This window comes from Aegilops tauschii, chromosome 3, assembly GCF_002575655.3.
Source record: "Aegilops tauschii subsp. strangulata cultivar AL8/78 chromosome 3, Aet v6.0, whole genome shotgun sequence".
NCBI lineage: Eukaryota > Viridiplantae > Streptophyta > Magnoliopsida > Poales > Poaceae > Aegilops > Aegilops tauschii.
Window position 1 is genome coordinate 362298231 of NC_053037.3, and position 288358 is coordinate 362586588.

The 288358-nt window shown below is 46.9% G+C and overlaps 2 protein-coding genes across 3 annotated transcripts; both read right to left on the reverse strand.

Moving 5' to 3' along the window:
• Positions 1–79325: 79325 nt before the first annotated feature.
• Positions 79326–81140, reverse strand: LOC109771692 (uncharacterized). 2 transcript variants are annotated; one of them, XM_020330389.4, is made up of 4 exons: positions 80872–81140; positions 80621–80750; positions 80237–80352; positions 79326–80038 (listed from the first exon to the last, which is right to left on the reverse strand). In XM_020330389.4, the coding sequence occupies exons 1-4, from the start codon at positions 81002–81004 to the stop codon at positions 79557–79559; spliced, it is 861 nt and encodes a 286-aa protein (XP_020185978.1). In that variant the 5' UTR covers positions 81005–81140; the 3' UTR covers positions 79326–79556. The 2 variants fall into 2 exon arrangements, with proteins under 2 accessions (XP_020185978.1, XP_020185977.1); XM_020330388.4 differs by having other exon boundaries at positions 80216–80352; positions 80872–81138.
• Positions 81141–90908: 9768 nt separating this feature from the next.
• On the reverse strand, positions 90909–95718 carry LOC109771689 (mitochondrial carrier protein CoAc1). The gene is made up of 7 exons (XM_020330386.4): positions 95219–95718; positions 94361–94446; positions 94062–94269; positions 92747–92876; positions 92392–92576; positions 92155–92286; positions 90909–91335 (listed from the first exon to the last, which is right to left on the reverse strand). The coding sequence occupies exons 1-7, from the start codon at positions 95384–95386 to the stop codon at positions 91231–91233; spliced, it is 1014 nt and encodes a 337-aa protein (XP_020185975.1). The 5' UTR covers positions 95387–95718; the 3' UTR covers positions 90909–91230.
• Between the last annotated feature and the right edge of the window lie 192640 nt (positions 95719–288358).

The following is a 288358-nucleotide window of genomic DNA, read 5'->3' on the forward strand; positions in this document are numbered from 1 at the left end:
ACCAGATTCTCACAATTGCACCCCCTACCTAGCGCGCCAAAGATGTTGGTGGGAAACGACACCTATGGGATCACAACAATCCCTACTACAGTTGCCGGGGCGCAGGGTTGTGAGAAGAGCAGGATTAGCAGTCAACACAAGGATTGTTTACCCAGGTTCGGACCGCGAGGATGCGTAATACCCTAGTCCTGCTTTGGTGTGTATTTGAGAGAGTTCTTGATCTCTCGAACTAGCTATGGTAGCTGCGTAGTTCAAAAGAGTCGAATCCCTCTCAAGTATGCCAAGGGCCTCCTTTTATAGTTGAAAGGGGCTGCCACAGTGGCACACAGGAGGTGGAAAGGTCTACAGTGCTGCAAGCTTATCGCTCGTGTTACAGGACAAGACGCATTTAATGCATAGCTTAGGTGTCCCTTAGCTTTATTGAGGACGGGAATGAGGCCCGTCCCGTCCGTTGCCGCCTCGCCTTGCTTCGACACGCGCCCAGGCCAGCGGTGCATGCGGCGCCATGTAGGCAGGCAGGCAGCTGAGGTGGCGCGGTGGTAGGGTCTTCACGAAGATCTGCATGCCACCACGCAGGTGCTTGCTGAGTTGGTGTAGAGGCCGCCCATCGCCACGCAGGTGCCTGCCCAGCTGGTTGAGCTAGCAGCTGCTTGGGGACGGCGGTAGAGCCTTGGTCGACGTGGGCCTGGTTGTGGCCCCGCTGACGCCCTCGGCAAGGGTCTTGCCGGGGGGGCCGACAAGGGTCTTGCTGTGGCGCGCAGTCGTCCCCGACAAGGATCTTGCCGGGGGTCTTGTGGCTTTCCTCGGCAAGGATCTTGCCGAGGATCGTCGTCTTCTGGTTCTCATCTGATCTCATATCTCTATGGTCTTGACAAAGATCTGCATGCCACCACGGAGGTGCCTCCCGAGCCCTAGTTCCAAGGCAGTTGGTTGGGTTGGAACCCATGGGCTCAAGGGTGGCTCACTCTGCTGGCGTCGGGCAAGTTGCCCCGGCAAGGCTCTTGTCGGGGCCGCGGAGGCCGCCCCGGCAAGGGCCTTGCGGGGGAAGTCCACCTCGCCCTCTTGCTTTTCGGTGTTTCTGGTCTTGGCGTTGCCTTGGCCATCTTGTGCTTCGGCTTCTCTCCGGTTCCCTTCCTCTGCCCTGCTTAGTGTGGCCGTGGCGCGCGGCTTCGACTGCCCGTGCACAAGTAAAGGGGTACAAAGGTGTGCCCCTACTTTTGTACACCGACACCGACAAACATTGAAATACTTGGTTTTTAAATTCTAGTAAATCCAAAACTCGTCTGAAATTCATAAAACTTGGCATGCTATCATGGAATGGCACCAACATGCTGTGGTGTCTTTCGTGTCCAATTTGAGAGAGGTGCATGAATTAACATCCAAGAAAGGCATTTTGAAACAAATAGCTGCCACGTTATCATCTCAAACGTTTGTATAATTTAAATCGTGGGTGTTCTGCTAACCATTCACGTGACGCCACATGTCACACTTTTTAATGGCCAGGAGGTGCCATGTGTATAGCTACGTGAGTAGACGGAGGCATACGAGCGCAGTCCGCTACGCAGGCTGACTGGGAGGCGCGCAAGCAGTCCTCCAATATGCAGGCTCACCTGGAAGCGTGCGAGTTGTACGTCGTGCAAGCTCACCTGGCAAGCGATCCCCTTGACTTCTATGACCGCCCGCCTCGCTCCCAACCTCTCCATTAATGGCGCCCGAGCCGCTATTTAATACGGGCAGTCTTACTCTTCGCCTCCCATTCCCCTCCCACAGACCTCCACCAACTCCATGGCGCAGAAGGATCATCTGCCACTAGTCTTCCAATTTGGTGAACTCGACTCCGAGCCAGACGAGACAGAAAATAAGGAGGAATGGGGCCTCATGGACATGGCCCTGAACGAGCTAGCCGCGGTGGATGCTACCACCACGCCTGTCCTAGCTCCCATCCCCGCGCCCGCGCCAGCGACCATCCCCGTAGCATTGACGGGGTGGTCGCCAAGCACTATCGCAGGGCTGGAAGCCGCGGGAGTCAGCGAGGTCCTCGCGAACCCGCACGAGCTCGTGTACATGCCAGCGCCAGCGCCCCCGCTCGTGCTTGTGCCTGCCCCTGCACTCACCGCGGCGTCGGTCCCCGTGCGTTTTCCTACACCCGACATGCTCGTGCCCGTGTGCATGCCCCCTCACTGTCATGGGACGCCGCCGTCGACCGCTACCTCGCAGCACCGCGAGTTGCCGTCCTCCCGCGCCCCGCCCATCGATCGTGCGACCATGGTGTTCTGGAGGACGGCAACGACAACGCCGGCACGGCACGGCGCCTCCGCCGCTGCCGCAATTATTTTTTTGGGTTTAATAATGTATCTCAATCATATGAATATAAAGTCACAGTGTGACTCAATGAAACCTATGGTTTGAACAAACTTGCGTTTTATCTATGCGAACCTACAGACTTATTAAACGATTTAAAAAAACATCAATGGTCTTTAAATTTCAAACACTCATCGTAAACAATTTAGATAGAACGCCCATATGCAAACCGAGAGCTTCCCCACTAAGCTAAGGGAAAATGTGCCGCGTAGGATTTGTGCATCTCTTCATCGCAAACGTTTTAGATAGAACACCCATGTGCAAAGCAAGAGCTATGGTCCTTCCCTAGTAAGCCAAGGGAAAATTTGCCGCGCAGGATTTGTGCATCTCTTCGTCGCAAACAGTTCAGATTGAATACGGTATGCCAAGCGAGAGCTATGGTTCCTTCGCCACTAAGCCAAGAGAAAATCTGGCGCGCAGAATTTGTACATCCCTTCAACGCAAATGATCCCGTGTGCAACCACATATAGACAATTTGGTAAGATCTGCATCAGTCATATTGGGTATATATATTGCCATTTATGAAACTAGAAAGATTGACATTTGTCGATTTAGTAACATTGCCCTTTGTCAACCTTGTAACACTGTCATTTGTCAAAATTTGCAGCTAAAAATCCCTAGCACTATCTAATTTTGCAACTGAAATTTGGTATGCTTAGATTTCATTCATAGATTAAGCAGTCATTCTTTATACAAACAGTTCAACTTGACAGCTGAACCGACCAAACTTTTCCCCAATTGTTGGCAACCACGTACTGAAATAGCTAGTTCAACTATATATACTAGCTAATTTTAAGTACGTAGTACAGTTCAACCATATCTATAGTTAGATGAACTGAACAAAATAGCCCCTAAATACTACTACTACGGAGGGGCTTTGTACTACTTTCGGCAGCCTCTCCTCTGCCGAGCGTGCTCAGTAAGAGGCTGAGGAGGAGAAGCCTACCGACGAGCTAAACAACTGGAATCCGGTGCCTGCAGCTGCTACACCTTTAGCGACGCTCAGCTCGAACGCCATCTGCCTCTCCAGACGAACCCTCTCAAAGTGGCAGGACTGCTCGTAGATCTCCTCATTCCACTCCTCTACGGCGTTGTGTGTTGCGGCCATGGCGGCAGTAAGACTCTTTGCGTGCTCGACCAGGCTCTCCTCCTCCCGTAGGAACTCAATGTAGCACGCAAGGTCACTAACGCACATGCGGGGCTCCACCTCCACCTCCCGCCTTCGTGCGGTGATGACCCACAAGTATAGGGGATCTATCATAGTCCTTTCAATAAGTAAGAGTGTCGAACCCAACGAGGAGCAGAAGGAAATGACAAGCAGTTTTCAGTAAGGTATTCTCTGCAAGCACAGAAATTACCGGTAACAGATAGTTTTGTGATAAGGTAATTCGTAACGGGTAACAAGTAACAAAAGTAAACAAGGTGCAGCAAGGTGGCCCAATCCTTTTTGTAGCAAAGGACAAGCCTGGATAAACTCTTATATAAAGGAAAGCGCTCCCGAGGACACATGGGAATTATCGTCAAGCTAGTTTTCATCATGCTCATATGATTCGCGTTCGTTACTTTGATAATTTGATATGTGGGTGGACCGGTGCTTGGGTACTGCCCTTCCTTGGACAAGCATCCCACTTATGATTAACCCCCCTCGCAAGCATCCACAACTACGAAAGAAGAATTAAGATAAACCTAACCATAGCATGAAACATATGGATCCAAATCAGCCCCTTACGAAGCAACGCATAAACTAGGGTTTAAGCTTCTGTCACTCTAGCAACCCATCATCTACTTATTACTTCCCAATGCCTTCCCCTAGGCCCAAACAATGGTGAAGTGTCATGTAGTCGGCGTTCACATAACACCACTAGAGGAAAGACAACATACATCTCATCAAAATATCGAACGAATACCAAATTCATATGACTACTTATAACAAGACTTCTCCCATGTCCTCAGGAACAAACATAACTACTCACAAATCATATTCATGTTCATAATCAGAGGGGTATTAATGTGCATAAAGGATCTGAACATATAATCTTCCATCGAATAAACCAACTAGCATCAACTACAAGGAGTAATCAACACTACTAGCAACCCACAGGTACCAATCTGAGGTTTTGAGACAAAGATCGGATACAAGAGATGAACTAGGGTTTGAGAGGAGATGGTGCTGGTGAAGATGTTGATGGAGATTGACCGCCTCCCGATGAGAGGATCGATGGTGATGACGATGGTGACGATTTCCCCCTCCCGGAGGGATGTTTCCCCGGCAGGGGGGGTAGGGCGCGCCCTCCACCCTCGTGGACAGTGGGTGGCCCCCCTCTGGTGCTTTCTTCGCCCAATATTTTTAATATATTCCAAAACTGACTTTCGTGGAGTTTCAGGATTTTTAGAGTTTTGCAGAATAGGTCTCTAATATTTGCTCCTTTTCCAGCCCAGAATTCCAGCTGCCGGCATTCTCCCTCTTCATGTAAACCTTGTAAAATAAGAGAGAAAATGCATAAGTATTGTGACATAATGTGTAATAACAGCCCATAATGCAATAAATATCGATATAAAAGCATGATGCAAAATGGACGTATCAACTCCCCCAAGCTTAGACCTCGCTTGTCCTCAAGCGGAAACCGATATCAAAAAATATGTCCACATGTTTAGAGATAGAGGCGTCGATAAAATAAAATACGGACATGAGGGCATCATGATCATTCTTAGAATAGCAACACACACACACACACACACACACACACACACACACATATATATATATTGTCATATGATTTCTTATGCTGAAGTAACAATCTATTCACAATGTAAAGTATGAATCAGAAACTTCATTGAAAAACTAGCAAACTATAATCGCAGTCATTGAAGCAATTGCAATTTATCATAACATCGGAAAGAGTCAATATAAGAGCTTTTCATCAAGTCCACATACTCAACCATCATTTAGTCTTTCACAATTGCTAACACTCACGCAATACTTATGGGTATGAAGTTTTAGTCGGACACAGAGAAAGATAGGGCCTTATAGTTTTGCCTCCCAACCTTTTACCTCAAGGGTAATGTCAACAATAATGGTTTACGAAAACCCACATCCAATTGGATATATATCAGGATCTTTCCAACACATAGTGCTTGCCAAAAGATAAAGTGTAAAAAGGAAAGGTGAAGATCACCATGACTCTTGTATAAGCTATAAGAAAATAAAATAAAAGATAGGCCCTTCGCAGAGGGAAGCAGAGGTTGTCATGTGCTTTTATGGTTGGATGCACAAAATCTTAATGCAAAAGAACGTCACTTTATATTGCCACTTGTGATAGGGACCTTTATTATGCAGTCCGTCGCTTTTATTTCTTCCATATCACAAGCTCGTATAAAGCTTATTTTCTCCACACTAATAGATCATACATATTTAGAGAGCAATTTTTATTTCTTGCAACAATGAAAACTTACTTATAGGATCTTACTCAATCCATAGGTAGATATGGTGGACTCTCATGGCAAAACTGGGTTTAAGGATATTTGGAAGCACAAGTAGTATCTCTACTTGGTGCAAAGAATTTGGCTAGCATGAGGGGGAAAGGTAAGCTCAACATGTTGGATGATCCATGACAATATAATTTATTTCGGATATAAGAAAACATAACCCATTACGTTGTCTTCCTTGTCCAACATCAACTTTTTAGCATGTCATATTTTAATGAGTGCTCACAATCATAAAAGATGTCCAAGATAGTATATTTATATGTGAAAACCTCTCTTTCTTTATTACTTCTTATTAATTGCAACGATGACCAGAACTATGTTTGTCAACTCTCAACAACTTTTATTCATCATACTCTTTACATGTGAAGTCATTACTCTCCATAAGATCAATATGATCTCTTTATTTCTTTTTATTATTTCTTTTTTCTTTTATTCCCTCGAGATCATAGCAAGATAAACAAGCCCTCGACTCAAGACTAGTCTTTATTATATATAGCTCACAGACTCGATTACATAAATAAGGATCAACACAAAAACTCAAAGCTAGATCACACTAAACTTTATTCTACTAGATCAAGATATAACCAAAAGGATCGAACTAAGAAAAATAGTAAAGATAAAAGTGTGATGGTGATACGATACCGGGGCACCTCCCCCAAGCTTGGCAGTTGCCAAGGGGAGTGCCCATACCCATGTATTTATGTCTCTTTCTTCGGAGGTGGTGATGATGGAGTTGTTGATGATGTAGCCTTGTCGTCCATCTTCCAAGGCATAGGCTCACCATCATAGAAGGATGATCGAGTCTTCAGGATCGTCAAATCTGTAGCCAAACTCATCCTCTTGAATCTATATTCATACTCACAGTTTTGATTTTGCAGGTCATAGATCTGGGCTTGGAGGTGCTCGATTTTCTCGTGAAGCTTGAAGATGGTCTCCCCAATGTTCTTGGCATCCAGCTTGTGGTTGTTGGTGAACTCCATGATCATCATGTGGTTGGCATTGAGTCCACGTTCCACCATCCCCTAGCACTTGAAAACTTGTTGCTCCATTGCTTCGAGTCTTGTCTCCACGCTTCCGGTCCTCCTTGGTCCCTCAACCTCGCAGATGTGCAGCACCCCCTCACGCATCTCAATGGTTTGAGGGTGTTGCAGCACCTCTGCGAGGTAGGGGTTTATGACCTTCTCGAAAAACTTTTCCTTGGGGGCGCTTGAAGACGTCATGGTGATCTAGATCTGTCAGAAAACAGCTCGAAACAAAAAGTAGAGGATTTTGTCGTGGTACCGTTGTCAAAACCTTCGGGAGATCATATAATGAATTTTTACCGACCGAAAGAAGTATCCTGCAAGAAAACGGAGTCGAGAGGGCACACGAGGTGCCCACAAGGCAGGGGCGCGCCCAGGGGGGTAGGGCGCGCCCTCCACCCTCGTGGATGCCGCGTGTCCCTTTCGGACTACTTCTTATTTTCCTTTTTTTTAATATTCCAGAACAGAGAAAAATTGCTATTAGAACTGTTTTGGAGTCGGTTTACTTACTGTACCACATACCTATTCCTTTTCGGAGTCTGAAACGTTCTGGAAAGTGTCCCTTATGTACTCTTCCGGAGTTACGGTGTCAATAACATTGGTTTCAACATTTATGGGATTACCTGAGATATAATGTTTGATTCTTTGACCGTTCACCACCTTCGGATTTGTGCCTTTGAAGTTCTTGATTTTTATGGCACCAGAAGGATAGACCTCCTCGATAATGTAAGGACCTTGCCATTTAGAGAGGAGTTTTCCTGCAAAAAATCTTAAATGAGAGTCGTATAACAGAACATAATCACCTACATTAAACTCACGCTTTTGTATCCTTTTGTCATGCCATCTTTTAACTTTTTCTTTAAACAGTTTGGCATTCTCATAGGCCTGGGTTCTCCACTCATCAAGTGAGCTAATGTCAAATAGTCTCTTCTCACCGGCAAGTTTGAAATCATAATTGAGCTCTTTAATGGCCCAATATGCCTTATGTTCTAGTTCGAGAGGTAAGTGACATGCTTTTCCATAAACTATTTTATACGGAGACATACCCATAGGATTTTTATATGCAGTTCTATAGGTCCATAATGCATCATCAAGTTGTTGGAAATATGCCCTAGAGGCAATAATAAATGGTTATTATTATATTTCTTTGTTCATGGTAATTGTCTATTATTCATGCTATAATTGTATTGTCCGGAAATCGTAATACATGTGTGAATACATAGACCACAACGTGTCCCTAGTAAGCCTCTAGTTGACTAGCTCGTTGATCAACAGATAGTCATGGTTTCCTGACTATGGACATTGGATGTCATTGATAACGGGATCACATCATTAGGAGAATGATGTGATGGACAAGACCCAATCCTAAGCATAGCATAAAAGATCGTGTAGTTTCGTTTGCTAGAGCTTTTCCAATGTCAAGTATCTTTTCCTTAGACCATGAGATCGTGCAACTCCCAGATACCGTAGGAGTGCTTTGGGTGTGCCAAACGTCACAACGTAACTGGGTGACTATAAAGGTGCACTACGGGTATCTCCAAAAGTGTCTGTTGGGTTGGCACGGATCGAGACTGGGATTTGTCACTCCGTGTGACGGAGAGGTATCTCTGGGCCCACTCGGTAATGCATCATCATAATGAGCTCTATGTGACTAAGGCGTTGGTCACGGGATCATGCATTGCGGTACGAGTAAAGAGACTTGCCGGTAACGAGATTGAACAAGGTATTGGGATACCGACGATCGAATCTCGGGCAAGTAACATACCGATTGACAAAGGGAATTGCATACGGGATTGATTGAATCCTCGACACCGTGGTTCATCCGATGAGATCATCGTGGAACATGTGGGAGCCAACATGGGTATCCAGATCCCGCTGTTGGTTATTGACCGGAGAGGCGTCTCGGTCATGTCTGCATGTCTCCCGAACCCGTAGGGTCTACACACTTAAGGTTCGGTGACGCTAGGGTTGTAGAGATATGTGTATGCGGAAACCCGAAAGTTGTTCGGAGTCCCGGGTGAGATCCCGGACGTCACGAGAGGTTCCGGAATGGTCCGGAGGTGAAGAATTATATATAGGAAGTCAAGTTTCGGCCACCGGGAAAGTTTCGGGGGTTACCGATATTGTACCGGGACCACCGGAAGGGTCCCGGGGGTCCACCGGGTGGGGCCACCTATCCCGGAGGGCCCCGTGGGCTGAAGTGGGAAGGGAACCAGCCCCTAGTGGGCTGGGCGCCCCCCATGGGCCTCCCCCCATGCGCCAAGGGTTGGGAACCCTAGGGTGGGGGGCTTCCCACTTGCCTTGGGGGGCAAGGCACCCCCTTGGCCGCCGCCCCCCACCCTAGATGGGTTTGGCCGGCGCCCCCCTACCAAGGGGGCCTATATAAAGGGGGGAGGGAGGGCAGCAACATCTCAGCCTTGGGCGCCTCCCTCCTCCCCTGCAACACCTCTCTCTCTCGTATAAGCTCGGCGAAGCCCTGCCGACATCCCGCTGCATCCACCACCACGCCGTCGTGCTGCTGGATCTCCATCAACCTCTCCTTCCCCCTTGCTGGATCAAGAAGGAGGAGACGTCGCTGCACCGTACGTGTGTTGAACGCGGAGGTGTCGTCCGTTCGGCACTCGGTCATCGGTGATTTGGATCACGGCGAGTACGACTCCGTCATCCACGTTCATTGGAACGCTTCCGCTCGCGATCTAGAAGGGTATGTAGATGCACTCCTTTCCCCTCGTTGCTAGTATACTCCATAGATGCATCTTGGTGAGCGTAGGAAAATTTTAAATTATGCTACGATCTCCAACAGTGGCATCATGAGCCAGGCCTATGCGTAGTTACTATGCACGAGTAGAACACAAAGCAGTTGTGGGCGTTGAGTTTGCCAATTCTTCTTGCTGCTACTAGTCGTTTCTTGTTTCGGCGGCATTGTAGGATGAAGCGGCCCGGACCGACCTTACATATACGCTTACGTGAGACAGGTTCCACCGACTGACATGCACTAGTTGCATAAGGTGGCTAGCGGGTGTCTGTCTCTCCTACTTTAGTCGGAACGGATTCGATGAAAAGGGTCCTTATGAAGGGTAAATAGAAATTGGCAAATCACGTTGTGGTCTTACGTAGGTAAGAAACGTTCTTGCTAGAAACCTACAAACCACGTAAAAAATTTGCAACAACAATTAGAGGACGTCTAACTTGTTTTTGCAGCAAGTGCTATGTGATGTGATATGGCCAGAAGATGTGATGAATGATATATGTGATGTATGAGATTGATCATATTCTTGTAATAGGAATCACGACTTGCATGTCGATGAGTATGAAAATCGGCAGGAGCCATAGGAGTTGTCTTTATTATTTTGCATGACCTGCGTGTCATTGAATAACGCCATGTAATTTACTTTACTTTGTTGCTAAACGCGTTAGCCATAGAAGTAGAAGTAATCGTTGGCGTGACGACTTCATGAAGACACAATGATGGAGATCATGATGATGGAGATCATGGTGTCATGCCGGTGACGAAGATGATCATGGTGCCCCGAAGATGGAGATCAAAGGAGCATAATGATATTGGCCATATCATGTCACTATTTGATTGCATGTGATGTTTATCATGTTTTTGCATCTTATTTGCTTAGAACGACGGTAGTAAGTAAGATGATCCCTTATAATAATTTCAAGAAAGTGTTCACCCTAACTGTGCACCGTTGCGAAGGTTCGTTGTTTCGAAGCACCACGTGATGATCGGGTGTGATAGATTCTAACGTTCGAATACAACGGGTGTTGACGAGCCTAGCATGTACAGACATGGCCTCGGAACACACGCAATACACTTAGGTTGACTTGACGAGCCTAGCATGTACAGACATGGCCTCGGAACACGGAGGACCGAAAGGTCGAGCATGAGTCGTATAGAAGATACGATCAACATGGAGATGTTCACCGATCTTGACTAGTCCGTCTCACGTGATGATCGGACACGGCCTAGTTAAACTCGGATCAGGTTTCACTTAGATGACGAGAGGGATGTCTATCTGAGTGGGAGTTCATTAAATAATTTGATTAGATGAACTTAATTATCATGAACTTAGTCTAAAATCTTTACACTATGTCTTGTAGATTAAATGGCCAACGTTGTCCTCAATTTCAACGCGTTCCTAGAGAAAACCAAGCTAAAAGATGATGGCAGCAACTATACGGACTGGGTCCGGAACCTGAGGATCATCCTCATAGTAGCCAAGAAAGATTATGTCTTAGAAGCACCGCTAGGTGAAGCACCAATCCCTGAGAACCAAGACGTTATGAACGCTTGGCAGCAGCGCGCTGATGATTACTCCCTCGTTCAGTGCGGCATGCTTTACAGCTTAGAACCGGGTCTCCAAAAGCGTTTTGAGAAACATGGAGCATATGAGATGTTCGAGGAGCTGAAATTGGTTTTCCAAGCTCATGCCCGGGTCGAGAGATATGATGTCTCCGACAAGTTCTTCAGCTGTAAAATGGAGGAGAACAGTTCTGTTAGTGAGCACATACTCAGAATGTCTGGGTTGCATAACCGCTTGTCTCAGCTGGGAGTCAATCTCCCGGATGACGCGGTCATTGACAGAATCCTCCAGTCGCTTCCACCAAGCTACAAGAGCTTTGTGATGAACTTCAATATGCAGGGGATGGAAAAGACCATTCCTGAGGTATATTCAATGATGAAATCAGCTGAGGTAGAGATCAGAAAAGAACATCAAGTGTTGATGGTGAATAAAACCACTAAGTTCAAGAAGGGCAAGGGTAAGAAGAACTTCAAGAAGGACGGCAAGGGAGTTGCCGCGCCCGGTAAACCAGTTACTGGGAAGAAGTCAAAGAATGGACCCAAGCCCGAGACTGAGTGCTTTTATTGCAAGGGAAGTGGTCACTGGAAGCGGAACTGCCCCAAATACTTAGCGGACAAGAAGAAGGCCGGCAACACCAAAGGTATATGTGATATACATGTAATTGATGTGTACCTTACCAGTACTCATAGTAGCTCCTGGGTATTTGATACCGGTGCAGTTGCTCATATTTGTAACTCAAAACAGGAACTACGGAATAAACGGAGACTGGCGAAGGACGAGGTGACGATGCGCGGCGGGAATGGTTCCAAGGTCGATGTGATCGCCGTCGGCACGCTACCTATGCATCTACCCACGGGATTAGTTTTAAACCTCAATAATTGTTATTTAGTGCCAGCTTTGAGCATGAACATTGTATCTGGATCTCGTTTAATTCGAGATGGCTACTCATTTAAATCCGAGAATAATGGTTGTTCTATTTATTTGAGAGATATGTTTTATGGTCATGCCCCGCTGGTCAATGGTTTATTTTTGATGAATCTCAAACGTGATGTTACACATGTTCATAGTGTGAATACCAAAAGATGTAAAGTTGATAACGATAGTCCCACATACTTGTGGCACTGCCGCCTTGGTCACATTGGTGTCAAGCGCATGAAGAAGCTCCATGCAGATGGACTTTTGGAGTCTCTCGATTACGAATCATTTGACACGTGCGAACCATGCCTCATGGGTAAGATGACCAAGACTCCGTTCTCCGGAACAATGGAGCGAGCAACCAACTTATTGGAAATCATACATACCGATGTGTGTGGTCCAATGAGTGTTGAGGCTCGCGGAGGATATCGTTATGTTCTCACTCTCACTGATGATTTAAGTAGATATGGGTATGTCTACCTAATGAAACACAAGTCTGAAACCTTTGAAAAGTTCAAGGAATTTCAGAGTGAAGTTGAGAATCAACGTGACAGGAAAATAAAATTCTTACGATCAGATCATGGTGGAGAATATTTAAGTCACGAATTTGGTACACACTTGAGGAAATGTGGAATAGTTTCACAACTCACGCCGCCTGGAACACCTCAGAGAAATGGTGTGTCCGAACGTCGTAATCGCACTCTATTGGATATGGTGCGATCTATGATGTCTCTTACCGATTTACCGCTCTCATTTTGGGGCTATGCTTTAGAGACTGCCGCATTCACTTTAAATAGGGCTCCGTCGAAATCCGTTGAGACGACACCGTATGAATTATGGTTTGGGAAGAAACCTAAGCTGTCGTTTCTAAAAGTTTGGGGATGCGATGCTTATGTCAAGAAACTTCAACCTGAAAAGCTCGAACCCAAGTCGGAAAAATGCGTCTTCATAGGATACCCTAAGGAAACTATTGGGTATACCTTCTACCTCAGATCCGAAGGCAAGATCTTCGTTGCCAAGAACGGGTCCTTTCTGGAGAAGGAGTTTCTCTCGAAAGAATTGAGTGGGAGGAAAGTGGAACTTGATGAGGTGATAGTCACCCCTTCCGAACCGGAAAGTAGCGCAGCGCGGGAAAATGTTCCTGTGGTGCCTACACCGACTGGGGAGGAAGTTAATGATGATGATCAAGAAGCTTCGGATCAAGTTACTACTGAACTTCGTAGGTCCACAAGGACACGTTCCGCACCAGAGTGGTACGGCAACCCTGTCCTGGAAATCATGTTGTTAGACAACAGTGAACCTTCGAACTATGAAGAAGCGATGGCGGGCCCGGATTCCGACAAATGGCTAGAAGCCATGAAATCCGAGATAGGATCCATGTATGAAAACGAAGTATGGACTTTGACTGACTTGCCCGATGATCGGCGAGCCATAGAAAATAAATGGATCTTTAAGAAGAAGACGGACGCGGATGGTAATGTGACCATCTACAAAGCTCGACTTGTCGCTAAGGGTTATCGACAAGTTCAAGGGGTTGACTACGATGAGACTTTCTCACCCGTAGCGAAGCTGAAGTCCGTCCGAATCATGTTAGCAATTGCCGCATACTATGATTATGAGATATGGCAGATGGACGTCAAAACGGCATTCCTCAACGGCTTCCTTAAGGAAGAGTTGTATATGATGCAGCCGGAAGGTTTTGTCGATCCTAAGAATGCTAACAAAGTATGCAAGCTCCAGCGCTCAATCTATGGGCTGGTGCAAGCATCTCGGAGTTGGAACATTCGCTTTGATGAGATGATCAAAGCGTTTGGGTTTACACAGACTTATGGAGAAGCCTGTGTTCACAAGAAAGTGAGTGGGAGCTCTGTAGCATTTCTCATATTATATGTGGATGACATATTATTGATGGGAAATGATATAGAATTCTTGGAAAGTATAAAGGCCTATTTGAATAAGTGTTTTTCAATGAAGGACCTTGGAGAAGCTGCTTATATATTAGGCATCAAGATCTATAAGACGCCTCATTGGTCTTTCACAGAGTACATACCTTGACAAGATATTGAAGAAGTTCAATATGGATCAGTCCAAGAAGGGGTTCTTGCCTGTATTGCAAGGTGTGCAATTGAGCACGGCTCAATGCCCGACCACGGCAGAAGATATAGAAAAGATGAGTGTCATCCCCTATGCCTCGGCCATAGGGTCTATTATGTATGCCATGTTGTGTACCAGACCTGATGTAAACCTTGCCGTAAGTTTGGTAGGAAGGTACCAAAGTAATCCCGGCATGGAACACTGGACAGCGGTCAAGAATATCCTGAAGTACCTGAAGAGGACTAAGGATATGTTTCTCGTTTATGGAGGTGACGAAGAGCTCGTCGTAAAGGGTTACGTCGACGCTAGCTTCGACACAGATCTGGATGACTCGAAGTCACAAACCGGATACGTGTATATTTTGAATGGAGGAGTAGTAAGCTGGTGCAGTTGCAAGCAAAGCGTCGTGGCGGGATCTACATGTGAAGCGGAGTACATGGCAGCCTCGGAGGCAGCACAGGAAGCAGTCTGGATGAAGGAGTTCATTACCGACCTAGGGGTGATTCCCAATGCGTCGGGCCGGATGACTCTCTTCTGTGACAACACTGGAGCTATTGCCCTGGCGAAGGAGCCCAGGTTTCACAGGAAGACCAGGCATATCAAGCGTCGCTTCAACTCCATTCGTGAAAGTGTTCAAAATGGAGACATAGATATTTGTAAAGTACATACGGACCTGAATGTAGCAGATCCGTTGACTAAACCTCTCCCTAGAGCAAAACATGATCAACACCAGGACGCAATGGGTGTTCGATTCATCACAATGTAACTAGATTATTGACTCTAGTGCAAGTGGGAGACTGTTGGAAATATGCCCTAGAGGCAATAATAAATGGTTATTATTATATTTCTTTGTTCATGGTAATTGTCTATTATTCATGCTATAATTGTATTGTCCGGAAATCGTAATACATGTGTGAATACATAGACCACAACGTGTCCCTAGTAAGCCTCTAGTTGACTAGCTCGTTGATCAACAGATAGTCATGGTTTCCTGACTATGGACATTGGATGTCATTGATAACGGGATCACATCATTAGGAGAATGATGTGATGGACAAGACCCAATCCTAAGCATAGCATAAAAGATCGTGTAGTTTCGTTTGCTAGAGCTTTTCCAATGTCAAGTATCTTTTCCTTAGACCATGAGATCGTGCAACTCCCGGATACCGTAGGAGTGCTTTGGGTGTGCCAAACGTCACAACGTAACTGGGTGACTATAAAGGTGCACTACGGGTATCTCCGAAAGTGTCTGTTGGGTTGGCATGGATCGAGACTGGGATTTGTCACTCCGTGTGACGGAGAGGTATCTCTGGGCCCACTCGGTAATGCATCATCATAATGAGCTCTATGTGACTAAGGCGTTGGTCACGGGATCATGCATTGCGGTACGAGTAAAGAGACTTGCCGGTAACGAGATTGAACAAGGTATTGGGATACCGACGATCGAATCTCGGGCAAGTAACATACCGATTGACAAAGGGAATTGCATACGGGATTGATTGAATCCTCGACACCGTGGTTCATCCAATGAGATCATCGTGGAACATGTGGGAGCCAACATGGGTATCCAGATCCCGCTGTTGGTTATTGACCGGAGAGGCGTCTCGGTCATGTCTGCATGTCTCCCGAACCCGTAGGGTCTACACACTTAAGGTTCGGTGACGCTAGGGTTGTAGAGATATGTGTATGCGGAAACCCGAAAGTTGTTCGGAGTCCCAGATGAGATCCCGGACGTCACGAGAGGTTCCGGAATGGTCCGGAGGTGAAGAATTATATATAGGAAGTCAAGTTTCGGCCACCGGGAAAGTTTCGGGGGTTACCGGTATTGTACCGGGACCACCGGAAGGGTCCCGGGGGTCCACCGGGTGGGGCCACCTATCCCGGAGGGCCCCGTGGGCTGAAGTGGGAAGGGAACCAGCCCCTAGTGGGCTGGGCGCCCCCCCATGGGCCTCCCCCATGCGCCTAGGGTTGGGAACCCTAGGGTGGGGGGCTTCCCACTTGCCTTGGGGGGCAAGGCACCCCCCTTGGCCGCCGCCCCCCACCCTAGATGGGTTTGGCCGGCGCCCCCCCTCCCAAGGGGGCCTATATAAAGGGGGGGAGGGAGGGCAGCAACATCTCAGCCTTGGGCGCCTCCCACCTCCCCTGCAACACCTCTCTCTCTCTCGTATAAGCTCGGCGAAGCCCTGCCGACATCCCGCTGCATCCACCACCACGCTGTCGTGCTGCTGGATCTCCATCAACCTCTCCTTCCCCCTTGCTGGATCAAGAAGGAGGAGACGTCGCTGCATCGTACGTGTGTTGAACGCGGAGGTGCCGTCCGTTCGGCACTCGGTCATCGGTGATTTGGATCACGGCGAGTACGACTCCGTCATCCACGTTCATTGGAACGCTTCCGCTCGCGATCTAGAAGGGTATGTAGATGCACTCCTTTCCCCTCGTTGCTAGTATACTCCATAGATGCATCTTGGTGAGCGTAGGAAAATTTTAAATTATGCTACGATCCCCAACACAAGTTTCTTGGACCAATTCTTTCTAGATCTATTAACAGTCTTTTGCAAAATTAATTTAATCTCTCTATTACTTAGTTCTACTTGACCACTAGATTGTGGGTGGTATGGAGATGCAATTCTATGATTAACATCATACTTAGCAAGCATTTTACGAAAAGCACCATGAATAAAATGTGAACCACCATCAGTCATTAAGTATCTAGGGACTCCAAACCTTGGAAAAATAACTTCTTTAAGCATCTTAATAGAGGTGTTATGATCAGCACTACTAGTTGGAATAGCTTCTACCCACTTAGTAATGTAATCAACATCAACTAAGATATGTGTATACCCATTGGAGGAAGGAAAAGGTCCCATATAATTGAAGCCCCAAACATCAAATGGTTCAATAACAAGTGAATAACTCATAGGCATTTCCTGACGTCTACTAATATTACCAATTCTTTGAAACTCATCACAAGACAGGACAAACTTACGGGCATCCTTGAAGAGAGTAGGCCAATAAAAACCGGATTGCAATACCTTATGTGCAGTTCTATCTCCAGCGTGGTGTCCTCCATAAGCCTCGGAGTGTCACTTGCGTAGGATCTGTTCCTGTTCATACTCGGGTACACAACGTCTAATAACACCATCTACTCCTTCTTTATAGAGGTGTGGGTCATCCCAGAAGTAATGTCTTAAATCATAGAAAAACTTTTTCTTTTGCTGGTATGTGAAACTAGGTGGTATAAATTTAGCAACAATGTAATTAGCATAATCAGCATACCATGGAGCAGTACGAGAAGCATTTATGACAGCTAATTGTTCATCAGGAAAACTATCATCAATAGGGAGTGGGTCATCAAGAACATTTTCTAACCTAGACAAGTTGTCTGCAACGGGGTTCTCAGTTCCTTTCCTATCAACAATATGCAAATCAAATTCTTGTAGCAAGAGAACCCATCTAATAAGTGTAGGTTTAGCATCTTTCTTTTCCATAAGGTATTTAATAGCAGCATGATCAGTGTGTACAGTTACTTTAGAATCAACAATATAAGGTCTGAACTTATCACAAGCAAATACAACTGCTAAAAATTCTTTTTCAGTAGTAGCATAATTTCTCCGGGCACTGTCTAGAGTTTTACTAGCATATTGGATAACATTTAATTTCTTATCAACTCTTTGTCATAGAACAGCACCTACAGCATAATCACTAGCATCACACATAATGTCCTTAGGACACGACATCTTTTCAATAGCAACAACTTTAGCATTATCAACTTCAATACCTCTTTCAGAAATTATGCCCTGAGACAATACCTTCTTTAACCATAAAGTGGCATTTCTCCCAATTCAAGACAAGATTAGTTTCTTCACATCTCTGCAAAACTCGATCAAGGTTGCTTAAGCAATAATCAAAAGAAGTTCCATGCATGGAGAAATCATCCATGAAAACCTCAACAATATTTTCACAAAAGTCAGAGAATATAGCAGTCGTACATCTTTGAAAGGTAGCAGGTGCATTACATAAACCAAAAGGCATATGTCTATAAGCAAAGGTACCGAAAGGGCAAGTAAAAGTGGTATTTTCCTGATCCTCTTTTGACACAGGTATTTGAGAGAAACCAGAATAACCGTCTAGAAAGCAAAAATGTGTATGTTTAGATAATCTTTCTAGCATTTGATCAATAAAAGGTAAAGGGTAATGATCCTTTCTAGTAGCTTTATTTAATTTGCGCAAATCAATTACCATTTTATAACCTGTAACAATTCTTTGTGGGATCAATTCGTCTTTATCATTAGGAACAACAGTAATACCTCCCTTCTTAGGGACACAATGGACAGGACTTACCCACTGACTATCAGCAACAGAATAAATTATACCTACCTCCAGAAGCTTTAGTATTTCATTTCTTACCACTTCTTTCATCTTAGGATTTACCCGTCGTTGGTGATCAACAACCGGTTTAGCGTCTTTCTCCAATTTTATTTTGTGTTGGCATAGAGTGGGACTAACACCCTTAAGATCATCAAGAGTATATCCAATAGCAGCACGGTGCTTCTTCAGAGTTTTCAATAATTTCTCTTATTCCTGCTCTGAAAGGTTAGCACTAATAATAACATGATATATCTTCTTTTCATCAAGATAAGCATATTTAAGAGTATCAGGTAATGGTTTAAGCTCAAACACGGGATCACTCTTGGGTGGAGGAGGATCCCCTAGAATTTCAACAGGTAAGTTGTGTTTCAAAATAGGTCCCTGTTTAAAGAATACTTCATCTATTTCCCTTCTTTCATTCATAAACATATCATTTTCATGGTCTAGCAAATATTGTTCTAAAGGATCCTTAGGAGGCACGGCAATAGAAGCAAGACCAATAATTTCATCTTTACTAGGCAATTCTTTATCATGGGGTTGTCTACGAAATTTAGCAAAATTAAAATCATGAGACATATCCCCTAAACCAATAGTAACAATATCCATTTCGCAGTCTATCTTAGCATTAACAGTATTCAAGAAGGGTCTACCAAATATAATGGGACAAAAGTCATCTTGTGGGGAACCAAGAACAAGAAAATCAGTAGGATATTTAATTTTCCCACACAAGACTTCAACATCTCTAACAATCCCAACTGGTGAAATAGTGTCTCTATCGGCAAGCTTAATAGTAACATCAATATCTTCTATCTCAGCGGGTGCAATATCATGCATAATTTCTTTGTATAAGGAATGAGGAATTGCACTCGCACTAGCACCCATATCACATAAGCCATGATATCAATGATCTCCTATTTTAACAGAACAACATGCATGCCAACAACATGTCTATGTTTATCTTTAGTATCGGGTTTAGCAATCCTAGCAGCTTCATCACAGAAGTAAATAACATGCCCATCAATATTATCGACCAAGAGATCCTTAACCATAGCAACACTAGGTTCAACTTTAATTTGCTCAAAGGGTGTAGGTGTTCTAGAATTACTCTTACGAACCACAGTTGAAGCTTTAGCATGATCCTTTATTCTAACTGGGAAAGGTGGTTTCTCAATATAAGCGGTAGGAACAATAGGATCAACATTATAAGTGATAGTCTTTTCTTCAACTTTAATAAGTTCAACTACTTTTACTTCAATGGGAGGATGATATTTAAACCAGATCAACATGAGTAGCAAATGATTCACAGAAAGAAGCTACTATCTCAGAGTCAAGTCCATATTTAGTGCTAAATTCACGAAAAGCATCGGTATCCATAAAAGATTTAACACAATCAAACTTAGGAGTTATACCTGACTCCTTACCTTCGTCGAGTTCCCAATCTTCACAGTTGCGTTTAATTTTTTCCAATAAATACCATCTGAATTCAATAGTCTTCATCATAAAAGAACCAGTACAAGAAGTATCGAGCATGGAGCGATTATTGAGAGAAAGCCGAGCATAAAAATTTTGAATAATAATTTCTCTTGAGAGCTAATGATTGGGGCATGAATATAACATTGACTTAAGCCTCCCCCAAGCTTGAGCGATACTTTCTCCTTCGTGAGGCCAAAAACTATATATATAATTACGATCACGATGAACTAGATGCATAGGATAAAACTTCTGACGAAATTCCAATTTCAATCGGTTGTAATTCCATGGTCCAATATCATCACATAGCCAAAACCATGTAAATGCCTTTACCTTCAAAGATAAAGGGAAGACCTTCTTCTTGATAACATCCTCGGGCATACCTGCAAGCTTAAATAATCCACAAACTTCATCCACATAGATTAGGTGCATACTGGGATGTAATGTTCCATCTCCTGTAAAAGGATTAGCTAGCAGTTTCTCTATCATACCCGAAGGAATTTCAAAGTAAACATTTTCAGTAGGTTCAGTAGGTTGAGAAGCAACTCTTTGCTCTACTGGTCAGGGTGAAGATACCCCAAACAAGCCCCTCAAAGGATTATTTTCCATAGTAACAAGTGATAGTAAATTTCAGCACACTATATAAATTTTTCCTTACCAAATTCCACCTACCAGAGGCGCTTCACTCCCCGGCAACGACTCCAGAAAAGAGTCTTGATGACCCACAAGTATAGGGGATCTATCGTTGTCCTTTTGATAAGTAAGAGTGTCGAACCCAACGAGGAGCAGAAGGAAATGACAAGCAGTTTTCAGTAAGGTATTCTCTGCAAGCACTGAAATTATCGGTAACAGATAGTTTTGTGATAAGGTAATTCGTAATGGGTAACAAGTAACAAAAGTAAAAAAGATGCAAAAAGGTGGCCCAATACTTTTTGTAGCAAAGGACAAGCCTGGACAAACTCTTATATAAAGGAAAGCGCTCCCGAGGACACATGGGAATTATCGTCAAGCTAGTTTTCATCATGCTCATATGATTCGCGTTCGTTACTTTGATAATTTGATATGTGGGTGGACCGGTGCTTGGGTACTGCCCTTCCTTGGACAAGAATCCCACTTATGATTAACCCCCCTCGCAAGCATCCGCAACTACGAAAGAAGAATTAAGGTAAACTTGACCATAGCATGAAACATATGGATCCAAATCATCCCCTTACGAAGCAACGCATAAACTAGGGTTTAAGCTTCTGTCACTCTAGCAACCCATCATCTACTTATTACTTCCCAATGCCTTCCCCTGGGCCCAAACAATGGTGAAGTGTCATGTAGTCGACGTTCACATAACACCACTAGAGGAAAGACAACATACTTCTCATCAAAATATCGAACGAATACCAAATTCACATGACTACTTATAACAAGACTTCTCCCATGTCCTCAGGAACAAACGTAACTACTCATAAATCATATTCATGTTCATAATCAGAGGGGTATTAATGCGCATAAAGGATCTGAACATATAATCTTCCACCGAATAAACCAACTAGCATCAACTACAAGGAGTAATCAACACTACTAGCAACCCACAGGTACCAATCTGAAGTTTTGAGACAAAGATCGGATACAAGAGATGAACTAGGGTTTGAGAGGAGATGGTGCTGGTGAAGATGTTGATGGAGATTGACCCCCTCCTGATGAGAGGATCGATGGTGATGATTTCCCCCTCCCGGAGGGATGTTTCCCCGGTAGAACAGCTCCGCCGGAGCCCTAGATTGGTTCCGCCAAGGTTCCGCCTCGAGACTACGGCGCTTCGTCCCGAAAGCTTCCTTCTGGTTTTTTCCAGGGCAAAAGACACCTTATACCAGAAGATGGGCATCGGGGGGCTTCCAGGTGGCCCACGAGGCAGGGGGCGCACCCAGGGGGTAGGGCACACCCTCCACCATCATGGACAGTGGGTGGCCCCCCTCTGGTGGTTTCTTTGCCCAATATTTTTTATATATTCCAAAACTGACTTTCGTGGAGTTTCAGGACTTTTGGAGTTGTGCAGAATAGGTCTCTAATATTTGCTCCTTTTCCAGCCCAGAATTCCAGCTGCCGGCATTCTCCCTCTTCATGTAAACCTTGTAAAATAAGATAGAAAAGGCATAAGTATTGTGACATAATGTGTAATAACAGCCCATAATGCAATAAATATCGATATAAAAGCATGATGCAAAATGGACGTATCAGGCGGCGGTGGCGAAGCGGGTGGTGACCCCGGCGGTAGACAGTGGGGTGGCGGACACGGCGGCCTACGGTGGGGTGGCGGACACGACGACCACCTCCCGCCTTTGGGCCATGGTGGCAGAGTGAGTGATGGCCATGGTGGTCGACAGTGGGGTAGCGACCATGATGGCCACCTCCCGCCTTCGGGGCGCGGTGGCAGAGCGGGCGATGGCCCTGGCTTTCAACGGTGGTGTGGTGGCCACAGCAGCAGATGGTGGGGTGGCGGCAACGGTGGCTGGCAACAGCTGCGGACGGGCAGCGAAGGCGGAGCGAGTGGTGGGTGTTGTGTGCACACCGAACAGTGACACCACACACACTACACTACGCCGGAGATTGCACCACCGCTGCGGTGTAGCCTCTCAGCTGGAGCTGTCCTCTGATGACGGCGGAGTGGCTGAGCGACGACGGCTGACCGGTGCCATTGGCGATTGTGAGAGAAGCATAAGAGATAAGCTACAGGGAGGGAGGTGAAACTCGCCGGCCGTGAGGGTTTATATAGCAGGCCGGTAAGCATTGGGTTTTGGGGGATTTCACCGAGTCGGGCGGGAAGCTTGCGCGGCTATGCGGGGGAACCTGCACGGTTGCACGGGAACGGGCTCATTGACGATTCATTGCCGCCACTTTGAGCCATCGTTTGGCCAAAAGAACGCATGCGCGGTGCTCAAGCTTGCGCTCGAAGCCATCTACGGCAGTGGGGAGACAAGACGTGCGAGAGGAGGACGAAACGACACGTACACATACGGTTAATAAAAAAACGTTTGCGATTTAATTACCTACTATCTCTGTCCTGGTTTATAAGTCCTCTTTGTATTTTTGTGCCAAATTTTGACTAGAGATTTAACTAATAAAATATGAATGCAGTCACCAAAGATTAGATCGTTGGATTCGTATTTGAACATAGTTCCAGTTATATTATTTTCCTATAACACGCATTAACATTTTGTTAGTTAAATTTAAGGTCAAAATTTGGCACAGAATATAAAGGAGTCTGATAAACCAGGACGGAGGTAGTAGCACACGGCCGCTCTCTACGCAGCGTCGCGAATGATTGTTCGACCACCGTGTGATGTGGAACGCGACATAGTTTCACATCATGCCACCGGCTCGCAACTGTCGACTGGCTTGTAGATGACCATTCCCTGGGTGTTCAACTGCTCTATGTGTGTGGTTGCTCGCGGTTGAGGTGGCCGCGACACACTCTGCTCTCGCGTCCCTCCGTGCGCTCTGCCAGTGTTTGGGGCTGGCGCATGATCACGTACATTCGTGCTGCCATTATGCATGCGGTTGCGCCGGGCGCGGCGCCACGATGCAATTACCCGCTGCAAAAACTGCCATGCGGACGTGCTAAGAATCCAGGCCGCCCGGCCCCCATTTATTCATGTGGCCATTTACCTTAATCTCTTGTGCCACATGACACAATAAGCACACCCACGATGACACATACAGAGAGGATATCCAGCGGCTCCAATGGCGCTCCACGTGGCTCCAATGGCGCTCCCCGTGGCTGAGGATGACAACAGGTGGCAGTTCAACACGCATCACGTAGTGGACACCCACGTGAGGGGGAAGGACCTCTCAGTGGTGTACACGAACGAGCCGATCTCAGTGGAGAGCTCCATCCAAACTATGGAGAGTTGCTTGCTGAGGACAAGTAACAAGTGGTCGCCTTCGACCTCGAGTTCACCGGCGATCGTGCCAGGCATGATCAGAAGGTTGCCGCTGCTCAGTTGTGTGTGCGCCATGACTTCCTCGTCTACCACTACCACCTGGCCACAAGGCCTTGCGAGCGTTTCACCAGGTTTAACAACAGTCTCAACTATAGTTTCGCTACGGTGGACACCACTAACGATCTAAAAGCGCTCGGGGTTTCGAGCTTGGCCTACCGTAATCTTGCCAACATCCGTGACCACTACAAGGTCTAGGGCAGCACCAAGAACAGTCAGAACTCTCTGATTGACCTCGCCTCAGCCATCATCGACCCCTACTACATGAAGATGAAGGATGAGAGCAAGAAGGACAGGATCACCTGGCACAATGCCTGGGAGCAGAAACTAGATGAAGAACACGTCAAGTACACGGCCAAGGACGCCTACACAAGCTATGAGATGTATAGGCGGATCGTTGACATGAGGAAGTGCCTTCGTCCTGCCCCAGACGAGGGATCGAGCCACACAACAGCGATGACGACGTCACAAGAAGCAGATGATCGTTTCTCCTAGTTTAGAATGCATGTAATTGTTTACTAAGATGTGTGCGAACGATTTGTATAGTCGCTTATGTAATTGGGTGTTTATTTTGATTATATATGTTGCTCTTCTGTAGACAGCAAATCACATCGCAAACAGAGTTAACTATGGGAACTCGTCAGAGATGATTTCATCAATCGTTGACAATTGTATACCAGCAATCGTTTGCCCACAACACACACGGCTTATTAGCAGCAATCGTCTGTGTTATTCTCGGTCTTCGGACACATTTCTGATTATGGACCTGTTTGCCGCGTATCACACACATCTTGTTCAGTTGAACCGTTTCTGTTGTCTTGGCTCATCGCAAGTAGTTCATGCGAGTGAACTGTATGCCCTCTATCGCACACACCTTGATCTGGCTGACCATTTCTGTTGTGTTGCCTAATCACAGTCAGTTCATCCGAGTGAACTGTATGCCGTATATCACATACACCCTCATCTAGCTGACCGTTTCTGTTGTTATGCTCATCGCAAATAGTTCTTATGGACCAACCGTATGCCACATATCGCACACGCAACTCTAATATGAATCGTGTTTGATGTCTGCGCCATCGCAAACAGTCCGTATCATTTTTTATGGGTTTTTTCTTACACCATGGTTTGTGATTAATGCATCGCACAAAGTTTCATCGAAGGGTCTCTTAGTGTACTGTCACATTTGAACCATCCCACAGTAGTGGATGAAGGACGGTTGATGATGACGATGGCAACGAATACCCCTCTCCGGAGCCCCAAACGGACTCCAGAATAGCCCTCCCAATGAAGAACATGAGGTGGCGGTGGCTCTGTATCATAAAACATGATGAAACTACTTCTCTTACTTTTTCTCGGGGAAACGGAATTTATAGCGCTGGAATTAGGTCAGACGACCGCCTGTGGGCCCCACAAGGTAACAAGGCACTTCTTTTTGCCTTGTGAGCAACATGTGGCCCCCCTCCGGTAGATCTCCATTGGTATTTTCTTTTATATTCAATAAAAATCTGCATAAAGTTTCATTCAATTTCGAGAATTATTTTTCTGCACAAAAACAATACCATGGTAGTTTTGCTAACAACAACGTCAGTCCGGGTTAGTTTCATTCAAATGAGATGGTGGAGATGTCCCCAGCAACGTTCAGACGACACCGGAGGGGGGAAGGAGTCCTTCTCCTTCTTCCTTGGACTTCTCCCATGGTTAGAGGGGTGTTTTTGAAGGAAATATGCCCTAGAGGCAATAATAACGTTGTTATTTTATATTTCCTTATATCGTGATAAATGTTTATTAGTCATGCTAGAATTGTATTAAACGGAAACTTGATACACGTGTGGATACATAGACAAAACACAGTGTCCCTGGTAAGCCTCTACTAGACTAGCTCGTTAATCAAAGATGGTTAAGTTTCCTAACCATAGACATGTGTTGTCATTTGATGAACGGGGTCACTTCATTAGGAGAATGGTGTGATGGACAAGACCCATCCGTTAGCTTAGCATAATGATCGTTAAGTTTTATTGCTATTGCTTTCTTCATGACTTATACATATTCCTTTGACTATGAGATTTTGCAACTCCCGGATACCGGAGGAATACCTTGTGTGCTATCAAACGTCACAACGTAACTGGGTGATTATAAAGATGCTCTACAGGTATCTTTGAAGGTGTTTGTTGGGTTGGCATAGATCGAGATTAGGATTTGTCACTCCGAGTATCGGAGAGGTATCTCTGGGTCCTCTCGGTAATGCACATCATAATAAGCCTTGCAAGCAATGTGACTAATGAGTTAGTTGCGGGATGATGCATTACGAACGAGTACAGGGACTTTCCAGTAACAAGATTGAACTAAGTATGAAGATACCGACGATCGAATCTCGGGCAAGTAACATACCGATGACAAAGGGAATAACGTATGTTGTCATAATGGTTCGACCGATAAATATCTTCGTAGAATATGTGTGGGAGCCAATATGAGCATCCAGGTTCCGCTATTGGTCATTGACCGGAGAGGTGTCTCGGTCAAGTCTACATAGTTCTCGAACCCGTAGGGTCCGCATGCTTAACGTTCGATGACGATTTGTATTATATGAGTTATGTGATTTGGTGACCAAATGTTGTTCGGAGTCCCGGATGAGATCACGTACATGACGAGGAGTCTCGAAATGGTCAAGAGGTAAAGATTGATATAGAGGATGATAGTATTCGGACATCGGAAGTGTTCCGGGATGTATCGGGTACATATCGGAGTACTTGGGGGGTTACCGGAACCCCCGGGAGGGAGATATGGGTCATATGGGCCATAGGAGGGGAGCACACCAGCCCACAAGGGGTGTTGCCCCCTTATGGTAGGAGGCCGAATAGGATAAGGAGGTGGGGGTTCGGCCCCCCCTTTCCTTCCTCCTTCCCTCTTCCCTCTTTTCCCCCACTGGTAAAAGGAAAGGGGGGAGGCCGAATTGGACTAGGGGCCCAAGTAGGATTCCTCCTACTTGGGCGTGCCCTAGGCTGCCTCTCTCCCATCCCTCCTTTATATATGTGGGGAGGGGGCGCCTAGAACATAGATCAACGTTTGTTAAGCCGTGTGCGGCGCCCCCCCTCCACATATTACACCTCCGGTCATATTCACGTAGTGCTTAGGCGAAGCCCTGCGCGGATCACTTCACCATCACCGTCACCACGCTGTCGTGCTGACGGAAATCTCCCTCGACACTTTGCTGGATCAAGAGTTCGAGGGACATCATCGAGCTGAACGCGTGCAGAACTCGGAGGTGCCGTATGTTTGGTGCTTGATCGGTCGGAACGAGAAGAAGTTCGACTACATCAACCGCGTTGTTAAACGCTTCCACTTTCGGTCTACGAGGGTACGTGGACACACTCTCCCCCTCTCGTTGCTATGCATCTCCTAGATAGATCTTGCGTGAGCGTAGGATTTTTTTTGAAATTGCATGCTACGTTTCCCAAAAGTTGCATCCGAGCCAGGTCTATGCGTAGATGATATGCACGAGTAGAACACAAAGAGTTGTGGGCGGTTATCGTCATACTGCTTACCACCAATGTCTTATTTTGATTTGGCGGTATTGTTGCATGAAGCAAGCCGGACCAACCTTACATGACCACATTCATGAGACCGGTTCCACCGACAGACATGCAACTAGTTTTGCATAAAGGTGGCTGGCGGGTGTCTGTTTCTCCAACTTTAGTTGAATCAAATTTGACTGTGGCCGGTCCTTGTTGAAGGTTAAAACAGCAAACTTGATAAATCACCGTTGTGGTTTTGATGTGTAGGTAAGAACCGTTCTTACTAGAAGCCCATAGCAGCCACGTAAAACTTGCAACAACAAAGTAGAGGACGTCTAACTTGTTTTTGCAGGGCATGTTGTGATGTGATATGGTCAAGAAATGATGTGATATACGTTATTGTATGAGATGATCATGTTTTGTAAAAGTTATCGGCAACTGGCAGGAGCCTTATGGTTGTCGCTTTATTGTCTGAAATGCAAACACCATGTAATTGCTTTACTTTATCACTATGCGTTAGTGATAGTTGTAGAAGCAACAGTCGGCGAGACGACCACGACGCTGCGATGGAGATCAAGGTGTCAAGCCGGTGATGATGGAGATCATGACGGTGCTTTGGAGATGGAGATCAAAGGCACGAGATGATGATGACCATATCATGTCACATATTTTTATTGCATGTGATGTTTATCTTTTATGCATCTTATTTTTCTTAGTACGGCGGTAGCATTATAAGATGATCCCTCACTAAAATTTCAAGGTATAAGTGTTCTCCCTGAGTATGCACCATTGCGACAGTTCGTCGTGCCAAGACACCACGTGATGATCGGGTGTGATAAGCTCTACGTTCACATAGAACGGGTGCAAGACAGTTTTGCACATGCAGAATACTCGAGTTAAACTTGATGAGCCTAGCATGTACAGACATGGCCTCGGAACACAGGACACCGAAAGGTCAAACGTGAATCATATAGTAGATATGATCAACATAGAGATGTTCACCATTGAAAACTACTCCATGTCACGTGATGATTGGACATGGTTTAGTTGATATGGATCACGTGATCATTTAGATGACTCGAGGGATGTCTATCTAAGTGGGAGTTCTTAAGTAATATGATTAATTGAACTTAATTTATCATGAACTTAGTCCTAATAGTTTTTGCATATCTATGTTGTAGATCAATGGCCCGTGCTATCGCTCCCTTGAATTTTAATGCGTTCCTAGAGAAAGCTAAGTTGAAAGATGATGGTAGCAACTACACGGACTGGGTCCGTAACTTGAGGATTATCCTCATTGCTGCACAGAAGAATATTGTCCTTGATGCACCGCTAGGTGACAAGCCCCTTCCCGCTAATGTAGACGCTTTGAACATCTGGCAGACGCGATCTAATGACTACTCTATAGTTCAGTGTGCCATGCTCTACGGCTTAGAATCGGGACTTCAAAGATGTTTTGAATGTCATGGACCATATGAGATGTTCCAGGAGTTGAAGTTAATATTACAAGCAAATGCCCGAGTTGAGAGATATGAAGTCTCCAACAAGTTCTATAGCTGTAAGATGGAGGAGAACAGTTCTGTCAGTGAACACATACTCAGAAAGTCTGGGTATCATAACCACTTGACTCAGCTGGGAGTTAATCTTCTGGATGATAGTGTTATTGACAGAGTTCTTCAATCACTGCCACCAAGCTACAAAGGCTTCGTGATGAACTATAATATGCAAGGGATGGATAAGACAATTCCCGAGCTCTTTGCTATGCTCAAAGCCGCGGAGGTAGAAATCAAGAAAGAGAATCAAGTGTTGATGGTTAACAAGACCACTAGTTTCAAGAAAAGGGGCAAGGGAAAGAAGGGCAACTTCAAGAAGAATGGCAAGCAAGTTTTCACTCCCGGGAAGAAGCCCAAGTTTGGACCCAAGCCTGAAAGTGAGTGCTTCTACTGCAAAGGGACTGGTCACTGGAAGCGGAACTGCCCCAAGTATTTGGCGGATAAGAAGGATGGCAAAGTGAACAAAGGTATATTTGATATACATGTTATTGATGTGTACCTTACTAATGCTCATAGTAGTGCCTGGGTATTTGATACTGGTTCTGTTGCTCATATTTGCAACTCGAAATAGGGGCTACAGATTAAACGAAGATTGGCTAAGGACGAGGTGACAATGTGCATCGGGAATGGTTCCAAGGTTGATGTGATCGCCGTCGGCACGCTACCTCTACATCTACCTTCGGGATTAGTTTTAGACCTGAATAATTGTTATTTGGTGCCAGCGTTGAGCATGAACATTATATCTGGTTCTTGTTTAATGTGAGACGGTTATTCATTTAAATCAGAAAATAATGGTTGTTCTATTTATATGAGTAATATCTTTTATGGTCATGCACCCTTGAAGAGTGGTCTATTTTTGTTGAATCTCGATCGTGGTGATACACATATTCATAATATTGATGCCAAAAGATGCAAAGTTGATAATGATAGTGCAACATATTTGTGGCACTGGCGTTTAGGTCATATTTGTATAAAGCGCATGAAGAAACTCCATACAGATGGACTTTTGGAATCACTTGATTATGAATCATTTGATGCTTGCGAACCATGCCTCATGGGTAATATGACTAAAACTCTGTTCTCCGGAACAATGGAGCGAGCAACTGACTTATTGGAAGTAATACATACCGATGTGTGTGGTCCAATGAGTGTTGAGGCTCGCGGCGGGTATCATTATTTTCTGACCTTCACAGATGATTTGAGCAGATATGTGTATATCTACTTAATGAAACACAAGTCTGAAACATTTGAAAAGTTCAAAGAATTTCAGAGTGAAGTGGAGAATCATCGTAACAGAAAATAAAGTTTCTACGGTCTGATCGCGGAGGCGAATATTTGAGTTATGAGTTTGGCCTTCATTTAAAACAATGTGGAATAGTTTCACAACTCACGCCACCTGGAACACCACAACGTAATGGTGTGTCCGAACGTCGTAACTGTACTTTATTAGATATGGTGCGATCTATGATGTCTCTTACCGATTTACCACTATCATTTTGGGGTTATGCATTAGAGACATCTGCATTCACGTTAAATAGGGCACCATCTAATCCATTGAGATGACACCGTATGAACTATGGTTTGGCAAGAAACCTAAGCTGTCGTTTCTTAAAGTTTGGGGTTGTGATGCTTATGTGAAAAAGCTTCAGCCTGATAAGCTCGAACCCAAATCGAAAAAGTGCGTCTTCATAGGATACCCAAAAGAAATTGTTGGGTACACCTTCTATCACAGATCCAAAGGCAAGATCTTTGTTGCTAAGAATGGATCCTTTCTAGAGAAGGAGTTTCTCTCGAAAGAAGTAACTGGGAGGAAAGTAGAACTTGATGAGGTAATTGTACCTTCTCTCGAATTGGAAAGTAGCTCATCGCAGAAAACCATTCCCGTGATGCCTACACTAACTAGTGAGGAAGCTAATGATAATGATCATGAAACTTCAGATCAAGTTACTACTGAACCTTGTAGGTCAACCAGAGCACATTCCGCACCAGAGTGGTACGGTAATCCTGTTCTGGCAGTCATGTTACTAGACCATGACGAACCTATGAACTATGAGGAAGCGATGATGAGCCCAGATTCCGCAAAATGGCTTGAGGCCATGAAATCTGAGATGGGATCCATGTATGAGAACAAAGTATGGACTTTGGTTGACTTGCCCGATGATCAGCAAGCTATAGAGAATAATGCATCTTCAAGAAGAAGACTGGCGCTGATGGTAATGTTACTGTCTACAAAGCTCGACTTGTTGCGAAAGGTTTTCGACAAGTTCAAGGAGTTGACTATGATGAGACCTTCTCAACCGTAGCGATGCTTAAGTTTGTCCGGATCATGTTAGCAATTGCCGCATTTTATGATTATGAAATCTGGCAAATGGACGTCAAAACTACATTACTTAGTGGATTTCTTAAAGAAGAGTTGTATATGATGCAACCAGAAGGTTTTGTCGATCCTAAAGGTGCTAACAAAGTGTGCAAGCTCCAGCGATCCATTTATGGACTGGTGCAAGCATCTCGGAGTTGGAATATACGCTTTGATGAGGTAATCAAAGCATATGGTTTTATACAGACTTTTGGAAAAGCCTGTATTTACAAGAAAGTGAGTGGGAGCTCTGTATCATTTCTAATATTATATGTGGATGACATATTGTTGATTGGAAATTATGTAGAATTTCTGGATAGCATAAAAGGATACTTGAATAAGAGTTTTTCAATGAAAGACCTCTGTGAAGGTGCTTATATATTGGGCATCAAGATCTATAGAGATAGATCAAGACGCTTAATTGGACTTTCACAAAGCACATACCTTGATAAAGTTTTGAAGAAGTTCAAAATGGATCAGTCAAAGAAAGGGTTCTTGCCTGTGTTACAAGGTGTGAAGTTGAGTCAGACTCAATGCCCGACCACTGCAGAAGATAGAGAGAAAATGAAAGTCATTCCCCATGCCTCAGCCATAGGTTCTATTATGTATGCTATGTTGTGTACCAGACCTGATGTGTGCCTTGCTATAAGTCTAGCAGGGAGGTACCAAAGTAATCTAGGAGTGGATCACTGGACAGCAGTCAAGAACATCATGTAGTACCTTAAAAGGACTAAGGATATGTTTCTTGTTTATGGAGGTGACAAAGAGCTCGTCGTAAATGGTTACGTCGATGCTAGTTTTGACACTGATCCGGATGACTCTAAGTCACAAACCGGATACGTACTTATACTGAATGGTGGAGCTGTCAGTTGGTGCAGTTCCAAGCAAAGTGTCGTGGCGGGATCTACGTGTGAAGCGGAGTACATAGCTGCTTCGGAAGCAGCAAATGAAGGAGTCTGGATGAAGGAGTTCATATCCGATCTAGGTGTAATACCTAGTGCATCCAGTCCAATGAAAATCTTTTGTGATAATGCTGGAGCAATTGCCTTGGCGAAGGAATCCAAATTTCACAAAAGAACCAAACACATCAAGAGACGCTTCAACGCCATCCGTGATCAAGTCAAGGAGGGAGACATTGAGATTTGCAAAATACATACGGATCTGAATGTGGCAGACCCGTTGACTAAGCCTCTTCCATGAGCAAAACATGATCAGCACCAAGACTCCATGGGTGTTAGAATCATTACATAGTAATCTAGATTATTGACTCTAGTGCAAGTGGGAGACTGAAGGAAATATGTCCTAGAGGCAATAATAAAGTTGTTATTTTATATTTCCTTATATCATGATAAATGTTTATTACTCATGCTAGAAATGTATTAAATGGAAACTTGATACATGTGTGGATACATAGACAAAACACAGTGTCCCTAGTAAGCCTCTACTAGACTAGCTCATTAATCAAAGATGGTTAAGTTTCCTAACCATAGACATGTGTTGTCATTTGATGAACGGGCTCACATCATTAGGAGAATGATATGATGGACAAGACCCATCGTTAGCTTAGCATAATGATCGTTAAGTTTTATTGATATTGCTTTCTTCATGACTTATACATATTCCTTTGACTATGAGATTATGCAACTCCCAGATACCGGAGGAATACCTTGTGTGCTATCAAACGCCACAACGTAACTGGGTGATTATAAAGATGCTCTATAGGTATCTCTGAAGGTGTTTGTTGGGTTGGCGTAGATCGAGATTAGGATTTGTCACTCCGAGTATCGGAGAGGTATGTTTGGGCCCTCTCGGTAATGCACATCATAATAAGCCTTGCAAGCAATGTGACTAATGAGTTAGTGTTGGGGAACGTAGTACTTCAAAAAAAATCCTACGATCACGCAAGATCTATCTAGGAGAAGCATAGCAACGAGGGGGAGAGTGTGTCCACGTACCCTTGTAGACCGAAAGCGGAAGCGTTAAGTAACGCGGTTGATGTAGTCAAACGTATTCGCGATCCAACCGATCAAGTACCGAACGCACGGCACCTCCGTGATCTGCACACGTTCAGCTCGGTGACGTCCCTCGAACTCTTGATCCAGTTGACGGCATGATGACGGTGATGACGAAGTTACCGACGCAGGGCTTCGCCTAAGCACTACAATGATATGACCGAGGTGGAAATCTGTGGAGGGGGGCACCGCACACGGCTAAACAATCAACTTGTGTGTCTATGGGGTGCCCCCTTCCCCCGTATATAAAGGAGCAAGGGGGAGGCCAGCCTGCCCTCATAGGGCGCGCCCAAGGGGGGCAATCCTACTCCAAGTAGGAGTTGGATCCCCCCTTTCCTAGTCCTACTAGGAGAAGAAGGAAGGAGAGGGGAAAGAGAAGGAAAGAGGGGGGCGCCGCCCCTCCCCCTAGTCCAATTAGGACTAGGCCCATGAGGGGGCGCGCGGCCAGCCCTTGGCTGCCCCTCTCTCTCTCCCCTAGGCCCAATAAGGCCCATTACTACTTCGGTGGTTGCGATAACCCTTCCGGCACTCCGATATTTATCCGGTGACCCCCGGAACTCATCCGGTGTCCGAATAACATCGTACAATATATTAATCTTTATTTCTCGACCATTTCGAGACTCCTCGGCATGTCCATGATCACATCCGGGACTCCGAACAACCTTCGGTACATCAAAACACATAAACTCATAATACCGATCGTCATCGAACGTTAAGCGTGCGGACCCTACGTGTTTGAGAACTATTTAGACATGACCGAGACTCATCTCCGGTCAATAACCAATAGCGGAACCTGGATGCTCATATTGGCTCCCACATATTCTACGAAGATCTTTAGCGGTCAAACCGCATAACAACATACGTTGTTCCCTTTGTCATCGGTATGTTACTTGCCCGAGATTCGATCGTCGGTATCATCATACCTAGTTCAATCTCGTTACTCGCAAGTCTCTTTACTCGTTCCGTAATGCATCATCCTGTAATTAACTCATTAGTCACATTGCTTGCAAGGCTTATAGTGATGTGCATTGCCGAGAGGGCCCGGAGATACCTCTTCGATACACGGAGTGACAAATCCTAATCTTGATCTATGCCAACCCAACAAACGCCTTCGGAGACACCTGTAGAGCATCTTTATAATCACCCAGTTACGTTGTGACGTTTGATAGCACACAAGGTGTTCCTCCGGTATTCGGGAGTTGCATAATCCCATAGTCAGAGGAACATGTATAAGTCATGAAGAAAGCAATAGCAATAAAACTAAACGATCATTTATGCTAAGCTAACGGATGGATCTTGTCCATCACATCATTCTCCTAATGATGTGACCCCGTTCATCAAATGACAACACATGTCTATGGTCAGGAAACTTAACCATATTTGACTAACGAGCTAGTCTAGTAGAGGCATACTAGGGACACTTTGTTTTGTCTATGTATTCACACATGTATTAAGTTTCCGGTTAATACAATTCTAGCATGAATAATAAACATTTATCATGATATAAGGAAATAAAATAATAAGTTTATTATTGCCTCTAGGGCATATGTCCTTCAGTCTCCCACTTGCACTAGAGTCAATAAGCTAGTTCACATCGCCATGTGATTTAACACCAATAGTTCACATCACCATGTGATTAACACCCATAGTTCACATCGCCATGTGACCAACACTCAAAGGGTTTACTAGAGTCAATAATCTAGTTCACATCGCTATGTGGTTAACACCCAAGAGCACTAAGGTGTGATCATGTTTTGCGTGTGAGATAAATTTAGTCAACGGATCTGCCACACTCAGAGCCGTATGTATTTTGCAAATTTGTATGTTTACAATGCTCTGCATGAAGCTACTCTAGCTAATTGCTCCAACTTTCAGTATGTATCTAGATCGAGACTCAGAGTCATCCAGATCGGTGTCAAAGCTTGCATCGACGTAGCTCTTTACGATGAACTCTTTATCACCTCCATAACCGAGAAACATATCCTTATTCCACTAAGGATAATTTTGACTGATGTCCAGTGATCCACTCCTGGATCACTATTGTACCTTCTTGCCAAACTCATGGCGAGGTACACAATAGGTCTGGTACACAGCATAGCATACTTTATAGAACCTATGACTGAGGCATAGGGAATGACTTTCACTCTCATTCTATTTTTTGCTGTGGTCGGGTTTTGAGTCTTACTCAACTTCACACCATGCAACACAGGCAAGAACTCCTTCTTTGACTGTTCCATTTTGAACTACTTCAAAATCTTATCAAGGTATGTATTCATTGAAAAATCTTATCAAGCGCCTTGATCTATCTCTATAGATCTTGATGCTCAATATGTAAGCAGCTTCACCGCGGTCTTTCTTTGAAAAACTCCTTCCAAACACTCCTTTATGCTTTCCAGAAAATTCTACATCATTTCCGATCAACAATATGTCATTCACATATACTTATCGGAAAGGCTGTAGTGCTCCCACTCACTTTCTTGTAGATGCAGGCTTCACCACAAGTCTGTATAAAACCATATGCTTTGATCACACTATCAAAATGTATATTCCAACTCCGAGAGGCTTGCACCAGTCCATAAATGGATCGCTGGAGCTTGCACACTTTGTTAGCACCTTTAGGATCAAAAAAACCTTCTGGTTGCATCATATACAACTCTTCTTTGAGATATCCATAAAGGAATGCAGTTTTGAAATCCTTTTGCCAAATTTCATAAAATGCGGCAATTGCTAACATGATTCGGACAGACTCTAAGCATTTATACGAGTGAGAAAATCTCATCGTAGTCAACACCTTGAACTTGTCGAAAACCTTTTGTGACAATTCGAGCTTTGTAGATAGTAACACTACTATCAGCATCCGTCTTCCTCTTGAAGATCCATTTATTCTTAATGGCTCACCAATCATCGGGCAAGTCCATCAAAGTCCATACTTTGTTCTCATACATGGATCCCATCTCAGATTTCATGGCCTCAAGCCATTTCGCGGAATCTGGGCTCATCATCGCTTCCTCATAGTTCGTAGGTTCGTCATGGTCAAGTAACATGACCTCTAGAACAGGATTACCATAGCACTCTCGTGCGGATCTTACTCTGGTTGACCTACGAGGTTCGGTAGTAACTTGATCTGAAGTCACATGATCATCATCATTAGCTTCCTCAATAATTGGTGTAGGAGTCACAGGAACTGATTTCTGTGATGAACTACTTTCCTCCCACTCACTTCTTTAGAAAGAAACTCCTTCTCTAGAAAGGATCCATTCTTAGCAACGAATATCTTGCCTTCGGATCTGTGATAGAAGGTGTACCCAACAGTCTCTTTTGGGTATCCTATGAAGACACATTTCTCCGATTTAGGTTCGAGCTTATCAGGTTGAAGCTTTTTCACATAAGCATCGCAGCCCCAAACTTTAAGAAACGACAACTTGGGTTTCTTTGCCAAACGGTGTCATCTCAACGGATTTAGATGGTGCCCTATTTAACTAGAATGCAGCTGTCTCTAATGCATAACCCTAAAACGATAGTGGTAAATCGGTAAGAGACATCATAGATCTCACCATATCTAATAAAGTGCGGTTACGACGTTCGGACACACCATTACGCTGTGGTGTTCCAGGTGGCGTGAGTTGCGAAACTATTCCACATCGTTTCAAATGAAGACCAAACTCGTAACTCAAATATTCGTCTCCGCGATTAGATCGTAGAAACTTTATTTGCTTGTTACGATGATTTTCCACTTCACTCTGAAATTCTTTGAACTTTCCAAATGTTTTAGACTTATGTTTCATCAAGTAGATATACCCATATCTGCTCAAATTATCTGTGAAGGTCAGAAAATCACGATACCCGCAGCGAGCCTCAACACTCATCGGATCGCATACATCAGTATGTATTATTTCCAATAAGTCAGTTGCTCGCTCCATTGTTCCGGAGAACGGAATCTTAGTCATCTTGCCCATGAGACATGGTTCGCAAGCATCAAGTGATTCCAAAAGCCCATCAGCATGGAGTTACTTCATGCGCTTTACACCAATATGACCTAAACGGCAGTGCCACAAATATGTTGCACTATCATTATCAACTTTGCATCTTTTGGCATCAATAAATATGTGTATCACTACAATCAAGATTCAATAAACCATTCACCTTGGGTGTAAGACCACAGAAGGTTTTATTCATGTAAACAGAATAACAATTATTCTTTGACTTAAATGAATAACCGTATTGCAATAAACATGATCCAATCATATTATGCTTAACGCAAACACCAAATAAAATTTATTTTAGGTTCAACACTAATCCCGAAGGTAAAGGGAGTGTGTGATGGTGATCTTATCAAACTTGGAATCACTTCCAACACACATCATCACCTCGCCCTTAACTAGTCTATGTTTATTTTGCAACTTCCGTTTCGAGTTACTACTTTTAGCAACTGAACCAGTATCAAATACCGAGGGGTTGCAATAAACACTAGTAAAGTACTCATCAATAACATGTATATCAAATATACCTTTGTTCAGTTTGCCATCCTTCTTATCCGCCAAGTATCTAGGGCAGTTCCGCTTCCAGTGACCATTTCCTTCGCAGTAGAAGCACTCAGTTTCAGGCTTGGGTCTAGCTTTGGGCTTCTTCATGGGAGTGGCAACTTGCTTGCCATTCTTCTTGAAGTTCCCTTTCTTTCCCTTGCCCTTTTACTTGAAACTAGTGGTCTTGTCAACCATCAAAATTTGATGCTTTTCTTGATTTCTACCTTCGTCAATTTCAGCATCACGAAGAGCTCGGGGATCGTTTTCGTCATCCCTTGCATATTATAGTTCATCACGAAGTTCCAGTAACTTGGTGATAGTGACTAGAGAACACTGTCAATCACTATTTTATCTGGAAGATTAACCCCCACTTGATTCAAGCGATTGTAGTACTCAGACAATCTGAGCACATGCTCACTGGCTGAGCTATTCTCCTCCATCTTGTAGGCAAAGTACTTGTCAGAGGTCTCATACCTCTCGACTCGGGCATGAGTCTGAAATACCAATTTCAGCTCTTGGAATCTTACATGCTCTGTGGCATTCAAAACGTTTTGAAGTCCCGGTTCTAAGCCGTAAAGCATGGTGCACTAAACTATCAAGTAGTTATCATACCGAGCTTGCCAAACGTTCATAACGTCTGTTATCTGCTCCTGCGATAGGTCCGTCACCTAGCGGTGCATCAAGGACATAATTCTTTTGTGTAGCAATGAGGATAATCCTCAGATCACGGACCTAGTCCGCATCATTGCTACTATCATCTTTCAACATAGTTTTTCTCTAGGAACATATCAAAAATAAACGGGGAGCTACATCGCGAGCTATTGATCTACAACATAGTTATGCAAATACTATCGGGACTAAGTTCATGATAAATTAAAGTTCAATTAATCATATTACTTAAGAACTCCCACTTAGATAGACATCCCTCTAATCATCTAAGTGATCACGTGATACATATCAACTAAACCATGTCCGATCATCACGTGAGATGGAGTAGTTTCCAATGGTGAACATCACTATGTTGATCATATCTACTATATGATTCACGCTCGACCTTTCAGTCTCAGTGTTCCGAGGCCATATCTGCATATGCTAGGCTCGTCAAGTTTAACCCGAGTATTCTGCGTGTGCAAAACTGGCTTGCACCCGTTGTATGTGAACGTAGAGCATATCACACCCGATCATCACGTGGTGTCTCAGCACGAAGAACTGTCGCAACAGTGCACACTCAGGGAGAACACTTACACCTTGAAATTTTAGTGAGAGATCATCTTATAATGCTACCGCCGTACTAAGCAAAATAAGATGCATAAAAGATAAACATCACATGCAATCAAAATAAGTGATATGATATGGCCATCATCATCTTGTGCTTTTGATCTCCATCTCCAAAGCACCGTCATGATCACCATCGTCACCGGCTTGACACCTTGATCTCCATGGAAGCATCGTTGTCGTCTCGCCAACTATTGCTTCTACTACTATCGCTACTGCTTAGTGATAAAGTAAAGCAATTACATGGCGATTGCATTTCATACAATAAAGCGACAACCATATGGCTCCTGCCAGTTGCCGATAACTGTTACAAAACATGATCATCTCATACAACAAACTATATATCATCACGTCTTGACCATATCACATCACAGCAAGCCCTGCAAAAACAAGTTAGACGTCCTCTGCTTTGTTGTTGCAAGTTTTACGTGGCTGCTACGGGCTTAGCAAGAACCGTTCTTACCTACGCATCAAAACCACAACGATTTTTTGTCAAGTGTGTTGTTTTAATCTTCAACAAGGACCGGGCGTAGTCACACTCGATTCAACTAAAGTTGGAGAAACAGACACCCGCTAGCCACCAGTGTGCAAAGCACGGCTGTAGAACCAGTCTCATGAACGCGGTCATGTAATGTTGGTCTGGGCCGCTTCATCCAACAATACCGCCGAATCAAAGTATGACATGCTGGTAAGCAGTATGACTATTATCGCCCACAACTCTTTGTGTTCTACTCGTGCATATAACATCTACGCATAGACCTGGCTCGGATGCCACTGTTGGGGAACGTAGTATTTCAAAAAAATTCCTACGATCACACAAGATCTATCTAGGAGAAGCATAGCAACGAGCGGGGAAAGTGTGTCCATGTACCCTCGTAGACCGAAAGCGGAAGCGTTAAGTAACGCGGTTGATGTAGTCGAACGTCTTCGCGATCCAACTGATCAAGTACCGAACGCACGGCACCTCCGTGATCTGCACACGTTCAGCTCGGTGACGTCCCTCGAACTCTGGATCCAGCTAAGGCCGAGGGAGAGTTTCGTCAGCATGACGGCGTGATGATGGTGATGATGAAGTTACCGACGCAGGGCTTCGCCTAAGCACTACAACGATATGACCGAGGTGGAAATCTGTGGAGGGGGGCACCACACACGGCTAAACAATCAACTTGTGTGTCTATGGGGTGCCCCCTTCCCCCGTATATAACGGAACAAGGGGGAGGCCGGCCGGCCCTCATAGGGCGCGCCCAAGGGGGGCAATCCTACTCCAAGTAGGAGTTGGATCCCCCATTTCCTACTCCTACTAGGAGAAGAAGGAAGGAGAGGGGAAAGAGAAGGAAGGAGGGGGCGCCGCCCCTCCCCCTAGTCCAATTCGGACTAGGCCCATGGGGGGCGCATGGCCAGCCCTTGGCTGCCGCTCTCTCTCTCTCCCCTAGGCCCAATAAGGCCCATTACTTCTCCGGTCGTTTCGATAACCCTTCCGGCACTCCGATGTTTATCAGGTGACCCCTGGAACTCATCCGGTGTCCGAATAACATTGTCCAATATATCAATCTTTATGTCTCGGCCATTTTGAGACTCCTCGGCATGTCCATGATCACATCCGGGACTCTGAACAACCTTCGGTACATCAAAACACATAAACTCATAATACCGATCGTCATCGAACGTTAAGCGTGCGGACCCTACATGTTTGAGAACTATTTAGACATGACCGAGACTCATCTCCGGTCAATAACCAATAGCGGAACCTGGATGCTCATATTGGCTCCCACATATTCTACGAAGATCTTTAGCGGTCAAACCGCATAACAACATACATTGTTCCCTTTGTCATCGGTATGTTACTTGCCCGAGATTCGATCATCGGTATCATCATACCTAGTTCAATCTCGTTACTCGCAAGTCTCTTTACTTGTTCCGTAATGCATCATCCTGTAATTAACTCATTAGTCACATTGCTTGCAAGGCTTATAGTGATGTGCATTGCCGAGAGGGCCCGGAGATACCTCTTCGATACATGGAGTGACAAATCCTAATCTTGATCTATGCCAACCCAACAAACGCCTTCGGAGACACCTGTAGAGCATATTTATAATCACCCAGTTATGTTGTGACGTTTGATAGCACACAAGGTGTTCCTCCTGTATAAGTCATGAATGCAATAGCAATAGCAATAAAACTAAACGAGAGGAACATGTATAAGTCATGAAGAAAGCAATAGCAATAAAACTAAACGATCATTTATGCTAAGCTAACAGATGAGTTTGTCCATCACATCATTCTCCTAATGATGTGACCCCGTTCATCAAATGACAACACATGTCTATGGTCAGGAAACTTAACCATCTTTGACTAACGAGCTAGTCTAGTAGAGGCATACTAGGGACACTTTGTTTTGTCTATGTATTCACACATGTATCAAGTTTCCGGTTAATACAATTCTAGCATGAATAATAAACATTTATCATGATATAAGGAAATAAAATAATAACTTTATTATTGCCTCTAGGGCATATTTCCTTCAGTTAGTTGCGGGATGATGCATCACGGAACGAGTAAAGAGACTTGCCAGTAACAAGATTGAACTAAGTATGAAGATACTGACGACCGAATCTCGGGCAAGTAACATATCGATGACAAAGGGAATAATGTATGTTGTCATAACGGTTTGACCGATAAAGATCTTCATAGAATATGTGGGAGCCAATATGAGCATCCAGGTTCCGCTATTGTTTATTGACCGGAGAGGTGTCTCGGTCATGTCTACATAGTTCTCGAACCCGTAGGGTCCGCATGCTTAACGTTTGATGATGATTTGTATTATATGAGTTATGTGATTTGGTGACGGAATGTTGTTCAGAGTCCCGGAGGAGATCACGGACATGACGAGGAGTCTCGAAATGGTCGAGAGGTAAAGATTGATATATAGGATGATAGTATTTGGACACCGGAAGTGTTCCTGGATGTATCGGGTACTTATACACTACAGGAATCAGCTACTTTGCTGTCTGCCACGGCAGACGGCAAAGGCAAGGATGGTGGGCGGCAAAGGCCTTTGCCGTCTGCCGCAGACGGCAAAAGGCTCCGGCAAAGTAGGCTACGGTAAAGAGGTCTTTGCCGTCTGCTTTCTGAAGCGAACGGCAAAGGGGCCTTTGCCATCAGCGGCGGACGGCAAAGAAAGCCCACGGCAATAAATGTGCTGTTAGTCTGTTAGGCGGCTAACGGCAGCCTTTGCCGTCCGCCGCTGACGGCAAAGAGCATCCGGCCTTTGCCGTCCGCCGAATGACGTCAGCTGGACGTCACTGCGGGACAAGTCTTTGCCGTCTGCCGCTGTAGGCAAAGCCTTTGTCGTCCGCCGCTATAGGCAAACTGACCAAATGGGTCAGCTCCCAAGGAGCACAGGTGGCCGCCGCGTGGCTTCTTTGCCGTCCGCGGCGGACGGCAAAGGCGCCTTTGCCATCAGCGGCTGACGGCAAAGGTGCCTTTTTTTCTATTTTTTTTAATCCAGCAATTTTCACAGCAAATATATGACATATATATATATATTTCACAGGGCTATTTAACAGCACATATATGACATATCCAGCACATAAGTTTCATCGTGCATACATACATAGTTCCATCCATTCATACATAGCAAGTTGCACATACACATTGTTCCATCCATACATATTACAATGCAAAGTTTCATCAAGATAGCAAGTTCCATCATAGCAAGCTAGAAGAATACTAGAGGAGAATGAAAGAAAAAACAAGCACTCCATCATAGCAAGCTAGCTTCCGTGAAGTGAATGAAATCTGCAAAAAGGCAAATAAGAAAGTTAGAAAAAGGTGACTAGAAGAAGAAGTATATGCCATTTATGAGCTAACTTAGGTGAAATGGATCATTTATGAGCTAACTTAGTTGAAATGGATCGTTTATGAGCTAACCTAGGTGAAATAGATCGTTTATGAGCTAACTTAGGTATAATGCATCATTTTAGAGCTAACCTAGGTAAGATGGGTCATTTTGGAGCTAACCTAGGTGAAATGGATCATTTTTTAGCTAAGTTAGGTGAAATGGATCGTTTGTGAGCTAACCTAGGTGAAATAGATCGTTTATGAGCTAACTGTGGTAAAATGCATCATTTTAGAGCTAACCTAGGTGTGATGGGTCATTTTGGAGCTAAACTAGGTAAAATGGATCGTTTGTGAGCTAAACTAGGTGAAATGGATCATTTATGAGCTAATCTAGGTAAAATGGGTCATTTTAGAGCTAACTTGGGTAAAATGCATCATTTTGGAGCTAACCTAGGTAAGATGGGTCATTTTGGAGCTAACCTAGGTAAAATGGGTCATTTTAGAGCTAACATAGGTAAAATGGATCATTTTGGAGTTAGTCTAGGTAAAATGGGTCATTTTAGAGCTAACTTGGGTAAAATGGATTATTTATGAGCTAACTAAGGTATAATGGGTCATTTTAGAGCTAACTTAGGTAAAATGGATTGTTTATGAGCTAACTAAGCTAATTATGCCATTTTTGACATAAGTAAGCTAAGTACATGTCATTATTGAGCAAACCTAGTTAACTAAGCATACTAGAGCTAACTTAGGTCATTTTGGAGGAAACAAAGCTAAGTATAGATCGTTTTAGAGCTAACTTAGGTAAAATGGATGGTTTTGGAGGTCAGTAAGCTTATTAAGTCATTTTGAGGAAAAGAAGCTAACTCTAGGTCATTGTGGTAAGCATATTGGAGGAAATAAGGCTAAGTCTAGGTCTTTATGCATTTGTTAAGCAAAACACTAGAAGAAACTTACCAGCGCCCACCATCTTTCAACACCTGCCATGACAAAGGTAAACGAAATTAGTACAACATAAAAAAAATACCGACATGAATAATAATATGTATATCACTTAAGTGTATCATCATCAAGTACAACATAAAAAATTTATATACCTGACACTACTAATAATCTCGATCACTATGATCAATAAATGCATAATCATCATCATCACTATAATCAATGACGGGCTCATAGGGTTCAGTGGCATCAACATGTGGAAGGCCACCTTGACGTAATCGGTCAAGCATTGACAGGTCATCCGCAGCAGTAACCTCTTCTTGTTCCGGCTCTTCTTGTTCCTCCTCTGGGTTGATGTCGGATTCACTGTCGCTGTCTACTTCAATATTTTGGGGTGAAGTATAGCGGTTCTTGAAACACTTTTTGGAAAGACGTGTCTCTTGGCAGAATTCTCCTTCATATGTGTCTGGGTTAATGTGAGGTTCATAATCCTCTTCCTTTGGGGGAGATAGTCTAGCACGTGGCGGCACTTCATAAACGACATCCCAACCTTTCAGATTTGGATTAGTTTGGCAGGCCCATGGTAGATAGAATACTTGGGTCGCCTGTTGAGCCGTAATATAGACATCAGGAACATCTAAATGGGTGCTTTGTTTGATTTCAACTAGCCCTATATGTTCATGAGTCCTTCTAGTCTCCTTCGGCTGAAACCAATAACATTTGAAGAGTACGACATTCGGTGGGTTGTCACCATAGAATATAAGTTCATAAATTGCTTCAACTCTCCCATAATACTCGGTACCTCCTTCGCCGATAGCAGATACACAACAATTTGTAGACTTTCGGTCGGCCATAGATAGCTCTTTGCCATAGGTATGAAAGCGATACTCGTTGATGTCGTATTTGTCAAATGAACGGACCTTATAGTCAAAACCACTCTTCTGCAGGTGTTTGCCCATTTCATCCTCTGTCCTCTTTTCCCAATTGCCGCACCGGAAACAGGGGCACCAGGTTTTCCTCTGGCCATTTGCAAATGCGGCTTGCACAAACCCCTTGGTTTTTGTGAACCATTCAGCGCTCCATTTGTTCTGACCAGTGTGACCGGTATACATCCACGCATGATCACTCATCTTGACTTTCAGAGTTACTGGACACACAACAAATATATATATATAATTCACCATGTATATATTCATCAGTTGATCTACTTTGTCAATTTTATTACGTCCATGCAACCTACACTCTAATAGGTAATGATAGGTCCTAATCCCACCCGAGTATGTGTAGATTGGGTTCATATTCCCATGCTATGCTCCGGATCCGACGCAAAATTTCGGCAGCACCTCCCCGCTGTTCTCCTGATACACGTCTCTGCAATAAACAGAGAGGATGTGTACCCGGAGAACAACAGGGAAGGCACTGACGAAATTTATGCGTCGGATCCGGAGCAAAGCATATGGGAAAACGAACCCAAACTACACATACTCGGGCTGTCCATGGATAGCATTGGACAATTTGAAAGAATCAAGGTTATAAATATGCAAATGCATGCATATTTATAGCTATAACGCTTTCGAACGGGAGACACATATTGGTTACGCATACTGATGATTCAAGACACATATATAGCTAGCTATCAAGTTTCATCGGCATGAACACCGGAACAGAGCAAATAATTAATGGGGGAGGAGGACATGTCATTTGTGCTCACCCACGAACGAAGGGGCAGAGCTCGTCAAACGCACGGCGAGGTCGTCGAACACCAAACCTCGCAGCGATGAAACAACTCGCATTTAAATCTACCCGATCAACACAATTATATATGATGTTTTTCATAAAAAAATCGAAAAATATATGACCTAACTCATAATTCACAAATATATGACCCCGTCGGCCTCTGGACGGCCAAAGAGCACCTTTTCGGGAGGTGTCGGGGGTTGGGGTGTCGTGTCGGTGTCGGGGTGCCGTGTTAGGGTTGGGGTGCTGTTTCGGGGTCGGGGTGTCATGTCGGGGTCGGGGTGTCGGGGTCTGGTGTCAGGGTCGGGGTGTCGGGGTCAGGGGGTCAGGGGGTCGGGGTGTCGTGTCGGGGTCGGGGTGTCGGGGTGTGGTGTCGGTGTCGGGGTGTCGGGGTCAGGGGGTCGGGGTGTCGGGGTGTCGTGTCGGGGTCGGGGTGTTGGGGTGTGGTGTCGGGGTGTCGGGGTTAGGGGGTCGGGGTGTCGGGGTCGGGGTGTGGGGGTGTGGTGTCGGGGTCAGGGGGTCGGGGTGTGGTGTCGGGGTCAGGGGGTCGGGGTGTTTCCTTCTATCCTTCTTCTTTCTTTCTCTTCTTCTTCTTCTTTCCTTTCTTCTTCTTCTTCTTCTTTCATCTTTTTTCTACTTCTTTTACTTCTTTTCATTTCTTCTTTTCTTCTTCTTCTACTTCTTCTACTTCTTTTCTTCTTCTTCTTTTTTCATCTTTTTTCTACTTCTTTTCTTTTCTTCCTTTCTTCTTCTTCTACTTCTTTTCTTCTTCTTCTTTTTTCATCTTTTTTCTACTTCTTTTCTTTTCTTCTTTTCTTCTTTTCTTCTTCTTCTACTTCTTTTCTTCTTCTTCTTCTTTTCTTCTACATATTCTTTTTTCTTCTACTTCTTTTCTTCTAACACTAACACTATATAACACATATCTAGCACTAAATATATCACTAACAATTAAACAGCAAAAAAAGAAAAAAATAACTCACGGAGCAATGGGACGGTCGGGGCAGTGGGGCGGGTGGGCCGGCGATGTGGTGGCGCGCCGGGGCAATGGGACGGTCGGGGCAGTGGGGCGGGTGGGCCGGCGACGTGGTGGCGCACCGGGGCAATGGGACGGTCGGGGCAGTGGGGCGGGTGGGCCGGCGACGTGGTGGCGCGCCAGGGCGCCGGGGCGCCGGGATGGTGGAGCGACGGGGAGTCGGCGGGTGGGGTGGGGGCGACGGGGCAAGCGGGGGCGGGGGGCAGCGCCGGGCGGCGGGATGGTGGGGCGACGGGGCGTCGGCGGGTGGGGTGGGGACGGCGGGGTGGTGGGGCGACGGGGGCGGCGGGGGCGGGGCGGTGGCGGGGGCGGCGCCGGGCGGCGGGGGCGGGGCGGTGGCGGGGGCGGCGCCGGGCGGCGGGGGCGGCGGTGGGTGGATCTGGCGGCGTGGTGTCGGGGAGGAGAGAGGGAGAGAAACAGAGAGGAGTAACGGGCGGGGGGGCTCGATCGGCCGTTAGTTAGGTTAGGTTATTTAGCCTTTGCCGTCGGCCAAGCCTTTGTCGTCCGCTTTTTTTATCTTTGTCGTCCACTAGCAGACGGCAAAGAGGGGGGGCGTTAAGTTTTTTCTAATCGGCTCGTTAGTGGGGGCCACCTCTCTCTTTGCTGTCAGCCAGCTAACGGCAAAGATTCTTTGCCGTCAGCCAGCAGACGGCAAAGAAGTGACAGATGGCAAAGACCTTCTTTGTCGTCTGCCAGTTGTTTGCCGTCTACTTTTTGGTAGCTGATGGCAAAGACCTTCTTTGTCGTCTGCTAGCGGACGGCAAAGAACTGGCAGATGGCAAAATCCCTGATTCCAGTAGTGATACGTCCATTTTTCATCATGCTTTTATATCGATATTTATTGCATTATGGGCTGTTATTACACATTATGTCACAATACTTATGCCTATTCTCTCTTATTTTACAAGGTTTACATAAGGAGGGAGAATGCCGGCAGCTGGAATTCTGGGCTGGAAAAGGAGCAAATATTAGAGACCTATTCTGCACAACTCCAAAAGTCCTGAAACTCCACGAAAGTTATTTGGAAATAATAAAAAATATTGAGCGGAAGAAATACATCAGGGGGCCTCCACCTGGCCACGAGGGTGGGGGCGCGCCCTACCCCCCTGGGCGCGCCCCCTGCCTCGTGGGCCCCCTGTTGGCCCTCCAGTGCCCAGCTTATCAAATCCCGCAGCAGTCGCGCGCGTGATACGTGGCAAAAAAGGTGGCGCGGGAATCGAGGCGGCCTTGACTTATCCAGCCCGATTACTGCGGCCTCCTCTGCCCCGCGCGCTTCCCAAAATTCGAATCCCGCGAGATCCGCGAGCAGCAGAACAACTTGTCAGACGGAAGATCTCCACTGCATTAGCACTCGGACCTCTTCCAGCAAAAGTTCACTCGACAAAACCAAGAATGGATCAAGGCGACTGGAAAAGAAGTTGATGTCACCACCTCGGTTCGTTGATCCAAAACAAGACACACCCGAAGCGCGAAAAATGAGTCGGAAGTATTTTCAACTCCTTCTCCACTCAAACCCTGATCCATTCGGGGGCTAATGATGAGGACATGTACCTAGGGTAGGGTCACAGGCCTGACCTAAATACCTTCCCCAAGGACATCACTCTAAAGCCAGAAACATTTCCACTCGGAGGAATCAAGATCACTCGACCATAACAAGAAAGACTCGACAGACAGAAGACCTAAAGTCACTCTACACAGCAACGGTCGAGCATTAACTCCTAGACTTAATAGTCATTTATAACACTTTATTACGGACGTTACCAGTAACGCCCCCCTCTTGATGTACCTTAAAACCCTTGTAACGTGGGCTGGCCGGGGTGCTGGCACACTCTATATAAGCCACCCCCCTCCACATGCACAAGGGTTCGCACCCCCTGTAACACACACGCATGTAATCCAGTGACCGCCTCCGGGCTCCGAGACGTAGGGCTGTTACTTCCTCCGAGAAGGGCCTGAACTCGTAAAACTCGTGCGTACAGCTTCTCCATAGCTAGGATCTTGCCTCTACATCCCTACCCCCCATTCTACTTTCAGACTTAGAACCACGACAGTTGGCGCCCACCGTGGGGCAGGTGTCTTAGCGACTTGTTGGAGAAGTTGCAATTTTTCTGATCCCCATCAGCATGGTTTCAGGCGAAGGATTGGCCGAGGGCCGCGAGATCCGTCTCGGCGCGCTCGTGTTCGTCACCGACGACTCCGCTTGGCTCCAAGAAGCTCCACTCGACGTCGAGGCGCTCCCCGTCCGCGGGGCAACGCACTTTCACGCGTGCGTCCGCGGCGTCCTCCTGCGGCAGCCGTCGACCCAGTATCGGTCGGCTCCGGTGGCGTCTTCACTCCCTGCTGCCCGCTGGCACAAGCGTTCCGGTCGGTCGAGGCTCCAGCGGTGGGTGAGGCACGCGGTGGCTCGCCAGTCGGCCACCCCCCAAGTCGCGGCAATCGAGCCCGATGAAACTCTCTACGGCCTGTTCGACTGGCTCCGTTGAGACCGCATCCGAGTGCGACAGCAGTGACCCCGCGGTGGAAGTCCTGATGGTCAACGGACCGCGCAGTCCTCCTGGCTTCCCCCGCAACGACGGTGGTGATGGTGGAGGCGATCCGTCGCGTGTCCATGAGGAGTACCGCCCCGAGCCCCTCTCTTCGTAGCAGAGGGAAGAGCTTCGCCGCCGTAACATGGATGCACTTCACACTCATATCGTTGGAGAAACCCCCGAGGCCCAGGCCTTGGAGGAGGTGCACCTGGCCAACTTGGCTGAGCGCACTCGACTGGAGAATCTCCAGCACGCACTCGACGAGCGTGCTCGGCAACGAGTTCCTGAATCCAGTCGATGACAACTTTTTCCGCTTCCAACCCAGGTATATCGAACTCCGATCCAGAATCTCACAGCTGCTGCCCGAATAGCAGTGTCGATTCAGCCTTCCCAGTCGGAGGCTGGTAGGGGTTTGATGCAGATCCGGGCTTTGCTCCGGGCGGCGGGGGAGCAGAACACAGCAGTGTCACAGTCTCAGAATAGGATTCCTAGTAGATCTGTAATGGCAGACACAGTTCAGTCGGCTCACAGCCCAAGATCACCTCCAAGGCGTGAGGGACGTGGAGATCGACAGGATCAGTACAGAAACCGTGAGTAGTATGATCGTCGTCGAGTACCCACGCCTCCCCCAAGGAGTGGGTCATACGCGCCTCGGCAACATGATGACAGGCGCCCTCACAGTGGTGGGCGAAGGATTCCAGTCGACCCCCGGGAGCCAGGCTTTGACGCAAGATCCATTCTTGTTCAAGGTCTGGTTGATAGGAACAGAGCACACAGAGATGGCCACGATAGAGATTACCCGACCGGCAGCAGGGTGCATGTTTTAGGTCCCGAGTGTTTCAGCAGAGCCATCAGAGCAGCAGTGATTCCTCCCAACTTCAGGTTGGCGACTGGAGTCAGCAAGTTCACTGGTGAGTCCAAGCCTGACACTTGGCTTGAGGACTACCGAGTGGCTGTGCAGATTGGTGGTGGCAATGATGAAGTGGCCATGAAGCACCTTCCTCTGATGTTAGAGGGCTCGGCCAGAGCGTGGTTGAATCAGTTAGCACCTGGCAGTATTTATAGCTGGGAAGAGCTTGCCCGAGTGTTTGTCAAAACATTTGAAGGTACATGCAAACGGCCAGCAGGGCTAACAGAGCTACAGTCTTGTGTGCAGAAGTCGAATGAAACTTTGAGAGATTATATCCAGAGATGGATCACGTTGCACCACACGGTGGAGAATGTGTCTGATCACCAAGCAGTTTGTGCCTTCAAGGAAGGCGTCAAGTATCAAGAATTGAATCTGAAGTTCGGTCGGACCGGAGATATGTCTCTGAGTCGAATGATGGAAATTTCCACCAAGTATGCTAATGGTGAAGAGGAGGGTCGGCTCCGGAGTGGCAAGCACAAAACAGTCGCCCACAAAACCGGGGGAGGGAACTCTAGTCGGAAGCAGAAGCGCAAAGCCGAGCTAGCTGCTCCCAGAGAAGCCTTAGCCGTGACTCAAGGAAAGTTCAAGGGGAAGCCCAAAGGGCCATGGAACCCCAAGAAAGTAAAATATCAAGATGGAAATGATGTGTTGGATTTACCATGCCACATTCACACCAAAAAAGATGAGGAGGGTAATCTCGTTTACCCGAAACATACCACTCGACAATGTCGGCTCCTAATCCAGCCATTCCGAGAGAAACAGCCCAAAGAGAAGGAGAAAGAATTAGACAAAGTTGAGGATAAGGAAGAGGACGATGATGGTTACCCCCACGTCAATTCAACTCTAATGATTTTTGCTGATGTTGAGAGCAAAAGTCGACTGAAAGTCATCAACAGAGAAGTGAACATGGTCGCTCCGGCGACGCCCAATTATTTGAAGTGGTCTCAGACTGCCATTACATTCGACCAGTCTAATCACCCAACACACATAGCCACCCCTGGAAGGCAAGCGTTGGTGGTTGACCCAGTCGTCGAAGGCACTCAGTTGACTAAGGTTCTGATGGATGGTGGTAGTGGCCTTAATATACTGTATGCGGAGACCTTGAAAGGAATGGGCATTCCGATGTCCAGACTCAGTGAAAGCAATATGAGTTTCCATGGAGTTATTCATGGCAAGAAGGCTGAGTCACTCAGCCAGATCGCCCTCGATGTGGTTTTCAGTGATTCCAAGAATTACCGCAAAGAAAAGTTGACGTTTGAAGTTGTGAATTTCCAGAGTGCTTATCATGCTATTCTGGGCAGGCCGGCTTATGCACGTTTCATGGCTCGACCATGTTACGTTTACCTCAAATTGAAGATGCCTGATCCTAAAGGAGTGATCACTATCACTGGCAATCGGAAGAAGGCAGAAGAGTGCTTCCAGAAGGGCTCAAAGATCGCCGATGCGCAAATGGCAGTAGTGGAGTTGCAGGAGTATCAAAAAAATGCAGATCCGAGTGATTTGTTGCGAGCTAAGAAGCCTGCCATGGATTCAGCATTTCAGTCGTCTGGTGAAACGAAGCCAATTCATATTCACCCGACCGATCCCAATGCTGCTCCGACTCACATTTCGACAACACTCGACTCCAAATAGGAAGAAGCGCTCATCCAGTTCCTCCGTGAGAACTGGGACATCTTTGCATGGAAACCTTCTGACATGTCGGGTGTTCCCAGGGGCTGGCTGAGCACCGTTTGCGAGTCGACCCAAAAGTGAAACCAGTCAAAGAACATCTTCGACGGTCCGCCGTACAGAAGAGAAAAGCAATTGGTGAAGAAGTGGCTCGGCTCCTAGCAGCTGAGTTTATCCGAGAGATTTACCACTCCGAGTGGCTAGCCAATGTTGTCATGGTCCCCAAGAAGGACGACTCACTTCGCATGTGCATTGACTTCAAGCATATCAATCGGGCCTGCCCGAAAGATCACTTTCCTCTCCCCCGCATCGATCAAATAGTTGACTCGACTGCAGGGTGTGAGCGCTTGTCCTTTTTGGACGCTTATTCCGGGTATCATCAGATCCGACTGTATGGACCCGATGAGATAAAAACAGCTTTCATCACTCCATTTGGGTGCTTCTGTTATATCACCATGCCATTCGGCTGAAGAATGCTGGAGCCACATTCATGAGGATGATTCAGAAGTGTTTGCTCACTCAAATCAGTCGGAATGTGGAAGCATACATGGATGACATTGTGGTCAAGTCACGTAAAGGTTACGACCTGTTGGCTGACCTTGCTGAAACTTTTGCCAACCTCAGAAGGTATGATATCAAGCTTAATCCATCAAAGTGCACATTCGGAGTTCCGGGCGGAAAATTACTCGGTTTCCTCGTTTCCGAACGGGGGATCGACGCTAACCCAGAGAAAGTTGGTGCCATTCTCCGAATGAAACGCCCTATGCGTGTGCACGATGTCCAGAAGCTTACAGGTTGTTTGGCCGCCTTGAGTCGATTCATTTCTCGCCTCGGTGAAAAGGCATTGCCTCTTTACCGACTGATGAAGAAGTCTGGTAAGTTCGAGTGGACTCCTGAAGCTGATGCAGCATTTGCAGAGCTCAAAGCCCTGCTTACCCAGCCGGTGCTTGCTGCCCCAACCAGCAAAGAGCCTTTACTGCTTTACATTGCAGCCACTGGACAAGTCGTCAGTACAGTACTGACGGTCGAGCGGGAAGAAGAAGGAAAAGCCTATAAAGTTCAGCGCCCAGTATATTATGTTTCTGAAGTTTTGACTCCATCAAAGCAAAGATATCCACATTATCAGAAGCTTGTTTATGGGATTTATATGACCACGAAGAAGGTTGCACATTATTTCTCTGACCACTCCATTATAGTCGTCAGCGATGCTCCATTATCAGAGATTCTGAACAACAGAGATGCAACTGGTCGAGTGGCAAAGTGGGCGATTGAACTCCTTCACTTGGATATTAAGTTTGAGGCAAAGAAAGCTATCAAGTCCCAAGCAATAGCAGATTTCCTCGCCGAGTGGATCGAACAGCAACTGCCGACTCAAGTCCACTCGGAGCACTGGACCATGTTCTTTGATGGTTCCAAGATGCTGAATGGTTCCGGTGCTGGGGTGGTACTGGTATCCCCCCGAGGAGACAAGCTCAGATATGTTCTCCAGATTCACTTTGATTCCTCCAATAACGAAGCGGAATATGAAGCACTCTTATATGGGTTACGTATGGCCATCTCACTCGGCATCTGTCGCCTCATGGTCTACGGCGACTCAGATTTGGTAGTCAATCAAGTGATGAAGGAGTGGGACGTCAGAAGCCTAGCTATGACTGGTTACTGCAATGCGGTGAGGAAGTTGGAAAAGAAGTTTGAGGGGTTAGAGCTCCATCATATACCCCGACTGAAAAATCAAGCAGCCAATGATTTGGCAAAGATAGGTTCCAAGAGGGAAGCCATTCCTAGCAACGTGTTTTTAGAACACCTTCATACACCTTCAGTTCAAGAAGATCCTTTCACTGAAGAGCCCCCGCAGCCTAAGAGTGCCACAGATCCGACTAAAGTCAAAGTCCCAGCCGTGGTCGACCTGATCATGGAGGATTTGGTCATCACTCCCAACTGGACAGTGCCATACATTGCGTATATCCTTAGGAAGGAACTCCCAGAGGATGAAGATGAGGCTCGACAGATCGCCCGTCGATCCAAAGCCTTTACTGTGATCAGAGGACAATTGTTCAGGGAAAGCGTAACCGAAGTCAGATAGAAATGCATAACACCAGAAGAAGGTCGAGTGATCCTCAACGACATCCACTCGGGGACCTGTGGTCACCATGCGTCCTCTCGGACCATTGTGGCCAAAGCATACCGAGCCGGATTTTATTGGCCACGAGCAAATGAAATGGCGAAAGATATACTCGACAAGTGTGAAGGCTGCCAGTTTTACTCCAATATGTCCCACAAGCCTGCGTCAGCCCTGAAGACTATTCCACTCGGCTGGCCCTTTGCTGTTTGGGGATTGGATATGGTTGGACCCCTGAGGACTGGTAGGAGCGGCTTCACTCATGTGCTTGTAGCAGTCGACAAGTTTACCAAATGGATTGAAGCCAAACCTATCAAGAATCTTGAAGCCAGTACTGCCGTCAGCTTCATCAGAGAATTGACATTCAGATATGGAGTTCCGCACATCATCATCACTGACAACAGGTCGAACTTCGATTCTGATGAGTTCAGAGCCTTCTGTGCTTCCCAAGGCACACGAGTCAACTATGCTTCAGTCGCCCACCCCCAGTCGAATGGACAAGCAGAAAGAGCAAATGGCTTGATTCTCAAAGGACTGAAACCCCAACTGATGCGTGATCTCAAGCATGCAGCAGGCGCCTGGGTCGATGAACTTCCATCAGTTCTTTGGGGATTGAGGACAACTCCCAATCGGTCGACTGGCCGAACTCCATTCTTCTTGGTTTATGGAGCTGAAGCTGTTCTACCGAGTGACTTGCTTCACAATGCACCCCGAGTCGAGCTCTTCTCTGAAGACGAAGCAGAACAGGCCCGGCAGGACGCAATCGATCTCCTAGGGGACGAAAGAGAGATGGCCTTAATACGGTCGACCATTTATCAGCAAGACTTGCGTCGATTCCACGCCAGAAACGTGAGGGGCCGAGCCTTTCAAGAGGGAGACTTGGTTCTTCGAGTGGATCAGCAGAAACCACACAAGCTCGCCCCTGCTTGGGAAGGTCCCTTCATTGTCACCAGAGTTCTCCACAATGGAGCATACCATCTTTACAATGTCGAGCATCAGAAAGACGAGCCACGGGCTTGGAACACGGAGCTGCTCCGCCCCTTTTATACTTAAGTACTCATTCGGATGAGATGTAATAAGAAATACCTTTGTAGTTTGTTTATCAAAGACAAGAGCTTTACAGTCTTCCTAAATGGTTGTTGTTGCTTTTGTTTGCGTCTGAAATCCCCCAGTGGGTGACTTTGCCGTGAATCCGTTTCGCCTAAAGTTTGAAAAATCCTACCGAGTGGTGAGCAAGCCTCTCACTCGGGGGCTTAGCCGCGAATTCGTTTCGCCTAAGTTTGAAAAATCCTACCGAGTGGTGAGCAAGCCTCTCACTCGGGGGTTTAGCCGCGAATCCGTTTCGCCTAAGTTTGAAAAATCCTACCGAGTGGTGAGCAACCTTCCCACTCGGGGGCTTAGCTGCAGTCCAGTACTCGCCTAAGTTTGTAAAATCCTACCGAGTGGTGAGCAACCCTCCCACTCGGGGGCTTAGCGCGAATCCGTTTCGCCTAAGTTTGAAAATCCCTACCGAGTGGTGAGCAACCCTCCCACTCGGGGGCTTAGCTGCAGTCCAGTACTCGCCTAAGTTTGTAAAATCCTATCGAGTGGTCAGCAAGCCTCCCACTCGGGGGCTTAGCTGCAGTCCAGTACTCGCCTAAGTTTGTAAAATCCTACCGAGTGGTGAGCAAGCCTCTCACTCGGGGGCTTAGCTGCAGTCCAGTCCTCGACTAAGTTTGTAAAATCCTACCGAGTGGTGAGCAACCCTCTCACTTGGGGGCTTAGCTGCAGTCCAGTACTCGCCTAAGTTTGTAAAATCCTACCGAGTGGTGAGCAACCCTCCCACTCGGGGGCTTAGCTGCAGTCCAGTACTCGCCTAAGTTTGTAAAATCCTACCGAGTGGTGAGCAACCCTCCCACTCGGGGGCTTAGCTGCAGTCCAGTACTCGCCTAAGTTTGAAAAATCCTACCGAGTGGTGAGCAACCCTCCCACTCGGGGGCTTAGCTGCAGTCCAGGACTCGCCTAAGTTTGTAAAATCCTACCGAGTGGTGAGCAACCCTCCCACTCGGGGGGCTTAGCTGCAGTCCAGTACTCGCCTAAGTTTGAAAAATCCTACTGAGTGGTGAGCAACCCTCCCATTCGGGGGCTTAGCTGCAGTCCAGTACTCGCCTAAGTTTGAAAAATCCTACCGAGTGGTGAGCAACCCTCCCACTCGAGGGCTTAGCTGCAGTCTAGTACTCGCCTAAGTTCGAAGTCCATCCCCATTCGCAAGGACGACGAGGTGCAGGTCGACTGCAACCTTCTCCTTCAGAGCTGCGCCACAAGTACAACGTGTGCTCCATCCCTATCTGCAAGGACGACGAGGTGCAGGTCGACTGCAACCTTCTCCTTCGGAGCTGCGCCACAAGTACAACATGCGCTCCACCCTTATCCGCAAGGACGACGAGGTGCGGGTCGACTGGAGCATCAACCTCAGAGCTGCATCTCAAGCACAAAGATTATTCCGTGTGAAGAACAAATTCCACTCGAAGACAAATACAAGCATATTCAGAGATAAATCAAGTTCAGATAAATCCTAAAGTTCAAGACCACGGATCAAAGTACTCGGGCATTCAGCCCGAAGGAGTTTAACGGTTACAAAATCACTCGGCATTCCGAGGCAAATTTAAGGCAGAGCATAAAAGTTTGTTCACTCTGTAGGAGGAGGGCTGGCAGGCTCGACGAATTCCTCCAGGTCGATCCCGTCAGCAATCCGAGTGGCGGTAGCAATGAAAGTCTCCATGAAGGACTGGAAGTCGTGCCTCTTGGTGTTAGCAACTTTAATCGCCGCCAGCTTCTCTTCCCGAGCTTCTCGACAATGGACGCGAACCAGAGATAGAGCCACATCAGTGCCGCACCGGGCAGAAGACTTCTTCCATTCTTGAATTTGACTAGGAGCTTCATTGAGCCGAGCCATCATAGACTCGAGGTCATTCTGAAGTGTTGCCATGGGCCAAAGAGCTGTGTCAATCCGCGACATCGCGACTTTCAGTCGGGCGAGATAATCGACAACACCAGTGATACGGGACCCCAGTCGGAGCACGTTCATGGCAGCTTCATCCTTCACTGGAGAGTTGATGGGGTCCAAGCTTGGTTCAATTCGCCCGGTCCCTTCCTCGAAGTCCCGGCAAAACTCTGCATACACAATTCAAGGGTAAGCCAATGATCATATGTCGAGTCGACAAGAACAAACCAGTCGGATCAAAGGAAACACCTTCAAGCATGACGAACAACTTCTTAGCAAGGCCTCCCAGATAATTCTCCAGAACGTTCCTCCTGCGGGCAATACCTTCCATCTTCTCGTTCAGATTTTCCTTGTCCTTCTTCAGGCGAGTCACTTCCTTATTGGCTTCGTCAAGGGCAGTTTTCAGCCTAGAGTTTTCTTCCTCCAATTTGCCGACTGAAGCCAACTTCTGTTCAGCGAGCGCAGTTTTCTCATCAGCTTTTTTCCGCGCGGCCGCCAGATCTTGATCCTTTTTCACCAGAGCTTGGTTCAGTTTCTCTGAAAGAAATAATGTTGGATTCAGAAAAAGCAGAAGGAAATCCGGTTCAGCGAAAACTCAGTCGACAGGTCTTCCTTACCAGCGGCGTCATCCTTCGCCTTCTGCAGTTCTGTCTTGGCCAGCTCCAGATCGAGGTTGAGCTGAATCTGCTGCTTCTCCAGGTCAGCAAAACGAGCTCCAAGATCACAAGATTTCTGCAACCAAAGAACAGGTCAGTCGACTGGTGAAAAGATTGGTTGTTTCGGAGAGGTAAAAAGATAAAGCCAACAAATTCTAAGACTACTGCCGAATCAAACATCCAACAGTAGTCTCGGGGACTACACCTAGTGGGTGCACTTAGCGTGCCCCCACTGGTTCAGTTTACACTCGACAAGGCCTTTCCAGCACGAGTGCAAAAAAACCACTGATTCAAAGTTCCACTCGACATGGCCCGACCAGACCGAGTGAAGAAATTCAAATTCTGATGCTCAGACCATAGCCGACTGCCCGCAGTCAATTATGGTCTCCGGGACTACACCCAGTGGGTGCACTCAGCGTGCCCCCACTGGTCAAAAGATCTACACCCAGTGGGTGCACTCAGCGTGACCCCACTGGTTCAAAGTTCCACTCGACATGGCCCGACCAGACCGAGTGAAGAAATTCAAATTCTGATGCTCATACCATAGTCGACTGCCCGCAGTCAATTATGGTCTCGGGGACTACACCCAGTGGGTGCACTCAGCGTGCCCCCACTGGTCAAAAGATTCAATCGGCAACAACATTATCAGCTCAAAGTGCGAATCCGTTCAGTGACAAATCAAAACACCCGGTGGGTGTACAGATACAAGGCGCAGACAGATGCAAAGATTCTTGGAAAGAAAGTTTTCAGGTACCATATCCTAACAGAACAAGCCAGAAGAGTCAGTCAACGATCTACTAACCTGGACGTTGCTCTGGAGAGCGGAGCTGGCATCATAAGCAGCTTGGCCGGCTTCCCGCACCATCTTCATCTTCTCCATCATAATGCCCACCTGGCGTATAGCCTCTTTTGCAGCACCCACTTGGTCCTCTGGGACGTGATGTGTAGCAAAAAGTGAAGGTGGATTGGCGGGAGTCTGTGCAGCTGACGAGGAAGGCCGAGCACTCGACAGCGGTATGGCGAAGGACACGGAAGTCCGATTGGCATCGTCGGCGTCCTGAATTACCGGTTCCACCACCTGTGTCGATTGAAGTGTCTTGCCAGCGGACGTTTTCCTGTTTCTTCTCCCCAAGGGCCTCTGTGGCTCGTCCTCGTCATCGTCGGGGAGGTCAATGACGTTGAGGGCTGTAAAAAGATCAGTCGCCAAAGTTTCATCACCTGATTGGATATATCGCAGTTCAATCGACAAATCAAAGACAAAATCACGAGGATTGTACCCGGATTGGAGGTCACCGCATCTTCCATTTCCTCATCCTCGTTCTTATAAGCAGAGGTCCCAGAGGTAGCGGCACTGCCAGTTTCAAGATTCATTCGGTCAAACCAAGGGAAAAATAAACAGCACAGAACGTCGAGTAAAAGCGAAAGAAGAACACTCACGCAGAAGCAACAGGAACGTCAATTTTGATTCTCGGCAGCGCCTTCCGAGTCTTCTGCACTACAACCTTGGACTGCTTTGGAGCTTTTTCAGTTGGTGCTGGAGAGGACGTCCGAGGACGCTTTGACGACTGCCCGGTCTGAACGGTCGCCTTGTCACGGGCGCTCGCCAGGTCGTGAGTAAGTTTGGATCGCCTTTCCCTGCGGGGAGGAGAGTCGACCTCTTCTTCGTCACTCGGGTCGTCGCTCTCCTAATCCCCCTCTCCGTCGGAGTGCCACTCGCCGCTTTCACCTCCGCTTGCCTCCCCCTCCGGGTCCTGCTCCTGCTCTTTGTTGGGCATCGAATACATTTCAGTAAAGGCCTAGAAGAAAACAAGCAAGACAAAGTCAGTCGGTGAAGCATAAACAGTTGCATGTTAAATCAAGATGACACTCGGTAATTCAGAATCGGACCTTCTCTGGTTCGTAGGATTGGTCAAGAGGAGGGATTCTCCTGGCTCCTCTAGGGTTATCCTTGTTGCTAGTGATACTCTTCAACCACTTCTCCACCGTATCCTCGTCGACTTCTTCTGGGTGCACCCGAGTGGAATCTTCAATGCCCGAATACATCCACATCGGATGGTCACGGGCTTGAAGTGGCTGAATGCGTCGTTTGAGGAAGACTTCCAGCAGATCCATTCCAGTTACACCCTCACGGATGAGATAGAGCACTCGCTCAACCAGCACTTCACCTCTGCTTTCTCCCCTGGAGTCACTTTCAAGGCGGAGGGCTTCTCTACACGAGCCATAGAAAAAGGAGGAAGTCCAGTCGACTGACCTGGAGTCGACTGGTCTTTGCAGTAAAACCAAGTCGACTGCCATCCTCGTAGTGACTCAGGAAGAGTTATGGCTGGGAAAGAGCTCTTACCCCTCATCTAAATCCCAAGACCCCCACACATCTGGATCACCTGAGTCCTCTCGTCACTCGGTTTAGCCTTTTTGACCGACTGGGAGCGACACGTGAAAATGTGCTTGAAGAGACCCCAGTGTGGTCGACAACCCAAGAAGTTTTCGCACAGAGACACGAAAGCAGCAAGATATATAATGGTGTTGGGGAAAAAGTGATGAAGTTGTGCTCCAAAGAAATTCAAGAAAGCCCGGAAAAAAAGAATGTGGAGGCAGAGAAAATCCACGGTCGATGTGAGTGGCAAGGAGGATGCACTCACCCTCCCGCGGTCGAGGTTCGGTCTCATCCTCCGGGAGCCGCGCCGATCCGTGAGGAATCAACCCCTCCTCCGCCAGATCATGGAGGTCGTCCTGGCTGATCGTCGACCGGATCCAGCCGCGCGGCAAACCGGACCGCGACGAGGATCCGCCCCGGCTGGATTTTTTCCCCTTCGCCTTCGCCGTCGCCTTCTTCGCACGCTCCAGAGCCACCGTCTTTTCTTTCCCCATCGCCATGGGCGAAGCTCGAACGGAGCGGCGGTGCTAGGGCAGGAGCAGGCGCAGTGGGGGAAACTGAGAAGGGAGAAGAAGAATGAGGACGCACTGTTCAAAAACCCCGGTCCGGCGCCTTATATGGGGTTGCTTCCGAGTGACTGGCCTGTAGGCCCGGGCGATCTTATCAAATCCCACAACAGTCGCGCGCTTGATACGTGGCAAAAAAGGTGGCACGGGAATCGAGGCGGCCTTGCCTTATCCAGCCCGATTACTGCGGCCTCCTCCGCCCCGCGCGCTTCCCTAAATTCAAATCCCGCGAGATCCGCGGCCAGCAGAACAACTTGTCAGACGGAAGATCTCCACCGCATTAGCACTTGGACCTCTTCCAGCAAAAGTTCACTCGACAAAACCAGGAATGGATCAAGGCGACTGAAAAAGAAGTTGATGTCACCACCTCGGTTCGTTGATCCAAAACAAGACACACCCGAAGCGCGAAAAATGAGTCGGAAGTATTTTCAACTCCTTCTCCACTCAAACCCTGATCCATTCGGGGGCTAATGATGAGGACATGTACCTATGGTAGGGTCACAGGCCTGACCTAAATACCTTCCCCAAGGACATCACTCTAAAGCCAGAAACATTTCCACTCGGAGGAATCAAGATCACTCGACCGTAACAAGAAACACTCGACGGATAGAAGACCTAAAGTCACTCTACACAGCAACGGTCGAGCATTAACTCCTAGACTTAATAGTCATTTATAACACTTTATTACGGACGTTACCAGTAATGCCCCCCTCTTGATGTACCTTAAAACCCTTGTAACGTGGGTTGGCCGGGGTGCTGGCACACTCTATATAAGCCACCCCCTCCACATGCACAAGGGTTCGCACCCCCTGTAACACACACGCATATAACCCAGTCGACCGCCTCCGGGCTCCGAGACGTAGGGCTGTTACTTCCTCCGAGAAGGGCCTGAACTCGTAAAAATCGTGCGTACAGCTTCTCCATAGCTAGGATCTTGCCTCTACATCCCTACCCCCCATTCTACTGTCAGACTTAGAACCACGACAAGGTTTACCTTAATACTTTTGTTGTAGTTGCGGATGCTTGCAATACAGTTTAATCATAAGTGGGATGCTTGTTCAAGTAAGAACAGCACCCAAGCACCAGTCCACCCACATATCAAATTATGAAAGTACCGAACGCGAATCATATGAACGTGATGAAAACTAGCTTGACGATAATTCCCATGTGTCCTCGGGAGCGCTTTTCTCTATATAAGAGTTTGTCCAGGCTTGTCCTTTGCTACAAAAAGGATTGGGCCACCTTGCTGCACTTTATTTACTTTTGTTACTTGTTGCTCGTTACAAGTTATCCTATCACAAAACTATCTGTTACCTATTATTTCAGTGCTTGCAGAGAATACCTTGCTGAAAACTGCTTATCATTTCCTTCTGCTCCTCGTTGGGTTCGACACTCTTACTTATCGAAAGGACTACGATAGATCCCCTATACTTGTGGGTCATCAAGACTCTTTTCTGGCACCGTTGCTGGGGAGTGAAGCGCCTTTGGTAGGTGGAATTTGGTACGGAAAATTTTATATAGTGTGCTGAAATTTACTGTCACTTGTTACTATGGAAAGTAATCCTCTGAGGGGCTTGTTCGGGGTATCTTCACCCCGACCAGTAGAGCAAATAGTTTCTCCTCAACCTACTGAACCTACTGAAAATGAAGATGTCCACTTTGAGATTCCTTCGGGTATGTTAGAAAAACTTCTAGCTAATCCTTTTGCAGGAGATGGAACAAAGCATCCTGATGAGCACCTAATCTATGTGGATGAAGTTTGTGGATTATTTAAGCTTGCAGGTATACCCGGTGATGTTGTTAAGAAGAAGGTCTTCCCTTTATCTTTGAAGGGAGATGCATCGACATGGTATAGGCTATGTGATGATATGGGATCATGGAACTACAAACGATTGAAATTGGAATTTCATCAGAAATTTTATCCTATGCATCTTGTTCATCGTGATCGCAATTATATATATAATTTTTGGCCTCGCGAAGGAGAAAGCATCGCTCAAGCTTGGGGGAGGCTTAAATCAATGTTATATTCATGCCCCAATCATGAGCTCTCAAGAGAAATAATTATTCAAAGTTTTTATGCTCGGCTTTCTGAAAACAATCGCACCATGCTCGATACTTCTTGTGTTGGCTCTTTTATGATGAAGACTATTGAATTCAAAAGGAATTTATTGGATAGAATTAAACGCAACTTTGAAGATTGGGATCTCGACGAAGGTAAGGAGTCAGGTATGACACCTAAGTTTGATTGTGTTTATGGATACCGATGTTTTCCGTAAGTTTAGCACTAAATATGGACTTGACTCCGAGATAGTAGCCTCTTTCTGTGAATCTTTTGCTGCTTATGTTGATCTCCCTAAGGAGAAGTGGTTTAAATATCATCCTCCCATAGAAGTAAAAGTAGCTGCACCTATCAAAGTTGAAGAAAAGACTATCACTTATAATGATCCTATTGTTCCTACTTCTTATGTTGAGAAACCACCTTTCCCTGTTAGAATAAAGGATCATGCTAAAGCTTCAACTGTGGTTCGTAAAATCAATATTAGAACTTATACACCTCCTGAGCAAATTAAAGTTGAACCTAATATTGCTATTGTTAAAGATCTCTTGTCTGATAATATTGATTGGCATGTTATTTATTTCTGTGATGAAACTGCTAGAATTGCTAAACCTTGTGCTAAAGATAAACATAGACCTGTGGTAGGCATGCCTGTTATTTCTGTTAAAATAGGAGATCATTGTTATCATGGCTTATGTGATATGGGTGCTAGTGCTAGTGCTATACCTCATGACTTATACAAAGAAATTATGCATGAAATTGCACCTGCTGAAATAGAAGGTATTGATGTCACCATCAAACTTGCTAATGGAGATACAATATCACCAATTGGAATTGTTAGAGATGTTGAAGTCTTGTGTGGGAAAACTAAATATCCTGCTGATTTTCTTGTTCTTGGTTCCCCACAAGATAGCTTTTGTCCACTTATATTTGGTAGACCCTTCTTGAACACCGTCAATGCTAGGATAGACTGCGAAAAGGATGTTGTTACTATTGGTTTGGGTGATATGTCTCATGAGTTTAATTTCTCTAAATTTAGTAGACAACACCGTGAAGAGGAATCACCTAATAAGGATGAAATAATCGGTCTTGCTTCTATTGCCGTACCTCCTAGTGATCCTTTAGAACAATATTTGCTAGACCATGAAAATGATATGTTTATGAATGAAAGAAGGGAAATAGATGAAGTATTCTTTAAACAAGAACCTATCCTGAAACACAATTTGCCTGTTGAAATCCTAGGGGATCCTCCTCCACCCAAGGGTGATCCCGTGTTTGAGCTCAAACCGTTACCTGATACTCTTAAATATGCTTATCTTGATGAGAAAAAGATATATCCTGTTATTATTAGTGCTAACCTTTCAGAGCATGAAGAAGAGAGATTATTGCAAACTCTGAGGAAGCACCGTGCTGCTATTGGATATACTCTTGATGATCTTAAGGGCATTAGTCCCACTTTATGTCAACATAAAATAAATTTGGAGGAAGATGCCAAACCAGTTCGTGATCATCAACGACGGCTGAATCCTAAGATGAAGGAAGTGGTAAGAAAAGAAATACTAAAGCTCCTTGAGGCAGGTATAATTTATCCCGTTGCTGATAGTCAGTGGGTTAGTCCTGTCCATTGTGTCCCTAAGAAGGGAGGTATCACCGTCGTTCCTAATGATAAAGATAAGTTGATTCCGCAAAGAATTATTACAGGTTATAGGATGGTAATTGATTTCCGCAAATTAAATAAGGCTACTAAAAAAGATCATTACCCCTTACCTTTTATCGATCAAATGCTAGAAAGATTATCCAAACATACACATTTTTGCTTTCTAGATGGTTATTCTGGTTTCTCTCAAATACCCGTGTCAGCCAATGATCAATCAAAGACTACTTTTACTTGCCCTTTTGGTACTTTTGCTTATAGACATATGCCTTTTGGTTTATGTAATGCACCTGCTACCTTTCAAAGATGCATGATGGCTATATTCTCTGACTTTTGTGAAAAGATTTGTGAGGTTTTCATGGACGATTTCTCCGTTTACGGATCCTCTTTTGATGATTGCTTGAGCAACCTTGATCGAGTTTTGCAGAGATGTGAAGAAACTAATCTTGTCTTGAATTGGGAAAAGTGCCACTTTATGGTTAATGAAGGTATTGTCTTGGGGCATAAAGTTTCTGTAAGAGGTATTGAAGTTGATAAAGCCAAGGTTGATGCTATTGAAAAGATGCCATGTCCCAAGGACATCAAAGGTATAAGAAGTTCCCTTGGTCATGCCGGTTTTTATAGGAGGTTCATCAAGGACTTCTCAAAAATTTCTCGGCCTCTGACTAATTTATTACAAAAATATATACCATTTGTCTTTGATGATGATTGTGTAGAAGCATTTGAAATACTTAAGAAAGCATTGATCTCTGCACCTATTGTTCAGCCACCTGATTGGAATTTACCCTTTGAAATTATGTGTGATGCTAGTGATTATGTTGTAGGTGCTGTTCTAGGGCAAAGAGTTGATAAGAAATTAAATGTTATTCAATATGCTAGTAAAACTCTAGACAATGCTCAGAGAAATTATGCTACTACTGAAAAAGAATTCCTAGCAGTTGTATTTGCTTGTGATAAGTTTAGACCTTATATTGTTGATTCCAAAGTAACTATTCACACAGATCATGCTGCTATTGAATATCTTATGGAAAAGAAAGATGCTAAACCTAGACTTATTAGATGGGTTCTCCTGCTACAAGAATTTGATTTGCATATTGTTGATAGAAAGGGAGCTGAGAACCCCGTTGCAGACAACTTGTCTAGGTTAGAAAATGTTCTTGATGACCCACTACCTATTGATGATAGCTTTCCTGATGAGCAATTAAATGTCATAAATGCTTCTCATACTGCTCCATTGTATGCTGATTATGCTAATTACATTGTTGCTAAATTTATACCACCTAGTTTCACATACTAGCAAAAGAAAAAGTTTTTCTATGATTTGAGACATTACTTTTGGTATGACCCACATCTTTATAAAGAAGGAGTAGATGGTGTTATTAGACGTTGTGTACCTGAGCATGAACAGGAACAGATCCGACGCAAGTGTCACTCCGAGGCATATGGAGGACACCACGCTGGAGACAGAACTGCACATAAGGTATTGCAATCCGGTTTTTATTGGCCTACTCTCTTCAAGGATGCCCGTAAGTTTGTCCTGTCTTGTGATGAGTGTCAAAGAATTGGTAATATTAGTAGACGTCAAGAAATGCCTATGAACTATTCACTTGTTATTGAACCATTTGATGTTTGGGGCTTTGATTATATGGGACCTTTTCCTGCCTCTAATGGATATACACATATTTTAGTTGCTGTTGATTACGTTACTAAGTGGGTAGAAGCTATTCCAACTAGTAGTGCTGATCATAACACTTCTATTAAAATGCTCAAAGAAGTTATTTTTCCAAGGTTTGGAGTCCCTAGATATTTAATGACTGATGGTGGTTCACACTTTATTCATGGTGCTTTTCGTAAAATGCTTGCTAAATATGATATTAATCATAGAATTGCATCTCCTTATCACCCACAGTCTAGTGGTCAAGTAGAATTGAGTAATAGAGAGCTCAAATTAATTTTGCAAAAGACTGTCAATAGATCTAGAAAGAATTGGTCCAAGAAACTTGATGACGCATTATGGGCCTATAGAACTGCATATAAAAATCCTATGGGTATGTCTCCGTATAAAATGGTTTATGGAAAAGCATGTCACTTACCTCTCGAACTAGAACATAAGGCATATTGGGCTATTAAAGAGCTCAATTATGATTTCAAACTTGTCGGCGAGAAGAGGTTATTTGATATTAGCTCACTTGATGAATGGAGAACCCAAGCTTATGAAAATGCCAAGTTGTTTAAAGAAAAAGTTAAAAGATGGCATGACAAAAGGATACAAAAGCGTGAGTTTAATGTAGGTGACTATGTATTGCTATACAACTCTTGTTTAAGATTTTTTGCAGGAAAACTTCTCTCTAAACGGGAAGGCCCTTACGTTATCGAGGAGGTCTATCGTTCCGGTTCCATAAAAATCAATAACTTCGAAGGCACAAATCCGAAGGTGGTGAACGGTCAAAGAATCAAACATTATATCTCAGGTAATCCTATAAATGTTGAAACCAATGTTATTCAAACCGTAACCCCGGAGGAATACATAAGGGACACTTTCTGGAACGTTTCAGACTCCGAAAAGGAATAGGTATGTGGTACGGTAAGTAAACCGACTCCAAAACAGTTCTAAAGGCAATATTTCTCTGTTTTGGAATATTTAGAAAAATAGAAAAATAAGAAGCAGTCCGGGAAGGACACGAGGGCTCCACGAGGGTGGAGGGCGCGCCCTACCCTACTGGGCGCGCCCCCCTACCTCGTGGGCACCTCGTGTGCTCTCCGGACTCTGTTTTCTTGCACGATACGTATTTTGGTCGGTAAAAATTCATTATATAACCTCCCGAAGGTTTTGACTCCTGTATCACGCAAATATTCTCTGTTCTTGTTTCGAGCTGTTGCTGCTGCAGATTAGAGCAAGATGTCTTCTCAAGAGTCAGTTGGGGAGAGCCGGGTGTCCCATCCGGCATCGGAACCAAGGACAAACAGCGATGCTGACCACTTTGGGCCAGCAACGGAGGAAGAGATGGAGGCTGATTTAATGAGGATAGATGCCATGGAGGATTAAGAAGTCACTTCTCGCTTCCGAGCTGGGTTCACGATGGGAGAACTACAGAGCTCAGCCATTGCAAACTCGGTTATCCCCTCCAATGTTAGATTTCTTTCTTATGAAAATATGAAGAAGAGTGTCACTTGTTCTCCCGCAGCTATGCAACACCCTTGGGTGCAAGGAGCTTTAGTATTTATAGGAAAGCTTCGCAAGGAAGTAATGGACCTCAAGCAGCAAGTCAATAAGCTTGAGGAGGAGAATCGTATCTTGAGGGGCATCATCGCCAAGAATATCGCACCATCACCTCCGAAGAAGGAGACATAATCACATGGGTATGGGCACTCCCCTTGGCAACTGCCAAGCTTGGGGGGATGCCCCGCTATCGTATCACCATCACACTCCTATCTTTACCGGTTTTTTTCTTAGTTCGATCCTATTAGTAGTATCTTGATCTAGTAGAATAAAAGTTTTGGTATGATCTAGTTTTGAATTTTGCTTTATGATCTCTGTATGTAATCGAGTCTGTGAGTTATATAATAAAGATTAGTGTTGAGTCAAGGGCTTGATTATTTTGCCATGATCTTGAGTGAATAAAAAAAGGGAAAAGAATTAAAAGAAACAAAGAGATCATATTGATATTATTGAGAGTAATGACTTCACATAGAAAGAGTATGATGATTAAAAATTGTTGGGAGTTGGCAAACATAGCTTTGGTCATCGTTGCAATTAATAGGAAGTAATAAGGAAAGAGAGGTTTCACATATAAATATACTATCTTGGACATCTTTTATGATTGGGAGCACTCATTAAAATATGACATGCTAAAGAGTTGATGTTGGACAAGGAAGACAACGTAATGAGTTATGTTTTCTTATATCTGAGATAAAGTATATTGTCATGGATCATCCAACATGTTGAGCTTGCCTTTCCCCCTCATGCTAGCCAAAGTCTTTGCACCAAGTAGAGATACTACTTGTGCTTCCAAAACCCTTAAACCAGTTTTGCCATGAGAGTCCACCATACCTACCTATGGATCGAGTAAGATCCTTCAAGTAAGTTGTCATCGGTGCAAGCAATAAAAATTGCTCTCTAAATATGTATGATTGATTGGTGTGCAGGAAATAAGCTTTATACGATCTTGTGATGTGGAAGAAATAAAAGCGACGGACTGCATAATAAAGGTCCATATCACAAGTGGCAATATAAAGTGACGTTCTTTCGCATTAAGATTTTGTGCATCCAACCCTGAAAGCGCATGGCAACCTCTGCTTCCCTCTGCGAAGGGCCTGTCTTTCATTATTATCTTCTACCTTATGCAAGAGTCATGGTGATCTTCACCTTCCCTTTTTATATTTTATCCTTTGGCAAGCACAGGGTGTTGGAAAGATCCTGATAGATATATCTAATTGGATGTGGGTTAGCATGAACCATTATTGTTGACATTATCCTTGAGGTAAAAGGTTGGGAGGCGAAACTATAAGCCCCTATCTTTCTCTGTGTCCGATTGAAACTCCGTAACCACAAGTATTGCGTGAGTGTTAGCAATTATGAAAGACTAAATGATAGTTGAGTATGTGGACTTGCTAGAAAGCTCTGACATAGACTCTTTCTGATGTTATGATAAATTGCAATTGCTTCAATGACTGAGATTATAGTTTGTTGGTTCTCAATAAAGTTTCTGATTCATACTTTGCATTGTGAATAGATTATTACTTGAGCATAAGAAATCATATGACAATATCCATATATGTTGCTGTTATGAGAATAATCATGATGCCCTCATGTCCGTATTTTATTTTATCGACACCTCTACTTCTAAACATGTGGACATATTTATCGTTATCGGCTTTCGCTTGAGGACAAGCGAGGTCTAAGCTTGGGGGAGTTGATACGTCCATTTTGCATCATGCTTTTATATCGATATTTATTGCATTATGGGTTGTTATTACACATTATGTCACAATACTTATGCCTATTCTCTCTTATTTTACAAGGTTTACATAAGGAGGGAGAATGCCGGCAGCTGGAATTCTGGGCTGGAAAAGGAGCAAATATTAGAGACCTGTTCTGCACAACTCCAAAAGTCCTGAAACTCCACGAAAGTTATTTTTGGAAATAATAAAAAATATTGAGCGGAAGAAATACATCAGGGGGGCCTCCACCTGGCCACGAGGGTGGGGGCGCGCCCTACCCCCTGGGCGCGCCCCCTGCCTCGTGGGCCCCCTGTTGGCCCTCCGGTGCCCATCTTCTGGTATATGAAGTCTTTCGTCCAAAGAAAAATCATAAGCAACCTTTCGGGACGAGACTCCGCCGCCACGAGGCGGAACCTTGGCGGAACCAATCTAGGGCTCCGGCAGAGCTGTTCTGCCGGGGACACTTCCCTCCGGGAGGGGGAAATCATCGCCATCGTCATCACCAACGCTCCTCTCATCGGGAGAGGGCAATCTCCATCAACCTCTTCATCAGCACCATCTCCTCTCAAACCCTAGTTCATCTCTTGTATCCAATTCTTGTCTCTAAGTTTGGGATTGGTACCTGTAGGTTGCTAGTAGTGTTGATTACTCCTTGTAGTTGATGCTAGTTGGTTTATTTGGTGGAAGATCATATGTTCAGATCCTGTATGCATATTAATACCCCTCTGATTATGAACATGAATATGCTTTGTGAGTAGTTACGTTTGTTCCTGAGGACATGGGAGAAGTCTTGCTATTAGTAGTCATGTGAATTTGGTATTCGTTCGATATTTTGATATGTATGTTGTCTACCCTCTAGTGGTGTTATGTGAACGTCGACTACATAACACTTCACCATTATTTGGGCCTAGAGGAAGGCATTGGGAAGTAATAAGTAGATGATGGGTTGCTAGAGTGATAGAAGCTTAAACCCTAGTTTATGCTTTGCTTCGTAAGGGGTTGATTTGGATCCATATGTTTCATGCTATGGTTAGGTTTACCTTAATACTTTTGTTGTAGTTGCGGATGCTTGCAATAGAGGTTAATCATAAGTGGGATGCTTGTTCAAGTAAGAACAGCACCCAAGCACCGGTCCACCCACATACCAAATTATCAAAGTACCGAACGTGAATCATATGAACGTGATGAAAACTAGCTTGACGATAATTCCCATGTGTCCTCGGGAGCGCTTTTCTCTATATAAGAGTTTGTCCAGGCTTGTCCTTTGCTACAAAAAGGATTGGGCCACCTTGCTGCACTTTATTTACTTTTGTTACTTGTTGCTCGTTACAAATTATCCTATCACAAAACTATCTGTTACCTATTATTTCAGTGCTTGCAGAGAATACCTTGCTGAAAACCGCTTATCATTTCCTTCTGCTCCTCGTTGGGTTCGACACTCTTACTTATCGAAAGGACTATGATAGATCCCCTATACTTGTGGGTCATCAGGTACATATTGGAGTACTGGGGGGTTACCGGAACCCCCCGGGGGAAGATATGGGCCATATGGGCCATAGCAGGGGAGCACACCAGCCCACAAGGGGTGCCCCCCCTTATGGTAGGAAGCTGAATAGGAGAAGGAGGTGGGGGTTCGGCCCCCCTTTCCTTCATCCTTGCCTCTTCCCTCTTTTCCCCATCCGATAAAAGGAAAGGGGGGAGGCCGAATTGGACTAGGGGCCCAAGTAGGATTCCTCCTACTTGGGCGCGCCCTACGCTGCCTCTCTCCCCCTCCCTCCTTTATATACGTGGGGAGGGGCGCCTAGAACACACATCAACGTTTGTTAAGCCGTGTGCGGCGCCCCCTCCACAGTTTACGCCTCCAGTCATATTCACGTAGTGCTTAGGCGAAGCCCTGCATGGATCACTTCACCATCACCGTCACCACGTCGTCGTGCTGACGGAACTCTCCCTCGACACTTTGCTGGATCAAGAGTTCGAGGGACGTCATCGAGCTGAACGTGTGCAGAACTCGGAGGTGTCGTACGTTCGGTGCTTGATCGGTCGGAACAAGAAAAAGTTCGACTACATCAACCGCGTTGTTAAACGCTTCCGCTTTCGGTCTACGAGGGTACGTGGACACACTCTCCCCCTCTCGTTGCTATGCATCTCTTAGATAGATCTTGCGTGAGTGTAGGAATTTTTTTGAAATTGCGTGCTACGTTTCCCAACAGTTTTCCCCTCTGGTTTCGTGGCTATGGTGGTCTCGGGTTCGAGAGCCTCCCATGAGATTGGATCTCTTTGTTTCATGTCTCTTGCTTTTCACTCTTTGTTGAGTCGTTTCACTATCTTTTAAGTATTCGGAGATCCGTAACTTCAGTTGAGTTGAAATTTTATGGGCGGATCAGAAACTTTCGGAGCTTTCTTTCAACCGGAGGAGTGCCCTAACCGACTTCCATAGCCTCCATGAGGGTGTTCCACGCGGCCGAGGGTCCGCGTTGAGCCCCTGGAGACCCACTCCAGGTGGGTTCAGGGCTCCTAGGCCCCTCTTGTTTGAAAAGTTATCATGATTTTTCTGATTTTTCGGCTTCAAAACAAAAACTATTTTTCTGCAAAGTAAAAAACAATCGAAAATAAGAACTAGCACTATGTTAGTCCAATAAAAATGATATAAAATTGTGCCAAAAGCATATATAAATTATGTGAATATAATATGAATACTTAAAAAATTATAGATATTGGGACGTATCAGTTGTGGCAGGGGAGGGCCTGAGAGTTGGTTCTGGAGGCCATAGGTTCATCGCCGCAGCTGATTGTGGCTCCTTCGTGACACGCGGAAGGAACCAGGCGAAAGCACTGAGCTCTGGCGTTGACAGAATGATGCCCACGAGTGTTGCTTTCCTCTTAAGGATGTTGTCATTGTTGCGCTTTCCATGTTAGGGTTTCACGTGAATCTTTGTCCGCTACAGCGGACGCAGCGATGACAATGCTTTGCATTATTCCTGTTTTGAGGGCATGATCGTGGAACTTAAGTGGCTATAATCGTGATGTGATGTAGTTTTTAGGTCCTCCTATATTCTTGCTCGACGGCGTCACTGTTATGATGTATGTTGTCCGTTTTTTCTAGGTTTTGCTTCTTTGAGGCCTTCCTCGACATCATGTATTATTCGACTATGTACTCGTGTTCCGTACTTTATTATAAGGCTACTCATAGTGGAGAGTATCATATACTAGTATCATGCATATGATACTAGTGTATGATACTACCTCCATAGATGATCATATTTATTGCCATGCATGACACAAAGTAGCATAGCATTTAACATGATACGATATTTACCTATGTTATTCTAACCCTCTCTCTCTTCTTTAATTGTGTGTCACATAAGCATGTTTGCTAGTCCCAAGTGCATGTTACCGGTTATGTTACTCCCACACTATGGCCAGCCTAAAGAGAGTAGAAGCCTTTTTGGTGATTGTAGACGCTCTAACCCTTGTCAGCTCTGTGACTCTGGTCTGCATTCCAAGCTGAGCTCGACAGCACCCAGGTGGTCCGGCCGCACCGTTTCGGTATTCTAAGACTGCCCATAGTGAAAATAACTTAGGTAGTAACATAACACACGTCAAGGTAAATTTGCTTATGTGCAATATTTAATGAGACGAGAGATATTTATGATAACAAAATATGTTACCATATTATAACGCATTCCGAAACAAAATAAATCTACATCTAAATAAATGAAAGTTTGCATAATACCACACATATGTTACTACTCATTAGGGCATTAACATAGACTGATAATAACTATGCATGTTACTAGTGACCAGCCCAAGAGGATCCATGTAGGCTAATAGTAAAGGCCTGTTCGGAGTCTCGCCGCTCTGCACGACTCCGCTCCCGGAGCGGCCCGAGCTTCAGTTGAAAATACGGAGTGGAGAAAGAAATGCTCCGTAGATTCTTGTATTTTTCGGAGCGGTGAATTGCTGAACAGGCCTTAAATCTTGTAGACACGAGGTCACGAAGCCTCGCGCACAGCATCATGCGCACATTTGTACGCGCAGGCCACTAATACCAGACAGCCTCGGTCGTGGGAGGGGCGGCACCCCATGTGAGTCCTTTTCAGATGTCGTGTGCTCGATGGATGCTCTCGCATCGCACGTAGTGGCCGGCCTCGAGCGCCTCTGTCCCCCGACGTAGGATCCACGTCGCGCCCGAGAGGAGAAAGGCTAATTTTAGCCCCGCGCGCCTGCGGCTCTGCTGCGGACGGGGAGCGCGACAGAGAGCCGCCAAGGGCCGTCGGTGGCTCGCTGTCATCGGTGCAATCCGTTCCCCGTGCCGTCAAAAGTCAAAGTCGTTAATTCCCGCCCCGTACCAGCACTGGTTTTCTTCCCGTGGTTGGCTTCGGAATTAGTAGAAGGTGCGCGCCACGCCATGCATGGACGCACGGCTACCTCATCATTCCGGGTGCGTGGACGCCCGGGGATGGCCAACTGGTGCCTATAATTGCTCGTGTGATCCACTCTGTGTCCGCCGGCCCCGTCGTGAGAAGATTAATTTATCACAAGTTGCCGTGCGTCGAGATGTTCAACATAGGGTCGATACTTTTGGTTTATGATGATGGGGTTTGGGATTTGCTTTCCATCTCGTCTGCTTTTGGCACGATCATTGATGCTGACTGCTTAGCTCCCATCGAAAATAAAAAGGCTCATTTGACTTTGTAATTTGTGGTGTATCCTTTAATTTAGTCTTATGTTGCAATGTAGCGCTGGCAAGCACATCCCTAGGCCCACATCATGTTATCCAAAAACCTACTCCCTCCGTTCCTAAATATAAGTCTTTGGAGAGATTTCATTACGGACTACATACGGAACAAAATGAATGAATCATACTCTAAAATGCATCTATATACATCCGTATGTGGTCTATGGTGGAATCTCTATAAAGACTTATATTTAGAAACGGAGGGAGTATAAGATACGACACAATATGCGTCAATCGATTGCTATTTGGACGTACATTCCTCATGAATCATATATACAGTATGTTACCGGTGATAAATCATCACCTGAATTATCAACTACTTGATGGGGCAACCAGCCAAGCGCAGAACTATTATTAGGCATTTCGGTGATTAACCAATCAAGACCTCCTTTTGAGAGACCTACTCCTTCCGTCCGAAAAAACTTGTCCCAAGCTTGTCCTTTAAATGTAAGGGACAAACTTTTCCGGACAGAGGGAGTACCAACGAGCTAACTGAACGAGGAGTATTGTCTATGCTACATGAGCTAGCACCTTGTCACCAACGACGCCTTTAATTAGCACGATGGAAACCGCTTCCTGATTCGAACACGTATTTGCGCCAAGGAAAATGAAGCCGACATAGAGGTCGATGGCGACGATGCGGTGATGGTGGTGGTGATGATGGTGGCGGCGGTGGAGCGGGCGGAGGCGGGGCAGAACTGCATATGCGAATGTAAGAAGGGGAAAAAATGAAGAAACTAAACAAAACTCATCCTGAAAAAAGCAAGGGGAAACCGCTCGAGAAAAACCCGACGAGACCTTTTAGATTGTTCTCAAACAGATGAGAAAAAAATCCTACATGGACCCGCGTATAGAGGATGCTGACCTGGCCCGTGCAATGTACAATAAACCCATGGCGCAAACAAGAAAAGAAGAAAAGAGGCAAATGGATAGAGACCAACGTTGATGGGAGGGTGTGCGACAAGTTGCAAGAACAATAGTAAGTGGCGCCTAAGGCGCTAAATAATAAAATCACTAATTATCACTTGCAAAGTTCACTCTCAAATTTTCTCGTGCTGACATGTGCGTCACTTGTCTCAATAAGAGAGTTTTTTTCTTTCATAGATTCTTTTTTTAAATGTTTTTATCTCTTGAACAATGCGTCCAAATCACAAACCGTCTTTGCCGTTGGATTTCTCGTGTCAAGATCTTCGTAATTAGATTCCCTGATAAAAAATTTCAGAAAAAATTAAAATAGAAAACAAAACAAAAACAAGGAAAGGACCGACAAAAAACAAAACGAAAAAATGAAACCCGAAAGCACAGTTGTGCTTTTCACCTTTTTCTTGGGAAGCACATTTGTGCTTCTTTATTTTTGGGTAGCATAGTTATACTTCTCACGAAATACACACCGCTTTTTTGCTTTTCGGGAAGCATAGTTGTGCTTCTCATAGAAGCATATGCTATGCTTTTCCTTTTTTGGAACACAATTATGCTTCTCGTGGAAACACAGATTGTGTTGCTCGTAGAAACATAGTGTGCTCTTTTTCCTTTTCGTGAAGCACATCCTTCTTTAAAAAAAAAGCATAATTGTGCTTCTTTTTTCAGGATGAGTTTTGTTCAGTTTCTTCATTTTTTTTCCTTTTCACTTTTATTTTTCCATTGTTCTTATTTCATTTATTTTCAAATTCGAAAAAAAAACATGATAGTGAACTTCTTAAAAATTTGTGAGCATATTTTAATTCGTTCACTTTTTCAAATTCATGATTTTTTTTCAAATCAATGAGCCTTTTCTAATAAGCAAACTACTTCAAATTCTTCTAATTGTTCAAAAAAATGATTGTTTTTAAAATTCATCAACATTTTCAAATTCCTGAACTTTTACAAACACACAATTTTTTTCAAATTCGCGAGCTTGTTTAATTGCATGAACGTTTTCCAAATTCAGTAGCTTTTTTCAATACTATGAACTCTTTTTTAAAGAAAGTCAATGTTCAGCAAACCAACCGAGCAAATGAAGGGCGGGCAGGCGCTTGAGTGCTGGGTTTTTTTTTTTTGAGCAAAGAGTGCTGGTTTTGTTGCCCGGCACTGGTAGCACTTACTATGAGGTTGTAGCAGATCGGCCATCACAAGTGGCCGTTGCTATTTCTCGGTGGATCCATTTGCAGGCGAAGTGAGGTGGCCCGGCCCAGTTTTTTGCGTACCAGCGTTTTTGTTCGTTGACTATAGTACCTTTGCTTTTGCTGTTTTTTTGTTCTTTCTGTGTCTTCATTTGTGTGGATTCTCCTTTTTAGTTTTTTTAGTTATTATTTTCCTATTTTTCATTTCTTTGTTACATGGTGAACAATATTTTTTAAACACGATGAAAAAATCATCAATATATGATCAACATTTTTGTAATAGACGCTAACATGTTTTAATATGCATTGAACAATTTTTAAAATACAATGAACTTTTCGTATGGTAAACATTTTCTTAATACACACTGAACATTTTTTTAATATACGTTGAACTTATTTTCAATATACGGTGAAGACTGAACTATTTTTTCACGACAAACTGAACAATTTTATAAATTATTTTCTATTTTTAAGAAGTTTTTAAATATCTAGCTCTGCAAAAAACAGCATCAGTTTTTCTAGGCTTTAAGACGGAAACTCTCTTGTTTGACGCCCACGGGCCTCCAATAGGAGGTCTCCTATTTTGTAGCCTGCAACGAGCTGGTGCTCACAGAAGCCCCCTAAATGTTGTTGGCCCAACACAGGAGGAGCATTGGCTTTTCAGCACACATTTTTCTCCTTTTCTTTTCTTTTTTGGTGTTTAAGTACCTTTTTGCGTGGAAAATGAGAGTTTTATTCCATGATAATAGGATTAGAATCAAGTGGCAGCAGGTCCTCGATGCGCGGAGGTCCCCTTTGCAATCATACAACGGTAGCTAATTCTGTACGGCTATAATCTGCCAATTTATCTACTATCCTATTATGAACACCTTGTACTTTCTCAGGAACAAACTCCCTAGTCTCCATCAATGCTTTAATCTCGGCAACAAGATGCACGTACGACTATCATGAGGGGCCATCATTTGACAGAATTAAAAGCACCATCGATGAATCAGATTGGACCAAGACCGGCATACCTGAATGTGGGATGGCCAGTGCCATTCCTTGCATTAATGTATGTACTTTAGCCTCTAGCGCTTCATTGCAATTGAAGATTACTCGATAGGCTGCAAAGATGATAGAACCATGGCCATGGCGCAAAACCATGCCAGTTGCTACGGCTCCATCATGCTCTGAACATGATCCATCCACCGAGAGGGCCAATCACCCGGATTTCTAAAACAAGATTCTTTTCTACTTTTCACCATTTTCTATGGGTTTCTTCATGCTATTTCTTTTATATCTATTTTTATCTTATTTATTTAGTTTTCTCTTTTTTGATTCAAACTTTTTTTCGCAAATGCATCAACATTTTTAGTTGAGATTTTTTATATGCACAATCATTTCTTAAAATTTGATAATATTTGTTTCCAACATAATATTTCGAAAAAGATTGTAACATTTTGGAAATGCGTTTTTTAATTCAAGAACTTTTTGAAAACACAAACATTTTTTATTACCCGTAATATTTTAATTCTAAATTATTTCGTAAAATTGAGGAACTTATTTTAAAGTGTGGGCATTTCTTATTTTCATCCGCATTTCTTGAATTTTATTATGTTTTTTCATCCTTTCTGGTGTAGTCAATTTTTTTGGAGAATACTAGAAGAACATCACTATTGTCCAAATTGTTAAGGCTGGGCCTCCTCTTTAATTTGATTGCTCGTCAATTCGTCGTGGCGAGTGTCAAATAAGAGGTTCCCTACAGGTGGACAAAGAAACTGCATGGAATGCCTTATTCTACACTAGTTCAAAAAAGAACTGTTCAGTTTTAATTTCTTGATTTTTTTTCAATTCAAGACTTTCTAATAAAAACGTCTAAAATTAAACAATACGGATGATAAAGTGGCCGAAAATAATAATAAAATACTGAGCCCAGGGTTACATAGCCGCCGCACGCAGTGTGTGACAGGGGATATCCTATATATACCTAAATACTCCTCATTATTTATTTTGATTTCTCTCAACATACACACAAGTCACCTCATTATTTATTTCCTTTTCCTTATTTCTTTAGTTGCATGCCTATTATTCTTCCTATCCATGCAACTCATCCACATCAATAAGCCATGCATGTTTGCCATGTCATCAACATGCCATTTCATCATGGGCAGTAAATTTTCCTTTCAGCATAATTAATCCTTACATTTTATACATGTCATGAGGCTATCAGTTTTAGCATGTGTTCCCGCTGCAACGCACGGACTATTTTCTACTCCCTCTATAAGGTAATATAAGGGCGTTTAGATCACTAAAACTCCCTCTATGAACTAATATAAGAGCGTTTAGATCTCTTATATTAGTTTACAGGGAGTAGTTCCACGCTCCCGAGGTGCCTGACAAAAGAAAACGGTGCTATGAGAGGCAAAAAAAAAAATCAACGCGGCGTCGATCGCCACTGTACAGTTACGTGCACAAGAGGAGGTTTCGTGACACCATGATACGTTGCTGTTGTGCAGTGTAGAATCTATGGCCTGTTCAGCCGCAAATGGAACGGGGAATTTGCGCGTCCGGATGCCATGCCATGCCCCTCTCTTTATCAAAGTCATGATGACGCCTTGTGCGGTTGTGCCTTTCGTGCAACGGCCCCGTGAACGACCAGCAGCCCTCCGGAGCGCGCGAACCTGCGGGCCGCTCGATCCGCGGCAGAGACATTTGCAGGACTGTAGCGCAGTCCCGTCTTTTACCTACGCCCGTGCCGTGTGATTGGCAGTTGAACGGTTGCGGTTTTGCCGTTCTGGTCAGTTTCTGCAGACAGCGAATTAACTCAGTTCTTCTGGAAACAAGACGCCTGCGTGGATCAACCTTGGCCTACCAACAGAGGTTTCATTTCAGTGAAACCCGTGGGCTCCAAACACCTTTATTTTTACTTTCAAAGCTGATGAGGGTGGGAGATGTTTTGCAGTGACACTGTTTATTTGTTATACTGCTTACACCTGACAGATATAACAATTTCAGCATGTTTAGCACCGGTTACTGCACGAGTGAATCTTCAAAAACATCCTCTCATAAGATAGGAAGGAAGATGATAATGCTTGACGATAGGAGTATGTATAATTTGCGCAGCTATAGCTCATGCATACACTATATATTCCCACCGTCATGCATGTCTCTATGCATGCATATCGGGTACGTGCCTCCGGCTGTACACATCGAAGCATACAAAACTATATGTGGTGTAGCTAATCAGAAGTTTCTTCTTCGGCACACGGACAAGCATGATATATATACTCATAACAACATATATAATTCCTACAATATATATTTACACGTAACTCATGTAAATACTAGCACAGTAGTATACCCTAGGAAACGTACATGAGGTAATTATTCCATCATCAGCTAGGAGTATATATATAATTTAGGAAGCCAACTGCTAGATCAGGCCATACATACACCTACCCAAATATCCCCAACCAGTAACTCAGGGAACCCAGTGGAGCTGCATGCCGGTGTTCGCGGAGAAGCTGTCGACGGACGAAACACTGGCCGCCGACGTGGACGAGGACCCTAGGATGGCGTCCATGAAGTCCGCTACCGGACCCATGCCCGGATCGGCGGCGTAAGCGCCGGCGCCCTTTGGCTCGGCGAACACCGGGAGGCAGCTCCGATCAGCCGCGCCTTCTTGAGCCAAGAGGCTAGAGGCGCCGTTCTCCGGGCAAGCATTAGCCGCCTCGCGGCACAGCCTGATGAACTCCCCGTCGACGGTGTACTGGAGGTCGCAGCCGGGGACGGCGCCGTGGACGGGGAGGAACAGCGGCTGAGAGGTGAAATTGAGCCATGCCGCGGAGGATGGAGGGGGCTGCGTGGCCACAGCTTGAGCCGCATTGTCCAGCCCGTTGAGCGACGCGCACCCCGCAGCTGCGATGCCTTGTCCCGCCCCATCCAGAATGTTGTAGTACAAATCTGTACCAAAAACGACATAGTAACTCCGAGTTAGTACGTACGGTAAGTACTAGTGTACCACTACGTACATGTTTGGTGTCAGATTAGATGGTTCTTTTGGAAGAGAAAATTAACTAGTAGCTCTGCAATTTCCTACGTACTGGAGTAGTTACTAGTACATGATCTACTACCAGTTACCTGCAGAGGAAGGGATGTTACCGGAGTGGAGGCTGCCCACGGCCTGCGATATGAGCTTCTTCTTGATTGTGGAGTTCCAAAAGTTCTTCACCTCATTGTCCGTTCTGCCAGGCAGGTGCTTGGCTATCTGGGCCCACCTGCAGAGCAGCAAAGCACAGCGCACAGCGCACATTTTGGTATTAGCTCAATCTGTTGCCATTTGTGTCCCTTTCATTCCTTTTCTCGAGCAAGTTAATGTGATTTTGCACTACGCGCGTCGCGTGTAGGCCATGCAGACGCACAGATAAGTAACTGTCATGTGTACATGGGAATGAAGTTACAGCAGCTATGCAGAGCTGATTTGCATGTAGGGTAGGGGCAAACACCATGCATGCATTCAAGCTGGAGCAGAGCAGGAAGGTTTACCTGTTCCCTAGCACCCTGTGGAGGTCAACGATGAGGGCTTCCTCCTCCTGCGAGAAGCTTCCCCTCTTGAGGTCCGGCCTCAGGTAGTTGATCCACCTCAGCCTGCAGCTCTTGCCGCACCTCTGCAGCCCTGCGCGCACGAATGAAGATGAACACACACATATTCAGCAATGCAGAAAGTGAGTGATCAAGAACACAGCTAGCTAGCTGGTGGAACTGAAGCAGCAGAGAATCCGCACGCACGCACGTACCAGCTTGTCTTGGGACTGAGCTCCAGCAGCCATGGCCATGCGCGGTGATGTACTTGACGAGCTTCTCGTCTTCCTCCGGCGACCACAGGCCCCTCCTGACCTTCTGCTTGTTGCAGCAGGAGTGGTGCCCCATCTCCTCTCCTCTCACTCAACTACTACTTCACACTGACGGCAGGCTGCTTGAGCTGCTGCACTGGTAGGAGTACATGGTTATAAAGAAGATGGGATGAGATGAGGGAGGGCAATGTGGCGAGTGTGCATGCATTTAATGCAATGCAATGGATACATCTAAGGGCAGGCAGATGAAAAGCACGGGGAGGAAAAGTTGGACCTAAACCTGTCGAGCCCTACTCCTTCCTTCCTATCTAGTATCCATCTAGCACGGGCCCCCGTCGAACCTACTCGTGAGCAGCATGTTACATAGGTTACTTCAAAAGTGAGTGGCTCGAGTGAGGGCCTAAGGCGATGAGGCGTGACTGGACTAGACTACCGGGCGAGGGGCGTTTCGGTACTTCCACGCTCCACCCCCTGCGTTATGAGAGAAGACTTGTGTGATGGGGCTGTGCCCCTATGCCTGGCTGGTTTTGGGAACTCTTGTACTGTGCGTCTCCGATCCATCGATGCCTGGCTGTGAATGTGTACATTACAGTAGTGTGTAATCAATTTGCATAAGCAGAAAATTCACTGCCTGCATGCAGTACGCCCATAACTGCCCGCCCCGCTTTCTTCAGAGTACATGGCCTGCAGCAGCAGCAGCAGCAGCTACCATTTGGACTAGTATCAATTCGTCAAGAAGATATGTAATGGTCCATTTGCGCGTTCTGACCCTTCATCTATATATGTGTGCTGCCCTATCCTTAAATAGTCTTTCTGTGCTCTTTACTTCTTTAGCGCGTTGTTCTTACGTGCCACATGCACCCTTCGGGAAACTAATTTACCTCTGGGACTGTATCACTTTTTTTTTGCGACTGTGTCACTTTGTATATATACAGAAAGCAATGTGTCCGCGTGCATTCATTCGTTCAGCTTTGGTAGAAAGGTCGAGATTTGGGATCGCCCTGTGTGCGCCCTGCCAATTTCCAAAGAGAGACGAGGAGCAAAGGGCTGCAAGAAGCTCAGGCTCGAGGACATGCACATTATTGGGCAGCCTCCCTTCCCTGAAAAGATTGCAGATGTAATTTAAGCAGAGTGGGTGGCCTTTCCGTATTTATCAACGTTCAACAAAGCTTTGTGGCAAATTAAGGGTAGGCCGGTGATCTGATGCATGCATATATACTCGTAGTTTGTTCGCTCTGACTCTGGTTTAGTTCCTTGCTGCTAGCTTTTGCACTGGTTTTACGTTTACGGTGTTTTTACCTAGCACATGTTTCAACTTAATTGCCGCCCACTCCGTTGATCGACAGCAAGATAAAAAGAACTGATCATTGATCTCTCGAGGCTAGCTAGCGTTCGCTGCCGAAAGACTGACACGATAGCGGAAAAGGGGATCGCGCAGTGTCAGACAGGATCGAGCGTGGAGTGGACTGGTGCAGCACATTGCAATGCATGGGCCATGCAGAGGGTCGAATGCAGGAAACGCGACAGCGCGCAGCATGCGATGCGCCACCGTACGTAGCTCACACGATCGACTCCGCCGATTCCCTGCCGTCCCTGGCCTGGTCGACCGGGGATCGGTGATCGAAGCGTGCACCACACGCGGGCCATGTGCACGTCGACCCTGGCCCGTACCACTAATGCGCCGGGCCCAGCGCGGCATGTCACGGCATGCAAGTACATGTCCACCGCACGGGAAAAAGGAAGTGGAGAACAATCATGTACCACGTACACGTCCGTCCGGTCCGGCCGGACGGCCGGGCTGTGGCATCTCTGTGCCGGATGTGATTATGAGAAGACAGTGCACGTACGTACGTGCGGTTTTCGCGGAATCTGTGTATTAGGAGCGTATAGTACCGCTCCCAATACGTACGATTAACAAGTTGGTGTGGCCAGTTATACTAAAAGAAAAAAAAAACAAGTTGCTGTGAGGAGACAATTTTTCTCAGAAGATAAAATCAAATGAAAACCGGCCAGCATTTTTTCCTTTTGTACTGCACAGTGCACTGCAGTAGTCATACGTACGCTCGCAATCAACCCTGAGTTTGTTGAGGTGGTCACCTTGAATTTACTGACCCGGTCATTCCCGCTCGTTGGGTGTCAAAATCTTGTTTCAGATTCATGGTCGTTGATTTGCGGTAATGGATTGTAGTATTGCTGACGTGGCCTTGAGCAAGTTCCTTGGGTACTACACCCTCCGTCCGGGTTTCCCCCTTTATTTTGGGCTAAAATTTGACCTATAAATTTAACTGATGAAATGTAAACTATATACTCCCTCCATTTTTTGTATACAAGGCCACTATGAAAAACATATTTTGCATCTATACAAGGCCACCAACAGTAATCGAGGCAAATATTAATGATATTTCCTCGTACTAGTAACCCATGGCTTAATTACTAGCATGCATGTTGTGGATGATAATGACAAACTCGCCTACTTCCTCTCTCACGGCCAATCAATTTCCTCTAATGTGCATGCACCCTATTAATTAACTTGGTAAATGAGAAAACAAATTGACTTGTAAAGCACACATTAATTTTTATCTTGGTACCTGTAATTTGAGTTTGTGGCCTTGATATAAAAATGGAGGGAGTATCACAAAATTTGTATTGTCGGAAAGCTCTTTTGAATACAAATTCAATAGTATAATTTTTATATTCTAGTAGTCTATAGATGGTCAAAGTCTAGTCTAAAATACGAAAGGGTCCAATAAACTAGAACGGAGGTAGTAATCGAGTAAGGATAAAGAAAACATAGGAGGTGATGATGGCCAATGGGGGAGCTTGGCTAGCCGAAGCTACAGAGGTGCCAGACGACGGGAGATGGCAAAAAAGGAAACCGTGAAATCAAAAGTGCCGACGGTGTTTCGTAAAGTGCCTATGAGCAATACGTGAGTGTACATGGAGTCTCGGTAAGAGATGCGTCTTGATCAACGAGCGCAGGGCGGTAGCACTGTTTGGCATCATGGCGGTGTTGACGACAGTTGAGCGTGGCTAGGTCAATGCGTTGATCCTTTCTAAAGAAGGAACAACAAAAGATGACGATGGCGGATTCTAGAGCATGCGTCTGCGGTGCACGCTAAGGATCTGCTAAACCGGTTGATGCTCTCGGCTCATCGTGGGACGGCTTGGCGAGGCCACTGAATTAGATGGTGCGTGTTGATGCGAGGTCAGAACACACCACCAAGGTTGTAGGTGTAGCGATAGAGGTTGCCACATAAGATGACTTTGGGTTGATTCATGAATTTGTTTCAACAGACTCTATTATACTCCCTCCGTTCCACAATGTAGCACATATAGATTTTTTGGAAAGTCACACTTTATTAACTTTGACCATGTTTATAGAGAAAAATATGTAAATCTAGACTACCAAATACATGTTCTTAGATACATCGCAAGAGTACTTTTGTATTGTATATATTTGATATTGTAGATATAAATAGTTTTCTGCATAAACTTAGTGAAATTTGTAAAGTTTGATTTTTCAGAAATGACCATGTGCATCTCTTGATATATTGATATGGAGGCGAGGGTTATCCTCCTAAAAAAAATAGAGTATTTGTATGCATCGCAACATTTTACAATGGCAAAATTGTTGTATAAAATATTTGTACCATGTAAATTTGTTTGTATCTAACAAGGCAATTTCCCCCCGAAATTGCCGTGTCACTAACTCATTTCTTTCCCCTAAACTTTTCATGTCACTATTACAAAATATTACTGCCCCCAATTCATAGCAACTGTCGCACTTTTGAACCAACCCCAGTTCAAAACTGCGACACTTATCAGAGAGAGTATTAATTTTGCCATATCAAAGTATATTTTTTCCACATTTTGCCTACGTATAGACATCTATAATTTCTGAATTTGCAGCACATGGCCTATCAGGCCATTCGGTCACGCTGGAGCCTGGAGGGTTGATCGAGCCTCTTAGGGGGGATGATCATCAGTTGGACGATCCCTCCTGAGCCAACGCCCGCGCGTTATGTGGGTCTTTTTGGGGATTGGCTAGGGGTAAATCTACTGAAAATTCTATTAGGTCCAGTCGATTTGTTTTAGCTGCCAGATGCAAAACAAGCGGTTCAGATTGCTTCTTCAACCTCTAGCTCCCACCTTCTTCCGCAACGGCCCAACCGCCGAATGTACCACCGGCCACCATCGCCCGCGAACGGCGGCGCTCCGACGTGAGCCTCGCCGCCCTGCCCTCCCCTCAACCTCCTCCCACCACTATGCTATCGCCACCCGCCCTCCCCTCAACCTACTCCCACCGCCATGCTACCGCCACCCTAGGCCATCCCTCTAACCCCGGCGACGATCAGTTTTTCTGGCGAACCTGCACCCCCCCCCCCCCCCTCCCCCACCCCTAAGATAAATCAATGTGGTTGTCTGCCATCCTAAGAGCATCTCCAGCCGCGCCCCCAACAGGCCTTCCCCAGGCGTTTTTGCCGCGCCAGCGCCGAAAAAACGGCCCAGTCGCCCCCCAGAAGCCCGTTTTTCGCCGGCTCGGGCCGAATCTGGTGCCGCGGACCCAGGCAGAACCCGGCGCCCTGGGGGCACCTGGGCCGCCGGCACAAGCGAAAAGGCGCGCGTGGGTCCGCCCTGTCGGCGAGTCGAGCGCCTCTTCCCGCCGTTTCTTCACGCTTTTCCCCCAGTTCCCTCCCATTTTCTCCTTTCCTCCCGCCATTCTCTCTCCCGCTCGCCTCCTAGCCGGCCGCCATGGCACCGAAGAAGTACGTCGTCCCCCGCGCCGCGGCAACCGCGACCGCCTCCGTCGCCCAGCCGAAGCAGAGGAAGCCGAGGGCGCCGCCGTCCAAGCCGCCGGGCATGACAAACGCCGATTGGAGGGTAGAAGTACAGCGATGGGAGGCCGTCACCGCCGACCGGCGGAACAGGGCCCTCGCCAAGAAGGCCCGTGACAACGCGGCACGCGCGGCTGCGGCTGCCGCTGCCGCTTCCGCGGACCAGGCCGAGGCGGCACGCGCGGGGATGATGAATCCCCCTGGCAACCACGCGTCGTACGCGCCCTGGGGCCAGCAAAGTGTCGGGTCTCCGACGCCGCAGCCATGGGGATCGCCGGGCTACGCCGACGGGGACGTGCACGGTGGGTTCAACCCAAATGTCACGTTCCCCCATGGACACCCGGCCCAGCGCACGCCCTCGCCCGCCTTCACCGGCGTGCAGTACCCTCCATACAACTACTCGCCGCCCGCGTACGCGTCCTCCCCGACGCCCCCTCTCCGCCGTTGCGCACTGCCCTTCTCGCACCTCGGCGACGCCGACGAGACCGAGACCGACATGGACGACATCATCGCGGAAGGATCGGCCGCGGCCGCCGCGTCTCCCGGGTTCACCGCGGATGAGGCGGTGGATCTCAGCGGCGGCATGGACGGCGAGCTCGGCTACGTCTACGGCGACGAGGAGCAGGAGGAGCCGGAGGAAGAGGGCGAGGACGAGGAGGAGCCGGCGAGGAGGCGCAAGAAGAAGAAGCGGACGGCCAGGTCAGCCGAGCCGCGCATCAAGTGGGCGTCCAAGGAGGAGGAATGCCTCGCCGAGACATGGAAAGTCGTCTGCCTCGACCCGACCACCGGCGCGAACCAGAGCATCGACACGTACTGGGCGCGCATCATGGCCGAGTTCGACGAGCGCAAGCTCGTCGACCCCTACTTCAAAGGCGTCTACATGCAGCGCGGATCGAAGGCGATGGCGAACCATTGGGGGCGCATCCAGGGGGCGTGCAACAAATGGCATGGTGTCGTCGAGGAGGTGGCCGCTCGCCCAGAGAGCAGCGCCAGCATTGTGGATCAGGTATGCCACGCCGGTCTCCCGTCTCTCTTCGCCGTGTGCGCCCGCCAACTGTTTGTTCGTCCCCGCGCAGTTGCTGCGCATGTTCGGCCTGTATAGGCAGAGCAACAACGACGCCGAGTTCAAGTACCTCCACGTTTACAAGCGCATTGACAAATGCGACAAGTGGGCGAAAGTCCGGCGCACCCTCGAGAAGGCCAAGGAGACATACAAGCCGGACGCGCCGGCTCCGGGCGCGTCAGAAGGGCGGCCAGACGGCAACAAAGGTGCCAAGAAGGGGAAACACGCCGACGCGGCCACCGCTCGCGTGCAGGAATCCATCCAGCACTGCCTCGCCGACGCACAGGCCCGGGCCGTCCTTCGTGAAGAGAAGACCGAGGCGCGATGGTCGGCGTTGATGTCGACAAGCGCCGTCAAGCTCGACCTACTCCGGACCAACGTCGCCGCAAAGAAGAGGAACACCGACCTGGCTTTCCTGCTGGGCGGGGCGGACATGCTCCAGAGCACCGACGAGACGGTCAAGGCGTGGTACAGGGCGCATGTCGGCCTCATCCTGGACCAGCTTCCCTCGACGACGCCGCCCACGCCCACGCCCACGACGACGCCGCGCACGCCCACGCGCACGCCGACGCCGCCAACAAGCCCGGCCGATGATGCCGCCGAGACTGCCCGCAGCGCAGAAGCCACGCCGCCAAGCACAGAGACCCCGTCAAGCCCGCGCACGCCGACTCCGCCGACGCCGGAGGCCGACCTCGCCGTCTGATGCGCGTTTCTGTTCTGATTTTTGTACGCCGAACTTTTCATCGATCGCCGATCACCGCTTGATCGCCGGATTATGACGTTTATTTTTATGCGCGGGAATGAACTACGTTTGAATTTGCCAAGGCTGGGGGGCGCCTGGGGCCGTGGCTGGGAGCTAGGCCGCCCCCAGGGGCCAAACTAGCGCCGGCTCGCCCCAAGGGCGCAGTTTTTCGGCGCCCTGGGGGCCGAACGGCTGGAGATACTCTAAGATAGATTCAAGGGGCTTCTCCGGCGAGCTGGCGGCTGCTTCTTCCTTCCGAAATCGACTAACCCAAAATGCATTTTCAGGCGACTGACGTGCAGCTAAGGCCTTGTACAATGGGAGATGCTTAGAGGGGTGCTTAGAAAAATAAACCGAGATTTTCTGAAGCACCGGTGCCTATTTCTACAGAAGAGACGCTTAGTTAAGCGTCTACCCTGTACAAATAAGCACCGGTGCTTAAGAAAAGTCTGGTTTATTTCTCTAAACACCTCCCCTAAGCATCTCCCATTGTACAAGGCCTAAACATTCTTTTAACTTACAAACGATTTCCTTTGACAGTTAGCTGGATTAAGGCGTATGCTTTCGTTGCGTTAGCGGGAAGCAAAATGCCGGGTTGTGCGTACGTGCAGGAGCGAGCGGCCGGAGATGAGCTCTGCACGAGACTAGGTAGGCATATCCGGGGCGTATTCATGGCGCCCCTCCATGGAACGACAAATGTCCAATACTCACAAGTGCAGTACGTAGAAACCGCGCCATGTGCAGGAGCCAAGTACTACGCGCGCGCGTACCGGCCATCGATCCCGTAGCTCCTTGCTTTGCTGCACTTGTAAGCGAAGCTACGGAAATGAATGCTGCTGAGGCCTTGTACAATGGAATGTGCTTAGAAGAGGTGCTTAGAGAAATAAAGCAGATTTTTTTTAAGCATCGGTGCTTATTTGTACACGATAGACGCTTAACTAAGCGTCTCTCATGTAGAAATAGGCACCGGTGCTTCCGAAAAATCCGGTTTATTTTTCTAAGCATCTCTCTAAGCACCTCCCATTGTACAAGGCCCGATAGCTCCTACTACGTACGTACAGCACGTCCAGGCTCGACAAGATAAACTGCACAGTGCAGAGTATGAAAAACACGGGCAGATTTTCCCTTCCAGCGAGCATATACACAGATAAAGAAAGATGTCATCCGTTGAAGAAGATACTCACGCGTACGGTGCACAGTACAGTCCCGTTCACGTGTGATTCGTTCGGCCCTCGGCTTTCCTAGGGTAGACCGACGATGATGCCTATCGCCTGGACACCGGCTAGTGTGCGTGCACTGCAGAGAGAGACGATCCTCCGCCGGTCGTACAGCGGGAAATGTGACCAGAAAGCAAGAGTTGCTCGGTGCGCTAGCTAGCCATAGTAGTCGATCGATCAAACCGCTCGTGCATGCAAGGGGCCGGGCGGTATGGAACGGACACGGACCCAACGGAGTCAGTGGAGTTGTTGATACCCAAAGAGTTGCAGCAGAGTTTCTTTTTCTGGCTCGGCCCAAGTGGCTAGACCTGAGTGTAACTTTCCGAACGGGGTTGCCAAAGGCATCTTGGACTAGCTAGTTCAGTCACATGCGCACGTACACGTACGCCATGCAATGCAGCTGGGAGCTGCAGGGCAGCGCACGGCACACGAATGTACCATTATAATCTGATGACCCTTTTTTTTGCGGGGTACCAATATAATCTGACTGATGTACGGTGATACCTACGCGAGTTCTGCCCCGGGAAAGTATATGTTTTTTTTAACCGGGAAAGTGTATGTGTAGTAACTGGCATCTGTGACAGAAACATTTTTACGCACCTTTCCTCCAGGCAGCAACGATCGACACCTCGCAGGAGGAACTTTCGCAGGAGGGACACACGGCCTTAATTGCAGTCCCACCACGTCTGGTCTTATCAGCCACGACCACGAGAGGCAGACATGAGATGATCACTGATGGACGAATCGAATAGTACCGAACCTAACTGCTCGATTCAATTCACTCACTCACTCTCCTGGAAGAAAGAAAAAAAAAATCAACCGAACCTGCATGGGAGTGAGGGAAAGCGCTGCGGCAGAAGCAGAATCCCTCGCGCCTAATTCGCGCCAACTCCGTCTCGCCGGCCGGCGGGCCAGAAACAAAAACAAGGGGCCGAGAGCGAGAGCGAGAGCGGGTCGCTTTCGGCGGGCTTTCCCGATCCGTTAGCGTTCCGAGAGCGGCACGGTGGGTCGCCATCTCCCGAACGCGGGGCAGCGCGCGCACCGGACTGGTGGTGGTGGACGCCGTCGCTTTTGCACGGAGGCGACGAGCGCGGGAGGGCGCCGGGAAGAGGACAAGGCGAATCCCCTCGCCGATACGGCCGCCCACGTCGCCGCAACGGCCCGCGGATCATCATGCGCTCGTCCGTGCGTGCATGCGTCCCAGCGTACGCGCCGCGGTGTCAGTCCGTCGGTCAGTCAGTCAGTTCCCCGGTCGGTCGGCCTCTGGGCGTTGTCGGGCCCTGCTCCGGGCCGGCCGAAACGACTTGGACTGCGACAACGGAGCGGACTCGCGTTGCCGGAAAAGGGGTTGACTTGCGGCGAGGTGCTCGCGGGCGCCGATCTCTTGGCTTGGCAAAATGGCCGTGCCGCATTCATTACCATGGGCATGGTACCCGTACCACCTTCTTTTTTCTTTTCGCTACACTTCTTTTCTTTACCGTGGCGACGGTATCCCAGTCAGACGGCCGCCGCAGTTTCGTCCTAGATTATCGAATGCGCGTGTACTACTAGCTAAGGAGTACCTTTCGAAGGCACAGATTCATAATAATGCATCTCAAGTTAGCTTTCGCCCGTTTGACAAGAGGTGACGTGATAGAAGGGGAGCTGTTTGCCAGTTTTTCAGGTAATCTGGAACTTATCGCACTGTAATTCCTCACAGACCACAAAGGCGGCAGCTGGTCTTCCCGGAAGCAGTCCAGTTGATTGCGTTTTTTGTTTTCAGATGTAACTGCCTTCCATGCAAACATACAAGAACAGAGCAGATCAGAAAACACAAAAGAGGAGTGTTGATGGCGGGGTAGTGGTGAATGGAGATACCCCACATTACAAGGATCCAGTCGTAACAGGGAGCTTAATCAGTTGTTGTAAATTTTACTACAAGACACCAGTACGAACGTAACCAGAGTATGCGATACAAAACACATGCAAGCCTTCTCAACACACGAAGGTGCACAAAAAACAGTACTCAAAAGATGGGCTTTCAAGCACAAATTCTTAAAAATCAGCTCGGAACACATATAAATGAGAAAGGGACTGTCATTTCTTGGCAACACATGGAACTGAAGACAAGCACTGCGAGTCTGTTTCGCGTATCCGTAATTTCATCATCAAATACTATCCAGTGACAACATTCCACCTAGTGGATAAAGTATACATGTTGGTGAAAAAATAAAAATGAATTTGTAAAAATATAACGAAAAGAATATGTCAGCTGGGGTAAGTAGGCAACACAATTACTACGTACTCCCTCTGTAAAGAAATATAAGAGTGTTTAGATCGCTAAAGTAGCAATCTAGATGCTCTTATATTTCTTTACGGAGGGAGAATAACAATCATGGACTTGATGAGGCTTGAAGCCTCCGACTGGCACTTCATAGATGTGCCTTTCTTTTGTGGATAGAAGCTTCAAGCAGAACCTTGCTCAGGCTTTATGCTCTCTCTCGGAGGTATCTTCAGCAAATGCTTCATTGTGTCGTATGCGGTGAAACCAATAGCCACTGAGGGTACCACCTGCAAAATTACCAGTATTTAACATGAGAAAAGTTATACTCATGTGAACTGCAAATTTCCTTCATGACATGAAGGAACACTCTCCAACAGACACGGCTTTTAGCTTAAAACATTTCATGGACAGGTACCAGAAACTGGAAAGCAAAGCAAAGCATGTGATTTAATAATGTTAATTATGTCCAAGGATACACCAATTAAATCAAGTTAAACACAAAAGAATTTGGGGATGCCATATAAGAGCCACCAGGAAGCGTCTTTGTGCTATATGTCAATGGGACATCAAGTCACAGATGCAAAAAAAAAAAAAAGCTTCTATGTAATTTAAAACACAATAGAAATGCCACATTTCAGACAAGGTTGCCGAGCATCAGCCAGAATAATCTACTCATCGACAACTGTTCGCTGGCAAAGGGTTCACAAGAAAGCTGTACAGATTGCTTAACGGCCTGTCCAGGTTTGCAGGGATTAAGGGGGATTTAGCTCAATTTCCTACCAATCCCCTTTAATCCCAGCAGATCCCTACCAAACTGAACATGCCCCAAGGGGATTCAACAAAATTGGGGGACACTTAATTTTCTTTCTTCTATCATGTCCTGTAAATGGAAGTGCGACTCAGGCAGGCTAAAACAGCAGAACAGAGTGCAAATCCTCCTAAAATATTCAGACTATCAAGGAGTTAATCTAATTGGCTGGAGCAACATAGACGTCCAAGATTGTCTGGCGTGTTCAATACTAAATGTGCACCTTTTGAAGTGCAAGTAGAAAACAAAATCGGAACTGTAAAAAGAAAACTTAATGCGTAACCGTCACCAGGACTACCTTGATATAATTGAGGCTCAGACCAGCAAATAATTGTCTCCATCCCTGTGTTTGTTTGATGATCTTAAGCCCCTGGAATGTACCTGTTATTCGTGGGCCACCAGACTGATCATGCTGCAGATGACTTTGAACCTAAAAAGTGGCAAATAAGAAGTGATGAACAATTGACGGGTTTGTTAAGAACATTTAAAATGATCGTCTAAAAGTACGAAGTATCATATGGAACAAATGAAGTACCTGCATTTGTCTCCTGACTACATCTAGTGGGTAGGTTAAAGTCTGTCCAAATAAACCAGCTGCGGCACCACAGGATAGTTTTAATGTGACAGAATTTTTGTAATCTTCAGGTACGTGTGCCTTCAGCCCTTCATATATGTAGAATTTAAGACCAGCATAGGGGAGTATTCCCATTAGCGTTGGACCTGAATGCAAATAGCTCAGATTGAGGCATCAACAGTATAACAACCACAGCGAAAATAAAGGTAATAAAATTATCTAGACACAAAATAATAAGAATATATATGGCTCACAGCAAGTATAGATGGTGTTTAAGTACTAGTGGTATAACATGGCTGTAAGACTGTATCCATACCTACTCCACGATACAGCGCCCGCACTCCACCTTCTGAGTAAACACCTCTGAAGACATCTTTTATTCCTCCATATGATGGTGGAGCACTTGGCCTTTTCAAACCATTGCTAGGTTGATCCGTGTTATTAACCTGTAAGCAATGTAAAACAAGTTCAACACAACAGAATGAAAGTTAAAAAATAGCAATTCAAACAACACAAGGGATCTTCCTAGAATTTGGGAACATCACTACTACTAGAACCCAGAAACAAAATTGTATTGAAGGAACAACATACTTGTTCACAAGAGATGACTGATGGACAGTTCAGAGTTTAGGCACCATTTTCTAGTGGTAATGTGATTTACTAGTTTACTAGTCCGTGAACTTGCACAGATAGGTGTTGTTATCTCACAGCAGCATAATGCAAACAGTTGAGCAGGAATACACTTTATGCAATGTACTTTACAAAAATGCTTAGGTAATCCCCTGAGCAACGTAATCAGGTGTTGACCTCCTGAACCTACAAAAGTACTGCCTCAATGCTTCAAAAGGAAGTTTATAAATTTTGTCTTAAGGCAAACGGTGCAAAGTTTGAACATGTTTGACTTCAAACAAAATTATTAAGCCTTTCAAGGATGGAGGGAGTATGCCAAAATACAGCCTGGTGGCGGTTTAGGATGCCAGATTTGCTAAAATATGGATGTGGTTTTGTCGTGCGTGCAGCTTATATCAGCACATTCTCTAACAGCCCAGCAACATCCTAGTCAGTTATAGCAGATAAAAATGGTTCCTCATTCCAACATAATGAACTGATGTTTCATCAAATACTGAAGTTCTTACAAAATTAATCATCAGACAAATATCCAGAACACTGTAGAAAAAGGATTTTTATTTTGTTGTCATCATAGCAAAATTTGGTGACTTAAGGTACATACGTGACAAACCGACATCCATGTCAGCGAAATCACACCTCAAAGTTCCTCGATGAACCAGCTCTCTATATTCAGGGGTGTATATCTGTTTGTGCAGTACAAGAGTTGAATGGAATTGTGTGTGTCCGAGTGTGAGTGTACAAGTATGTCCAGGGAGAGGCAGGAGAGGGGGGAGGGGACAAAGTTATAGAAGCGCCTTTCACCAATTTGTTGGGTATCAGTTTTAAGATCGTTTTTGCAAACAATTTTGTTGACTGTATGATTAATTATTACCTTATCAAACCAATTTGATACTCAGTACTAAGACTGTGCTCTACGATTGAGTATGAATATGTAAGCACAGGAGTACACAGTAATACGACAACAACAAAGCCTGCTAAAATGTGAGCACACAGTACAATACCTGGAATGCAAGCTTGGTCCTAGCCAAGTCCAAGGGATAAGTGCACAAGACTGCAGTCCCCCCTGATGCTGAGCCTGCTAAAAGATCTACCACAGGTCCTGTGCCAAGTGTAGGGCAGTTACCCAAGATCCAACACCTGTATCGCTCATACGCCATATAATGTAATGCAGCATAAGGAACAATTCTTAACACACTGGCACCATTTCCCCTGAAGTAGTACCAAGGCATGGTTAGCTAAACATATTATATGCATCTTCTGTAATAATAGTATACAAGTAATGACTTGAATTGCAACATACTTGTAAAATCCCAAGACGCCATCATGTTTTCTCAGTTTATTCAAGGATTTCAGAACTCCGAGAGACCTGAACTCATTTGTTCTAGTCTGCAGAATCAGAAAGTAAGAATGTGTTAGCAATCATAATCATTTAGAAACTTATAACTTGAATGAGAACATCTAAACCTCCCAAAATAGTATCACGCGCAAATTAGGCATGCAAAACTAATGAAGCAGCTGGCAGCTACTGCCGCATCTTGCATATACAAGACCAACAGAAGCAGACACTATCAATCCTATGGAAGTGGAACTTGCTACCTCTCACATCAAGAATAGCCTTCTTTACAAAAGATGAATAAGAGGATTCACCAAATGGCACCACAAGTTGCATGGAGAAGATGTCAGAATGCTGAGAAAATCTCTCATGACCATATCCCAGCAATGCAGCCCTCCAAAATCTCTCATGCTTAATGGAACAACGTTAATAGACCTAGGCATGCTTATGGTACAGAATGTAGAAGCGCCTATAGCACAGCCTCACATCTGCAAGTCTGCAACTGCCAGGCGTGCCATGTAAATCGGTTTCACTAACACAGAGCTAATGTTCTATGTCAACAGAACTGATGCACAAAGGCACACTTGCGAATCAGTTTCATTGGCATGGGACTCGTGTCGAGGGACGTCCAGTCACATTCAATCACAGGCTTAGGAGAGGCGTGTCCTTCTCAATATTAAGGAGCGTGTTATCACATTCACGGGCTTCAAAATCGCCTTTCGACTAACAACAATCTTGACGTTGACATATCATGCCTAAAGCCGCATACCCACGAAAACTCCATGAACAAAATCTCTCTCATCCATGTGGGCGGAGGAAACGAACCTGTAGCAATATCTTGAGGCGCTCGAGCGGCGCGATGGCGGTCTTGGAGAAAGCACCGGCGACCCCGCCGGCAATCATCTCCTTGGCGAAGACGGGCATGAGGTCCAGCGCGCAGAGGTCGACCCGGGCCGCCGCCACGGCAGCCGAGCCCTGCGAGGGGGTACCCATGCCGACGGCGCGCTCCTTTCATCCAAATCAAGCACCCCCAGCGCGAAGAATATCCTCCTGGGGCGCCGGCCCGAAGGATCCCGCCGGGCGGGTCACGCGCGCGGCGGTCCGGTCAGGCCAGCCCGGCCTTGCGGCCCACGGCTCCTCCGCCGCCGCCGGATTTGACCGAGGCGACGACCTGCTTCCCACGGCCACGGGGGTCGATTTGCGGTTTGCTCTTGCACTTTTTTTTGGAGATATATAATATAATAAAAATGAATGTTGAGGATGGAGGGGGAGAAGTGCAGGGCGTGGCGTGGTGGCGGTGGCCGAAGGGGCGATGAGTAATATGCGGGAGAATCTTCGCGGCCAAACCTTAAATATCAACGCCGGTTGCCAGGAAAGCAGGTGTGCTGCTTTGGTTCGCGTGTGGCGCCCTACTACCCGTGCGTGGAAATGTCTGGCGAGTCTTGTTCCGAAACGTGCAGTCCAAGGAGTCGTACACGTGAAGAGTCCAAATTGCACTTTTCCCTTTTGAGATGAGAATCCGCCCATCGTTCGGCGGAAACATGTCCGATTTGTGCAACTTCAATGCAAAAAGAGATCACATCGAAGGAGTACAAAGGAATCATCTGGTAATAAAACTTTGGATGTGTCTAGGACACATCTAAATATGCTCTAATTATTGCACATCTAAGTGAGTGAATCAAGCATAAAGAGAAAAAAAATATCCACACGAATCTCAATGTAAGATTAATGACATGGGACTTAGATGTGCAATAATTACGGAACATCTAGATGTGCTTTAGCAAAACTGTAAAACTTTTTTGCAGGGTAATAATGAGTTTTTATCCATTTTGGCACTAATTGTGTCGCACTAAATAATTGCCACTAAAAATTTCAACTTCTCAAAAATGACTATTAAGTGTGCAAAAAAACACCACGCAACACCGTTATCATTTGGTCAAAGGCCATTGATCGGGTTGAAGTGACCAAAATACCCCTAAACCACACTTATCAACGCTATCCTATAACCCGTGGGTCCCAGTTGTCAGCACAGAGAATGAAACTATAACCAAAAGTAACAAGACGTGGGGATTCGTTCACCCGCACGTGAAACTTAAAAATTAGGACCCATATGTTACAGTGAGTCGTGGAGGGAACACTGGCAAGTGGTGTTCGGGGATATTTTGGTCACTTCACCCTGGTCAATGATCTTTGACCGATCGGTAATGGTATCGAGTGACTTTTTAGCACATGCTTACCGGAAGGATGTATTTTTCAAGTAGTTGAAAACTTCTAATGAAAATTTTGAATGGTATGACACAACTATCGTAAAATTGCTAGAGCATCTGCAACCGGACCCCTCAAACCCACCTCATACGCCTGGGCGGGCTGCCCATCCACGATTTTTTGATGCAGACGGGCCCTTCAAACGGCCCTCAAACGCCCGGGTTGACCGGCACCCCCATATCCAGCCCAAATATGGGGTGGATATGGGGGCGCCTAGGCGCCCGGGCACGCCCGCCACGTCGGACTGACGAAAGGGTCCCGGCCGGAAACGCCCTCAACCCAGCTGTCCGAAACTCGTCTCCTCCGTCGGACCGGTGGCGCAGCTCCAGCAGGCCGCGTGGTGCATTGCCCGGCTATTTAAGTCGACCGGCGGCACCGAAACCCTACCATCCATCCCCATTTTTCTCCTCATGTCCGCCGCCGCCGCCACTTTCCACTCCACCCTTCCGCCTAGTAGCCATGCCCCCATGCCGCCGGGTGAGGAGCGAGCCCTTTCTGACGCCGGAGCGCCGGCTCGAGCTCCTTGAGCAGATCCCGGCTAGGCGCTAAGCCCGGATCGCCGCGGGGCTACCTCCGGATGAAGTGGATCCGGAGGAGGAGTTGGAGGAGGAGGTGGTGGTGGAGGAGGACGAGGGCGATGGCGAAGAGGCAGGCCATCCTCGATTCCCTCTGGACGGAGTCGGCTGTGGAGGCAAGACGCCGTCATCGGCAAGAGATGGAGGCGCAAGAGACCGCGGAGGAGGCGGAGATGTTCGCCTACATGGATGAGGTCGAGCAGGAGGAGGATGAGTCGAAGCCCTCCTACCCGGCACCGTCGTCGTGGACATCTCCGAGTACATAGATTAGCCAGGGTAGTACGTAGATGTAGTGCGTAGGATTACTTTTACACGTTTTGTATGGATCTAGGGGTTGAAAACTGGCAGAGGCAGATGCAAAGTGGCTAATTTAAGGCGTGCCTGGTCAATGCACGCGGGCGCGTCCGGGCGCGTCCGCGGGCGTTTGAGGGGCCTGATTTGCAAAGTCTGGTTGTAGGTGCTCTTAAAAGGCCAATACTTTAAGCGCTCCCTTTGCACAGTGATGTGGAGTGGTATGTTGGAGTTGAAATCCTCAAAAGGATGAGAGATAGGCCTTCATCTCTCTCAGAATATAAAATACTCCCTCCGTCCGATGAAGAGTGCACATCTAGAGATTTTACGACAAATTATGAAGTGAAATAAAAAATGCATTCGAAAAGCGCAAGCTACCATCTCTCTCTTCTTTAATTAACCAACCCCCAATGAGCTAAGTGCATGTAGAAATTAAGAATACCATGTGCAGATTGTTATTGGTCTTGATTACCGTGTGATGAGAGAGAAGTATTTTTTTCTACTTTAAAGTGCATTGGGAAGATAGAAGTACACTCTTTTATGGACAAATTTTGAAGCCAAACGTACACTCTTTACCGGACGGAGGGAGTAGCATGTAAAGGAATTTGGACGTGATAGGCAAGGCAGACGTTAATCATCTCATTTAACCCGCGCCCACTGCGTGTGGCTGTGCCCGAGAAGTCCCGGGTAACTTCTGCCTCGATTGTTACCCAAGTGGACACACCAAGGGTGAGTATCTGGACATGTAACGTTTGCCTTTATAATTCAGGACATGACATGAAGTCAACAAAGCCTCTCCCATCATGCCTTAGATAAAATAAGCAGTGTCTAACATGGCATTCATCAAGTCAGTCAATGTGCGACTTTCTCTCTCGGTAACCCCGTTTGATTGGGGCGAATAGGGAGGCGTCCTCTCGTGAATAATACCGTGTTCCTCACAAAATTCATTAATACTTTGGGAAAATACTCTCCACCACGATCCGACCTAACACGCTTGATCTTTCTCTCTAGTTTACTTTCAACTTCAGCTTTATAGATTTTAAAGTAGTCTAAAGCTTCAACTTTAGTTTGCAACAAATAAACATAGCAGCATATAGTCGCATCATCAATCAACGTTATAAATATCTCTTTTTGCCTTTTGTCAACACACCTTTCTCTCACATAGATCAGAATGTATGAGTTCTAGAGGTGTCAAGTTCCTATCCTCGGCAGCCGTAGGAGGCTTTCGAGGTTGCTTCGATTGCACTCAACTATGGCACTTAGAACCTTTGGCAACAGTGAAATTTGGAATTAGACTCATACTGGATAGCCGAGACATTAAACCAAAATTAATGTGGCATAAACGAGAGTGCCAAACACTTGCATCATCATTAATACTAGCACAAATTTGGTTTACTGACTTATTGCAAAAATCTGAAAGGGAAAAGTAGAACATGTCTCCGCACTCATAGCATTTTGTTGGAAATATGCCTTAGAGGCTGTTGGGAAACGTAGTAGAAAACAAAAAATATATCGCCCTACGAACACCCAGGAACAATATGAATATGCATAACGGGTTGTGATCAACGATCGTTACCAACTCCGGTAGTGCAGCGGAAGTAAACGAGTCAGTGTAGATCATACTTGAAGTCCCTCGAACATCGATCACGATCCCACGAACCGCCCATGAACGATCCCTCGAACGGAAGACCGAAAGCACGGCCTCTCTACTTGATTGCAAAGCGTACGGTCTTCACGATCGGGCAGTGCTTTGCCGTCCAGAGCTAATCATCGCTGGATAATTAGAGGGAGGAGATTAGTGTTGGCAAACGTTGCATGGAAAACAAAAAATTTCAACGCACACGCAATATCTATCCATGGAGATGCATAACAACAAGAGGGGAGAGCGTGTCTACGTACCCTCATAGACTGTAAGCGGAAGCATTTAGTAACGCGGTTGATGTAGTCGAACTTCTTCGCGATCCAACCGATCGAGTACCGAACATACGGCACCTCCGCGTTCAGCACACGTTCAGCTTGGTGTGGTCCTCGCCTTCTTGATCCAACAAGACGGCGAAGTAGTGGATGAGTTCCGGCAGCACGACGGCGTGGTGACGGTGAGGGTGAAGCTATCTCCGCAGGGCTTCGCCTAAGCACTACGAAAAAATGACCGAGGGACGAAACTGTGGAGGGGGCACCGCACACGGCTAAGCAATTATTGTGGTTTTGTGTGGTGCCCCTCCCATATATATATAGGTGGGGGAGGGAGGAGCAGCCAAGGAGGTGCCCCAAGTAGGTCGAATCCTACTTGGGGTCCTCCCCAAGCCCCACCCCCTTTCCTTTCTAGGTGAGCGGGGAAAGGCAGGGGAGGGTGGCGCCCCCCCTTTTCCTTTCTCCCATGAGAGGGGAAAGCAGGAGGGGCTAGCCCTCCCCCTTTCCTTCCCTAGGGTCGGCGGCCAGGGAGAGGGGTGCGCCAGCCCCCTTGTGGGCTGGTGTGTCTCTCCCCTTGGCCCATTAGGCCCATAGACCTCCCGGGGGAGTCCGGAACCCCTTCCGGTGCCTCGTTGACTACCCAATGCAGTCCGAGGTGTCAGAATATCATCGTCCTATATATCAATCTTTACCTCCGGACCATTTTGGAGCTCCCCGTCATGTCAGTGATCTCATCTGGTACTCCGAACTACATTCGATCACCAAACCATATAACTCATATAACACTATATCGTCAACGAACGTTAAGCGTGCGGACCCTATGGGTTCGAGAACTATGTAGACATGACCGAGACACCTCTCCGGTCAATAACCAATAGCGGAACCTGGATGCCCATATTGGCTCCTACTACGAAGATCTTTATCGGTCAAACTTTATGACAACATACGTAATTACCTTTGTCCATCGGTATGTTACTTGCCCGAGATTCGATCGTCGGTATCTTCATACCTAGTTCAATCTCGTTACTGGAAAGTCTCTTTAGTCGTTCCGTAATACATCATCTTGCAACTCACTCCTTAGTCACTTTGCTTGCAAGGCTTCTTATGATGTGTATTATTGAGATGGCCTAGAGATACCTCTCCGATACTTAGAGTGACAAATCCTAATCTCGATCTATGCCAACTCAACAAACACCTTCAGAGATACCTGTAGAGCATCTTTATGATCACCTAGTTACGTTGTGACATTTGATAGCACACAAGGCATTCCTCCGGTATCCGGGAGTTGCATAATTTCATAGTCAAAGGAATATGTATTTGACATTAAGAAACCTTAACCATCTTTGATCAACGAGCTAGTCTAGTAGAGGCTCACTAGGGACACGATATTTGTTTATGTATCCACACATGTATCTAAGTTTCCAATCAATACAATTATAGCATGAATAATAAACCTTTATCATGAATAAGGAAATATAAAATAACAACTTTATTATTGCCTCTAGGGCATATTTCCTTCAGTCTCCCACTTGCCCTAGAGTCAATAATCTAGATTACATTGTAATGAATGTAACACCCATGGAGTCTTGGTGTTGATCATGTTTTGCTCGTGGAAGAGGCTTAGTCAATGGGTCTTCTATATTCAGATCCGTATGTATTTTGCAAACTTTTATGTCTCCATCCTTGACCTTTTCACAAATGGAGTTGAAGCATCTCTTGATGTGTTTGGTTTCTCTTGTGAAACCTGGATTCCTTCACAAAGGCAATTGCTCCAGTGTTGTCACAAAAGATTTTCATTGGACCCAATGCATTGGGTATTGCATCCAGATCGGATATGAACTCCTTCATCCAGACTCCTTCATGTGCTGCTTCCAAAGCAGCTATGTAGTCTGCTTCACACATAGATCCGGCCACGATGCTCTGCTTGGAACTGCACCAACTGACAGCTCCACCATTATATACGTATCCAGTTTGTGGCTTAGAGTCATCCAGATCAGTGTCGAAGCAAGCATCGACGTAACCATTTACGATGAGCTCTTCGTCACCTCCATAAACGAGAAACATATCCTTGCACTACAAAAAAAAGACACATCCGTGACATTTTGGGCCGAACGAAAATCTTTTCTGTCATACTTATGACACTTCTATGACGATAATTGTGACAAAACCCGGTATCATCATAGATGTGGTGGGGTCCTACTTTTATGACAAAAACACATGACAGAAAATGGGCTTTTCGTCCTGGGCGGGCCGGAGACGGAGTTGCATGACATTCTTTGGGCCGTCCATGACAGAAAAAACCATGGTAGAAGCAAGGGCGCGGAAAATATCGGGGAGTCCCCGGTTACGGTGGGTGGTCGGGGGCCGAGCGATGCGCGTTTCTCTCGTACGTACGCGCGTGTGTGCGAGGCGTTGGGCTCTAACTGAACCCGAGCGATTGCACTGCAGGCTACGCGTTACTGAACCCGAGCGATCGATCAATGGTTGTTAACTGAACCCGATCGAGCGATTCCTTCGCTACTGCTGCTAACTGAAGCCGATCGATGCTGCCTCTGGATGAACAGTGAGCGTTGCGGGGGGGGGGGGTGGATGAACAGTTCCCAGTGGGGGTGGATGAACAGGACCCCGTGGCGTTGCTTCTGGATGAACAGTGAGCGTTGCTGGGGGGTTGGATGAACAGTTCTCGGTGGGGGTGGATGAACAGGACCCCGATCGTTCGAGCCGGTTCGGGCAGGATGAACAGGACCCCGTGGAGGGCAGGATGAACAGGACCACCCCGTGGAGGGCAGGATGAATAGTTGACGGTGGAGGGCTGGATGAACAGTAGCCCGTGGAGGGGTGGTTGAATAGGAGCCCGTGGAGAGGGCTGGTTGAACAGTAGCCGGTGGAGTAGCACGTGGTGGAGGCTGGATGAACAGGAGCCCGTGGATGAACAGTCGCAGGTGGAGGCTGGAGGAGGTCGACGGTGGATGAACAGTAGCCTGTGGAGGCTGGAGGGGTCGACGGTGGAGATGAACAATATCCCGTGGAGTCCCGTTTTGCGGTACGCCACACCCCTCCCGATGAACAGGACCCCCGTTTCGACCGTAGCGCTCCAACACAAGTCCGTTTCCTCCGTTTTGCGGTACGCCACACCCCTCCCGATCAACAGGACCCCCGTTTCGACCGTAGGAGGTCCGTTTCCTCCGTTTTGCGGTACGCCAGACCCCTCCCGATGAATAGGATCCCGTTTTGAACGTGGTCGGTCGAACACAAGGCCGTTTCCTCCGTTCTGCGGTATGCCAGGCCTCGTTTCCATCGGCTGTTCCGTCCAAGCCCTCCCGATGAACATGACGACGCATTCCGTTCCGACCTAGCCGGTTGGCTCCCCATGAACACGACGACGACGTTGTTTCTCCGTTCCGACCCAGCCATGTACACGAGCCCTAGCCGTACGTACGCGGAGTAGGCGTTCGAGACCCCGCCCGTATGTACGTACGTGGCCGTATTTACTTTCTTGCACCCTGGCCGCTGTACGTACGTGTACATGCTACGTGCACGCCTCTACTACGACACGTGCGCGCCTCTACATCGACCAGTATGTACATACACATTCGCAACCAGAATGACAACGCTACGTATGCTTCGACCAGGTGGGTCCCGACTGTCAGGCACTTCCTTGCCTGTGAAGATGTAGCCGGTGGGTCCCAGCAGTCAAGGGGGCGAATCATTTTTTTTGCCCGGACGCACTTCCTTGCGTGCGAAGATGTAGCTGGTGGGTCCCAGCAGTCAGGGGGAAACATTTTTTTCACGAAATACGGTGGCCTGTCCGGTGGGTCCCTGCTGTCAGGTGGAGGAATAATTATTTTGCACGTAATAAGGAGGCACTTCCTTGCTGCGGCCATGGACCCAACTGTCAGCCTCTCCACGTACAGTCCACGTCCGATGGAAGCTGTTCCTTGACCATGTTGACCACGCCGCGCCGAGAGCACCAGGGTGGTGGACGACGGCGAGGCCTAGGAAGGGGACGACGCGGAGCCGGGGAAGACGCGGTAGTGGAAGCCCGCGCGGAGAGGAGTACGAGGGTTCACTAGTTCGGCTGCGGTGTGAGGCTGCCGTCACCACAGGGCCTGGCCAGCGGTGGGAATAGTAGGGGGCGGTGAGGCCTCCGCGGCAGCACAACCGGCCACGGGAGGCAGGAGCATGCGGCACTACCGGCGCTGCTTTGGGCGGCTGGAGCAACAAGACCAGAGGTTGAAGAAGCACTACGACCGTTGGATGGACATCGTACGGTCACTGGAGCTAGAATTGTTCATAGTGACTAAGTTGACAAAGCACTCCATCCCCGTCAACTTAGTAGGCCCACAAGTCAACCTCCCACCAAGGTGGGTACCAACCAGTAGGGGGAGTATTCATTTTTTTGTGCGTAAATGGGTCCGAGCTGACAGCGGGGGAACGTTTTTTTCCCGCAATACGGTGGCCTGTCTGGTGGGTCCCAGCAGTCAGGGGGCAAACGTTTTTTCACGAAATACGGTGGCCCGTCCGGTGGGTCCCTGCTGTCAGGTGGAGGAATCATTATTTTCCGCGTAATAAGGAGGCACTTCCTTGCTGCCGTCGTGGACCCAACTATCACCTCTCCATGTACAGTCCACGTCGGATGGAAGCCGTTCCTTGACCACGTTGACCACGCCACGCCAAGAGCACCAGGGCGGTGGATGACGGCGAGGCCTAGGAAGGGGACGACGCGGAGCCGGGGAAGACGCGGCAACGGAAGCCCGCGCGGAGAGGAGTACGAGGGTTCACTGGTTCGGCTGCGGTGTGAGGCTGTCGTCGCCGCGGAATAACAGGGGGTGTTGGTGAGTAGAGGGATGGCCTGGCCAGCGGTGGGAGTAGTAGGGGGCGGTGAGGCCTCTGCGGCATCACAGCCGGCCACGGGAGGCAGGAGCACGCGGCACGACCGGCGCTCCTTTGGGCGGCTGGAGCAAGAAGACCAGAGGTTGAAGAAGCACTACGGCCGTTGGATGGACATCGTACGGTCACTGCAGCTAGAATCGTTCATATTGACTAAGTTGACAAAGCCCTTGGTACGCGTCAACTTAGTAGGCCCACAGGTCAGCTTCTGAAACGGTGCACCCCAGATGTCAGGGGGAGGAATCATTTTTTGAGCGGGTGAAGTTAGAATATCCGAGATTGAAGAAGAAGCACGGCATCCGTTGGATGGACATCCAACAGCCACTGCTGCTAGAACCGTGTGTTGACTATAATAAATTGACAAAGCCTTGCATATGCGTCAACTTCTTTTTTTAGGGGACGCGTCAACTTAGTAGGCCCACAAGTGTGTGGGAGAGAACTTATAGCCCATTTGCGATTTGTAAGAATGTACATCCCATTTTTGAATTCTAATGGAATTTACTACAGCCCATTTCCAGTTTGTTAAAAGTACAGCCCATTTTCAACGATTAATAATTTCAACCAATCGTTCAAGACAGAATTCAATAAAAATTTCCCACATTTTTATGGGATCCGAAATATTTTTATCCCGAAATTTCTAGTCAGATTAAATATAAGCTTGTATTACGTAAAAATCTAACGAAACATTGCGCGTGCAACAATTAAAAATTCAGATTTTCAAAATCCATAAATAATATTTTATAAACTAATTCCATGCTTGGTGCATTTTTTATAGTTACTGCCCAGTTTTTATAATTACATCCCATTTATTATTTTTTAAAGCCCATTTTCCTGTTAAGCCTAATGCATCCCTCCTAGGAAAGATTTGCAGCCCAGTGGGGCGGAGAATAACAAGTTGACCTTGCTTGGGTATTCCTCAAAAAAACATATAGCTGGGCTAGCCATTTTCATCTTGAAAAAAATTAATATCTGGGCTGGATATCTGTCCTGGGCTAGACGGGCCACAACCCGCCTAGTTAATACCCTGCTCTCCTCTGAACAACAATGAAAACATCGCCAAGAAAAACTCTGCAGTGCTCATGCCTCAAAAACACAAATACTGCTCGAGCTGCTTGGTCCCAGCTATCGGCCGCACCTTGTGCAATTGTCTCGTTTATATTGACTACATAGGTTGACAATGGTGTGGGACCGTGATGTCAGGAAACCAGGAGGAAGCAAAAAATATAGTTGTACATAATAAGGAGGCACTTGCATACGTACGGCTATGGCCCTAGTGGGTCCCTACTGTCATCCAGTCAAAATAAAATCATCTCCTGAATCCTCATGTTCATTGACCATGTTAACAATGCTCGGCGCCACGGCGAGCGCAACAACTCGAAGGACGACGGAGAGGGCCTCGCGGGCCCTACAGATGGTCTGATACAGCGCCCGCTGCTCATTCAGGAAGCCAGGATCATCGGACACCTATGAGCACCTTCGAGAGACTGAGATGGCATGAAACGGTAAGGCCGCGCTTGGGAGCTCTGGTTTATTTCACACCTGTATTAAGATACAAGTGTAATTTACTCGTCATCGGAAACAACACATAAAATACAGGCGTAATGAAACTGAGGGTCCGAGGTCTGTAAGTAAAACCGGCGGGTTACGCGTGTAATTTGAGAGACCGGTGTATATTTTACTAGTTGAAATCGACCAACCAAGCGCTTCGCCCGAGACCATCTGCTTTTATTTACAAACGTCAGTTTTACAAGCGGTTTTGGTTGGGAAACGACGATCCAATCACGCCTAAGATGATGAGTTGGTCGGATGATCATATGGTTTCACGTCTAACCTACCCGACTTGTCGTATAGGCTATGAATGAAACATAAGACGATGAACTTCTTAAGCACGGAAACAACAGAAGAGGATGATCTTCCTAACAAGCAAATCGCTGGCATTAGATCGACATGCAAAACAATACGAAGCATTATTCTCAGGAGGCACGGTGAACAGCTCGTGATGCCGCATGCCACAACATTCCAAGCTCAACTTTGCAATCAAACACAAGGCCTAGCATTACATAGACAATATTCAGAACAAATTCTTAAAATATCTTACATAAGTCAACATTCATGTGACTATGCATCTCAGCAGAGTAAATATTTACTTCTGAACTGAAGACAGGAATAGGAAAAAACGATCGACGTTGCTTACAGCAAAGGGTGTCCCACTCAAAAATATCAAATGCATGTCTTCTGGCTAACATCAATGAGCAAAAATTGACAAGGTTTTCCAATTCCAATATATTAAACTAATGTCAACTTTGACAAGCTTTTCCATTCAAAATATGTAATGCTTATGATTGTGGAACGGGCAGGGTATGTCATCAGTTTGTCATCTGATAGTCCGGTGGCTCAAGGTGACGACGAATGATTAAAGAACCATTCGATGTATTGTGCATGATGTGAAGTATTATGGAGGACACGAACCATCTGAACATTTTGTGCAGTTCCACTAAAATCAAGCTGAGCATCCCTGTGTATTTCGTATTTATATGCTGCCAGAAAACAAAGACACATCAGCACACACATGAATATTGGCCCCAGTGTCAACCCACCAATCGGTGGACTAACAAACTGAAAGTACGGTAAACAGATTACCATACCCAGATGCCCCATCATTGTTGCTTAGAGTGACACTGACAGACTTGGAGTCCCGTCCTGGCTTCTTGGTACTTGTTTGGGCACTTGTTTGCCCAGTGTTCCTCCGAACCACAAGTAAAGCAACCATCTCTCCTTTTGTCTTTCTTCTTACCCTTCTTAATGGCCGACGCTGGCAGCACCATTCAAACATAAGTCCGGTGGCTCAAGGTGACGATGAATGATTAGAGAACCATTCGATGTATTGTGCATGATGAAGTATTATGGAGGACACAAACCATCTGGACATTTTGTGCAGTTCCACTAAAATCAAGCTGAGCATCCCTGTGGATATCGTATTTATATGCTGCAAGAAAACAAAGACACAACAGCACACACATGAATATTGGCCCCAGTGTCAACCCACCAATCGGTGGACTAACAAACTGAAAGTACGGTAAACGGATTACCATACCCAGATGCCCCATCATTGTTGCTTAGAATGACATTGACAGGTTTGGAGTCCTGTCCTGGCTTCCTGTACTTGTTTGGGCACTTTTTGCCCAGTGCACTCCACGCGTTGTAGAGTTTCCTATACTCTGTGCCGACTAGTCATGTCACCAGCATCTACTAATACTCTGTAAAGCTTCTCGATCATTCCTTGTGTAATGTAGCGCAAACAATGACTGCTTCTTTCTGCAAAGTGGTAAGACCAACTGGACCCACTAATGCAGCAGTTTGCCTTAGACACATTGGCTTCTTTTGTGTAGTTCAACTAAAATCAAAGTCGGAATAAAACCGAGCTTTAATTTTGATATCCCTGTAAGCAACAAAAGGTATAAGGGAAACAATTACTGAGAAATAATGGTTGATGACTTGTACTCCCAAAAGAAAACATCTACTGATCTACCTTATCTTAATGGGAGACAAAGCAGGAGAGTAGCAATTTTCAATCAGTGTGATTCATTCATAGTAACTGAGACATTATCTTAACAATGCCTTGTTTCAACATGTATAAAGAACGACAAAGCAGAAAAGTATCATTCCTAAAACAATGCGACTGATTCATTTTAACAGAGACATTATCTTAACAATACCTTGGTTAAACATGTAGAAAGAACTATAAAGCAGGATAGTACAATTTGTAAAACACTGTAACTGATATATAATAACAGAGACATTATCTGAACAATACATTTCTTAAACATGTACTCCGGCCGATCCCTAACAGAAATGGTACTCCCACCGATCCCTAACAAGTGTTGCAGTTTTGAACTAAGATTCAGTAGTTAATTCTGAGGAAAGTCGGTACTGAAAGTCAGTACTGACCTTTCAGGACCAAGGTTTGAAACAACTCGTGAGGAAGACCTGAAAGAGATCTCAACACATATATGGAAATCCGGTCTCCTTTTGTGCAGTTCCACCCAAATTAAGCGAAGCAAAATGTCGCAATAGCAACAAGTTGAATAGATACCCTATTTTAACAGAGGCAAAAAAGGAATCAATTAGTGGCCAATAAAGGAGGATGAAACATGTGGCCACAAAAATGGTAATCCCGCCAATCCCTAACAAGTGTTGCAGTTTTGAAATAAGATTCAGTAGTTAATTCTGAGAGTGGCATTACTTAATTTTACCAGCGACATTAGATTAACAAAAAACATAAACAGTTCCAGGGGAGAGTGGGCGCAACAACAACATGGGCTTCCATCTACTTATAAAGGGGGTGATGCAGAGTTTGTTATAACAAAGCAACAAGCATAATGTCTGGGTTGGTCCCATTTTTGTTCACTACTTAATGGGAAAAGACAGCAATACAATAGCTTCAATTCAACATTTACTTAAAACAGTACCAATACAAGTAGCACAGCATCTCAAAACACACCGCACGATCATGTGGATGAAGGCAAGTACCAACCTGTCATGACGCACAGAAGATCACGTACGAATCTGCCAACACGAATAAGAAATCCAATCTCGTTTTGTGCAGTTACTCTGAAATCAAGTAAAGTCGCCGGTGAGACATTTAAGTTTGCTATAGCAACAATTTGAATAGACATCCCTGATTCAACAGAGGCAAAAAAGGAAACAATTACTGCCAATAAAGGAGGATGAAACATGCGGCCACAAAAACAAGCATCTACCTTATCTTGATGGAAAACAAAGTATAGGACTGTATCATTTCTAAAACGGTTGCATTGATTCATATTAACAGAGAAATTCTCTTAAAAGAGTTCAGTAGTTAATTCTGAGAGTGGCATTGCTTAAAATACAATAGCTCCAATTCAATATTTATTTAAAATAGTACCAATACAAGTAGCACAACATCTCAAAACACACTGCACGATCATGTGGATGGGACATGGGACATGCCAGCACCATGTGCGTCCACACGTATAAATGGGTGATGCAGAGTATGTAGCCAAGCAGCATATCTGCGTTGGTCCCATATCTGAGGGCAGCAAATCTAGTCCTGCACAAACTACCCGACCCCCCAGTTTCTTTCCCTTTTCAACAAAGAGTTGGGTTCCTTACAGATGTGTGTACTGGGTTACCCCCTTTTTCCCTTTTCGACCAACAAAGTGGCTGGATAGCTAGTCTATACTACTTTCCCTCCCTCCTTTCCTCATTGAACCACGTCCTAGATTCATGCTCCACCCTACCGCGCCCTTCTTTCCTCTTTGAACCAAGACCTAGATTCAACTACAGAATCGAAAAAGATCAGCATGCAGCTAGACCAATGATGGTTTCAGAGAAACTTATACCTTAGGGTCGTCGGGATGTGGCAAGGCGTGCGGCGAGAGGTCGGATCTTCTCACACCACGTACGGCAGCGAGGAAGAAGGGGTCGGTGGCCCTCCCGCACAGGTGCTGGGTGAAAGAGAAAAGCGTAACCGGCAGTGGATTGCCTCCCTCGCCGAAGGCGATAGAGTGAACGCTGCACCTCCTCCCCTTCCCGGTGTGACGGGATCCGGACGCCTCCTTCGCCAGCTGTCTGTGAGGGGGGTGAGAGAGACAGAGGCCACAATGCAGTCTTGTTTAGATCTGGTGAAGAGGGTGAGAGACAGTGAATATAGCAAACCCTAGCAAAGGAACGCTGAGCCTCTAGCATGTATATATATATGTAGTGCGGCGAGAGTGTGGAGAGTGCAAACCCTAGCAAACAAGCGCTGAGGCTCCAACTTATATATATACTGTAGTACGGACTGAGCTCCGGTGCCTTAATTGCACCTACTTTTGGCTGTATGACAGGTGGGCCAGCCACATTTTGGGCCCACCTGTCATAAACCCAAAGGCAGGTGCACTAAAGTCAATGAAGCTGCGTCCATATAGTACTCATGTATACGACTAATATATAGTGGAGTGGTTTTCTTATTCTCTCCATAACAATCGTTTTAAATTGTGTAAGTACGAAACAAAACTCTTTATTTAACGTACCAGTGAAGAAAACTACTACTCCCTCTGTTCCTAAATATTTGTCTTTCTAGAGATTTCAACAAATGACTACATACGGAGCAAAATGAGTGAATCTACACTGTAAAAAATGTCTATATACATCCGTATGTGGTAGTCCATTGCAAACCACTTGAAAGACAAATATTTAGGAACGGAGGGAGTACTTCCGATGACTAACGATCCACGCGTCCTGGTCGCACTTCCTGTCCATCACGTGCGGTACACTGCCCTCCCTTAAGTGAACAACCACACATGCGCCAATTATCGGAAACGTGTGAGAGTGTGTACAAATAAAGAATTTTAATTTCAATTATCGGAATGGTTTGAGAGTATGTATAGTTTACCCTCTCTAATAATTATGGTTTGTTGTGTTTGGCCTAAACATGGTCAAACTTTACAAAGTTTGACTTCGGTCAAATCTAATATGTGGAGTAAATAAAAATGGAGGGCTACTACGTCCATCCGGGTTTTTAGTCCACACCATTTTTTTAATCAAAGTTAATAGCCGGACAAAGAAAATTACAGGGGAGCTGGAGACAAAGTTGTGAGAAGGCTTAGAAATCAATACAAAACTTATGCCCTTAGTACCAACGTCGATCCTTCTTCGAGGAAACATTTGGTTCATAGCCAATTGTGTGATAAAATTGCACCAACGTGAAAGACGACTGCGTGTCCAACGCAACCAAGGTGAACTGACGAAGGATATCATCTTTGTGGGTAACAAGCAAAGAGCACTGATGGAAGACAGCTTGTTTTTCATTGAAAATCGATCAGCTTCACCATTCGACGCAACCATGAGGCGCAACCATGAGCATCGATAGGTCATCGTGGTGATGCATCATCCATTTGGCATCAAGTTTGGGTGAGGCACCTATGAAGTTCGACAAATCCTCACTGTGGTCTGTTTCTTCTCAGTAGTCAAGCTTGAGGAAGGAAGAACCACGTGGCAGAGGACAGTGAAGCGGAACAACAATGGCCATCCAATTTTGTGCAGTTCCACTAAAATTGAGGAAGACATGCCTGGGTATGGAGATACGCATCGCTGTTTCCAAAAATATAAAAAAGGGATATAGTGTTGTTACTTTGTTTTACAAGATTAACAACGACATCTCAATTGTCAAAAAGAATTATGAAAAGTACACCAACAAACAGAAGCATCATGATTATCTTGATGGGAACTAAACCAAGATACCCGAGAAAAAAAGCATTTCTTCATTTAACCAATGATAGTATTAGATTAGCAGCAGCAATAGGAGCATATGGACAATGACCGCACAACCACCATGTACTTTTTGTCGAAACAAAATGTATACCTCCACCGAGGCATAAATCAGGACAACTTTTCGAGTGGCATTTCCTCTATAATAGTAGGTGATGTTGGACCAGCCGACGAACCCTAGCTACTATACATGGGGAGCTGGGGAGTAGTCGCATAGAAGAAAACCCGCATGCAGCGACCTGGGGAGCTGGACCAGTACAAGAAGTTATACCTCAGGTGGGCGAGATGTTGCTTAGGTGGGTGGGCGGGATCTGCCCACACGACGGCAGCGAACAAGGGCGCGGAGGACCTTCATCCGCGCCAGCGCCGGCTCCGAGAGGACGGTGCACATCGGCTTCCTCCATCGCCGACGGCGACAACGTCAACGCCGCACCTCCTCACCTCCCGCAACGGACAGGATTCGGCCGGATCTGTGACCACCGATGAGGAGAGAGATAGTGTGGACACTGTCATCGTGTTTTGATATGGAGAGGGTGAGAGAGCGAGACGCGAGAAACTCTATCAAACAAGAGGCTATAATGGAGTAAAACAATATCTCCATAGCAGTGGTTTTAAATAGAATAGGCGCATTCCCGGAAAAAAGAAACGAAAACTGGCGGACAATTTTTTAACGTACCAAGAAAGAAAACTCAATCAAAAACACGCCCCCGCTTCCAGGTCGCGAGAGTCGTCGCGCACACACACATAGACATAGACATGCATATCCGTGTTTACGTAAAATTCCATTTCCATCTCCATCTCCAATCATACTTGTCCAACTGGCACATTATTTACGTTGTTAATTATATACGCGGCAATATTAACGTACAACATCTCTTATTTGTGGGCGTCCAGACCGCTGCCACGGCCGCTCCTGACCAACCCGAACCCTCTTCATCACCCGCGTGTGCTTCCTGCCCGAAACGGTCAGTGCCGCATTCATGCTCGGCCAGAGCGGACGCGACCTCTCACTGGCGCCGGCATTGAAGCGGCGCGCCGACCGAGAGAGCGTCGCCCGCGCCGCTTCCTGGTGCACGCGACTGCTCCGCGTTCAAAGGTCGCAATAGCCGGCCACAACATGCATGCAAAAAATTCTTGGGAGTCTGTGCTATAGCTAGCTGTCCTCCCCAACTCGTCAATCTCTTCCAGTAATACTAGTACTCCATGGCGCGATCCATCGACAAGCAGGCGGGGAAGTTATCGTATACTCGGTTTGCGGTGAGTGGCATGCCGAGGGACCGTGTGGGGTCGAGCCGTGGAGGAGGGTGAGACACGAATGCGACAGACGTGATTTAAACGTTGGTTTTGCTCGATGGCGCGATCCAACGAAACGAAACGTTGGTTTCTATCCGTTTCCATTTTTTCTCTGGAAAAACGGAAACTTTCCACTCCATTTTCATTCCTACTCCAAGGTTGCCCCGTTACAACATTCCATCAAATACAAAGGAAAACTAACACGCATGCTGATGCATCTCAATGATTCACAGATCATAGCCAATATTTACTTCACAACTAAAGACAAAAGTTGTGAGAGCGTGTACGAAAGAAAAACTACTGATGGGGTCACTACGACTCAAACCCTAAACCCTAAACAGGATTTAATTTCCTGGCCAGGTAGAACCTGTCGAAGGAAAGACGGCTGGCACCCTCGGATCATACGATGCTTTTGTGCAGTTCCACTAAAATCGAGCTGAGCATCCCTGATGGCAAAGATATTGAAGAAGTGTGATTAGAATAATAGTACTGGCACTAGTTCATGAGACATAAACTCATCACAAGTAGAAGCCGGTAGAAGTAGAGAAAGATCGACATGGAGATGGAGCTACGTGGGGAGCTGCGGCAGTGGAGCAAGCCGGCTCCAAAAGGAAGATGGACTACCTGGGACGTCGGGCTGTAGCTAGAAAGGCGGTTGGGACGCGACATCGGCCCATACCGCGGTGACCCCCGATTGGGACGCATCGACTGTGGATTTTCTCCCTCGCCTATGTCGACCGCGTCTACGCAGAACATTGTTCCCTTCCCCAGCTGCGGGATCAGGCCGGATATGTGACCAGCGGTGTGGCCACCGTCGTTCGATGCTTGTGAAGAGAGCAACCCAAGCAAGCAGGCTTGTAGCTTAGGCTCCTGCTAGTGTATATATAGTGGTTTTCTTTTTCTCTCCATATCAACCATTTTATATTGCGTACGTGTCATTGAAGAGTGAAATGATGGTTGCTTCTTCCGACTAAATTACTGTGTGATTTGACTGCTCCTTTAGTGCCCCCTACACGTACTCCCCCTACGTCTATGCAATAGTCACACGTACACATGGACGCAAAAACACGCGCGACGCCCTAATGCATGCATGTCCGAGCACACGATGGAACACACACGGTCACGCTCAAGTGCTCAACCTACACGTGCATGCACACACATACTCAGCCAGGGTGAGCTAGTGACCGTATAAACACCGGAAAATGTATATATTGATTGCAATGGGCGTATTATGAAGTCCACTGACCGTATTTTTACAAATATACAGTGACAGCCAGTGTATTTATCTCGTTTGAAATTAAGCCATATTAACCGGAGAGGAGGCAGTATGGACTAGCATTACTTCGCTGTGTCCCGTCAACTTGCCGAACGAGGAGAAGCTTGCAGGACGGGAGAAGCTTGCGCGCGGTGGCTCGCAGGACAAGGAGAAACTTTTGACTAATGCAAGCTGTCCTTCGCTCAGGCGGTGGACGTGCAACAGTTAATTCGGTCTCAGATTGCCAGAAGCATACACTATACTAGTACTATTATTGTTGCACTTCCCGAAGAGGCGAACAGCCAATAGCAAAGTTTACTAGTACTAGGAACCGGATGGAGGAGCGTCTGCACTCTTATTATATTTTTAAAATGTGATAAAGCAATCTTCAACACATTTGGTTCTCTTCGAGGGTTCTCGCATGTGATAATGGAAGTTGATTGCATGGAACACTCGCCACAATTCTCGCTTAATTCTGGCTCATATCCTGTTACAAATAGGAGCGCTCGGTAATATTTCCTCTCTTTTTTGTTATTCAGCATGTAAACAGGTCAGCAAACCTTGCGGCGCATCTTTGTGCGAACCGTGCTTGCTGCACTTTGAATGTGGCCGAGAGCTGGCTTGATGGAACACCTCGCTTCCTACTTCTTTTTTTGTGGGGTACCTCGCTTCCTAGTGACCAGTGTCTTGGCTGATCGTCCTAAGAATGCTTATATATGAATAAAGCTCTCTCATTTACCCGGAAAAAAGATTAAGCCATATTAACCGGAAAGGAGGGAGTATGGACTAGCACTACTTGTTGGTGTGTCCCGTCAACTCGCAGAACGAGGAGAAGCTTGCAGGACAAGGTGAAGCTCGCTTACGCCTTTTGACTAATGCAACGTACCTCGCCCAGGCGGTGGACATGCATCAGTTCATTTGGTGTCAGATTGCCAGAGGCACACACTATAGTACCGAACATGCGGAGTACCATCATTGTTCGACTTCACGAAGAGGCGAAGAGCCAAGCGCAAGGTTTAGTAGTATGAGTAGTACTACTACTAGAACTGCATGGTGGAGCCTCTGTACTCTTATTTTTCTTAATCTTTGATAAAGTACACATTTATTCCGGAGAAGGGCAAAAAATGGCAGCCCAACATGTAATGATGATATCGATCAACCATGCTCGAATATATCTTGGCCTCCGTGTGAGCCCGTCTGTGCGTTCTCGCTCCTCGTCTCTCTGAAGGAATGGCGGGTTGGCCATTTTGCCGTCAATTGAGATTGGTTTGCTCACACTCCGGTCCCACATGTCAGTGATATGCTAAGACGAGGTGCGTTGGCCGACTGGCCATACGCGTACTTGGTTTTGCACCTTCATACTACTCCCTCCGTCACAGTTTACAGGGCGCGCTTCATTATGATGCATTTATCTCAATGCATTTCCACCACCAGAGAGACTTTAGACGCGTTTGGTTTAATGCTCAATTAATTAGGGCGTGGTAACCGCAATTTTCTCTCGATGTAGTACTACGGAGTGGAGTGAGTGCATGCATGTGTCTACCCGGGGTGGAAGCACTGCATGCATGTGTGTACGCATTATTTCCTCTAGTAATAGACGCCGTGCTATAACTACCAATGCTATTTTTCAGGCCGATCGCTAGTCGCCTTGGTCCCAGAGATTTCTCTTTTTCTGAAGCGTGCTCTATAAACAGTGACAGATGGAGTAGTATGAGCGGATTCAAAGAAGAGCGTATTGATGGTTGCTTCTTCCGAGCAACTTACAGTGGGAAAGGTGGGGCTTATGATTTGACTTCTCATTACTCACTATTAATGCGGCCCAACGACCGGTCTGAGTCTCCCATGCGGCTGTGCACTACCCCCTCGGTTCTTAAATATACTCTGGAGTATTTGTCTTTCTAGAGATTTCAAAGAGTGACTACTCAAATATTTGTCTTTTTAGAGATTCAAATGGACTACTACATACGGATGTATATAGACATACTTTAGAGTGTAGATTCACTCATTTTGCTCCGTATGTAGTCACCTGTTGAAATCTCTAGAACGACAAATATTTAGGAACGGAGGGAGTACACATACGAAGCAAAATGAGTGAATCTACACTCTAAAATATGCCCATTTGAAATTTGTAAAAAGACAAATATTTAGGAACGAAGGAGTATAATTTTGTGCATGGCACATGGACCCGGATGCCGAAGAGGCTTCTGGCAATGCTATCAAGCTTCCAGCATTTGTTTACATAATTGACGTACTATGCAAATAATTTTCCAGCGACATGAAATTGTACAATGGTGTGAGCTTTCAGCTTTTGTTTCGTGTGTCTTGCCATCAATGCTCTTTCAGAAACAATAAAAAACTAACTTCCTTGCTAATCAGAGCTAATATTTACATCACAACTGAAGACAAAGTTGTGAGAAGGTGTTAAATTAAAATTGATCCATGCTTTCATTGGCAGCAACGTCCCCCCAGCTCTGTCTAAATCAACAAGGCATGTTGGGAAAAAAGTAGCTGTCTGGAGCATGCACCATTCCGATCATTTTGTGCAGTTCCACTAAAATAGAGTTGAGCGTCCCTGTTCCAAAGATATCAAGTGTGATTACGATAATAGAGGACTGCTGATGAAATAATAAACACACAAATAGAAGCCGGTCACCTTTGCAGTCTCTCTTAAGACTAACTAGTTGGAGAAGATTAGGCTGGGAGTTGGATGAGGAGGATAGAGAAAAACCAATCTCCCTTTGTGCAGTCGCAATGAAATGTAGAGACATTGCCCGTGTGACATTTTGGCAGAACTGCACAAAACACTCTTAAGAAAAAAGTGATTTGTGCAGTTCACCAAAAGGTCGCAATAGCAACGAGGTGAAATGGATAGCCCTGTTTGCAAAAAAGAGGTAGAAAGGAAACAATTACTGGCTAATAACAGTTGATGACACATGCGACGACAAAAAAGAAGAATATTCCTTGTCCTAAGGGAAGGCAACAACACAGTTGTGTTTGTCTAAAACGGTGTGAGGACGAGATTGCAATATGGAAAGTACGCCGGACGAGCTACGTTTTTGGCAAAGAACTATGGAAGATCCACATGCATCGACGTGGGAAGACGGGCAGTGGAGCAAGGCCGGAGGGGATACCTGGAGGTCGTCGGGATGTAACTAGGTGAGCGGCGGCGGGCGGAATCTGCGCATACTGCGGCAGCGAGCAGGTGGCGTAGGCCCTACCACGCTGGAGCTTGGTCAGAGAGAACGGCGTGTGCCACAGTTCGGGACGTGCTGCCTCGGCGCCGTCGAACGGAGAAACGATGCACGTCCTCCCTTTCCGCCAGCGGACAGGATGCGGCCGGATCAGTGACCAACGGTGAGAGAGAGAGAGAGAGGCCACCGTAGCCTTGTGTGAGATACTCTGAAGAGAGACAAACCAGGCAGGCAAGCTCCATTGTATATAGTGGAGCGGACTACCTTTTTCTCCATAAAAATCGTTTTATATTCTGTGTACGTGCCATTGAGTGATATAACTTTATTTAAAATAACGCGCCAACGCATCAAGTCGAACTTTGTTTCGTGCACGCGTGGTACACGACCTCCGTAGGTAAACAACCGCTACACGCATTCAAATTAGCACGTGGGCTGCCATTTCGTACAGAAAGGAGCTCCACCCTGTACCCGCGCGGGTGTGGCTGGGCACGAAGCATGAGTACGTGCACGGTGCACCTATTCTCTTCTTGTATATGTACACCACCTACGTGGGGTTGTGTGTGAGAGAGATACTACAAACATAGAGAGATATAGTGTGTGGGTTCGTGAGAGTTTTTTTTGGGGGGGGGGGGGGAGGGGAGGGTGGGGTCAATCAAAAAATATAACATATGCAATGTGTGTGAAATAGAGTCCTGGATATATCATATATATAGAGGGGGCGATCCACGAGAAGAGAGTGGAGGTATCATGGGCTTGAGGTGTCCATAGAATCGAAGAGAGGGATGATGTGTGTGTGCGTGCGCGATCGATAAAGAGTGCCATCGAATTTGTGTGTGCCCACGTCAAAGATATAGAGTGGCTGGCCTACTGGAACGTGAGAGGGGACATGTGCAGTTTGTCTCTGTGGCATGGATACCTACCTACAACGCTCGACTATCGGTGTGTGGTGGGGGGGGGGGGAGGGAGGCCTAATTAACTATAGAGGTACAATGGCTGGTATATGTGTGGAGGAGGAGAGAGGCCTACCTCATGTATTAAGGGAGATCGATCGTCATCCATGCATATGTGTAGGAGAGGAATAAGGTTGGGAGAGAGACAGAGCTAGAGTGTTGGAGGGGGTGGTAGTGGAGTTGCTTCTAACAAATGGTGGGATAGGCTTGCTAGACAACCGGAGGGCACGCCTGCAATATCAATAAGAGAGGGGATGGCTGCCTGTCTGTGCACGTGCGTGTGAGAGACGGGTCAGGAGGCATGCACGAATGATGGGGGGCGATATGGATGTGGTAAGCAGACATAACTACATAGGAAGATCAACCGTCCTTTGCAGAGAAAGGAGAGACATAACTTGTGAGGTACATCGATCGATGGGGGTGAATAGTTAAAGTCGACCTAGGTATATGTTGGGAAATCGATCGGTATACATGCATGTGTGTGTTAGAAGCAAATGAGGCACGGGAAGAAGGATAGAGAGAGAGGGATGCATCTAGGAGGTGGTGCGAGAGTCATACTATATTGAGGGGGGAGAAGTGTGCGAGTACGAGATCAATGAAAAGAGTGGTGGGAGTGAGGCATGGACGGTGGTAAGAGAAGAGGGGAAGCTTGTGTTTTGTGCTAGGCACACCTGGCTAGAGAGGCATATCGATCGATGTGTGCCATAAATAAGGAGCTGGGGGGCCTACACACACCGTGGGTGAACGACCTAAAGTGAAAAGACGAATTTGCGCGATGGAGCTAGAGAATGTTGAGGGAGGGTTAGGGGGATGCGGGCGTCTGCATGCACGAGAGAAAGTTAGCGCTAGCTAGCTACAAAGATAAGAGGATTGTGTGGGTGTAAAAGACGAATAGAGATCATACTTCATTATAAAAAGCGAATTCGGATATTTGAAGAATTTATCATAGTGTTTTAAACCGACGCATGTGTGAATATATATAACGGTGATACACATGGTGTGGTTATGAACATGTTATACTACATATAATATATTTTATCTCTACTCTTATAAAAAAAGGGAGTTGTTGATGATGGTGCCATCCTGCAATATAGGCCGTCCGATTTATATCTGAGGATAGGAAGGAAACTATGGCAATTTTGAAAAAAAGATACCCACACCCCTCTCCATATTTGCAAATTAGGCCTCCCCTTGATCATGTTGATGTTATGTGGAACGCATGGGCATCTTGCTAGTACTACATATAACATATAGAACATTGATCATAATTTGGGCTAATGTGTGGCTTTTGCAGCTCAGTTCTAAATACTTGTCATAATGTAGGGGGCGGGGCACTATACTATGTGTGATAAACACGGTGTACACGTATGGAACATGGTTTAGATTATGAATATATAGTTAGTACATCAAATGTACTATTATTTGGAATCAACATCAAGTGTATTCAAAAAATAGAATTCGAGTTCATGTAGTACACATAGTTCATATCTATCTCTATAGTAATCATGTGGTGTGTTATTAAGGTAATACACGAATGATGGTTGAAGTTGGCAACAATCATGATTGTAGATTTGTTATTGAAATAGAGAAACGGATTCAAATTCGGTTCGAATTGCGGCGGTAGTATAGACATTTGGAATGCACTAAAATGTTGGTATGAGTAGGTTACATGCATTATACAGCAAGCGAAAAAATTTGATTGGACATAACATGGATTCATACTACCAAATAGCATTTAATTGCACTAAATTGTTGGTATGAGTAGCTTCAAATAGCATTTTTATAGTAAAACGGGCAAGACTCTCTCTTTGTGTGGTGTGAATAGTTTTATTTTTTTTCGTTTTCTTTTTGGTTGAGGGAAGTGCGAATTGATTTGGTACGTACAAGTACAATATTACACGTTAGGCTTGTCCCTAAAATTCAACCCGCGCCTTGTTATATCCCGAAAATTCAGATATCGTGCTCCCAAAACTGGCGCCTTCACAACCCGCGCCTTGCTATCCCGAAATTACAACGCGCGCTAAAACTCCCTCCAGCTGCCAAATCCCGACACGCGAAATCCCCCTTCTAACCCTGAGCCGAAAGGGCTGCTAGTTCAAATCGGTGCGGGGTACTTTTGTAACACCCCCTACATTTTGGACAAGCGCGTCCCTAAGTCATGGTTCACCCCCTCCCACTGCCTCCTTTTTGCCATTCGAAATCCCATGCCGCCATAACCTCTCCACTCCAGCCGCGAAACCCCACCCTCCTCCGTCCGCCACCTCACCGCTGCCCAGCCGGAGCCTCTTCCCCGACGACGTCGTCCACCGCAACAGCTCGACATCCCTCGTCCACCTCCCCGGATGAGGATCCGTCGTCCATCTCGTCATCCCGCCGGTTCAGCCGCTCCGTCCTCCACCTCCAAGGAGCTGCTCCGACGATCGCCTCGTCTATCGCGGCTGCTCCATCCCCACAGCGCCGCCTAAACCTGCTCCACCGGAACCGCATCATCCTCACCGACTCTTCGGACGAAGCCGAGGCCTACTCGGCTCCACCAAAGAGGTTGTACACTCATCGCATCGCACCTTCTCCTTAGCTCGACCTCCCGGGGCCGACGGTGCTCCATCCCGCACCCCCATCACTACTAGGAAAAGGCCTGCTAGTGGCGCACCAGCTTTGCCTACTAATGGCGCACTACTGGTGCGCCACTAGCACCACGCCATTAGAATTAAATACTAATGGCGCACCCCTGGTGCGCCATTAGTATCTGGTATACTAATGGCGCACCATGCAGTGCGCCATTAGTATAGCCCACCGTGCGCCATTAGTATGCCTCCCAGGGGGCCATATTTACCCATGTGCTTTGGCATACTAATGGCGCACTAGGGGGTGATGCGCCATTAGTGTCCTTTCTGCAGTGCGCCATTAGTGTGTTGAGTGGTGCGCCACTAGTATGAATATTAGGGATTTTTTTCATTTCTGATTTTTGCACAGGTTACAAAACTTATTACTACACATAATATAGAGAGCACAACATATAAACAACAGATTTATCGAATACAATAGAAGATTAGTCTCCGAATACAATTCATCATATTAGTCTCTGAATTTCAAATACCGAACAAAGTTATAACATTACAAGTCTCGAAACCGCGAGTAGCGAGTTTGTCGAAAGTAATACTAATCCTAACAAGTCCTACAAATCATCATCATACAACTTCTACTCGTTATTAATAACAAGTCATACGATCATCATCCTGATAGTCATCGAACCAACCCTACTTAATTGTTCTTAGCACATGATCATCAGTATTAGGCAGGACCTAAATACCCTATTTAAGGTAAAATAGCATAAAACAATATAGGCCCTGACTCTCCATTATGGAGAATGGAGATCATCCTGTCTCCAATTCTTGCGCGGCGCTTCCTTTTGCTTCCAAGAACCTCCTTACGACTGTCCATACATTTTTTCCATTCTCTGATTAGCATGTCTCCACTTCTTCTAGAAATCCGGTATGGACAGTTGAGATTCGTAGGATGACCTGGATATATGTTCAAAACACGAAGGCTGCCATTCTGATACATCAAATGAGGCACACAATCCTCTGGGATTCTCTGTTGAAAAACATAGTAATAACTTCATAGTTAGCAATGATGTACTAGTTTTAGAAGTATGCAAAAGATGCACGGATGTCGTAATAGTAAAAAATCTTACCAGGGTATCTCCATGGTAGTTACCGTAGTTCAACACGTGCACTAGTGGCACGTATTGACCATAATGTTGAGGAGTTTGATTGTAGATATTGTAATTCTCAAGATCAGTACAAAATCCGACCAGATGATTTTTCTCCTGATAAGTTAACTCGGAGCCATCGGTGTAGTGGGTTTTGTCTACCATGTTCCGCAAATTGTTTGAACAATCAAAATAAGCTGTCAATGGAAATAAGTTGTCAACTATTTTGAAATAAACAATATAAATTAGTTAATAATTAACTATGTTTGAGAAACTCACATGGCGGTAGAACTGGAGGCGTATCAACAAGGACCCAAATGTCCATATTGTCTTGGTCGATGTCAGGATCACCAAGATCCATGGTGACAAGCATACCCTCATCAAAACCATACATCTTGCAAAATGCTTCCCAATTTTTGCAACCAAAATGGGTTACGCTCTCAGCATTATACAGATTTACTTCAAAATCCACATTATGACGTGTCCTTAGGTGAATTTTCTTCGTTTCAAAATTTTCATGGTCTTCAAAATCCATCCTCTCCAAGACATAGCGTCTTGCATGGCATGGGATAAACTATACTCGAATTGTAAAATATGAAAATTACACGTTGAAATAGTTGAAGTCATGCTTAATTATGAAAAAAACACTTGTCGTCGTTGCGTACCGTTTCAACTTCGAAGGTCTCCTCGATCTTAATGCTGAAGCGCCGATCATCGTCCAGGTGAGGCCTGTCGCACAGACCTCGACCGTCGTGGCACCAGCCGCACTCCCCCAGGAGACTTTCGTCGTCCGATGACGACATTTCCTATGTTCATAATTCAAAACTACATCATCTCTGTTGGGTCCAATAAGATAATCCACAGTGTGGTGAAAACACGCCCTTCGAACTGGTTTGAGCAATTGGTGAATGGAGATGGTCTAAGATTTTCAGTAGTAAGAAGTGAAGTGGTAATTTTGAGAGCAAATGGTTAGGATGAGTGGTTCCTCTTTCCTGTTTAGCTTTACAATAGAATATTGTTAGTCATGCACACTTGTGCATTTTCAGCCAAGCCTAGTAGAGTTGGCCTAAAAACATTTCTTTCTTTAAGCCTGCTACATCCATCTCAAGTATTTATGGTCAAGGGTTAGCAGGGCCATCCAAATAGAATATGTGGTATGGGCTTTTTTAGTAGGTCATCCTACCAGATTAGGGTTTATCGATGAAGAGCAACTGACATTAGTAATAACTATGAGTAGATATCACACTTCTATATGTATAACACAAGAGGCAGTTGATCCTACTTAATTAAGTACTAAGATACCCCGACCCATGCATTAGTCGCAAGTGCCCCATATGTCCTATTTTTAGCAAAGTCATGCTAAAATTCACGGAAAATTTCAGCATGACCTTTGCTGAAAATAGGACATATGGAGTACCCGAATTTGCCGGAACGGAAGTTAATCGACATTTCAGCAAACTCAAGGGCCTTTCGGGGTACAACAGCAGTATCACAAGTTGACAAAATTCCCAAGTAGTACAGCAGCAACATCACAAGTAGTACCAATGAACATATAGTCCAACACATTATGAATTTTGATAAATGACAGCAAGTTAACTCATTCTGAACATATAGTACCAATGAACATATAGTCCAGAACATATAGTCCAGCAGCAGCATCTATTTACCCACTTGATTTACCGGTCTTGAAGAAAGAGATACTTGTATGCCAAAACATATGCTTAGTCCGGATGCCTTAAATCTTAACCACATTTTGCTATTGCTAATTTCTAGAAGTGAGCTCTGACAGCTTTCCATAATAAATTAGTCAAGATAAGTTCCTAAGCTCCTGATATGACAAAACTAGCGTACATATACCAATAAATGCAATTTGTAACAAATTGTTGTACAACAATATATCTTCTAGCCATGAAACCCTACCCTGATTCTCCTTTCTTCCTCTTGCCGAAGAGAAGTTGGCTGCAGAGGATGGTCCAACTCAGATCAGCGTGCAGAAGTTCATTGTATAATTCTGTTTAGTTCCAAGCAGTAGTTCAAGAAGTGCAAATTGCAGAAGTTTGAGAAAGCACTAACTGGAAAGTCTGGTGTTTCCTTGAAAACATGAAAGGGCCTGACTATGCATACAATTTTACAACAAGACATCCACCATACAATTTGTATTAAAGGAAAAGACTTAAGTTAACTTTAATTAAAGTTTCACTTAAAGTTTAAATTAAAGTTTCAGTTAAAGTTTTAGTTGATTTTAAAGTTAAATATGGAGGGCACAAGACAAACTATTGAAAAGGTTTGCAGCTATAGTTTAAGATTTCTACTTACAAGGTTATATCTGAAAACAACACTAAATAGACATTTTAAATATATTTCAGTGATAATATGATCATTTCCTTAATCCTACAAACAATGGTAGCCACCCTCTAGTACTCATGCCTGCATATCATAACAACAGCTTCATTGCAGGAAAACATGTGGTAATTGCCTAACTACAGAACCAGGAAAATTGGGGGGGGGGGGGTCAAGTTTGTGTTTTGGTGCCTTCACATGAATATTGCACTGAAATTGTGAACAACAATATCTAGTTGCTTTTTACTTCATGATTGTCTAGAAAGAAAATTAAGGTTTCAGTATATTCCAGACTCATCAAGTCTAGAAAGAAAATTAAGGTTTGCAACACAAATCGACGAGATGACGTTGCGAGATTCTCAGGGGATGAACTACGATAGCAAGCTCCAAAACACGAGCTGGTTCTGCTGCAAACATGTGAACACGTTGTCCCAGACAAACATGCCCACATGGTAGCCTTACAATGAAACACTACCGAGTTCTGGTTGGGAACCATCAACGAGGATATCGAAGTTCTTTCATAAGTCCGGATTAGCTCTTATGAAGGAACTCCTTCTCTTGAACAAGTCAGTTAGTGGCTTGGTGTGCTAGGGATACATATAGAATGAAGGTTGCAAGTCTCCAAACCACGGTATACTTCGCACATATGCATGACTGACTTGGGATGATTCCAGAGGAAGCAAAACAAACTTTCTCGAATTCACGGCGGCAATTTGCATCTAATGCACATGAATTAGAGTAAGTCACTTCTTTCATCCAACATATGCTTCATGAACGGAACACGAAGATATTGCTTATAAAATTTCCAATACTAGCTGGACGTTCAACACGAGTCATGGAGAAGGTAGCAGTGTTGCTGATGGGCTCAACAACAATTCATCCAGGTTTCCATGGAGATGGAATTCCATAATTATGTGAACAAGTGATAGCATTGGTCAGACCCAAAGATATAATGGTGTATGCTCGAGGGATCAACCACGAGTAAGACAACATTATGAACATCGTTGGTTCTGATTTGATTTGGTGATAGCCCATACTCAAATCAAAGTCTTGATACGACAATAGGTCCAACAACTGATCATAGGGACCAATCGATGAAGATATCATCTATCTTCAACACACGCAGATATATCCCTTGAAATGATCTAGGCTGGCAAGCTTTTATCTTCCAACTCTCCAAGTTGTTGTTTAGCTTGACCAACTAGCTCAGGGTATCCAACACGGATTATTGGAGAAGGGGTGGTTTACAGGGAACCAACTTGTTCACGAACTCAACATATCGGTCAGGGACAACCTGGTGGTACTTCCAAGAAGATATTTGGAAAATCACGAACCACCGACATGTTATTAAGATCGAGAACAATCTTGCTTTTCAGAGCAAGACGATATGATCAAATGAGCAAGGGATTCAATCCTAACCCAAAGTTTGAAGAGTGCACCAGAATAAGAACAAGGTAGCACGATCAATCCTAGTATAGTGATTCAATAACCAACACGCTAAGGATGAAATTATTGTCCTTTAACTACCAAGCAACGGAGTTGCTAGGAGTATTGATTTCACGCATCACGATTCACTTGTCGGTGTTCCGGTTACAATAACACGGGACCAAGAAACGAGTGATGATGGCGAGGAGTATCACTGCGTCAATGAATTCATAAGAGGTGGTGCAATTCTCATGACATTCTTGACATAAAGATGGTAACACTCCAAGGTAGAACAGAGCAAAAGCTGGATTGGCATTTTGATCTGTGGAATACAACTACTTTGGCCCAATCCCAGAGATGGACGAGGTACTAGAGTTTGTTTCTCCTAGTCATTCCGGATTAGAATGGCTTGACAGACCACAGGAATAATAGGCATCGATAACACAAATGCACAATTACTCCTGACTATCAATTGATAGACGAGGGCCAGAAAATAACTAAAGAGGGACAACTCAAAGGAACATATGGTTTTCTGAGTTGTGGATGCATAGATTAGTATGTCGGGCGAAGCTCAACATTTCTTCCGGATAACCCATGGAGAAAGGGTAGAACTGGCAGATTCACAATGTAGAATGGAGAACTCATTAAGAGCACTCTGGTCGTGACCTTTTGGTTCAAACGAACTCCTGCCAAGAATGGTTCATGGTATTTAGAAGAACGATATACCTCGGACCTCGAGGACTAATGCAAAGGTTACTAATAACTTAAGGGAACTAGCAAACACTAGCTACACGAGTTAAGTAGAGTGAATCTTGGGTTCAAAAACCCAGAAATAGAATTCCTACTATCTAAATGGCATCACGGGATGCTTTCGAGAATAGTGGCCAGAATCATCACACTGGGGATGCGAGCATTGCTAGATTACTAACTAGTCCTCTAAGACACCTAGGGTTGTAATAATAACTCCAACATATATGTCGAGGCAATAGAGTACCTCAACTCAGCAATTAGTGTGATTAACCTGGCCTAAAGGAACATCGACCAGAGGGAGATGATTTTGCAAATGCATCAGATAGCTTAGAAACCTGGGATGACTCGGACAGCATAACGGCTGTAAATGCTCAAAGGATTTGAGACATCCTACAAAAAAATGGTGGCATAACCACTTAACATTACAATATCAATGTTCTGAGATCAACTAAGAACACATGGAAGTAGTAGGAACCGAACTGGGGCTTGAGACCATCAATCCTACGAGTCTACGGATTAGTAACACGTGATCCTGATAGAAAGATGAGAAGCCTAGTTCTGAATCCCCGTACAAGAGAAGAGGGTATGACTCAGATTAGAGGGCATAAGGTAAAGGAGTAAAAAGAGCCTTACGTTCCCTTCCACAATCAATTCCCTTATATAACTAAAGCATTTCTAGACTCAACTTCGACCAGTTTGGCTTGGTAATCCTACAGGCAGTCAGGCTCTGATACCAACGCTGTCGGGACCCCGATTCCAAGTCACACCGATCTAGCCTGTAACACCTCATATCACTTTGCGGCCCCATGCACGATACCCCCACGGGTGTCGCCTTACCATGGCCCGGGACCGTTTGCGCCTTTTGGCTCACGTATATGACAATGTCGCTAGCATCCATATGACAGAGACCCCGGGCCGACATGGCTAGTCGTGAACCCAAAGCGGCACTAACGTATGGGGACAGGCATACCTGAATCAACATCGAACGTGTCGGTCAGCAGCGTGCGAATCCGGGCTGTAGCACTGGGCTAACAGGACTCTGGGAACCCGGGCTGTAGCAGGCTAGGCAGGACTCCGGATGTCACCGCGTGACATTTCCCCGAAGGGACAGACACAGGAACGATATGAAACACATGCCGGCCAGTCAAGTGTTCCGGAGCAGTAGTGCTGGGCTAGCAGGACTCCGGTGAACCGGGCTGTAGCGGACTACTATGGCTCATGGGAGCACAAGACTACATTTCCCCATAGGAGAGGCTACCAAGGATAAACAACTAGGTTGTCGGATCCCACACATACCAAGCATTTCAATCATACACACAATATGCTCGATATGTGCAAATACAACATGGCATCACAACAAGACTCTACGACTCAGAGTATTTATTCATTAGGCTCCGAAGAGCCAGATATTACAAACATGGGTCTCATGACCCAACATTCAGAGCATACAAGTCAAAGCACATGCGGAAGCTTAACATGTCTGAGTACAGACATCTACAAATGAAAAAGGCTGAGAAGCCTGACTATCTACCAGATCCTGCCGAGGGCACAAGATCATAGCTGAGGTATCAAGCTAAACGTCGAAGTCCACACGGAACTACTAGCGAGACTGACGTCTCTCTGCAAAACATAAAATAAGCAAACATGAGTACAAATGTACCCAGCAAGACTTACATCAGAACTATCTACATATGCATCGGTACCAAAAGGGGGTGGTGGAGTTTAACTGCAGCAAGCCAGCTTTGACTCAGTGGCTAACCTGAACTACGACTGCAAGCAACTCTTTTGGGGTGGCGCACACGAGTCCACATATTCACCATATCAATACACCGCTATGGATCCGCTCCCGTCTCCCTACGAGAACGCCATCCATAGCACTCACGCTTATCTTGCGCGTTTTAGAGTATCCACTTTCACTTGTCTATGAACTGTTATAGGCAACCCAGAAGTCCTTTACCGTGGACACGGCTATTCGAATAGATCATATTAACCCTGCAGGGGTGTACTTCGTCACACACGCTCTCGCCACTTACCACCATGTACACGTCGTGTACCTCAGCAACCTTCAAGCGGAAGCCCAGCGAGGGTGTCGGCCACAGCCTACCTAAACACTCAAGTCTCTAGTCCAGGTTTATCGCCTATTCAGGTTCCATCCGCAGGGAGTCCGGCCGAGGTTTCCACATACGGCCCCGAACGATGTGTGCAGGGTTCCCGAGACACCAAACGGGCGCCCGGTACACCGTGCCACGTGCCTACCGCATCACAGCCCACCCCTCCGGTCAGCGCTGCCCACGGCCTCCAGCATACTACAAACACCAGAAACTACTTGCAACTCCTGGACAGAGGACAAGGGGGATTAAGAAGCCGAGAGGGTCCATTGGTTTCGGGCCCAATGCGTGGTAGTAACTGTATCATGGATCACAAACACAGAACTCAGTTCCTGAGGACGGCTACAATGAGACAACCCACCATGTACTCCTACATGGCCTCTCACCGCTACCTTTACCAAATCGTGTTCACACACTTAACTCACACACAGTAGGACACGTTCATCACCATTCCAATTCATCCCCGACGAATCAGACCCGACTCAACTCTAAGCAGTAGCAGGCATGACAAACAGGCATGAATGAGTAGGCACATCAGGGCTCAAACAACTCCTACTCATGCTAGTGGGTTTCATCTATTTACTGTGGCAATGACAGGTCATGCAGAGGATAAGGGGTTCAACTACCGCAGCATGTAATAGTTGAATCGTTGTTGTCCTAATGCAGTAAAGAGAGCAGGAGCGAGAGAGTGGGATTGTATCGGAATGAACAAGGGGTTATGCTTGCCTAGCACTTCTGAAGATTATAGTTCTTCATCGGTGTCATCGAACTCATCGTCGGAATCACGGCTATCGAGAGGGGACAATCACCGGCAAACAAGGAAGAACACAATCAATGCAATGCACAATATGATGCATGATCATGACATGGCAATATGACGTGATTTGGCCTAATGCAACTAGCAACAGAAAGGTTTGGGTTGATTTGAACTCAAGGTTCAAATTCAAATTCAAACTATGAATTCAAATAGTGCATTATCATGTTTTCACCTATACAGCAGGTATAACTTAGTTTGACATGCATGGAAATGATACATATGGATAGATTGCATTTTTCTGATCATTTTTCATATATAAATTATTTCATTCTGAGCTACGGTTGATTTTATATGATTTTTAGAAGTTTATACTATTTTCTGGAATTTCCTGATTAAAAATAAATCCAGAAAATGTAATACTGCGTCAGCCTGACGTCATCACTGCGTCAGCGAGTCAACGGCTGGCCAGGGTCAAACCTGACCCGTGGGACCTGCCTATCAGTCTCTCAGTGCCTAATTAAGTTTAGGTTTTAAACTAAACTAACTTTTAACAGGGACTGGCCCCACACGTCAGTGGGTCAGGGGGGAAGTCAAACCCCGGTCAAGCAGGGTCAAACCCGCCGGACTTGGTCCACGGCTCGTCGCCGGTGAAACCCGGGACGGCGGAGGGGCTCGGGATTTGCCCACGGTCGACCAAATCGACCGCGGTTTGGTCCTACGCGTAGCTGGGGCTCGCGCGCATCTAGTAGGCCAAGCGGGAGGAGCTGGGGTGGTCTAAGTCGACGGCGGCGAGCACGAATGCGGCGGCCGGAGTTCGGGCGTCGGTGGTTTTGCTGCTGTAGCGTGCTAGTGGGTGAATGGATGCACTAGCGAGACGCTACGAGGTGCGGTGAGTGTGTTAGGCACCGCGCGTGACCAAATGGTCACCGGAGTGATGCTGGCGTCGAGCTCGCGCGGCGGCGTGCTACGGTGAGCAAGGGGGCGGCGTCTACAATGAGCAAATGGAGCAGAGAGGAGGGGGGTTCGACGCAGGGGCTCACAGTGAGTGCAGAGGTGGCCTCGGCGTGCTCGGGGAAGCACCGGAGCGAGCGGGGCGGCGAGAGGGATCTCCGGCGTTGGGAGGTTGAAGACGACGACGTGGAGGCACTCGGGGCGTTCGGCGTTGCACAGCTCGACGAGGAGGAAGAGGGATACTAGGCGGAGCTCTTGGGCATCTCAGGGCGTCGCCGGGATGGCGGTGTTCGCGGTGGTGGCGAGCGGCGGCGACGGAGGCGTTCGGGCGGAAGAACAGAGGAGGGGGGAGAGCGTTCGGGGGAGAGGTCGAGGCGTCGAGGGGGTGTCGTGGCGCCGTCTAGGTGCAACGGGGAGGAGCCAGGCAGGCTGGGAGGGAGGAGGTGGCCGCGGCGTGTAGCTGCGCGCGTCGGGCACGCGCCCTCGCCTACTGGCGCGAGGAGGAAGGTGACAGGAGAGCGCCTGGTGGGCTGGGCTGCCAGCTGGGCCGGCCAGGTGGCTGTGGTGGGTGCCATGTAGGTATCTCCTCTCTCTGCTTTCTGTTTTTTCTAATTTGTTTCTGTTTTCTAATTATTTGCCTCTGTTTTGGGCTTAGGAAAAATACCAAGGCATTTCCTAAAATCCTGAAAATATTCATGGACACTTGCTGAATTATTTAAGTGGCCCAAAAATAGTTCCAACATTATTTGAACATTTAAATTATTTATAGCATTTAAATGCCCAAAAGTCAAATACAATAAGATTTAATTCAAAAATCCAGGATGGCCTAGAAATAGGTGCATCATTTGGCAGAGGTTTTCACCTTGAACAAAAATCATGAACTTTTCTAAAGGGCATTTGGGTTCATTAAAGATATTGTTTACTTGAACCTAGTTGAATGCATTTGGTGCTAGGGTTTCAACATCCCCATTTCAAGTTTCTTTGAAAATTAAACATGATGATATGAGGAACAAGCAAAAGTCAAACAAGGGCTGATCTGGGGCTGTGACAGCTCACCCCCACTAAACAAGAATCTCGTCCCGAGATTCAAGACGTGAGGTAAGAAGACAGAGGGACACAAGCCAACACGATCTTCATGATCCAATTGCTCTTCGCGAAGATGTTGATCCGTTGCTTCAATTAACGTTGACGTCTTTGCTTTCGAGATTTTCATCCGACACGATGACGACAAGGGAAACTCTATAGAAATCGATCTCCTTAAAGATCGAGCAACTCACGATCAACTCACGGAATGCGACGTTGAGTATCTCTTGAGCTGGGACTCAACACATACATCGAGAGAGGGATGAAGTGAAACAGAGAACGAAGATTCAAGTTGATAAACACAATTCCACGCTGAATAAGACGGTGCATGGTTTCAAAGTAGCGAGGAGACAATTGCCATGATTCCATAACGGCACCTTAGGGAAGGTGACTTGTAGAAATATCCCCTTAAGTGGCAAAAGGAATTACTTTTGATATAAATATCATTGAAACTCTTTATGCCAGCCTAAGGCAATCACAAACGATCGTTCGAGGGAGTTCGGGAGAACGACACACTCGGGCTAGAATGGACGATGTGGAATACCTTGTTGAAGACAACGAAATGGATGATTTTTTTTATATATCATCGGAAATGAATGGGACTTATGGTAAGACCACTTGAAGATGATCTTGATCAGTAATTACTAGGAAGGGTAATCCAAGGTAGGATGGCACAATGACGGCGCAAGCTGGGAACAAAAATGGAAATGCTAGGAATGATTCTAGTAAATGGGGAGAAGCTCAACAGTTGAGAGTGATTCCACTGCTTGAATGGTTATGGCCTAATCGAAGAAACTGAGGGCGGATCGCAGTTAATGCCGATGATAAATCCTAGTGCTTGCGCGTGCTCTCAAGAACTTGAGCATTTCCATATTCATCAAGGTTCTACCAACATCCGTGCCGAGGATCCTGGCAACACATCATACTACCATGATGAACGGTGATGGAGGATGCAGGTGCAAAGGAGGACAACACTTTCTCAGATTTCACCTTAGCGAAGCCAAGGGAGCAAAATCTGGATGATCGACCGAGAGACATTTAGCACTCCGCTTCTAATGTTCTCCTTGATGTTCTAGCGTAACCCATTAGATGTGGTTTGGTATCTTGAACATCAAGTAGTAGGTCGGACTTCGGGTGCGCAGGAATCCATAAGGAATAACTGCGGGAGTAAATCCTACGGAATCCTTATGGGGAGGTGGCCAACTTCCTCAATCAAGATACTACAATAATAGGCCTTCCGGCTGGATGTGTTGGCCACGACATCCACTTTACCGGTTATCGAGAGGGCAATATTATAATTCTTGGGAAATGTTCCAACCATCATATCTGCCTGAGATTCAGATCTAGTTGGTTTCAGTATATTCCAGACTCATCAAGTCTAGAAAGAAAATTAAGGTTTGCAACACAAATCGACGAGATGACGTTGCGAGATTCTCAGGGGATGAACTACGATAGCAAGCTCCAAAACACGAGCTGGTTCTGCTGCAAACATGTGAACACGTTGTCCCAGACAAACATGCCCACATGGTAGCCTTACAATGAAACACTACCGAGTTCTGGTTGGGAACCATCAACGAGGATATCGAAGTTCTTTCATAAGTCCGGATTAGCTCTTATGAAGGAACTCCTTCTCTTGAACAAGTCAGTTAGTGGCTTGGTGTGCTAGGGATACATATAGAATGAAGGTTGCAAGTCTCCAAACCACGGTATACTTCGCACATATGCATGACTGACTTGGGATGATTCCAGAGGAAGCAAAACAAACTTTCTCGAATTCACGGCGGCAATTTGCATCTAATGCACATGAATTAGAGTAAGTCACTTCTTTCATCCAACATATGCTTCATGAACGGAACACGAAGATATTGCTTATAAAATTTCCAATACTAGCTGGACGTTCAACACGAGTCATGGAGAAGGTAGCAGTGTTGCTGATGGGCTCAACAACAATTCATCCAGGTTTCCATGGAGATGGAATTCCATAATTATGTGAACAAGTGATAGCATTGGTCAGACCCAAAGATATAATGGTGTATGCTCGAGGGATCAACCACGAGTAAGACAACATTATGAACATCGTTGGTTCTGATTTGATTTGGTGATAGCCCATACTCAAATCAAAGTCTTGATACGACAATAGGTCCAACAACTGATCATAGGGACCAATCGATGAAGATATCATCTATCTTCAACACACGCAGATATATCCCTTGAAATGATCTAGGCTGGCAAGCTTTTATCTTCCAACTCTCCAAGTTGTTGTTTAGCTTGACCAACTAGCTCAGGGTATCCAACACGGATTATTGGAGAAGGGGTGGTTTACAGGGAACCAACTTGTTCACGAACTCAACATATCGGTCAGGGACAACCTGGTGGTACTTCCAAGAAGATATTTGGAAAATCACGAACCACCGACATGTTATTAAGATCGAGAACAATCTTGCTTTTCAGAGCAAGACGATATGATCAAATGAGCAAGGGATTCAATCCTAACCCAAAGTTTGAAGAGTGCACCAGAATAAGAACAAGGTAGCACGATCAATCCTAGTATAGTGATTCAATAACCAACACGCTAAGGATGAAATTATTGTCCTTTAACTACCAAGCAACGGAGTTGCTAGGAGTATTGATTTCACGCATCACGATTCACTTGTCGGTGTTCCGGTTACAATAACACGGGACCAAGAAACGAGTGATGATGGCGAGGAGTATCACTGCGTCAATGAATTCATAAGAGGTGGTGCAATTCTCATGACATTCTTGACATAAAGATGGTAACACTCCAAGGTAGAACAGAGCAAAAGCTGGATTGGCATTTTGATCTGTGGAATACAACTACTTTGGCCCAATCCCAGAGATGGACGAGGTACTAGAGTTTGTTTCTCCTAGTCATTCCGGATTAGAATGGCTTGACAGACCACAGGAATAATAGGCATCGATAACACAAATGCACAATTACTCCTGACTATCAATTGATAGACGAGGGCCAGAAAATAACTAAAGAGGGACAACTCAAAGGAACATATGGTTTTCTGAGTTGTGGATGCATAGATTAGTATGTCGGGCGAAGCTCAACATTTCTTCCGGATAACCCATGGAGAAAGGGTAGAACTGGCAGATTCACAATGTAGAATGGAGAACTCATTAAGAGCACTCTGGTCGTGACCTTTTGGTTCAAACGAACTCCTGCCAAGAATGGTTCATGGTATTTAGAAGAACGATATACCTCGGACCTCGAGGACTAATGCAAAGGTTACTAATAACTTAAGGGAACTAGCAAACACTAGCTACACGAGTTAAGTAGAGTGAATCTTGGGTTCAAAAACCCAGAAATAGAATTCCTACTATCTAAATGGCATCACGGGATGCTTTCGAGAATAGTGGCCAGAATCATCACACTGGGGATGCGAGCATTGCTAGATTACTAACTAGTCCTCTAAGACACCTAGGGTTGTAATAATAACTCCAACATATATGTCGAGGCAATAGAGTACCTCAACTCAGCAATTAGTGTGATTAACCTGGCCTAAAGGAACATCGACCAGAGGGAGATGATTTTGCAAATGCATCAGATAGCTTAGAAACCTGGGATGACTCGGACAGCATAACGGCTGTAAATGCTCAAAGGATTTGAGACATCCTACAAAAAAATGGTGGCATAACCACTTAACATTACAATATCAATGTTCTGAGATCAACTAAGAACACATGGAAGTAGTAGGAACCGAACTGGGGCTTGAGACCATCAATCCTACGAGTCTACGGATTAGTAACACGTGATCCTGATAGAAAGATGAGAAGCCTAGTTCTGAATCCCCGTACAAGAGAAGAGGGTATGACTCAGATTAGAGGGCATAAGGTAAAGGAGTAAAAAGAGCCTTACGTTCCCTTCCACAATCAATTCCCTTATATAACTAAAGCATTTCTAGACTCAACTTCGACCAGTTTGGCTTGGTAATCCTACAGGCAGTCAGGCTCTGATACCAACGCTGTCGGGACCCCGATTCCAAGTCACACCGATCTAGCCTGTAACACCTCATATCACTTTGCGGCCCCATGCACGATACCCCCACGGGTGTCGCCTTACCATGGCCCGGGACCGTTTGCGCCTTTTGGCTCACGTATATGACAATGTCGCTAGCATCCATATGACAGAGACCCCGGGCCGACATGGCTAGTCGTGAACCCAAAGCGGCACTAACGTATGGGGACAGGCATACCTGAATCAACATCGAACGTGTCGGTCAGCAGCGTGCGAATCCGGGCTGTAGCACTGGGCTAACAGGACTCTGGGAACCCGGGCTGTAGCAGGCTAGGCAGGACTCCGGATGTCACCGCGTGACATTTCCCCGAAGGGACAGACACAGGAACGATATGAAACACATGCCGGCCAGTCAAGTGTTCCGGAGCAGTAGTGCTGGGCTAGCAGGACTCCGGTGAACCGGGCTGTAGCGGACTACTATGGCTCATGGGAGCACAAGACTACATTTCCCCATAGGAGAGGCTACCAAGGATAAACAACTAGGTTGTCGGATCCCACACATACCAAGCATTTCAATCATACACACAATATGCTCGATATGTGCAAATACAACATGGCATCACAACAAGACTCTACGACTCAGAGTATTTATTCATTAGGCTCCGAAGAGCCAGATATTACAAACATGGGTCTCATGACCCAACATTCAGAGCATACAAGTCAAAGCACATGCGGAAGCTTAACATGTCTGAGTACAGACATCTACAAATGAAAAAGGCTGAGAAGCCTGACTATCTACCAGATCCTGCCGAGGGCACAAGATCATAGCTGAGGTATCAAGCTAAACGTCGAAGTCCACACGGAACTACTAGCGAGACTGACGTCTCTCTGCAAAACATAAAATAAGCAAACATGAGTACAAATGTACCCAGCAAGACTTACATCAGAACTATCTACATATGCATCGGTACCAAAAGGGGGTGGTGGAGTTTAACTGCAGCAAGCCAGCTTTGACTCAGTGGCTAACCTGAACTACGACTGCAAGCAACTCTTTTGGGGTGGCGCACACGAGTCCACATATTCACCATATCAATACACCGCTATGGATCCGCTCCCGTCTCCCTACGAGAACGCCATCCATAGCACTCACGCTTATCTTGCGCGTTTTAGAGTATCCACTTTCACTTGTCTATGAACTGTTATAGGCAACCCAGAAGTCCTTTACCGTGGACACGGCTATTCGAATAGATCATATTAACCCTGCAGGGGTGTACTTCGTCACACACGCTCTCGCCACTTACCACCATGTACACGTCGTGTACCTCGGCAACCTTCAAGCGGAAGCCCAGCGAGGGTGTCGGCCACAGCCTACCTAAACACTCAAGTCTCTAGTCCAGGTTTATCGCCTATTCAGGTTCCATCCGCAGGGAGTCCGGCCGAGGTTTCCACATACGGCCCCGAACGATGTGTGCAGGGTTCCCGAGACACCAAACGGGCGCCCGGTACACCGTGCCACGTGCCTACCGCATCACAGCCCACCCCTCCGGTCAGCGCTGCCCACGGCCTCCAGCATACTACAAACACCAGAAACTACTTGCAACTCCTGGACAGAGGACAAGGGGGATTAAGAAGCCGAGAGGGTCCATTGGTTTCGGGCCCAATGCGTGGTAGTAACTGTATCATGGATCACAAACACAGAACTCAGTTCCTGAGGACGGCTACAATGAGACAACCCACCATGTACTCCTACATGGCCTCTCACCGCTACCTTTACCAAATCGTGTTCACACACTTAACTCACACACAGTAGGACACGTTCATCACCATTCCAATTCATCCCCGACGAATCAGACCCGACTCAACTCTAAGCAGTAGCAGGCATGACAAACAGGCATGAATGAGTAGGCACATCAGGGCTCAAACAACTCCTACTCATGCTAGTGGGTTTCATCTATTTACTGTGGCAATGACAGGTCATGCAGAGGATAAGGGGTTCAACTACCGCAGCATGTAATAGTTGAATCGTTGTTGTCCTAATGCAGTAAAGAGAGCAGGAGCGAGAGAGTGGGATTGTATCGGAATGAACAAGGGGTTATGCTTGCCTAGCACTTCTGAAGATTATAGTTCTTCATCGGTGTCATCGAACTCATCGTCGGAATCACGGCTATCGAGAGGGGACAATCACCGGCAAACAAGGAAGAACACAATCAATGCAATGCACAATATGATGCATGATCATGACATGGCAATATGACGTGATTTGGCCTAATGCAACTAGCAACAGAAAGGTTTGGGTTGATTTGAACTCAAGGTTCAAATTCAAATTCAAACTATGAATTCAAATAGTGCATTATCATGTTTTCACCTATACAGCAGGTATAACTTAGTTTGACATGCATGGAAATGATACATATGGATAGATTGCATTTTTCTGATCATTTTTCATATATAAATTATTTCATTCTGAGCTACGGTTGATTTTATATGATTTTTAGAAGTTTATACTATTTTCTGGAATTTCCTGATTAAAAATAAATCCAGAAAATGTAATACTGCGTCAGCCTGACGTCATCACTGCGTCAGCGAGTCAACGGCTGGCCAGGGTCAAACCTGACCCGTGGGACCTGCCTATCAGTCTCTCAGTGCCTAATTAAGTTTAGGTTTTAAACTAAACTAACTTTTAACAGGGACTGGCCCCACACGTCAGTGGGTCAGGGGGGAAGTCAAACCCCGGTCAAGCAGGGTCAAACCCGCCGGACTTGGTCCACGGCTCGTCGCCGGTGAAACCCGGGACGGCGGAGGGGCTCGGGATTTGCCCACGGTCGACCAAATCGACCGCGGTTTGGTCCTACGCGTAGCTGGGGCTCGCGCGCATCTAGTAGGCCAAGCGGGAGGAGCTGGGGTGGTCTAAGTCGACGGCGGCGAGCACGAATGCGGCGGCCGGAGTTCGGGCGTCGGTGGTTTTGCTGCTGTAGCGTGCTAGTGGGTGAATGGATGCACTAGCGAGACGCTACGAGGTGCGGTGAGTGTGTTAGGCACCGCGCGTGACCAAATGGTCACCGGAGTGATGCTGGCGTCGAGCTCGCGCGGCGGCGTGCTACGGTGAGCAAGGGGGCGGCGTCTACAATGAGCAAACGGAGCAGAGAGGAGGGGGGTTCGACGCAGGGGCTCACAGTGAGTGCAGAGGTGGCCTCGGCGTGCTCGGGGAAGCACCGGAGCGAGCGGGGCGGCGAGAGGGATCTCCGGCGTTGGGAGGTTGAAGACGACGACGTGGAGGCACTCGGGGCGTCCGGCGTTGCACAGCTCGACGAGGAGGAAGAGGGATACTAGGCGGAGCTCTTGGGCATCTCAGGGCGTCGCCGGGATGGCGGTGTCCGCGGTGGTGGCGAGCGGCGGCGACGGAGGCGTTCGGGCGGAAGAACAGAGGAGGGGGGAGAGCGTTCGGGGGAGAGGTCAAGGCGTCGAGGGGGTGTCGTGGCGCCGTCTAGGTGCAACGGGGAGGAGCCAGGCAGGCTGGGAGGGAGGAGGTGGCCGCGGCGTGTAGCTGCGCGCGTCGGGCACGCGCCCTCGCCTACTGGCGCGAGGAGGAAGGCGACAGGAGAGCGCCTGGTGGGCTGGGCCGCCAGCGGGGCCGGCCAGGTGGCTGTGGTGGGTGCCATGTAGGTATCTCCTCTCTCTGCTTTCTGTTTTTTCTAATTTGTTTCTGTTTTCTAATTATTTGCCTCTGTTTTGGGCTTAGGAAAAATACCAAGGCATTTCCTAAAATCCTGAAAATATTCATGGACACTTGCTGAATTATTTAAGTGGCCCGAAAATAGTTCCAACATTATTTGAACATTTAAATTATTTATGGCATTTAAATGCCCAAAAGTCAAATACAATAAGATTTAATTCAAAAATCCAGGATGGCCTAGAAATAGGTGCATCATTTGGCAGAGGTTTTCACCTTGAACAAAAATCATGAACTTTTCTAAAGGGCATTTGGGTTCATTAAAGATATTGTTTACTTGAACCTAGTTGAATGCATTTGGTGCTAGGGTTTCACCATCCCCATTTCAAGTTTCTTTGAAAATTAAACATGATGATATGACGAACAAGCAAAAGTCAAACAAGGGCTGATCTGGGGCTGTGACAGCGGTCGTCGGCGGTGGGATGGTTGCGGGTCGGCGGCGGGATGGTTGGGGGCCGCGGCGGCTTGCTGTCCGGTGGGCGGTGGAGGAGCTGCAGTGGTGGGGGGTGCGGGGGCGGCGGGGCACGTATGTTGGGGATCGCAGCAGAATTTTAAAATTTCCTACGCATCACCAAGATCCATCTATGGAGTATACTAGCAACGAGGGGAAAGGAGTGCATCTACATACCCTTGTAGATCGCGAGCGGAAGCGTTCTAATGAACGGGGTTGATGGAGTCGTACTCGTCGTGATCCAAATCACCGATGACCGAGTGCCGAACGGACGGCACCTCCGCGTTCAACACATGTACGGAGCAGCGACATCTCCTCCTTCTTGATCCAGCAAGGGGGAAGGAGAGGTTGATGGAGATCCAGCAGCACGACGGCGTGGTGGTGGATGTAGCGGGGATCTCGGCAGGGCTTCGCCAAGCTTCTGCGAGAGGGAGAGGTGTTGCAGGGGGAGAGGGAGGCGCCAGGGGCTGTGGTGCTGCTGCCCTCCCTCCCCCCACTATATATAGGCCCCCTGGGGGGGGGCGCCGGCCCTGGGAGATCAGATCTCCAAGGGGGGGCGGCGGCCAAGGCGTCACCGAACCTTAAGTGTGTAGACCCTACGGGTTCGGGAGACATGCAGACATGACCGAGACGCCTCTCCGGTCAATAACCAACAGCGGGATCTGGATACCCATGTTGGCTCCCACATGTTCCACGATGATCTCATTGGATGAACCACGATGTCGAGGATTCAATCAATCCCGTATGCAATTCCCTTTGTCAATCGGTATGTTACTTGCCCGAGATTCGATCGTCGGTATCCCAATACCTTGTTCAATCTCGTTACCGGCAAGTCTCTTTACTCGTACCGTAATGCATGATCCCATGACTAACTCCTTAGTCACATTGAGCTCATTATGATGATGCATTACCGAGTGGGCCCAGAGATACCTCTCCGTCATACGGAGTGACAAATCCCAGTCTCGATCCGTGTCAACCCAACAGACACTTTCAGAGATACCCGTAGTGTACCTTTATAGTCACCCAGTTACGTTGTGACGTTTGGCACACCCAAAGCACTCCTACGGCATCCGGGAGTTACACGATCTCATGGTCTAAGGAAAAGATACTTGACATTGGAAAAGCTCTAGCAAACGAACTACACGATCTTTGAGCTATGCTTAGGATTGGGTCTTGTCCATCACATCATTCTCCTAATGATGTGATCCCGTTATCAATGACATCCAATGTCCATAGTCAGGAAACCATGACTATCTGTTGATCAATGAGCTAGTCAACTAGAGGCTTACTAGGGACACGTTGTTGTCTATGTATTCACACATGTATTACGATTTCCGGATAACACAATTATAGCATGAACAATAGACAATTATCATGAACAAAGAAATATAATAATAACCATTTATTATTGCCTCTAGGGCATATTTCCAACAGTCTCCCACTTGCACTAGAGTCAATAATCTAGTTACATTGTGATGAATCGAACACCCATAGCGTTCTGGTGTTGATCATGTTTTGCTCTAGGGAGAGGTTTAGTCAACGGATCTGCTACATTCAGGTCTGTATGTACTTTACAAATATCTATGTCTCCATTTTGAACACTTTCACGAATGGAGTTGAAGCGACGCTTGATATGCCTGGTCTTCCTGTGAAACCTGGGCTCCTTGGCAAGGGCAATAGCTCCAGTGTTGTCACAGAAGAGAGACATCGGGCCTGACGCATTGGGAATCACCCCTAGGTCGGTAATGAACTCCTTTATCCAGACTGCTTCCTGTGCTGCCACTGAGGCCGCCATGTACTCCGCTTCACATGTAGATCCCGCCACGACGCTTTGCTTGCAACTGCACCAGCTTACTGCCCCTCCATTCAAAATATACACGTATCCGGTTTGTGACTTGGAGTCATCCAGATCTGTGTCGAAGCTAGCGTCGACGTAACCCTTTATGACGAGCTCTTCGTCACCTCCATAAACGAGAAACATATCCTTAGTCCTTTTCAGGTACTTCAGGATATTCTTGACTGCTGTCCAGTGTTCCATGCCGGGATTCCTTTGGTACCTTCCTACCAAACTTACGACAAGGTTTACATCAGGTCTGGTACACAGCATGGCATACATAATAGACCCTATGGCCGAGGCATAGGGGATGACACTCATCTTTTCTCTATCTTCTGCCGTGGTCGGGCATTGAGACGTGCTCAATTGCACACCTTGCAATACAGGCAAGAACCCCTTCTTGGACTGATCCATATTGAACTTCTTCAATATCTTGTCAAGGTATGTACTTTGTGAAAGACCAATGAGGCGTCTTGATCTATCTCTATAGATCTTGATGCCTAATATATTAGCAGCTTCTCCAAGGTCCTTCATTGAAAAACACTTATTCAAATAGGCCTTTATACTTTCCAAGAATTCTATATCATTTCCCATCAATAGTATGTCATCCACATATAATATGAGAAATGCTACAGAGCTCCCACTCACTTTCTTGTAAACACAGGCTTCTCCATAAGTCTGTGTAAACCCAAACGCTTTGATCATCTCATCAAAGCGAATGTTCCAACTCCGAGATGCTTGCACCAGCCCATAGATTGAGCGCTGGAGCTTGCATACTTTGTCAGCATTCTTAGGATCGACAAAACCTTCTGGCTGCATCATATACAATTCTTCCTTAAGGAAGCCGTTAAGGAATGCCGTTTTGACGTCCATCTGCCATATCTCATAATCATAGTATGCGGCAATTGCTAACATGATTCGGACGGACTTCAGCTTTGCTACGGGTGAGAAAGTCTCATCGTAGTCAACCCCTTGAACTTGTCGATAACCCTTAGCGACAAGTCAAGCCTTATAGATGGTCACATTACCATCCGCGTCTGTCTTCTTCTTAAAGATCCATTTATTTTCTATGGCTCGCCGATCATCGGGCAAGTCAGTCAAAGTCCATACTTCGTTTTCATACATGGATCCTATCTCGGATTTCATGGCTTCTAGCCATTTGTCGGAATCCGGGCCCGCCATCGCTTCTTCATAGTTCGAAGGTTCACCGTTGTCTAACAACATGATTTCCAGGACAGGGTTGCCGTACCACTCTGGTGCGGAACGTGTCCTTGTGGACCTACGAAGTTCAGCAGTAACTTGATCCGAAGCTTCATGATCATCATCATTAACTTCTTCCCCGGTTGGTGTAGGCACCACAGGAACATCTTCCCGCGCTGCGCTACTTTCCGGTTGGGAAGGGGTGACTATCACCTCATCAAGTTCCACTTTCCTCCCACTTAATTCTTTCGAGAGAAACTCTTTCTCCAGAAAGGACCCGTTCTTGGCAACAAAGATCTTGCTTTCGGATCTAAGGTAGAAGGTATACCCAATAGTTTCCTTAGGGTATCCTATGAAGACGCATTTCTCCGACTTGGGTTCGAGCTTTTCAGGTTGAAGTTTCTTGACATAAGCATTGCATCCCCAAACTTTTAGAAACGACAGCTTAGGTTTCTTCCCAAACCATAATTCATACGGTGTCGTCTCAACGGATTTCGACGGAGCCCTATTTAAAGTGAATGCGGCAGTCTCTAAAGCATAGCCCCAAAATGAGAGCGGTAGATCGGTAAGAGACATCATAGATCGCACCATATCCAATAGAGTGCGATTACGACGTTCGGACACACCATTTCGCTGAGGTGTTCCAGGCGGCGTGAGTTGTGAAACGATTCCACATTTCTTTAAGTGCGTACCAAATTCGTGACTTAAATATTCTCCACCACGATCTGATCGTAAGAACTTTATTTTCCTGTCACGTTGATTCTCAACCTCACTCTAAAATTCCTTGAACTTTTCGAAGGTTTCAGACTTGTGTTTCATTAGGTAGACATACCCATATCTAGTTAAGTCATCAGTGAGAGTGAGAACATAACGATATCCTCCGTGAGCCTCAACACTCATTGGACCGCACACATCGGTATGTATGATTTCCAATAAATTGGTTGCTCGCTCCATTGTTACGGAGAACGGAGTCTTGGTCATTTTACCCATGAGGCATGGTTCGCACGTGTCACATGATTCGTAATCAAGAGACTCCAAAAGTCCATCTGCATGGAGCTTCTTCATGCGCTTGACACCAATGTGACCAAGGCGGCAGTGCCACAAGTATGTGGGACTATCGTTATCAACTTTACATCTTTTGGCATTCACACTATGAATATGTGTAACATCACGTTCGAGATTCATCAAGAATAAACCATTGACCAGCGGGGCATGACCATAAAACATATCTCTCATATAAATAGAACAACCATTATTCTCGGACTTAAATGAGTAGCCATCTCGAATTAAACGAGATCCAGATACAATGTTCATGCTCAAAGCTGACACTAAATAACAATTATGGAGGTTTAAAACTAATCCCGTAGGTAAATGCAGAGGCACCGTGCCGACGGCGATCACATCGACCTTGGAACCATTCCCGACGCGCATCGTCACCTCGTCCTTCGCCATCTCCGCTTATTCCGTAGCTCCTTTGGTGTTGCCGGCCTTCTTGGCCGCTAAGTATTTGGGGCAGTTCCGCTTCCAGTGACCACTTCCCTTGCAATAAAAGCACTCAGTCTCAGGCTTGGGTCCATTCTTTGACTTCTTCCCGGCAACTGGCTTACCGGGCACGGCAACTCCCTTGCCGTCCTTCTTGAAGTTCTTCTTACCCTTGCCCTTCTTGAACTTAGTGGTTTTATTCACCATCAACACTTGATGTTCCTTTCTGATCTCCACCTCCGCTGATTTCAGCATTGAATATACCTCAGGAATGGTCTTTTCCATCCCTTGCATATTGAAGTTCATCACAAAGCTCTTGTAGCTCGGTGGAAGCGACTGAAGGATTCTGTCAATGACCGCGTCACCCGGGAGATTAACTCCCAGCTGAGACAAGCGGTTGTGTAACCCAGACATTCTGAGTATGTTCTCACTAACAGAACTATTTTCCTCCATTTTACAGCTGAAGAACTTGTCGGAGACTTCATATCTCTCGACCCGGGCATGAGCTTGGAAAACCATTTTCAGCTCTTCGAACATCTCATATGCTCCATGTTTCTCAAAACGCTTTTGGAGCCCCGGTTCTAAGCTGTAAAGCATGCCGCACTGAACGAGGGAGTAATCATCAGCACGTGATTGCCAAGCGTTCATAACGTCTTGGTTCTCTGGGATGGGTGCTTCACCTAGCGGTGCTTCTAGGACATAATCTTTCTTGGCAGCTATGAGGATGATCCTCAGGTTCCGGACCCAGTCCGTATAGTTGCTGCCATCATCTTTCAGCTTGGTTTTCTCTAGGAACGCGTTGAAGTTGAGGACAACGTGGGCCATTTGATCTACAAGACATATTGTAAATATTTTAGACTAAGTTCATGATAATTAAGTTCATCTAATCAAATTATTCAATGAACTCCCACTCAGATAGACATCCCCTTAGTCATCTAAGTGAAACATGATCCGAGTTAACTAGGCCGTGTCCGATCATCACGTGAGACGGACTAGTCAAGATCGGCGAACATCTCCATGTTGATCGTATCTTCTATACGACTCATGCTCGACCTTTCGGTCTTCCGTGTTCCGAGGCCATGTCTGTACATGCTAGGCTCGTCAAGTCAACCTAAGTGTATTGCGTGTGTTCCGAGGCCATGTCTGTACATGCTAGGCTCGTCAACACCCGTTGTATGCGAACGTTAGAATCTATCACACCCGATCATCACGTGGTGCTTCGAAACAACGAACCTTCGCAACGGTGCACAGTTAGGGGGAACACTTTCTTGAAATTATTATAAGGGATCATCTTACTTACTACCGTCGTTCTAAGCAAATAAGATGCAAAATATGACAAACATCACATGTAATCAAATAGTGACATGATATGGCCAATATCATTTTGCTCCATTGATCTCCATCTTCGGGGCGCCATGATCATCTTCGTCACCGGCATGACACCATGATCTCTATCATCATGATCTCCATCATTGTGTCTTCATGAAGTTGTCATGCCAACGATTACTTCTACTTATATGGCTAACGCGTTTAGCAACAAAGTAAAGTAATTTACATGGCGTTATTCAATGACACGCAGGTCATACAAAAAATAAAGACAACTCCTATGGCTCCTGCCGGTTGTCATACTCATCGACATGCAAGTCGTGATTCCTATTACAAGAATATGATCAATCTCATACATCACATATATCATTCATCACATCTTCTGGCCATGTCACATCACATAGCACATGCTGCAAAAACAAGTTAGACGTCCTCTAATTGTTGTTGCAAGTTTTTACGTGGCTTGTATAGGTTTCTGGCAAGAACGTTTCTTACCTACGTAAAACCACAACGTGATATGCCAATTTCTATTTACCCTTCATAAGGACCCTTTTCATCGAATCCGTTCCGACTAAAGTGGGAGAGACAGACACCCGCTAGCCACCTTATGCAACTAGTGCATGTCAGTCGGTGGAACCTGTCTCACGTAAGCGTACATGTAAGGTCGGTCCGGGCCACTTCATCCCACAATACCGCCGAAACAAGATAATACTAGTAGCGGCAAGAAGAATTGGCAACATCTACGCCCACAACTGCTTTGTGTTCTACTCGTGCATAGTAACTACGCATAGGCCTGGCTCATGATGCCACTGTTGGGGATCGTAGCAGAATTTTAAAATTTCCTACGCATCACCAAGATCCATCTATGGAGTATACTAGCAACGAGGGGAAAGGAGTGCATCTACATACCCTTGTAGATCGCGAGCGGAAGCGTTCTAATGAACGGGGTTGATGGAGTCGTACTCGTCGTGATCCAGATCACCGATGACCGAGTGCCGAACGGACGGCACCTCCGCGTTCAACACACGTACGGAGTAGCGACATCTCCTCCTTCTTGATCCAGCAAGGGGGAAGGAGAGGTTGATGGAGATCCAGCAGCACGACGGCGTGGTGGTGGATGTAGCGGGGATCTCGGCAGGGCTTCGCCAAGCTTCTGCGAGAGGGAGAGGTGTTGCAGGGGGAGAGGGAGGCGCTAGGGGCTGTGGTGCTGCTGCCCTCCCTCCCCCCACTATATATAGGCCCCCTGGGGGGGGGGCGCCGGCCCTGGGAGATCAGATCTCCAAGGGGGGGCGGCGGCCAAGGGGAAAGGGGGGTGGCTTCCCCCCAAAGCCAAGTGGGGCGCCCCCACCCCTAGGGTTTCCCTAGGCGCAGGGGGAGGCCCAAGGGGGGCGCCCCAGCCCACTAAGGGCTGGTTCCCTTCCCACTTCAGCCCATGGGGCCCTCCGGGATAGGTGGCCCCACCCGGTGGACCCCCGGGATCCTTCCGGTGGTCCTGGTACAATACCGATAACCCCCGAAACTTTCCCGGTGGCCGAAACTGGACTTCCTATATATAATTCTTCACGTCCGGACCATTCCGGAACTCCTTGTGATGTCCAGGATCTCATCCGGGACTCCGAAAAACTTTCGGGTTTCCGCATACTAGTATCTCTACAACCCTAGCGTCACCGAACCTTAAGTGTGTAGACCCTACGGGTTCGGGAGACATGCAGACATGACCGAGACGCCTCTCCGGTCAATAACCAACAGCGGGATCTGGATACCCATGTTGGCTCCCACATGTTCCACGATGATCTCATCGGATGAACCACGATGTCGAGGATTCAATCAATCCCGTATGCAATTCCCTTTGTCAATCGGTATGTTACTTGCCCGAGATTCGATCGTCGGTATCCCAATACCTTGTTCAATCTCGTTACCGGCAAGTCTCTTTACTCTTACCGTAATGCATGATCCCGTGACTAACTCCTTAGTCACATTGAGCTCATTATGATGATGCATTACCGAGTGGGCCCAGAGATACCTCTCCGTCATACGGAGTGACAAATCCCAGTCTCGATCCGTGTCAACCCAACAGACACTTTCAGAGATACCCGTAGTGTACCTTTATAGTCACCCAGTTACGTTGTGACGTTTGGCACACCCAAAGCACTCCTACGGCATCCGGGAGTTACACGATCTCATGGTCTAAGGAAAAGATACTTGACATTGGAAAAGCTCTAGCAAACGAACTACACGATCTTTGAGCTATGCTTAGGATTGGGTCTTGTCCATCACATCATTCTCCTAATGATGTGATCCCGTTATCAATGACATCCAATGTCCATAGTCAGGAAACCATGACTATCTGTTGATCAACGAGCTAGTCAACTAGAGGCTTACTAGGGACACGTTGTTGTCTATGTATTCACACATGTATTACAATTTCCGGATAACACAATTATAGCATGAACAATAGACAATTATCATGAACAAAGAAATATAATAATAACCATTTATTATTGCCTCTAGGGCATATTTCCAACAACGTAGGGGCGGCGGCGTCGTGGGTCGGGGCAACGGGGGGGGGGGGGGAGAAGTGTGGCGAGGGAGGGACGAAGGGATCGGGCGAATTAGCTAGCTAGGGGGGAAGAGTACTAATGGCGCACCCCCTAGCGGTGCGCCATTAGTATGTTTTTTTAAGCAATGGCGCACCCCCGAGAGGTGCGCCATTAGAAATCTTTTTTTTAGATAGCAATGGCGCACCACCCAGCGGTGCGCCATAAGTAACCTTTTTTTTGCACAGCAATGGCGCACTAGCGAGCGGTGCGCCATAAGTAAATTTATTATTATTATTATTTTTTGTTGCATCCAATATTTTTTTAGAAAATGAAAATGAATATGAAACAGTATTTTTTTTATAAAAACAGTAATAATTTTTTAAAAAATATCATCAAATTTGTTATTTGAAAATATTTATGAATATGAAAAAATATCATCAAATTTGTTATTTGAAAATATAATCAAATTTGTTTTTTTGGATTTTTAGTTGCATTCATTTGTGAATTGGTAAGACATTACTGGGGAGGGTGCGGGGGGTCGTCGGCGGCGGTGGAGCGAGGGAGGGTGCGAGGGGCGCTCGACGGCGATGGACCGGGCCGGGGAGGGTGCGGGGGGTGCTCGGCGGCGGTGGAGCGGGCCAGGGAGGGTGTGGGGGGTGCTCGGCGGCGGTGGAGTGGGCCGGGGAGGGTGCGGGGGGTCGTCGGCGGCGGTGGAGCGGGGGAGGGTGCGGTGGGTCGTCGGCGGCGGTGGAGCGGCGGAGGGTGCGGGGGGGGGGGGGATCGAGATCGAGATGGAGGGGGATAGCGATCGAGATGGAGGGGGATCGAGATCGAGATGGAGGGGGATCGAGATCGAGTGTCCTCATGAATATTCAATATTTTTTCATATTGAATATGAAAAAATATCATAAAATTTGAAAAAATATTCATGAATTCAAAAAGTGCCCATGAAATTTAAAAATATTCATGAGTTCAAAAAGTGCCCATGAAATACAATCGAGAAATGAAGGCTACAATTTAAATACAATTGATCTTAGCTAGCTATCTGTTCACAATCTTCTTGCCCTTATTTTTCATAAATGGAGTTCTTCTCTTGAACGGACGTCCTTTAGGTAGGGTGGTCCTGCTTCTTCTTGTGGTGTATGCTGGTACTTCATCGTCGTCGTCATGTTCCATCTTCGGGTCGCCGTACTTGTCGAAGTCTTGCTCATTGGCGACTCCATCCATTCCGATGATCTTCCTTTTGCCTCTCCTCACGACAACACGACTGGGCTTTGACGGGTCGGTAATGAAGAAGCATTGGTCCACTTGGGAAGCCAGTACCCATGGCTCATTTTTCGCGGTGACGTTTGCGCCTGCGGTCTTGGATTTGGCTTCGGGTATAACCATGGTGGTGAAATACCGGTCTTCTTTTGGGACGCTCTTGGCCCATCTGACACGGAACATCGGGACCTTCTCTCCAGCATAGCTTAGCTCCCAGATCTCCTCGATCCTTCCGTAGTATCTGTCCTTGTCGTTACAGGTGTAGGATTCCATCGTTACCCCGGAGTTCTGATAACCATCGCTCTTCATGTCCTTTCCCTTGGTGTAGAATGTGTAGCTGTTGATATCGTATGCCTCATACGTCATCAGGTTGTGCTCGGCGCCCTGTGACAAGGCGAATATGAGTTGTTCTTCCGCGGAAGAATCCTCATGTAAAGGGTACGACAGAAGCTTCTGCTTGAACCAACGCGTGAAACATGAGTTGTGCTCTTTGATTATATCTCCGTCCGTCCTCTGTTGGCCTCGGTCATTGTACGTCTTCTCAATAAAGGTTTTGTGCTCTACCATCCAAGGATCGACCACGTCTATGTGTTGTAGCGCGACTAGGTTTGCTCTTTCAAAGTCGGCGAGTCGACCCTCGAAGTCGACATGCATTTCGCGGCGACCCTCACGGTGACCCCATCCAGCGAGCCTGCCGAGGTGCCTGTTGACGGGCAGACCAACGGGGTTCTCGATTCGTAGATAATTCGTGCAGTAGGAGATGCACTCTTCGGTCAGAAAGCCCCTGGCTATGCTTCCCTCTGGACGTGACATGTTGCGAACGTATCCTTTGATGACACCATTCATCCTTTCGAACGACATCATGCTGTGCAGGAACGTCGGCCCGAGTTGGATGATATCCTCCACGATATGGACTAGCAGCTGCACCATAACGTCAAAGAATGCGGGCGGGAAGTACATCTCAAGCTCGCATAGTATCACCACGATCTCTTCCTGTAGCCTTCTGAGTTGCCTCACGCCAACCGACTTCCGAGAGATGACGTCGAAAAAGTTGCATAGGCCAAATAGCATTTCACGGACGTGCGCGTCCATGATCCCATGGATTGCAACTGGAAGTATCTGCGTCATCAGCACGTGACAGTCGTGAGACTTCATCCTGCTGAACTTCTGCTTCGCTGAGTCTAGGTATTTGCTTATCTTCCCCGCGTAACCGTAAGGAAGTTTTACTCCTACGAGGCAGGTGAAAAAATGATCGATCTCCTCCTGACTTAGAGTGAAGCACGTGGGAGGGAAGTCATTTCCGGTCTTCTTGGCCTTTTTGCCTTTGTGACGACTTTCCGTGTCCTGCTTCGCCTCATCATCATCATCATTAGCGTGCAGCTCCTCCCTGATGCCCATTGATTTCAAGTCTGCCCTTGCTTTCGGCCCATCTTTGGTCCTCTCCGGCATGTTGAGCAGGGTACCAAGCAGACTCTCGCACACATTCTTCATGATATGCATGACATCAAGGCTGTGAGGCACACGGTGGATCTTCCAGTACGGCAAGTCCCAGAAAACAGACCTCGTTTTCCATACCTTCAGCAGCGGCTCTTGTGCCTTTCGCTTCTTTCCTGGCTCTGGCACCTTTTGCTTCTTTCCCGGGAGTGGGCAATCTTTCCAATTTTTCAACAGCTCGTCTATTTCCTCGCCGCTCCTCGTACGCGGGCGTCTTCAGGGTTCGGTTTCACCATCGAACAGATCCTTGCGTTTTCTCCATGGGTCATCATCGCGAAGCCACCTTCGATGTCCCATGAACACGGTTTTCGAAGACCCGGGATCTCTATCTAGCTGGCGATACGTTGTGTCATCCATGCACCTGACGCATCCAGAAAATCCGTGGACCACCTGCCCCGCGAGATATCCGTAACCGAGATAGTCGTGCACCGTCGTGAGCAGTGCGGCTCTCATAGGGAAATATTCTTTCTCTGCGGCGTCCCACGTATTGGCTGGCGTTTTCCACAGCGTGTCTAGCTCCTCTTTCAGCAGCCCCAGATACAGATTGATGTCGTTCCCTGGTTGTTTCGGCCCTTCAATTAGCATACTCATGTGAATGTACTTCCTCTTCATGCACAACCAGGGGGGAAGGTTGTACATCCACACAAACACAGGCCAGGTGCTATGTGTGCTTCTCTGGCTGCCAAACGGATTGACTCCATTGGTGCTCGCGCCCAGCATGATGTTCCTTGGATCGTTCCCAAATTCTGGGTGTTCGAAGTTCAATGCTTGCCACTGGCTCCCATCCTTAGGGTGACTCAGCATCTTGTCTTTTTTATTTATCTCCGGATCATTTGCGTCATCTTCTCGCTTCTTCTCCTCCCTATCCGCGTGCCAGCGCAAGAGCTTTGCTACCTTAGGGTCCGTGAAATACCGCTGCAGACGAGGAGTGATCGGAAAGTACCACACCACTTTTCGAGGAGCTTTCTTCCTCTTCTTGTATCGAGTGACGCCGCACACCGGACATATGGTAGACTCCGCGTGCTCGTCCCGATAAATGATGCAATTGTTCATGCACACATGGTATTTCACGTGCGGTAAATCCAGAGGACACACGATTTTCTTCGCCTCCTCGAAACTGGTCGGGCACTTGTTCCCCTTGGGAAGACGTTCGTGCCAGAATGACATGTTCTTGTCAAAGCATGCGTCGGTGATTTTGTGCTTTACCTTCATCTCTAGAGCCATGAGCGTTACTTTCAGGCGGGTATCCTCGGGCCTGCATCCTTCATACAATGGAGTAACCGCGTCTATCTCCAGTTGATCCAGCTTGGCTTTCTCTCGGGCGGCAGCTCTTGTGTTATCCGTCTGCTTGAGAAGCAGCTCTTGAATATGAGGGTCCTGCACCCAGCCCATGGATGGTCCATCGTCGTCTGCTCCGGCATCTTCATCTTCATGATCATGCCCTTCGTCTGCTCCGGCATCTTCCTCATCATCATGTCCGGCATCTTCTAGATGATGACTGTGTACTGCCTCTACTTCGTGATCATGTCCTGGAGATTCTTCGTCTTCTCGCCCGCCCTCGCCGCGGTTGTCTTGCTGCCCTTCCTCATTTCTTGCCGGCCGGCCCCCATGGATGACTTCATAATCATCTTCATCACCTTGCCACCGATAGCCATCCATGAAACCACGCAAGAGCAGGTGGTCCCGCACCTGTACGGAATCCGGGTCCATAAGGCTCCTCAGCTTGCATCTTCGACACGGACATCTTATCTCTGTCTCGTTATTTTGAAGCATCTCGGCCTTCGCGGAGCTCAAAAACCTATTCACGATGCCTTCGGTCATCGTGCGGACCATGGTCGCCTGCGGGGTAGAGCAAAACGATATTTTAGAACCAAGAAAAAATTTGGCATGACTTTGCCTAAAAATAGGACCAAAAAGAATGCATAGTGCCAAAATTCTCGCCGAAACGGAAATGAATCAACATTCCGACAAAATATTGGCAACTATCGCATTTCAAATACCGGTACCTGCAAACACAAACATATATGCAACACCACAAACATATGCAACACCACAAACATACATAGATCTAGCTAGGCCATAAAAAGTGCATGTGCACGTTGTTGGAGGGAGAAAAAAGTAGATCTACAACATAAAGAAAGCTTTCCCCTTACTTACCTATCAAAAAGGGTAATTTAACCACTTAATTTGGATGAATCTATGGTGCAAATGAGGTGAGGAGGAGGAGGCACCCGAGACAAGCTTGGAGGAGGAGGTGGAGAGAATGAAGTGGGGAAAGTGAGAGTGTAGGTGGCTGTCCAAAATATCTAGCTGGTCCCAGGTTACTAATGGCGCACCACCAACAAATGCGCCATTAGTAACCCAGGTTACTAATGGCGCACCAGCTGGCGGTGCGCCATTAGTAGTTTTGCAAAAAAAAACAAAGTAGTGGCGCACGGGGTTACTGGTGCGCCATTACTAGTTAAAACTAGTAATGGCGCACTGCGCCCCGGTGCGCCATTAGTATTTTTGGAAAACAGAAAAGAAAAAAATGTTAGTAGTGGCGCACCATGGTTGTGGTGCGCCATTAGTGTCTATCACACTAATGGTGCACCAGCACACGATGCGCCACTGCTATATAGTAGTGGCGCACCGCATGTCTGGTGCGCCATTAGTGTGCATATTGTCTATAGCCCTTTTCCTAGTAGTGCATGAAGCGGCTACCTTGAAGCCAGTGCCACGGGCGACATCTCCATGGCGGGTCTCCCCCAGTGCGAGGCCCCTTCGACGGCGGTGTCCATACCAGCCGGATCTGTTGCTGCTGCTCCGGTTCTCGCTCGCTCGCTCGCGCTACTGCTGCTGCTCCGGCTCTCGCTCGTGCTGCTGCTCTGCTCCGATTTAGCTACACTTCAGTCGACTGAATCAACTTTTGGGTCAGTCGATTTTCAGGGGGTGGGGGGCTCGCCGGAGTTAAGGAAGAACCACCCGCAGCGGGGACGGGGGCTCGCCGGAGAGGTACCCCACTATCTATATTAGGGTTCAGGATGGGGGGTGGGGGGCCTATTGTTGGGGAACGTAGCAGAAATTTAAAATTTTCTACGTATCACCAAGATCAATTTATGGAGTCATCTAGCAACGAGAGAGAGGGGAGTGCATCTACATACCCTTGTAGATCACGCGCGGAAGCGTTCAAGAGAACGTGGTTGATGGAGTCGTACTCGTCGTGATCAAAATCACCGATGATCCTAGCGCCGAACGGACGGCACCTCCGCGTTCAACACACGTACGGAGCGGGGATGTCTCCTCCTTCTTGATCTAGCAAGGGGGAAGGAGAAGTTGATGGAGATCCAGCAGCACGATGGCGTGGTGGTGGAAGTAGCGGGATCCCGGCAGGGCTTCGCCAAGCGCAAGCGGGGAGGAAGAGGTGTCACGGGAGGGAGGGAGGCGCCAGGGCTTGGGGTGCTGCTCCCATGCGCCTCCCCACTATATATAGGGGTGGAGGGGGCTGGTTTCTTGCCCTCCAAGTCCATTGGGGCGTTGGCAAAGGTGGGGGAAAGAAATCCCATCATTTCCCTTCCCCACCGATTGTTATCCCCCTTTTTTAGGGATCTTGATCTTATCCCTTCGGGATATGATCTTATTCCTTCTAAGGTGGGATCTTGGTGCGCCTTGACCAGGGGTGTGGGGCCTTGCCCCCACTACCCACGTTCATGTGGGTTCCCCCATGCAGGTGGGCCCCACTTCGGAACCTTCTAGAACCTTCCCGGTACAATACCAAAAAATCCCGAACATTTTCCGGTGGCCAAAATAGGACTTCCCATATATAAATCTTTACCTCCGGACCATTCCGGAACTCCTCGTGACGTCCGGGATCTCATCCAGGACTCCGAACAACTTTCGGTTAACCGCATACTAATATCTCTACAACTCTAGCGTCACCGAACCTTAAGTGTGTAGACCCTACGGGTTCGGGAGACATGCAGACATGACCGAGACGACTCTCCGGTTAATAACCAACAGCGGGATCTAGATACCCATGTTGGCTCCCACATGTTCCACGATGATCTGACCGGATGAACCACGATGTCGAGGATTCAATCAATCCCGTATACAATTCCCTTTGTCAATCGGTACGTTACTTGCCCGAGATTCGATCGTCGGTATCCCAATACCTTGTTCAATCTCGTTACCGGCAAGTCACTTTACTCGTACCGTAATGCATGATCCTGTGACCAAACACTTGGTCACATTGAGCTCATTATGATGATGCATTACCGAGTGGGCCCAGAGATACCTCTCCGTCATACGGAGTGACAAATCCCAGTCTCGATTCGTGCCAACCCAACAGACACTTTCGGAGATACCTGTAGTGCACCTTTATAGCCACCCAGTTACGTTGTGACGTTTGGTACACCCAAAGCATTCCTACGGTATCCGGGAGTTGCACAATCTCATGGTCTAAGGAAATGATACTTGACATTAGAAAAGCTCTAGCAAACGAACTACACGATCTTGTGCTATGCTTAGGATTGGGTCTTGTCCACCACATCATTCTCCTAATGATGTGATCCCGTTATCAATGACATCCAATGTCCATGGTCAGGAAACCATAACCATCTATTGATCAACGAGCTAGTCAACTAGAGGCTTACTAGGGACATGTTGTGGTCTATGTATTCACACATGTATTACGGTTTGCAGTTAATACAATTATAACATGAACAACAGACAATTATCATGAACAAGGAAATACAATAATAACCATTTTATTATTGCCTCTAGGGCATATTTTCAACAGTCTCCCACTTGCACTAGAGTCAATAATCTAGTTCACATCACCATGTGATTAACACTCAAAGTTCACTAGAGTCAATAATCTAGTCCACATCACCATGTGATTAACACTCAATGAGTTTTAGGGTTTGATCATGTTATGCTTACGAGAGAGGTTTTAGTCAACGGGTCTGCAACATTCAGATCCGTGTGTGCTTTACAAATCTCTATGTCATCTTGTAGATGTAGCTACAACGTGCTACTTGGAGCTATTCCAAATAACTGTTCTACTATACGAATCCGGTTTACTACTCAGAGTCATCCGGATTAGTGTCAAAGTTTGCATCGACGTAACCCTTTACGACGAACCCCCTTTCCACCTCCATAATCGAGAAAATTCCTTAGTCCACTAGATACTAAGGATAAGTTCGACCGCTGTCATGTGATCCCTTCCTGGATCATTATTGTACCCCTTGACTAACTCATGGCAAGGCACACTTCAGGTGCGGTACACAGCATAGCATATTGTAGAGCCTACGTCTAAAGCATAGGGGACGACCTTCGTCCTTTCTCTTTCTTCTGCCGTGGTCAGGTCTTGAGTCTTACTCAATACTCACACCTTGTAACACAGCCAAGAACTCCTTCTTTGCTGATCTATTTTGAACTCCTTCAAAATCTTGTCACGGTATGTATTCATTTGAAAGTACTATTAAGCGTTTTTTATCTATCCTTATAGATCTTGATGCTCAATGTTCAAGTAGCTTAATCCAGGTTTTCCATTAAAAACACTTTTCAAATAACCCTGGATGCTTTCCAGAAATTCTACATCATTTCTGATCAACAATATGTTAACAACATATACTCATCAAAAATTCTATAGTGCTCCCACTCACTTCTTTGGAAATACAAGTTTCTCATGAACTTTGTATAAACCCAAAATCTTTGATCATCTCATCAAAGCGTTCATTCCAACTCCGAGATGCTTACTCCAATCCTTAGAAGGATTGCTGGAGCTTTGCATACTTGTTAGCATCTTTCAAGATTGACAAAACCTTCTGGTTGTATCACATACAACCTTTCCTCAAGAAAATCGTCGAGGAAACAATGTTTTGACATCCTATCTGCAAGATTTCATAAATAATGCAATAACTGCTAATATAATTCTAACAGACTCTTAGCATCGCTACGAGTGAGAAAGTCTCATCGCAGTCAACTCCTTGAACTTGCCGGAAAACATCTTAACGACAAGTCAAGCTTTCTTAATGGTGACACTTACCATCATTGTCTGTCTTCCCTTTAAAATCCATCTGTACCCAACAGCCTTACGACCATCAAGTAGTTCTTTCAAAGTCTATACTTTGTTTTCATACATGGATCCTCTCGGATTTTATGGCCTCGAGCCATTCGTCGGAATCCGGGCCCACCATCGCTTCTCCATAGCTCGTAGGTTCATTGTTGTCTAGCAACATGACTTCCAAGACAGGATTACGTACCACTCTGAAGTAGTACGCATCCTTGTCGTCCTATGAGGTTTGGTAGTGACTTGATCTGAAGTTTCATGATCACTATCATAAGCTTCCACTTCAATTGGTGTAGGTGCCACAGGAACAACTTCATGTGCCCTGCTACACATTAGTTGATGTGACGGTTCAATGACCTCATCAAGTCTCCACCATCCTCCCACTCAATTCTTTCGAGAGAAACTTTTCCTCGAGAAAGGACCCGTTTCTAGAAACAATCACTTTTGCTTCCAGATCTGAAATAGGAGGTATACCCAACTGTTTTGGGTATTCTATGAAGATGCATTTATCCTCTTTGGGTTCGAGCTTATCAGCCTGAAACTTTTTCACATAAGTGTCGCAGCCCCAAACTTTTAAGAAACGACAGCTTAGGTTTCTCTAAACCATAGTTCATACGGTGTCGTCTCAACGGAATTGCGTGGTGCCCTATTTAAAGTGAATGCGGTTGTCTCTAATGCCTAACCCATAAACGATAGTTGTAATTCGATAAGAGACATCATGGTATGCACCATATCCAATAGGGTGCAGTTATGATGTTCGGACACACCATCACAATATGGTGTTCCAGGCGGTATTAGTCGTGAAACAATTTCCACAACTTCTTAATTGTGTGCCAAACTCGTAACTCAGATATTCATCTCTATGATCATATCACAGACATTTTATCCTCTTGTCACGACGATCTTCGACTTCACTCTGAAATTACTTGAACCTTTCAATAATTCAGACTTGTGTTTCATCAAGTAAATATTCTCAGCATCTACTCAAATCATCTGTGAAGTAAGAACATAACGATATCCACTGCGTGCCTCAGCACTCATTGGACTGCACACATCAAATGTATTACTTCCAACAAGTTGCTCTCTTGTTCCATCTTACTGAAAACGAGGCCTTTCAGTCATCTTGCCCATGTGGTATGATTTGCATGTCTCAAGTGATTCAAAATCAAGTGAGTCCAAATGATCCATCTGTATGGATTTTCTTCATGCATATATACTAATAGACATGGTTCGCATGTCTCAATCTTTTCAAAAACGAGTGAGTCCAAAGATCCATCAACATGGAGCTTCTTCATGCGTTTTATACCAATATGACTCAAGTGGCAGTGCCACAAGTATGTGGTACTATCATTACTATCTTATATCTTTTGGCATGAACATGTGTATCACTACGATCGAGATTCAATAAACCATTCATTTTAGGTGCAAGACCATTGAAGGTATTATTCAAATAGACAGAGTAACCATTATTCTCCTTTAATGAATAACCGTATTGCGATAAACATAATCCAATCATGTCTATGCTCAACGCAAACACCAAATAATAATTATTCAGGTTTAACCCCAATCTCGATGGTAGAGGGAGCATGCGATGCTTGATCACATCAACCTTGGAAACACTTCCAACACATATCATCATCTCACCTTTAGCTAGTCTCCGTTTATTCCGCAGCTTTTATTTCGAGTTACTAACACTTAGCAACCGAACCGGTATCTAATACCCTGGTGCTACTAGGAGTACTAGTAAAGTACACATTAATATAATGTATATCCAATATACTTCTGTCGACCTTGCCGGCCTTCTTATCTACGAAGTATCTAGGGTAGTTCTGCTTCAGTGACCGTTCCCCTCATTTCAGAAGCACTTAGTCTCGGGTTTGGGTTCAACCTTGGGTTTCTTCACTAGAGCAGCAACTGATTTGCCGTTTCATGAAGTATCCCTTCTTGCCCTTGCCCTTCTAGAAACTAGTGGTTTTACTAACCATCAACAATTGATGCTCCTTCTTGATTTCTACTTTCGCGGTGTCAAACATCGCGAGTTGCTCAAGGATCATCATGTCTATCCCTGATATGTTATAGTTCATCACGAAGCTCTAATAGCTTGGTGGCAGTGACTATGGAGAACCATCACTATCTCATCTGGAAGATTAACTCCCACTCGATTCAAGTGATTGTAGTACTCAGACAATCTGAGCACATGCTCAACGATTGAGCTTTTCTCCCTTAGTTTGCAGGCTTAAGAAACTTGTCAGAGGTCTCATACCTCTTGACGTGGGCATTAGTCTGAAATCCCAATTTCAGTCTTTGGAACATCTCATATGTTCTGCGACGTTTCAAAACCATCTTTGGTGCCACAATTTTAAACCGTTAGCATCACACACTGAACTATCATGTAGTCATCAAAACGTGTATGTCAGATGTTTCGTAACATCTACAGACGACGCTCGAGGTTCAGCACACCGAGCGGTGCATTAAGGACATAAGCCTTCTGTGCAGCAATGAGGACAATCCTCAGTTTACGGACCCAGTCCGCATAATTGCTATTATCAACTTTCAACTAAATTTTCTCTAGGAACATATCTTAGTAGAACTAAAGCGTAAGCTACGACATTATTTGCAAAGACCTTTTGACTATGTTCATGATAATTAAGTTCATCTGATTATTTAATGAACTCCCACTTAGACAGACATCCCTCTAGTCATCTAAGTGATACATGATCCGAATCGACTAGGCCGTGTCCGATCATCACGTGAGACGGACTAGTCATCATCAGTGAACATCTCCCTGTTGATCGTATCTACTATACGACTCATGTTCGACCTTTCGGTCTCTTGTGTTCCGAGGCCATGTCTGTACATGCTAGGCTCGTCAAGTCAACCTAAGTGTTTTGCTTGTGTTCCGAGGCCATGTCTGTACATGCTAGGCTCGTCAACACCCGTTGTATGCGAACGTTAGAATCTATCACACCCGATCATCACGTGGTGCTTCGAAACAATGAACCTTCGCAACGGTGCACAGTTAGGGGGAACACATCTCTTGAAATTTTAGTGAGGAATCATCTTATTTATGCTACCGTCGTTCTAAGCAAATAAGATGTAAACATGACAAACATCACATGCAAATCATAAAGTGACATGATATGGCCAATATCATCTTGCGCCTTTGATCTCCATCTTCGAGGCGCAGCATGATCACCTTCGTCACCGGCATGACACCATGATCTCCATCATCATGATCTCCATCATCGTGTATTCGTGAAGTTGGCTCGCCAACTATTACTTCTACTACTATGGCTAACGGTTAGCAATAAAGTAAAGTAATTACATGGCATTTTTCATTGACATGCAGGTCATACAATAAATTAAGACAACTCCTATGGCTCCTGCCGGTTGTCATACTCATCGACATGCAAGTCGTGATTCCTATTACAAGAACATGATCAATCTCATACATCACATATATCATTCATCACATCCTTTTGTCCATATCACATCACATAGCATACCCTGCAAAAACAAGTTAGACGTCCTCTAATTGTTGTTGCATGTTTTACGTGGCTGCTATGGGTTTCTAGCAAGAACGTTTCTTACCTACGCAAAAGCCACAACGGTGATATGCCAATTGCTATTTACCCTTCATAAGGACCCTTTTCATCGAATCCGATCCGACTAAAGTGGGAGAGACAGACACCCGCTAGCCACCTTATGCATCAAGTGCATGTCAGTCGGTGGAACCTGTCTCACGTAAGAGTACGTGTAAGGTCGGTCCGGGCCGCTTCATCCCACAATGCCGCCGAATCAAGATAAGACTAGTAACGGTAAGCAAATTGAAAAAATCGTCGCCCACAACTACTTTGTGTTCTACTCGTGCATAGAATCTACGCATAGACCTGGCTCATGATGCCACTGTTGGGGAACGCAGTAGAAATTTAAAATTTTCTATGTATCACCAAGATCAATTTATGGAGTCATCTAGCAACGAGAGAGAGGGGAGTGCATCTACATACCCTTGTAGATCGCGCGCGGAAGCGTTCAAGAGAACGGGGTTGATGGAGTCGTACTCGTCGTGATCCAAATCACCGATGATCCTAGCGCCGAACGGACGGCACCTCCGCGTTCAACACACGTACGGAGCGGGGAAGTCTCCTCCTTCTTGATCCAGCAAGGGGGAAGGAGAAGTTGATGGAGATCCAGCAGCACGACGGCGTGGTGGTGGAAGTAGCGGGATCCCGGCAGGGCTTCGCCAAGCGCAAGCGGGGAGGAAGAGGTGTCACGGGAGGGAGGGAGGCGCCAGGGCTTGGGGTGCTGCTCCCATGCGCCTCCCCACTATATATAGGGGGGGAGGGGGCTGGTTTCTTGCCCTCCAAGTCCATTGGGGCGTTGGCAAAGGTGGGGGAAAGAAATCCCATCATTTCCCTTCCCCACCGATTGTTATTCCCCTTTTTTAGGGATCTTGATCTTATCCCTTCGGGATATGATCTTATTCCTTCTAAGGTGGGATCTTGGTGCCCCTTGACCAGGGGTGTGGGTCCCCCCATGCAGGTGGGCCCCACTTCGGAACCTTCTAGAACCTTCCCGGTACAATACCGAAAAATCCCGAACATTTTCCGGTGGCCAAAATAGGACTTCCCATATATAAATCTTTACCTCCGGACCATTCCGGAACTCCTCGTGACATCCGGGATCTCATCCGGGACTCCGAACAACTTTCATTTAACCGCATACTAATATCTCTACAACTCTAGCGTCACCGAACCTTAAGTGTGTGGACCCTACGGGTTCGGGAGACATGCAGACATGACCGAGACGACTCTCCGGTCAATAACCAACAGCGGGATCTGGATACCCATGTTGGCTCCCACATGTTCCACGATGATCTCACCGGATGAACCATGATGTCGAGGATTCAATCAATCCCGTATACAATTCCCTTTGTCAATCGGTACGTTACTTGCCCGAGATTCGATCGTCGGTATCCCAATACCTTGTTCAATCTCGTTACCGGCAAGTCACTTTACTCGTACCATAATGCATGATCCCATGAGCAAACACTTGGTCACATTGAGCTCATTATGATGATGCATTACCGAGTGGGCCCAGAGATACCTCTCCGTCATACGGAGTGACAAATCCCAGTCTCGATTCGTGCCAACCCAACAGACACTTTCAGAGATACCTGTAGTGCACCTTTATAGCCACCCAGTTACGTTGTGACGTTTGGTACACCCAAAGCATTCCTACGGTATCCGGGAGTTGCACAATCTCATGGTGTAAGGAAATGATACTTGACATTAGAAAAGCTCTAGCAAACGAACTACACGATCTTGTGCTATGCTTAGGATTGGGTCTTGTCCATCACATCATTCTCCTAATGATGTGATCCCGTTATCAATGACATCCAATGTCCATGGTCAGGAAACCATAACCATCTATTGATCAACGAGCTAGTCAACTAGAGGCTTACTAGGGACATATTGTGGTCTATGTATTCACACATGTATTACGGTTTCCAGTTAATACAATTATAGCATGAACAACAGAAAATTATCATGAACAAGGAAATACAATAATAACCATTTTATTATTGCCTCTAGGGCATATTTCCAACACCTATAGGGCTGGCCGGGGCGGCGGCGGACCGACGGTGGGGAGTTGTTTCGGGGCGGCGAGGCGGCGCTGGGGTCGGCGGTTCGGCCGGTGGTGGCTGGCGGCTCAGGGGGGTGCAGGTTGAAGATGAACTGTAGGCCCTCCCTAAACTACATGTCAAGTGCCTCTCTGCTACCATTGCGTTCAGTTTCGACAGTAACATTCAGATTCCACAGTAAATTTCAGTTTCGACAGTTAAGTTCAGAGTCAACAGTTTTTACCTCATCTGTTGTTGTCAGGTGGTTTTTGGTGATGTAAATTTTACATCTATTTTACATCATCTATTGGAGATGCTATTAGAATCCCACTTGAGATTGACGATGTCTGTCTTGTGCTGCTTCAGCCTTGACGTCTTACGGCTCACCGGGTCTGCTCCAACGACAGAATGATCCATCACAATAGAGCAGTGCCCTGGACGCCGTCTACAAATTCCTCAGATCTTCCTCCACACCTCCGACAGCCACCTCTGCCTCAACTGCTTCAGCGACCAACCCAATGATGCTGAGGTCGACACGGCTACGGCAAAGAGGTTGTACACTTGTTGCATCACTTATTACTATACATTCATGTCGATCCATTAGGGCTATTTTGGTTCGACGGAAAAACATAGCAATATGGAATTTTCTAATGGCACTCTACTATTCAATTATTCATGCATTTTGTTGAAAGGAGTGAAGAAAAACATCCACCTGGACCTACTTTTCAGAATCCTATGCATGAAAACAAGACCAAGTGCATTAGTGGCAGAATAACATTCTAACTGTACACGCTTTCATATGGTTTCACTTTATTTTGGCCTTGTTTCTTTGCATTCCTCTGCTCTTCCAATTCCTGTAAACCAAATAGTAAAGCAATCATCATCTGTCTTTTTTATTAAATTAAAGCAATCATCAGCCTGCTATCATTATTTTTGGATCCATCCACTGGTTGTTACCATCACTCTAAATTTCTGCATGCTCTCCTTACATAATCTCACCATATTTTTTCGTATGCATGTCAGATATTGTACACAGTCATGTTGAACATGTAGAGAAAAAGAGAAGAGTTTTGGGCGGCAATACAATGTCATGCAGACATCGCTCCATGGTGGGTTCAATGGCAAACCCTCCCCACCCCTCTCCAGATTGTAATCCAGAGGAAGATATCTGTTCTGCGGCGGATTCAGACGCCGCTGACCACTCCTATTTACCCCCCAAGGTGTTTGCTCTACCTTGGCATGATGATGTTAGTCATATCATGCATATGTTGCCTTGCAGTGCCTACTTTTGACATCATATATGTCATCTGCTTAGTTTAGACATGTTCTGTAATGCCACCTGTTTAGTTTCTATATCATATATGGGAATTGTGCAGTCTCATGTCTTTTAGCCAACCATAATATACGTGAAATGTGCAATGCCATCCTGTTTAACCAGGCATCATATATTTGAATGATATCTTTCCCATCCTTTTCTTTATTACATTTCCATTTGTCGACAATGTTTGTACATTAAACTACTCTTCCTGTGAATCAGCCATTTGGGTGGGAGATTGAAAAATCTGGAGTGAAAACAAGGCCTTTAGTGCAGACAGTGCTACCTGTCGAAGCAGATCTCTTGTTGGGTCCCGATAGCTCCTCAGAGATGGATTCAGAGACAGATGACCAGTCCTATTCCCCCACCGATGTGTATGCTCTAACTTGGCACGGTTATACTGCTCATATCATGCATATGGTGTCTTGCATTGCATAGATTAGACACCATATACACAATATTCAACACCATGTTCTTAGTTCAGACATCATATCTAATGCCCTTTGTTTAGCATATAAATCACATATGTGAATTAAATGATGCGATCCTGATTACTTAGATAACATGTAGGTGAATTACGTCATGCGATCCTATTTAGTTATTCATCATATCTTTGAATTATGTTATGCTATGCTATCCAGTTTAGATAGACATCATATATGTGAAATTATGTCATGCTATCCGTTTTAGTTAAACAATATACATGTCAACTATTTCATGCCCTCTTTTTTCCACACTATCTATTTCATCTGACTCTCATACAATGTCTGTACATTCAACTATGTTTCCTGTTTATCAGCCATTTGAATTGGAGCGGGTGATGCCAGCATCTAGCGGACTAAAAACACGGTCTTCAAATAAAACAGTGCTACCTCTTGGTGGAGATAGCACCCCAGTTGTACATGCACGAGAACCAGCCCTACCACACATAACCCAAACTCTCGCAGATTGTACCCCTACTGCGATGGACAGAGAACCAGCTTCACCCAATCTAACCCCAACCCCAGCAACCCAGTTCCTGTTGACACAACACCATCTCCACCAAAGAGCTCCCAAACAAGAGCAGTTAGTAAGGCAGCTCCAGTGCCCAAAGGGCCAGTACTACCACGGCGAACCCCAACTCTACCAGTTAGTACGCCTATTCCTGTGGAGGAAGCACAACCGGCTAGTCGTAGTTTAGCATCTATCACATTTGATGTTGTTAAATCGTATGTGCGTATCTTCCCATCTTGGAAATATTATATTGAAGATGAAGGAAAATGCCAGTTGCAGGTGTTTGTCCAGTAGTTATGTGTAAGTAATGTTATTCATGGCAATTACTTTGCTTTGTCCCATACATCCTACCTCCATGATGGTTACAATACAGCAAATTTTCTCATTTTTCTCTATAGAGAAGGACCGATTTGGAAACTCAGGATGAGGTAACCTGTGCTAATACCTCTGCTATCTTCAAGAATGCTTGGTGGCAGTATCGGAATTACCTGAAGAAAACGTACTTCACCGGCAAAGAAACTATAGCGACCCGACCTCAGACGGTCAAGTCTCTGTGCTTAAGTGTCATCCCTGGATCGGTATGCTGACACACATAGTACTCGAAGGATTTATAACAGAGGTAAATCACATGTATAAAGTAAAGTAAATACTATTACCTCAATCCAAATAGCGGAAGTAACAAGGTTGTGGATTCCCATCAACACCAACGGCAAAGTTGAGTGTAGAAATCGTAACCCTAACGTATCACTTACTTGTCGTAAGATATCCTGCAACATGAGACGTTGCAGCCACAGAGGGTCAGTACATTGAATGTACTGGCAAATTCACACCATAGGATAATGATGAATAATAACTATCACTACATGCATATATGGCTGGTGGAAAAGCTCTATGGTTATAATGTTTTTGCGAAAAGCCAATTTTTCCCTACTGCAAAGGAATATTTTTTATTTAACTACAAAGTTGGTTGAAAATATTGAGAAGGTTCCTCCAACTCAATCCCAAATTAACATCGATAACCCAACAAATTATTTAAGTAACGTGATGAGATCAATATGATAATCCAAGTACCAGAGACTCAAGACTGTCCATAACCAGGGACACGGCTAACCATGATTAGTTTGTACACTCTGCAGAGGTTTGCGCACTTTTCCCCACAAGACTCGATCTCCTCCATTGGATTTCTTGCACTACATGGTGTTTGAGAAACGGATGATCGAGACACAATCTTTCAGAAGCATTTACTCTCTACTCAGGGCAGACCGATACACCTACAATCCCCCTACATCTGCTAGTCCACCTCTTCAAGAGCTCACACAACTTACTCAACTATGCGAGAGCCCATAATGGCTTGTGGCTGCACACGGAAGTTTCTAGCATGAATAATCTTATGATCCCTTTGAGCCTGGGTGGCATTCAATAGGGTGATCACACGGGTCCTCCGGGATCCCCTTGGGCAAGCACTGGGTTCTCCAGGTGCCCGGGCAAACCACTGGGTGCTCCAGGGTGCCCCAACCATTCCACCCACATGTGTATTAAAGTAGCCACCTTAAGTTAACCATTAAATAATAATCTCACATTTGTCATGGATACACTCAAACCCAATCCACGTCTACAAGCATAGCATAGTAGTATAAGCATAACGTAGTAACTCCCAGGGGTTGAATGCAAGTCAATAGGTTCCTACCTCATCAACTACTTCCCAATACCCACATGTTATCAATCCTACTCATGCAATGTTTGAGGGTTGAAACTAATGCATAAAAACTGGGTATGAAAGGGATATGATCAAAGTGTGAACTTGCCTGTACTATTGATGAAGATGATTCGCACTCATAACTCTTGATAGGTCTACTCGTCACACTCCGGTCAATCTATCGTAAGCAATCAATAGTAACCACACATAAGCAATCACTCAAAAGGTCGGGAAGAACGAAGAAGACAATTCGGAAAGCATCAAAACCAAGCAAATAACTCTTTGCAACATAAAACAATTTCTAACAGTACCAAAATTATGTGTATTTGGCCTTATCAGAAAGTTTAGGTCAAGAGCTTCGATTTGCAAAAAGAATCAACTCAAACAGAGTTATAAAACTCAAGTTATGATCAAAAGAAGTTTGAATTCAAATCTGTTCTAATTCAAATTTTAAAATTTCAAAAACATGTTTAAGTTGTTTTACTGGATAGAGGGGATCATAACGAAGAAGTGGGCGTTGGTTTCATCTAATTCCGATTAACCAGCAAAAAAGTTATAGTCGTTTGAAAACCAGGGGCTGATCTGTAAAGAAAATATTCACGGTTGGGTCCCTGGCCGAAATTAAAAAGAAAAAGAAAAATCCTATCGAACGAACGTTCGCTACGGAGAACTAAAGAACGAACTCGTTCACTGCAGAAGCTAACATAGCAAACGTTTACTATTTAACTAGATTAAAAGAAAAACCGGGTTTAAATTAAAAAACCGAAACCCTAAAGAGAGAACTGGCGAACCGAGGACGGTTTATTAACGGTCCGGATGAACCGGCGGTTCGACGGCGGCAGCGGCAACTTGGATTGGGGCGGCGGCTCCGGCGACGAGATGCGGCAGTGGCGGCGGCGCTTGGCGGCGACGGCAGCAACAACTAGCGGCGCGGGCGGTGGCTACACGGGGCGGCGGCGGCGAGGCGCGAGGGCAGCGCGGCGAGGGCGGCAACCGACGGCGGCGGCGGTGGATCGGGCGAGGCGAGGCGAGGAAAGAGAGAGGCGGGGGTCGGGCGGCGGCTTAAATAGGCGGAGGGGGCGTCGGGTGGCGTGGAGGAGGGGTCAAGGGGAGAGGCGGCTCGGACGCTGAGGCGGCGGTAGTGGCATGCGGGATCCGGCCTCCTGCGTGAGGTCGGGGACGCCGCGGCCGGGCTGGGCTTGGCCTGGCCTGGTTGGGTGCTGGGCCGGCCCAGTCGGCGAAGAAGGATTTTTTTAAACATCTATTTTTACAGAAAAAATAAATAAAACCAATAAAATAAAAATATACTATAGGCATATAATATATCAAAATTTTCAGAAAAAGATTTCCTACAAGCTGAACATTTTTCTAGAGTCAAATAAAATCCATGCAAATTTAAATAAAGCCAAGAGTGCTACTGCTCTAATAAAATCCAAGAAAATCATTTTAAAAATACCAAAATGAATTCAAATTTATTTCTCTCCAATTTTCTATTGTAGGGACTCATGTTTACCCTATTTTCCATGTATTTTATTTTTGGAGAAAAATAATTTGAATAAAATCCAAATAACTCCAAATTGAAAAATATTTCCAAAAGGACTTTGAATTTGATCCTCTTAACTTCCAACTCATATTTCATACAATTTGAAGAAGTCATTTTATCTTCTCTTGTGAAAATCATTGAGTTGCATAAAATTTTAGAATTGGAAATATTTTCAAATGAAATTCAAATATTTTCAACACCCCTTTTCATTTAAATAAATGGAAGAAGTCATGTCATCTTCTCTCCAGGGTTTTGTGGTGAAAAGAATTTGAATTCATGGAGATCATAAAAGCAAAAATGAAAGTTTGGGAAAGTCCTTTTATTCCCTCTCATTTAACTTTAAAAAAGTTTTGAATTCACTCACTTTTAGTCACTTAGTCAAACAATCAATCAAATCTATCTATTTATTATAACATTACAAAATTTAGAATTTTGGGATGTTACAGAAACTCAACAAATTCCCTTACGTTCTCCTGAGACACATTTACTGGACGATGACTGGGAACGCCTTGTTCTGTACTGGTCCCGAACCAAGAATGTGGTAAGGTCTATGAGCTCATTTTCTATTTTAAGTACTATATTCTTGTGTCTTACTATACTCTGTTCATGTAGAACAAGTGCCTAAACCTGAAGAACAACTGTTCTAATTTAAGATTCCATTGCTATCATAGTTCAAAAAAGCGCTAGGCGTTAATTGTGCGTTTTGCCACCGCCTTGCGCTTTACTGACCAAAGCGCATGCTTATGCGCAGTTATGCACAGATTAAGCGTAGTTATGCGCAATGCATTTTGCCAACGCCTAGAGCCTAGGCGCGCTTAAGCGCTCGCTTAGGCGCGCCTTTTTTAACTATGATTGCTATCGTGCGTACTGCTTTGCTCTTGTATCACTGTATTTACTCATACAAACTTATTTTTAAATTGAAGGATCCAATCAAAACTTCAATGGCAGAGCAGGTATGTTCACGCATGTTTCTTTAACAGGCTTGCTCTTATCAATAGCTCTGTTGATTTCAATTTCAATTGTGTATACAGTTGACTTCTCATATCATGCACATTACTAGCATCACAACAGAGCCAATAGTGTTGTTGTACATGTAGACCCGTGGTACCCATCTGAAATCTTGTTGTGCCGTGTAGTTTCCCACGCTTTGTATTCTTTCACTGCTGCTTTGTCTTGAACTGATATGATTTGAACCGTGTCTCTATTTTGATTTGGCAAGACAATGCAGTGACCATAGGACATAGATATATGTTTGTTTGATGCTTTTATTATGCACTAGTACTTGGCAATAGAAGATTTGGTAGTTTAATCCTGTCCACCTTACTAATGAACTGGTTCACCGAAATGAGTTTCATATACTAGTACATGCTAAACTGTTATGTGTCTGCTTGTTTCTTCTTTTAGAATGCTGACAGAATATTGGGGAAGAGTGCCTTATTAAGCAATGGTAAAGGAATTAATGCAGATAAGGTTCAGGATAGTGATACATCCTTGTTGGTCTCCAACAAAGCTGATAAAACAGCTAAGGAAGACTATCTCGAAGACAGTGAGACAACCCCAAAGTCCTGTCTTGGTTTAGTGTTGGAGTTACTGGCCGCTACCGCTTGCACAAGCTATTCAAACTCACTGTCTGAATCAGTTCGGTTTCTTGAGTCTCAACTACAAGCTGAAAGACATCGATCAGCTGTGCTGCGACAAGAAGCGGAAGGACTGCGGAAGTCCCTGGAGCATTCAAATGCATACTTTCTGGTGCAACAGCAAGCGTTGGAGGATTTTAGCGCCAAACAGGACAAAGCTAATAAGCTTGCTAAGCTTATTGCCAGCATGGTGGATACCACGTTTCTTGAGCTCTTATGAAGTTGTTTCAGTTATGCTCTTGTTTTGCTTCCGCGTTTATTTGCACTGGTGGCCAATTTTGACGGGCAGTGTATGTAATATGCTACTTTGTTCCCTATATTTGTACTAGTGGCGAACTTTGATGCCCAGTGGATGTAATATGTGTAATAGCAGTAATAGACTAGCGTTAATTGGTTGCTTATTTATTTCCTTATTGTCTTGTTTAGTTGTTTGCTTGTAGTCACTGCAGTTCTTTTTCTATGTTTTTCTAGTGGCCACAATAACCTATTTTTGGAAACTAGGCCAAAATAATCATGGCAACATACGGACTGTTGTAACCATGGGCCTCCTGTGGGCCGTATGATCCATGGGCCTTCTACGGGCCGTAGGATCCATTGGCCTTCTATACGGGCCATAAGATCCATGGGCCTTCTACGGGCCGTACGATCCATGGGCCTTCTACGGGCCGTACGATCCATGGGCCTTTTACGGGCCGTAGGATCCATGGGTCTTCTACGGGGCGTATCATCATTTCGCTAATCATGGGTCATACTATTCGTGGACAGTAACAGGCCGTTTATTGGCCGTATTTGATAACTCTATGAAAACAGCCCAACGGGTTTTTTTCGACATGAAAACGGCCCAACGTATTAACGGGCCACAAACGGGCCGACTGTAACCACGGGCTGAATTTGGCCCACAAGCAGAAAATGACAGTAACGGGCCGTAAATAAACGAATGTGGAAATGATCCCAAGAATAAATGGGTCCCGAGAAGGCCATAAGATAACATGGGCTGGAAACGGCCCAACGGAATAATTGGCCGTTAATGGGTATAAAGTGATACACTGTTCATTACGGGCCAGTTTCACCACGGGCCGTTAATGGGTATAAAGTGGTACACTGTTCATTATGGGCCAGTTTTACCACGGGTCGTTAATGGGCCGAGAGTAATAAGGGCCTCATATGAGCCGAAAGACGTGATGGGCCATACATGGGCCGGAAGTTAAAACGGGCTGGAATTATATTGGACGGCCCAGATGACGCTACTGGGCCTAATTCGGTTAGGCCGTAAATGGGCCCTAGGTTAGCGGGCTGTAAATGGGCTATATGCGAACAAGCCGTTAACAGGCTTGCCATGGGCTGGCCCACCACCTTTTGACCAAGTCAAATGGGTCGGCCTTTTCACAGGAATGGCCCTCTGTTGGGCCGTGCCACGTGTCGACGTATCATAGGCGCTTTGTGTCCAATGAGTGGATGACATCTATCCCAACGGTGAGCCGACACGTGTTTCCTCCAGCCAATGATTATTTTACACGTGGAAAATCCCCATTGGTCGGGGCTGTTAACGGGTTATCGGATCCAAAACCGGACCCGATAGCTTAACAGCGTTCCGTTACGGTGGATGCCACATGTCGGTCAACCTTGACGAAAGCACTTCTGTGACGCGCGATTTATCGTCATGGAAGTGGACATTTCCGTGATGATAATTTTGGTAATGTCATGGAACACTTCTACGACAGCACAGGTATGACTATCTTGATTCTGTCATAAATTTGTGATGGATGTACATGCATGACAAAAAACGCGACCTCCTGTGACAAACACGTATCATCACGGTTGTGTCTTTTTTTGTAGTGTTGGTCCTTTTCAGGTACTTTAGGATGTTCTTGACCGCTGTCCAGTGATCCACTCCTGGATTACTTTGGAACCTCCCTGCCAAACTTATGGCAAGACACACATCAGGTCTGGTACACAGCATAGCATACATGATAGAACCTATGGCTGAGTCATAGGGAATGACTTTCATTTTCTATATATCTTCTGCAGTGGTCGAGCTTTGAGTCTAACTCAATTTCACACCTTGTAACACAGGCAAGAACCCTTTCTTTGACTGATCCATTTTGGACCTCTTCAAAATTTTATCAAGGTATGTGCTTTGTGAAAGTCCTATTAAGCGTCTCGATCTATTCCAATAGATCTTGATGCCCAATATATAAGTAGCTTCATCGAGGTCTTTCAATGAAAAATTCTTATTCAAGTATCCTTTTATGCTATCCATAAATTCTATATCATTTCCAGTCAATAATATGTCATCCACATATAATATCAGAGATGCTACAGAGCTCCCACTCACTTTCTTGTAAATACAGGCTTCACCATAAGTCTGTATAAAACTATATGCTTTGATCACCTCATCAAAGCATATATTCCAACTCCGAGATGCTTGTACCAGTCCATAGATGGATCGCAGGAGTTTGCACACTTTGTTAGCACCTTTAGGATCGACAAAACCTTCTGGTTGCATCATATACAACTCTTCTTTAAGAAATTCATTAAGTAATGCGGTTTTGACATCCATTTGCCAGATTTCATAATTATAAAATGCGGCAATTGCTAACATGGTTCGGACTGACTTAAGCATCGCTACGGGTGAGAAGGTCTCATTGTAATCAACCCCTTGAACTTGTCAAAAACCTTTCGCGACAAGTTGAGCTTTGTAGATGGTGACATTACCATCAGCGTCTGTCTTCTTCTTGAAGATCCATTTATTCTCAATTTCTTGCCGATCATCGGGCAAGTCCACCAAAGTCCATACTTTGTTCTCATACATGGATCGTATCTCAGATTTCATGGCCTCAAGCCATTTATTGGAATCTAGGCTCATCATAGCTTCTTCATACTTTGTACGTTCGCCATGGTCTAATAACATGACTTCTAGGATAGGATTACCGTACCACTCTGGTGCGGAACATGCTCCATTTGACCTATGAGGTCTAGTAGTAACTTGATCCAAAGTTTCATGATTATTATCATTAGCTTCCTCTCTAGTTGGTGTAGGCATCACAGGAACGGATTTCTCATATGTGCTACTTTCCAATTCGAGAGAAGGTACAACTACCTCATCAAGTTGTACTTTCCTCCCACTCACTTCTTCCGAGAGAAACTCCTTCTCTAGAAAGGATCCATTCTTGGCAACAAAGATATAGCCTTCGGATCTGTGGTAGAAGGTGTACCCAATAGTTTCCTTAGGGTATCCTATGAAGACGCACTTCTCCGATTTGGGTTCGAGCTTATCAGGCTGAAGCCTTTTGACATAAGTGTTGCAACCCCAAACTTTAAGAAACGACAGCTTAGGTTTCTTGCCAAACCACAGTTCATACGGTGTCGTCTCAACGGATTTAGACGGTGCCCTATTTAATGTGAATGCGGCTGTCTCTAATGCATAACCCCAAAACGATAGTGGTAAATCGGTAAGAGACATCATAGATCGCACCATATCTAATAAAGTACGGTTTTGACGTTCGGACACACCATTACGCTGTAGTGTTCCAGGTGGCGTGAGTTGTGAAACAATTCCACATTGTTTTAAATGAAGGCCAAACTCGTAACTCAAATATTCGCCTCCGCGATCAGCGTAGAAACTTTATTTTCTTATTACGATGATTCTCCACTTCACTCTGAAATTCTTTGAGCTTTTCAAATGTTTCAGACTTGTGTTTCATTAAGTAGATATACCCATACCTACTCAAATCATCTATGAAGGTCAGAAAATAACGATACCGGCTGCGTGCCTCAACACTCATCGGACCGCATACATCGGTATGTATTATTTCCAATAAGTCATTAGCTCGCTCCATTGTTCCGGAGAACGGAGTTTTAGTCATCTTGCCCATGAGGCATGGTTTGCAAGTATCAAATGATTCATACTCAAGTGATTCCAAAAGTCCATCCGCATGGAGTTTGTTCATGCGCTTTACACTAATATGACATAAACGATAGTGCCACAAATATGTCGCACTATCATTATCAACTTTGCATCTTTTGGCATCAATATTATGAATATGTGTATCACTACGATCGAGATTCAACAAGAATAGACCATTCATCAAGGGTGCATGACCATAAAAAGATATTACTCATATAAATAGAACAACCATTATTCTACGATTTAAATGAATAACCGTCTCGCAATAAACAAGATCCAGATATAATGTTCATGCTCAACGCTGGCACCAAATAACAATTACTGAGGTCTAAAACTAATCCCGAAGGTAGATGTAGAGGTAGCGTGCCGACGGCAATCACATCAACCTTGGAACCATTCCCGACGATCATCGTCATCTCATCCTTAGCCAATCTTCGTTTATTCCGCAGCTCCTATTTCGAGTTCCAAATATGAGCAACCGAACGAGTATCTGTTGGTGTACAAAAGTAGGGGTCTTTCTGTACCCCTTTACTTGTGCACGGGCGGTCGTAGTCGCACCTGCGGCCATGCTTGGCGGGGCAGAGGAAGGAAAGGTACGAGACTGCCAAGGCAGCACTCAAGGCAGAGGCATGAAGAGCAAAGGGGCAAGATGTATTTCCCCTGGCAACACCCTTGCCAGGGCGGCCTACACAGCCCTGGCAAGAGCCTTGCCAGGGCGACTTGCCCAACACCAGCAAGGCCGCCACCCTTGAGCCTAAGAGTTCTGACACCATCGACAACATCAAGACCAAGGCTCGGGGGCGCCTGCGTGGTGTCATGCAGATCTTTGTGAAGACCAAAGGCCTGCGAGTCTAGATAAGAACTGGAAGACGAAGACCCCGGCAAGGTCCTTGCCGGGGACGGCCGAAGACCCCCGGCAGGATCCTTATCGGGGACGCCCGCGAGACCCCGGCAAGACCTTGCCAGGTGCATCTGCGGGGCCACGGCTAGGCCCGCACCCACCAACCTTGCGCTGCCCCGTGGCCGTTCCGACGCGGCAACCAGTCCGCCAACTAGTCAAGCGCATGCGTGGCAGCATGCAGCTTCTAGGCCAACTAGTCAAGCACCCGCGTGGTGGCATGCAGATCTTCGTGAAGACCCTGTCACCGCACCAGCACAGCAACTAGCCAGCCAGCATGGCGCTGTATGCCTCGTCAGCCTGGACGCGTGTCGAACCAAGGCGAGGCGGCGACGGACGGGACGAGCTTTGTTGCCGCCCCCAATAAAGCAAGAGGGCACATAGGTAGCGCATTAAATGCGTTTGTCCTACGGTGTTAGGTGATAAACTTGTACACTGTAGATACTTTCCACCTCCTGTGTGCCACTATGGCGACCCCTTTGACATATAAAAGGAGGCCTGAGGCGTACTGTGGAAGGATTCAGAGTTTTTGGACTGGGATGCACTGCAACTAGTTCAAGAGCTCAAGAACACTAAATATACACTAAATCAGGACTAGGGCTTTACGCATCGTTTGCGGCCCGAACCTAGGTAAAAATCCCCTCGCGCTGATCGCTAGACCTGCTCTTTGCGCAGCTCCACGCCCCCGCCAACCCTAGAAGGGATTCCCCGGGATCCCATAGGTGTCGTTTCCCCAACATCTTTGGCGTGCCAGGTAGGGGGCGTGAGACTGTGAAAATCTGGTCTAGAAGTTAGTGCATCGACTTCATCATCGCCATGGCCCCCAAGAAGAAGGGGGTCACAGCGATCGGATCGTCTGGAGCCGAACCACCCGTACCAGCGCGGGCGGGTGATGGGGCAGCCGCGGATGGTGGCAGAGGCGTGGCCCGCGAGCATCCACGACACTCTGGCAATCGGAGCCAGGCGAGCGGCGTCGTTCGTGTCCAAGACAATGAGCCACACGCCGCTGGGTCCAGGGCGGGGCCGTGCTGCCCGCGGAAGGCGCGGCGACCTCCAGGATGCCCCAGCTGGCCCGCGCCGCGGTCTTCCCAGGCCACACATGGTGAGCACCGACCCGATGTCGGTGCCCCCGGGCGCCGCCACGAGAAGAGCCCTTTGCGTCACTCCCGAGATGCGCCGGGCCAGCATGCGCGCCCGGACGCTGGCGGAAATGGGGCGTGACCGCGAGACCATGATAGAGCTCCTTCTAACATGGTTAGAAGTCAGAGCGCGTAACGATCCACACAGCTTTCGCCGCCACCCACGCCAGCGGAAGCATTGGCACGCGTGCAACTACTCCTGGACTTCTCTCCTGCTGCGAAGAAGCTCGACGAGTGGAGAGCCACCATTCGGAGCCTCATCAGCTTCGCCAATAAAGATGAACCGCGACCAGCGGGACCCTCGTGTCGGTGCTCTGTTGAGCCGGTGCACGCCGGTGGTGGAAGGACCGGAGACGCTGCGATCACGGTGCACTCTCCTCCCCCACGCCGGCAACAACATCCGCCGGCTCGTCGGGCCGACGCCCGCGACAACGTTTCCACGGCGTCGTCTGACCCGCGAGCTCGTTGCGACCAATGACAAGTTCTTCGGGAGCGAGCTCAGGAAGACGCTCGGACCACTATCGAGCGGCGGCGGGAAGTGCGCCATCAGTCAGATAGGCGTGCGGGGCCCATTATGGACCGCCCAGCGCCGGGGGGTTCCGGTGACCTACCTTACGAGGTGGGTTGTCCAGCCTTTACCCGTGAGCTGCGGCAGTTCCAGTGGCCCACCCACCGCACATTCAAGCCTGAGGTCGGAAAAAAGTACAGCAGCAAGACTCACCCGTCGGAGTTCCTCAGCATATACACTATCGCGATGCAAGCTGCCGGGGCTCGCGATGACAAGGTGCTTGCCAACTACTTCCCGTTGGCACTTAAGCCCAACGTCATGTCATGGTTGCCAGTGGATTCCATTTCTTCTTGGTCGGATCTGTGCCACGAGTTTGTTGGCGCCTTTACCGGAGGCCACCAAGCTCCTGGCCAGGCAAGTGATTTGCATGTCATCCCCTAGAAGGACGGCGAAACCCTGCGCAAGTACATACAAAGGTTCAGTCGTGTGCAGTACAACATCCCAGATGTTCATCCCGCCGCTGTCATCAGTGTATTCCATCAGAATGTGCGCAACCGCAAGATGCGTGAGGAGCTGGTGATGAACAAGGTTAAGGATGTAGCCGAGCTTTATGTTCTCGCTGATAGATGTGCTCGGGCTGAAGAAGGGAGGAAGTACCCCGGCGAAGATGCCGGCGCGGAAACCGACTCCACAGACGAAGACGCTGTCACCCCGGCAAAGAAGGGCCAACGCTGCAATAGGAAGTGTAAGGGCAAGACCGTGCTTTCCGTCGAGGGATCCGGCGACCCCGGCGCCGCCAAGAAGGCCAAGGCTGACGACCCCGGCAAGGAAGTTGCCGGGTGTGCCGCCTGCCGGGCCTTGGCGGCTGTCGACAAGTCGGGAGGCTCCGACAAGCAGTACTGCAAGATTCACCGCACCAAGGGCCATGACCTCCAGAACTGCCGGCAGGTTGAGCTGCTTGCAGAGAAGCAGAAAGCTGAGTATGAGAGGTGCGATAAGGAGAAGGGCCAGGATGGTGCTGAGGCGTCCGGCAAGAAGCGTGGCGGTCGAGGAGGTCGCCGCGACAAAGATAATTAACCAGAGAGGCCTGCTCGGGGCCGCGACAAGAAGGAGGGAGACGATGATCATGATGAGGACGATGAATCCAGCGAGCACGAGTTCTAGAAAGCTATGGTGGCCATGTGCGTCGGCGGTGGCGCCTCGTTGCACACCTCTCACTGCCAACTAAAGCAGTGGGCGCGTGAAGTCACTGCGGCGGAGTCATCGTTCGATTCCCAGAGGCCACTGAAGTGGTCCAGCACGCCTATCATTTTTGACACCGAGGATCACCCTGATTGCACAACTGCGGTCGGGTGTTTGCCGTTGTTGGTTTCACCAACAATAGGCAACCTCAAGGTGACGAAAGTGCTAGTTGACGGTGGGGCCGGTCTGAACTTGATCTCACCCGCCGTGATCGAGAGGCTGCAAATCCCCAATGGAGATCTCGAGGAGACGGGCACGTTTCAAGGGGTCAACCCGGGGAGGAGTCAGCCGAAGGGTAAGATCACGTTGCCCATTACATTTGGGGGCGAGCTGAACCATAGGACGGAGAAGATAGTTTTCGATGTTGCCAAGATCCCCTTGCCCTATAATGGGATCCTCGGCCGCCCAGCGCTAGCCAAGTTTATGGCGGCATCACATTATGCCTACAACACGTTGAAGATGGCCGAGCCAATGAGCATCATCACCGTCCCCTCCGATAGGAAAGACACACTCATCTGCGCCGACCAGCTTTACCGGGAGGTAGTTGCAGCGGCTGCCGCCAAGGCACTTGTTCCCGCCGCTGAGACCCCGGGAGGGAAGAAAACCGGCAAGGCCTCTGCCCCTGCCGGCAAGACTTTTGACCCTAGCAAGGACTCCTGCACCCCCTCCGGCAAACTCGCCTCTTCAGAGTGCCGCGTTCCCGTTGGGGATGTGCCAGAGAGCTCCGCCAGCAGGAGCAAGAGGTCTAAGGCGGCCCCACCAAAAACCAAGAGGGTCCTCGTCAGGGAGGATGGCATGGGTGGAGCTTTTACCATAAGCTCCACCCTTGACAGCAAATAAGAAAGCGTGCTCGTCGCCTTCCTGCGGGCGAATGTTGACGTGTTTGCATGGCAAGCATCCGACATCCCCGGCGTTCCCAGGGAGGTGATTGAGCACCACCTTGCTGTTTGTCCCCATGCGCGGCCCGTCAAGCAGAAGGTCAGGAAGCAAGCTTTGGAGCGACAAGAGGTCATCATCGAGGAGATTAGGAAGTTGGAGGCGGCAGGCTTGGTCAGAGGAGTGCTCCACCCCACGTGGTTGGCCAATCCAGTGGTGGTGCGTAAGGCAAATGGGAAATGGAGGCTGTGTATTGACTATACAGATATCAATAAAGCCTGTCCAAAGGATCCTTTCCCTCTACCATGCATTGACCAGACAGTGGACTCCACTGCCGGGTGTGACCTGCTGTCATTCCTCGACGCCTACTCAGGATACCACCAGATCTTCATGATGAAGGAAGACGAAGAAAAGACCGCGTTCATCACCCCATGTGGTACGTACTGTTTTGTACGGATGCCTTTCAGGTTGAAAAGTGCTGGTTTGACATTTGCTCGAGCAGTTCAAATTGGTTTTGAGCCCCAGCTGCATAGAAATATGGAAGCTTATATGGATGATATAGTGGTCAAAACCAAGGACAAGGCCACGCTCATGCTGGATCTGGAGGAAACATTTGCAAACCTGCGCAAGATCAACCTCAAGCTCAACCCAGAGAAGTGTGTGTTCGGCGTCCCATCCGGCAAGCTTCTTGGGTTCTTTGTGTCTCAACGCAGAATCGAAGCAAATCCCGACAAGATCAAAGTGATTGAGCAGATTCAGGTGCCAAGACGGGTCAAAGACGTCCGTAGGCTCGCCGGCTGCGTTGCTGCTCTAAGTAGGTTCATCTCCAAATCCGCTAAGCGCGCCCTCCCCTTTTTCAAAGTTTTGAAAAAGGCGGGTCCAATGAAATGGACTCCGGAGGCAGAGGTAGCGCTGCAAGATTTGAAGAGGTACCTCTCCTGCACGCTAATACTAGTTGCGCCTAAACCGCAAGAGCCGTTGCTGCTATGTCTAGCAGCAACGAATCAAGTGGTCAGTGCTGCGCTAGTGGCATGGAGAGAATTTGAGGAAGAAGCAGCGGTAGCGCCGGAGCCGTCGGATGATGGGCCGGAGCTCTCCCTGGCAGGGCCTGATGCCGGCTGGACGGAACCCCCGACAAAGCCTGTTCCCAGCAAGACAGAGTCTGCGCAAGTGGGCGAAGTCGAACAGAAGAAGAAGGTGATGCGGCACCCGGTTTATTTTGTCAGTTCCCTCTTGCAGGGGGCTAGATCAAGATATTCTGGTATACAGAAGCTACTTTTCGGCCTCCTCATGGCCTCGAGAAAGCTGCATCACTATTTCCAAGCGCATGAGATCACCATCGTCACCCGCCTCCCTTTGCAATGAATCTTGCACAACCCAGATGCAACCGGGAGGATTGTGGAGTGGGCGTTGGAACTGTCAACCTTTGGCCTCAAGTTTGAAAGTACTTCAACAATCAAGAGCCGAGCCTTGGCAAAGTTCATAGCAGAATGGACCTCAATGCCCGACGAAGAGATTCAAGAGACCACCCTTCCCGACAAGGAGACGAGCCATGATTGGATTATGTACTTTGATGGAGCCTTCTCGCTACAAGGTGCTGGTGCCGGCGTACTACTCGTTGCACCCACCGAAGAGCGCCTCAAGTACATAGTCCAGATGCACTTTCCCCGAGAAAAATTGATGAACAACACTGCAGAGTACAAGGGATCGCTTGCTGGTCTCAGGATCACGGCAGAGCTCAGAATCAGGAAGCTCGTCATCAGGGGTGATTCGCAGCTTGTCGTCAGGCAAGTTAACAAGGATTACCAGAGCCCGTTGATGGAGGACTATGTGGATGAAGTGAGGAAGTTGGAGGAGCGTTTTGACGATCTACAAGCAGAGCATGTTCCCCGAGCAGAGAACAACATTGCCGACGACTTGTCGAAACGCGCTGCCCTCAACTTGCCTGTGGAACCAGGTACCTTTGTGCTTCAGTTAACCTAGCCATCCATTGAGCCATCAACAGGACAGAACAAGCGAAGGAAGGCAGGCCCCGGCAAGTACTTTCCCGCTGAGCTCCCAGGAGCCGCCGGCAAGGAAGTTGCCGGGTACCCCAAGCTTGCCGGGGAGCAGCAACCTCCGGCAGGGCCCCAAGCCCTGACCGTAGAGGCAGCCACCCCTACGACCGAAGATGAGCCTTTAGTCCTTGCCGTCGAGCCCCACGCTCCGGCATGGGCACAGCGCACCATATGTTTCCTCCAACAGGGGAACTCCCTGAGGAACAGAAAGAAGCAGAGAAAGTAGCCCGTCGGTCCAGCATGCACCAGTTTGTGAATGATACCCTATACAGAAGGAGACCGAACGGTGTGAAATTGAAGTGCATTCCTCAGGAGGACGGAATGGAGCTGTTGGCAGAGATACATGGAGGCATGTGTGGCTCCCACATAGGGGTCAAGAGCCCTTGCCGGCAAAGCATTCCGACAAGGTTTCTTCTGGCCCACCGCTCTCCAGGATGCAACTGCACTAGTAACCAAGTGTGAAGCGTGCCAGCTCCATTCAAAGAAGCTTCATCAACCAGCCCAAGCTCTTCAGACAATCTCTCTTTCCTAGCCATTTTCGTTCTAGGGGCTCGATATACTGGGCCCATTTCTCCGTGCTGTCGGGGGCTTTGAGTACTTGTACGTCGCGATCGACAAGTTCACAAAGTGGCCGGAAGTGGAACCGGTGAGAAAGGTGACAGCATAATCAGCCGTCAACTTCTTCAAGGGACTAGTCTGCCGTTTTGGTGTGCCAAATAGAGTCATCACCGACAACGGCACGCAGTTCACGAGCCGCACCTTCATACAGTACATCCAAGACCTCGGCGGCAAGGTTTGCTTTGCTTCTGTTGCTCATCCCAGAAGTAACGGCCAGGCTGAGAGGGCGAATGCAGAAGTGTTGCGAGGCCTCAAGACCAGAACTTTTGACAGGCTAGTCAAGTGCGGAAGGCGCTGGATTGATGAGTTGCCAACGGTTCTTTTGTCGATCAGAACGACAGCAAATCGAGCCACTGGCCAGACACCCTTTGCCCTAGTATACGGGGCAGAAGCAGTTCTCCGCACAAAACTCATATACGAGTCACCTCAAGTGCTCTCTTATGATGAGCTTGAGCAAGATCAGTTGCGCCAAGATGATGCGAGGCTCCTTGAGGAAGATCGTCTTCAGGCTGCTGTGCAAGACGCTCGCTACCAGCAAGCCTTGCGCCGCTACCATAGCCGCAAGGTTCACGCCTGAAGCCTTGAGGAAGGCGACCTTGTTCTTCGGCGAATCCAATCCGCCAAGAGTTCAAACAAGTTGACGCCAAAGTGGGAAGGCCCTTATCGGGTAATACGAGTCACCAGGCCTGGCGTAGTCCGCCTGGAGACCGAAAGATGGCATTCCGGTGAGCAATTCCTAGAATATCGAACATCTTCGCAAGTTTTACCCCTAAGGCGCGGTTGCCGGGAGCCCCGGCAACCCCCCTTTTGTACTAGCCTTGCCGGCAAGGCATGTAACCCTATGTACAAAGCCAGGCGCAAACCCTGTGCGCAGTCTGGGAAAGAAAACCCTTAGTATTTATAGTTTCCCGTTGATTTCCATGTTTATGTGTATACGTATATACATGCTTGTCCAGGATATTGTACTGTATTTTGATTCCAACAAATGTTAATGGACCGCCAAGGTTCCATGCTCCTGTCCTCTCTTCTTTCCAGCTGCAGCAAGGACGATCGATTCCGCCAAGGACCCGGCTCCGGCAAGAAGTTGGGAAGACTGCCCGGCACGGCGATCCCCGGCAAACCAAACAGATAAAGTTCACCTCTTGCCCATTCCTGTTCGTAACCTATGACTTGTGCATTAGAAAAACTCGCACTCTCTTTCAAACTTAGGTGCTCCCATCCTTGACCCGAACGCTGCTTCGGTCAGAATGGTTGCAATAGCCTTTGCTAAAAGGAGATTGACGGGGAGCTGGACCCTTTGTCTGTAACCTGGCAGATGTGATTCTCCGGCAGGCACAGAGGGCACCGGCAGGATAGCTTGCCGGGAGAACTCATTTATTTGCATTAAAGAGGCATTTCGCCTCTGCATGGACGTGTACATGCACGAGTTCCCGACAAGGCTGGTCTTTTTTCATTGACATGCTGATACAAGTACGAATGTTACAGGACACATGCATGGGATTGAGAGATTACATTATTTAGAAATTAAGATTTGGCAAGTGCCTACAAGTTAAAACAAAGATAAGTGCCCCGTGATCTCCGTTCTTGCCCCTTTCCTCCCAGGTGCGGCAGGTGAAGGCAAAGAAGAGGCGACGGGGAACGCGCCGATGGAGAGCATGGAGGGGATGGCCCACGACAAGGCGCATGGCTGAGGGAGGAGCGCGATGCAGATGGCGGTGCTGCCACCGATGGTCAGCCGAAGTCGGAATCAGCGTCCTCCCGCCCGCTACCATCGTCGTCGCTGTCGCTGTCATCCTCGTCACTGTCGCTCGAGGAGGAGGTTTCGTTGTCAGTGGAGCTCTCCGCACAGCACCCTAAGCGGGTTCCCGAGCGCCCGAAGACCTTGACGGAGAGCAGGCCGTTCTCCATTAATTTGAACTGGAGAACGTGCCCCTCCGACAGGCTATGGGCACGGGCTTAGGTCTTCCACCCACGGCGGAGGTACATGATGTGAGGGGCGGGAAAGTCGACGTCAATTCGCATGCTGCCGTTACCGCAGCCCCTCATATGCAGCCTCAAGGCCTGTGGCGGGTCAAGCTCCATTACCCGAGCAAACGGGGTGGGGAGGCGGAGGTGACCGCACACTGGCTTGTATAGCCCGATGAAGAACTCGCGGAGCCCGCTGTGAGAGCCGCTGGCGGAAGCACGGCCGGTGCGCCGCCCCGTCCTCCTCTCCCCCGAGCGCCACGGCGGCCTCGGCCTCGCCCCCTCCCTCTTCCTCTCACAGCGGGCTCTGCCGTCATGAGCTCCGGAGGAGGGGGACACGCTATCGAGCAGAAGCCCTCGTCGCTGCCATTGGAGCGCCGGCGCGCCCTCTCACCATGGCGAGTGGAAGAAAGGGACCAAGCAGGAAGGAGATGAATGCAGGAGGACGCCGTCCCTCTCCCGTTTCTATAGAGGGACAGGGCCGGGGCTCTGCCCCACAACCTGAGGACGGCCGCCCCACTCGACCAATCGGGCCACCAGAGGCACAAGGAATCAGGACCGACCCGCTGCTCCAATCAACAATGCCCAGCTTCCCGCCTCGGCGTTAAGGCCCGTGCCCTCCGTATCCACCACCTACCCTCCCTGAGGCATGGGGGACACGTGGCGGGTGAGCTAGAATTAAGAAGACAAGTGGGACGATCATTTCCCACCCCGTGATCGTGGGGCGCGGGCGCCATGAAGGCCACGACCCGAGTCCACTTTTTAAATGAGTAGCACCCCTGCGGCTTCCTCTTTTTTAAGGGGAGGACGCGGGCCGCCTCTTTACTATTCATTGCAAGGTGACGCAAGTGTGTTGCGACCATTCCACGCACGACCCCCACGTCACGCACTCAATGCGAATCGTGGGGAAGCGCAACTGGTGAAGAAGTTACTACGGTTAAAACTCAGCCACGCGTGCCCGCGCATTGTTCTGGGCCTGGCCCAACAACGCTTCGCACTTATTGAGGGAGTCCTGGACTAAGGGGTCCTCGGGCGTCCGGCCTGTTAGCCACGGGCCGGACTGATGGGCTGTGAAGATACGAAGACCGAAGACTCGCCCCCCCCCCCCCCCCGTGTCCGGATGGGACTCTCCTTGGCGTGGAAGGCAAGCTTGGCGATCAAACATGTAGATTCCTTTCTTCTGTAACCGACCTCATGTAACCCTAGATCTCTCCGGTGTCTATATAAACCGGAGAGCTTAGTCCGGAGGGGAGATTCATTATCATAGTCATACAGGCTAGACTACTAGGGATTAGCCATTACGATCTCGTGGTAGATCAACTCTTGTAATACTCATATTCATCAAGATCAATCAAGCAGGAAGTAGGGTATTACCTCCATAGAGAGGGCAAGAACTTGGGTAAACATTGTGTCCCCTGTCTCCTGTTACCATCGACCTTAGACGCACAGTTCGGGACCCCCTACCCAAGATCCGCCGGTTTTGACACTGACATTGGTGCTTTCATTGAGAGTTCCACTGTGCCGTCCCCTAAAGGTTTGATGGCCCCTTCTATCGTCCACAGCCACGCTGTCCAAGGGGAAACCTTCCTCCCCGTACAGATCTGCGTATTCGGCGGCTTCGTACTGCGGGCCAACTCACTTGGCCATCTAGAACAGATCGATAGCTACGCCTCTGGCCACCAGGTCAGATTCCGAAGCTTGAACTACGTTGCGGACATCCGTGGAGACTTGATCTTCACCGGATTCAAGACCGCAGCAGCCACTCCCTGTCACCCCGATGCACATGATCTAAATCTATCATCGGACCACACTCAGGAGATTGTTCCTGTAGTTGCTCTGGCCTTAGACCCGGAGTAGATCGTGCCATCTGAGGACAGGAAGCTCAACCCCACCACGGAGGCCACGGATCCCACGGTGTTGGAGCCGCACACAGACTCAACCTCATGCAATATCTATGTCAACGGAACTCCGGACTCTTTTCCGGCTGTAAGTTCTGAATCACGTACGTCAGCAAACGGCGAGCTTGATCAGTTATCGATCTTCGAATTCAGCGCCGCAGACATCTTCCAGCACTCGCCCTTGGGCGATGTGCTAAACTCATTAAAGATCCTATCCCTGGCGGGAGACTCACAGCCGAATTATGTCCGGTTCGAACTTGCGGCTGATGATGGAGAATTCCGCTCCCCACCCGCCACCCACTTCATGACCACTGTCGAGGATTTAACCGACAACCTTGACTACGGCTCCGAAGACATCGATGGTATGGACGACGATGCCGAAGAGGAGCAGGGCCAAAACCCACCATTCACTGGACGCTGGACGGCCACTTCCTCGTACGATGTGTACATGGTGGATACACCCAAAGCGACTAACGATGACGACAAAGAAAATCCAGTTGAGAATAAACCTCCTGAGACTCACCCCAAGCACCGGCATCCTTAGCACCGCTCTAAGTCAAGTCGTTCAAAAGAAAACAATACCCCGGACGAACCCGAAGATAATGAAGACCTCTTTGACGTAGCCTCCGAACAGGAGGAATGGGAAAATGGGCAAGTTAGCCCTGATGAACAGGCCATACATGATGATTCGGAGGACGATAATTATCTTCCGCTCTCCGAAGATGAGGTAAGCCTCGGCGACGAGGATTTCATCGTTCCTGAGGAACCCCTCGAGCAGGAGTGCTTCAAGCGCCAGCTAATAGCCACTGCAAGGAGCCTGAAGAAGAAGCAGCAGCTGCTTCAAGCTGACCAAGATCTGCTCATTAACAGATGGACAGATGTCCTGGTAGCCGAAGAATATGGCCGCAAGCGCCCAACCAGGATTTACCCAAAACACAGACTGCTACCTCAGTTCAACGAGGAGGCGCCGGAGCCCATACCTCCCTCGCACAACGCGATCGACCGACCACAGCGCGGTCGAGACAATGTGGCAGGCCGACCACAACATGTTCGCGATAAAGCGACAATTCAAGCCGAACAGCAACCTGCCCCACCGCCACATAAAAACAGAAACAACACAGCTCAGGGTGATACATACGATCTTCGGTAGGACCTAAACAGTAAAGCAGGATATACCAGATCAATCTACGGATCGCGAGGATGTACCTCGACATGCGACGACGGCTATCCATTCGGACGCGACAAACCTAGTCACGCCCGGGCCAAAAACCGCAGACGGACTCCATCGGAGCTACGTCATGATGCGGCCCGATATAGAGGCGCCGCACACCCTCTTTGCTTCACTGACGAAGTAATGGATCACGAGTTCCCAGAAGGGTTTAAACCCGTAAATATTGAATCATACGACGGAACAATAGATCCCACGGTGTGGATTGAGGATTTTCTTCTCCATATCCATATGGCCCGCGGAGACGACCTTCATGCCATCAAATACCTCCCGTTAAAACTTAAAGGACCAGCTCGGCAATGGTTAAACAGTCTACCTAAAAACTCAATTGGCAGCTGGGAGGATTTGGAAGACGCTTTCCGCGATAACTTCCAAGATACATATGTCCGGCCACCGGATGCCGATGACCTAGGTCACATTGTCCAGCAGCCCGGAGAGTCCGCCAGGAAACTCTGGACTAGGTTCTTAGTTACAAAGAACCAAATTGTTGACTGTCCACACGCAGAAGCCCTTGCGGCCTTCAAACACAGCGTCTGGGACGAGTGGCTTGCCCGCCACCTCGGTCAGGAAAAACCAAAGTCTATGTCAGCCCTTACCGCTCTGATGACCCGCTTTTGCGCGGGAGAAGACAGCTGGCTCGCCTGAAGAAACAATAGCACCAGCGACCCGGGCACCTCCGAAGTGCGGGACGATAATGGGAAGCCACGATGCAACAAAATCAAACGTCGCAATAATAATGAGGGAACACAGGACACAGTGGTCAACGCTGGATTCAGCGGCCCCAAACCAGGCCAACAGAAAAAGCCATTTACGGCAAACAAAGGCGGACCATCCAATTTAGATAAAATATTGGATAGTCCCTCCAGATTCATGGCCGCCCCAATAAACGAGCCAATCACACCAACAGAGACTGTTGGGTCTTCAAACAGGCTGGCAAGTTAAATGCCGAACACAAGGGGAAGAGGCCGCCCGGCGATAGCGACGACGAAGAGACTCACCAACCGAACAACGGGGGTCAGAAGCAGTTTCTCCCCGAAGTAAAAACAGTAAACATGGTACATGTGGCACACACCCCTAGAGGTGAGCGCACGGAACACTCCCTCCGTACAGGAAATCATACTACGGCTACCTCAGCCGAACTACACAGCGACCTTATCACGCCGCATACAGCATCGGCCATTAAGCCGCCGGTCTCCATTCAACATGACCGATCAATGTCCATATTGGACTAGCAATTTGGCTTCCGCCGTTCGCCTAATATGCCTTCGAAGTGGGTATCGCGCATACATAATTATGCACTTAAAATACCCTGGGCATCGGCGGAAGCACAATACGGGTGGGCCTGCAAGCATTCCCATAACCCTCCCCTTACTTTATTAACTACCTTTTCCTTTTTATTATCTCCCCCCACAGGTAGCTAAAGGGTCGGTCACCCCGCGGACTCTATCAGAGTTAGGGTTCGCACAATCATCCAAGTGTTATTCCTGTCAAGGAGTCCATTAACCGAGGACAGGCGGCGCAGACGTGCGACAGGAGGTACAAAATAACTTTTTGTAGACCGCGCTCTCTATTTCGAGCCTGTAAAATGCCTTTTTCCTCAGCCCTCGAACCCGGGCATGTCAAATGGCCAGGGTTGCGGCTTTGTTAGCTATATAATAATAATTGGCATATCACTCAGCTCCCAGTAAAAGTAACCAGTGTCCAGTATTGACTTTTTACTAAACGACCCAAATTTGGGCTCCTGTGGTTGTTTTACACACAGACCTCGGCATAACTTCCCAGGGGCTCGGTATGGGAGCAAATGAGTTGCCGACAAGTCCGAACTGCTTTATAGCGTACTTCATCGTCGCGAGTTTGGCCTTATATGCATCAGCTCTGAATCATGTCTTGGGTCAATAGTTGGGTTGCCTGGCTCCTGTGCTTGCTACCCTACGTTCCGCTCTATCAGCTAGGGTAGTAAAGGGAGAACTACTGCGATTGTGCTTCCGGTTCATCTGGTCAAGCACCTCAGTAGAGAAAGCCGAAAACTGACTGTCATGATGCGGCGAGTGCTGGTCAACCACTCGATGACTTATCGGAATCCTTAACAATTCTCTTCTTGTCATACGAAGGATCTTTTTCAGATCAAATATGTAACACATCATATTAAAAATAAGCCGCGTACATGCCAGGGGCTATATCGTAGACCCACCATAAAACTCCTATGGCTAAGTGAAAGTGTTAACGCCCTATAGTCTGATTGCCTGGTTCGCCGCATTGACACCTCCTTCATTGACCAAGACGTTGGGTCAAGAGTGATCAAATGCCTTTCCGAACACCCATGTATTTCCTACGAGGGGGCTGAAGCCGACGACTGGAAAACTTTCATATTATATACAAACGGCCGCACAGGAGGAACAAAAGCTCTCAGGCAAAATATAAGAATAGATTGATTATAAAATTGTCTTTTACAATTCCCATACACCTCACTCGAATATTATGTCTTTCGAGCATTGACCCTCTATCAAGCGAGCAGCCTCTGAGACATCATCGAAGTAATGCTCCGGCGCGTGCTGGTCCTTGCCCTCGGGTGGACTCCTAGTTGCAATGTCGATGGCCTTCATCTTCCCCCAGTATGTCTTGACACGGGCAAAGGCCATCCGTGCACCTTCAATGCATGCTGACCGCTTAACAGCATCAATGCGTGGCACTGCCTCAGCAAGTCGCTGCACCAAACCGAAATAACTATTCGGAATTGGCTCATTCGGCCACAACCGGATTACAACATTTTTCATGGCAGCACCGGATATCCTATGAAGCTCGGCCCATTGGGACATCTGCTCGTTCAGTAGCAGCGGGCGCTTCGACGCACCGAATTGTGACCAGAAAAGCTTCTCCGTTGCATATCCTTCTTGCGCCTGATATAACTGCGCCGCATTGGAAGAACTCTTCGGCAAATCCAAAAACGCGTCTGGAGAACTCCACACTTGATTCAGAAGTGCATAATTCTGGTCGCCGAACTTAGTCTGTAATAAAAAGGGCTTACCGGCCACTATCTCCCCAGCCTGCCGCATCTCCTCCCGGGCCGCTCTAGATTCAGACCGCGCTTCTTTCGCCTCTTTTAAGGCCTTGTCAAGATCAGCTGTCTAGGCTTTATTTTCCTTCTCAAGGAATTCACAGCGGCCAACAGCATTTCAGATCGAGCGCCATCATGGATATTTTCTCCTCGTCTTGGCGCCGAGCAGCATGTTCGGCCTTTAACTCGGCCGATGCCTTTTCGGCAGCCGCATTACTAAACCGGGCTTGCTCTCTGGCTCGAGCTAGCTCCGCCCGAAGAACCTCAACTGTGGCAGCACCATCTGCAGTCATGCAGACCCAATATTCAATTTTCAGCGACACGCTTATATTGTAAGCACGTATGTGCAATAACTGCTCCAAACACATACCTTGCGACTCGTCAAGACGCCTGTGGATCAAAGCAATGTCATCCCCTGCCACATCAAGCTTCCGCTGTAGCTCGGCTACTTTGGTAGTCCAGACAGTCGTCAGGGGGTAACAGCCTGTGTTCCAATTACATTAGATTATTACCTGAGCATATCTTTTTGATCCTCCGATCGCCTCCCTTGGGACGGCAATCCAAGTCTCAGGGGCTACTATCTATACACAGGTGCATTTTGTGAATAAAGCATAGTTGGAAAAATCATATCACAAACCTCGAAGCCTCTTAGCAGGCTCGTGATGGCTTCATTCAATCCGCTCTTCGCGGACAGAACCCTCTCGACTACCATACCCATCAGGCTATGGTGTTCCTTTGAGACGGACGCTTGTCGCAACATGTTCGTCAACATGTCCGGCGCTTCGGGATCTTCAGAAGCCGTCGCAGGAGTACGACCTTCCTCTGAAGGAATCCGTTTACTCGTCTCCAGAATCATCTCCGGCTGTAAACCAGATAGTCCGGGGCCTTCATTGTCGGCCCCTGAACCTTGGGCGACGGAAGGACCACCTTCGGGTAATGTCTTCTGCGCCCCCCGCACTTCTTGTCGGTCGGGAGAAACCCTCCGCGATGACACCTCGAAGTCGTCCCCCATGTTGGGCGAAGAGGTTGGGGGAGGCGTATCACTCACCATCATCTCCGGAAGAAGATCTCCCGAGGAAGAGGGTTGTTGAGGAAAGTTGTGCGCCGAACTGCGAAGATATATATATATATATATATATTAGATGTTACTTCGGTAACTGGAAAGGAGCGGGACATGTCTAAAGCACCCTGCTTCACTTACGATTTTGTTGGAAGCATGTCCTCATGATGGAACTGTGCGACGACGTCGCTTGCCAAGCCCAAGCCGCCCGACGATGGTGGGAGACTTCTCCTCCCGCTCTTCGGGGGTGCCCCTTTTCTTGCCATGAGGAGAAGGGATGTTCGCTTCTCCTGCGCCTTTGTCTTTGGGCGAAGAAACTTTGATTTCCCCAGACACGGTGTCTAATTTATCTCCGGAACGAGGGTCACCTCCAGTCTTCTTGTTCTTACCTCCTTCATAGGCACCTGGTACGGTGTCGGGGCCAGCATCCTTGACAGCACGGCGTCCGCTGAGTCTTCGGGAAGGTGGGTCGGACACCTAATTCGTTCCACTTTCTTTATCCAGCCCTGAAAAATGGTCTGCTCAGTATCTTATTACGGGATGCTTGACTAAAAGGTGTTCGGAGGTTGAGTGCTTACCGAGGTGTCCGGATGGTTGCAGTCAAGGCCGATATCTTCGGTGGTGTCCGGCCATTGTTTTCGTTTCCCAAAAAATAATTTCCACATTCCTTCGTGTGTAGTGCCGAAGAAGTGCTGAAGAGTCCGTGGCCTTTCTGGATTAAACTCCCACATACGGAGAGACCTTCGCTGGCATGACAGGGTTCGGCGGACTAACATTACCTAAATAACATTGACAAGATCGATGTCCTTTTTAATGAGGCTTCAGATGTGACTCTGCAGAGTTCGCACTTCATCAACTGATCCCCAGTCCAACCCCTTGTTAATCCATGATGCAAGCTGAGTTGGGGGGTTGGATCGGAACGCAGGCGCAGCTGCCCACTTGGAACCACGGGGCTCGGTGATGTAGAACCACTCCTGCTACCATAAGTCGGAAGATTCTGTGAAGTATCCTTTTAGCCAAACAACGCTGGTAACCTTGCTCACTGTGGCAGCACCGCACTCCGCCTGCTTCCCCTCTATCACTTGTGGCTTCACATTAAAGGTCTTGATCCACAAGCCGAAGTGTGGAGGAGTTCGGAGGAAGGCTTCGCACGTGACGATAAACGCCGAGATAAGGAGAACAGAGTTCGGGGCGAGATCGTGAAAATCTAGTCCCTAATAGAACATGAGCCCTCGGACGAAGGGATTGAGGGCGAACCCTAACCCTCGGAGGAAGTGGGAAACAAACACGACCCTCTCGCCAGATCTAGGGGTAGGGACAACCTGCCCTTCCGTGGGAAGCCGATGGAGGATTTCTGCGGTCAGATATCTTGCCGCCCGAAGCTTCGCAATATCCTCCTCTGCGACAGAAGAAGCCACCCACCGGCCTTGATGGCAGGATCCGGACATGACTGAGGCTTGTGGCGATTGAAACCTGGGTGTTGGAACTCGAGGTAGCAAGGGTTGAGGAAGGAGCAAGCGTGGAGAAGAAAGACAGGTCTATACCCCTTTATAAAGGTTGTGAATATCGAACGCCTCCTCCTGGGCCTTAAAACTTGCCTATTCCCAAGGAGTTGCACCCAAAAGACGGTTGGGTTACCCACGTCCGTGTCTATACAGAATCCCTTAATGAGAGGACACGATCTCTGCCTGGAAAAGATGTGCCAATAGCAACCGCGCCTCGGAGCATGAAGCGACAGGCGAAAAAATGGTTTGAAATAATGACCGGACTGACGTGATGTCATGTTGTAAAAAGTTGTCAGAAGATTGGACTTGTGGAATATTATACTCATATTCATCAAGATCAATCAAGCAGGAAGTAGGGTATTACCTCCATAGAGAGGGCCCGAACCTGGGTAAACATTGTGTCCCCTGTCTCCTGTTACCATCGACCTTAGACGCATAGTTCGGGACCCCCTACCCGAGATCCGCCGGTTTTCACACTGACACTTATGTGTGGCCCAGGCCCGGGGGCTCCGGTCGATGTACAAAAGTAGGGGCCTTTCTGTACCCCTTTACTTGTGCACGGGCAGTCGTAGTCGCACCTGCGGCCATGCTTTGGCGGGGCAGAGGAAGGAAAGGTATGAAACTGCCAAGGCAGCACTCAAGGCAGAGGCATGAAGAGCAAAGGGGCAAGATGGATTTCCCCCGGCAACACCCTTGTCGGGGCGGCCTACACAGCCCCGGTAAGAGCCTTGCCGGGGCGACTTGCCCAACACTAGCAAGGCAGCCACCCTTGAGCCTGAGAGTTCTGGCACCATCGACAACATCAAGACCAACGCTCGGGGGCGCCTGCGTGGTGGCATGCAGATCTTTGTCAAGACCAAAGGCCTGCAGGTCTAGATAAGAACTAGAAGACGAAGACCCCCGGGAAGATCCTTGCCGGGGACGGCCGAAGACCCCTGGCAGGATCCTTGCCGGGGACGCCCGCGAGACCCCGGCAAGACCCTTGCCAGGGGCATTTGCGGGGCCACGGCTAGGCCCACACCCACCAACCTTCTGCTGCCCCGCGGCAGTTCCGACGCGGCAACTATTCCGCCAACTAGTCAAGCGCATGCGTGGCAGCATGCAGCTTCTAGGCCAACTAGTCAAGCACCTGCGTGGTGGCATGCAGATCTTCATGAAGACCCTGTCACCGCACTAGCATAGCAACCAGTCAGCCAGCATGGCGCTGCATGCCTCGTCAGTGTGGACGCGCGTCAAAGTAAGGCAAGGTGGCGACGGACGGGACGAGCTCTGTTGCCGCCCCCGATAAAGCAAGAGGGCACGTAGGCAGCGCATTAAATGCGTTTGTCCTACGGTGTCAGGCGATAAACTTGTACACTGTAGAAACTTTCCACCTCCTGTGTGCCACTGTGGTGACCCCTTTGACATATAAAAGGAGGCCCAAGGCGTACTATGGAAGGATTCGGAATTTTTGGACTGGGCATGCACCACAGCTAGTTCAAGAGGTCAAGAACACTAAATATACACTAAAGCAGGACTAGGGTTTTACGCATCGTTTGCGGCCCGAACCTGGGTAAAAATCCCCTCGCTTTGATCGCTAGACCTGCTCTTTGTGCAGCTCCACGCCCCCGCCAACCGTAGAAGGGATTCCTCGGGATCCCATAGGTGTCGTTTCCCCGACAGTATCAAATACCCAGGCGCTACTACGAGCATTAGTAAGGTACGCATCAATAACATGTATATCAAATATAGCTTTGTTCACTTTGCCATCCTTCTTATCCGCCAAGTACTTGGGCCAGCTCCGCTTCCAGTGACCATTCCCTTTGCAGTAGAAGCACTCAGTTTCAGGCTTGGTCCAGCGTTGGGCTTCTTCCCGGGAGTGGCAACTTGCTTGCCATTCTTCTTGAAGTTCCCTTTCTTTCCCTTGCCCTATTTCTTGAAACTAGTGGTCTTGTTAACCATCAACACTTGATGCTCCTTCTTTATTTCTACCTCTGCAGCCTTAAGCATTGCGAAGAGCTCAGAAATCATTTTATTCATCCCTTGCATATTATAGTTCATCATGAAGCCTTTGTAGCTTGTTGGCAGTGATTGAAGAACTTTGTCAATAACACTATCAACTGGAAGTTCAACCCCCAGCTGAGTCAAGTGGCTATGATACCCAGACATTTTGAGTATGTGTTCACTGATAGAACTGTTCTCCTCCATCTTGCAGCTATAGAACTTGTTGGATACTTCATATCTCTCAACCCGGGCATTTGCTTGAAATATTAACTTCAACTCTTCGAACATCTCATATGCTCCATGACATTCAAAACATATTTGAAGTCCCGGTTCTAAGTCGTAAAGCATGGCACACTAAACTATAGAGTAGTCATCAGATCGAGCCTACCAGACGTTCATAACATCTGCATTTGCTCCTGCAGTAGGTCTATCACCTAGCGGTGCATCAAGGACATAATTCTTCTGTGCAGCAATGAGGATAATCCTCAAGTTACGGACCCTGTCCGTGTAGTTGCTACCATCATCTTTCAACTTAGCTTTCTCTAGGAACGTATTAAAATTTAGGGGAACGGTAGCTCAGGCCATTGATCTACAACATAGATATGCAAAAATATTAAGACTAAGTTCATGATAAATTAAGTTCAGTTAATCAAATTATAATGAAATCCCACTTAAATAAACATCCCTCAAGTTATCTAAGTGATACATGATCCAAATCATCTAACCCATGTCCGATCATCACATGAGATGGGGTAGTCATAAATGGTGAACATCTCTATGTTTATCATATCTACTATATGACTCACGTTTGACCTTTCAGTGTCCAGTGTTTTGATACCATTTCTGTACATGCTAGGCTCGTCAAGTTTAACCCAAGTATTCTGCATGTGCAAAACTGTCTTACACCCGTCATACGTGAACGTAGAGTCTATCACACCTGATCATCACGAGGTGCTTCGAAACGGTGAACTTTGGCAACGGTGCATACTCGGGGAGAACACTTTTATCTTGAAATTTAGTGAAGGGATCATCTTATAATGCTACCGCCGTTCTAAGAAAAATAAGATGCATAAAGGATAAACATCACATGCAATCAAAATATGTGACATGATATGGCCATCATCATCTTGTGCTTTTGATCTCCACCAAAGCATCGTCATGATCTCCATCGTCACCAGCTCGACACCTTGATCTCCATCATTGCGTCGGGGTCGTCTCGCCAACTATTGCTTCTACAGCCATTGCTAACGCATAGCGATAAAGTAAAGCAATTACATGCCGCTTGCATTTCATACAATAATTAAGAGACAACCCTAAGGCTCCTGCCGGTTGTCGATATTATAAAACATGATCATCTCATACAACAACATATATCACATCATATCTTGACCATATCACATCACAACATGCCCTGCAAAAACAAGTTAAACGTCTTCTACTTTGTTGTTGCGAGTTTTATGTGGCTGCTACGGGCTTCTAGCAAGAACCGTTCTTAACTACGCAAAAGCCACAACGATGATTTCTCAAGTTTGTTGTTTTAACCTTCTTCAAGGACCGGCCGTAGTCAAATTCGATTCAACTAAAGTAGGAGAAACAGACACCCGCCAGCCACCTTTATGCAAAACTAGTTGCATGTCAGTCGGTGGAACTGGTCTCTTATGCGTGGATATGTAGGGTTGGTCTGGGCCGCTTCATCCCACAATACCGCTGAATCAAAATAAGACGTTGGTGGTAAGCAGTATGACTATTGATACGTCTCCAATGTATCTATAATTTTTTATTGTTCCATGCTGTTATATTATCATTCTTGGATGTTTTACAATCATTTTATAGCAACTTTATATCATTCACTAGGACTAACCTATTGACATAGTGCCTAGTGCCACCTGCTGTTTTTTGCTTGTTTTTTACTTCGCAGAAAATCAATACTATATGGAGTCCAAACGCATCGAAACTTTTTGGAGAATTTTTTTGGACCAGAAGACATACGATCGGCCAAGGGAGTACCAGAAGGGGCTCCGAGGGGAGCACAACCCACCTGGGCGCACCTGGGGGCCCAGACACGCCCTGGTGGGTTGTGCCCACCTCGGTCGCCTCCCGCACCGCCTCTTTGCTCTATAAATACCTAGAAAATCCAAAAACCCTTGGGGATTCGATGAAACACAATTTGATCCGCTGCAAGTTCCAGAAACCACAGATCCAATCTAGACACCATCACGGAGGGGTTCATCGTCCTCATTGGTGCCTCGCGCGATGATGCGTGAGTAGTTCATTGTAGACCTTCGGGTCCGTAGTTAGTAGCTATGTGGCTTCCTCTCTCTCTTTTGATTCGCAATACAATGGTCTCTTGGAGATTTATTTGATGTAACTCTTTTTGCGGTGTGTTTGTTGGGATCCGATGAACTTTGAGTTTATGATCCGATCTATTTTATCCATGAAAGTGATTTGAGTTTTGATCTCTTATATGCATGATTTCTTATAGCCTCGTATTTCTTCTTCGAATCTTTGGTTTAGTTAGGCCAACTAGATCGATTTTTCTTTCCATGGGAAGAGGTGCTTTGTGAAGGGTTCGATCTTACGATGCTCAATCCCAGTGACAGAAGGGGACATGACACATATATATCATTGCTATTAAGGATAATAAGATGGGGTCTATTCCTACATGAATAGATCTTGTCTACATCATGTAATCGTTCTTATTGCATTACTCCATTTCTCCATGAACTTAATACACTAGATGCATGCTGGATAGCGGTCGATGTGTGGAGTAATAGTAGTAGATGCAGGCAGGAGTCGGTCTACTAATCTTGGACGTGATTCCTATATAATATCATTGCCTGGTTATCGTCATAATTATTTGAAGTTCTATCAATCGCTCAACAGTAATTTATTTACCCGCCGTATGCTATTTTTCTCGAGAGATGCCACTATTGAAATCTACGCCCCTCGGGTCCATTCTTTATCATATTTGCCTTTCAGATATATTTTTATTCGCTTTTATTTTCAGATCTATTAATCGAAAAACCCAAAAATACTTTGCTGCATTTTTTGTTATTTATTTTATTTCGCGTTTCCGCGAGATCTATTTATCCAATCTACTATAAATTTATCTATCCTTTTACCAGGGAGGGATTGGCAACCCCTCTTACGCGTATGGTTGAAAGTATTTGTTCTTTGTGTGTAGGTACCATTTACATAGTGTTGCGTGGTTCTCCTAGTGGTTCGATAACCTTGGTCTCATCACTGAGGGAAATACCTACCATAGCTGTGCTACATTACCCCTTCCTCTTTGGTGAAATACCGACGTAGTTCAGGCCGCATCAAAAGGAATTTCTGGCGCCATTGCCAGGGAGACATCATCAACATCCATCAGGTTCCTAATCACAAATATCATCTCCTTGCAATATAAATTATTTGCCATTTGCCTCTCGTTTTCATCTCCCCCACTTCACAAAAAATTTGCCGTTTTATCCGCCCTCTTTTTCGTTCGCCGTTTTCTCGTCAGATCTGTTTTTGTGTGCAATCTTGTTTGCGTAGTCATGACGCCTCAAAGAAAATATTATGATGTTCCTTACCCCAATATTTTGCTTGAAATTGAGAAAAGTACTAAGGAATATATGACTACACAATTTGAGCACAATAAATATTTTGCCGAGGAACTGAAGGAACACTCTGTTGTGCTGGAAGCTATAACTAAACAACTTGATGATATTAGTAGATAAGTTTTTAATATCCAATCTAAGTATGGTTTTGCTGAAGCTGGGCAAAATATCCGATGCACAAGCTACCCCAGTAAATCGAATGGCCGCTAAACCTATTTCATTAGAAGATAAAAATGATGAAGATCTTAGAATGATTGGTGTTTCTTCTATTGATTACTTGTTTAGTAAAATTAAGATTGATGATAAAGGGACTGAAGAAGAGTCAAATTTAACTAGAAGGTGTCCCGATAATTCGGAGGGTGTAAACCTTATTGAGAAAATTGATAAAAGTGGCTTTGGAGAGGTCTAAACTTTAACTAGTGATGTGCCCACACTTTTGGATTACAACGACTTTAATTATGACAATTGTTCTTTGATTGATTGTATTTCTTTGTTGCAATCCATGATAAATTCACCCCATGCTTATGAACAAAATAGTGACAAAAACAGAGAGAAAAAAGAAGCAAAAAAGGAAAAAAAGGTTTTGCAAAGTTCTGGCCGGTTCGCATCTTTTGGAATATCTCTTGTTGTTCAAAACTTTTACTTGTTTATATACGTGGTACTTGTTGGGCTCTGATAGCACTTGATGTGACGGCGGCCTGATCTTTCGACAAGAGTGGGGATAACTATGCCTCGACAATTGCTAAACCAATCTCCGTTGGTTATTGACCTTGCCGTAGGCACGATCAACCTGAACAATGAGGTTCGAGTTCCTGCAAGCAACCGAAGAACCGGCAAGAACAATGGTGAATTGCAACTGAAAATGCGGATGATAAACTGAGCACACGAACTAGATGAAAAGTTGGGGTTCCACTGTGGATCTGGAAAGGCGGTAGTCCTACACGCCTCGTAGATGCGAATTGTAGCGATGGCTAGACAATACAATAAAACCCAAGTCTAAAATCTAGAGAATACAACTATATATTCAGGGTACAGAACGGGGCGCCGCCTCGATGTGTCTTGTCTCGTACGAAAGAACTTTGCAGTAGTTTGCCAGCCCACATCCTTGTCCTGGATGTGCTCGCGGTGAACCAGACCCATGTATGCATGCACGCATGCATTGCATGGCACATCATCACGCTTGTGGACTGGGGCCCATTTATTTACTTTAATAATTGGCATGCACGATTTCTCTAATATGGATGTACCAAATTACGTATGTGTGTATGTAGATATTACATGCATACACAGACAGCATCCAGTTGCATTCTTCGTCGGATACATTTTTGATTCATACTCGTATCTTGACATGCTGCTTGTACAAATACTCCATAATTCTGCATATAATAAAAGGAGGTGTTGTATCTTTCTCCGCGACAATAAAACAGTTATTGTAATTATTGTTAATAGAAATCACCTTTAAAATAAACATTGTTGCGTTATTTTTGGTCGTATTTGAGGCAGCCATGTCCACATCAGGAACACTTCCCTATAGAACAAGAATTAAGCCACCATATGAATCAATCATGAGGGCATCCTATGGATCTAGAACTAAAGATGACAATACTTAGATCTTTGCATTATGCCTACCTTGGGGCATAAAACGATAGCGCTTGTTGGGAGGCAACCCAATGAATAAAAAATATTTTTGTCTTTTTCTTTCTGTTCTTGAGTGTTTGCACAATTATGCTACTGTTATGATTGTGTTTTTTGTGTTTTAATTAGTGTTTGTGCTCAGCAAAGCCATTGGGATCATGTTGGGTGATAGTTGATTTGATCTTGTTGAAAAACAAAAACTTTTCCGCCTAGTAAAACAATTTTAGTTTTTCACAGAAGTGCGATAAAATCCTGATTTTTACACAAGATCGATATAAAAATTGCCGGCGTTTTCCTAATTTTTCAGAATTTTTGCAGTTACAGAAGTATTCAAAGTTTTCAGATTGCTACAGGCTGTTCTGTTTTTGACAGATTCTGTTTTCTTTGCATTGTGTGCTTATTTTGATGAATTTATGGTTTGTATTGGAGGGTATAAGCCATGGTAAAGTTGGAATACAGTAGATATAATTAAAAATAAAATATGAATGGGTTTGCAACAATACTTAGAGTAGTAATTTGATTTGTTATACTAACGAATCTCATGAAGGTTTTGTTGAGTTTTGTGTGATTGAAGTTTTCAAGTTTTTGGTGAGATCACGATGGATGAAGGAATAAGGAGTAAGAAGAGCCTAAACTTTGAGATGCCCCATGGCACCCCAAGTTATTATCCAAAGAGGAATAAGCAACTAAGCTTGGGGATGCCCCGAGTGGCATCCCTCTTTCTTCAAATGACCATCGGTATTTTCCTTGGAACTATATTTTTATTCGTCACATATGATGAGTTTTGCTTGGAGCGTCTTGTATTATTTGAGTCATTGCTTGTTTTGCTTTTTAGTTTAAGTCAAGTATCCTTGCTGAACACACCTATTTGAGAGAGCCAAAATTATGCTATGATTTGTTAGAATTGCTCTATGTGCTTCACTTAAATATTTTTTTGAGCTATGGAATTGCTCTAGTGCGTCACTTATATCTTTTTGAGCACGGTGTGCTTTATTATTTCTGAAGAAATGTTCTCATGCTTCACTTAGATCTATTTGAGAGTTAGTAAATTTTAAGAAATTCTCTCATGCCACACTTATACTATTTTGAGAGAAAAAAAAATTATGCTCATGTTCTTCACTTAGATTTGTTTGAGCTATTAAAAGCAACATATGAAACTAGTCCCAAAGTGATAGATATTCAAGAGGGATATAATAAAAACTTTCAGAAGATCATTGGACAAAATAAACTTGATTCTTTGTAATAGTTTTGCGATATGATGATAGTGATATGTGAGTCATGTTGATGAGTAATCATGGTTTAGTAAGAATATTGATGTTAAGGTTTGTGATTCCCTATGCAGGCACGAAAGTCAATAGTTATGCAACAAAATTACATCCTACTTGTGGTGCATTATTCAGTGTTAGTTATGCTTAATGCTCGCTTATGTGATTTTTCGTTTCTTGGTTGGATGCTTCTCAATCTTTTGCTAGCCTTCACTTGTACTAAGTATGATTACTACTTGTGCATCAAAAATCGTTAAACCCAATTTTGCCACATGAGTCCACTATACCTACCTATATGCGGTATTTTCATGCCGTTCTAAGCAAATTTGTATGTGCCATCTCTAATCTTCAAAATAAATTTCCTTTTTGTGTGCTCGTAGCGCTCATGAAATGGTAGTGGGTGGCTCATATTTTTCCATGCTAGATGTGCTATTCTCAAGATGAGTGTTTATTCACTTGTCATTGCACGAGAGTACGACAAAGGTATTAGGGATGCCCAGTCCCGAAATGAAAAATGAATTTACTTTGTGTTGTCAAATAATAAATTCCCTGGAAAGTGTTGGTATGGACGGTGCCCGTGGATTCGGTTAGCCGTGAAATGTGAAAGTATGGTGGAAAAAAGGAATAAACTTTATTTTCTGTTTGGGAACCGCCTATGATATACCTAGCATGGAAAGTATTAGGAACTACTCAATCATTTTCGTTGATAGGAAAGGCATGCCACCCAAAATGTTTTATCTCTATCTTTTTCTGCTTTCAGCTCTGGCACCTCTACAAATCCCTACTCCCCTCTGCGATGGGCCTTTCTATTTACTTTATGCAATTTTTATTTTTATTGAGTCTCCATCTTATCTTATAAAGCACCAACTAAGGGGCACTATGATCGTACTTGAGCATTGAGTGTAGCTAATATGCGAGTGTGTTTCATGAATGGATCAATGATTGAGCATAATGGGCTAGGGATAACTTGCTTTAGTGTTGATATTTTGAAAGACATGGTTGCTTGTTGATATGCTTGAGTATTGAAATCTTCATGTCAAACTAGACTATTGCTTTGAATCATATAAAAGTCCAAATTTCCATGCTACAAAAGAAAATAATATGTGATGAACATGACAAGCAACATTCCACATCAAAAATTCTGCTTTTATCATTTACCTATTCGAAGACGAGCATGAATTAAGCTTGGGGAAGCTGGTACGTCTCCAACGTATCTATAATTTTTTATTGTTCTATGCTATTATATTATCATTCTTGGATGTTTTACAATCATTTTATAGCAACTTTATATCATTTTTGGGGACTAACCTATTGACATAGTGCCCAGTGCCAGTTGTTTTTTGCTTGTTTTTTACTTTGTAGAAAATCAATACCAAACAGAGTCGAAACGCAACGAAACTTTTTGAAGAATTTTTTTGGACCAGAAGACACATGATGGGCCAAGGAAGTACCAAAGGGGGACTCTGAGGGGAGCACAACCCACCTGGGCGGTCGTGCCCACCTCGGCCGCCTCCCTCACCGCCTCTTTGCTCTATAAATACCCCGAAAATCCAAAAACCCTAGGGGAGTCAACGAAACACAATTTCAGCCGCCGCAAGGTCCATAAACCACATATCCAATCTAGACACAATCACGGAGGGGTTCATCATCCTCATTGGTGCCTCTCCGATGATGCGTTAGTAGTTCAGTGTAGACCTTCGGGTCCGTAGTTAGTAGCTAGATGGCTTCCTTGAAGGAAATATGCCCTAGAGGCAATAATAAAGTTGTTATTTTATATTTCCTTATTCATGACAAATGTTTATTATTCATGCTAGAATTGTATTGATCAGAAACCTAAATACATGTGTGAATACATAGACAAAGATTGTGTCCCTAGTGAGCCTCTACTTGACTAGCTCGTTGATAAAAGATGGTTAAGGTTTCCTAACCATGGACATGAGTTGTCATTTGATTACGGGATCACATCATTAGGCGAATGATGTGATGGACAAGACCCATCTGTTAGCTTAGCATATTGATCGTTCAGTTTTATTGCTATTACTTTCTTCATGTCATATACATATTCCTTTGACTATGAGATTATGCAACTCCCGAATACCGGAGGAATACCTTGTGTGTTATCAAACATCACAACGTAACTGGGTGATTATAAAGATGCTCTACAGGTATCGCCAAAGGTGTTTGTTGGGTTGGCATAGATCGAGATTAGGATTTGTCACTCCAAGTATCGGAGAGGTATCTCTGGGCCATCTCGGTAATACAGATCATAAGAAGCCTTGCAAGCAAAGTGACTAATGAGTTAGTTGCAGGATGATGTATTACGGAACAAGTAAAGAGACTTGCCGGTAACGAGATTGAACTAGGTATGAAGATACCGACGATCGAATCTCGCACAAGTAACATACCGATGGCAAAGGGAATAATGTTTGTTGTCATTACGGTTCGACCGATAAAGATCTTCGTAGAATATGTAGGAGCCAATATGAGCATCCAGGTTGCGCTATTGGTTATTGACCGGAGAGGTGTCTCGGTCATGTCTACATAGTTCTCGAACCCGTAGGGTCCGCACGCTTAACGTTCGATGACGATTTTGTATTATATGAGTTATGCGATTTGGTGACCGAATGTAGTTCAGAGTCCCGGATGAGATCATGGACATGACGAGGAGTCTCTAAATGGTCGAGAGGTAAAGATTCATATATAGGACAATGATATTCGGACATCGAAAGTATTCCGGGGGTATCGAGTACATTTCGGGTCACCGGAAGGGGTTCTGGACACCCCCCGGCAACTATCACTACAAAAAAATACACTTGCGTGATGATACGTGTTTGTCACAGTAGGTCACATTTTGTGTCATGCATGTACATCCATGACGATTTTATGACAGAATCAAGATAGTCATACTTGTGCTGTCGCAAAAGTGTTCCATGACATTACCAAAATTATCATCACGGAAGTGTCCACTTCCATGACGATAAATCATGCGTCATAGAAGTGCTTTCATCAAGCGTGACCGACACGTGGCATCGACGTAACGGGTCGCTGTTAAGCTATCGGGTCCGGTTTTGGATCCAATAACCCGTTAACAGCCCGGACCAATGGGGATTTTCCACGTGTAAAATTCTCATTGGCCGGAGGAAACACGTGGTGGCTCACCGTTGGGAGGCGCCTTTGATACGTCGACACGTGGCACGACCCAATAGAGGCCCATTCCGGTCAAAAGGTCAGCCCAGCTTAAGGCCTACCATGTTTTTTCAGACACGAGTGGGCTGGCCCGTTAACAGCCTTCCATGTTTTGGGTCAAATTGAGACCCATACCAGATCAGGCCCGTTCACAGCATGCCGTGTTTTGGGACAAATTATGACCCATATCGGATCATGCCCGTTAATAGGCCACTGTTCTTTTGGGCCCACTCTAAGATAGGTTTGTATTTCAGCCTGTAATGCCCGTTTACCAGTTCGGCCCGATAATAGTTTCGGCCTGTTAGCGGCCCGTGGTGCATCTGGGACGTTGTCGGCCCGGTTTAACTTTAGGCCATTTAACGGCCCATGCAGAAACTGGGATATTTCTTGTTCGAAGTAACTTTAGGCCTCTTAACGGCCTGTAGTCTTCGTAGATAAATTTTAACCCAACTGGCCTATCGGCCTGTTAATGGCCCGTGTAACAGTTGGGCCTAATTAAAGCCCGCATTGAATCCCGCCTACTTACAGCCCATCTGATAATGCCCCGTGACACTTTTGGGCCTATGGCCCGCGTGGATACCGGCCTGCTTAAAGCCCATAATTTTATTGGGCCAAACAGGCCTGAGATATATTTTGGCCTGTTAACTGCTCGTCCTATTTGGGCCAAACATGGGCCTTAGGCAGTTTCGGCCTGTATTGGCCCATGAATTATTCGGCTCAATGCTAGCCCAATCTAGGTTTTAGCCTGTTGTCGGTGTCAAAACCGGTGGATCTTGGGTAGGGGGTCCCGAACTGTGCGTCTAAGGACGATGGTAAGAGGAGACAGGGGACACGATGTTTACCCAGGTTCTGGCCCTCTCGATGGAGGTAATACCCTACTTCCTGCTTGATTGATCTTGATGAATATGAGTATTACAAGAGTTGATCTACCACGAGATCGTAATGGCTAAACCCCAGAAGTCTAGATTGTATGATTATGATTGTCCCTATGGACTAAACCCTCCGGTTTATATAGACACCGGAGGGGACTAGGGTTGTACAAAGTCGGTTACAGAGAAAGGAATCTTCATATCCAGATGCCAAGCTTGCCTTCCACGGCAAGGAGAGTCCCATCCAGACACGGGTGAGAGTCTTCGGTCTTGTATCTTCACAACCCATCAGTCCGGCCCGTGTCCAATAGGCCGGACGCCCGAGGACCCCTTAGTCCAGGACTCCCTTAGTAGCCCCCGAACCAGGCTTTCAATGACGATGTGTCCGGCACGCAGATTGTCTTCGACATTGCAAGGCGGGTTCCTCCCCCGATGACTTCAAAGAGCTGTATTCGGTCTTCCATTTAATGTCGTACCCATCGATTTCTGTGCATCCATGAGTTCAGCTTCCACGTGTCGAGCGAATACGAGAGTTCAGGGTATTTTTTGCACATAACACCCCGGTCATGTAAGAAAAGCGTCTATTTAAAGGGATTGGATCTCAGATCCATTCCACACCACGCGGAAAATCCTCAGAGCTTGCTAGGAGGAACCACTCCAACATGGCTAGCGCTCCCAGTTCTTCCTCCCGTCCCTACAGCTCCGAAAAAGGCGACTGGGAGAGATGTTCCGTATCCCACGGTCAGCTAGTGAAGCTGCAAACACAGGGATTTCTTTCCCCCACGGATCTAGTCCTCATTCGAGCAGGATTGACTTCCTTCAACGGCAGGGCTGACGCGGAGAATTTCCCTAATCCATCCAGGGGGAATGAGTGTGCTTCGTTCCCTACTTGATAAGAGGCATCGGATTTCCAATCCATCCGTTCCTCCGAGGACTTCTGGAGTATTATGGCCTCCAACTACACAATTTCACTCCTCCCTCCATCCTGCACATCGCGGGTTACATCGCTCTTTGTGAGCTATTCCTGGGCTGTGAGGCCCATTTTGATTTATGGAGGAAACTATTCTGCCTCGTCCCTCGTAACCAAGAGGGATCAATATTTGAAGTGGGCGGAGCCAAGGTATGGCGCATCGCCAGGACCGGATACCTGTCCGGCACGCCGAAGAAGGCGTCCGAAGAGTGGCCTTCCAAGTGGTTCTATATTGAGGACGTCGCCCTTTCTGACCCAGTCCGAATGGGTCTTCCCGAATTTTCAAGTGCTCCATTGAAGAAACGCCAGAGCTGGCGCCCTCGGAGCCTCGAAGAGGAAGACAACGCTGAAGTCCGTCAATTGATGGGCAAGATAAAGACGCTCGCCCACTCCAGATTATCAGTAGTCGAGGTAATGGCGACTTCCATAGCGCGGGGGGTTCAGCCACTCCAATAGAGAGGGCTTCCCATGTGGCACTATAATGGGGAAGATGACGCCTCCCGCTGCGGTCGGAAGGGTCTGGACACCCCCGCCGCTTTGGCCAAAATATTGGCCGAACTGTACAAAGGGGAGAAAGAGGAGTTCACTCGTATCAAACGTCGAGATGGATTTTCCATGTACAATCCTCCTAGCTGGGTGAGTTCTAATCCCACCACTTTACTCAATCCTCTCCCCGAGTCACTTTCAATGGACTTTAACCCATCAATTTGTAACAGGAATGGCGTAGGTTACCGAGGGGATCCATAGCCCCGCCCCACAGCCAGAGGATCACAACCGGGACCTTGACCCCAGATTCGAAGAGGATCCGGACATATTTGTGGAGCTTGTGGATGGAGTGTTCTACCAGACGAGCTATGATGGCATGGAAGTGGCCATCATCGCCGACTATCCCGGCCTCCTCCCTGCCTTGCATGTAAGTGATCAAGAGACACCTTCTTCAAAAGAGCTTCCTCATTACGGCTCACCCTCCGCACTATTTCGTGCTCCAAAGGGGAGGCGCCTGACACCTCAACGTGCGCCAGAGGCACCTCCTAAGAGAACGGCGCCCGCGCCGAGCAAATCTTCGAAGAGGAAGGCGAAAGACAACATGGCAGAGCCTTCATCAAAGAGGTATGGTTTTTTAATCATGCCCCTGGTAGTCACATCAAACTGTGACATTATCCGCTGTGTGTTATGAGGAAAAGCATTCACCAGACTATGTCCGGGGATCCTGCCGGTAACGCTCCCAACAGTCAGGTTCCCGACCCTGCCGTAAAGACAAGGGCTGATACGGAAGTGACGCCAGACTATCCTTTGACAAAGGATTCAGATGATGTATCCATCACAAACTCAGAAGTGGAGAGCGCCATGAATCATCGGTGCCGGAGGGCCGCTCTTCGCGACCCTGGCTTTATGAAAGAGGCATTCAATGCCTTTAGCTCGGCTGACGCGTACATCTGAGCTGCTCGAGACGGGCTTACCAGAGCCACAAACCAACATTTGAAAGATATGCGGGTAAGTTCACATTGTACAAATCTGATAATTATGTACCCGTAGCCCCCGAGACTTGAAGCAGTTGATACAACTAATTTAAGGATCGTTGTATAACCAGGTGCTTACGGAGAAGAACAACCTGTTTTCTCAAGAACTAGAAAAGTTTCGGACCCAGCTAACTGCTGTAATCGCCGAACTGGAGAAATCCAAGAAGGCATCACCTGGTAATGTTCCCCTGCATCGAGAAAATATAATCATATACCAACAATACTGACCCTGTTGCACATCTCATAGCAGGATCATCAGATCAACTGACGGAAGAGCTGAAAGTCACGCAAGAGGGTGAACAAGAAGCCAAAATACTACTGGCCGAAGGCGAACGTGTGCTAAAACGGGTCAGGGAGGATAAAAACAAGCTGCAGGATTCCAACACCCTGCTGGGTGAAGAACAGAAAGATGTTTGAGCCCAGCTAGCTGACTCCATGAAGGAAATAAGAGGCTACGAGGCGGCATATTCAGTATGCTTTCGAATTTACCTCTGTGCAATTCGGCGAGGAAAAGAACTGACAGATTTATGTCTGCAGGTATGCTTATTGGCCGCCCCGAAGAGGAAATGTCCGGATCTTCAGGCGATGTGCTACAAGAGCTGTCGCAAATGCACGAGTGAGCTCGGCAGGCAATGCGGAGTGTTGCCAAGGCCTTGTGGCCAGCCGCTTCCCCTCCAGGAAGTATGGAGGAGCTTGTACAACTATTCAGAGGAGCGCGGAGGCATATGGAAGATATCGGCCTGCCGAGAAGGTGCGCGGGAGGCCTGGGCCATGGTGAAAACACGGTATACCAAGCTTGATCAAAATCATATGGCCCGGGTCGGACCTCTAGGGTCAGATGGAAGAGAAATTCCTGTTAGTTTGGTATATGACCAAGTAACAGTAGCTGCAAAATATTCCCAACAAGATTGTAGTTTAGACAGCCTGTTAGACGGCATAGAGGAGGAAATTTTTGAGTCCAAGTGACTATGTACTTTCCTTGACATATTTGGCCCTAGCCGGATTGTAAAACGATTGTCATGGCCGACCTTTTCGCTTCGACCTCTGCATCCGAAGGTGCAGAGTGTTTCCGAATACCTGACACTACTGGAATATGCTTATTTGCCGTCCGGCAATTCTTTGCCGTCTGCTGGCGGACAACAAAGAATGTTTTTGCCGTCAGCTTGCAAATTACAGACGGCAAAGAACTGGCTGATGGCAAAGAATGTCTTTGCCATCAGCCAGTTCTTTGCCGTCTGCTCGCGGACGGCAAAGAATATTTTCCGTCCGTCGGCAAAAAGGCGGACGACAAAGGGGGGCGAACGGCAAAGAGATAACCTAACTAACGGCTCCCCACCCCGCCCCTCCCCCTCTCTCTCTTTCTGCCCTCTCTCCCCGACGAGACCACCGCCAACCGCCGCCGCCCCCGCCACCAGCCACCCGCCGCCGCCGCGACCACCCGCCGCCCCCCTTGCCCCGTCGCCCCACCACCCGCCTCCGCCCCGTCGCCCCTCGCCCCGTCGTCCCAGACCCCTCCCCTGCGGCGCCCCAACGTCCACCGCGCCCCCGCCGCCCCTTCCACGCCGGCCAGCCGCGCCGCGGCCGTCCAGCCGCCTCGCCCCCTCCCCTGCGTGGCCGTCCCCGCCCCGTCCCGCCATGGCCTCCCCCTCCACCGGGCCGCCGCCGCCCCCCTGAGGAGCGCCACCCGTCGCCGGCCCTCCCCGCCTCGTCGCCACCTTACCTCGCCGCCGCCCCGTCGTCGCCCCCTCCACGAACATCTGGCCAAATCAACAAGCCAGGTGAGTACTTTGAAAGTACTCGCAAGACAGTTTGGACATAAGATATAACAAATGCAAACATGATGCACATGAGCAGATTAGTAATGCGCACTCAGATAATAAAATTTGCACTGCGTGACAAGTGAAAAGGAAGTCAGGCGGTAGCCCTCCCAAAATCCCATTGAAATACTGAAGACCGATCGAGTGTCTGAAGCGACGCCTCGAAAAGGTAAAAGAATAAATTAACGATGCCGCAGTCGGGCGTCAGGGCGACACCACATAAAGGGCTTATATTGGAATGTAAATGACAGTGCGTGCCACAGTCGGACGTCTGAGCGACATCACCTAAAGGGCTTATATCAAAAGTAAATAACAAGAGTGCCACAGTCGGACGTCTGAGCGACATCACATAAAGGGCTTATACCAAAAGTAGATAACAAGAGTGCCACAGTCGGACGTCTGAGCGACATCACATAAAGGGCTTATATCAAAAGTAAATAACAAGAGTGCCACAGTCGGACGTCTGAGCGACATCACGTAAAGGGCTTATATCAAAAGTAAATAACAAGAGTGCCACAGTCGGACGTCTGAGCGACATCACGTAAAGGGCTTATATCAAAAGTAAATAACAAGAGTGCCACAGTCGGACGTCTGAGCGACATCACGTAAAGGGCTTATATTTCATTATTTGAAATTCAAGTAGCTCATGAATTTAAATCATCTCAAGGAAATATTCAGGTACGTAATAATAAAATGGTTAGTCCATCCACAGGAATAACATTCAACCTGGTTTACCACTCATGTTTGTTCACCGGGGATTTTCACTGAGACTGACACAGAGACTGACGCTGAGACTGACATGGATATTGATATGGATATGTTGACCAAGGTCCTTGACCATGGACACAAATACTCGGAAGGGTTTTGACTCTGCAGAGTTTGTACTTTTAACCACAGCCAACGGATTTCAGTAGTCACAAAGGACTAGTTCCGTTTACGGTATTTTAGGAGAAACACATCTAACCAGTACACACCCATTCCACATTCCGCTGCCAGGAATCACCCTAGGCAACGTTCAAGAAAAACTTTAAGACAGGGAGGCTACAACCTCGCGTAGCATGGGATCAAATTTATATCGCGCGCTCTAAGGGGTGCCCCCCTCTCGGTCCCAACCGGAAACACCCATGCCCCCTGACCGGATGACTGGCTTTAATCCAGGGCCATGGAACCCTCATCACGGCCCCTCTATTTGGTGTGTACAAGGAAAGAGGTTTGCAACTTACTAAACCGTATTCTTTGCAGAAAACATGTGGCAGCACGAAAGGGGCGGACGGTAACGTGGCTCGGTCCACGTTAACGCCGGAGTTTAACGGTTGACATAAGACTGGCATGCTTCAACAATACCATCTTACCACCTTTCATGTCACCACATGATCAGGTTATCTCTCATCAAAAGATCACATCAAGATTCGAAGCATACTGGTAGTTGCCTTGCATGCAACATAACACTCACTGATGCCCATATAAACATGACATGCACAAACTATCCAAGCAAACATGCAAAACACTCATCATATCAAAGGTTCAAACATGCTTGCCTGGTTCGGAGTAGTCGGAGTCTAGGTCGGCGAAGTTCGCGGTTCCGTCACCTCCTCCGGTATGTACGGTATAAAGAAACCGTATACTAACGTAAATAACGTGTGTGTATAAAATTTATTCCAATTTTTTTTCAAATAAATACTATAAAAAACTAGACAAAAATATAAGACTGACAGAAAAAGAATCAACCAAAAAGCAGCTTTTGTTTAAAAGATATAAGGGTTTTAGTCCAAGGACTAATCTGTGATGAAACAGAAAAGACCCAGGGGCTAGTTTGAAAAAGCAGAAAACGTTTCTGTAGGAAATACGCCAGCCCAGAAGGAAAACACACTTTGCCTGAAGGCGCCTTTAGAAAACGGTTCGAATAAGAGAGAGAGAGAGAGAGGCTGACGGGGGGTCCCACCCGTCAGGTTCAAACTTCGAACAGAGCTCGCCGGCGCCCGAGGGCTGCGGTGGTCGCCGGAGTTGATCCACAGCGAGGTAGGGGGATTGGAGGGTACCTACGGGTTCACTGTTTCCTTCTACGTCAGTGGGTGGTGGACTTGGCCGTCGGCGAGCACCACGTCGACGGCGGCCTTAACTCCGGCGGACGGTGGTTCGGGCGAGGATGAAACTCTCCGGCGGGAGCTGCAAACCTCAAATTAGGGCGTGGGTTAGAGAGGTGGATGCACTAGGAGGCTACTGGCATGGCTTGAGAGGTGGGGGTGCACGCACTTGAGCAAAATTTGCCGGATCCTGAAGCGGGTCGGGGCGGCCGGAGTCGGGGAAGAAGGCCTCCCCGAGGTCTCTCCAGTGGCTGGGCGTGGTTCCGGTGGGCTGGAGTGATGGTGCGTGGTCGAGATCGAGCTCGGGGCCTCCTTTTATAGTCGATCCGAGGCGGTTGCTGTGAACGGGATAACACCGGCGGGCAATTACGGCGAGGGAGTGGTCGGGCAGGAGGTTTAGGGGGTTGGGCATCATCGTGATGGTCGCCTGGTACCGTTTCTCAGTAAAAACTCGGTCGGACTTGGGCGATACCCCGACCCTCGACGGAACGGCCTCTCGGGCACGTCGGCGGCAGGGAGCGCGCTCCGTGCCTTCCAGGCCACGACAATGGCTCTGCAGCACGCACAGGGGAGGGGACGGCCACGCGGAGGCCTCTGGTGGTTTGGGCGGTGCTGGGCGGCGCCGTCCCTCGCTGCGCCTCTCTGGCAGTCGTAGCGAGTGCTGCTGCCGCCGCTCACGGGGGCAATGCTCCTCTCCCAGCTCACCGCCGACGCCCGCAACTGTCCAGGCGACCCTGCGGCGCGGTGGATAAGAAGGAGGAACAGGGAGCAAGGCGCCACTGCGGCTACTGGCGAGATCGACGTGAGGTTCTGAAGAAAACGACACTGACTACTGAAACTGTTCTCTGAAACTCTGAACTTGACAGTAACAGTGCACGCCAGGTGTTCGATGATATGTTTTGGGCACGAGGAAAATTTTTCTGGAGCTGGGACTTGGTGAGGTGACCTCTGGATGCATCTAGAGGCTGCCTGATTTTTTCTCAGATTTTTAGGAGAAGAAAACAAATGAATTTCATCAAAATTGACAAAGCTGGTCGAAACTTTTAGCAAGAAAATTTTGAAAATTTTGAGCTGTGGACCAGTGGATCTTCATGGATCTTGGTTGAGGGTTCTAAGGACTAGCCAAGGAAACTTGTTTGGAATCAAAACTCAAAGGAATTCTAGTGGTTCCTTTGTAAATCTCTAAGGGCTAAAATAGGAGGCAGAAAAGATTTTTGATTAACAATAAATGGAAATAATCCAAGGGGGAGATAAACTTGCTGGATTTGAAGCTTGACTTGACACAAAGTGGGAAGATGGCTCTTGGGAGGGGGATTTCAACTTAGGTCATGGCAAGAGATAATTTTTGAAAGGGGTAGGATCACCCCATAAGCCATAGGGCTATTTTTAAAAGAAAAGATTTTCAAAAACTTTCCCAAAGAAAAACATTTGTGTTGAGCCAACAAAAGATGAAAAACCCTCAAGACCAAAGATCATGTTTTGGAGGAACCCAAAGAAAATACTTGTCAGAAAAGAATTTTTTTGAGAAGGAGAGTCCTTTAGAAAGAAAAATTTGAATAACCTCCTTCAAATCAAATAAAGAATTTGATAAAACCAAATAAAATTTTTGGGGTGTTCCAACACCTACCCCCTTAGGAAAAATCTCGTCCCCGAGATTTCAGCTGATCCTCAAATAGGTGTGGGTACTCTGCGTGAAGAATATCCTCTCTTTCCCATGTTGCTTCATCCTCGGTGTGATTGCTCCACTGAACCTTGAAAAATTTAATTGTTTTCTGACGGGTCCTCCTTTCAGACTCCTCCAATATTTTTATTGGCCGCTCTCTGTAGGTGAGGTCTGGTTGCATGTCAATGCTCTCATGAGATACATGCTTTTCCGGGTAGCGTACACATTTCCTCAACTGTGAGACGTGGAACACGTCATGGATGTCTGACAGCTCTTTGGGTAGGTCTAGCTGGTAGGCTACTATGCCTCTTCGTGCAACCACACAGAAGGGTCCAATAAATCTTGGGGCTAGCTTTCCTTTAATTTTGAACCGTTGCAGGCCCCTCATAGGGGACACTCGTAGGTACACATATTCACCGGGTTCAAAGCTGACTTCACGATGTTTTCGATCGTAATAGCTCTTTTGTCGGCTTTGAGCTGTCTTGAGTCGGTCCCTGATTTGTCTAACTTTCTCCTCGGCTTCCTTGAGCATGTCTGGGCCGAAGATACGACTGTCACCTGTTTCTGACCAATTTAATGGGGTACGACATCTCCGCCCGTACAATGCTTCAAAAGGTGCCATTTGTAGACTGGCTTGGTAGCTGTTGTTGTACGCAAACTCGGCATATGGCAAGCTTTCTTCCCAACTGGTTCCATAGGTGAGAACACAGGCTCTCAGCATGTCCTCTAGGATTTGGTTCACGCGTTCAGTTTGTCCATCAGTCTGGGGGTGGTACGCTGTACTGAATGCTAGTTGAGTTCCCAGAGCTTGTTGCAACTGATCCCAAAATCTAGAGACGAATTGAGTGCCCCGGTCGGATATTATAGTCCTTGGGACTCCATGTAGACAAACTATACGGGAGAGATACAGTTTGGCAAGCTTCTGAGTGGAGTAGGTTGTCTTTACGGGAATGAAATGTGCTACCTTGGTTAATCTATCTGTGATGACCCATATGGCATCATTCCCGCGTTGTGACCGAGGTAGCCCGACAATAAAGTCCATTCCAATTTCGTCCCATTTCCACTCAGGTATCCTGTTTGGCTGTAGTAGCCCTGCTGGTTTTTGGTGCTCAGCTTTAATGCGTTGACATCAATCACAACATGCGACGAAGGTGGCTATGTCCCTCTTCATACCGTGCCACCAGAACGTTTCCTGAATGTCCTTATACATTTTGGTCCCTCCAGGGTGGATTGAATATGGAGCGGTGTGGCCTTCGGTCAGAATATGCTGTTTGAGGTCCTCAATGTTTGGTACGCAAAGTCTGTCCCCGTACCATAATACTCCCTCATTGTCTACGACGAATTCTGAAGCTTTGCCTAGGCTCACTTTTCTCTTTATACCTTCGATGCTGGGATGTCCATGCTGAGCCTTCTTAATCTGCTCCATCAGGGTGGGCTGTATTTCCAAATTTGACACGTTGCCCTCAATGACCATTACCAAGTTGAGTTTGGTGAACTCTTGCTGAAATTCAGGTCTCAAATTTTGTAGACTGCCGTTGTCCGAGCTGGGGTTCCTACTAAGAGCATCTGCCACTACATTTGCTTTTCCTGGATGGTAGTGAATGCCGACATCATAATCCTTGACTAATTCCAACCAGCGTCGTTGCCGTAAATTGAGTTCTGGTTGTGTGAAAATATATTTAAGGCTTTTATGATCCGTATATATTTCACAATGATTCCCCAGCAAAAAATGCCTCCACTCTTTGAGTGCATGGATGACTGCTGCCAACTCCAAGTCATGAGTAGGATAATTTTCTTCATGCTTCCGTAGTTGCCTGGAAGCATATGCGACAACTTTGCCGTCCTGCATCAACACGCACCCGAGTCCTTTCCGGGATGCGTCACAATACACTTCAAAACTTTTGTGTATGTCTGGCACAACCAATACCGGTGCAGTTGTCAATTTCCTTTTGAGTTCTTGGAAACTTTTCTCGCACGCTTCAGTCCATACCAATTTCTTGTCCTTTTTGAGTAACTGTGTCATTGGTTTTGCTATGGTGGAGAATCCCTCAATAAACCTTCGGTAATATCCAGCCATTCCAAGGAAACTTCGTACATCTGTTACGTTGGCTGGGGGTTTCCAGCCAAGTACGGCCTTGACTTTTTCTGGGTCTACGGCAACACCTTCTTGGGTCAACACATGGCCTAGAAAACCAACCTGTCTTAACCAAAATTCGCATTTGCTGAATTTGGTGTATAATTGATGTTTCCTTAATTCTCCTAGTACAATTCTAAGATGTTCAGCATGTTCTTCCGGTGTCTTTGAGTATACCAGAATATCATCAATGAACACCACCACAAATTTGTCCATAAATTTCATAAACACTTTGTTCATGAGATGAACGAAATATGCGGGGGCGTTCGTCAGTCCAAACGGAATTACTGTGAATTCATATAATCCGTATCTGGAGGTGAATGCTGTCTTAGGGATATCTTCTGTTCGTACCTTTAATTGATGATACTCCGATCTTAAATCAATTTTTGAGAAAACCTTGGCTTGTGCGAGCTGGTCAAATAAATCATTTATCTGTGGCATCGGATATTTGTTTTTGACGGTGACTATGTTGAGTGCTCGGTAGTCAATACATAATCTTAGTGTCCCATCCTTTTTCTTGGCAAATAATACTGGTGAACCCCAAGGTGAGGAGCTGGCTCGTATAAATCCTTTGTCCAGTAATTCTTTTATTTGCTTCTTTAATTCTACCAACTCGGAGGGTGCCATTCTATAGGGTTTCTTGTAAATGGGGGTGGTTCCAGGTGCTAGTTCAATGCTGAACTCTATTTCCCGGTCTGGTGGCATGCCTGGTAGTTCTTCGGGAAATATGTCGGAAAACTCACATACTACTGGAACTTCTCTAAATTCTGAAATGTCCACCTTGTTCAACTTTGGTTGTCGGGACCTTGGTCTTTCTTGAGCTGCAACTTCTATTGTCTTGCCGTGATGATGAGTGAGGATTACAGTCCGATTGAAGCAGTCGATAAACACCTTGTTGGTGGTTAACCAGTCCATTCCTAGGATAACATCCAGTCCTTTATTCTCCAACACGATGAGATTCACCCGAAACTTTAGTCCTTCAAACTCAATAATCACACCTTGGCAGTAACTCTGAGTGGTTTGCTTATTCCCGGGGGACTTGATGATCATGGATTTTTCCAAAGGAAGTATCGGAAAATTATGTTGCAAAACAAAACTCTTCGAAATGAACGAGTGAGAAGCTACAGAATCAAACAAGACCGTGGCAGGTATTGTGTTGACAGGGAACGTACCGAGTACGATGTCAGGGGCATTCTGAGCTTCCTCCTTGGTCACATGGTTCAGGTGACCCTTCTTGTGATTGTTATTGGGGTTGAAGTTGTTACGCTTGGGGGCTGGATTATTTCCACCGTTGTTCGGCTTGGGGGCCGAGTTCCTTGGTTTTGGGCACTGTTTGGCATAGTGTCCTTCCTCTCCACAAGCATAGCAAGTAACACCTGGGCGATACATAAAGTCCTTGTCCCTTGAATGAAAATGTTTGGTTGGCCTTAGAACAGTGGTCGTGGATTTGTTTGCTTCATTTTTCTGAAAATCAGTCTTGTTTCGGTTGTTGCGAGCATGAGTAGTCTTATCCCTTTTGCGCTTGCGAATATCCTCCAAGCTGCGGCGCTCATTTTCCAATGTAATAGCCTTGTTCACAAGTGTTTTGAAATCTGGAAAGGTGTGTACGACCAGCTGGCATTTAAGTGCTGGCACCAGACCGTCCAAAAATTTCCCCATCCTTTTATTTTCAGTCATATGCTCTTCGTTGGCATAACGAGATAATTGAGTAAACTGACTATTGTACTCAGTTACTGTCATGCTTCTCTGTTTGAGGTCATCAAACTCCCTTTTCTTGATCTTCATAATGCTTCTGGGAATGTGCGCCCCACGAAAACCTTCTTTAAATTCTTCCTAGGTGATGTTATTTTCATTGGGGTGCATATGTAGAAAATTTTCCCACCATGATGCAGCTGCTCCAGTGAGGTAGTGAGGTGCATAAAGTACCTTCCCACGGTCTGAACATTGTGCAATAATTAATTTCCTTTCAATGTCTCAAAGCCAATCATCGGCCTCAAGCGGCCTATCAGTGTGAGCGAATGTTGGGGGACGTGTCTTTTGTAGTTCAGACAATTTGGAATGCTGCTGGTATGGCTCACGGTGATTTCCCATATTGATAACATGGTTCATCATTTCTTGATGCTGCTGCTGGCTTTGCTCAAAAAGGAGGCATACTTGAGAAAATGCTGCTTCACTGCCTTGTTGACTAGACTGCCCCTGTGTGAAGTTGTTGCTTGTCTGGGTACCATAATTTTCTTCCGGCGGACTTGGCATGGAACGAGTCCAGGGACGAGGCATTTTCCACTCTGGGGTATTTTTGCAAAACTCATGAGAAAAACTGCGTGGCACAAAGAATATTTTTGCAAAGGCGAAATTTAAAAGACTCCAAGATTTTGTAAGAAAAATACTTGACTGCGCATGGAGAAGGACTGCTTGGTACAAATCTTACACGCGAGTCGTAATTATACAATACATCACTTAGGATGTGCGTACACATTCCTGACATGTTATTTAGGCTAGTGCACTTCCCCGAGTTCCTACATGATGCGCACACAAACTACTTCTCACCAAACCTATGCACATAAAAACATATCATACAAGCTGGCACATCGCACGGCTGCTAGGTGCACTCAGTCGGAGATGGTGAAAACTTCCCTCGGCCCGCCGAGGGTAAGACCCAGTGGTGCAGGAGACTCAACCTCCTCCTCACTAATAGGCTCCAGGCGCAAAGTACTACGTTGAGGAGTTGGTGCGGGTGCGGCCGGTGGTGCAGCTCTTATTGGAGTAGGAGAAATGACTTGGTCAAACTCCTCAGTGGTAGGCAGGCGGCGAGCGGTGGCTAAGATGGCAGGTGCATAGGATGCTGAGGACGAGACGAAAGTCAGCGGCGGTGCCATGTGGAGAAGCTCCCTCCTGTTGGCGGAACAGCCCTGAACTGAGTCCATACGGGCAGCCACAAGGTCATCCACGAGGTTGTCAAAAGCTGCCTCAAGAGCTTTGAGATATTCAACAAGCATCTCAATAGCCTCATCTCTCTCTCTCCCCTAGGGCAAGAGAATGCATAGTGACAAGTATATGGCACATGGCATGGGAGGTAGCGGTAGCGACGAGTCTTCATCGTAGGAAGAACATCCCGGAGACGAGCTATCGCCTCACGGGCAGCCATCTGCATGGCATGCCTCTCCGTAGGCATGGCCCTTCCCACAAAACGGAAGTGGCGAGACGCAGAACGCCCTCCCTTGAATTGCACCACGGCCTGGTGCATAGACACGTCGTCGCTGATCTTGTGCTGGTAAAGTGTGAACTCTGGACGAGTCGATGGCCCGATCGTGAGCTTGGTGATGGAGACGAGAAGCTTGACAAACCCCTCAGGCACATTGGCGAACACCTGTGACTCGCAGTCATTGCCAGCCATCTACAAAAGTAGGCAAAAATTCCGAATAGTCAAATCATAAATTTATGATGACCAACAGAAAATAGCTACATTTGCAAAGTGTTGAAACACACTAAAAACGCTAATAACCGATTAGCGATCGAACCTAGTGGCTTCCTACAGTCAGCCTGGCTCTGATACCAAGTTTGTCAAGACCGGTTTTCCAATAAAACATTTATTGAGAAACCGACCCCTTTAACGGACCAGTATAGAAGAATCCTTCTTACTGGTAGACAAATCCTTGATAAAGAAATCCAGAAGTACTAAATATAATACAGGGTTGAGCTGAGGTGGCTCAACAATTTATTACAAGCACCCCGATATTATACATAAAGGCAGACATGACACAAGGGGTATGGTGGCATAACTACTGACTCGTAATAAGAGTAGTGGTGGATATGTCACAATGAAGTGGGAGGCATGACTCCTAAATCTTACAACTCACCGAGCGTCGGAGTGAGGCTCGAGGGCTTTTATTTTGGGTAGCGGAAGCGTATATAATACAAGTGACCAATTCCAGGATCACATGGGACTGAGTGGGACTCCTTTAGGCGTCAGACTCGCTATCGAACTCTTCATCCATAAGATCGCCTTCGTCAACATCTGGCCAAATCAACAAGCCAGGTGAGTACTTTGAAAGTACTCGCAAGACAGTTTGGACATAAGCTATAACAAATGCAAACATGATGCACATGAGCAGATTAGTAATGCGCACTCAGATAATAAAATTTGCACTGTGTGACAAGTAAAAAGGAAGTCAGGCGGTAGCCCTCCCGAAATCCCAATGAAATACTGAAGACCGATCGAGTGTCTGAAGCGACGCCTCGAAAAGGTAAAAGAATAAATTAACGATGCCGCAGTCGGGCGTCAGGGCGACACCACATAAAGGGCTTATATTGGAATGTAAATGACAGTGCGTGCCACAGTCGGACGTCTGAGCGACATCACCTAAAGGGCTTATATCAAAAGTAAATAACAAGAGTGCCACAGTCGGACGTCTGAGCGACATCACATAAAGGGCTTATACCAAAAGTAGATAACAAGAGTGCCACAGTCGGACGTCTGAGCGACATCACATAAAGGGCTTATATCAAAAGTAAATAACAAGAGTGTCACAGTCGGACGTCTGAGCGACATCACGTAAAGGGCTTATATCAAAAGTAAATAACAAGAGTGCCACAGTCGGACGTCTGAGCGACATCACGTAAAGGGCTTATATCAAAAGTAAATAACAAGAGTGCCACAGTCGGACGTCTGAGCGACATCACGTAAAGGGCTTATATTTCATTATTTGAAATTCAAGTAGCTCATGAATTTAAATCATCTCAAGGAAATATTCAGGTACGTAATAATAAAATGGTTAGTCCATCCACAGGAATAACATTCAACCTGGTTTACCACTCATGTTTGTTCACCGGGGATTTTCACTGAGACTGACACAGAGACTGACGCTGAGACTGACATGGATATTGATATGGATATGTTGACCAAGGTCCTTGACCATGGACACAAATACTCGGAAGGGTTTTGACTCTGCAGAGTTTGTACTTTTAACCACAGCCAACGGATTTCAGTAGTCACAAAGGACTAGTTCCGTTTACGGTATTTTAGGAGAAACACATCTAACCAGTACACACCCATTCCACATTCCGCTGCCAGGAATCACCCTAGGCAACGTTCAAGAAAAACTTTAAGACGGGGAGGCTACAACCTCGCGTAGCATGGGATCAAATTTATATCGCGCGCTCTAAGGGGTGCCCCCCTCTCGGTCCCAACCGGAAACACCCATGCCCCCTGACCGGATGACTGGCTTTAATCCAGGGCCATGGAACCCTCATCACGGCCCCTCTATTTGGTGTGTACAAGGAAAGAGGTTTGCAACTTACTAAACCATATTCTTTGGAGAAAACATGTGGCAGCACGAAAGGGGCGGACGGTAACGTGGCTCGGTCCACGTTAACGCCGGAGTTTAACGGTTGACATAAGACTGGCATGCTTCAACAATACCATCTTACCACCTTTCATGTCACCACATGATCAGGTTATCTCCCATCAAAAGATCACATCAAGATTCGAAGCATACTGGTAGTTGCCTTGCATGCAACATAACACTCACTGATGCCCATATAAACATGCCATGCACAAACTATTCAAGCAAACATGCAAAACACTCATCATATCAAAGGTTCAAACATGCTTGCCTGGTTCGGAGTAGTCGGAGTCTAGGTCGGCGAAGTTCGCGGTTCCGTCACCTCCTCCGGTATCTACGGTATAAAGAAACCGTATACTAACGTAAATAACGTGTGTGTATAAAATTTATTCCAATTTTTTTCAAATAAATACTATAAAAAACTAGACAAAAATATAAGACTGACAAAAAAAGAATCAACCAAAAAGCAGCTTTTGTTTAAAAGATATAAGGGTTTTAGTCCAAGGACTAATCTGTGATGAAACATAAAAGACCCAGGGGCTAGTTTGAAAAAGCAGAAAACGTTTCTGTAGGAAATACGCCAGCCGAGAAGGAAAACACACTTTGCCCGAAGGCGCCTTCAGAAAACGGTTCGAATAAGAGAGAGAGAGAGGCTGACGGGGGGTCCCACCCGTCAGGTTCAAACTTCGAACAGAGCTCGCCGGCGCCCGAGGGTTGCGGTGGTCGCCGGAGTTGATCCACAGCGAGGTAGGGGGATCGGAGGGTACCTACGGGTTCACTGTTTCCTTCTGCGTCAGTGGGTGGTGGACTTGGCCGTCGGCGAGCACCACGTCGACGGCGGCCTTAACTCCGGCGGACGGTGGTTCGGGCGAGGATGAAACTCTCCGGCGGGAGCTGCAAACCTCAAATTAGGGCGCGGGTTAGAGAGGTGGATGCACTAGGAGGCTATTGGCATGGCTGGAGAGGTGGGGGTGCACGCACTTGAGCAAAATTTGCCGGATCCTGAAGCGGGTCGGGGCGGCCGGAGTCGGGGAAGAAGGCCTCCCCGAGGTCTCTCCAGTGGCTGGGCGTGGTTCCGGTGGGGTGGAGTGATGGTGCGTGGTCGAGATCGAGCTCGGGGCCTCCTTTTATAGTCGATCCGAGGCGGTTGCCGTGAACGGGATAACGCCGGCGGGCAATTACGGCGAGGCAGTGGTCGGGCAGGAGGTTTAGGGGATTGGGCATCATCGGGATGGTCCCCTGGTACCGTTTCTCAGTAAAAACTCGGTCGGACTTGGGCGTTACCCCGGCCCTCGATGGAACGGCCTCTCGGGCACGTCGGCGGCAGGGAGCGCGCTCCGTGCCTTCCAGGCCACGACGATGGCTCTGCAGCACGCACAGGGGAGGGGACGGCCACGCGGAGGCCTCTGGTGGTTTGGGCGGTGCTGGGCGGCGCCGTCCCTCGCTGCGCCTCTCTGGCAGCCGCAGCGAGTGCTGCTGCCACCGCTCACGGGGGCGATGCTCCTCTGCCAGCTCACCGCCGACGCCCGCAACTGTCCAGGCGACCGTGCGGCCTGGTGGATAAGAAGGAGGAACAGGGAGCAAGGCGCCACTGCGGCTACTGGCGAGATCGACGTGAGGTTCTGAAGAAAACGACACTGACTACTGAAACTGTTCTCTGAAACTCTGAACTTGACAGTAACAGTGCACGCCAGGTGTTCGATGATATGTTTTGGGCACGAGGAAAATTTTTCTGGAGCTGGGACTTGGTGAGGTGACCTCTTGGTGCATCTAGAGGCTGCCTGATTTTTCTTGGATTTTTAGGAGAAGAAAACAAATGAATTTCATCAAAATTGACAAAGCTGGTCGAAACTTTCAGCAAGCAAATTTTGAAAATTTTGAACTGTGGACCAGTGGATCTTCATGGATCTTGGTTGAGGGTTCTAAGGACTAGCCAGGGAAACTTGTTTGGAATCAAAACTCAAAGGAATTCTAGTGGTTCCTTTGTAAATCTCTAAGGGCCAAAATAGGAGGCAGAAAAGATTTTTGATTAACAATAAATGGAAATAATCCAAGGGGGAGATAAACTTGCTGGATTTGAAGCTTGACTTGACACAAAGTGGGAAGATGGCTCTTGGGAGGGGGATTTCAACTTAGGTCATGGCAAGAGATAATTTTTGAAAGGGGAAGAATCACCCCATAAGCCATAGGGCTATTTTTAAAAGAAAAGATTTTCAAAAACTTTCCCAAAGAAAAACATTTGTGTTGAGCTAACACAAGATGAAAAACCCTCAAGACCAAAGATCAAGTTTTGGAGGAACCCCAAAAAAATACTTGTCAGAAAAGAAATTTTTTGAGAAGGAGAGTCCTTTAGAAAGAAAATTTGGAATAACCTCCTTCAAATCAAATAAAGAATTTGATAAAACCAAATAAAAATTTTGGGGTGTTACAATGATACACTTAAATTATATACATATTATTATGTTCATGTCAGGTATCCAAATTTTTTATGTTGTACTAATTTCGTTTACTTTTTGTCATTGCAGGTGTTCACAGAATGGTGGGCAAGGGTCTAGAGCGCCCCGATCCTCATGCGAGCGCTACTGGGAGGGGTGGTTTCATTATTCCAGCCCGGCCCCTCCAGAGAGCGCTGCTAGACAGTATGCAGACAACTGTGGCGGGCGCTTCTTCTTCGGCTGGGAGAGGTCGGGGGAAGACGAAGAAGCCTGCTAGAGGTGGACGTGGCAGCGGGAGAGGTAGGAAGTTGTTACGCCTTCCTCGCCGCCACCCTCAGCTGATTCACCCGACCATAGGAGTGCTCCGTCTGACGTGGACCCGTCTCGGACTCCGGTCCATGAGGCTCCGTTCGCTGATCCTTCCCTCCACCAGACTCGGGTCGCCGATCCTTCGCCCCACGTGAGTCCGGTCCCAGGAGTCTTTGTCTCAGAAGACTCCGGTCACGGGGTCTTCGTCCCAGAAGACTCCGGTCACGGGGTCTTCGGCCCAGAAGACTCACGGGGTCTTCGGCCCACAAGACTCCGGAGGCTAGTGGCCCGGAGGATGGTAGCGAGGACACCTTTTCAGATGATAGCTACAGCGACGACGAGCTGGTTGAGAAGGGCAAGAAGGTCTACAAGCATGGCTGTACAAAGCTCCCGCCTGTGCCGATGACCCCCGACCAGAGGTGGTTGATTGCGCCTAAAGGGTTGAAGTAAGTGCATTTACTATTTTTAACCTTTTGCCTTCATGTTCCTTCAAATTAATATCTAATGCATTGGCCTTGTCATACTGCAGGGGCTGGGTACGCCCCCCTGGTGCTCGTAGGCCCAACCAGGTCCTTGGTGTCCTTTGCCGGCAGCACTTCCTTGGGTGGTGGGTCACGTTGCCCGGTGAGGGTCAGGTTCCACAGCTAGCACTGACCTGGGAGCTGTACTCGGTTGCCCAGGCCCCGCCAGAGGAGAGGGTCGACGGTGTCTTGTGCGAGACGGTGGCCGACATTGTGTTCCATCGATTTTGCTTAATTTCTCCTTTACGGAATTAAAAATCAGCACTACCTAGTGATTGTACTAATCAGTGTTTCCTTGTTTGATTGCAGACCTTCTACAGGGTTTCAGAGGGAGAGCAGGAGGCCGCGTCTATGGTTGTCGAAAACGAGTGCAAGCGCCTACTTCAGAACTTAAGGCACGAGGCTCGGGTGCAGGCCGTTCGAGACTACTACGCCTCGAAGGGTATTGGGAGGGGCAAGCAGAAGTGCCGCGGCAAGTTTCTGAGTAAGGAGAAGTACATGCAGGTAATTACCTATTCTTAAGGCCTTGAAGTTAGTTTTCTTGATTTGATTCATAGGCATAGCGCTGAAATTTCTCTTGACTCACTTAGGTGCCCCCGAGATGGTGTGTGGATAAGATGGACTGTTGGGAGGCGTTGGTGGATGCGTGGTGCTCTGACCAATGGAAAGTCAAACACCAAAAGGCCAAGGATAAGCGCGACCAAATGGAAGGTGTGCCACACCATCAAGGGAGCTCCAACCTGTTTGAGTACGGGGATAACTGGGTATGTGGTTTGCTACATGATTCATGCAATTCATTCTTCATGCTAGCATTTATCCCTTCCAAAATGACTTAATTAATATGCTTAGTTAGTTAAAAAATGGCATAACTACCTTGGATAGTTCATTTATGCCATATTTAGCTCTAAAATGACATAATAACCTTAGATAGCTCTATAAAATGACTTAATATGCTATAGTTAGCTCTAAAATGACATAATAACCTTGGATAGCTCAATAATGACATAATTAGCATACTTTGGTCAAAAATGGCATAATAATCTTGGTTACCTCGAAAATGACCTAAACTTAGCTTATTCTCCTCGAAAATGACATAACTAATACTTTGGTCAAAAATGGCATAATAACCTTTCTTAGCTCCAAAATGACCTATTTACATAGCAATATCATTCTCCAAAATGACCTTAACTAATATTTTGTTCCTCTCTCTTAGGCGCACCACCACAAGAAGCCTGTGCCAGGTCTGTTCGACCTCTATGGCATGGCCCATATGGCCCTGTACAAGAAGGCCAAGCCATTCACAGAGTCTGACGTAGATGATCCAGAGAACTTCACCAACAAGACCTCCCACCACAAGCTTGTGTGTAACAAAGACAAGGGGAAGGCGATGAAAGGGGAGGACTTTATCCCGAGCCAAGATCCTTTTGATACAGAGTTGGTGATGATATCTAGTGGCGGGAGGTCCCATGGCTCTCAAGCCATTGGTGATGGACTGATACGTTGTCCTAAGACTCTCCCGCAGATCAAGAAGCGCCTGAGTAGCTCTGATCCTGAGATTACGCCTCGTGCACGGCCCGTGGAGATCGCCATGGCAGTTAGTTATACGGACTCTCTCACCTTTCCTCCATTACATTGTGTGTGCGTCCGTCGATGATTACATGATGCTAACGAGGAGTGGTGTGTTGCAGACTATTGTTGAGAAAGAGAGATTGAAGACGAAGGCGCTTGTGGAGGAGGCAAAAAGGGAGGCACAAAGGGAGGCGGAGGAGAAGCAGAGGGAGATGGAGGAGAAGACGGTTAAGCTGTTGGAGGAGGACAGGAACCGGAATGACGGCACTAACCGGGCCCTATACGATCTCATCGTGGTACGTTGCTCGTGCATATTAATAAGCCCAATGATGCACGTAATGTTCGCATTACTATCTAATATGACTGACTCGTGAGAACCAAATGTGCAGACCATGTACGAGAAAAACGGTCAGGCCCCTCCGCCGATGCCCCAGATTGCTCTAGCGACCACGGTGAGTTTGATTTGAATGGTTGTTTCTTACTACTATTCACCTTTTAGTTTGCGAACTTGCTAACGAGACATTATTGGAAATGATCTTTGGTGTAGCATGGTTCCCGACAAGCATCGACCACTCCTCCTGCCAATGCCGGAACCCCGACCGGTCCTTCACCTCCGTCTGGCACTGGCGCAGCCCCGAACATTCCTACACCTCCGTGATAACGGTATCTTCCTTCTTATTTAGCGTGTTTAGTCCATTTATGACATAATTTAGCCTATTTAGTCCACAAATGACATAATAAGATGAAGAAAATCAAGGAAGAGGAAGGAAAGAAGGAATATGAAGAAAAGAAGAAGAAGAAGGAGGAGAAGAAGAAGACTAGAAGAAGAAGATCTTCTTCTTCTTCTTCTAGTCTTCTTCTTCTGCTCCTTCTTCTTCTTCTTCTTCTTCTTCTTCTTCTTCTAGTCTTCTTCTTCTCCTTCTTCTTCTTCTTCTTCTTCTTCTTCTTCTTCTTCTTCTTCTTCTTCTTCTTCTTCTAGTCTTCTTCTTCTTATTCTTCTCGTCCTCCTCCTCCTCCTCCTCCTTCTTCTTCTTCTTCTTCTTCTTCTTCTAGTTTTCTTCTTCTTCTTCTTCTCAAAAATGAAGTTAGCTCTAAGTTATATCAAAAATGGCATAATATGCTTAGTTAGGTCAAAAATGGCATAATTAGCTAGGTAAGCTCAGAAATGGCATTTTACTTCTTATTTAGCCTATTTAGTCCATTTATGACCTCCTCCTCCTTCTTCTTCTTCTTCTTCTTCTTCTTCTAGTTTTCTTCTTCTTCTTCTTCTCCAAAATGAAGTTAGCTCTAAGTTATATCTCATAATATGCTTAGTTTGGTAAAAAATGGCATAATTAGCTAGGTAAGCTCAAAAATGGCATTTTTCTTCTTATGTAGCCTATTTAGTCCATTTATGACATAATTTAGCCTATTTAGTCCACAAATGACATAATAAGATGAAGAAAATCCAGGAAGAGGAAGAAAAGAAGGAATAGGAAGAAAAGAAGAAGAAGAAAAAGAAGAGAAGAAGAAGAAGAAGAAGCTTCAAGTTTTCTTCTTCTTCTTCTTCTTCTAGTTTTCTTCTTCTTCTCCAAAATGAAGTTAGCTCTAAGTTATATCGAAAATGGCATAATATGCCTAGTTCATTCAAAAATGGCACAATTAGCTAGGTTAGCTCCATTTTACCTAAGTATGCTTACTTCTTCTTCTTCTTCATTTTCTTCTTCTTCTTCTGATTCTAGCTAGTCTTCTTCTTTTCTAACTTTCTTGTTTCCATTTTGCATATTTAATTCACTATATGGAAGCTTGCATGGCTGGAGTGCTTGTTTCCCTTATCTTTTTTCGTTTGTATCGATGAAAAACATGGAACTTGTTATATGGATGCATGGAACAATGTGTTGGATGTACATTGTGATATGTAATATGTATATATGGATGGAACTATGTTTATTATGTATATATGTATGTTGTGATGGAGATAGATATGTATATGTATAACTGTGTGTTGGATACATCATATATGTGTATCTGTGAACAAAAAATATATATATATATATATATGTATATCTGTGTGTGAATTCCTGTGAAATTAAATGGATTGAAACAACAATAGGGGATATATAACCTCTTTGTCGTCTGCTAGCGGACGACAAAGCTATTTGCCGTCCGCTAGCAGATGGCAAAGTTGACACGTGGCAGCTACCTATGAAACCTGGGAACACTGGCTTCCTATTTGGTCACTTTGCCGTCCGCCAGCGGACGGCAAAGATTCCAATCACTTTGCCGTCTGCCAGCGGATGGCATAGCTGGCCACGTGGCAGCTTTGCAGTACTGCCTAGCTGAGCTCTTTGCCGTCCGCCAGTGGACGGCAAAGTGATTTGAATCTTTGTCGTCCGCTAGCGGACGACAAAGTGCGCCGTTATCCCCCTAACGGCTCTCACGCCACCGTGCTGCCGTCCGTTCTCTTTGCCGTCTGCTGGCATCGGATGGCGAACGGCATAATCCTTTGCTGTCCGTTTCTAAAAAGCGGACGGCAAAGAAGGCCTTTGCTGGTAGCCTTTCGTCCGGACATTTTGCCGTCTGCTGGCGGATGACAAAGAGGTTTGCCGTCCGTGAACCATGCCTTTGCCGTCCGCCATGGCAGACGGCAAAGAAGCTGATTCCAGTAGTGTGAGTGGCAAAATAGACCGAGGTATGCGTGGAAACCAAGCGTAGGGGTCATAGTTGCTTGAACAGACAAGTTGTATCCGGCTAGCTATGTTATATTACATTGTGATTGTAAGAAACATCTTCCAGAGAGAATAGTTCTATTAAGGGTTCCTTTCGCTGGGTGAACATGCGTGAATGTGCATGCCCGAACTGTGATTGAAAAAATCGCAGCATACGTAACATCTGGGGGTTCATATTCTAATGAAAAACATCTTTTGTCCGCCGACCGAATATTCCCTTAAGAACACTAGCTTTCGGCTTCACCCAGTCTGAGGTACACATCCGGATGACCCGGCAGTAACAATCGCAGAGGTGCTCCCTTTATGCCCTAGCCGAACAAACGGGAATGTAGGGCATAAGCACAGGAGCCACGGAACCCAGCTTGGCCAAAACTTAAGTCATAACGATGCATATAATGGCGAAGAAAAGGTACATATGAGGAAAAAACACATATGTGGTGAGCTTGATGCCCGGAAAATAATAATAAGCTTCTGTACAAGAAGCCCCCAGGTATTATGACCGTACATATTTAAGGATGTGCACGTTGTGGGTGCGCGGTTTAGCCGCACGAGAGCTTTAAAGCTAAAAAAGCGAAAATAGAGGAAAAAGTTATGGAAACAAAAGGGAGAAGAAGACGAACAACAAGTTCGGCTCTAGGCGTAGAATCTTCGGAGTCTGGCCACGTTCCATGGGTTCGGCTCTAGGCGATTGTCTAATGCATCACGCAGGCGGTACGCTCCTCCGGTGAGAACTTCGTCAATGATGAAGGGACCCTACCACTTGGGCTTGAGTTTGTCCTTTTTCTTCTCCGGCAAGCGTAGAACGAGTTTGCCAACATTATAAGTCTTGGCCCGCACTTATCTGCTTTGATATCTATGAGCCTGCTGTTGATAAAATGCGGAACGGGCTTTTGCGAAGTCGCGCTCCTCCTCCAAGGCATCTAAGCTGTCCTACCGATCAAGCTCGGCCTCTCTCTCTTCATACATGCGCACTCGAGGTGAGTCATGAATAATGTCGCAGGGTAACACAGCCTCTGCGCCGTACACCATGAAAAGGGTCTATATCCGGTAGTGCGATTGGGCGTGGTCCGCAACCCCCAGAGTACGGATTCTAGCTCCTCAACCCAGTGCTTGTCTGATTCTTTCAAAGACCGCACAAGTCTAGGCTTGATGCCGCTCATAATAAGACCATTGGCTCGTTCGACTTGACCGTTTGTTTGCGGGTGATAGAGGGAGGCGTAATCGAGCTTAATGCCCAGTTTAGCACACCAGGTTTTTACCTCATCGGCTGTGAAATTGGAGCTGTTATCGGTGATGATGTCGTGTGGGACACCATAACGGTGCACAACACCAGATACGAAGTCTATCACTGGTCCGGCTTCGGCCGTTTTAACTGGTTTGGCCTCTATCCACTTTGTCAATTTATCCACCATGACCAGCATATATTTTTTCTTGTGGCTTCCTCCTTTAAGGGGTCCGACCATATCAAGCCCCCAGACCGCAAAAGGCCAAGTGATGGGGATTGTTTGTAGAGCGGTGGGTGGCATATGGCTTTGGTTGGCGAAAAGCTGGCATCCGACGCAATGTTGGACAAGGTCCTGTGCATCTGCTCGGGCCGTCGGCCAATAGAAACCTATACGGAAGGCCTTGCTTACAAGGGCCCGAGCCGTGGCGTGGTGACCACCGAGACCGGCATGAATTTCAGCCAAGAGCTGCCATCCCTCTTCTTCGGAGATACATCTTTGAAGTACTCCGGTAGCGCTTTTTTTTGTAGAGTTCTCCGTCATGAACCTTGTAGGCTTTCGAGCGCCAGACAATGCAGTGAGCCACACTCTGATCCTCAGGGAGCTCTCGCCTATTAAGGTAGGCCAAGAAGGGTTCGGTCCATGGGGCAATGACTGCCATGATAAGATGGGCCGATGGTGTTATTTCAGTAGCTGGGCCCCTGATGATATTGGTATTGTGTTTGGAATCTGGGGGTATAATCGGGTCTGGAGTGGTGTTGCCGCTCTCCCCTTGCCACACCACAGATGGCTTGAAGAGCCTTTCCAGGAATATGTTAGGCGGGACGGGGTCGCGCTTGGTGCCGATGCGAGCGAGGGCATCCACCGCTTGATTACTTTCGCGAGCCACATGATGAAACTCGAGCCCCTCGAACCGAGCCGACATTTTGAGAATGGCGTTACGATAGGCCGCCATCTTCGGATCTTTGGTGTCGAAGTCTCCATTTATTTGGGATATTGCGAGGTTTGAATCCCCGCGCACCTCTAGGCGTTGTATGCCCATGGAGACAGCCATCCGAAGACCATGCAGTAGGCTTCGTATTCAGCTGCGTTGTTGGAGTTTGTGTATAATATTTGGAGTACGTACTGAACTATGTCTCCAGTGGGGGATGTTAAGACAACACCCGCTCCTAAGCCCGCCAGCATTTTGGAGCCATCGAAGTGCATGACCCAGTTTGCATATGTGCCGTATTCTTTAGGGAGTTCGGCCTCTGTCCATTTGGCGATGAAGTCGGCCAGTACTTGGGATTTAATGGCCCGACGCGGTTTGTATGTTATGTCGAATGGAAGGAGCTCAATGGCCCACCTAGCAATCCGGCCTGTGGCATCGCGGTTGTTTATTATGTCATTCAGTGGTACTTCGAAAACCACCGTAATCGAGCACTCTTGGAAGTAGTGTCGCAGCTTCCGGGATGCCATGAAGACTGCATATGCTATCTTTTGATAATGAGGGTATCGGGATTTGCATGGTGCGAGGACAGTGGACACGTATGCTACCTCTTGAGCACTGCGTTGGTTTTCCCTTGAAGAGGAAAGGGTGATGTAGTAAAGTAGCGTAAGTATTTCCCTCAGTTTTTGAGAACCAAGGTATCAATCCAGTAGGAGGCCACGCTCAAGTCCCTCGCACCTACACAAACAAACAAAAACCTCGCAACCAACGCAATAAAGGGGTTGTCAATCCCTTCACGGTCAGTTACGAAAGTGAGATCTGATAGATGTGATAAGATAATATTTTTGGTATTTTTATAATAAATATGCAAAGTAAAATAAAAGGCAATAAAAATAGCTAAGTGTTGGAAGATTAATATGATGGAAAATAGACCCTGGGGCCATAGGTTTCACTAGTGGCTTCTCTCAAGAGCATAAGTATTACGGTGGGTGAACAAATTACCGTTGAGCAATTGATAGAATTGAGCATAGTTATGAGAATATCTAGGTATGATCATGTATATAGCATCACGTCCGTGACAAGTAGACCGACTCCTGCCTGCATCTACTACTATTACTCCACACATCGACCGCTATCCAGCATGCATCTAGAGTATTAAGTTCAAAAGAACAGAGTAACGCTTTAAGTAAGATGACATGATGTAGAGGGATAAACTCATGCAATATGATATAAACCCCATCTTATTATCCTCGATGGCAACGATACAATACTTGCCTTGCTGCCCTTGCTGTCACTGGGAAAGGACACCGCAAGGTTGAACCCAAAGCTAAGCACTTCTCCCATTGCAAGAAAGATCAATCTAGTAGGCCAAACCAAACTGATAAGTCGAAGAGACTTGCAAAGATAACCAATCATACATAAAAGAATTCAGAGGAGATTCAAATATTGTTCATAGATAAACTTGATCATAAACCCACAATTCATCGGTCTCAAGAAACACACCGCAAAAGAAGATTACATCGAATAGATCTCCACGAGAATCGTGGAGAACTTTGTATTGAGATCCAAAAAGAGAGAAGAAGCCATCTAGCTAATAACTATGGACCCGAAGGTCTGAGGTAAACTACTCACACATCATCGGAGAGGCTAGGGTGTTGATGTAGAAGCCCTCCGTGATCAATGCCCCCTCTGGTAGGACGCCGGAAAAGGCCCCAAGATGGGGTCTCACGGGTATAGAAGGTTGCGGCGGTGGAATTAGGTTTTCGTGCATGCTTCTATTGGTTTGGGGGTACGTAGGTATATATAGGAGGAAGAAGTACGTCAGTGGAGCAACATGGGCCCCATGAGGGTGGAGGGCGCTCCCGGGGGGTAGGCGCGCCCCCTGCCTCGTCCTCTCCTGGTTGATTTCTTGAAGTAGACTCCAAGTCCTCTGGATCACGTTTGTTCCGAAAATCACGTTCCCGAAGGTTTCATTCCGTTTGGACTCCGTTTGATATTCTTTTTCTGCGAAACTCTGAAATAGGCACAAAAAAACAGCAATTTGGGCTGGGCCTCTGGTTAATAGGTTAGTCCCAAAAATAAGATTAAGGTGTATAACAGAGCCCATTAATCATCCAAAACAGAATATAATATAGCATGAAGCAATAACAAATTATAGATACGTTGGAGACGTATGAACGTATTATACCGGTTTTTGAAGCAGGAATTTGTGTCCGTCCTCCTCTCGCTCGACGACGAGCACCGCGCTCACCATTGGCGCGTTGTCGACATGTATAATAGCATGGGTTCGCCGACGTTCGGTGTGGCCAGGATTGGGTTGCTTGCTAAAAGAGCCTTTATTTATTCCAGTCCGGCCGTTGCCGCATCCGTCCACTCGAAGTGGTCGGTGCGTTGGAGAAGGCGATAGAGTGGCTGTGCTTTTTCTCCTAGTCTGGAGATAAAGAGGCTTAAAGCTGCCACACATCCGGCTAGTTTTTGGACCTGTTTAAGGTCTGTTGGCGTAGCCAATTGTGACAAAGCTCGGATTTTGGGTGGGTTTGCTTCAATTCCTCTACTGGAAACGATGGAGCCCAGCAGTTTTCCAGCGGGGACGCCGAAAACACACTTTTTTGGATTAAGCTTGATGTCGTATGTACGGAGGTTGTCGAATGTGAGACGCAGATCGTCTATCAATGACTCGGCGTGTCTAGTTTTAATGACGATGTCATCCACATATGCTTCAACTGTCTTGCCGATCTGTTTCTCCAGGCATGTTTGAATCCTGCGTTGGTAGGTGGCCTCGGTGTTTTTTAGCCCGAAGGGCATAGTCTTGAAGCAGAATGGCCCATATGGGGTAATGAATGCCGTTGCGGCTTGGTCGGACTCCTTCATTTTGATTTGATGGTATCCGGAGTATGCGTCATGGAAACACAGTGAGTCGTGTCCTGCGGTAGCATCAATAATCTGATCGATGCGAGGGAGGGGGAAGGGATCCTTAGGGCAAGCCTTGTTGAGGTCTCTGAAATCGACGCATAGGCTCCAGGATTTGTCCTTCTTTGGCACCATCACCAGGTTTTCTAGCCAATCCGGATGTTTTATTTCTCTGATGAATCCGACCTCGATTAACTTGGCTAGCTCCTGGCTTGTCGTTTGGGTTCGGAAAAGCGCCGCAGTGTTTGCTTGACCGGTTTGTATCCCGTCAGTATGTTGAGGCTGTGTTCGGCCAACCTACGTGGGATTCCTCGCATATCAGAAGGGTGCCAGGCGAATATGTCCCAGTTCTCGCACAGGAACTCTCGTAGCGCGGCGTCAACCGTTGGGTCGAGTTGTGCCCCGATGGATGTTGTCTTCTTGGGGTCCGTCGGGTGGACTTGAAATTTGACTATTTCATCTGCTGGTTTAAAGTAGGTGGATTTGGGTTGCTTGTCCAGGATTACGTCATCCCTATCCACTTTGGAGCACAACGCGGTTAGCTCTTCGGCCGCGAGGGCTTCAGACAGCGCCTCGAGGGTCAGGGATGCGGTTTTGTTTTCAGCGCGGAGTGCTATGTCCGGATCACTAGCAAGAGTGATGATACGATTGGGCCCAGGCATCTTGACCTTCATGTACCCGTAATGAGGTATACCTTGGAAGCGTGTAAATGTGAATCGCCCCAATAGGGCGTGGTATCCGCTGTTGAAAGGGGCCACTTGGGAGGTTATCTCTTTGGACCGATAAAGTTTCCGGCGTGCCGAATACCACGTCAAGTGTGATTTTTCCCGCACATCGCGCCTCCCGACTGGGAATGATTCCTTGGAAGGTTGTGCTGCTTTGCTCGATGTGGCTCCTGTCTATTTCTATTTTGTTGAGTGTATCCTCGTAGATGAGGTTTAGTCTGCTGCCGCCGTCCATGAGCACTTTGGTGAGCCGAAAACCGTCCACAATTGGATTGAGGACCAAGGCGGCCGGTGCCCGGACTGTCCGGAATTTTGGTTCGTCACTGCCATTGAAGGTTATGGCCGTGTCGTTCCAAGGGTTTGTTTCCGTGACTTGGCAGGCTTCGGCTAGGTCGCGAAGGGCCCTTTTGCGCCGATTGTTTGAAGCAAAAGTCTCGAAGACCGTCAATACGCTGAGGTCGTTGTCTTCCGGGGAGTGTTGCTCTGGGGTATTTTTGGTGACGATATCCTCGCCGCTCTTGGCCACTTGCCGGAGTATCCAACATGCTCTAAGGCTGTGGGTTGGTATGGTATCCGGTGTTGTGTGTATTTTGCATGGCCTATCGAGCCATCCCTCCAGAACGGTTCCACGCCCCGTAATGGGCTTAGATTTCTTAACTATTGGTTCGGGTGCCCCGCGAGGATGCATCCTTTTTGTTCGGACGAAGGGTTGAGTGGGAACCGGTGGTTCCCATCGAGCTGCCTGAGTTTTCCATGCGCTTTCCATTGTGCAGTACTTCTATACAATGGTTGCCAAGTCAGCAAAGTGTAATACGCGACGGCGGTTGATGGCGTTGAGGATTCCTACGTCCGTGCAATTATTGCAGAATGCTGAGATCGCGTCTTCGTCGCGGCAATCTTTAATCTTATCTTTGACAAGGAGGAAGCTGGCCCAAAAGTGATGGACTGTTTCCTGAGATTGCTGCCGTATGTACATGATATTGCGTATATCTGGGTGGGTGGGTGGCTTTAAATCCGAACCCTAACCCAATTTGTGATCCGGAGTTTGAGAAATCTCCGAGTTTAATGGTTTGGGCTCCGGGATATCAACTGATTTTTCAGGCCCATCATCCGATTCTAGGTTCGGAGGACAGGGCATGTCAATCCGCGGGTAGGTATCCGGCTCTTGGAGCTCAGAAATCCGAACATAGTTCGTCCTCAATACAGGGGAAGAGTTGTCGTTTTGCTCCTCTACTAACGCTATCTGATGGGTGATGGGCGGAGATTTAATTTCTCTCTGATCGGGTTTAAGCCCAATCCGATCGTAGTCTGTAGCGACCCCCAAAGCGGCAATGCGATCTAGGAGTTTGTTTAAAGATGACGACTCCATCATATCCATCCGTTTGGAGTATTCGGAGTCAACACGGAGGTGGTTTTCAATGACCCGAGAAGTCATCGTCGGCTTAACGGCCGTACGGGCGGTAATGGTAAAGCCGCCCAGCCGGAGGGTTTGGCCTGAGGCCAGGGCACCTCCGGAGGTGATACTGTCCTTGATAACAAGGCGAGCCGTCAATCCTGTCTTCGACGCCACAGCGGAACTCTCAATGAAAGCACCAATGTCGGTGTCAAAACCGGCGGATCTCGGGTAGGGGGTCCCGAACTGTGCGTCTAAGGTCGATGGTAACAGGAGACAGGGGACACAATGTTTACCCAGGTTCGGGCCCTCTCGATGAAGGTAATACCCTACTTCCTGCTTGATTGATCTTGATGAATATGAGTATTACAAGATTTGATCTACCACGAGATCGTAATGGCTAAACCCTAGAAGTCTAGCATGTATGATTATGATTGTCCCTATGGACTAAACCCTCCAGTTTATATAGACCCCGGAGAGGAATAGGGTTATACAAAGTCGGTTACAGAGAAAGGAATCTTCATATCTGGACGCCAAGCTTGCCTTCCACGCTAAGGAGAGTCCCATCCGGACACGGGTGAGAGTCTTCGGTCTTGTATCTTCATAGCCCATCAGTCCGGCCCATGTCCAATAGGCCGAACGCCCGAGGACCCCTTAGTCCAGGACTCCCTCACCTGTTAAAAGCCCATGGTATTCTCTGGCCCAGCTGGCCAGAACTTTACTCGGCCTGTTAAAGGCGGGAAACTACTATAGGTTTAGACCTGCTAATGGCCCAAGATGATTATAGGCCCACATTTTGGCCCATATGAGTAACGGCCCGGCCTGAAGACTGACAACACTGAGATCCCACTACAAAAGAAAGACACATCCATGACATTTTGGGCCGAACGAATTTTTTTGTCATGCTTATGACACTTCTATGACGATAATTGTGACAAAACCCGGTATCATCATAGATGTTGTGGGATCCTACTTCTATGACAAAAAATCATGACAGAAAATGGGCTTTTCATCCTGGGCGGGCCGGAGACGCAGCTGCATGACATTCTTTGGGCTGTCCATGATGGAAAAAACCGTGGTAGAAGCGAGGGCGAGGAAAATATCGGGGGAATTCCCGGTTGCGGTGGGTGGTCGGGGGCCGAGCGATGCGCGTTTCTCTCGTACGTACGCACGTGTGTGCGAGGCATTGCGCTCTAACTGAACCCGATCGAGGCGTTGGGCTCTAACTGAACCCGAGCGATTGCACTGCAGGCTACACGTTACTGAACCCGAGCGATCGATCGATCCCTTGCTGTTAGCTGAACCCGAGTGATTCCTTCGCTACTACGGCTAACTGAAGCCGATTGATGCTGCCTCTCGATGAATAGTGAATGTTGTTGGGGGGGGGGGGGGTTTGGATGAACAGTTCCCAGTGGGGGTTGGATGAACAGAACCCTGTGGTAGTAGAGGCTGTTGCCGCTGGATGAATAGGACCCCGATCGATCGAGCCGGTGGAGGGGTGGATGAACAGGACCCCGTGGTGGGCTGGATGAACAGGACGACCCTATGGAGGGCTGGTTGAACAGTAGCCGGTGGAGGGCTGGATGAACAGTAGCCCGTGGAGGGGTGGTTGAACAGGACCCCGTGGAGAGGGCTGGTTGAACAATAGCCGGTGGAGGCTGGATGAATAGGAGATCGTGGATGAACAGTCGCAGGTGGAGGCTGGAGGAGGTCAGCGGTGGATGAACAGGAGCCCATGGAGTCTCGTTTTGCGGTACGCCACACCCCTCCCGATGAACAGGACCCCGTTTCGACCGTAGCGCTCCAACACAAGTCCGTTTGCTCCGTTTTGTGGTACGCCACACCCCTCTCAATCAACAGGACTCCGTTTCGACCGTAGGAGGTCTGCTTCCTCCGTTTTGCGGTACGCCAGACTCCTCCTGAAGAACAGGATCCCGTTTCGACCGTGGCCGGTCGAACACAAGGCCGTTTCCTCCCTTCTGCGGTACGCCAGGCCTCATTTCCATCAGTTGTTCCGTCTAATCCGGTTGGCTCCCGATGAACAGCATGCGTTCCGTTGCCTCCCGATGAACACAACGCATACCGTTGCCTCCCCATGAACACGACGACGACACAGTTTCTCCGTTCTGACCCAGCCATGTACACGAGCCCTGGCCGTACGTATGCGCGAGTAGGTGTTCGAGACCCTGCCCGTATGTACGTACGTGGTCGTATTTACTTTCTTGCACCCTGGCCGCCGTACATACATGTACATGCTACGTGCGCGCCTCTACTACGACATGTGTGCGCCTCTACTACGACACGTGCCCTTCCTTACACAACCACGGTTTATCGCTACAGCCTGTAGACAGACCGATCATATGTACGTACAAGTTCCCGACCAGAATGACAACGCTACGTACGCTTCGACCGGGTGGGTCCCGACTGTCAGGCATTTCCTTGCATGCAAAGATGTAGCTGGTGGGTCCCAACAGTCAGGGGGAAACATTTTTTTTCATGAAATACGGTGGCCCATCCGGTGGGTCCCTGCTGCCAGGTGGAGGAATAATTATTTTGCGCGTAATAAGGAGGCACTTCCTTCTGCGGTCGTGGACCCAGCTATCAGCCTCTCCACATACAGTACTCTTCTGATGGAACTCGTTCGTTAACCACATTGACCACGCCGCGCCGAGAACACCAGGGCGATGGACGACAACGAGGCCTAGGAAGGCGATGACGCGGAGCCGTGGAAGACGCGGCAGTGGATGCCCACGCGGAGGGGAGTACGTGGGTTGACTGCTTTGGTTGCGGTGTGATGCTGCCGTCGCCGGAGAATAACATGAGGTGTGGGTGAGTATAGAGGGATGGCATGGCCAGCGGTGGCAGCATAGCCGGACACGGGAGGCAGGAGCAGGCGGCACGGCCGACGCTTGTTTGGGCGGCTGGAGCAAGAAGACCAGAGGTTGAAGAAGCACTACAGCCGTTGGATGGACATTGTACGATCACTTGAGCTAGAATCGTTCATATTGACTAAGTTGACAAAGCCCTCCGTCCCTGTCAACTTAGTAGGCCCACATGTCAGCCTCCTACTATGCTGGTCGCAGCTAGCAGGGGGGTATTCATTTTTTTTGTGCGTAATAAGGAGGCACTTGCTGGCGTGCGAAGATATAGCTGGTGGGTCCGACCTGTCAGCGAGGGAACGTTTTTTCATGAAACACAGAGGCCCTTCCGGTGGGTCCCAGATGTCAGGTGGAGGAATCATTATTTTGCGCGTAATAAGGAGGCATTTCCTTGTGTGCGGCCGTGGACCCAGCTGTCAGCCTCTCCAGCTACAGTCCACCTCCGATGGATGTCGTTCGTTGACCACGTTGACCACGGCGCGCCGAGTGCACCAGGGCGGTGGACGACGGCGAGTCCTAGGAAGGGAACGACACGGAGCCGGGGAAGACTCGGCAGTGGTTGCTCACGCGGTTGGGAGTACGAGGGTTTACTGGTCCGGCTGCCATCGCTGGAAAATAACATAAGGTGTGGGTGAGTAGAGGAATGGCCTGGCCAACAATGGAGTAGGGTGGCGCGGTGCGGCCTGTGCGGCAGCACATCCGGCCACGGGAGGCAGGAGCAGGCAGTCCCACCGGCGCTGGTTTGGGCGGCTGGAGTAAGAAGATCAGATATTGAAGAAGCAGCACGGCCGTTGGATTAACATCCAACGGTCACTGCTGCTAGAATTGTTTGTGGACTAAGTTGACAAAGCCTTTCATACACGTCAACCTAGTAGACCCACAAGTCAGCCCCCAAATCTGTCCCAAACAACATACAGCCCAAAATTTCTAGCCAGATTCAAATTAATTTAAAAACTACACATACCTTAATTTAAATCTAATGAAATTTTTCCCGCTCAAAAACAACGAAATTTAAAATACCAAAATCCGAAAGAAAAAATATTTTGGAACTAATTGCCTGTTTGCTGTATTTTTTTCGTTTTACAACCCATTTAATATTACTTATAGCCCATTTTCTGGGCAAAATGCATCCCTCCTCGTCTTGAAAGATTTCCGGCCCAGCAGGGCGTAGAAAAGCAAGTAGGCCTATGTTGGTTATTCTGCGAAAAACAAAATAGCTAGGCTAGCCATTTTCAGAAAGGAAAAAAACAAACTGGGCTGGTCATGTGCTAGACAGGCCACAGCTCTCGAACAACCAAGTTGATACCCTTCTCCGTCCCGAAAAAACAAAATTACTGCGCGCGCTGCTGGGTCCCTACTGTCATCCTCACCATGTACAGTCATCTCCTTATTCCTCTCGGTTGTTGACCATGTTGACAACACTGGAGGGCGGCGCCGCGGCGAGCGAACCAAGGCGGAGGACGATGGTGAGGCCTTGGACGGGAACGAACAGGAGCCGGGGAAGTTGCGCAGAGTTTTAGGGTGCGATGTGGCCACGATGCGTGCGCGGCAGCACAGCTAGCCATGGGAGGCGGGAGCAGGCGGTCCTACCAGCGGTGGTTTGGCTTTGGCGGCTGGAGGAAGAAGAGACTGAAGAAATACGACAGACAGTGAATGTCAATCCAATGGTCAAGGTTGGCACAATCGTTTGTTGACTAAGCTGGCACCAAGTAGCATACTTTTTTATATATAGGAAGAAAAGAAAAACTGGGCTCGTTCACCTCATAACATTCCCGAAACTGTGACCGTTCGATCTTGCGTCGCAACTAAAACTGCGAGGAAAATGCGTTCATATGTCGTCCTCCTCCCAGGGAACGTTCGCCACATAAGTGACTAGCACCCTTGGTTTTCAATCGAGAGGTCTTGGGTTCGAGTCCCAGGAACTCTCAATTTTGTCCTCCTTCCTTCCTTGCAAAAAAAAAGAAAGAAAATCAAAGACTTGAGAAGGCGTACAGAACAAGCTAGTGTACCAGTAAAGAGAAGTTGTTGAGTTTTAGAAAAAAGAGAGACATGCTCCTATAGCTGGTTCGAATCCAAACCTATACTATGACTATATATGGTGCTATGCTACTCTGCAAGTAATGAAAGTGACATATCCAACATTCGCTTCTCCTCTTCTCTACTTACTCTGCCTAGCATCAGAATCTCTGGCCGCAGCAACCATGTCCGATGGCTGCTTATCCACCTGCTCTTCAGCTAGACACAACCAGATATGCGCCAAGTCGCCACCCGTACAATCGCCTGTGGGTCTCATCACACCCCCGCCGGCACACGCACCGCAGCCGGTTGCTCATCGCAACCCGCTGCCGTTGGTGTGGTGCCACTGCTGCAAATCACGCAGAGTCAGACGTCGCGTCTCAACCACAATCCTCAAACCTGGCCGAGTCTTCTACAAATGCCCGAATCATGGGGTAATAGTATGTTTAAGTGTTGTTCTGCTGCTTTCAGTTGCTGATTTTTTTAATAGTTTGGTTGATGATCTTCCAATTTGATTCGCGCAGAAAAGGGAAGATTCGTGTGATTTGTATTTCTGGGAAGTTGCTGATGTGGGGAAACGCAACTACGCTAATTATTTGGTTAGCCGAAGAATCCCAATACCAGCAGGTTGGGGTGTTGGACAAGTAACTGATGGAACGGCAGAAGAGGAAGATGCAGAGCAGAAGGTTAAAGATGCAGTTCCTCTGATCATGGCCAAGCAACAGCTGCTGAACGGCCTTGACAGCAATGAGGAGATGAAAGAGCTTGTGAAGATAATGGGCAAAATCGATGTGCTATGTAGGATGATTGTCTCTTTATTTGCAGTGTATGTAGCACTCATGATGTATTCAGTGGCTATGACATGAGCACTTTGCTGAAACTAGTAATGAATGAAACTTGTGTAGCAGGCTGGGCGTAGTGTTGTGAACATCTAATGGTTTCTATTAACAGAAATCGGGGGTATCCCCTTTTGCGCATAAATAAATAAATAGCATAGGCTTTTTTAGTAATAAATAAATAAATTAGTAGAGGCCCTGTCGGGTCAGCTTTGTTCCCATTCGAAGACGTCGAGCAAATTGCAGTCCAACAACAAACTATGTTACCAAATTCAAGTTTCACAACCAAATATGAGTACAACTAAACAACAATGTCATCATGTTTTAGTCGTCATACAATCACCAAGCACAAATGAACATACATAACAAGTGATGTTCTCACAGCAAAAATACTAAACAACACGTTCATCAAGTTTCAGTTGTCATAGCAAACACAATTTCACATAGTAGATTAAAAACGTCTTCTGACAGGTAAATATGACAAAAGCAATCTAATCATCATCCGCAGCAGTAGCGTCAACATCTTTGCCATGTGTATCAGTCTGAATCATAATTCACCAGAGTGTCATCTTCTTCTTCATCCTCAATGTCCTCGAACGTTGGCTTCTTCTTGATCAACTCTTGTATGTCCACAGCACGACAGTCAATCTTTGCACCAGCGTCATTGATGTGATGGTTCTCAAAGATATTAGGAACATCTGTGGAATCTTGTACATCAGGAGCAGTGTAAGCATCATCTTGTTGTGCAACTTCATTAAACGAATTCCTTTGCTCAAACCTTTGCAATACTCTCCAGTCATCGCTACGTGCAAATGTGTCTTCCAAGAAAATATCTATGTTGCTTGATTTGCCAAAATAAAAGGCTCGTTGGTCTGGTACGCCGCCTTGACAATGATGGATATGAAATAATCATGAGCTTTGGGTTTTGCGATCCTGGAAAACAGGTTATACCAACGACAACACAACATAACCACACACCGATGATCCTCGAAACTAGAGATATACTGCAACCGAAAAATGTCTGTTATGTTAGCATACATTTCAGTTGTCTCTTTGTCGTACGTATCCGTGCTCATGATGGCACTGTTTTGTGTCTTCCTGCCTTCGTCGCGTGCAAGGGTGTTGTAGCGCACATCTCCAACAACGCAAGATTCATAATGGCTTGCCCGAGTATCAGGACACATTGCTAGTGCGTAAAGGGCATCATCCGCTGCCTGCCCATCCTCCCGCATCTTCTTAACCTATGGTTAGAAAAAAGACAAGCTGATCATCTTATGTACTCAATATATTAAAAAAACTGACAGTGCAATTCAAAAGCTTACATGGCTCTTGAACCATTTCACAAGTCCTGCCACAACCACTTTGTCAATGTTTCTTGGATTTTGTGGAGTAACTCCTTTTTGTAGATGCTGCACAACATAGTGATCGCGTGAAACATCTAAATACATAAGAATGTGCTGCAAGTTTAGTAGATTACGATGTATAAGCTGCAGTACTTAGCACTTACTTGATATAAGGTAGTATCTCAGGACAATTATTCAACACATACCAAACCATTTTGTCCAAATATTTAGGTTTGTCCTCTTGTCAACTCTTTCCTGTAACTCGAACAGAATAATCAAAAACATTGAGCCCGGGATTGTCTTCACCCACCTCTTTGCTAAGCTGATCAGCTGTTTCAATGTATTTTGGGCAGAATGTCAACACTTCTGTAGCAATGTAGGCCTCTGCAATGGAACCCTCGGGTCTAGCTCTATTCCTAACCTAGCCCTTGAAAGTGCCTAGCCGCCTTTCAATAGGGTACATCCAGCCATACTGTACTGGACCTCTAAGTAGTGCCTCATCAAGTAGATGAACAGCCAAATGCACCATCATATCAAAGAAGGCTGGAGGATATATCTTCTCAAGGTCGCATAGGATAGTTGGTCTCTTGTCTCTAAGACGCTCCAAAGCATCTACCCTGATATTTCTACTGCGGAGTTCCCTCAATAATTGTCCCAACTCTGCAACTGCTCTGTATAAGTCAGGGCGGCCCAATCCTCTAAGGATAACAGGTAAAACCCTTTGAAGTAGCACGTGGCGGTCATGAGTTTTCAACCCTTGTACCTTGTTTCCATCTGCACTGACTCTCCTTTTAGGGTTGGAAGCAAATCCATGTGGGAATCTCACACGTGACAGGACCTCGCAGAATTCTTTTCTTTTTACCTTGTCCAAGACGTACACAGCTGGTGCCATATCCCGTGGTTTACCTTCATCTTCCACCTGCAAATCCTTTCTGATACCCAAGTGTGTCAAATCAATCCTAGATTTTTAAGGTATCTTTTGTCTTGCCTTCAATATTAAGAAGTGTGCCGATAATGCTGTCACATATATTTTTCTCGATGTGCATCACATCAAGATTATGCCGTAGATCCAAATCTTTCCAATACTCGAAGTCCCACAAAGTGGACTTGCGGGTAAACAATAATCTCTCTTCTGCCCTGCCACACTTCCTTTTCCCGCTACCATTACCAGGATGGTTTCCTAGTGTAATATGCCCGACCTTCTCTAATTCCACTTACAAGTCATCGGCGGTGAGCCTCTTTAGCGCATCATGGCTTTCATGCTTTGCATTGAACACATGTCTTCGGTATTTTGTAGGACGCGGCTTGTCCTTGGCAAGGAAACCGCGATGTCCAATGTAACAGATCTCGCTAAGTATTGCGTATGATAGCGGATTCCTGTCACAGCGAAAACATGCATTGTAACCATGTGTCGTTCGCCCTGACATAGTGCCCAAAGCCGGATAATCATGGATGCACCAAATTATAACAGCACGCAGAAAGAAATTATAACACCCCTCCATAGCTGTTGAAGTTCCTCCACAAGAGGCTCCATGAATAAATCAAAATCCTTTCCAGGACTTTTTGGCCCTCGGATGAGCAAGGCCATCATGTAGTTTGATTCTTTGGTGCAGACATTTGGAGGCATGTTGTAAGGGATAACAAGCACTGGCCACATGCTATATGTGGCACTCTGGTGGCCAAATGGGTTAAATCCATCTGAAGCTAAGCCAAGTGTAATGTTTCTCGGGTCAGCAGCAAACTTTTTGTGTTTCTGATTGAAGCTTTTCCACTCACTACCATGTGATGGATGGCTCATTACATTCTGATCTCTGCACTCCTGGTTCCTAGAATGCCACATTACATCCTCTCTTGTTTCAGCATCATGAAACAACCTCTGCAATCTTGGTGTAATTGGAAAATGTCTCAGAACATTATGAGGAATCCTCTTCACAGTATCACCATCTTTCCATCTTGATGATTTACATTTCGGGCATTCACTTAAGTTGGCATAATCCTTCCAGAACAGAACACAATTATTCTTACAAACATGGATCATATCATATCCAATTCCAACTGCACGAAGGAAATTCTTCATTTTACTGTAGGTGTGTGGCAGCTCAGACGCATCTGGGAAAGCTTTGCAGAAAGCAGCCAACATCGCATCGAATGATTTGTTGGTCATCCGCTCAGATGTCTTCACCTGAAGAAAGGTGACCATAGCTGAGAATACTGACAGCTTATTTCCCGGGCTGACAACCACGTTGCATTGTTCCAACATGCAGACCCACCATTTTTCTTCTGCAGGTGAAAGCTCACGAAATGCACGAGCATTTCGTAGCATTGTTTCAATGTTGGTCAAACTCATTGGCTCCGCCACCACCACCTCCTCCTCCTCCTCTTCCACCTGAGCATCAGGCAGATCAAGATGGTGATCTGCTGCTTCCACGTAGTCAGTAACATTGACATTCACTACTTCACCATGATGGTACCACCTAGTATATGTGACCGACATCCCAGACAAGTGTAGATGATTTTCCACAGTTGACTGGGGTCTTGTAACTGAATTCATACAATTGCTACACGGGCAGAGCACATCTGATTTCGGACCACCGTACTCAGCTCTGATAAAGTTCATGAAGTTTTCAACCCCCTCGACATATGGAGCGAAGAATCTTCGAGCAGAAGTTATCCAAGTCTTGTCCGTCTGTTAGACATACAAATTAGTTCTTCTACTAGATATTACAGGAAAAACATATATGCTTTTTTATGAAGTCCAGAAAAAATACCTAGGTCGATGTCTAAAGCTATGGCAAGATATTTGGACGAGCAGATCTAAGTAACAAAATATATTTAAAGCTAATTAAGCAAACATATTTGAGTGCTAAATTATGGCAGGCTGCTTCAGCAGTCAATGAGGCAGAGCACACAACCATCAAACTATCAAAGGCCATCGCAACAACAAAGATCGAGTATAAAACGGTGTAGAGCTATTCACCTAACAGATTGGCTACTAGACCATGGCAATCTACGTGACAATAAATATATGGCATGATATTTTAGCAAATAATCGAGCTTGGCATGCCATCTCAGCTAAGCAGATTGAGTGCAGAACAGGGCAAGGAAGCTTCTTAAGAAGAGCATATTGACTGTAAACTACTTCGGCAAACAGTGACCCTAGTCTAGAATGTGCGTACCGTGGGAGAAGCTGACCATCGTGCGTCTCCACACGAACGTCGCCAGCGGTAGCATCGCTGACCGCCATGCGCCTCCAAAAGAACGCCGCCAGCGGTGGCGGCGTGGCTCGAGGACGGCAGTCTACGAGGGCGTACTGTGGGAGCGAGAGGATCATCATGCATCCCCTAAATGAACCGCGGCGCCGATGTATCGGCGCAGCGGGGAGGGCGACTTTGGTGGAGCGAATGGAGTGGAGGGGGACGGGGGGAGGGGGGTTTGGGGAATATTACTGGCTAGTTGGCCGAAGGGCAGTTGAATTTGGGATTTGGGGAGAATTTGGGGGAGGGGATTTTCATGCGGTGGGAGGGGGGTTAGGTGCATGGTCGGCTTCTCCAAGTGCAGTCCCACGTGTCAGTGAAGAGGCAAGCCGAAGCGCGTTCCGTTTGCTTGAGCCGGGTGCAGGACCGAACGCGTGTGGGGTGCAATGCGACCGCGATAGGGGTGTTGTGAGTGTACCGCCTTTTTTCCTTTAAAATTAGGTGGTTCGCCCCCTAAAAAAACTTGGTGCTTCACGCGATCCATCGATACTACTACTAGTAATCCGGCAATCCGACTCGGCGCGGCCGGGTCTTTTCCCGCCCAATATGCTGGGAGGTTGGCTTAGTTTGGTTTTTTGGAAGAGTAATGCTACACCTACGTAATCCCAGTTACGTAATTAACATAATGTGAAACGTGTGAGCTGTTGATTGTAGATTGGGGGAGGGAGGGGCCCACCACCATGAAAATCAGGGAGGAGAGAGAGGCAATTTACGTTAACCCTTTCGTAGGTTCCGGTAGATGTAGAAAGATGTGAAATGCGTGAATGTGTAGTGGACATACTGTCGTGGATCTAAGACTGACAGTAGAATGGGGGGTAGGTATGTAGAGGCAAGATCCTAGCTATGGCGAAGTTGTACACACGAGTTTTACGAGTTCAGGCCTTTCGCGGAGGAAGTAATAGCCCTACATCTCGGTGCCCGGAGGCTGTCGACTGGATTATATGTGTGTGTGTGTTACAGGGGGTGCGAACCCTTGTCTCAGAGGAGGGGGTGGCTTATATAGAGTGCGCCAGGACCCCAGCCCCCCTCCGTTACACAGGGTTCAATGTACATAAAGCGAGAGCGTTACAGGTAACGCCAATAATAAAGTCCTATAAATGATCATTAAGTCTATGAGTAAACGCCCGACCGTTGCTGCGCAGAGTGGCTTTAGGTCTTCTGTGCGTCGAGTGGTCTTTTATATGGTCGAATGGTTGAGTGGTCGAGTGACCTAAAGAAGGAGAGGGTCTCCGAGAGAATGGTAGGTCGAGTGGATTGCACTCGACACCTTTGTTGGGCCCTCCCTATTTACTCTTGAACTTCTTTGCTTCTAAGACAAGGACCTTAGGTAGGACATATAGGTCAGGCCTATTACCCTATCCCAGGTCTATGTCCTCATCATTAGCCCCCGAATGGATTGAGGTCCGAGTGAAAAGAAGGTTGAAGTTGATCTTGCTTTGACTCTTGCCGTTCTCAAGAATTCATCTCTGAACGGAGGCCAGTGTTGGAACTTCGGCTTCGTTTCAGTCGCCTTGATCGATTCAGAAATTGCCGATTGTTTTTTATAACATCACACGTCGAGTGTTGTCTTTGACGCGAAATCTTTGGCGTGATCGGTTGCAAAGGATCCCGGATTTCGCGGGATTCAAAATTTCGGTGGAAGCACGCAAGGTGGAGTGCGCCATGGTAAGCGGAGTGGATAAACATGACATTTCGATTTCCGTGCCACCTTTTTCGCCACGTATCCCGTGTGCGACTGTTGAGGGATTTGACAGGATCGCCCGGACCCACGCGTCAGCCACTCGAAAGTGGGCCTTTAAAAGCGGCGAGGCCGAGGCGTTCGCACTGTGCGTGCCCATTCTCCTTCTTCTTCCTCTTGATCAATCATCCCGTCCGGCTTCTCCACTCTCGACGCCGCCGCTCCGCCGCCATGGGGAAGGAGAAAACGACGACGCTGGAACGCGCGAAGAAGGCGACGGGGGCGGCGAAAAGCAAAAGACGAATCGGGGATCTTCATCGCGCTCGGGGCTGCCGTCGGGTTGGATCCAGGGAGATTGGATCCGATCTTCGCTTCGGCAGGAAGACTTGGACGAGATGGCCGAGTTAGGGCTGATCGTCCATGAGGCTGCGCGGTTGCTAGAGGGGGAAATGGAGCCGCAACCGTGCCCGGGTGAGTGTGTTCTGCTCGCCACCCATGTCGACCGCGGCTTCTCGCTTCCTCCACACCCTTTTTTTGAGGTTTCTTGAATTTCTTCGGGGCTCAACTCCATCATTTTACTCCCAACACCATCACATATCTTGTCGCATTCGTGTCCATGTGCAAGAATTTCCTGGGGTGTCGACCGCACTGGGGTCTTTTCAAGCACATTTTCACCATCCGCTCCCAAACAGTGAAGAAAGCAAACTCGAACAACGAGAAAACCCATGTTATCCAGATGTGTGGGGGCCTGGGTATCCAGAAGAGGAAGAGGAGTTCCTTTCCTTCGATGACTCTTCCTGAGTCGGTTAGGGGCTGGCAGTCGACCTGGTTCTACTGCCAGGATATCGCGACCCCAGGCTAGTCGACTGGACTTCCTCCTTTTCTTTTGATTGTGTTCAGACTCCATCTTCGTTGAAAGTGAGCGCCATGGAGAAGGCGGAGACATGCATGCGGGTCGAGAGGGTGGTTCAGCTAATCAACCAAGGCGTCACCGGCATGGATCTGCTGGAGGTGTTCCTCACTCGACGCATTCAACCGCTCCAGGCCTGTGACCACTCCATGTGGATGTACTCCGGGGCCGGTGACACTGCTCGTGTTCATCCAGAGGAAGTGCCGGCTAAAACAGTGGCCCAATGGTTGAGGGGCATCACCAGGAACAAGGACAACCCCAGGGGCGCCAGGAGAGTCAACCCTTTCAGCGACAGCAACTAGCCAGACAAGGTTTGGCCGCTATAACCGATTGCATTTGGATGTGTTTTCCGACTATTTGCTAATCCGACTGATTTCCACTCGGCTCCTTGTCTTGTAGATTTACACAGAGATGTACTCAATGCCCAATGGCGAACAAGCTCTGGAGCAGGACCATGAGGGCGAGGACAGCGCGGAGGAGGGCGGCGAATGGGAGTCACCAGCCGACGATGACGAAGATGAGAGCGACGAGTCGGACGATGAGGAGGTAGTCGACTCACCACCTCGTTCAGAACGTAGATCCAAGCAGCATCATGATCCCGCGGGCAGGCGCGGTAAGGCTGTGGCCTCGAGTGCTCCATCTCAAAAGCGCGCTCGGTCTTCGACTCCAGAATTGGCTGAGAAAGTCCCCAAGCAGCCCAAGATCAATCCTTTGAAGGCTCGGAAGACCTTGCCTAAATCAAGATGGATGTTCTTGCTTCTGGGTAAATGTTCTTCCCGTATTTTCTTGTTCCGACTAATTCTCTTGTACTGACCGAGTGGATGATGAACCTTTACAGCCCGGCCTCTGCCGCGACTGATATGGATATCGACAAGGTCCCAGACGACGAGGAAACCGACGACGCAGCTACCTCCAAAGCCAGTAAGTCTGCTCGACTCAAATTTATTTGGACGACTGGATTGTTTGTTAGTTGTCTCTCTGATTTTCTCTGTTTGCTGCAGCTGTACGAGATGTTGTTGTGCTCCCGAACGATGAAGAAGAAGTACCGCTGAGGGAAAGGAGGAGGAGGGACAAGGAAGTGAGCGGGAAAGCGCCTGAGGTTCAGGTTGCTCAGTCGACTGTGATGCCTGGGACGGCGGTCGAGTGATCGACAGATCCGGCTCGCACCAACGTCACTTTCGCTATCCCGCTGTCGACTGATTGCCCATCAAGATCAACTGCTCAGGCCCCTGCTGCTCCAATACAACTCCATGCATCAGACCCAACGGCTGCTTTGACTGCTCTGCCATCATCGCTTTTCACCGCGTATCAAACTCCAGACGACCCACCGAGTGCCGCCAAGGAATCTCTTCTTCAGTTGAATCTTGTGATGGGGCAAATGAAAGTGGTGCATGAGGCCAGTCAGGTGGCCTTCAACGCTGGAGCTGCTCTGCAGACCAATGTTCAGTTTAGTTGATTTCCGATTGATTGTATTTCTCGTCCGATCACCCACTGGGGTGTGATTGTTTTGAAGTTGCACAAGTCAATTTGAGTCGACTTGGATTTAATCTTTGAACTAGTGGGAGCACTCTGAGTGCACCCAAAGGGTGTAGTCCCCGAGACCATAGTTGACTGCAGGCAGTCGACTGTGGTCTGAGAATCTGAATTTTGTCACTCGGCCTGGGTGGACCAGGTCGAATGGAACCAGAACCAGTGGGGGCACGCTAAGTGCACCCACTGGGTGTAGTCCCGGAGACCGTGGTTGACTGCGGGCAGTCGACTATGGTCTGAGAACGTTTTTTCTTACAACTCGCATTGGGTAGACCATGCCGAGTGTTTACTCAAACCAGTGGGGGCACGCTAAGTGCACCCACTGGGTGTAGTCCCCGAGACTGCCATTGAATGTTTGATTCGGCGGTAGTCTTAGAGTAGCTGTCACTGTGATGTCTTTTTATTTCAGTCGACTGATATGTCTTATGTATTGACCGCAGAAATCTTGTGATCTCGGGGCCCAAATTTCTACACTGAACAAGCAACAAATCAGCCTCAACCTTGATCTGGAACTGGCCAGGAAGAATCTCAAGACTGCTCGTGACGAAGTAGCTGCCATGGGAGGTAACCAATCATCAACTGTCCATCTCACTACTGGCACTTTTCCTTTCCATTTTTTGAACCGAGTGGCTCCACTCGAGCAGATGTATGTAGTGAAAACCGTCAACTCCAAGCTCGTCTGAAGAATGTTATTTCTTTAGAGAAAATGAAGCAGGCTTTGGAGAAGAAGGATCTGGATCTTGCTGCTGCATAGAAGGAAGCGCGAGAGAAAACGGCACTTGCTGACAAGAAGCTTGCTTCAGTCGGCAAGTTAGAAGAAGAGAACTCCAAACTGAAGACTGTTGTTTCTGACGCCAATCAGGAGGTCGAGCGACTGAAGAAATACGAGGACAAGCTGACTTATGAGCTTGGGAGCCTCAAGGCCAAGAAGGGCGAGTTGGAATCTTGTCTGGGCCAGCTTGCTGCAAAACTGGTCTTAAAACTCGAAGGTACTGATGTTTGACTGACTTATTACGGTCGATTGTCAGGCCTTATTATATCATCGACTCACCATTTACTCAACTGTGCAGAACTTTGCCAAGACTTTGAAGCGGAAACTGGGCGGGTTGAGACGGGTCTCGACCCCATAAATTGCCCAGTCAAAGATGACGTCGCAATGAATGTGTTGCGGTTGGAATCTCGCATGGACAGCGCGGTTGCTTATCTTGCCCGCCTAAAGGCGGTGATGGCTCGGGTTGATGCTGAACTCTGGCCTCAGGCGGAACTATCTCAAGACTTCGAGTCTCTGATGGCTCGACTGAACCAAATACCTGACCGAGTGCAAGAATGGAAAAAGTCATCTGCTCGCTGCGGTGCTGATGTCGCCTTGTCTCTGGTCCGAGTGCACTACAAGGATGTCAAAGAAGACAAGCTGGCGGAGCCCAAGGTTGCTAACACAAAAAGGCACACTTTCCAGTCCTTCATGGACACTTTCCTTGACGCTGCCACTCGCATCGCAGACAGCATAGACCTTGACAGTTTCTGCGACCCAGCCAGTCCTTCTCCCGACGAGTGACCAAAAAACATTATGCTCCAGCTAATTTGCCTTGGAATGCCGAGTGATTTTGTAACTGTTAAACTCCTTCGGGCTTGATGTCCGAGTACTTTAATCCGCGGTCGTAACCTTTGGATTTATCTGAATTTGGTTTATCTTCGAATATGCTTGTGCTTGCCTTCGAGTGGATTTTGTTCTTCACTCGGAATATTTTTTGTACTTGAGATGCAGCTCTGGGGTAGAGGTTCTAGTCGACCTGCACCTCGCCGTTCTTGCGGATGAGGATGGAGTGCATGTTATACTTGTGGCGCAGCTCTGAGGAGAAGGTTGCAGTCGACCTGCACCTTGTCGCCCTTGCGGATAAGGATGGAACGCACATTGTATTTGTGGCGCAGCTCCGTAAAGAAGGTTGCAGTCGACCTGACCCTTGTGGTCCTTGTGGATGAAGGTGGAGCGTGTGTTACACTTGTGGCGTAGCTTTGAAGAGAACGTTGCAGTCGACCTGCACCTCGTTGTCCTTGCAGATAAAGGTGAAGCGTACGTTATACTTGTGGCGTAGCTCCGAGGAGAAGGTTGCAGTCGACCTGCACCTCGTCGTCCTTGCAGATAAGGATGGAGTGTGTTTCAAACTTAGGTGAGTACTGGACTACAGCTAAGCCCCCGAGTGCGAGGGTTGCTCACCACTCGGTGGGATTTTTCAAACTTAGGCGAGTACTGGACTGCAGCTAATCCCCCGAGTGGGAGGGTTGCTCACCACTCGGTGGGATTTTTCAAACTTAGGCGAGTACTGGACTGCAGCTAAGCCCCCGAGTGGGAGGGTTGCTCACCACTCGATGGGATTTTTCAAACTTAGGCGAGTACTGGACTGCAGCTAAGCCCCCGAGTGGGGGGCTTGCTCACCAGTCGGTAGGATTTTTCAAACTTAGGCGAGTACTGGATTGCAGCTAAGCCCCCGAGTGGGAGGGTTGCTCACCACTCGGTGGGATTTTTCAAACTTAGGCGAGTACTGGACTGCAGCTAAGCCCCCGAGTGGGAGGGTTGCTCACCACTCAATGGGATTTTTCAAACTTAGGCGAGTACTGGACTGCGGCTAAGCCCCCGAGTGGGGGGCTTGCTCACCACTCGGTAGGATTTTTCAAACTTAGGCGAGTACTGGACTACAGCTAAGCCCCCGAGTGGGAGGGTTGCTCACCACTCAGTGGGATTTTTCAAACTTAGGTGAGTATTGGACTGCTGCTAAGCCCCCGAGTGGGAGGCTTGCTCACCACTCGGTAGGATTTTCAAACTTAGGCGAGTACTGGACTGCAGCTAAGCCCCCGAGTGGGAGGGTTGCTCACCACTCGGTGGGATTTTTCAAACTTAGGCGAGTACTGGACTGCAGCTAAGCCCCCGAGTGGGAGGCTTGCTCACCACTCGGTAGGATTTTTCAAACTTAGGCGAGTACTGGACTGCAGCTAAGCCCCCGAGTGAGAGGCTTGCTCACCACTCGGTAGGATTTTTCAAACTTAGGCGAGTACTGGACTGCAGCTAAGCCCCCGAGTGAGGGGCTTGCTCACCACTCGGTAGGATTTTCAAACTTAGGCGAGTACTGGACTGCAGCTAAGCCCCCGAGTGGGAGGCTTGCTCACCACTCGATAGGATTTTTCAAACTTAGGCGAGTACTGGACTGCAGCTAAGCCCCCGAGTGAGAGGCTTTCTCACCACTCGGTAGGATTTTTCAAACTTAGGCGAGTACTGGACTGCAGCTAAGCCCCCGAGTGAGAGGCTTGCTCACCACTCGGTAGGATTTTTCAAACTTAAGCGAGTACTGGACTGCATCTAAGCCCCCGAGTGAGAGGCTTTCTCACCACTCGGTAGGATTTTTCAAACTTAGGCGAGTACTAGACTGCAGCTAAGCCCCCGAGTGAGAGGCTTGCTCACCACTCAGTAGGATTTTTCAAACTTAGGCGAGTACTGGACTGCAGCTAAGCCCCCGAGTGGGAGGGTTGCTCACCACTCGGTGGGATTTTTCAAACTTAGGCGAGTATTGGACTGCTGCTAAGCCCCCGAGTGGGAGGCTTGCTCACCACTCGGTAGGATTTTTCAAACTTAGGCGAGTACTGGACTGCAGCTAAGCCCCCGAGTGGGAGGGTTGCTCACCACTCGGTGGGATTTTTCAAACTTAGGCGAGTACTGGACTGCAGCTAAGCCCTCGAGTGGGAGGCTTGCTCACCACTCGGTAGGATTTTTCGAACTTAGGCGAGTACTGGACTGCAGCTAAGCCCCCGAGTGAGAGGCTTGCTCACCAAGCGGTAGGATTTTTCAAATTAGGCGAGTACTAGACTACAGCTAAGCCCCCGAGTGAGGGGCTTGCTCACCACTCGGTAGGATTTTTCAAACTTAGGCGAGTACTGGACTGCAGCTAAGCCCCCGAGTGGGAGGCTTGCTCACCACTCGATAAGATTTTTCAAACTTAGGCGAGTACTGGACTGCAGCTAAGCCCCCAAGTGAGAGGCTTGCTCACCACTCGGTAGGATTTTTCAAACTTAGGCGAGTACTGGACTGCAGCTAAGCCTCCGAGTGAGAGGCTTGCTCACCACTCGGTAGGATTTTTCAAACTTAGGCGAGTACTGGACTGCAGCTAAGCCCCCGAGTGAGAGGCTTTCTCACCATTCGGTAGGATTTTTCAAACTTAGGCGAGTACTAGACTGCAGCTAAGCCCCCGAGTGAGAGGCTTGCTCACCACTCGGTAGGATTTTTCAAACTTAGGCGAGTACTGGACTGCAGCTTAGCCCCCGAGTGAGAGGCTTGCTCACCACTCGGTAAGATCTTTTAAACTTAGGCGAAACAGTTTCGCAGCTAAGCCACCGAGTGAGAGGCTTGCTCACCACTCGGTAGGATTTTATAAACTTAGGCGAAACGGATTCGCAGCTAAGCCACCCACTGGGGGATTTCAGACACAAATATAAGCCGCGACAATCATTTTAGAAGACTGTAAAACTCTTGTCGTTGATAAATAAACTACAAAGGTATTTCTTATTACATCTCAACAGAATGAGTGCTTAAGTATAAAAGGGGCGGAGCAGCTCCGCATTCCAAACGTGCGGTTCGCCTTTCTTGTGCTCGACATTATAGAGGTGGTACACTCCGTTGTGGAGCACTCTGGTGACAATGAAGGGACCTTCCCAGGCCGGAGCCAGCTTGTGTGGTTTCTGCTGATCCACTCGGAGAACCAAGTCTCCCTCTTGAAATGCTCGACCCCTCACGTTTGTGGCGTGGAATCGACGCAAGTCTTGCTGATAGATGGTCGATCGGATCAGGGCCATCTCTCTTTCCTCTTCTAGGAGGTCAACTGCATCTTGCCGTGCCTGTTTTGCTTCATCTTCTAAGAAAAGCTCGACTCGAGGTGCATTGTGGAGCAACTCACTCGGAAGTACAGCTTCAACTCCATAAACCAAGAAGAATTGAGTTCGGCCACTCGACCGATTGGGAGTTGTCCTCAATCCCCACAGCACCGACGAAAGTTCATCGACCCAGGCTCCTGCTGCGTGTTTGAGATCATGCATTAGTCAGGGTTTCAACCCTTTGAGAATCAATCCGTTTGCTCTTTCAGCTTGTCCATTCGACTGGGGGTGGGCGACTGAAGCATAGTCAACTCGAGTACCTTGGGAAGCACAGAAGGCTCTGAACTCACCAGAATCGAAGTTCGACCCATTGTCAGTGATGATGCTGTGTGGAACACCTTATCTGAATGTTAACTCTCTGATAGCTGACAACAGTACTGGCTTCAAGGTTTTTGATAGGCTTGGCTTCGATCCATTTGGTGAACTTGTCGACTGCCACGAGCACGTGAGTGAAACTGCTCCTACCAGTCCTCAGAGGTCCAACCATATCCAAACCCCAAACAGCAAAGGGCCAGACGAGTGGAATGGTCTTCAGGGTTGATGCTGGCTTGTGAGACATGTTGGAGTAAAACTGGCAACCTTCACATTTGTCGACTATTTCTTTTGCCATCTCATTTGCTCGTGGCCAATAAAATCCCGCTCAGTATGCTTTGGCCACGATGGTCCGAGAGGACGCATGGTGACCACAGGTCCCCGAGTGGATGTCATTGAGGATCACTCGACCTTCTTCTGGTGTTATGCATTTTTGACAGACAACAGTCACACTCTCTCTGAACAACTGTCCTCTTATCACAGTAAAGGCTTTGGATCGACGGACGATCTATCGAGCCTCTTCTTCATCCTCTGGGAGTTCCTTTCTAAGAATGTATGAAATGTATAGCACTGTCCAGTCGGGAGTGATGACCAAAACCTCCATGATCAAGTCGACCACGGCTGGGACTTTGACTTCAGTCGGATCAGTGGCACTCTTTGGTTGTGGGGGCTCTTCAGTGAAAGGATCTTCTTGAACTAAAGGTGAATGTATATGTTCCAAGAACACATTGCTGGGAATGGCTTCCCTCTTGGAACCTATCTTTGCCAGATCATCGGCGGCTTGATTTTTCAGTCGGGGTATGTGATGGAGCTCTAACCCCTCAAACTTCTTCTCTAACTTTCTCACTGCATTACAATAACCAGTCATAGCTGGACTTCTGACGTCCCACTCCTTCATCACTTGATTGACCACTAAATCCAAGTCGCCATAGACCATGAGGCGACGGGCGCCGAGTGAAATGGCCATACACAACCCATATAGAAGTGCTTCATATTCAGCTTCGTTGTTGGAGGAATCAAAATGAATCCGGAGGACATATCTGAGCGTGTCTCCTCGGGGGGATACCAATACCACCCCAGCACCGGAACCATTCAGCATCTTGGATCCGTCAAAGAACATGGTCCGATGCTCCGAGTGAACTTGAGTCGGTAGTTACTGTTCGATCCACTCGGCGAGGAAATCTGCTATTGCTTGGGACTTGATAGCTTTCTTTGCCTCAAACTTGATATCCAAGGGAAGGAGTTCAATCGCCCACTTTGCCACTCGACCAGTTGCATCTCTGTTGTTCAGGATCTCTGACAATGGTGCGTCGCTGACGACTGTAATGGAGTGATCAGAGAAGTAATGTGCAACCTTCTTCGTGGTCATGTAAATCCCATAAACAAGCTTCTGATAATGCGGTTATGTTTGCTTGGATGGAGTCAGAACTTCAGAAACATAGTACACTAGGCGCTGAACTTTATAGGCTTTTCCTTCTTCTTCCCGCTCGACCGTGAGCACCGTACTGACAACTTGTCCTGTGGCTGCAATATAAAGCAGTAAAGGCTCTTTGCTGATTGGGGCAGCAAGCACCGGCTGGGTGGAAAGCAGGGCTTTGAGTTCTCCAAACGCTGCGTCAGCTTCATCTGTCCACTCGAACTTGTCAGATTTCTTCATCAGTCGGTAAAGAGGTAGGGCCTTTTCACCGAGATGAGATATGAATCGACTCAAGGCGGCCAAACAATCAGTAAGCTTTTGGACATCATGTACACGCACAGGGCGCTTCATCCGGAGTATGGCACCAACTTTCTCTGGGTTCGCATCGATCCCTCGGTCGGAAACGAGGAAACCGAGCAACTTTCCGCCAGGAACTCCGAATGTACACTTTGATGGATTAAGCTTGATATCATACCTTCTGAGGTTGGCAAAAATTTCAGCAAGTTCAACCAGCAGGTCGGAACCCTTTCGTGACTTGACCACAATGTCATCCATGTATGCTTCCACATTCCGACTGATTTGAGTGAGCAGACACTTCTGAATAATCCTCATGAATGTGGCTCCAGCGTTCTTCAAGCCGAATGGCATGGTGACATAACAGAAACATCCGAATGGAGTGATGAAAGCCGTTTTTTATCTCATCGGGTCCATACAGTCGGATCTGATGATACCCGGAATAGGCATCCAGAAAAGACAATTGCTCACACCCCGTAGTTGAGTCGACGATTTGGTCGATGCGGGGGAGAGGAAAATGATCTTTCGGGTAGGCCCGATTGATATGCTTGAAGTCAATGCACATGCGAAGTGAGTCGTCCTTCTTGGGGACCATGACAACATTGGCGAGCATCTCGGAGTGGAAAATCTCTCGGATGAACTCAGCTGCCAGGAGCCGAGCCACTTCTTCACCGATTGCTTTTCTCTTCTGTAGGGCGGACCATCGAAGATGTTCCTTGACTGGTTTCACTTTTGGGTCGACTCGCAAACGGTCCTTAGCCAATCCCCTGGGTACACCCGACATGTCAGAAGGTTTCCATGCAAAGATGTCCCAGTTCTCACGGAGGAACTGGATGAGCGCTTCTTCCTATTTGCTGTCGAGTGTTGTTGAGATATGAGTCGGAGCAGCATTGGGATCGGTCGGGTGAATATGAATCGGCTTTGTTTCACCGGACGACTAAAATGCAGAGTCTGTGGCAGGCTTCTTGGCCCGCAACAAATCACTCGGATCTGCATTTTTCTGGTACTCTTGCGATTCTACTACTGCCATTTGCGCATCGGCGATTTTTGAGACCTTCTGGAAGCACTCTTTTGCCTTCTGCCGATTGTCAGTGATAGTGATCACTCCTCTGGGACCAGGCATCTTCCATTTGAGATACACGTAGCATGGTCGAGCCATAAAACGTGCATAAGCAGGTCTACCCAGAATAGCATGATAAGCACTCTGGAAATCCACAACTTCAAATGTCAACTTTTCCTTGTGGTAATTCTTGGAATCACCGAAAACCACATCAAGGGCGATCTGGCCGAGTGATTCAGCCTTCTTGCCAGGTATGATGCCATGGAAACTCATATTGCTTTCATTGAGCTTGGACATCGGAATGCCCATTCCCTTCAAGGTCTCCGAATACAGGATATTTAGGCCACTACCACCATCCATCAGCACTTTAGTCAGTCGAGTGCCTTCAACAACAGGGTTGACCACCAGCGCTTGCCTCCCAGGGGTGGCTATACATGCTGGGTGGTCAGACTGGTCGAATGTGATGGCAGTCTGGGACCACTTCAGATAATTTGGTGTTGCCGGAGCAACCATGTTCACCTCTCTGTTTATAACTTTCAGTCGACTTTTGCTTTCAACATCGACAAAAATCATTAGAGTGGAATTGACATTGGGAAAATCATCATCGTCTTCTTCCTTATCCTCACCCTTGTCCGACTCCTTTTCCTTCTCCTAGGGCTGTTTCTCTCGAAATTGCTGGATTAGGAGCCGACACTGTCGAGTGGTATGTTTAGGGTAAATTAGATTACCCTCTTCATCTTTCTTGATGTGAATGTGACAAGGTAAATCCAACACATGATTTCTTGGGGTTCCAGAGTCCTTTGGGCTTCCCCTTGAACTTTCCTTGAGCCACCACTAAAGCTTCACCAGGAGCAGCTGGTTCGGCCTTGCGCTTCTGCTTCTGATTGGAATTCCCTCCTCCGGTTTCCTGGGCGACTGTTTTATGTTTGCCGCTCTGGAGTCAGTCTTCCTGTTCACCATTAGCATACTTGGTTGCGATCTCCATCATCCGGGACAGAGACATATCTCCTGTCCGACCGAATTTCAGATTCAACTCCCGATACTTAACACCCTCCTAGAATGTAATGCCCCGGATTCGATGCGCCAGGTGTCTTCCAGTTATTCGCCGTCCTTGCTTTGTCATTTGCTTGCGTGTTGCATTTTTCCATGTCGTCATACGCATTGCATCTTCATGTGTTTCAAAACTTGCATCCATTCGGGTCCTCCCGGTTCTCTCCGTTGTCCGTTCTGATCCTTTTTACTCTCGCACCGCGTCCGTCGCCCCTCTCAGTCCTTGTTTCGTGAGCGGGAGAAAAACGTTCTCGGAATGGGCTGAGATTTGCCGAGTGGCCTTGGTATAGCACCGGTAGACCGCCCGTCAAATTTCGTTCCATTTGGAGGTCGTTTGATGCCCCAACGGCTAACCGCGTAGCCCGAAACCCACTTCTCTTTGCACCCCAGCACCCCCCCAAATCAGCCCAGTAACCCAGCAAACTCCCCTCCATGCTCTCGGTCGTTCGATCACGATCGTGTGGGCGAAACCGCACCTCATTTGGACACTCCTAGCTCCCTCTACCTATATATATGTGTCTCTCCCAAAATTTTCGCAGTGCAACCCTCGCCTCCTCCCTCCTCGCACCACCGGAAAAAAATTCCCCCGCGCCAGACAATGTCGCCGCCGCCCTCCGACCAACCAGCGGCCGCCACACACCCCGCGCCCGAGCCGCTGCCGCCGCCCCGAGGCGCTCACCTCCGCCCGCGCCCGAGGCGACCCGCGCCTCCCCGCCGGTCTTCGCCGTCGCCCCGCCGCCCGGCGTCCCTCGCCACCGCGCCACTCCGGCGAGCTCGCCTCCGCGTCGGATCCCGCGCCCGTCCGCGCCACCGGCGGCCGCGGCTCGCCCCCGCCCGGGTCTGGCAGGCCTTTCCTTCCTCTCCGCTCCGACAGCCCGCGCCGGCGGGCCCCGAGCCCGATCTGGAGCTGCCGCCCGCGTTGACTTCGCCCCCCCCTCGAGGTCGATTTCTGCCAAGTCTTGATAATCATACATTCTGGTGCTACGTTCTCTGCATCATAACTCCATGCATACTGCTCCGTTTGGTGTGTGTAATATGTCAACATGTTCATTGGGAGATGCTCTACATTTCATTCTATTGTGCCATGTTTGTTTGAGCTCATCTTGATGCCCTAATCATCATTGCAAGACTGCTATGTGATGTTTACTGCTTCCTGTTAACAGAACTTAGTGTTTTGTTATTTTTGTTGCATTTAATCTGTGCATCTTATAAGTAGGAGCTCTACATGTGATTTGGTCTACATCTTGCCATCTTTACAGAGGTGGTTGTCTTGTATTTGTTTGATCTCTGTGGTGACTAGTACAAGCATGCAAAGTAGCCTCCCTGATGTTGCTGATTTCTATGACTTGGTGTTTTCTGCTAAGTCTGAGTCTGTTACATTTTGTTGCCATGTAAACCTGCTGCTACAAGTCATTCTATGCATAATCCGGAGATGTTCACGAAGGATGTTTTGTTATACCTGTTATGATGAATCCATCCATGCCCTTGTTTGCATTTATAGCCTGCTGTAGATTGTTGTTATCATGCTCTAAACCTGCTAAATAATGTTGCTGTCAGTCTGTCAACATGAAGTTCATTATTGTCATGTGCTTTGCTAGACATCCTTGTACCCTATGACTATGCTATTGCCATTCTTAGCTTCATATGTATTCCATCTTGCTGTTGGTTACCTTGTCATACCATGTATTGCTCTGTGGTGAGTGGTTCAAGCTCACCAACATGCCTACTTATCGTTATTTCTGCCATGCCCTGTTATTTCTGCCAGGTATAGTCTGGATCTGTCATATAACTTGCTATGTTTACATGGGTGCCATCATATCTTCTGTGCCTTTTTGGCTCATGTTTAGTAAGGGACATTTGTTATATGCTTTGAGTAGAATCATGCCATCCCTTTGTTTGCCATGATATGTTCCTGTAATATGTTGTTTCATAGCTCTAAACATTGCAACCTGATGTTATTCCTGCCATGTCCAGTAATTCTGCCAAGTCTGTGAACCTGTTATTATTTGCAATCTTGCCATGTCATTTTGAGCATGTTCTAGTGATTTCTGGAGATAGCCCAGTGTTCATGTTTTGTCATACTTTACCTGTACATCATGCCCATGCCTTTTGTTTTCATGTTAGGTTGCTGTAGCATGTTGTTTTGATGCCTGCATTATGCCTAGATGCTGTTTTGGACAGATTGTTGCTATGTCTTGTTTGGAGTGTATGTGTTGCACCGTTGCTCCGTTTTGAGTGTGCTCTATATGAAACTTGCTTAGTTTTGCATGTAGTTTCATATTATCATGTTGCATCCTTGTTTTGAGGTGTTCGCTTGATGTTTGGATGCATTTGCATCAATGCCATGTTTAACTTGTTTTGCTCATATCTTCTAGGCTGTAGCTCCGAATCTAATGAACTTTATATGTAACTTGACTAGAATTTCGTGTAGATTATCATGGTGCATTTTAACTTGCTGTTTAACAACTTTAACACAAGGTTTATTCAGTTCTGGACCAATTTTGAAATTTGCATATGAGGACTTACCGGATTTGTTATATGTTGTTTTCGGCCTCATTTAAACTTGCTTTGATGTGTTGCTCTTGTATGCATCATCTCTTGTCATGATTAGCTTCATGTAGCCTTGCTATGCATCATACTTGGTGGTGCATCATGCCTTGTTCTTGTGTGGTGTGTTTACCATGTTGTGTGCTTCTTCTCGATAGTTCCCGTGTCGTTGCGATCGTGAGGATTCGTTCGTCTTTGTGGCTTCATCTTCTTCATGGACTCGTTCTTCTTCCTAGCGGGATTTCAGGCAAGATGACCGTCACCTTGGATCTCGTTACTATAATTGCTATGCTAGTTGCTTCGTTCTATCGCTATGCTGCGCTACCTACCACTTGCTTTTCAAGCCTCCCAAATTACCATGAACCTCTAACCTTTGTCACCCTTCCTAGCAAACCGTTGTTTGGCTATGTTACCGCTTTGCTCAGCCCCTCTTATAGCGTTGCTAGTTGCAGGTGAAGATGAAGATTGCTCCATGATTGGTTTATGTTTATGTTGGGATATCACAATATCTCTTATTTAATTAATGCATCTATATACTTGGTAAAGGGTGGAAGGCTCGGCCTTATGCCTGGTGTTTTGTTCCACTCTTGCCGCCCTAGTTTCTGTCATACCGGTGTTATGTTCCTTGATTTTTGCGTCCCTTACGCGGTTGGGTGATTTATGGGACCCCCTGGACAGTTCGCTTTGAATAAAACTCTTCCAGCAAGGCCCAACCTTGGTTTTACATTTGCCTCACCTAGCCTTTTTCCCTTGGGAGTCGCGCATCCCGAGGGTCATCTTTATTTTAACCCCCGGCAATGCTTCTCTAAGTGTTGGTCCGAACCGAGCTGCCTGCGGGGCCACCTCGTGGAAACTCGAGGGCTGGTTTTACTCGTAGCTAGTCTCATCCGGTGTTGCCCTGAGAACGAGATATGTGCAGCTCCTATCGGGATAGTCGGCGCATCGGGCGGCTTTGCTGGTTTTGTTTTACCGTTGTCGAAATGTCTTGTAACCGGGATTCCGAGACTGATCGGGTCTTCCCGGGAGAAGGAATATCCTTCGTTGACCGTGAGAGCTTATAATGGGCTAAGTTGGGACACCCCTGCAGGGTATAAACTTTCGAGAGCCGTGCCCGCGGTTATGTGGCAGATGAGAATTTGTTAATATCCGGTTCTAGAGAACTTGACACTTGACCTTAACTAAAACGCATCAACCGCGTGTGTAGCCGTGATGGTCTCTTATCGGCGGAGTCCGGGAAGTGAACACGGTTTCTGGGTTATGTTTGACGTAAGTGGGAATTCAGGATCACTTCTTGATCATTACTAGTTTCACGACCGTTCCGTTGTTTCTCTTCTCGCTTTTATTTGCGTAAGTTAGCCACCATACTTGCTTAGTCGCTGCTGCAACCTCACCACCTTATCCAGTCCTTTCCCAGTTAGCTTTGCTAGTCTTGATATCCATGGTAATGGGATTGCTTAACTTGGTAGTCTTCAATCCAAGTGTCAGGCTTGGACTCACCAGTGAACTTGCTGACTCCAGTCGCCAACCTGAAGTTGGGAGGAATCACTGCTTCTCTGATGGCTCTGCTGAAACACTCGGGACCTGAAACATGCACTCTGCTGCCAGTCGAATAATCTCTATCGTGGCCCTCTCTGTGTGCCCTGTTCCTGTCAACCAGACCTTGAACGAGAATAGATCTCGCAACAAAGCCCGGCTCTCTAGGGTTGACTGGAATTCTTCGTCCGCCACTATGAGGGCGTCTGTCATTGTGCTGCCGAGGCCCATATGACCCACTCCTTGGGGGAGGTGTGGGCACTCGACGACGGTCATCGTGGTCGAGTCGGTGATCATACTGCTCACGGTTTTCTGTACTGATCTCGCCGGTCTCCACGTCCCTCACGCCTCGGAGGCGATCTTGGGCTGTGAGCCGACTGAACTGTGTCTGCCATCACAGATCTGCTGTGAATCCTATTCCGCGACTGAGATACCGCTGTGTTCTACTCTCCCGCTGCCCGTAGTAAAGCTCGGATCTGCATCAAACCTCTGCTAGCCTCCGATTGGGAAGGCTGAATCGACTCTGCTATTCGGGCTGCAGCTGTGAGATTTTGAATCAGAGTTCCGTATACCTGAGTTTGAGGCGGAAAAAGTTGTCGTCGACGGGACTCAGGAATCCGCTGCCGAGCACGCTCGTCAAGTGCGTGCTGGAGGTTCTCCAGCCGAGTGCACTCAGCCAAGTTGGCCAGGCGCACCTCCTCCAAGACCCGGGCCTCGGGGGTTTCTCCAATAATAGGAGTGTGAAGTGCATCCATGTTACGGCGGCGAAGCTCTTCCCTCTGCTGCGAAGAGAGGGGCTTGGGGTGGTACTCCTTGTGGACGCGCGATGGATCGTTGCCGCCATCGCCACCGTCGTCACGGGGGAAGCCAGGAGGACTGCGCGGTCCGTTGACCATCAGGACTTCCACCGCGGGGTCACTGCTGCCGTACTCGGATGCAGTCTCGACAGAGCCAGTCGACAGGTCGAACAGGCCGTAGAGAGTTTCTTCGGGCTCGATTGCCGCGACTTGCGGGGTGGCCGATTGGCGGGCCACCGCATTCCTCACCCACCGCCGGAGCCGCGACCGACCGGAACGCTTTCCCCAACGAATAGCGGTGAGCGAGGATGCCACAGGAGCCGACCGATACTGAGTCGACGGCTGCTGAAGAAGGACGCCGCGGACACACGCGCAAAAGTGCATTGCCCCGCGGACGGGGATCGCCTCGACGTCGAGTGGAGCCTCTTGGAGCCAAGCGGAGTTGTCGGCGAAGAACACGAGCGCGCTGAGACGGATCTCACGGCCCTCTGCCAATCCTCCGCCGGAAACCATGATGATGGGGATCGAAAAAATCGCAACTTCTCCAACAAGTCGCTAAGACACCTGCCCCATGGTGGGCGCCAATTGTCGTGGATCTAAGACTGACAGTAGAATGGGGGTAGGTATGTAGAGGTAAGATCCTAGCTATGGCGAAGTCAGGCCCTTCGCGGAGGAAGTAATAGCCCTACGTCTCGGTTCCCGGAGGCTGTCGACTGGATTATATGTGTGTGTGTTACAGGGGGTGCGAACCCTTGTCTCAGAGGAGGGGGGGTGGCTTATATAGAGTGCGCCAGGACCCCAGCTCCCCTCTGTTAAACAGGGTTCAATGTACATAAAGCGAGAGCGTTACAGGTAACGCTAATAATAAAGTGCTATAAATGATAATTAAGTCTATGAGTAAACGCCCGACCGTTGCTGCGCAGAGTGGCTTTAGGTCTTCTGTGCGTCGAGTGGTCTTTTACATGGTCGAATGGTTGAGTGGTCCAGTGACCTAAAGAAGGAGGGGTCTCTGAGTGAATGGTAGGTCGAGTGGATTGCACTCGACACCTTTGTTGGGCCCTCCCTATTTACTCTTGAACTTCTTTGCTTCTAAGACAAGGACCTTAGGTAGGACGTATAGGTCAGGACTATTACCCTATCCCAGGTCTATGTCCTCATCACGTACTATTGGAGTGCCTAAGATAAATTGTGTATGTAGAACCTATGTGTTTATTTACTTCGCATGTTAGCTTTGTCTCGGTTCGATAAAAACGGAGTTGGTGATGATGGTGTGCCTGCCATCCTGCAATATAGGTCGTCTGATCTATAAGAGTTCGTCCGATTTATATCCATGCAGAGCGCCCGCACACTCCGCGTGAACGAGTAGCTGGAGGCCGAGGACAACCACGGTGCGGAGACACACGTCGGCAGCTACGGCTGGTTCACGCCGGCAGCCAAAGATGACGAGGCCATCTTGTTCCGCGAGCAGTGATAGTTTGTCTTTATGTTTTTGTTTTTAGGGATCTTTTGTTGTGTAAAAACATATATTGTTATGCAAGTCACCTAACATTCATCATTTGGGTCAGTCTACCATTTCAGGCGGTTGGATGAATATCCTACGTCTCCTAACCCTTCTTCCTCACCTCTTCTTCCACAACAGACCACCGCACGGGCCGTACGGATCCTCCCCAACATGCGGTTGGATAAACATAATTTATGAACAAGAATTATCTGTCAGCGGTAGCACGTGTCAGTGAGGGTGCATTCCCTTGGTTGGGTTTGTGGCGTGCAGGAGCAACTGTGTGAGGGTGCGGTGCGACCGCGGCGTGCAGGAGCGACCGTGTGAGGGTGCGGTGCGACCGCGACAGCCGTGCACAAGTGTACCTCCTTTTCATTTTGAAAACTTTAGGCAAGCTTGGAAAAAATGTGTGGCGAAGTATGGCAATGCAAGGACTAGACCCAAATAGGATAAGTACGTATGTACTAGGAGTACTAGTGTTAAAAAAGAAAGGCGGGGTTTTCCTTGGCGGGATTAATCGATACAAATCCTCATTTGACGTGTCAATTAATGCGTATTTTTTTCTCCAAAGCCCAAAGAGCTAACCATCCCACTCCTCATCGCTTGATTAGTGCAGTGCCATGCAAACCAACCTTCTCGCTTCCGCATGCATGCAAGGGTATATTAATGTCCTTGGTTGCTAGTACGAGGCAAACCCCATTAATTTTGCCTCGATTAGTGTTAGTGGCCTTTTGCAAATTGTAATTTTGATATACTGGCCTTGTGTACAAAAAAATGGAGGTAGTAACTATTTGACTTCCTTCCCCATTGCGGTGACGTCGACGATATCTTGAACGTTGTGGTTTGGCGAAGTGTGCTCGACGGAGAACACCATTGAGGGAGACCACGGTATGTCGTTCGCAAGTGCCACCTGCAAGCCAAGACAACCGCCTTATTTGCATCCAGGAAGTCCGTTGAACCAAAGGACGCGTAAATGTACTAGTACTACTAGTACACAATAGCGTCATCCGTCTAGCTTAGTGCGGTGAGGTGGTTTCTCGAAGTGGACGATGGAGAAGCATAGTCAGCGAAGAGTGAAACGATGGTTGCTTCGTCCGTGCTTTGTGATTTGACGCCTCACTACTTTGTGATTTGTGATAGAAGGGACAGGGGAGTAGACTCTGTGCTCTACACTGTACATGCATCCAAGCATGGGAGAAAGAGGAGAGACGTTGCATTTTTCTATTCCTTCAATCAATCAATTAGGGAGCTTCGGTTCCATCTTTTTGGCTTTGGCAGCACCGTCCACAATGGTTCCCATCGATGACAAAAGCTATTTTCACATTTGGCTACACATTGTGGATGCCCTTAACCATACCACTTGGTTTTGCTCCTATGTGCTATCTATACAAATCTCAATTATATTGATCTAAAAAATTATAGAATCAAGATTAGTAAAAAGAAGGTGATTTTGCCGCGCGGAAGGCAGGGGAGGTTTCTTATTTTTAGAGGACGTTGGCCTGGCGGTTTGCTAACATGCGGTCCCACGTGTTAGTGCTTTACCAAGCTGATCCGCGTCCCACATGAGGCAGAACAACGGCAGAAGCAACACGTAGTTAACTTGAAGAAGATGAGGGAGAAGCGGATTCAGCAACGAGTGAAATGATGGTTGCTTCGTCCCTCCAACTTGTTTTTTTACTAGCATTATTATTACTTCATCCCTCCAACTTAACTGTGGGAAAGGTGCATCTTTGTGATTTGACGCCTCATTGCTCATTACTACGCTGGCGCCATGACTGGGGGTGCTTCACCCCTGCTGCTCTGCACTGTCTTTCGGTATGGCACGTGGACCCGGTAGCTTGATGTCCCACATGTCAGCGAAAGGGACTAGAACATTTATGAAAGCGAGTGCTCCACTCTTACGACGGAGGAGTACACGACATGGCGGCCCAGTGAACTGTCACTTGTACTGTATAGTACTATAGTTTTGCTGTTTCGCACGATCCATCGACACAAACCCGATTAAACAGGAAAGGGCGGGATTTTTCCCGCGCGGTAGATGATACTGGCCATACATTTCAAAGGCAATTTTAATGTATGCAAATTGAATAATTAAGTAACAATATGATATCAAGTAAAACTAAAACACATATGATTTATTGTGTTAGAGTGTTGTAGTAGTGCTGTATTGCATAGTTGTTAGATGTAACATGCGAGAACGTGTATACATGTAGTTTTGGAGGGCCTACAAAGAGAAAGCATAATACGGTCACCGAAATTCAGAATACGCTCATTACGGTCACTATATACGTTTTGCGGTGATTATACAGTCACTTGCTCACCGTTCAGCATCGGATTGCACTCTGTTTACCGACCAAATAGTCTACGTGGCACCATGTTGACTAGTTAAATTGACCACATTCCTTGTGGGTCCCACCTGTCAGTTCGCATAGGAAAAAGGTCAGATAAACACAAAATTACACAAGCGCGACAAGACTCCAACCCGTGTGTGGGAATCACCTGGTTGTGTATGTGTTTGTCAGTGCCTGATGTGTGCGCATGCACGTGAGATTGAGCACTTGAACGTGAGAGTGTGTGTTGGTCGTGTGGTGTGTGCATGCATGCGTGTGTGTGTTCATCTGAGTGTTGCATGCGTGCGTGGCTGCGTGTGTATGTGTGAGTGTTGCATGCGTGCGTGGCTGCATGTGTTCATGTGAGTGTTGCATGCATGCAGTTCGTGTGCGTGCGTGCGTGTGTGTATAATCACCACACCAGCTCATGTGTGTTAAAACAGACGGCTCACCATACCAATACAAGGCCACCTTGTCCGCTGTGCCCGCGGTCATGACTTCGAACCACCGTCCAATATTTTTTTGTCGTTTGTTTTCATTCTTACTGGCAAGATGCCCGTGCGTTGCACGTAACATCAAGATGCATTTGTATGACTAGTTTATCTTGTGAGAGAAAAGGATGAACGAGGGAAGGCCTTATTTGCAAATGTGGAGAGGTGTGTGGGTACCTTTTTGCAAAATTGCCATAGTTTCCTTCCTATCCGTCAGATATAAATCGGACGACCTATATTGCAGGATGGCAGGCACACCATCATCACCAACTCTGTTTTTTATAAGAGTGTAGATAGATGTAGATGTAGATGTAGAGTAGATACAAGCTGACAGGTGGGCCCAATGGTAGTGAGATAATGTGATGCAACACTAGAGGTGCCACGTGGAGCGTTTAACTGGTTAACTAGTCGTGGCTTGAGCAAATACAGAGCTATATGGTGAGCCCGTGACTGTATAATAACCACAAAACATAAATGGTGACCGTAATGAGTGGATTCTGAAGTCCAATGTACGTGTCGTGCTTTCGCTTCAAAAACAATGATTGTCATTGTATATATCGCGAGAGAAAGATGAAACATGCATGAATGTGCTGGGGGCTTACTTTTAGAGGACCTGGAGATAGTTTGTGTGCGTACGTGAAAGGGGCGTAGAGGGGGTGTATGCGATGGAGAGAGAGATGCTCTTCGTTTCTATTTATTATGACTAACTTTATATATAGTATAAAAATATAAAAATTCACAGTGCGGGATAAATATCATTGTGGGCACCATGCAATGCAAATTAACGTTCATACTCCTCCATATAACTTTGTAATGTTGTATATATTTAGAAATTCTAAACAAAATTGGACACACTTTATTCAAAAGGGATGTTGTATGTGAAATAAACATGAAGATAGGGCTTTTTAGATCAATGGGGTACGTGATGTAACATGTGTGAATGTGTAGTTGATGTATTTGGCATGGCCTAGAGAGGTATGTGTGTGTATTACGTATTCGAGAGAGGCATGGATAGAGGGGCCGGCGGGGGAGGGGGGTGTGGGAGAGATAGCATGAGAAATGAGAGAGGTTTAGAGAGAGAGAGAGAGAGAGAGAAATATGATGTCACTGCGAGAGATTCCCTTGAGTGTGTATATGCAAGGGGGGAGGGGATAGAGGCACGAGGAGAATTTTTTGTGTGTGGTGTCTATGTTGGTATATGTGGGTGTGAGAAGATAACGAGACCTGGGGGCAGAGGGTGTGTCACCGCGTGAGGTCCGGTGGGTCGAGGTGAGGCCCTTGGTTCGGTTCCGTCCTGCGCCACATTGGTCGGCCTGTGACGCATTTAGGGAGACCCATGGATGACTAGACGTACAAAACAAAGATAGCAGAATTGTGAAGGACTCTGTGTCCACTGACAAAGCCGGCTAGGATTTGTAACCCTAGGTTCTCGGACTAAGGTAACCCCTTATCTCTGATATTACTATTCATCCAACCTAACTTTAAGGGGCATCCTACAGAATGCTCTGCTAGAATCATACTCGTCGATTAGGAAGAGAGGTGTGAGACAATGCATGAGAGACATGCCTAAAGATAATGTGCGTATAGGAGACACGTAGGCAGGTCAATGTATATAGAAAGGGTCGATGGGAATTGTGCGTGTGTATGCTTGTGAGAGGAAGAGTGCTTGTGATAAAGGTTAGTGAAAACAGTCGTAAATGGTTACGAGAGGGAGGGAGGGTTATATCGTGAGCATGTATGCGAGAAAGACACCTCGGGAGAGTGTGTGTGAGCATGTGTGAGAGACCACCGATGGAGAGTGAAACTACACGTAAAGGCTAATGTACACATTGATTTAAGATATAAATTGTATCCAAATATTAGGATGGGATCATGATATTTGCAATTCGCATAAGGAACTGTTATTGATCCATCAGACATCTAGATTCTATCGAATTTGAGCATGTCTATGTTATTATTCAACATAATTGATCCACATAGTTAGTATTTTGAACTCCAGACAATGCATCGCTTTAGCAATCGAATATAAACATGAGTATAGTTCATGTTGTGTGTGTAAAGCACATTATACATACAAAAGTTACACAATGAACATTATAAATAGCCAGCTATGAACTAGCATACATTTGAATTCAACTTAAGGTGGTTTAAAAAATTCGAATTCAACATGAAGTCCATTCAATTATTTGAATTCGATATCATGGCATTTGTAAATCATACCTAAATTATGGGGGCAATCTTTGCTCTGATTTTGTACATAATAGCATATATAGTCGTGTACAAAATAGATTTAAGTTTAGCTCCTCCATTCCAAAATAATTGTAGTTATAGGATTTTCAAGTGTCAAAATTTCAAAAAGAAGCAGATAATTTAATGAGGTTTTCAAACATACAAGGTGAAATTTAAAGTTGTCTATTTAGGTCAATCCTCAAAGTTCAAGAGTACTCTAAACGTGAATGCTTCTGTTGCAAAATTTCAAACGAAGTGCCAAAAGAGCCTCTACTCGCGTGAAACCGCGTGAGACCAATGTTTGGTAGTAGAAGGAAATTACTTTTCTAACTCCGACCCATGAAACCTACCGGCCCGACGTCCAAAGGTCTAAACCGGGTAGGTTTGTATCTTCATCTAGATGCCACACAACTGCCTTCGAAAAACATTCATACACAATGGCCGCCTAAGCACACATGCGCGCGACTGAAATCACTCCCTCCCACTATTTGGGACACCTGGGATTACCATACTACCCCCGACTCGTGGTACGTCCGAAATTTAAGAGGGGGGCAAAGTTTGTACTTTCCCCAAATTTCAAACAAGCGGGTCCCATCTGTTCAAAAAAGCCAAAAACAAGCGCGTCCCAAACCGAAACATGCACTGGTGCGCGTCGGTCCTAAACAAACGGTTTAAAACCCCTTTCCGTGACGGCATCTGGAACCGTCTCCAAGTGAGTGTGGGCGATAGAGGGGTCTTTCCCACACGACCCAGAAACCATCGGGGATATGCCCTCCTGGCACACACGTTCGGCAAAATGAGGTCGTGTGCGACTGGCGAGCGCTCAAATACGGAAATACGTATAGTATAGATAAAAAAATACAATTATACGGTGAAATTGTTTCCGGTCGCAAGTACATCCCACACAGTGAGTCCCCGCTAAACGTTTCCGTTCGTATGCACATCCCACACAGTCGCTCCAAGGAAAACATTTCCGTTCACAGGTACATCATACACAATTTTTCCCGTTAAATCGTTTGTGATAGCGTTGCCATTGCACACGATATTAATAATTTTATCGTTTGCATTATTGAATGCATCACACACGGTGCATTGAAAAAAACTGTGTGGCAAAGGCTGTCCATCACACACACTTTTTATGTGATAAACGTTTGCGCAAGGTGGCCTAACGCAAACAATTTTCAAGAGAAAGTCGCGTGTGCAGTGGAGATTGATCGCACACGTAGTGGATCCTAGAAACGTTTCTGATCTCCACGTATATCACAGACGTTTCGCTTTCGCAAACCGTGTGCAGTGTAATCCCTATTTAATCCATAATTAATCCAATTAATCCCTAATTTAAAAATCACATGTTATGAATTTGAAAGTAGGCAATCATTTATTTCATATCCAACCATGTTTATTACAAATATAGGTTCAACCACGAATCCATAATTCAATGCACAGGTACATATACTGAAGAACTACAGAAGCACCAAGTAAAGAATGATGAACCACAATTGTACTAAAGACTGTAAAGAGAGAGGCGAAAGACATTCTAGTTGCTGGAGAAGGTGAAGCGGAATGCCCACATTGTATCCTCCTCCATGCATAAGGTGCGCGCGACTCTAGGCCAACCCCTTGTGATGGCTGCCCTTCCATCCTTCACTGTCTTCATTAGGACTTCTCGATGCTCATTGTAGTCTGGATGAAATACTTTAACCTTCATTGCGTGTCCACCAATCATGTACTTTGCGAGGTAATCTTGAGTGAACTGCTTCGGGAACCACTGGGAACGAAAAAGATTCAGAGATTGTTGTCTAACAACTCATTATGGGCAATAAAAAGAGAAGGCTGCAGAGTTTGTAGTTACCATCCTACAGCTCACTGTTGTGTTGGATAAAGCATAAACAAATAATTTTCTTGCCACCATTCATATCTTTTTGCTAATAATCCTTATCAGTTTCCTCACTCGATGCTTGTTCATCAATATCTCATTGCCCCATACGCAAAAAGGGTCGATGTGTGGATCCTTGCCAAGGGCATATGTACCTACAAGAAACAAGTCAATATTAGAAGCTAACTAGTGTCCAGGCCTGGATCTATATGCACTACATTATGGAACGACGGGGGGAGTACAAGCCGAGGGATGAAGCTAACCTCGGCGGGAAATGGTGGCCACTCCCGTTGTTGTCCTGCATAAGTAGTGGAAAGGCATGATAAGTACAGCAATCTTAACATCAAACAAATATAGCAAAGGTAAACAACATCATCTCTAAATGATAGCTTGAATGTGTTGGTTTCAGCATGCTGTTAACGCAGATATAAAATGGAAGGCAATGTTACCGACAGCAGGCTTAACCGCCATCAAATATTGCAATTCAAACTGGTATTGTTGAAAATTAATAGAACGTAGGTAATGCTTAAACATCACAATGGATAAATGTGTAAAACTGAAATAAAGGGCATGTGTTAACTACACCAGGAATAACTGGAACCAAATATAGCCGTTCAAACTGGTATTGATGTAGTCGAGCGGCACAGTTCCGACTTGCACATAATGAACCACACATTGTGAATGACTGAAATAAACAAGGCATAAATGACCGGTATAACAACCAAATATAGCCATTGAAAACTAGACAGAGTCTCACTGCAACCAACCTAACAAGCAAGTACAGATAAACAGGGCATATGTTTGAAAACTGGACAAATGCTCACTGTAACCAACCTAACAAGCAGATAAAGATAAACAAGGCATATGCTTGATAACTGGAGAAATGCTAAAAAAAGCAACCTAACAACCAAATACAGATAAACAAGGCATCTGCTTGATAACTGGACAAATGCTAAAAAAAGCAACCTAACAACCAAATACACATAAACAAGGCATCTGCTTGATAACTGGACAAATACTCACTGCAACCAAACTAAGAACCAAATACAGATAAACAAGGCATCTGCTCGATAACTAAAAAATGCTCACTCCAACCAACCTAACAACCAAATACAGATAAACAAGGCATCTACTCACTATAAACAACCAAATATAGCCATTCGTGAAACTAAAGTGGAACATTCATACTTAAACATCACATAGACCTATTGAACAATACATTTTTGCATAACTGAAATAATTAAACACGGCACAGTTAAAGCACCGCACGACAAATGCTACTACAACCAAGGGTACGGGTTGGCAAGCTAGAAAAGGTAATATTTGCTGATAGAATGTTGCCTCACATTTCATGGACGGGATCCTTCCAGTTGGAAGAGCACAGACCCATGGTGCGCTCTCTGATGTCACAGATGGGATGTTTCACCTTGGAAGAACCTTCGTGGGTGCCCTCCTCCTGGTCGTGGTCGTGGTCGATGAGATCTGACTTGGCAATTGAGGATCCCAAGCCACCGCCGTAGAACTTGTCCTTCAGAAGTGACAAAATGGGCTCGATGGCGTATAAAGCTCGCAAATCCTTGACCGCTTGGCGGAGGAGATCAACGGCAGGGCCGTCGAAGAGATCGATGGCGGTTGAACCAGAGGGGTTGGGGATGGACCACTTAACCTGTGACATGGCCCGCGTGAAGCCATCGGTGTGGACGAGCTTGATGTCGTAGCCAGCTTTCCCGAGATACAGTAATACGCTAGCCAGCTAACATGAAGCCTTCGGCATGGCAACGTACACTACCAAAAAAAGACACATCCGTGACATTTTGGGCCGAACGAATTTTTTCTGTCATACTTATAACCTTCTATGACGATAATTGTGACAAAACACGGTATCGTCATAGATGTGGTGGGGTCCTACTTCTACGACAAAAGATCATGACAGAAAATGGGCTTTTCGTCCTGGGTGGGCCGGAGACGCAGCTGCATGACATTCTTTGGGCCGTCCATGACGGAAAAAACCCTGGTAGAAGCGAGGGCGAGGAAAATATCGGGGTGTTCCCGGTTACGATGGGTGGTCGGGGCCGAGCGATGCGCGTTTCTCTCGTACACGCACGTGCGTCGGTGTGAGGCGTTGGGCTCTAACTGAACCCGAGCGATTGCACTGTAGGCTACGCGTTACTGAACCCGAGTGATCGATCGATGGCTGTTAAGTGAACCCGATCGAGCGATTCCTTCGCTACTGCTGCTAACTGAAGCCGATCGATGCTGCCTCTGGATGAACAGTGAGCGTTGCTGGGGAGTTTGGATGAACAGTTCCCGGTGGGGGTGGATGAACAGGACCCCGTGATGTTGCCTCTAGATGAACAGGACCCCGATCGATCGAGTCGGTTGGGGTTGGATGAATAGGACCCCGTGGAGGGCAGGATGAACAGGACCACCCCGTGGAGGGCAGGATGAACAGTAGACGGTGGAGGGCTGGATGAACAGTGGCCCGTGGAGTGGTGGTTGAACAGGAGCCCGTGGAGAGGGCTAGTTGAACAGTAGCCGGTGGAGTAGCGCGCGGTGGAGGCTGGATGAACAGGAGCCCATGGATGAACAGTCGCAGGTGGAGGCTGGAGGAGGTCGACGGTGGATGAACAGTAGCCCGTGGAGGCTGGAGGGGTCGACGGTGGAGATGAACAGTATCCCGTGGAGTCCTTTTTTGCGGTACGCCACACCCCTCCCGATGAACAGGACCCTCGTTTCGACCGTAGCGCTCCAACACAAGTCCGTTTCCTCCGTTTTGCGGTACGCCACACCCCTCTTGATCAACAGGACACCCGTTTCGACCGTAGGAGGTCCGTTTCCTCCGTTTTGCGGTACGCCAGACCCCTCCCGATGAACAGGATCCCGTTTCGAACATGGCCGGTCGAACACAAGGCCGTTTCCTCCGTTCTGCGGTACGCCAGGCCTCGTTTCCATCGGCTGTTCTGTCCAAGCCAGTTGGCTCCCACGCGTTCCGTTGCCTCTCGATGAACACGACGCATTCCGTTGCCTGCCCATGAACACGACGACGACGCTGTTTCTCCGTTCCGACCCAGCCATATACACGAGCCCTGGCCGTACGTACACGCGAGTAGGCATTCGAGACCCCGCATGTATGTACGTACGTGGCCTTATTTACTTTCTTGCACCCTGGCCGTTGTACGTACGTGTACATGCTACGTGCGCGCCTCTACTACGACACGTGCGCGCCTCTACATCGACCAGTATGTAGTTACACGTTCGCGACCAGAATGACAACACTACGTACGCTTCGACTAGGTGGGTCCCGACTGTCAGGCACTTCCTTGGCTGTGAAGATGTAGCTGGTGGGTCCCAGCAGTCAGGGGGGCGAATCGTTTTTTTTGCCCGGACGCACTTCCTTCCGTGCGAAGATGTAGCTGGTGGGTCCCAGCAGTCAGGGGGAAACATTTTTTCGCGAAATACGGTGGCCCGTCCGGTGGGTCCCCGTTGTCAGGTGGAGGAATAAATATTTTGCGCGTAATAAGGAGGCACTTCCTTTTTGCGGCCGTGGACCCAGCTGTCATCCTCTCCACGTACAGTCCACGTCCGATGGAAGCCGTTCCTTGACCACGTTGACCACGCCGCGCCGAGAGCACCAGGGCGGTGGACGACGGCGAGGCCTAGGAAGGGGACGACGCGGAGCCAGGGAAGACGTGGCAGTGGATGCCCACGCGTAGAGGAGTATGAGGGTTCACTGGTTCGCTGCGGTGTGAGGCTGTCGTCGCCGCAGAATAACAGGGGGTGTGGGTGAGTAGAGGGATGGCCTGGCCAGCGGTGGGAGTAGTAGGGGGCGGTGAGGCCTCCGCCGCATCGCAGCCGGCCACGGGAGGCAGGAGCACGAGGCACGACCGACGCTGGTTTGGGCGGCTGGAGCAAGAAGACCAGAGGTTGAAGAAGCACTACGGCCGTTGGATGGACATCGTACGGTCACTGCAGCTAGAATCGTGCATATTGACTAAGTTGACAAAGCCCTCCGTCCCCGTCAACTTAGTAGGCCCACAAGTCAGCCTGCCACTATACTAGGTCCCAGCTAGCAGGGGGAGTATTCATTTTTTTGTGCGTAATAAGGAGGCACTTCCTTGCGTGCGAAGATATAGCTGGTGGGTCCAAGCTGTCAGCGGGGGTAACATTTTTTTCACGAAATACGGAGGCCCTTTCGGTGGGTCCCAGATGTCAGGTGGAGGAATCATTATTTTGCGCGTAATAAGGAGGCATTTCCTTGCGTGCGGCCGTGGACCCAGCTGTCAGCCTCTCCACGTACAATCCACTTCAGATGCATGTCGCTCATTGACCATGTTCACCAGGCCGCGTCGAGAGCACCAGGGCGGTGGACGACGGCGAGGCCTAGGAAGGGAACGACACAGAGGCAGGGAAGACTCGACAGTTGTTTCCCACGTGGAGGGGAGTACGACTGTAGGAGGGTTTACTGGTTCGTCTGCCGTCGCCAGAGAATAACAGCAGGTGTGGGTGAGTGGAGGGATGGCTAGGCCAGCGATGGGAGTACGGTGGGGCGGTGAGGCCTGCGCGGCAGCACAGCCGGCCGCGGGGAGGAGGGAGCAGGCAGTCCCACCGGCGCTTGTTTGAGTGGCTGGAGCAGGAAGAGCAGAGATTGAAGAAGCACGACGGCCGTTGGATGGAAATCCAACAGTCACTGCTTGTGTGTCAACCTTTTTTTAGGAAAGCCTCAAATCTGTGGAAAACAGCATACAACCCATCTGCCATTATTTCTAATAATTTACAGCCCATTTTCTAATTCTTAAGGTTTTTATGGAGCCCATATTCTTTTTGTTAGCATTACAGCCCATATTGTGGCCACGGTTAAAAAATTATACGAAATTTTGCATATTTCGGTGCGGTCCGAACCGTTTTTAATCCCGAAATTTCGAGTCACATTCAAACTGATTTAAAAAATAAATGTATATCAATATAAAATCCAACAAATTGTCCACGCATAAAAATCAATGAAATTTAAAATCTCGAAATGAAAAAAAGAAATTAGAAACTAATTGCCAGTTTGATGTGTTTTAAAAATGTACAACCCATTTCTCATTACTGATAGGCCATTTTCTCGGCCAGCCGAATGAAGCTCTCCTCGTCTTGAAAGATTTGCAGCCCAACAGGCCTGACAAAGCGACTTAATGAAAGATCATCTATGCCATGTGCACAATCAAGTTACACCCTAAGGTGATTGAGCACCTTGATAAATTGCGAAGATACTGCCTCTGGGCCAGAAATTCTGATGATGGGGTCAAAAATAACTCGTTGGCAGCTTGGGAGTTGGTTTGTAGACCAAAACGCAAAGGAGGCCTGGGAGTCATTTACATAAAAACACAAAATATGGCCCTCTTGCTTAAACACCTGTTTAAGTTCTACAACCACGAGGATGTACCATGGGTGAACCTGATCTGGGATAGATACTACTCTGGCAAAGTCCCGCACGCAGTTGCCCCTGTTGGCTCTTTCTGGTGGCGTGATGTGATGCAACTTATCGATGTTTTTCGAGGGATCACCAGCGTCACCGTTGGGGACGGATCCTCCTCGCTCTTATGGAAAGACGCATGGATTGTCGATGAGCAAAATGCCCCCCTCGCGGAGCTTTACCCTAGGGCATTCTCCTTCTGCCTGGATGAGGATGAATCTGTGGCTAACGTTCTCACTACTACAGACCCGGCCGCCCTCTTCCATCTGCCCCTATCTGCTCTGGCAAGAGGTGAAGTCAGAGCGATCCAGCAAGGATCGATGCATGTGTTCCTGGAAAGGGATTGCAAGGACACTTGGGAATGCAATCTTGGGGGTGGCTTCTCCTCCAAGAAATTCTATGACCACTGCTTCAGAGAGACTACTGCTAATGCTGCCTTCTCCTGGCTTTGGAAGGCTAGAAGTCCAATCAAGTTCAAAATGTTTGGGTGGTTGCTGCTTGTAGACCGCTTAAACACGAGAGGCATGCTGAGACGTAGACACTACATCGTTGCAGGAAATAACTACGCTTGCTTGCTTTGCCAAAACCATCCGGAGGAAACCATCGAGCACCTCATTTTCCTTTTCCCCTTTAGCCGGAGCTGTTGGGAGAAGCTTGGCATGCGATGGCCGACATTAGGGAACAGACTTGCATTGTTGCACGATGGCAAAGGGAATTGGAGCCGTCCACTTTTTATGGACATTTTCTTGATGGCGGCATGGAGCCTTTGGATAGAGAGGAACAATGAGCACTTTAGAGGGGTCCCTCATTCTTTCCCTTCGTGGCTGGCTAGATTTAAAGACATGTTGGGTCTTCTTGTGCACAATTGTAAAGAGGGGCTGCGCCCCTTCTTAACTACTTATATACAAGGCATGTGAGCCATTTGTTTAGTTTAAGGCTACGGCCGGGGGGCCACTAAACACCCACCTGTAACACCTGATGTAACTGGTTTGTGAGTAATACAAAGTCAGTGGGAGCCTCTCCCACTGTCGTTCATAGTCAAAAAAAGACAAAGTGACTTACTTGGCAAATCACAAAAAATTGGACTGTGGCCGTGGACCCAGCTGCGGCCGTGGACCCAGCTGTCAGCCTCTCCACGTACAGTACTCTTCCGATGGAAGTCGGTCATTGACCACATTGACCACGCCGCGCCGAGAGCACCAAGGCGACGGACGATGGCGAGGCCTAGGAAGGGGACAACACGGAGCCAGGGAAGACGCGACAGTGGATGCCCATGCGGAGAGGGGTACGAGGGTTCACTGGTTCGGCTGCAGCGTGAGGGTGCCGTCGCCGCAGAATAACAGGGGGTGTGGGTGAGTAGAGAGATGCCCTGGCCAGCGGTGGGAGTAGTAGGGGGTGGTGAGGCCTCCGCAGCATCACAGCCGGCCACGGGTGGCAGGAGCACGCGGCACGACCGGCGCTGCTTTGGGCGGCTAGAGCAAGAAGACCAGAGGTTGAAGAAGCACTATGGCCGTTGGAAGGACATCGTACGGTCACTGGAGCTAGAATCGTTCATATTGACTAAGTTGACAAAGCCCTCCGTCCCCGTCAACTTAGTAGGCCCACAAGTCAGCCACCCACTATGGTGGGTCCCAGCTAGCAGGGGGTATTCATTTTTTGTGCGTAATAAGGAGGCACTTCCTTGCATGCGAAGATATAGCTGGTGGGTCCGACCTGTCAGCGGGGGGAACGTTTTTTTCTCGAAATACAGAAGCCCTTCCCACGTATAGTCCACGTACAGTGCGTAACAAGGAGGAATTTTCCTTGCGTGCGACCATGGACCTCGTGGGTCCCAGCCGTCAGGCTCTCCACGTACAGTCCTCTTCCGATGACTCTCGTATGTTGACCACGCCGTGCCGAGCGCATCGAGGCGGTGGACGACGGCGAGGCCCCAGACTGGAAGGACCCAGAGATGGGGAAGACGCGGCAGTGGAGTCGCAGAGGGAGAGGAGTGGGAAACTTGACTGGTTCAGGTGCGGGGTGGGCCTACACTCGGCAGAGAATAACAGGAGGTGCGGAGTGGAGGGATGGCCTGGCCGTCGGCGGGGTAGCGTTTCGCCGAGGAGCGCAAAACAACGCCGCTGGACGCCGGAGGCTAGAGCGGGCGGTCCCGGCAGCGCTGGGGGAAGAAGGCGAGAGCTTGAAGAAGAATGCCAGCCATTGGATGTAAATCCAACGCCTTCTTAGGCTTCGACCTACTGGCCCACATGTCAGCCAGCCCATTTGTTTTTTTAGTCCATTTGGTGGGCTAGGTGAAACAATGATGTTGCATCTATGCAGCCCGTTTATATATATGGTAGAATTTGAAGCCCATTTGCATTTTTCTCGAAATCCGCAGACTTGCTGGGTTGGGTGAAAATATCATGTTGGTCTAGACGGAGAAATGTTATTAAAACATAAACACATGATTGCACGTCTATTACTGCATTGGTTAGTAAAATCTTTGCAGCTTATGTACGCAATCACTAGGAGTTAACTTGCCAAGTTATATATAAACAATTATTATTATTATTATTTTGTAAGAACTTTCAACTTATGAAATAAAATATCATTTAAGTTTGATGAGTTAATAGTACGTAGGGTATTATTATTTTTTAGGCTAGACGTGGAATAGTTGAGTTGGTTCTAGGGAAAAGTACTGGGAGAAAACTCAGTTTACATTGAAAAAGAAAGTGGGAGAAAATTCAGGGCAAATTTTAGCATGGTCCCTCTTACCTCCCCTTTTCACATGAGAGGTAAGAGTACATAATAGATCTGTGGCACCCCAGCTCAGAGAAACCGGAACGCCCCGTATTCCAGCCCAGAGATCGAGGAGAAGTCTCTGGAATATGGCACTGCTTAGCATAGAACAAATCAGCTCTTATTATAAGAATAATAATACAAGGGTATGATGTTACAAAGAAGCACATCAGCACGGCGACACTACGCCTGCGATACTACACTTGCTCTATGTTAGCAGCAAAACAACTCATAGCAGCGGAATACTTCTAGCAGCGGAACAACGACGAAGGTGGTGAACTCCACTCTGCAGGGACTCTAGCTGGGACACGATCAAGCTCGCACGAACGGACACCTCGACAAACAATCAAGCAATCATGGCATCACATGCAATCTGGCATGACACGCCAGGTCAGTACATTGAATGTACTTGCAAGCTCACAACAACCATAAACATCAAGGCAAGAAAATAACATAGCATTAACATGTTAATTAATTAACAACTACCATGATGAAGCAACTACTAAGCATGATATGAAGCTAATACAATACTGATAAATCACCATCTCAGATCTCCATAACCATGTCTCTCTTGGCTAACTGGTGATGTCTACTACACAACCTTCTTCTTGTAGACGTTGTTGGGCCTCTAAGTGCAGAGGTTTGTAGGACAGTAGCAAATTTCCCTCAAGTGGATGACCTAAGGATTATCAATCCGTGGGAGGCGTAGGATGAAGATGGCCACCGGGGAGGATTCCCCCCTCCGGCAGGGTGCCGGAACAGGGTCCCGATTGGTTTTGGTGGCTACAGAGGCTTGCGGCGGCGGAACTCCCGATCTCTTCTATTCTCCGAAGGTTTTAGGGTATATGGATATATATAGGCGGAAGAAATACGTCAGGGGAGCCACGAGGGGCCCAGGGGGGTGGGCGCGCCCCCTGCCTCGTGCCTCCCTCGTTGCTTTCCTGACGTGCACTCCAAGTCTCCCGGGTTGCTTTCCTTCCAAAAATAACTTCTCCAGAAGGTTTCATTCCGTTTCGACTCCGTTTGATATTCCTTTTCTTCGAAACACTGAAACAAGGGGAAAAACAGGAACTGGCACTGGGCTCTGGTTAATAGGTTAGTCCCAAAAATAATATAAAAGTGCATAGTAAAGCCCATTAAACATCCAAGATGGATAATATAATAGCATGAATACTTCATAAATTATAGATACGTTGGAGACGTATCAGCATCCCCAAGCTCAATTCCTGCTCGTCCTCGAGTAGGTAAATGATAGAAGAAAGAATTTATGCAGTGTGAATGCTAGCAGGTGCATAAGTTTGATCAATGATAATTTCAATCACCTTTCCTAGCATCATTATATGTCATAACAGTAGCTCAACTCATAGAACTTTGCATGATCAAGTAACAAACTATTCACATGTTAAAGTATAGAACATAAACTTTCTTGAAAACTAACAAACCATGTTATTAGTCATCAAACAATTACAATTCATCTTATTTTCAGGAAGAGTCTATGTCAGAGCTTTGATTCAGCAAACTTCACATATTCAACTATCATTTAGTCTGCCATGATTGCTACCACTCAAAGCATATTTTTAGAACAAATAGTATTCATCGAACACAGAGAAAGATAGGGGCTTAATGCTTCGCCTCCCAACCTTTTACCTCAAGGGTAATGTCAACACTAATAATTCATGCTCAAATATATTTGAATGGCTATATATGCTTAGATCTTTCCATCACATGATGCTTGCCAACTAACGAGTAGGTTGGAATGAGAAGGAATACTACTGACTCTTGCATAAAAGTAAAAGATAGGCCCTTCGCAGAGGGAAGCAGTGATTTACAGAGGTGCCAAAGCTCGAAGCGCAAACAGAGATGAAAATAATTTTGAGAGGTATGCTTTCATTGTCAACATAACGACCAAGAGTTCCCAATATCTTCCATACTACATACATTATAGGCGGTTCCCAAACAGAAAGGTAAAGATTTTCACTCCCCCTCCACCAACAATCATCAATCCATGGCTTGCCCGAAACAACGGGTGCCTCAAACTAACATCAATCCTGGGGGAGTTTTGTTTGCAATTATTTTTGATTTGATTTCGATCTTTTGATCATGGGACTGGGCATCCCAATTACCAGCCATTTTCTCATGAATGATGAGCGGAGTCCACTCATCGTGAGAATAACCCACCTAGCATGGAAGATACTGCTAACCCGTAGTCTCTACATGAGCGATTCGGGCATACAAAACAGATTATTATTTGAAGGTTTAGAGTTTGGCACATGCAAATTTACTTGGAACGGTAGGTAAATACCGCATATAGGTAGATATGGTGGACACTCATGGAAGAAACTTGGTTCAAGGAATTTGGATGCACAAGGAGTATTCCCGCTTAGTACAGATATTTTGGCTAGCAAAGGATTCTAAATAGCAAGCACCACATTTTAGAGGATCCAAAACAATATAACTTATACAAATATACCCAAGCATAACTCATTATGTTGCCTTCCTTGTCCAACTTCAACTAATTTGCTCAAGTTTGAAAATAATTAATGGGGATCACAATCATAGAAGATGTCCAAGATAGTATATTTTCATGTGAAATCTCTCTTCCTTCAATATTCCTTCATGAATTTTTCAAGTGACCAATACAATGTTTGCTAACCTTCAATAAATTCACCACCTCTACTTCTTATATGTGAAGGCATTACTCCCCATGGGAAAGGCATATGAAACATATATAATTTCAGATTTATGACATTCAAATCTTTCAACCATTTACTCATAGGATATAAGTGAAGCACATGAGTAAATGACAAACTACTCCAAAAAGATATAAGTGAAGATCAATGAGTAGTTAAATAATTATGTAGATATGTGAAGACTCTCTATCATTTAATAATTTCATATCTTGGTATTTTATTCAAACATCAAGCAAAACAAAATAAAAGAAAATGACGCTCCAAGCAAAACACATATCATGTGGTGAATAAAAATATAGCTCAAAGTAAAGTTACCGATGAACGAAGACGAAAGAGGGGATGCCTTCCGGGGCATCCCCAAGCTTAGGCTCTTGGTTATCCTTGAATATTACCTTGGGGTACCTTGGGCATCCCCAATCATAGACTCTTGCCACTCCTTATTCCATAGTCCATCGAATCTTTACCCAAAACTTGAAAACTTCACAACACAAAAGTTAACAGAAAATCTCGTGAGCTCCGTTAGCGAAAGAAAACAAAACACCACTTCAAGGTACTGTAATGAACTCATTATTTATTTATATTGGTGTTAAACCTACTGTATTCCGACTTCTCTATGGTTTATAAACTATTTTACTAGCCATAGATTCATCAAAATAAGCAAACAACACACGAAAAACAGAATCTGTCAAAAACAGAACAGTCTGTAGTAATCTGTAACTAAATCAAACTTATGGAACTCCAAAAATCCTAAAATAAATTGGTGGACCTGAGGAATTTTTCTAGTAATCATATTCAAAAAGAATCAACTAAATATATCTCTCCAGTAAAAAGTTGAAGCTAATCTCGTGAGCGCTAAAGTTTCTGTTTTTTACAGCATGATCATAAAGACTTCACCCAAGTCTTCCCAAAGGTTCTACTTGGCACAAACACTAATTAAAATACAAAACCACATCTAAACAGAATCTAGATGGATTATTTATTACTAAACAGAACCAAAAAGCAAGAAACTAAAATAAAATTGGGTTGCCGCCCTACAAGCGCTAACGTTTAACGCCCCTTGCTAGGCATGATGATTTCAATGATGCACGCATAAAAGATAAGAATTGAAACATAAAGAGAGCATCATGAAGAATATGACTAGCACATTTAAGTATAACCCACTTCCTATGCATAGGTATTTTGTGAGCAAACAACCTATGGGAACAATAATCAACTAGCATAGGAAGGCAAAACAAGCATAACTTTAAAATTTTAAGCACATAGAGAGGAAACTTGATATTATTGCAATTCCTACAAGCATACATTCCTCCCTCATAATAATTTTCAGTAGAATCATGAATGAATTCAACAATATAACCAGCACCTAAAGCATTCCTTTCATGATCTACTTGCATAGAAATTTTATTACTCTCCACGTAAGCAAAATTCTCCTCATTCGGAATAGTGGGAAGTATCATAAGAGACTTGAATACTATAAATTGATTCCACATTAAAAGAGTAATGTTCAGAAAAAGGGGAATCATAATCATGACAAGCTTTATAAATGTAATCATCACTACTTTTTATAGCATAAGTTTCATCACATTAATCATCATAAGTAGCAACTTAGTTCTCATCATAATCGATTGAAACCTCTTCCAAGATAGTGGAATCATCACTAAATAAAGTCATGACCTCTCCAAATCCACTTTCATAAATATTATAAGATTCAACATTCTCCAAAATAGTGGGATCATTACTTCCTAAAGTTGACACTCTTCCAAACCCACTTTCATCAATATAATCATCATAGGTAGAAGGCATGCTATCATCATAACAACTTTGCATATCAAAACTTGGGAGGCTAAAAATATCATCATTATTAAACATAGCATCCCCAAGCTTGGGACAAACATTAATTTCAGCAAATATATTCTCAAATATGTCATCCTCATCAAACATAGCTTCCCCAAGCTTGGGCCTTTTCATATCATAAGCATAATCACTCTCATCATTAATAGTATGGATAGCACCAATAGTATAGCAATTATCATATTCTTCCAAGCAAGTGCCAAAAAGATTTTCAAGATCATAAGAAGTATAATTATCTTCCTGATCGTAATCATCACAACAAGCAATAGGCATAACTAGATCATCATCAAGTGCATCATCTTCCACAATTATTTTTGATTCATTTTCATGAGGCACAACAATAATAGGGGCAACATTATTTGGGAGAGATATCTTTTTACCTCTCTTCCTTTTCCTTTTCTTCTTATTCACCAGATCATGTGTGGGTCAATTCTCTTTTTGGAGCTCCTTATTAATGAGATTGGTTGAATAGAAGGCTCCTCCTCGTTACCTGATTCATCATAAGAAATAATAGGAGGATATTGGGAAGTCTCTTCCCTTTCTTTAGTATTCTCTTCATCCTCTATTCGTTTTCTTTTCTTTATGTAATTGGCAATATAAGGATTTTCAATGCAATTCACCGCACAATACATATAAGTTTCTTCTAGATCAAAATGAAGAACTCTATCAAGGGCAAATTCTGGAATAACCTTAGTTATACGTTTCATTTCTTCATAACCCAAGAGCAAACTAAGTTCATTATGATGCGCACGGGAAATCAAGTCATCACAATTTTTGGACACGATACGATCATGAAACAATTTGCATTGGTACTGAAATGATCACGTTCATTGCAAAGTTCACAAGTATGGTTAAGAAAGTTTAAATTTTCAGCACACACATCTAGCCTTTCTTGCAACCATTTAGTTTCTAAATGCTTATGCCTCTTGCAATATCTATCTTCCCTATTTGGTGTGCACTTGCAAACCCAATGCACTCCACAAAAATTGACATGTTTATAGGAGACATTTTCATCATAACTAGTGCATCATAATTAGTACTATGGATATTCAAGGAGTTAAACAACATTGCAATCATGCTCATCATTCAAAGATTTAGTGCCAAACATTTTAATACTTCTTCTTCTAACACTTTGGCACAATTTTCCTTTCCATCATATCCACGAAAGATATTAAAAAGACGAAGCGTACGAGACAAACTCAATTCCATTTTTTTGTAGTTTTATTTTATAGACTAAAGTAGTGATAAAACAAGAAACAAAAAGATTCGATTGCAAGATCTAAAGATATACCTTCAAGCACTCACCTCCCCAGGAATGGCGCCAGAAAAGAGCTTGATGTCTACTACACAACCTTCTTCTTGTAGACGTTGTTGGGCCTCCAAGAGTAGAGGTTTGTAGGACAGTAGCAAATTTCCCTCAAGTGGATGACCTAAGGTTTATCAATCCGTCGGAGGCGTAGGATGAAGATGGCCACCGGTGAGGGTTCCCCCCCTCCGGCAGGGTGCCGGAACAGGGTCCCGATTGGTTTTTGGTGGCTATAGAGGCTTGCGGCGGAACTCCTGATCTCTTCTGTTCTCCGAAGGTTTTAGGGTATATGGATATATATATAGGTGGAAGAAATACGTCAGGGAGCGACAAGGGGCCCACGAGGGTGGAGGGCGCGCCCCCTACCTCGTGCCTCCATCGTTGCTTTCCTGACGTGCACTCCAAGTCTCCCGGGTTGCTTTCCTTCCAAAAATAACTTCTCCAGAAGGTTTCATTCCGTTTCAACTCCGTTTGATATTCCTTTTCTTCGAAACACCGAAACAAGGGAAAAAACAGGAACTGGCACTAGGCTCTGGGTCAATAGGTTAGTCCCAAAAATAATATAAAAGTGCACAGTAAAGCCCATTAAACATCCAAGATGGATAATATAATAGCATGAATACTTCATAAATTATAGATACGTTTGAGACGTATCAACCGGCCAAGCAATATACCATCTCGATCACCTCGTGATCAAAACCAAACGGTGATCTTTCCGGTGATCACTACCATGACCAACACTTGGTCTCAAACATCATCATCAACATCCTGCCAATCTGCACTGCTTAAAATATCAACATATAAATCACCTATAAGTCATTCTGTCATGTGAGTGTTGATCGAACGGTGTGACCTAGTACGAACCCATGCCCATGACCGAGGACGCGGCTATCGATAGATTAAATAAACACACTCTGCAGAGGTAGTGCACTTTACCCACACCACGGAACCCATGGCCTCGCACTCCCATTCGGGTGGACCAACGGCGTTCCGACAAAACCGATCTACTGCCATGACACTCTCCCGGCCACTCCGACTCACTCCCCACTGAGCTAGTCCTGGGTGGCCCCGTGTCTACCAAAGACACAACGACCACCGTCGTGGCCAAAACATAAACTGTCCCACACAGGGACACACGCGCGCAAAATCCAACTACGGGCACACAAGGCTTATGTGCGCCTACCTGATCAGGGTAGCGCGCACATAACCTTCCCATAAAGGCAAATGTGGTTGCACTGGAGAAAGCCCGGTTCGGTGGCACCTGACCAACTTAATGACGGAATTTATCCCCAAAAATATAACTGTAATGACTGATACTCCGATATCATCTATCAACCTATAATCCAAGTCATAGCATACCCAACAAATAATCCAAGCATCGTAATATCATACCAAGATACTCCGAGGATAGTATAACACTACTATCATGATAAATCCAAGAACAATAATACTACTACTCAAATATCAAGAACTAGCTATCCCACTATGATCCACATGCAAGCATCATCTCCATCATCATACTCCAAAACATAATATCTTCTAGCATCATGATGAAAGTAACACTAGCCACTAATAATCCAAAGGCAACATGATATCCAACGTAATACTCCAAAATAATACCAGATACCATCATGAAAATAATCATAATAGCAACTAAGAATCCAAAGGCACATGTCATCCAACTAATCCTCAAAATATAAGTCCAAGAACTCCAAGCAATATCATGGCAATAGCAAGATCAAAACAATACTCCGAGAAATGCCAGGAACAAATCACAAGTCGCTAGAACAATATTTTAAACAAGTTTAAATTAAGAAACCATGTCACTACATTGCAATCATGCAAATGGAGGGTGTGGCTTGCCTGGGGATGAAGAAAACACCGGGAAATAGCGCAGAAAGATCGCGGAAAAAATCGCCGGAAAACGTTCTCTCTCGGAGGGGGCTGATTAAGCGTAAGGGCAAAATGGTCATTTTCAGAATGTCAAAACATCTTGAAAATGATACCAACAGAACGGGCTCGACGAAACGAAGAAGTGGGCTTTGGAATCACCTCATTTGGAGTTACGAGTAAAAAGATATAAGGGTTTTTCTGCTAGGGACCTATCTGTAATGAAATCATCACAAACAAGCCCTCGGCTGGAAAAATAGAATGCGACTTTCTCAGAAATACACTATCCAGAGAGGAAAGCGTGTTCTGAACCGAAGAAGAAATGGAGTACGCCTTCGATAAGATAAAGCGTAGACACTGTAGTACCTCTCCACTTATCCACGCTGGCAAGCGCGGGGCCGGTGGCTGGCTCACTGACGCGCGGGGCCCGCGGGCGTTGACTCTCTCCTCCCGCCTCCTTCTTCTCCCCCGACACCACACACAGAGCCGAGGAGAGGCGCCGGCGCTCGTTCCGGCAGCTCCGGCCATCTCCCGAGGAGATCCGGCCATGGATGAGCTCAGCGGAGCACGGCGCATCATCTGGGACCATCTCCGGCCGGCTAGGAGGGCCGAAGCGTTGGCTGCTTCGAGGCCTGCGGGCGGAGGTCTTCGGGCGCCGGTGAGCTTGCGGAAAGGGGCCACTAGAGAAGAAGGACAGATGCAGGGGAGGCTCGCAGGGGACTAGGTGGGTCTCTGGTGGTGGTAGAAGGACGGGAGGGGCTCGACTCTGGGCAAATTTAGCCGGAGCACCGCGGCGGCCATGGCGGCCTAGAGCAGCAAGGAGGGGCGCTGGAGCTTGGGAGAGAGGCTGGGCAGGATCCGGGGAGTGGTGTGAGGCTGGGGTGAGCTCGAACGGCTCGGGGGAGGCCTATATATAGGCGGGCGAGAGGGATGGGCTCGGGTGCCGCCGGGCACGTCCGGCCGAGGCTCTGGCGATGGCCAGAGAGCATCGGAGGGCGCGGGAACACGACGAGCTATTGATGCAGGGATCACGGAGAGGTAGACAACGCCGGGGAGCAGAGGAAGAAGCCGAGCACCATTAAAACATGTCGGGGCATTGTGCTCCCGTGGGCGTTCGGCGGCGAGCGTCGGTGAGCGTCAGTGAGGAACTGGACGAAGGGGGAGAGGGGTCCAGGGGAACGGAGACAATGCGGGCCAGCTGCTGGACACTCTCACGCGCGCGAAGGCAACGAGAGGAGGAGGGGGTCCAGCAC

Excerpts from the sequence above, each read along its gene's own strand:
- LOC109771689 (XM_020330386.4), bottom strand. The coding sequence starts at position 95,386 with ATGGGTACCCCCTCGCAGGGCTCGGCTGCCGTGGCGGCGGCCCGGGTC. Across the intron at positions 94,447-95,218 it reads GCCTCAAGATATTGCTACAG|ACTAGAACAAATGAGTTCAG; the intron begins GTTCGTTTCCTC and ends CTGATTCTGCAG. Across the intron at positions 92,287-92,391 it reads TAGTCAGGAGACAAATGCAG|GTTCAAAGTCATCTGCAGCA; the intron begins GTACTTCATTTG and ends GCCACTTTTTAG.
- LOC109771692 (XM_020330388.4), bottom strand. The coding sequence starts at position 81,004 with ATGGGGCACCACTCCTGCTGCAACAAGCAGAAGGTCAGGAGGGGCCTG. Across the intron at positions 80,751-80,871 it reads CTCAGTCCCAAGACAAGCTG|GGCTGCAGAGGTGCGGCAAG; the intron begins GTACGTGCGTGC and ends TCGTGCGCGCAG. Across the intron at positions 80,039-80,215 it reads TAACATCCCTTCCTCTGCAG|ATTTGTACTACAACATTCTG; the intron begins GTAACTGGTAGT and ends TTTTTGGTACAG.